Source organism: Medicago truncatula, chromosome 8, assembly GCF_003473485.1.
Source record: "Medicago truncatula cultivar Jemalong A17 chromosome 8, MtrunA17r5.0-ANR, whole genome shotgun sequence".
In the NCBI taxonomy this organism is placed as follows: Eukaryota; Viridiplantae; Streptophyta; class Magnoliopsida; order Fabales; family Fabaceae; genus Medicago; species Medicago truncatula.
The window spans coordinates 35,420,990-35,709,347 of NC_053049.1; the positions used below are offsets into that span (position 1 = coordinate 35,420,990).

General features: G+C 32.4%; 28 protein-coding genes, 3 long non-coding RNA genes, 2 other non-coding genes and 1 pseudogene across 44 annotated transcripts in view; 10 read left to right on the top strand and 24 right to left on the bottom strand.

Annotated features, from left to right (window-relative positions):
* LOC120577561 (replication protein A 70 kDa DNA-binding subunit C) overlaps positions 1–1,363 on the bottom strand; it is a 3,744-nt gene extending 2,381 nt beyond the window's left edge. The window contains exons 1-2 of the mRNA XM_039829154.1: positions 1,058–1,363; positions 710–977 (exon numbers count right to left, since the gene is read on the bottom strand). Coding sequence (XP_039685088.1) covers positions 710–977; positions 1,058–1,363 — 574 coding nt within the window. The remainder of the gene's footprint in view (positions 1–709; positions 978–1,057) is intronic.
* Positions 1,364–5,002: 3,639 nt separating this feature from the next.
* Positions 5,003–6,184, bottom strand: LOC11417944 (GATA transcription factor 18). The gene is made up of 2 exons (XM_003629392.4): positions 5,707–6,184; positions 5,003–5,452 (listed from the first exon to the last, which is right to left on the bottom strand). Exons 1-2 carry the CDS (start codon positions 6,142–6,144, stop codon positions 5,174–5,176), a joined length of 717 nt encoding a protein of 238 aa, XP_003629440.1. The 5' UTR covers positions 6,145–6,184; the 3' UTR covers positions 5,003–5,173.
* An 8,702-nt stretch (positions 6,185–14,886) lies between these two features.
* Positions 14,887–15,441, top strand: LOC11410304 (uncharacterized). Its single transcript, XR_003007779.2, has 2 exons — positions 14,887–15,034; positions 15,133–15,441. It is a non-coding gene; the product is annotated as an uncharacterized lncRNA (long non-coding RNA).
* Positions 15,442–18,292: 2,851 nt separating this feature from the next.
* On the top strand, positions 18,293–22,150 carry LOC112417247 (uncharacterized). The gene is made up of 5 exons (XM_024772573.2): positions 18,293–18,468; positions 18,800–20,372; positions 20,469–21,133; positions 21,228–21,519; positions 21,601–22,150. The coding sequence occupies exons 1-5, from the start codon at positions 18,293–18,295 to the stop codon at positions 22,018–22,020; spliced, it is 3,126 nt and encodes a 1,041-aa protein (XP_024628341.2). The 3' UTR covers positions 22,021–22,150.
* A 2,314-nt stretch (positions 22,151–24,464) lies between these two features.
* On the top strand, positions 24,465–31,555 carry LOC11415824 (ADP-ribosylation factor-like protein 2). Of its 4 annotated transcripts, none has more exons than XM_024773908.2 (7): positions 24,465–24,593; positions 24,733–24,749; positions 26,897–26,963; positions 27,039–27,149; positions 29,486–29,648; positions 30,156–30,236; positions 31,080–31,555. In XM_024773908.2, the coding sequence occupies exons 3-7, from the start codon at positions 26,899–26,901 to the stop codon at positions 31,215–31,217; spliced, it is 558 nt and encodes a 185-aa protein (XP_024629676.1). In that variant the 5' UTR covers positions 24,465–24,593; positions 24,733–24,749; positions 26,897–26,898; the 3' UTR covers positions 31,218–31,555. The 4 variants fall into 4 exon arrangements, with proteins under 4 accessions (XP_024629676.1, XP_024629674.1, XP_013446409.1 ...); XM_024773906.2 differs by having other exon boundaries at positions 24,466–24,593; positions 26,878–26,963; XM_013590955.3 differs by lacking the exon at positions 24,733–24,749 and having other exon boundaries at positions 24,467–24,593; positions 26,878–26,963.
* Positions 31,556–40,518: 8,963 nt separating this feature from the next.
* Positions 40,519–44,653, bottom strand: LOC11413766 (7-methyl-GTP pyrophosphatase). Of its 3 annotated transcripts, none has more exons than XR_003007945.2 (8): positions 44,458–44,652; positions 44,288–44,362; positions 43,040–43,123; positions 41,809–41,878; positions 41,630–41,721; positions 41,437–41,463; positions 41,170–41,308; positions 40,519–40,769 (listed from the first exon to the last, which is right to left on the bottom strand). XR_003007945.2 is itself a non-coding variant. In XM_003629398.4 (8 exons), the coding sequence occupies exons 1-8, from the start codon at positions 44,554–44,556 to the stop codon at positions 40,698–40,700; spliced, it is 615 nt and encodes a 204-aa protein (XP_003629446.1). In that variant the 5' UTR covers positions 44,557–44,651; the 3' UTR covers positions 40,519–40,697. The 3 variants fall into 3 exon arrangements, 2 of the variants coding, with proteins under 2 accessions (XP_003629446.1, XP_024628992.1); XM_003629398.4 differs by having other exon boundaries at positions 41,170–41,250; positions 41,422–41,463; positions 44,458–44,651; XM_024773224.2 differs by lacking the exon at positions 40,519–40,769 and having other exon boundaries at positions 41,170–41,250; positions 41,369–41,463; positions 44,458–44,653.
* Positions 44,654–44,802: 149 nt separating this feature from the next.
* Positions 44,803–52,118, top strand: LOC11409708 (pyridine nucleotide-disulfide oxidoreductase domain-containing protein 2). Its single transcript, XM_003629399.4, has 15 exons — positions 44,803–45,324; positions 46,158–46,337; positions 46,505–46,562; positions 47,283–47,333; positions 47,572–47,654; positions 48,766–48,853; positions 49,581–49,622; positions 49,709–49,783; positions 49,869–49,937; positions 50,408–50,523; positions 50,661–50,773; positions 51,033–51,112; positions 51,301–51,421; positions 51,521–51,587; positions 51,690–52,118. Exons 1-15 carry the CDS (start codon positions 44,903–44,905, stop codon positions 51,817–51,819), a joined length of 1,695 nt encoding a protein of 564 aa, XP_003629447.2. The 5' UTR covers positions 44,803–44,902; the 3' UTR covers positions 51,820–52,118.
* Positions 52,119–53,719: 1,601 nt separating this feature from the next.
* LOC11406105 (hydroquinone glucosyltransferase) lies at positions 53,720–55,781 on the bottom strand. Its single transcript, XM_003629400.4, has one exon. The coding sequence runs from the start codon at positions 55,590–55,592 to the stop codon at positions 54,177–54,179; it is 1,416 nt and encodes a 471-aa protein (XP_003629448.2). The 5' UTR covers positions 55,593–55,781; the 3' UTR covers positions 53,720–54,176.
* Positions 55,782–56,107: 326 nt separating this feature from the next.
* Positions 56,108–61,010, bottom strand: LOC11411334 (AP-3 complex subunit sigma). The gene is made up of 8 exons (XM_003629401.4): positions 60,853–61,010; positions 60,667–60,749; positions 60,530–60,572; positions 59,930–59,991; positions 59,372–59,468; positions 57,360–57,430; positions 56,871–56,962; positions 56,108–56,653 (listed from the first exon to the last, which is right to left on the bottom strand). Exons 2-8 carry the CDS (start codon positions 60,733–60,735, stop codon positions 56,587–56,589), a joined length of 501 nt encoding a protein of 166 aa, XP_003629449.2. The 5' UTR covers positions 60,736–60,749; positions 60,853–61,010; the 3' UTR covers positions 56,108–56,586.
* A 2,662-nt stretch (positions 61,011–63,672) lies between these two features.
* LOC11406106 (protein N-lysine methyltransferase METTL21A) lies at positions 63,673–64,549 on the top strand. Its single transcript, XM_003629402.4, has one exon. The coding sequence runs from the start codon at positions 63,766–63,768 to the stop codon at positions 64,501–64,503; it is 738 nt and encodes a 245-aa protein (XP_003629450.1). The 5' UTR covers positions 63,673–63,765; the 3' UTR covers positions 64,504–64,549.
* A 3,280-nt stretch (positions 64,550–67,829) lies between these two features.
* LOC11411335 (tubby-like F-box protein 2) lies at positions 67,830–69,576 on the bottom strand. The gene is made up of 4 exons (XM_003629403.1): positions 69,232–69,576; positions 69,053–69,140; positions 68,548–68,665; positions 67,830–68,445 (listed from the first exon to the last, which is right to left on the bottom strand). Exons 1-4 carry the CDS (start codon positions 69,574–69,576, stop codon positions 67,830–67,832), a joined length of 1,167 nt encoding a protein of 388 aa, XP_003629451.1.
* A 4,605-nt stretch (positions 69,577–74,181) lies between these two features.
* LOC11406729 (tubby-like F-box protein 2) lies at positions 74,182–75,616 on the bottom strand. Its single transcript, XM_024773087.1, has 4 exons — positions 75,278–75,616; positions 75,100–75,181; positions 74,715–74,835; positions 74,182–74,614 (listed from the first exon to the last, which is right to left on the bottom strand). The coding sequence occupies exons 1-4, from the start codon at positions 75,614–75,616 to the stop codon at positions 74,182–74,184; spliced, it is 975 nt and encodes a 324-aa protein (XP_024628855.1).
* A 2,693-nt stretch (positions 75,617–78,309) lies between these two features.
* Positions 78,310–79,987, bottom strand: LOC11408271 (tubby-like F-box protein 5; annotated as a pseudogene).
* An 8,756-nt stretch (positions 79,988–88,743) lies between these two features.
* Positions 88,744–90,712, bottom strand: LOC25501640 (tubby-like F-box protein 5). The gene is made up of 4 exons (XM_013590962.3): positions 90,365–90,712; positions 90,184–90,271; positions 89,781–89,901; positions 88,744–89,677 (listed from the first exon to the last, which is right to left on the bottom strand). Exons 1-4 carry the CDS (start codon positions 90,695–90,697, stop codon positions 89,017–89,019), a joined length of 1,203 nt encoding a protein of 400 aa, XP_013446416.3. The 5' UTR covers positions 90,698–90,712; the 3' UTR covers positions 88,744–89,016.
* Positions 90,713–91,586: 874 nt separating this feature from the next.
* On the bottom strand, positions 91,587–99,189 carry LOC11406730 (vacuolar sorting protein 39). The gene is made up of 12 exons (XM_039828698.1): positions 98,711–99,189; positions 97,500–97,711; positions 96,796–96,927; positions 96,538–96,681; positions 96,266–96,378; positions 94,955–95,384; positions 94,256–94,579; positions 93,486–93,707; positions 93,091–93,333; positions 92,504–92,947; positions 92,108–92,206; positions 91,587–91,881 (listed from the first exon to the last, which is right to left on the bottom strand). Exons 1-12 carry the CDS (start codon positions 99,120–99,122, stop codon positions 91,678–91,680), a joined length of 2,979 nt encoding a protein of 992 aa, XP_039684632.1. The 5' UTR covers positions 99,123–99,189; the 3' UTR covers positions 91,587–91,677.
* A 12,135-nt stretch (positions 99,190–111,324) lies between these two features.
* On the bottom strand, positions 111,325–111,398 carry TRNAI-UAU (transfer RNA isoleucine (anticodon UAU)). Its single transcript has one exon. It is a non-coding gene; the product is annotated as a tRNA-Ile (tRNA).
* Positions 111,399–112,585: 1,187 nt separating this feature from the next.
* Positions 112,586–116,542, bottom strand: LOC11406582 (phosphatidylinositol transfer protein 3). Of its 2 annotated transcripts, none has more exons than XM_039829269.1 (6): positions 116,478–116,542; positions 115,674–115,773; positions 114,848–115,024; positions 114,111–114,209; positions 113,760–114,005; positions 112,586–113,122 (listed from the first exon to the last, which is right to left on the bottom strand). In XM_039829269.1, exons 1-6 carry the CDS (start codon positions 116,534–116,536, stop codon positions 112,838–112,840), a joined length of 966 nt encoding a protein of 321 aa, XP_039685203.1. In that variant the 5' UTR covers positions 116,537–116,542; the 3' UTR covers positions 112,586–112,837. The 2 variants fall into 2 exon arrangements, with proteins under 2 accessions (XP_039685203.1, XP_003629456.1); XM_003629408.4 differs by lacking the exon at positions 116,478–116,542 and adding an exon at positions 116,255–116,471.
* A 16,386-nt stretch (positions 116,543–132,928) lies between these two features.
* On the top strand, positions 132,929–136,448 carry LOC112417510 (uncharacterized). The gene is made up of 3 exons (XM_024773557.2): positions 132,929–133,937; positions 134,025–134,063; positions 136,118–136,448. Exons 1-3 carry the CDS (start codon positions 133,029–133,031, stop codon positions 136,271–136,273), a joined length of 1,104 nt encoding a protein of 367 aa, XP_024629325.1. The 5' UTR covers positions 132,929–133,028; the 3' UTR covers positions 136,274–136,448.
* Positions 136,449–143,570: 7,122 nt separating this feature from the next.
* On the bottom strand, positions 143,571–145,178 carry LOC120577284 (uncharacterized). 2 transcript variants are annotated; one of them, XR_005643353.1, is made up of 2 exons: positions 143,981–145,178; positions 143,571–143,871 (listed from the first exon to the last, which is right to left on the bottom strand). It is a non-coding gene; the product is annotated as an uncharacterized lncRNA (long non-coding RNA). The 2 variants fall into 2 exon arrangements; XR_005643354.1 differs by having other exon boundaries at positions 143,571–143,891.
* Positions 145,179–150,565: 5,387 nt separating this feature from the next.
* Positions 150,566–157,674, bottom strand: LOC11405189 (cytochrome P450 90B1). The gene is made up of 8 exons (XM_024771739.2): positions 157,374–157,674; positions 156,763–157,087; positions 156,514–156,666; positions 156,013–156,264; positions 155,779–155,871; positions 155,588–155,666; positions 154,904–155,010; positions 150,566–151,052 (listed from the first exon to the last, which is right to left on the bottom strand). Exons 1-8 carry the CDS (start codon positions 157,574–157,576, stop codon positions 150,813–150,815), a joined length of 1,452 nt encoding a protein of 483 aa, XP_024627507.1. The 5' UTR covers positions 157,577–157,674; the 3' UTR covers positions 150,566–150,812.
* Positions 157,675–166,767: 9,093 nt separating this feature from the next.
* LOC112417088 (uncharacterized) lies at positions 166,768–171,215 on the bottom strand. The gene is made up of 2 exons (XM_024771944.2): positions 170,818–171,215; positions 166,768–167,428 (listed from the first exon to the last, which is right to left on the bottom strand). Exons 1-2 carry the CDS (start codon positions 170,925–170,927, stop codon positions 167,230–167,232), a joined length of 309 nt encoding a protein of 102 aa, XP_024627712.1. The 5' UTR covers positions 170,928–171,215; the 3' UTR covers positions 166,768–167,229.
* A 16-nt stretch (positions 171,216–171,231) lies between these two features.
* Positions 171,232–171,303, top strand: TRNAE-UUC (transfer RNA glutamic acid (anticodon UUC)). The gene has a single exon. It is a non-coding gene; the product is annotated as a tRNA-Glu (tRNA).
* Positions 171,304–172,480: 1,177 nt separating this feature from the next.
* Positions 172,481–176,733, bottom strand: LOC11407604 (sulfite exporter TauE/SafE family protein 3). Its single transcript, XM_003629420.4, has 12 exons — positions 176,305–176,733; positions 176,037–176,196; positions 175,545–175,745; positions 175,004–175,068; positions 174,863–174,914; positions 174,625–174,677; positions 174,465–174,551; positions 174,316–174,366; positions 173,459–173,677; positions 173,152–173,245; positions 172,928–173,068; positions 172,481–172,819 (listed from the first exon to the last, which is right to left on the bottom strand). Exons 1-12 carry the CDS (start codon positions 176,503–176,505, stop codon positions 172,722–172,724), a joined length of 1,422 nt encoding a protein of 473 aa, XP_003629468.2. The 5' UTR covers positions 176,506–176,733; the 3' UTR covers positions 172,481–172,721.
* A 2,924-nt stretch (positions 176,734–179,657) lies between these two features.
* LOC11405190 (U1 small nuclear ribonucleoprotein 70 kDa) lies at positions 179,658–185,337 on the bottom strand. 2 transcript variants are annotated; one of them, XM_024773751.2, is made up of 11 exons: positions 185,076–185,337; positions 184,785–184,899; positions 184,598–184,677; positions 183,859–183,934; positions 183,674–183,738; positions 183,530–183,592; positions 181,975–182,056; positions 181,721–181,883; positions 180,953–181,021; positions 180,116–180,850; positions 179,658–180,038 (listed from the first exon to the last, which is right to left on the bottom strand). In XM_024773751.2, exons 1-10 carry the CDS (start codon positions 185,163–185,165, stop codon positions 180,145–180,147), a joined length of 1,509 nt encoding a protein of 502 aa, XP_024629519.1. In that variant the 5' UTR covers positions 185,166–185,337; the 3' UTR covers positions 179,658–180,038; positions 180,116–180,144. The 2 variants fall into 2 exon arrangements, with proteins under 2 accessions (XP_024629519.1, XP_003629469.1); XM_003629421.4 differs by having other exon boundaries at positions 179,658–180,023; positions 185,076–185,336.
* A 10,161-nt stretch (positions 185,338–195,498) lies between these two features.
* On the bottom strand, positions 195,499–197,865 carry LOC11408273 (proline-rich receptor-like protein kinase PERK4). Of its 2 annotated transcripts, XM_039829462.1 has the most exons (8): positions 197,708–197,865; positions 197,021–197,569; positions 196,832–196,918; positions 196,662–196,732; positions 196,432–196,508; positions 196,174–196,318; positions 195,927–196,091; positions 195,499–195,834 (listed from the first exon to the last, which is right to left on the bottom strand). In XM_039829462.1, the coding sequence occupies exons 2-8, from the start codon at positions 197,490–197,492 to the stop codon at positions 195,655–195,657; spliced, it is 1,197 nt and encodes a 398-aa protein (XP_039685396.1). In that variant the 5' UTR covers positions 197,493–197,569; positions 197,708–197,865; the 3' UTR covers positions 195,499–195,654. The 2 variants fall into 2 exon arrangements, with proteins under 2 accessions (XP_039685396.1, XP_003629471.2); XM_003629423.2 differs by lacking the exon at positions 197,708–197,865 and having other exon boundaries at positions 197,021–197,610.
* A 700-nt stretch (positions 197,866–198,565) lies between these two features.
* LOC120577562 (putative proline-rich receptor-like protein kinase PERK6) lies at positions 198,566–199,522 on the bottom strand. Its single transcript, XM_039829155.1, has one exon. The coding sequence runs from the start codon at positions 199,520–199,522 to the stop codon at positions 198,761–198,763; it is 762 nt and encodes a 253-aa protein (XP_039685089.1). The 3' UTR covers positions 198,566–198,760.
* A 1,640-nt stretch (positions 199,523–201,162) lies between these two features.
* On the bottom strand, positions 201,163–205,369 carry LOC11406731 (acidic leucine-rich nuclear phosphoprotein 32-related protein). 2 transcript variants are annotated; one of them, XR_003007746.2, is made up of 3 exons: positions 203,921–205,369; positions 202,230–202,601; positions 201,163–202,030 (listed from the first exon to the last, which is right to left on the bottom strand). XR_003007746.2 is itself a non-coding variant. In XM_003629424.4 (2 exons), exons 1-2 carry the CDS (start codon positions 205,082–205,084, stop codon positions 202,326–202,328), a joined length of 1,440 nt encoding a protein of 479 aa, XP_003629472.2. In that variant the 5' UTR covers positions 205,085–205,369; the 3' UTR covers positions 202,045–202,325. The 2 variants fall into 2 exon arrangements, 1 of the variants encoding a protein (XP_003629472.2); XM_003629424.4 differs by lacking the exon at positions 201,163–202,030 and having other exon boundaries at positions 202,045–202,601.
* A 6,912-nt stretch (positions 205,370–212,281) lies between these two features.
* LOC11419003 (probable polyol transporter 6) lies at positions 212,282–215,461 on the bottom strand. Its single transcript, XM_003629426.3, has 2 exons — positions 214,992–215,461; positions 212,282–213,936 (listed from the first exon to the last, which is right to left on the bottom strand). The coding sequence occupies exons 1-2, from the start codon at positions 215,095–215,097 to the stop codon at positions 212,537–212,539; spliced, it is 1,506 nt and encodes a 501-aa protein (XP_003629474.1). The 5' UTR covers positions 215,098–215,461; the 3' UTR covers positions 212,282–212,536.
* A 21,946-nt stretch (positions 215,462–237,407) lies between these two features.
* LOC112417474 (zinc finger protein GAI-ASSOCIATED FACTOR 1) lies at positions 237,408–240,536 on the top strand. Its single transcript, XM_024773245.2, has 4 exons — positions 237,408–237,746; positions 237,830–238,226; positions 238,346–238,566; positions 239,117–240,536. Exons 1-4 carry the CDS (start codon positions 237,620–237,622, stop codon positions 239,929–239,931), a joined length of 1,560 nt encoding a protein of 519 aa, XP_024629013.1. The 5' UTR covers positions 237,408–237,619; the 3' UTR covers positions 239,932–240,536.
* Positions 240,537–254,172: 13,636 nt separating this feature from the next.
* LOC11410305 (scarecrow-like protein 15) lies at positions 254,173–256,388 on the top strand. Its single transcript, XM_003629431.4, has one exon. It carries the CDS (start codon positions 254,360–254,362, stop codon positions 255,986–255,988), a length of 1,629 nt encoding a protein of 542 aa, XP_003629479.1. The 5' UTR covers positions 254,173–254,359; the 3' UTR covers positions 255,989–256,388.
* Positions 256,389–257,490: 1,102 nt separating this feature from the next.
* LOC11419004 (G-box-binding factor 1) lies at positions 257,491–263,024 on the bottom strand. Of its 2 annotated transcripts, none has more exons than XM_039829449.1 (12): positions 262,664–263,024; positions 260,989–261,178; positions 260,845–260,901; positions 260,397–260,486; positions 260,226–260,309; positions 259,860–260,026; positions 259,718–259,769; positions 259,380–259,428; positions 259,094–259,299; positions 258,824–258,901; positions 258,136–258,261; positions 257,491–257,862 (listed from the first exon to the last, which is right to left on the bottom strand). In XM_039829449.1, the coding sequence occupies exons 2-12, from the start codon at positions 261,043–261,045 to the stop codon at positions 257,812–257,814; spliced, it is 1,017 nt and encodes a 338-aa protein (XP_039685383.1). In that variant the 5' UTR covers positions 261,046–261,178; positions 262,664–263,024; the 3' UTR covers positions 257,491–257,811. The 2 variants fall into 2 exon arrangements, with proteins under 2 accessions (XP_039685383.1, XP_003629480.1); XM_003629432.4 differs by having other exon boundaries at positions 257,576–257,862; positions 260,220–260,309; positions 262,664–263,021.
* Positions 263,025–264,241: 1,217 nt separating this feature from the next.
* LOC112417421 (uncharacterized) lies at positions 264,242–264,820 on the top strand. The gene has a single exon (XM_024773090.1). The coding sequence runs from the start codon at positions 264,242–264,244 to the stop codon at positions 264,818–264,820; it is 579 nt and encodes a 192-aa protein (XP_024628858.1).
* A 5,429-nt stretch (positions 264,821–270,249) lies between these two features.
* On the bottom strand, positions 270,250–271,467 carry LOC120577305 (uncharacterized). Its single transcript, XR_005643371.1, has 3 exons — positions 271,085–271,467; positions 270,553–270,643; positions 270,250–270,299 (listed from the first exon to the last, which is right to left on the bottom strand). It is a non-coding gene; the product is annotated as an uncharacterized lncRNA (long non-coding RNA).
* An 11,573-nt stretch (positions 271,468–283,040) lies between these two features.
* LOC120577635 (RNA polymerase I termination factor-like) lies at positions 283,041–285,753 on the bottom strand. The gene is given in 3 exon segments (XM_039829364.1): positions 283,041–284,018; positions 284,021–284,645; positions 284,647–285,753. Coding segments are annotated over 3 exon segments (2,169 nt in total). The 5' UTR covers positions 285,459–285,753; the 3' UTR covers positions 283,041–283,286.
* Positions 285,754–288,358: the final 2,605 nt, after the last annotated feature.

Genomic DNA, 288,358 nt, shown 5'->3' on the forward strand with positions numbered 1-288,358 from the left:
TCTACAGCTATTTCAATTCTCAACCACCCCAAAAATCGATTTCCCAAACCTCACATAATCTCTTGTTTGCAAAAACGTTTAGACTCCGACTTTTCAAGCTTAAATTCCAACTTCCATCAACCCAAACCCCAAAACTGATTGGGAACTTAGTCTGTGATCAATCTACAATCTAAACATCCTTTATCACCCTAATCCATTAGATTACCTACTTCTTCCAACGATTCAATTCTACATGCTAACCCTAATTCCCAAATTCATAAACAACTACATGTTAAATCAATTTCAGAATTTACATACACTATGATTATTGAGAGTTAGCCTCACCCTTACCTTAATTCTGACGAACGAAGCTCTACGATCTCTCCGGTTCTTCACTTGGCTCTTCTCTTGGTTTTTCTCCCAAAACTCTGTTGTACGTGAAAACTGCTTCTGACTTCTATTTTCTAATTTTCTCAATAAATATAACTTCCCAATATTTAATTAACTCCCACGTAATTCACTTAATTCTCATTTAACTCCAAAACTCCAATTAAATCCTAATTCTCACTTATTCTATTAAATAATAAAAATAGTCATTTAATAAAATACACCACACCACAAAATCAACATAAATAATTTAAAATCATATAAAAGACTAAAAATAATTAAATAACAATTAGGGCGTTACAAACTATAAGTAGAATACCATACATGTTTTCAATTTTCATACCTGTGAGCAAATCAGTACGGTACTTTCTAGCCAATATTTCACCGAAGTCTTTGAACCTCATAGGGAGTATAGGGATTTGAGGAAAATCAACTTCTTTGATAATGGTTGCACCGGTGACAGCAAGCCTGTATGGATGAGTGCATGCCTTCAAAACAATATCATTTTTAAGGACCTTAAAGTTCATCATCTCATAAGTCTTATTCTTCACCAACTTTCCTTTCCATTCATCAAGTTCATCAGTTGGAACTGTAATTTGAACACTGTCACTCTGCACATGAAATTATTACAATTCATTAACAATAAACTTAAAATAGATTATATATAAAAATAAGATGTTAAAAGAAGTACACTATTTGACAGTAGAATGATCTGCTTATCAACCACGACCATATCGAAATGCTCTTGTCTGGATTTACCCATAACAGACCAAGCATCTGCAATCCTAACAGCAAAAGTCCAAAGATCTTTGGATTCATTCACATCTTTGATGTTGTCATAGGGACGACAAACAACTTTCTTCTTATCCAAGTTCAAAGACGTTCCGACTTCAACACCTTTGTTCTTTTCCATGTTCAAAGTCGTTCCCACTTCAACAGCTTTCTTCTTGTCCTTGTTCAAACACGTACCCACTTCCACAAGTTTCTTGTTATCCATGTTCAAACTATGAGTGTATATGCACAATCTTACTTAGACAAAATATGAACAATGTGACAAAGATCCAAAATTTAAGTTCTTATCATTAAAGCTAAAACAACCAAGTTTATATAGTTTTTCCAAAAAACAATGGCATGAACACAGCCCCTGAACCATAAAACACAATTGAGTCCACCTTTTATAAAATTGTTGATTCCTATCCATGTTCAGACTCAGTGTATATGCACAAACTTAGCTAGACAAAATATGAACAATTAATGTGACAAAGATCCAAAAATTAAGTGTATATGGAAGCCTTTTCAAAATTGTTTCTTGTTATCCATGTTTAACTATAAGCAGAAAGTTTGTTACACATAATATTAACAATGTGAGAATGAGATTAAGCTTCAGTACCAATAAAAATTGGTAAAACTATACATTTTCAGTTCCTTTTGGGTGAAATTTTTTTAAGGTCTACAACATGTAAAATGAAGAACTTTTTAGGAAAATGATGAAAAAAACACATTATATATCTTCAAGGATGTAGAAAATGAATATGACATTGATTTAACAAACTCATGAAAAATGGCTTCTTTCAACACTAAAATATCGGGAAAACCTTTTCAAAATCAACACATCAAAGCATGAAATCAATGCTTTTGTTTGATAATCTTTATAATATGATGAATAAGTTAAAGATTGATGCCAAAATAACTAAAGAAAGTTGGTATTCAGTTCTGAAAACAACATTGGAATCTAAAATATATTGAAAACAAACAAAATGCAAGTAAGGATCAAACACATGAACCGATTAAACAACATGCAAGTGATAAGAGAAGAAAATCGAAAGGAATGGCTGATTGAGATTACCTGAAGCAGAGATTTTGTGATGGAGAGAAGGAACTCGGTGGGGAGAGAATGTGGAAAGGAGAGAATGTGGAAAGTTTAGAGAGAGTGAAATGAGAAATGAATTGAATAAGTTGGGATAGATATTATGAAATGATGGCAACAATGTATTTAGCTTCTCCATGAAGAAAAAGGTGGGTGTTAGGGAGTAGGCTGTGTTACCCTGTGGTTAATACAGTGTAACAACAGATATGAGGTAAAATTTAGATCTAACAGCAAAAATGTCTAATTTAACCTTTGTAGTAAAACTGTAAATTCAAATGGTGAAAAATTAGGGATGGGTAGTAAAGAAATTATGGTAGTACTTTGCTTTCATATATTGTTAGTGGATAGTTATTGGTGGGACTCATTTAGACATTTTGATAGAGGATCTCCATTGGAGTGGTTGGGTACCTATTAGGTACTATTATAAAAAAAATAATAAAAAAGTGATATGTTCTTGTGAGACTTGTTTAAGACCTCAAATATAAGGGTCTTCATTGTGTTGCTCTTAGAATGACATTGTTATAAAGAATGAAAAAGACTAATATACCTATTACTTCAATATTTATTGGAGGAAAAATCCTTTAGTTTGTTTACAGACTGCTTTGTAATGTCTGGTTCTGATTTATTTTATTTTTTTTGGTTGTACTTAGTCTTACTGTATTGTAACTAACATTTTTCAGTTCTCTTAGGCACGCCTTGTGCTTGAGAGACTGTTTGTTTCTTTAATATATTTCGATTAGTTTCTTAAAAAAAACTCCGAGGTTAAAAATGAAAAAGAAATGAGTTGGTCTAAATTAGTACATAGTAACTAAAAATTTGTAAATAAAATGAGTGTAACTTGTTAATTTACAGCTACTAATATTTTAGCAAGTGTAATCAGTAAAACCCACTTTAAAAATATAAGTTTTTTTTTGTTTGTTTTTCTAATAAATTAGCATGAATTTCTTAATAACACAAATTTTTAACTTCTTTCCTAATAAAAATTTGCAGCTTGATATAACCCTCATACTAATGATTGTTTGTATGACAATAAAAAAAGGGAAAATTATAGGTGGACCACTTCACATTATACACACTTTGTACACCTCCAATAAACATCCTCCATGTGGCATTTTTATTTAATTTTTTTTTTCTTCTGAATCATCCACTAATCATCTCTTTCCCCAAATCTCTCTGCAACTTTCTCAGACCTCTCTCAAGCTCTCATAACTAACCGCACTACATCCATCTCTGATACTGTTAATGAAATTATTTGAGGAAAGACCATTCCACACTACTTCCACCTCATGTGGGGTATTTTACATGAGAAACCCAGTTGTTGTTACGGTAGTGCAAACCTCAAATAATTCCTTTAATAGTTTGAATAATGCTAATGCTTTGGTAATGAAAAATCATATTGAAGGCATACCAACCCCTATTGACATCGTAAACTGATCTCCTCCACTAACAGGATGGTTTATATAGAGGATGGTGGGTGTTCCGGTGAGGGTGAAGGAAGAGAGAGATGAGATTGCGAGATAAGAGTTGAGAGCAATGGTGACGCGGTGGTGATGGGTTGACGGTGGCGGTGGTGTAAAGAACGAAGTATGGGAAAATCGCAGATCTGGGCGACGGCGGTTAAGACATATCTGAGCAGATCCGGTGATAGTAAAAATGGTGGTGGTGAGGAAGGGGATCGATAATGATGATGGTGGTGGTGGTGGGGGCGACGGCGGCGGTCCATCGGAGAAGAGAGGGATGAAGGAAAAGAGAAGAGAGAGACAGTTGGTGGATATGTGGAGCCCACGTTGCCACATGTTATTTTTTTAAGTGGAGGTCAAGAGGTGTTTGCCACATAAGGATGTATGCCAATCACTGCTCTAAAAAAAGAGGACTTATTTTGGTTCAATTCCCAGCAGCTGGCGTCACTGGACGGTTTGAACCGCACGGTGTCCGCATGAGAAAGAACAGTGATCCTACAACTTCACTCAGTTTCACAGTGACAGTGTCTATTTTCTGATAAAGAAATGATATTTGAACATCCATTTTGTGACAACTTTCTCTCTGATACTCACATCATATTCTCATTTTCTCTCTCTATTGCTTTGGTTTTTGTGTCAAGACTCACATTTCTTTCTATATTTTGGTTGTACTACAAGTTGTCCTATAAAATGGTTGTTCAAATAACACTCCTCTTTCTCATAATGTATTTTCCACTGTACTAGTATGAAGCTATATACTAGTATATGAAATTCGAGTCTCTTTTTTTATTGGTCTTGTAAGTTCATGAGTCTCTGTTGTTATGTGGATTTGGCATGTCATATTTGATTTAATTTAATTAATGCTTAGCATCAATAACCACTGTTCTAAGTTCTAACTATACTGATTTAAAATATATAGTAATCTTAAAAATATGGTTAAAACAACAAACCATCAAGGTACAAACTCGACTTTGGGTTCCCTTGCACCAAATCAAAAGTATCAAAGGGATATTTCACATATGGTCATAGCCAATCTAAAAGAGTACTATCAATAGAAAAAGTGAAGGAACAAAAAGGTTGAGTTGAAATTACCAAGTAACTGAAAAGAAAAAGTTGATTAAAGACAAAGAACAAACAAACAAAAAATATTACATAAATAAATAAATAAAATAAAATAAACAAAAAAGAAACTAATTGAAGTTAAGAACATATATAGAAATAGAATTATCCAATTCTCTTTCCATATTCTTAAGCAAGCAAGACAGAGAGAGAAAAGAAAAGAAGATGAAAAAGAAAAAGGTCAAAAAAGTAAAATAAACCGTTGACGAGACCATAACATAACCATCACAATCAAAAACATCTACATCGTAAAACATTGTCGTACACCTACATCTACATCATCATTTTTTGTCTTCTTTCTGTTCTATTAACGTAGGAATATTAAGCTTATGTCATCATCATAACTTCTAATTCCAATGCTTCATCTTGTGTAATCGTGAACAAGACTTGTGTTGAGTCTCCAAGAAAGGAAATTAGGAATGCCATTTTCTGATTCTGCATCTGAATCATCCATGAAACGTAGCTCATTGCCATACATTTGACTCTGTGGTTGTGAGTACCATGAATTGTTGTTGTTGTTGTTACTGTAGAAGTTTCCTGACTCCATTATGCCACCGTTAGTCGCAGCTGTCGTGGCAACCGCGGCGTTCGCTCTTCTCTCTTCCTTCTTGTATCTAATCCCACAAGCATTGCATAGTGACTGCAATTTCAATTCAACCATTATTACAAAACATTCTTAAAAGAAGATAAAAGGAACAGATAACATTAAGAAACAAAAAATTATTATTAATAGCATGACATTGTCTCCTATCTAACAAAGTCAAACTCTTACTCCTGAGCTCAGACCTAGTAAGTTATAAATGATTTTTGCCGAACATTTATAGTCTACTACGAGGTCTCGGCTCATATATTTTGAACATAGACACAAAGATGGTATTGGTAATGTATTTTTACCTTAGGGCCACGAGGACCATTCCTCCAAAGGGGTGTAGAAGTGGAGTCACAGCTAGCACAACGACGAGCAAGAAGAGAATCATTGTTAGAGTTACTACCAATATTGTTTGACTTGGATTGAGATTGAGAATTATGTTTAGTGTTTGAAGATTTGGTACAGAAAAAATTAGCAAGAGAAGAGCGACGGTTTCGTTTATCTTGGTCTTCAGATAAACGTGTGGAAGGGGTAGCAAGGGAGAGTGTGCAATCAACAGAAGAAGAAGAAGAAGAAGATGGAGTAGTGTATGAGTAAGGGTCAAAATCGCAATGATCATGTTGTTGGTAGTTAGAGTAAATCAAAGAGTAGTTAGAATTTGTTTGAGGATGAAACATACCACATGTGCATGTTCCTCCCATTATGTGACCTTGTTGAGAGCTACTACAACAATGATGCATCATTGGTGATGAATGATTGTGACAATATTAGTATGTTGCAATGTTGTATGAAATGGTTTGAATTTATAGGAGGAGAAGAAGAGTGAGAGAGAGTATAACATAGGAAAAGGAAGGAAGAGAGGATGATTGAGATTGATTGGGTAGTCAAAAGTGGGCACGTGACAGAGGGAACAGTCTTCCAGGATCTGCCTTCTTCGATCACGAGGCTTTTATTTAGCTTTACTAAATCCAATTCTATTCATAAACTCTGTATTCGTATCTCTCTGCCCCCAAAGAAAATGGAATACTACTACTTCCCTTTTCCTCTCTTCTTTCTTTTCTGCTTATTAATATTCTCATGCCTCAATTAACCTTGCTCTAATCCCAATATTAATGCTAAACATACACTTCTCTACCTGCATTCTCGGTAATCTAATGCCTTCATTAATTGCCAAAACTTTCATATTCCTAATCCATGCTAGAGACAATAAGAGATTGTTCGTCGCACACCACATCCTCAGTTTCCTTTTTAATGTTAAGTGTTAACGTAAATTTGTTGAATTTCGAATGGAAGTGGTTAAGTTTTTTTTTTTTTTTGAGGAAGTGGTTAAGTTTTATATCGTTTATTAATAGATAAAATATTAGATATACTATAAAAAAGTGATTGGTATATTTGATGTCTTAAAGTTTTGGATAGAGATAGACGTCTCCCTCTCTTATGGTCGTAGAGGATTGACCCATTGTTTCTTCCTCTTATACTCTCCAACAAGAATAGTATTAGAGCTTTATGCTCAGAGGTTTCAACATTGGCTTGCTGATTTTTCAAGTCAATGATGTGTTATACAAGCAAGATTAATTGAGTTAAAATCATCTCCATTTGCTAAAAATAAAAGGATAATATAATATCATTTAGTGAGAGATAGATACAAAAAAGTATGTAGTGGATCTTACCACTAAGTGAATCCCACTACTATTGATTATTCTCAAATTTCTTTGTGTGTTTATCTTTTCCAAATAAAAGAAATTGAGAGACTAATAAATGGAGAGGATCTTGACTCTAATTAATTACACAAGGTGTTCTTTCGTACACGAGCATTGATTAATAATGATGTGAAATGTGTTATGATATTATGTCGATGGTTGAAAGGGTCTCCTGCCAACATGAAAATTGCACCATAAATTTTCAACTTAATTTTCGACATATGAAAATTCTTATAGTGGTTTATCTTCAACTGACACACTCTTTATAGAGTATGATTGTTCTTCTGAACTCTAATTGCTGGTGTCGACAATGGAAGCAAATGTATCATTTGCAATTAAGGTGAAGACTGTTGGTATTGGATGAAAAAAAAAAACATGTTAAAATAATTTCACATTACTTAGAATCGTAAAGGTAAAGGGAGATAAAAGTTATATATATGGACACTCTAATTCTTCGTTACAATATGCACAAGTCGAAAACACTTTAAGCTTCTATACAACTTTTTCTTTTCTCTTATTCTATTGCCTTAGATTTTGTGAGATGTAGTCTGACATTTTTTTTGAAGGGTGGGGGTGTACTAGGATCGTCGGTGTTTGAAAGTAGTTTATATGTTAATATAAATTTGAATATAGTTTTATTATCTAGTTTTCATTAGACAACAATTGTGATTTATTCTCCGGTTTTGAGATTTTCACGTTACATTCTTATGTTTTTTTGTGTTCATTTATTTTCACTATGTTGGTTTTTCTCAAAAACTAGTATTAGGGCTTTGGTTCAGCTTGTTGGAGACGAGAGAGTGAGATGTTGATGTATGAATCAAGTATAGGAGATGGGAACTCACATCTGAAAGTTTAACGTAATTTCCCAATTCACCGTTGATCTAAACATGTACTGTCTAATTTCTCACACGTAAACCGTTTAGAGCTATACTATATGAGGTTCCTTGATGCCGTACCGAGGGAATCACGTGATTGTAAAACAAAGCCAAGTAATTCGTGAAATGTGATGATAGTATCCTCATGCTCCAAATCCAACCTGAATGCTTTTTAGGAGTAGTTTGATGACGAGGGCAACAGTATTAGCCGTATAACAAACAAGATGAATCCTGAAATTTGGATCACAATATTAAGAAGAAAAAGCTAAAGAGATAAAGGTATACCCTGCAATGATCAAAGCAACACTCTCTTGGTTTCTTACTTGGCTTGTTATGCGTCTAGTCCACTAGACAACAACACATTTCAATGGGTCAAAGATAGAAACTACACCAAAAAGAAAAAGGCTAACTCATCAAAATTTATAAAATCAAGTTCAAATACATTAAAGCCAAAAAATAATATTATAAAAATAGGGTTATGGGACCCTACATTCATGATAGCTAAGTCCAAACAATCTCTCCTATGGAATATTATCGACCAAAAGATTCAAAAAACATTCAGAGAGAGAATCAGATCGTCTAGAGATTGATGAACAACAGTTCGACAAACGGGAATTAGCACCACTTTCCAAAAGATGCTCCCTATATTCGCTTTGTGAGTGAACTGAACTACGATTTGCCCAAGAACCAAGCAAAGCAAATCAAAGCAAGCTAATATTACACACATTTTCTACATTCTCACGCAACCTCACCTAACATTTATGGATCATCTAATCTTATTCTTATGTTAAACTCAATTAAATTTCATATAAAAAAATAATCTTATTCTTATGTTAAACTCAATTAAATTTCATATAAAAAATTGAATAAAGATTGGTAGACACCTTTTATGTCTACACCACTTTGTACAATTATGGAAATTTTCGATTAACCAAATACATGATTTGTGTGATCACATTTTTTCAATTACGTGACCACCATTAAGAAGCTAAAAAATATGGTCACACAACTAAAATGTGTGTGACCACTATTTTTCCATTTAATTCTGAAAAATCAGTGGTCACGCAACTAAAAAGTTATGTTCACACAGACCATATATTTGATTAACTATGTATACATTAAAGATGACTATCTATTGTTGCTCAAAAAATTTCTTCAAAACGGATGTATGATTGCTGGTGGTTTAATTAAGAGAAATATTAACGAGTGTCCATGTGGCACTCTTTAAGCATCTTTAATAGTAAGTTTTTATGAAAATTTATGCAATTAGTAATCGAAATTTATACATTTGACTTTTTTAAAAAATATATTTTAAATTTGAGATCTTTAAAAAATGTCTCGCGAGCACTCGTTACAAGATCTTTTAATTAATGGTCACCGCCTCGGAACAAACGGTTCATGTTCTGCACAGTCTTATATGTAATGCTCTTGCTAATCATAATGTTACGTGGCTCGTTGGATTTTGTGGGACCCGTTTATCACAGTTTTTAAATTTCCCAATGTGAAGTGTAAAAAGAAAATAAAATACTAATAATTGCCCAAATCGTATCTATGTACTAAACCAAAATCAATTGTTAACGAAGTACAACGTCTAATGAATTGTTTATAGAACTAGATAACAAGTTGGTGATGGACAAATTTCAAATAAACTTAGATCACAAGTTAAAATTGGATGCTATTCTAATTGTTTGTAGAAATTCGATTTCTCTTTTTTAAATTTTAGGATAATTTTTTTATGACGACAAATCAACAATGTTGATCATTTTTCTTCACAAAAACAATGTTGATCATTTGTCAGTTAAAATGGTGTTGTTATGTTAGTCACGTCATTTTTAATTATATTTCATCTTGTATTATCACTACTTTGATGATAAAATGAGCTAATTTTGTTTTAGTAAGAGAAAAAGCGTGATGAGGAGTTTTTCGAAGTTGATCTAATTTGACTAAATTAAATCTCAAAATCAACCAATTGTTTTAGAGAAGAAGTTTTAGGAGGACACAAACATTTGGACATTTTATTTTATCACATACTCATATTTAGAAAAAGTAATCAATTAATATAAATTTTTTAAGTATTTAAATGATATATATTTTTATGCATGAGCGTCTAAATGGTAAAATTGACTGTGACCATTTAAATATTTTCTCTTGTTTAAGATTTGGGTTGAGCTCCTACTATGATAATCCGAAGAAGATCTTATCCTATAGTAATTGATTTTTTTTTTTGTTACAATCCTATGATTTACTACCACTATAATAATAAGTTTTAGTAAATTATATCGTCCACCGAGATGCCAGGTAGGTGGGTATCGTGAAGAAATTCACTTGCATGCATGCAAAGATGTTGAACAAATAAGCCAGTCATTATAACAACATATTGTACCAATTCTACCATATATAGTACATTATTCATTAAACAAATAAAGCAATAATTGTTATGATAAACTTCGGGAACACATAAAATTATATTCCTCAAAAGCAACAAGATACAACTGGAATGTCTGTCTTTATCTCACATTCTCACTTGGGGCTAGGGACATTTTTCTCTTTGTGGTTCAAAGATTCATTGAGACTAAAGAGAGAGCTTTATGGCTAGGTGGATTGGGATTGGTCTAGTGATTTTGTTGTTGACGAGGGTAGTGATCCATAAGGTTTCAAAGTATACCAACATTGAAGAAATGGAATAAGAATGCGACGAAGGAAATTAAAAGAAAGGGAAATAAAAATAAAGTATCAGAAGTATGGGTGGACCAACATAGCATCAGTAAAGCGAATTACATATTTGTATTATAGGATAAACCCTTAATTAGACGTATACGTCCAATCTTAAGAAAGTTAAGAATCAGCATTTATAAGGATCCAGCTCTCCTTGCAGTCCTCATTACGACATTCACATATTTAACAATCAAATTTAAAAAGTAAAATCTGCATTTTTTTTAATATTCTATTTTTATCAAACAACCAACAATGTGTGAATGCATGAATATGAAATCTTCATTACTATAAGGAAATCCAATTATTCCATTTATATAATACCATATCACACTACTAAAAAAACAAAAATTAGTGAGGGAAATTTAGTGAGGGAAAATGTAAAATTCCTCTCTAATTCCGTCACTAAACTTTGCGACCAAGAAATTTGTGAGGAATTTCATTTTTTCTGTCACTGATTTCCCTCGCTAATTTTGCTTTTTTTAGTAGTGTCAAACAACCAACGATGGTCGAATCTATTTTTTTTTGTACAAGTTCATTTTTTTTAGACTTCAGATATATAACATGATCAATTTGAACAATTAACCATTCTTTAAACTCTTGTAAAAAAAAAAAAAAACCATTCTTTAAACTAATGAAAGATATTTTTAAAATGGTCGATACAATTGAAACCCCAACAATATATCATTAACTTACTATTTTAGACTCTTAGGGTGCGTTTGATGGTCAGGATAGGGAGATATGATATGATACATTAATCATATCCTGCTTAAATCTCATGTTTGATGCACCAATGGGATAGAATAAAATAAACTATTTTCCTATCATATCCTGACTTTCCTTTGTAATTTCTATCCTGAGTACAAGCTGAGTTATAAATTATCCTGATGAGATTAGAAGATCATTCCTCATTTATAGAAATTACAATTATTAATAACATCATATGCTCACCGTATGTAATTAATAATTGTTTTCTCTATAAGGTTTACAACCTTTTGGTCAAAGATGTTCTTAAACTAATGTACATATTCTACGTAGCTTAGTACTTCTTTGGTGCTAATTATAAAATTATACAGAGATATTTATAATAACGACATGATTTGACCAAAAAAAAAAAAAGACATGATAAAGCACTGATAATAGCAATAGTAGAGGCCTTCAAAATATTTAGCATTAATCCATAAATAGTATGTTAGTTAGTTAAGCATGTTTTGTTTGACTGGCAAGTAATCTCTTAATATAATTAAATAAGTTGTAACTATTTTTCATTCATTGAGGAAATTAGTTTGACTAGCAAGTAATCTTAATATAAATAAGTTGTAACTATTTTTCATTCATTGATGAAATTAGTTTTACAACACATACATTCTCCTCTAAATTCCCATCATATTAATTCATCTTTATCACTCATAGTTAGACTACAAAACAAACAAGAAGTGGTATATGTTGTGCTAATAATTGGCATGAGAGCCTTGATTTAAAATTTTTGGGAAACACCGAAGATTTATGAAGGGATCAATCTATAGGAAACACGAGTGAAGTGTGAATGATCTCAAAAAGTTTCTTGCATAGTAATCGTGAATGTGAATGGTGGTTTTCCATCAAATCTTTTCATTCTTGATGGAAACAATTAAGAACGATGAAGCCTTTTTCTTAGTTGCGCCTTTGAGATTAAGCCTTCAAGCAAGAAGAAACCATGGGTCTAAAGATCCTATAGTTTGAAACCTCTAATTCAACACAAGCCAAACATCCAAAGCAAGGTGTACCAAATGTACAACACATGTTGTACCCTCCAATACATTTCATTTGATAACTACATCCTATAGTTGAAGAGTAATCAACATGATGAACATGTGGAATGTGAAACATATGAAGGAGACTTTGCATGATGATTATCTGATCATTGCATCTTGTTAAAGATAATTAACCACCAAGCTCATATCGTCTAATCTGATGGTCATAAAACCACATTCTCTAATAAAGTGCCTTTGGTGTTTAGTATCTGAAGGTTATCTGGTGACTCAACATTCTCTGTTGATTCAACTCCTTTAATACAAGCCTAAATGTCAATCTAAAATAATTATGAACGAGGCAAAATCGCTCTGTAATGGGAGGATTAGATGTAAGAACATGTTGTTGTAAACTAGTATAAAAATATATGTGCATTTTCTTCTTCTCCTTCTTCTCTTCATTTTGTTGATGTTCACTACAATTTAACTCCACCCATTGATAAAACTGTTTTAAATATGTGTTAAACGTTTTGGTATAGAACATTCTTTAAAGGATTAAATATTCAAATTGACCATGTAATATATAATTTTTTTTTTTGAAGCACATGTAATATATACATGAAAGCTAAAAAAATGACCATGTAAATAAAATACAGATTCTACTATTGTAATTGGAGATTCTTCCTATTTTTGATCTCATATTTTTCTCTGTAGGCGTGAAGTTTAGAAAAGTTACTTAGAAGTTGATTTTTTTCATATTTTTTTTGCAAGAATGTTTAGGACGCTAAAATATAAATTTTCACGTAAAATTATAATTTTCGAATAAAAGAAAATTTGATTATGAATTTTTAAAGCTTTAAAAGCGCTAACAACTAAAAAATAAATAAAACAACAAAAATCCCAACCACTAAACAGAATTTAGAGCTGATTATTTGCAGAGCTATAAAAAATACATAGAAATAATCCGTAAAATTTCATAGAATTTCGAAGATGCCACAATTTATTTTAATTTTTCAACCAAGACACGCAAAATTGCATTTTTGTTCAGAGTAAGCATTTAATCACGGGTCAAATTTCGTTCCCTAATTTTGTTAGCATGTTTATAACATCATAAGGACCTTCACCATTAAGTTTTAGAGTTTTTAAACGATAAGCAAATTAATTATGAATTTTCGTTTGCCATAATTATGAATTTTTTAAATAATTCATAATTAATTCGTTCCTCGTTTAAAAAACTCCTCAATTTTGTAGTGAAGGTTCTTATAATGTTCTAACCATACTTACAAAATTATTCGGGAATTACAATTTTGCACGTTGTAATTGAAAAATCAAAATAAATCGAAGCCTCTTTGCAATGCTCTGAAACTTTGCATATCCTTTCTATTTGTTTTTGTAGTTGTCTCTACAAACAACAACTCAAATTTTGAATTTTATATCAAGATTTCCGTTGTTTTATTTTTTTGACTTTTTGGTGCTTTAAAAAATTATAATGAATTTGTCCCTTTTTAATGTCTTAAACATGTATGTAAAAATTATGAAAAAAAAAAAATCAATTGTTAGGTCACTTTTCTGAAATTTATCTTTAAAGGAAAAATAGGAGGTCAAAAAATACGAAGAATCTCAAATTATATGATAGAATCTATGTTTTTTGTACCGGTTTATTTTTTAGACTTCACATATATAATATGATCCATTTGAACAATTAACCATTCTTTAAACTAATGAAAGATATTTTTAAAATGGTCGATATAATTGAAACCCCAAATTTCTTCATATGAGTTGTCTCCCACGAAGCATGTCTTTAACGTCATTGGCTTTACTCATCTACCACTCCAAAATAAACAAAGAACACATAATCCCTCTTCTTGTTCTTTAGATGAAATTGGTGAACAATGCTTATACATTATTTATAACTTTGTCAATCTCTTAGCCTTTTCTCTTCCTCGTTGCTATTTATTTTGGAGGCATGTTATTTCGTTGAGTAGTTCCTTGATGAACTTTTCATGCTCTCTTAAGAGTTATCAACAATGAACTTGAAATCTAGAATATACAATAGTTATAGCCTATGGCTCACATGAAACAATCATAACTAATGCACCATATGTGGAAGTTAATTTTGATCCAACAATACGCTCAATTAACGTATATATATGCTTTCACCTATTGGCGCATTATATAACAAATAATATTTCCGTTGTCCAACATTTTATTCCATACTTCAAAAAAAAAAACATTGTTATTCCTCTTTGGAGATTTTCCCATTCCTATTATCAAAAGTTATAAAATAATGGAAATTTAATTAAAAATATAATGAATTCTATAATTGATAGATTTTTTTATGTGACCTCCTTACTGAGTATACTAAAGGGACAAACATAATACCTTGATATACTTAAAGAGACATTTAATGATGATAACTATTTTAGAAAAGATTTTTAGAACTCCATAAGCTCTAAAAACTATTTAACTCATGTAAAGAGATTGTCATCTCTATAAATTACAAAGTGATAAAATCGTCAATTACATAAAAAGGGTGAAATATGGTTGAACTTGTCAAATTTGTTTATGTTATGATTACCCTTCTTTCCATAGTTGTTGTTGCAAAAAACTCTCAAGGTAAGTCATTTTTATCATTGCCAAATTTCCTCTTTTTTTGTACAATATTTTTTCCATTCTAGTTACATTCTTTTATTTTTATTTTTTAATTACAACAGGTAATAAAGAAAATATATGTTTTAAAGATGCTGATTGTCCACAAGATATATGCTCATATCCTTTTAAACCGAAGTGTAATATTTACGGCTATTGTTCATGTTAAACATATATATTTGCACTAGGTTATATGCTAAAAAGTTCCTATATTTAGTGATTGCCGGCAAAGGCTACGGTAGGCAATCTCATTAGGTCTCCTACCGTAGGAGACTTGACATTTTTTATTTTTTTTTTATTTGTAAAATGGATGTCAATCATCAGATATACTTGAAAACTTTTGAAGACCACAATGTTATTATATTTTCTCAACACTAGATTGTGCACTATGTTTCATCATCCTTCTCTCTCCCTCTCCATGTCTCTTCCCAACAACTTCTGGCTGCCTTCCTTGCCACCGCGGCACCATTCTTCAGACTGCTCCAATTGATCGATTTTCAACACGCGAGATAATCTCCTTGCTTCGTTTTTTGTAGAATTTGAATCTCTCTCTCTTTAGAGAAAGAGAGATAAATTTAGAATAATCTCTTGTTCTTGCTCCCACCTTCATAATTCTCCTGGACATCTAACATCTATGAAGTTGTTTAATCTAAATTGAAATTGTGTTAATGATTTTCACTCGTTCAAATCTACACTAGTTTGTTTCTAATTCAATGTGTTAGTTACAGATTTTTTGTCAGAATACAATAAATAAATAAATAATTGGGGGTGGAAGGTTGGGTGGTGCTTGAAGGGGGTTTGAACTTTGAAGATCCTTCTGTTTGGGTTACCAAACAATGGAGTCTTTTTCTTCATTTTTTCTCTCGAGTTTTTGCACATTCATATTATTTTGGATTTTTAATTTTCAATCATTGTTCCATTAATTTTTTGGAGGCACTAAAAAGCTTAAGGGTTAATTGTTCTCAATTAAAATACATTGAGCAGCACCACAGTTGCTACGATGTCGGCAGGAAAAGAGAGAAAGTCAGAGGAAGAGAGAAAGGATATGTTTAAGGTGTGGATGGATTATTATAAGATCAGTGTTCTTCATCATTTTAATGGTTACACATGTCATTTTTGTTGTACAAAAAATATTCAATCTTTTTTAATGTCTCATACCATAGGAGACCTATTTAAGTCTCCTACGAGAAACGGCGCCGTGATTGCCCCAAGACGGTACACAAACACACTACTAGATCATTTCATTTTTTTTAAAGGTACTAGATCATTTCATGAGTTGTCATTTAGTTATTGTTGGCATCCAATAGTCTTAATATGTTTTTTTTTTTATAGTCACGAACCTTCTAGTTATGACGCTGTACTCTAAGATGCATAACATTGAAATGAAATAATACAATAAATAATATTATTTAGATTATATTTTTCTCTCTCTTAATTATGAAGATATCTTTGTGGCCTTTCCACTCAAGCATATTACCTTTTCTTTCCAACCTTATTGCCTACCAAGATAATTCCTCCGTCCTAGATTAACCGAGCCAAAAGCTCATTTCACACGTATTAAGTAAAATGTATAAATGAAGAAGAGAGAAAAATAGTTTTAAGTGCACTTCTTAAGTATTGGTCCATTCTCCACTATCATAAATTTAAAGTGGAATATATTGAATTGAGAATGATGAAAGTAGTATTAATTAGAGTTATAAAGGAAAAAAAGTAACTAATACTGTATTGAAAAGTGAAATGACTAGGTTATTTTGAAACACTTTTTTTTTGCAAATGACTCAGTTATTATGGGACGGATGGAGTATCTTTAAGGGTCATGCTAGTTAAGAAAGTAAAAAAAAAAAAAAAAAAAACTTTTTGATTTTAACATTCAACTTTTCACTACATTTTAATGCAAAATTTCTATATTAGTTTTCTCAGCTAGTGTCCTGGAACACTGTTAGCATTTTCCTATCTTTTTAACAAATAAGTTGAAAAATAACTATTAGAGTCTTGGTAACAAATGTCATAAGGACATTGTTTAAGGAATTCATAAAGAGAAATTTTATCTTCAAAATACAAGTCAAACTCATGTAAAAATCATAACTATACAATTTTCATTGTAAAAGTTAATACTTCTACTTCTGAATGCTTAAACAATACCCTAAAAACATTTGTTAGCATTTTTCTAACTTTCATGTATTTGTAGACGTATAACTTATGTCAAAATATCGTTACACTTGTAATTTCCCTCACACTTTAATTTATATATCTCTTCCGTTTAAGTTTTTTTAACAGCCATGTAGGCTTTGTTCACTTTTAAAAGATGTGAAAAACTAACCCCCATGAGTTGACTTGTTGGTGAAGGCTTGGAACCTATAAGTGTCTTCATCTTTAGTTCTTAGATTCAAATCCACAAGTGCCAACAACTTCTATTCGAAGCAAGCGATCTTGTAAAAATGTCAATATAGTAAAATGTCAACAAGCTGACTTTTGGTGCCATATGCTTGAAAACTACATCGCCTTTTTCAACACTGTCAGACAAAAAGTGATGATGAATCTCTATAAACTTAGTCCTTGAATGTAACCTCTATAAACTTAGTCCTTGAATGTAACACTCGAGTTTTAGTCAAATCGATGGCACTAGTGTTGTCACACTTAATTAAAATATGTTGTAATTTGAAATCATAGTCCAAGAGTTATTGTTTCTACCAAAGTATTTGAGCTCAACAATTGTTTATTATTTTTTTTAATAAGCAAAAAGAGAATTTTATATCAATAAAAAAAATTAGGCTAAAGTGCACTTTTCCCCCCCTAACTTTCAAAACGTTGCGATTTTGGCCCCCCATGTATGAAAACCACAATTTTGGCCCTCTATGTTTTAGCCCCTTTGCATTTTCAGTCCTTTTGAGCAATTTTGACTTGGTCAATGGTGATATGTCATGCCATGTGTGTGTATACTGATTTTCTTTTATTTTAAATGCCACCATAATATTACATGAATTAAAAAAAAGGAAAACAGAAAATATAAAATATAAAAAGGACTGGCACGTGAGAGAGCTCTTTGTTGATTTATATTCTAGGGTTAACTTTGGGACTGCGATTTTGGTCCCCTAAAATCGATTTATCTTTCTCAATCATAATTTCCACCAAATCCAAATCCTAATCACAACTAAATCGTTACCAAATTTGATTGTTCTTACCAAAAACGAAATCCAGATTGTATGGTTTAAGTGTATTGTGAAAATGAAGTGGGTCGAAAATGGAAACTCGAAAGTGAGTATGTGTTCAGAGAAGACGAGTTCGACGAAGACAGCAGTAGCGACGAAGAAGAAGGGTACAGAGAAGACGAGTTCGACAACTGAAGGAAACGTGCTTTATCAACGAAACGTGCTAAATGGAGGTGACAATAATGTATCAAAGTAAGTGACCTTTTGTTTGTTTACGTCTGTTTTATACGGGAAAAGCACATGCTTGTTGTTTGTTTGTGAATAAAATAGGGTTGGTGGATGTATTAAAGACTGTGTTTATTTTGAAACATAAAACCTAAAATGGAAAATGCCAACTGTAGATTCCTTTGAATGTATGTGTATGCTTTAAGAATAGTCAGTATGTATATAGTATGTATATACGGTATGTATATTGTGTATATATATATATATACATTATGTATACAGTTGAATACAGTATAATGCATGAGTACAAATACACTTTGAATTAAATAATCATACAACATTTATTGATTCCTTTTAGGTCTTATGAGAACCACTATTTGAAGATAAGGTTTCACTACAAGGGTTACTTCATTTCTGACCCTATGATATCTTATAAGAAAGGTGAAATACATGAATATGGTGGTGAGTGGGACATTGATGAGGTGAACTTACAAGATCTGGACAATCTGATCAGAGAGATTGGGGTGTTAGGGGAGTACAAGTTGTGGTATATATGTCCAGGTTTTGACATAGTTGATGGCCTAAGGTTGCTAAATACTGATAGGGATGTGGTTAGGTTCATAAATGAGCATAGGAATGTATCAGTAGCTGAGTTTTATGTTGAATCAAAAGATGTTGAAGTTGAAGATTGCAGGTATGATAGTGAGGTTGAAGAGGTTGTTGTAGTTGACAAAGGCAAGCAACCAGCTGAGAGTGATGAAAGGGATGAGTCTGATCCTGATTACAATGGTGAAGAGGAAGGAGAGATTCCTGACTATGAAGTAGAAGATGAGGATGGAAGTGTTGGTGATGTGTCAGTTGATGATAGTGATTTTGATGAAGAGTGGGATTGGACTACTATTTTGCCTACACAAACTGTGAACCCCACCCTTGCTAGTCAAGCAGATAACCCTAATCAAGCTGTAGTTGGTGTTGAAGTGTCTAGGAACCCTCAAGTGACTGGTTTGGAAGACTTTGAAGATGAGAATGAAGACTCAGATTTCTTAGAGAGTCCTGATGCATCTGAGGAAGAAGAGGGATCAAGAAAGAGGAAACTGAATAGGTTTAAGTTAGGCACTAACAATGACCCTGTAGTATTTGAGGAGGGTCAGATCTTTGCAACTGGTCTTTTAATTAAAACTGCTGTGAAAGAGTATGGTTTGCAGAGCAAGACAAATGTGTACCTAGAGAAAAATGAGAAGAAACGAATTGTGGTGAAGTGTATGCCAGGCTGTCCATATCATATAAGATTTAGCAGGGTTCCTCCTCAAACTCATTATGTTCTCTCTAGTTTGAAGTCTGTGCACAATTGCTATCCAACTGGTAAAATTAGAGTGTTATCTGGACAATTGTTGGCAAAAAAACTGGTTCCACTACTTAAGCATACACCTACTATGACCCTTAAGGGTCTAAAAGATGAGTGTAAGAATAGGTGGAATGTGATGTTGAGCTCTTTCCAGATCTATATGGCAAAATTAAGTGCTTTAGAAATGATTCATGGTGCTAGTGATGAACAATATGCTCATCTAAGAAACTATGCTGAAGAGTTGCTTAGAAGCAATCCTGGGAGTAGTGTTAAGATTCAATGCAAACCTGGTGTTGGGGGGGTATTTTTTCAAAGAATGTATGTTTGTTTCAATGCTTGTAAGAGGGCCTTTGTGAGTAACTGTAGGCCATTGATAGGACTTGATGGATGTTTTCTGAAAGGTAGGTATGGTGGACATCTGTTATCAGCTGTTGGTAAAGATGGTAACAATCAAATGATACCCATAGCCTTTGTTGTTGTGGAAGCTGAAACAAAAGATTCATGGGATTGGTTTATGGATCTGCTTCTATCAGATTTGAATGGAGTAGAATTCAAAAGATGGTCTTTCATATCAGACCAACAAAAGGTAATATTTATTTCATTTATGAAGTTAATTTTAATTGTTTTAAATTTAGTTTTGATTTACATTGATAAATTGTTTTTTCAACTTTATTTTGTCAAGGGTTTGGTGAATACTATAGCTGCTATTGGTGAGCATATTGAGCATAGACTATGTGTCAGACATTTGTATGGAAACTGGAGGAAAAGGCATGCTGGAGAGAAATTGAAAGAAGCTTTATGGAAAGCAGCCAGGGCCTGCACAATGCCTGAGTTCAACAAAGCTATGGAGGATCTGAAAGGATTAAGTGTGCCAGCTTGGGAGGAAATGAGGCAGTATGCACCAGGTATGTGGTCTAGGGCAGGATATAGCACTCACACAAATTGTGACTTGCAAGTCAATAATATGTGCGAGGCATTTAACTCTGCAATCTTAGATTTAAGAGATTTACCAATTATATCACTTGTTGAGGGATTGAAGTTCTATATCACAAATAGGATAGTTAAGTTAAGGGATTACATGTTAAGGTATCAAGGAGAAATTTGTCCAATGATAAGAAAGATTGTGGAAAAGGCTAAGAAAGATACAATTGGTTGGACACCAATTTGGTGTGGTGATAGGGAGTCCTCTATGTTCTCTATGACTGATGGAACTAACACATATGTTGTCAATCTCAAAGACAAAACATGTGCATGCAGAAAATGGGATTTAAGTGGTATCCCTTGTCCTCATGCCATTGCTGAAATTTATTACAATCAAGCTAATGTTGATGATTATGTGGCACACTGGTACAAGTTAGTTTTTTTATAAGTTTTTATTGTTTTTTTAGTGTTATTCATTAGATTTTTCTGAATGTTTGATTTGTTTGTATAAAATTGGTAGGAAACAAAAGTTTCTGGATACTTATGATAATTTAATCCTTCCTTCAAATGGTCCAAAACTATGGCCAGAAGTTAACACACAACCAATACTCCCACTTGGTGCCAGAAGGGCACCTGGGAGGCCTAAGAAAGCAAGAAGGAAGGAGAATGATGAGCCCAAATCAGCAAACAAAAAGGGCAAGAGAAATCAGGAAACTGTGAGGTGCAGAAGTTGTAAAGAGCTTGGACATAATACCAGGACATGTGGTGGAAAAACAGGTGCTGACAGAAGGATTCCTCCTGGAGGGAACAAGGTAACTTTGTTATGTAATGTCCTTATATAAACTTTCATTTCTTTCATCAAATACTAATAACTATATATGTACAATTGATAGGATATTACTACACAATCTGCACAAACTGGTATTGATGCACAAGCTGCACAGCCTAACAACAATGCACCTGCACAAGCTGGCACATCTAATGTGCAATCAACTGTGACAAAAAGGCATGCTGCTGCAAAGGGAAAGAAACCACTGAAGAAAAAGTCAAAAACTGCTGCTGGTACACCTGCTGATGCTGCAAATGGTACAACTTCTGTTAACAACATTGCTACTGGTACACATGCTGGAACTGTAAATGGTACAACTGTTGCCCCTGCTGCAACCAACACATCTGGAACAATGAGAGGTGGCAACCATGTTGTTGGTGAGGTAGCTTTGTTTGTGCCTAGAAAGTCTAGAACAACAGGGGTTAAGAGGTCAATTAATGAGGTTGGAAATGTTGGTACTCAACAGTCTGTGAACAAGACATAAGCTAGAAGCTAGGAAGGAGAATGATGATACTGATATTTTGGTGATGAGACTTAATGTAATTCTGGTCATGTTATGTAATGTCAAGTACTCTTATTTTTATTTTGCTTATTTTAGTTTAATTACTCTAAAACAAAATGTACTATGAATTTAAGTACTCTAAAGAGTATCTTTTGGTTATGCACTCTGAATGTTAAGTGCTTTGATGCTATAGTAATGCACTTTTCTTATGTACTCTTAATTTACTTTGTCAATGACAAGTACTTTTATTAAGTTTATGAATGTTAAGCACTCTGAATGTTAAGTGCTTTGATGCTATAGTAATGCACTTTTGTTAAGTTCATGAATGTTAAGTACTCGTAATATGTTTCAATTGGTTATATCATTTCTTAATGCTTAAGTTTACATATGTTTACAACATACCAACAGTACATAAGTTTGTTTACATCATACCAACAATACATAAGTTTTCATTAAAACATCAAACTCAATACATTTCTTTTCTTTCATCATAACAACTAGATAAGTTTTCATTACATAACAACATAAGGTAACATCACTACATAACTTATCCAAACTTTATGAGAATTACCAACACACTTACAAACAACAACATTCCTAACAGAACAATAGTTAACACAAGCAATTTCAACTTATTCTTCAATGCATCATTCTTCTTTAACAGTCATCTAATTAGTTTAATCTGCCTATCAGGAACTTCTGGATCAAACCATCTGAAAAAACTGCATTTTCTTCTCTGCAAATACTTCCCACATCCATGGAATCTCCTTCCTGGATTTTCATCAGTCCAAGCTGTTACTAGAGGGGAGTCAACACCACAGTAACATACCAACTTCGTTTTGCCCAAGAATGATGACCCACTCACGGTTGAAGATGAAGATTGTCCAACCATTTTCTGTTTCCACAAATCGAACAGGATGAACACAAAATCGAAGGAGAATAAACGAAATTTATCAAAACAAGAAATGAATGATGGAGCAGGATGAATCGAGCAGGATGAATCGAAATAAATGAATGATGGAGCAGGTATGAATCGAAAGAAGAAGGAAGAAGAACAATGGAGATTGGGGTCAGATTTGGGGCTTTTTAATCCATAATTTATGACCGTTGTAAACTCTCTCACGTGCCAGTCCTTTTTTATTTTCTTTTTTCGTTTTTTTTTTAATTCATGTAATATTATGGTGGCATTTAAAATAAAATAAAAAAATCAGTATATACACACATGGCATGACATATCACCATTGACCAAGTCAAAATTGTCCAAAAGGACTGAAAATGCAAAGGGGCTAAAACATAGAGGGCCAAAATTGTGGTTTTCATACATGGGGGGCCAAAATCGCAACGTTTTGAAAGTTAGGGGGGAAAAAGTGCACTTTAGCCAAAAAATTAATTAAGTTTTTAGTCCCTATAAATATTTATAGTTTTGTTTTTAGTTCCTACAAAATAAAATCACACTTTTTAGTCCCTTTGACATTTTCCTTAAGCATTTTAGGGACCAAAACTATTGATTGAATTTTTTGACAACGACTAAAAGTGCTGATGAAAAAATTTATAGGGACTAAAAATGCTAAAGGAAAATTTTATAGGAACTAAAAAATATGATTTTATTTTGTAATGACTAAAAACAAATCTGTGAATATTTATAGAGACTAAAAACTTAATTAACCCATAAAAAAATACATCTAATTGAAATCATAGTCCAAGAGTTATTGTTTCTACCAAAGTATTTGAGCTCAACAATTGTTTATTATTTTTTTTAATAAGCAAAAAGAGAATTTTATATCAATAAAAAATACATCTAAAAGCACATGATTTTTTTCATACGCATAAGTTAAGAATTGGACCCATGACCACATGTTTAAAAGGCTTAAGTCCCTTACCACTTGGACCAATTCATTGTTGGTAAATAATACTAATTTTAACGAATTTTTTAATGACAAATATTTGTGTCATATATGATTTTTATAATAAATCATATTTAGTGTAATATAATATAATTGTCTTCATGAGCTCAGCTGAGTTAGTAGGGATAATATATAGGGTTCGAACTCTTGACAGCTCATTTATTCACAATTAAAATATGCAAGCTTCAACCACTAGACTACCTTGACAAAAAAATAATAGGGTTAATTAAGTTTTTAGTCCCTATAAATATTCACAATTTTGTTTTTAGTTCCTACAAAATAAAATCACATTTTTTAGTCCGTATAAAATTTTTCATCAGCATTTTTAGTCCCTATAAATTTTTCCATCAACACTTTTAGTCTCTGTTAAAAATTTCCATCAACAGTTTTGGTCCTAAAATATTTAAGAAAAATGTCGGAGGGACTAAAAATTAAAGAAAAACTTTAGAGGTAGTAAAACGAAAAATTTGCATATTTATAAAAATACATATACACTCGAATATCCCGTAAATAATTCAGGATCAATTTGGTTACGTCTTTACAAATTTAAAAAACAAAAAACTACACAGCCCCTCCCCAGCAAATCAAACAGTGCGCCCTCCCTCACTCAGTGCTCTCATCTGATCATCGCGTCCTCTCTGCTTCACTTTTGTAAGTCTCTCTGCTTCTTCTTCTTCATTTCCTCATTTCGTTTCATCTTTGCTCTTCATTTGTATTCATAAGAATTCGTAAGCCAATCTTCTTCTCGTTGGTATCTTCGGTATCGCTTTTCCTGTTCTCGTCTACAAAGGCATCGTCAAAGAATTCGTAAGCCACTTCCATTGATTGATTTATCCACAATTCTGAATTTCTCATTAGTTGAATTTAGGAATTTAAGGTTCTATGTGATTGTGAATGCTTTGCTTTGAATTGGACAAAGTTTCTTACTTTTTATGTGGGTAATTTTATTTTGAGTGAAGTTGGATTTTTTCCAGCTTTTGGGTATATGGGCCAGCTTGGAATGACTTAGTTGAGCTGTTGTGAGCTGGATTGGAAGAACATATGAAAAACAACTTATGACATTATTCATAAGCTGTTTTCAAATTATTTTTATAAGTTTCAGGACCGTTTGGATTTGTTTACTTTTGAGCTTATGCAAATAAATAAGCTTTTATATATTATTCATAAGCTTGTCAAGGTAGTTTATGAAAACACAACTTATGAAGATACAATTTTTGTTTGTGAGAACTTATGAATTAATATAAAAGCTTATTTATTTGCATAAGCTATTTTTCATAAGCTCAAAAACAAGACAATCTAAACGGGCCCTAAGATAGCTTATGAAACAGCTTATAGCTTATACAAACACAATCTAACTTTATTTGGGGTCTGTTTAGATAAACAAGTGATTTTCAGCTTAGAGCACAAGCAGTTATTATGATAAGTGCTTATATATAAGCTTGCATAAGCTATTTTTATAGCAAAAGATAAAATAACGTTTTTGTATATGCTATAAAATAATCACATGATTATTTCAATCTACCAGTGTTCGATTAATCAATAATTCAGAGTTTAGATATTTTATCAGGTTTGTGATGATTAGTTTTGAATTCTCAAATTTACACCTTCAATTTGTGCCATCACAACGTTGCATCATGAGAGTTGAGCTTCTTTGTAATGTACAAGCTGCTACATGTTGTTGAATGTGTGATTGAGTGTTTGTTATTGTGAATGCATTGACTTGGATAATTTGATTTTGATTAAGACCATGTTTGGATAAACACCTTAATATGCAGCTTATAGCATTAGAGTTTTTCATGTATACGCTATTTCTATAACAAAAGATAAAATAAAGTTAAATAGTTTTTTTTATAATCTATAAGCTGTTTTGGAGAGCTTATGAACATGTCATATGGTATTTTCATTAGTTCTCCCAAACAAGTGCTTATGTCAGTAGATAAGCTCAAATAAGGGAATCCAAACAGTCCTAAAGTTAGATTTTCCAACTTATGAAAATAGATTATGCCTTACTCTCAACATTGTATATCATTCAAACATGTTTAGTAGGATCGAATTTGAATATATGTCTTTACCGTGAATGTACTTTAACTGTTTGTTGAAATGTTTCTTCCAACTGTTTGTATAGGTTATAATACTCTGCTGTATTTTGTGGTAACTGCTGTATAGGTTCTTCCAACTGTAAATGAATGCACATGAATTCACTTTCTAAATGTATACAATGTTGAGAGTAATGTAGGAGTTCCAAAATAAAACTGGTCAATAATAGATTATAAACCCTTTAATGGTTTGAGGAGTAGGATTTTCCAACTATTGAAAATATCACACATAATCATAATAATTTGTTTTTAAGTTTTCATTGTCTTCGATGAATTCAGTTTTTTATTGTAAGACACAAAGAGAGCCAATGACATAAAAAACTTTGAGGTTATTGCCCTTAACATCTGAATTTACTAACTTTATCAAAATTAAAGGGAAAGATTCAAAAAGTAACTTCTTGGCTTTGGCAGGAACCCCAATTTCAGTTAATATAACTATGACAAGAAAAATACGGTAAGTACAATGGTTAAGGCCTAGAAATTACCCCTGCTCGAGGGAATGGGAGCATAGACAGAAATCCAAGTGCAGTCTTATTTGCCTATTTGCATATATCTCACAATAGAATGTTGATAATGGTGGAACTGTGTTATGGAAAATTGCTTATTGTTTATAATGTTCATTATTGCTTATTGTGTTATGTAGAATCGTGCACTGTGGTTCTTTGTACAATTGTGTTTGCAAAGTCACTATTCTTATTTTTAGTATAATTTGCATCATAATTTCTTTGAAATTTTAGCCACGTCATGGCCCAAAATTATGATGAAAAATACTACCACTGTTTTTTCCCCCCCTTTTCTTTTCTATATTGGTAATCTAAAAAAGCAAATTGATTTCTCAGGTTTTGGTCTTCTGTCTAGGAATGGGTCTTCTCAGCATCATTCGGAAAATCAAGAAGAAGGAGAAGGAAATGCGAATTCTTATGGTGTAAGATTCTCTCCCTGTTCTCTCCATCATTCTAGATTTTACTAGATTAATTAATTAGTTGCAATTGTTATGCAGTGGGTTGGACAATTCAGGGAAAACTACAATCGTTTTGAAGATTAACGGGGAGGACACTAGCGTCATCAGTCCTACCCTTGGATTCAACATCAAAACCCTCACCTACCAGAAGTAAAACTTCGCTTCATTTTTCACCTCACAAATCACTCTAATTTTATTTGTATATCTCTATACCGATGTCCATTTTTATGTTTCTCGTTTGCTAATTATGTTAAGTCATCATTTTTAGGAATTAGGAGATGTGAATAAGAACGTGCTTTTGGTCTTTATTTCAATTGAACATGATTTATGAATTTTGCTGTGACAATAGTAATATACTTTTGCTTTATGAGGATAAACATGTGATACTGCTTCTTAATTTGGTACGGTTGTGGCATATTCTAAATTTTTTATTTTCTTTAAATCCTAGGGATTGTATGTTAAGGTAGATATTTGGGGGTATGTTTTGGGTAGATATTAGCCGACCCAACTTAGTGGGATAAGGCTTGGTTGTTGTTGTTGTTGTTTTGGGGAGTTTCTGTTTTCGGATCCTTTTCTTTTGGTGCCATGCTGTTTTGGTGCTGGGTGGCTGCGGTCTTCCAGTTCGAGGCTGTGGCTTCTCGGCAGTGGGGTCTGTCTGCGGTGCTGTCTGTTCTCTGTTGATCAGTGCCTTGTGCATCTGTTTCAGCTTTTCTGATTTTTTTGGGCGGTTTGGCTTAGGTGTTGGCCTTGCCGTGCAGCCAGGGCCGTTCCCGACAATTTAGAGGCCCAATTGTAATCTTGACAATTTTCGTTAAAAAGAATTAAAAAAAAAAAAAATCTAACATTGGTTTAAACATGACTTTTACCTACAGACAAATAGACACTTACCTACAAAAAATGACATTTAGTGACAGATTTTGTCATAAGTAAAAGTGTTATTTTTTTTTTATCCTACACCCCAACAATTATACCCTCATATCCCTATGAATATTTGAGGCCCCCATAAATTGGAGGCCTAGCTCCATAGAGCTCCTTGCTCTTGCCCAGGGACGGGCTTGCGTACAGCATCGGCCTTTTCTCCTGTGTTGTTGTTTTTGTGCCCAGCGGCCCTTTCACTTCTTGTGAGGGGTTGGCTTTATAATAAAGTTTTGCGGTTTGAAAAAAAAATAAAACCCCGAGTTGAGTAAAATCCCTGCTAAATATGATGAAAATGTGAAATCAACGTGATATTGTGTGATTCCATACGATTCTAATGATCCTGGCTTTGAGTCGTTTATGTTTAAGCTTTGTGACTAGGCTGTTTTATGTTTAAAATACGAGACTTTGAGTCGCGTATGTTTATGATTTGAAACTTCGAGTCTTTTATGTTTAATTGGTTGTTTTATGTTTGTTTAAGATTTTAAACTTTGAGTAGTTTATGCACTATATTATATATATCTATATATATATATGAGTCAGGATCCGTTGACACCAAATCTTAACCGTCTATTTTATTTGATCAAAAGCTCAAAATAGTCTTCATATTAACCCACGTTAATATTTATGCACACTGATGCATCATAAGGCTCACCTAATTTGCAATCACTGGAATCTATACACTGTTGCAATTTGCATCGTGATACACTAATACTGCTTATTCTTCTACGAAAAATTTGTTATTCATTGTCCACATCTCTATTCTCTATTGTTAATTAATTCCTCCTATCAACATGTGCCATATCTTTGAAAAAGATCGTAATTGGAGAGGAAGACAATGAATTGGGGTATTCTGGATGGGTTTGTGTGAAAATGCTATTGTTTTAAATGATTTGGATGTATTAGTTTGTAAATCACTAAAAATAATTGCACATCTTTTTTTTCTTTTTGAAGGAGAAATAATTGCCCATCTGAATAGCTGCCAATTTTCAGTGTATCGGTAAATCAAGAGATGATGGGTATGAACGGTGGTATAATTGATTTGTAATTGAAATATGAAATTAGGTTAACAATATTTATATTTTAATTTTTGATTCAATTAATCTACACCATAATAGAATAGTGGGATTTTGATTTGCATAAGCAGCACATTAGATTGGTGAAATCTTTGAGAATGTGCAAGCACATGAAGAAGATGGAAAACCATAGAATAAAAGATCATGTAGGTGATGGTTCACATGCATTGTTAAGTGAATTAACAAGAGCCTTTGGATTAAATTAAATCAATGGATGTGATTTGGTGTTAACAAATTCGTTGACACCTGGTGTCAACGGATCCTGACTCTCTCTCTCTCTCTCTCTCTCTCTCTCTATATATATATATATATATATATATATATATATATATATTATTTTTGTTTTGGTATGATCCTTCAATCTGGGTTGCGATCTAATGTTTTACGATCTTGCTATCCCCATTCGATCTGATGCAAGATCTTGATTCTGACAACCTTGCATACGGTGGCTAGATTCTAGAATGTTGAGGCTTTTATCTAAATTGACAATGGCAGGTACACTCTAAATATATGGGATGTTGGAGGCCAAAAAACCATTCGATCTTACTGGAGAAACTACTTTGAGCAAACAGATGGTTTGGTTTGGGTAGTTGACAGTTCGGATCTGAGAAGATTGGATGATTGCAAAATGGAGCTAGATAACCTTCTAAAGGAAGAGGTTTGTTCAATAAAAATGGTTATTACTTGTCAACATAATAGATTGGTTACATCTAATACTTAACTGAGGATATTCAGTAATTTTCTTAAGGCATATAATTTCATATCCCTTTTATTTGATCCATTGATTAACAAAGACTTGTGTATCCTCTTTGCTAATGTATCCAAGCATAGTAGTTGCCTAAAATGAATGCTTTAGGAATATTTACCAATGCCTTCGGTGGATACAGCAAATCCTGTTTATTCCATTAGCAGCTACTTTCCTTTCCTTATGATAACTTGTGCATTTACCTTGTTGGGGAAATAGTTTTTAACGAGAGTACCAAAGCAATCTTAAGTTATGTTGATTCTTTAGCACTTGAAGAAAATGCTCGTTCACCAAAACCAGCTATAAAGACTTCTCATTGTTAATAATTTGGGATGCTCAAATGATTACTCTGTTCTTCTTTGGGTGCTTGTGAGCTAATAATATTTTGAAATGTTAGTTGTTTTATTTTTCATATGACAGAGACTATCTGGAGCATCCTTACTAATTCTAGCAAATAAACAAGATATTAAAGGCGCCCTTGCACCAGAAGAAATAGCTAAGGTAAGTTTAATGTTATCTGGGAACTTCTTCCCTGATCTTGGTAACTTTGCAGGAATTATGACTAAAAAAAACATAATATGCTGAGAATTGACCGTTAGATATTGTGAACCACTTGATGCTCTTTAACTAGACGGGCTTTTTTATATTAGTCCTCATAAGTCATAATTATCTTCCTGCAAGGCTGCACTTATCTTAGTAATTACTCGTCGGCCTATAGGAAATGTTGCTTTCTATTAAACAAACCTATTTGTGGCGGTAAACAATCATCAAGATACAGCTGTTTTTATTCTGATGCATATGCTTGTGAGTTTGGCTTTGCCCAGCTTAGGCAGCTAGTTGTTAACATCGTTCTTTGGGGTATGTATGACTACATATAAAATGATGCAGGTTAGGCTCCTTTAGATACGACTCTTTGTTATTTTATAACACTTCATCATGTACATAAAAAAATACGTAGGTGCTTACATAAAACTAAACTAAATAATCAATCCTTGCTAGATGAGATTGTCTACAAAGATCAAAATGATGTAATAACACATAGGTGATAACAGTTAACAAAATAAAGTCACATCAGTAAAATAGTTCAACAGAACTAAGTTGATTTCAGAAGTTCCAACTTTCATTTTATTTATTTGAAGTACTCAAACACTGCAAGTATTGCAAAAGTTGAATTTTAGCTGTTTTCGTGAAACAAGGGCTACTAAGCGTAAAAATTAACTAAGGTTCGATAATAAGAATTGTAAATTATACCTGAACCACAATGGGTCAAACTAGTTATCCCTTGGGCCTAGTTCAATATATATTTTCTTTAAGTTTATTTACTGATATGCTCTAACTGCGCAGGTGTTGAACTTGGAAGCGATGGATAAATCTCGACACTGGATGATAGTTGGCTGTAGTGCATACACTGGTGAGGGCTTGCTTGAGGGATTTGATTGGTTGGTCCAGGACATAGCCTCTAGAATCTACTTGCTTGACTAATTATTCTCATGCCGATATCCATGAAAGGGTTCAAAGCTCAAACTTAGAAGAGCATTCTTAATCCCAATATGCTATCATTGGATGGCATCATCCCTGCATCTCTTGAGATGTTCCGCATGGAACTTTTACCTCCTCTTTTCTAATCAATCATTTAATCTGGTCAGTGTACTAAGCTTATTTACTGTAAGGTTTTTATGTGAATATGAAGCTGGGAAGTAGAATACTCCCTTCCCTCAGTATCATATTATTAGTAAAAGAATAACGACCTATAATAAGCATCACTTTTATGTTTTCAATGTACTATTTAATATTTTATTTCAGTCCTACCTTAAAATTAATATCGTGTGGATTATTCTCAAGTTTATTTTACTATACTATGCGTTTAGGATGATTTATAGTTAACACTCAATACTGCTACCGGTGATTTTATCACTCTAGAAATTGCAATCAATTATCAGATGTTTTTGTTCTCTACCATGCTGCACCTCTTGGGAAGTCCACGATGACACTAAGAGGAAGTTTGTGAATTAGGGAGGTGAGGTTTGAATAGGTTCAACGAGCCTGAACAATATGACAATTTCTTCCATGCAAGTAGAAAACTGCAGTGTGGTGTTTGCGACTGGTAACGATGAAAATGAAGACTCGTAACAATGAGCTCTTTATGGCAACAAAAAAGACCAACAATCAATCAAACAAACAAGAACCTAATTTGGTACAGTTAAATGATTACATGCTTAAGAAACTTGCATTGCATAGAAGAAGTGACATACAGAGTCATATAAAAGCTAGCAATGCATTCTATCTAATAACGGTCGAAGGGTTGTTCATATATTTATATTTGGTTGTTGCATTTTATTAGTGAAAATTTGATTTCATGAACAACAAAGTACTAACTGATTAAATCAAATACAACAAATTCATACCTGTGATTAGGGTTGGGAATAGGTCAAGCCGGCCTACAGGGGCCTACGGCCTGGCCTGGCCTGGACTGTTTAGTAGATAGGCCTAGGTTTAGGCTTTTTGAAAAGCCTGTTTAGTTAAATAGGCCAAGCTTAGGCTTCAAAAAAAGACTGTTAAGCCTAATAGGCCGGCCTATTAATACTTATTTATTAAAAAATAATTTTTTTTATATTAAAAATATAAACATCTTTTTCTCTATCTATTAGTCCCTTAATAGGCTTTGTTGTTATAGGCTTTTATGTAGGCTTTAATCTAGTTGAAATTTACTTGTAGTGAAATAGGCTTTTAAGTAGGCTTTAAGACATGTTTAACCTATTTAGTAGGCCAAATGAACTATTTGATGGCCTTAATGTGAAGTAGGCCTGTAAGTAGGCTTTCAGGCCAGTCCAGACTTTTAAATAGGTCAGACCAGACCTAGAAAAACGGCCTATGATAGGCCATAGGTCAGGCTCAGGCTTGTGATTTATTTCGTAGGCCAGGCTCAGGCCTATCAAAGCCTAACCTGGCCTGGCCTATTCCCACCCCTACCTGTGATTAAGGATTGAATCCCAAAGAATAATTGACGGAAACCCTTTAAAGTACATCTAATACATCTTGAAAAGATACTCCTAGCTGATTTTGCAATCAAAATCTACTTCACACTAAGCAAGTAGCACAAGGATACAGTTCAACATGCGTTTCATTTTTTAGTTTTTGATTGGTCCTTCACTTTTCTTTCAGATCATAATGAATACAAAATTCATTGGTCAAGTCAAACAGTCTACAAGCATGTCATCAAATCTTGTTAAAAATTCATCATTTAAGGTGAATAATTAGGGTGTTCGAGATTCAGATATCAGCAATTGCATATATTATGCAATATCTCTGCTAATTAAGTTAAGCTCATGAGATTATATCTTAGAAAATTTGACTATATGTGAAATCAAATTTCACTTCTAATTTATAATAAAACATTTAAATATGCAAAACTTAATACAAACAAATGAATTTAAATTAATGATCTAATAAAAATTATATTTGTACAATTATTTTATGACAAATTTTAAAACAAACAATTATCATACCCTTATTATGGTCTTACTCTCTATTACATTGATTTTTGTATCAAAAAATGGTTGTTTAGGGCCTTTTTTATTATGTTTTTTAAACTTAATTAAATTAAGTTATTTGGTTGAGTGGACCCCATTAGCGCATACAAACAAGACAACCTCTCAACAACGTTATTTCCGCCTCTTCCTATTTCTTTTGTTCTCTCGACCAACCCACTCTTTGTTTCAAGGTGACAACTAGGGTACCCATGGAAGAATGGTGGGTAATTTACCCCAACCAATACACATTAGCCACATAAGCACATTTTTAAGTGGTATCCATGAACTATCTTGACCCCACCAACAAATTGCTCATTTTCATTGGTTGGTGGGTAAATTACCCACCATTCTTCAAAGGTAATCTAGAAAAAACCTTGTTTCAATCTTATTCTCACTTCACTCGATCGCTAGCTTCTACATGTAACTCTCTCTCTCTCTCAAATCGAACATGTCTTTTTCATACCATGTGAAAACGGCGAAAAAAAAAAGCTTGATGTATTAGCACTACTTGATATGATTGATCTAAATTATTCTAACTAGGTTCAGACTTTATGCATGATGCTATCTAGGTTTTCGTTTTTCACTTGCTTTCCGATTAATTCAAACTTGAAACCCTTTGTTTTATTTCTTGGTCTTCATGGTATATATTATATTACTACTTGATGATGATTGATCTATGATTTGAAGTGACTATGTGCTAATGTTTGCTATTTCGTAGTTTTATCTATGTAGTTCAATAATGGCTGCTGATAAAGCTTCGGATAATCAGTTAGGGTTTTGTGAAGACTCCAAAATGGATGATAATGTCCCTTTTAAGCAAGGTTATCATCTTCGAATGTGAATGTGATGAGAAAATGTAGCAGTAGCTTTGATGAGTCTGTTCAGAAGAGGGATACTACTACACTGTCAGTTAAGAGGGTTTTGTTTTTTTATAACAATAAGGAATTGCACATTTCGTTTAAGAAATCAAAGATGACTATAGAAGAAGACAAACAACGAAACATGCAATGAACGTTTCAAAGAAATCAAAGAACAGTGGAGATATATTCCTGACAATACCAAAACGAACGGTGGAGGAAAGCATAACCCATAAATAGGATAAATATAAGACAAATGTAATGATTTTGGTATGATGAAGCCAGAGTTGATTGTGCTCGTACTGATTTTTGCTGGCTAGCTGACAGATCTAGACAAAACAAATGAAGATTAAAAAGTTAAAAATAAGCCAACAAAAAATTGATACAATCAATTACAAGTAAAGATAAACAACATAGTTTGAGTAGAATCGAGTCACAAAATTGATGTACGTACCTCCTCCTTACACGACATCAGCGTCAATTTAATCATAGAAGTAGATATGTATTAACATATCTTATTTACGAGTTAGTGAGAGATAGATAAATAGCTAGATATATAGGAAAAGATCACGTATACAATGCAACCCCAAAATAATCAGGGAAACGAAGGGAAGAGAGGCAAATACATAGATCTACATTTTAGAATGCGGCGCTTCAACACACGATTATGAGGAATTTATAGAATGCAAAGTAGGGTTTAGATTAAAATTTTGTGTTATCTATTGGAAAACAAAAAATAAATATATATTTTTAATAAAAAAATGTCATAATAAATATATTTATTTGAATTATGGAAATTAAATTTTATGCCGATAAATAATGTTTTAAGCCCGTTTATTAAAGAATTTGCAACTTGGTTGGTGGAACAATAATATGCGGGGGGTCAGGGTTCTAACCAAAAACTTCCCACATTTTTCCACTTAGGATCAGTTTTATGCCTATGATAGGATATAAAGCAGGATAAAAATATGATATAGACATGATAAGAGTTATTCTATCTTTCCCTAAAAAAAAGGAGTTATTCTATCTTGTTTATTAGAAACATGGGTTAAATATGTTTTTGGTTCCTATAAAATTTTCAAATTTCAAGTTTTAGTCCCTATACAATTTTTCATCAATTTTTAGTCCCTTCAAAACTTTCCGTCACAATTTTTGGTCCTTGTATTTAAGTATAATCATGTGTATCCTTCGAAATTTTGCAGGATTTTTTTATTGTCGTATTTAGTAAGTTATAAACATCTCTCTTGTTTCGGTAAAAAAAAAAAAAAAAACTCTCTTGTAAAAGTTGATTTTTTTTTTTTTAACATATAGTGAATTAAATATGAATTTTTATGTTTTTAGCACTTAAAAATTCATATTTAATTCATATCTTGTTAAAAAATAAAAAAAAAATTGTAGAAGAGATTGTTATAAAATTATAAACATCTATATAAAAATTTATTAAAAAGTGTGAAGCATACACATGATTTGATTTAAAATCAGGGATTATGCAGGAAAATACATAGATCTACACTTTAGGATGCGGCCCTTCAACACACGATTATGAGGAATTTATAGAATGCAAAGTAGGGTTTAGGTTAAAATTTTGTGTTATCTATTGGAAAACAAAAAATAAATATATATTTTTAATAAAAAATGTCATAATAAATTTATTTATTTGAATTATGGAAATTAAATTTTATGCCGATAAAAAGTGTTTTAAGTCCGTTTATTAAAGAATTTGCAACTCGGTTGGTGGAACAATAACATGCGGGGGTCAGGGTTCGAACCAAAAATTTCCCACATTTTCCTACTTAGGATCAGTTTTTTGCGTATGATAGGATATAAAGTAGAATAAAGATATGATATAGACATGCTAAGAGTTATTCTATCTTGTGTTTATTAGAAATATGAGTTAAATATGTTTTTGGTCCCTATAAATTTTTTAAATTTCTAGTTTTAGTCCTTATACAATTTTTCATCAATTTTAAGTCCCTTCAAAACTTTCCGTCGCAATTTTTGGTCCCTTTATTTAAGTATAATCATGTGTATCCTTCAAAATTTTGCATAATTTTTTTTATGGTCGTATTTAGTAAGTTATAAAAATCTCTCTTGTAAAAGTTAATTTTTTTTAACATGTGATGAATTAAATATGAATTTTTATGTTTTTAACGCTTAAAAATTCATATTTATAGAATGCAAAGATTTCGAATCCAGTAACAACTTCAGATCTGAAACCGTGAACACAAACAGTGACGAAACAGTAACACTAGCAATCAACAAAGCACCACTGGATCGAAGAAGAAGAAAACGCGAGGGAAGAAGAGGAGCGAACCGGCTCAACAGCAAGTGAAGCAAAGAAAATTTCGTTTGTGTTTTAATCTTTAGATATACTCCTTCTCGTTGTGTTTTTGCGCGATCCTGTTCGGATTTGACTTTAAAACGAAAATGGATGTTGAAAAATGACTTTAATTTTTAAAAAGGGTGAGTTTGGTTCTCCGGCACGGCGTCCCCGTCTCTGGGCGGCGACCACTGCGCCGGAATCATCATGTGTGGCCGGAAAGATGAAGACTCATATGAGTTCTTCGTTTTCTTTTCCAGAATGTTGAAAATTGTAGAGAGAGGGAGAGCTTTATGTTTTAGTTAGAGAAATGTTTGAAGCAAATGAAGTTTGATTTGGTGTAGTTTGAGAAGCCTAGGATTATTACACGTGTACACTAGATCTGATGGTTGTGAAGTGTTTATGCACGGTGCATAAGGATTTCCTTATGCACCATAACTTTTGCCAAAATTTCACATTTTATAGAAACCAAAAACATATTTAACCCTAAAAACATGATATCAAATAAGATACCATTATTTTGTAAAATGTTCTAAAATTGAAAAATTGATAAAAAGAAGTTATATAATTTGGATAAAATTCATTGACACTAAAACAGAAATTCAATCTTTTCAAAAACAATTCACGAGTAACTAAATAATTCTATTATATATGTTAGCTAAGCTAAATAGAGTTATGATATATTACATGTAAATGACAAAATTACCTTGCAAAAATATTAATAATTTAATGCAAAATAAATTAATATTCATATTTTTTAAATATTAATAACTATGTTATTTTTTCTTTCAAAAAAATGATAATCATGTTATTTTTAAATGTTCCAATTTTTAAATTTACCCTTGTGACAAAATTGTACATATTTTTAAAAATTATTTAGTAATATTTTTATTTTTCATTTTAATACATTTTAGAATGTGGCGCTTCAACACACGATTATGAGGAATTTATAGAATGCAAAGTAGGGTTTAGATTAAAATTTTGTGTTATCTATTGGAAAACAAAAAATAAATATATATTTTTAATAAAAAATGTCATAATAAATATATTTTATTTGAATTATGGAAATTAAATTTTATACCGGTAAATAATGTTTTAAGACCGTTTATTAAAGAATTTGCAACTTGGTTGGTAGAACAATAATATGCGGGGTCAGGGTTGAACAAAAAATTCCCCATCTTTTCCCACTTAGGACCGTTTTATGTGTATGATAGGATATAAAGCGGGATAAAGATATGATGCAGACATTATAAGAGTTATTCTATCTTGTGTTTTTTTTTTTTGAAGAGATTAAAATGAATTATATTATCGCAACGAAGGTCTTCCTAGCACAAGGCATGCCAAGGAATAAAAACCTCAAAGTCAATACAAATTAAAAGATTACATACAAGGCTAAAGCCATCACCACAAAACAACCCGAAACAACACAGCAATTAGCCTATGCCTAGTAAAGTGAACGGACTAAGCCACTAGAAACATGGGTTAAATATGTTTTAATCCCTATATAATTTTTCATCAATTTTTAATCTCTTCAAAAAAAATTCGTCACAATTTTTGGTCCATGTATTTAAGTATAATCATGTGCATCCATCGAAATTTTGTATAATTTTTTTATAGTCGTATTTTGTAAGTTATAAAAATCTCTCTAGTAAAAGTTTAATTTTTTTAACCTATAATGAATTAAATATGAAATTTTAAGTTTTTAGCGCTTAAATATTCATATCTTGTTAAAAAGTTCAAATTTCTTTTGTAGATGAGATTGTTGTAAAATTATAAATATCGATATAAAAATTTATTCAAAAATGTGAAGTATACACATGATTTGATTTAAAAACAGGGACCATAAGTGGCGGTAGAAAATTTTTAAGAGATCAAAATTTCATTAGAATTTTATAGGGATCAAAAACATATTTAACCCTAGAAACATGATAACAAATATAATAACATATTTAACCCTAATTGCTCATATCCATGATAGGAATTTGAACAAGTGAGGTAGGATAAGATAAGTTCTAATACTAATCTTGATGTGTTATCAAACTCTAAATTGAGATAAGATATGATATAGGAGTAAATAGTCAATTTCCCCTCTGAAATTGTAAGTTTTATCAATTACCTCCCTGAAATTAACAAAACTTCAATTACCCCCCCTGAAATTTCAGAACGTTAGTCAATTTACCCCATCCGTCAAATTTTTCTGTTAGTGAACATGACGTTTTGTAAACACCCCCCTAAAGTTTTGCACTTATGTGCAAAATGCCCCCCAAACTTAAAAATTTATATTATTTTTTTCTTAAAAACAAAAAATTAATAGTTAAATATTAAAGCTAACTATTAATTTTGGAGTTTGGAAAAACTACATACATATATACATCAAAATAGGGAAAAATGTGTATTTTTAAAGTGACAATAATGATTATTTCTAATAGACAAATTATTATTTTTAGAGGTTTATAAACAAATTAATAATCAGATTTAAATTTATATTTTCTCCTTCACCATCTTAGTCTTTTAACTCCTCCAACTCCTTCAACAATTTGATCAAACCATTTAAACTACACAACCCCCAATATTAATCCACAAATCATCCCATTATTGTCACTTTAAAAATACATATTTTTCCCCATTTTGGAGCCTATTTTGATGTATATATGCATGTAGTTTTCCCAAATTCCAAAATTAATAGTTAGTTTTAATATTTAACTATTAATTGTTTGTTTTTAAGAAAAAAATAATATAAATTTTTAAGTTTGGGGGGCATTTTGCACATAAGTGCAAAACTTCAGGGGGGTATTTGCAAAACGTCATGTTCACTAACAGAAAAATTTGACGGAGGGGGTAAATTGACTAACGTTGTGAAATTTCAGGGGGGTAATTGAAGTTTTGTTAATTTCAGGGAAGTAATTGATGAAACTTACAATTTCAAGGGGGAAATTGAGTAAATTACTCTATGATATAGTTATCATATCCTATTTTTTATCCTGCGGACCAAACCGATCCTTAAAAATGTGAATCGAACTAAAAAAAATGGAGCTTTTCTGTAAATATTTCTAGCTATATGAACTACAACAACCTTATTATCTCTAGATTTTTCTTGTAATTAAATTATTTGCTTTAAATGCCTGTAGATGTTCCTATCCTGTAAACCCTGCATGCCTGTAGATTTTCCTATCTTGTAAACCCTGCATGAAGTATATATAGAGCTCATCCAATTTCGAAGGAAATCTACAACCATGAGTTTTAGGATTGCTTCATAGTATTGAATGTGTGTTTGATTATAAGGATATGTTTGTAGAGTAGAAAGTAAAGGTCATTGCAGTCAAGCAAATCAAGCACACTTCGATTTAATGGAAAAGTCTTAAAAGGAAACTTGTGCCGAGAACTTACTTGTAACAAAGTTACCTCCAAATTTGTCCAAATTAGGTTCTTCGTTTGGCTGGGTTGTTGGTGACTCCAATATACTGAGATTGAAGTTTAGATTCGAGCAATATTTGGTATCCTTGTCCTCCACAATTGTTCCTTAACAGATATACTGGTACTATCGACGAGCTTGAATTAAACAGAGTTTGGCCCTAGGCATTGGACCTATTGGTGGATTATCGAAGATTGTGTGTTTGACGGTGGCCTCACTAGCAAGCCAACAACAGAGCTTCATAGGTGGAGTTGCAGTTGGCAACAGAGGATAAAGAGCAAGGGCAGTGATTGCGAGGGTAAATGACAATTGAGAATTGGCATCATTGTTCTCTACGATGCTGCATCTCTTGGGAAGTCCACAATGATAGATTTAGTGGAAACTTGTGAATTGGGAAGTTGAGGTTTGAATAGATTCACCAACCTTGAATCAACAAGACTACTTCTTCTATTGTAAGCTGCGCTGTGGTGGTGTGGTTACAACTGGTAACCATGAAGATGAAGCTCTTCTCTGACATGTAATAGCAAGCTTGTTATGAATTAATTTCTTTCTCCACAGGTCGTTTTGAAATTTAGTTCATTTAGATTTCAATATTATTTTGAACGGTTGAATTATGGAATGGCATGGAGCCTCATGCTGAAACAATACCAGAAACAGAAGAGCATAAAGTACAAGCTTTTGTCGGCTCATGATAAAACAAAATTCAGCAAGGTATCAAGGATTCTTGTTTGTATTTTGTATTACAAAATCGGTGCAAATAAAAACATTTGAATATCATTGAGGTAATATCGCAGTCAGCCAGCACATGGTATCAATCAGAATATAGTTTTACAACTGCAGCAGCTATAGAGCTTCCATTATGAGTTTCTCTGTAAGAGCTTTGGAAAGTCCCATCACTGTATCAGCTGATCCAACCTACCACAAGGATCACACGGATCATTTGTTAAGAAAACAGAGTAAAAGGGATTAATCCACATTACATCACCCTGAAACAAACGTTTTCTAGAAAATTAACTCAATTGGCATAGATGTCTGGGAAATGAGTGAAGGCTAAAGCTACAAATATTTGCTTTTTGCAGTCATAAAAGAAAGCCCCCAAAAAAGGGGAAAAAGATATTGGAAAATGGAAAAATTGGAGCACAAGAAAAAAGGTATTAAAGTAATTCACAATATCATGAATCGTTTTGAACTTTGATGGCAACAAGGGTATGAGTCTCTAATTTGCAAAGAATGCATATTGCTAATGTGGTCTTGTTATTATGTGCATGCATATGCTTTTGAGAGTTAGTGTAATTGAGAAAGCAAGATGACTAACCACTGCATCCACAAAGGGTAACGTCAATGGATGTTCCAGCATCAAACCCCCAGCAACATTGAACGTAACCCCGTCATCAATCTGAGATTCTCCCATCAAATAAGAAAACTCATATAGTATTTGGTTTGACAAGAATTTCCTGAAAGAAAATTTCAAAAGATCAAATGTTTTGAGAAACCGGTTAAAGTACTCTTTTCACCTTCATACTTTGCTCAGTCCAAGGGTGAAAAGTGTACTTCTAAAAACATTTACCAGATTATCAATGACCTCGTCTGGTATTTCAAGGAAATAAACCTGTCATATAGGAACAATTTTACAAATGTCAGTCAAGTTATCTGCAAAGACTGAAGAGAAATAACGAGTTTCTGAAAAAGCATCTGCAGCATCTAATATACAAGATGCTTCCTAATATCTAGCAATCTAGATTATAAATGAGCTCTAGGTTAGCAGCAACTTGTACCTCTGCACCCTCCCATCCCCCATAACGTTTTCCGGTCACAAGGTTAGTCACCACAACAGATCCTACCACAGCTGCATGACTACCAGAATATCCTGCAAAATCACACAATTGTGAATGTGGCTGTTACATCTGCCTATAATCACCAACAACAAAAAATGGGGGCTAAAATTCATACAAACCTTTGACAAATTCCCGTGCTTCTTTCTCACTAGTTGGTTTTTCCCTGATTATTCCTCGATATACCACAACCTACAAAACATTTATTTGTAACAACATAATAAGTTTACAAAGGTTTAGACTTCAGCCAAAAGAAAATTAGGAAAAGGCCTTATAGGATTTAGATTGTAACTCAAAATCTCACCAAAAAAAAAAAAAAAAAGATTGTAACTCAACTTTTGAGCAGATGTATATAGAATGAGATGATGGGGAAATGAAGACATAGACTCAGAAAGTAAGAATAAACCGCAGTGTCTGAGCCAAATATTTGGCCCAGTTTACACCGTACGTAATGAAATATGTACAGAAGAACCCACTTGGGTTGGTCTGGTGATGTTGGCTTGTGGGACCTTGGAGTGTGCTCCTCCTCAAGGTCCCAGGTTTGACTCTCCCCGGTTCAATTTGAGTGGGCTAGTTTATGTACAGAAGAAGGCTTATATTAATACACTAGAAACACAACCAAGTTTTATTTATATATTATGTAGGTTCACCTGCTTTAGTTAATGTTCTCTTTCTCTGGATATGTATCTGTTCCATATAAGAGAGTGGAGAACCAAGCCCATGGCTAGGGAACATCTAGTAAACTTCTGCTTTGGCCATACTTTTTGTTCGAAATGTACATTCTCTCCACTTTTTTTTTAAATTTTTTTAATTTTTTTATGCTAACCTACTGTAATTAGAGACTTGACCTTAATAGGTACCCAGGTTATCCCCACAACTAGGCCCTGTGTGTCCACTATGAAATTAATCCCCAAGTCGGAAGCAGGATGTTCGACTTAATTCACACAGGATTGGACCCTCCCAACTGGGCGACTCTAGGTATGTAACTCAGGTTCTTTTCCGGGAGGAGAGTCATATCACAAACTTTCCCAACACCAAATTGGTCATTCTCTCCTTTATTTTGACCACGTATTCTTATTTTGACAAAGCTAAATTAATTTATACGATTGTAAATAGCATCAGAATGTGAGCTGGGGTGGACAACATTCTCAATGAGACTAAGTTGGCAGAACAGGAACAGAAATAGTCACAGATATTATCTGTAAAAAGGAAAACCGAAGTCACGCCTTTCTTCTTCTTCTTCTTCTTCTTCTTCATGTATACACAACTAAATTAGCTGTCATTTCTTATCAATGCTGCATAGTTGAAACTTGAAACAAACAAATAGTGAACGATGGAAAGAAGAATACATACAGTGTCTGCAGTGATTAACAATGTTGTAGAAGCATCTGCCTCCAATTGACCATCATTAAGGAGCCTTTGCACAATAGCATCAGCCTAAAGAAGTATATCATGGTTAGATCACTAAATTTAACTTCAAATTGACCACAACCTCTCTACCTTATGCTATATTTTTCTATCATTTAACTTATTTAGGTTCTTAGAGGAATTTTATGGTCTGGTGGGAACAACAAGCTGCGATTTTTTGTGTATTCAATCACAACAATCAGATGCAAAGACCTTAGATAGGTTCTTTCAAAATAAACATATTAGAAATCAAACAACAAATGTGAACTTATGTTTCCATTGTCTTTCTCGGCCTTTCAAGTTCAACAGTGAGCATATTTGAGAAGATTAAAAAAAGTTCAAAATGAATACTACTTCAAACTTGATATGGTAAAATTTTAGGATGATTCACCCCAAAAACTTCAATCGCTCAGTATGTTTGGTTCTGCAGTGATGACAATTGATTTTGAATGAACTGATTATGTAAAATTGATTCTGGCTGAAAGTGAGTTGAAGGTAAAATTTGATTTATGTTTGGACTCATTCATGTAAAAGTCATTTGCACTATAAATTTGTGTATAAAAATCAATTCTAGACTCAAAAGCTAGAAATCATAGCTTCAAGTAGAATCAATTCTACACGAAAGCAACCAAACATATCATAATCAATTCTACACATCCAGAATCAATTACAACCTCTCTAGAAGTGGAACCAAACATACAAATGAACTGGTAAAGATTTTTGATTATCTTACAACCAACAAGCAAAAACCAAAATCATTTCATCTCACTCCATTTTCCCTCCTCACATTGATTTTCATCTTCTTGTCTTATTTTCTCAAACAAACAAAAAAGTGTTGACAAGTAAGTAATCTATAATTCAATTATTCTTCAGTTTTTTAAGCATAAAGGAGACAATGCACATCGATTTACCAGTCATTGGATAGCTAATAATGGCTAAATTTACTACATATATACATAGAACTAAGAAGCACTGTCACATACACCAGAGAATAACACATCGTCATTGGTAATAATTTGAGAAAATTGACTAATTGAATAAAATCACATGTGTCGGTATCGTGTCAGTGTTAAGTGTTAACACGTGTTAGACACCCCTTGGATGAGAAGTGTCAATACTTCAAAATATAAGGGACAAAAAGGATTGAGAATTGACAAGTCCAATAATAGATGAAAAGAAAGAAAGCATATATACCTTAGCCTCAGCTAATGTTACAACCAAATCTTCAGGCTTTTCCCTCCTAATACTTTTCTCATCAATATCTGCAGTCTAATTATTACATCAACCAAACTAAACAATTTCAATTTCTTTAATCATACAAGTTAATTGGCGTAGTTTGACAAAATGCATAATAAATAACATACCATTATTGTGAATTCGTATCCCATTTCAGCAAGAATCTGTTTGCGAGCTTTTGAAGAAGAACCCAAAATTATCCTGTAAGAAGGATTTTTCGAAGCCATCTATGGTAGTCGGCGTGGTTTCTAAGCTCTTGCTTCTAGTTGTGTTCTGAGTTGCTTCCCGAATATCAGGAGCTGGAGGCTACAATAAATCCTCTCAAAAAGATAAATAAAATAATTGAAAATGTTATATTTATTCCTATTTTTAAAATAAATCTTTTTATACATATTAAAAAATGCAATTAAAATAAATATGTGTAAAATTAAAATACCACCGTTTAAAGGTGAGACAGTGATTAAACAGAAGTAATAAATAAACTCCAAAAACATAAACACACTTACCACTTATCAGTCAACACTCTCGAGAGTGAAACCAAAACCTTCTTCAATTCCATAAAAAACATACCAAATGTGGCGAAGGAAGTTCACCACCACCATCTCCGGCAGCGCCGCCGCATTGACTGACAAGAAATGGGACGCACTGATCATCGGCGGCGGCCACAACGGCCTAACAGCAGCAGCATATCTAGCACGTGGAGGTCTCTCAGTTGCCGTCCTCGAACGCCGCCACATAATCGGCGGAGCCGCCGTAACTGAGGAACTTATTCCAGGTTTCAAGTTTTCTCGCTGCAGTTACCTCCAAAGCCTTCTCCGGCCGGCAGTTATCAATGAACTGGAGTTGGCAAAGCATGGATTGAAGCTTCTGAAGAGAAATCCGTCGTCGTTTACGCCGTGTCTTGATGGAAGATATCTTCTCTTAGGACCTGATAAAGATCTTAATCACTCTCAGATTTCTAAATTCTCAAAAGCTGATGCAGATGCTTATCCCAAGTATTTTTATTTTTTTTTATCTATTTTTATCTCTTAATTTTGATGCTATTTTTGTGAATTTTAATTTTTATATTAAACTAAGATATTAGAGATTAATTTATAATTATATGCACCTAGAGTGTAAAACTTTTTTACACATGCATTCAATTAAAACATCACAGGAATGTATTTGCTGTGATACTTTAGGAACTAACATAAAAATGTAGCATCAAGTAAGTAATTTGATTGGAAGCATGTGTAAAAAAGTTTTGCACTGTCGGTGTATACAAATTAATGTTACTAGTTTGAATTAAATGATTAATGTGATTAGCCTTTGAAGGACTAAATAAAATTGAAGGTTTACTCAGACAATGCAATAGAATAGATTTAGATTATGATCTAATAGCTCCAATTAGATAATCATAAAATTGAAGTATTGTTTGTTTTGTCTTGTAAAAAATGTATGGATTTCATGTAATTTGCTTGGAAATATGTCGGTGTTATATCTTCAGTTAGTTTCTGGAGGTGCATTTACTTATGTGCTTTCTGTATGGTTTTTAACTTAAAAAAATACATTTTTGTGGTTATTACAATCCTTGAGAAAATTATAGATTTCAGGAAATCATGGGGGATTAAGTTAAGAAAATACGATTAAGCAAAGAAAAAGTTAAGAATGTACGAAAAGAACCTATATAATTGCACCTAAGTTTTCTCCTTAGTTTATTAGTCTTTTCGATGAATTCAGCTTGACGTACTTATCTTAAAGCATCATTGATTGAATGCCACGATTTGTCTGTGTTTTTCGCCCATGTGTTCCTCTCATTATTCTTAACTCTTTTGTTTTCATCATTCAGATATGAGAGTCAGCTTGAGACCTTCTGTAAATTCATGGATCTAGTGCTGGATTCATCTCCACCTGAATCTTTGCAACATAAGTCATCTCTTAATGAACAACTGAAGAATAAATTACAGAATTCAGTATTTTGGGCCAGTTGTTTGCGGCATGCAGCCTCCATGGGGCAAAAGGATATGGTGTAAGTGTTTGTTTCTATATAAGGATTATGAATTTCAAAATTTTTGTTTTTATAAGCTGTAAATTGGTATTGCTGTGAATACTTAACTGAAACAGTAACTAGTAATTTAAAATTATGAATTGTAGCAACAATCTACATGATATCTGTTTTTTTTTTTTATTTGGCAGGGACTTTATGGACCTTTTGTTGTCTCCAGCTTCGAAAGTATTGAATAACTGGTTTGAGGTAATCTTATGGTCTTTTAAACATTCTTATCTAAAATGAAAGGCTCGTTTTTGTAACCGGATAGATATAAAGACAAAAAAAAAAAAAAAACGACTCGTTTTCCTTTTCACTTTGCCCTTCATTTTGAAAACTCTGAATATGCTTTTTAAATAGTACATATGTCTTAATTCTCTTAGGTTTTAGACTGTGATCACATCTTGTGTCTCTGAAGTTTGTAGAACTTCCTTTTAATTTCCTAACTGACTAGTTCAACTCGACACCGGCTGCATTTTGGTTTAATGAATCAAAATTGCACATTATCTTGTTTCCATCCAAGTCATTACATTTTGTTAAGATCCCAGACTCAATATATGGTTAAAGTTGCCTATGTAATGACTTGGGAAATCCTGCACAATTAAGCTGATTTCTTAGGTTTAGTTAAGCCTAGTTCTAATGTTGAATTGAAGCCTATTGGAAACCTAATATTGGGCTACCCATAGATGTCTAGTCCTGCAAACTTCATACTCTAGATGTTCGTTCTTGTGTTCAAGAGGGCCTGTTGAGAGCCCTCATTGACTAGATATATGGGCAAAGTACCCCTTATAATGACTTTAAAGTTGAGGTAGACCATTTCGTTAAATACTCTTATACATCTTTTGATTATTGTTGTAAGTTTCTGTTACTATATTTACCTTCACTTAGTGGTGTAATGTCTAGTTTTGTTTGACATTATTTCTGCAGGCAGATGTTCTGAAGGCAACACTTGCAACAGATGCTGTGATAGGATCTACGGTAAGAGCTGTTATCTCTAGTGTAAAAATGCATCATATTGAAAAAACATTTTCAGGATATAATATGCATGAGTTTCTTCATCCTTCTTTGTGTGTTTGTGTGTGAGAGAGAGTGTGTGTGTGTGTGTTCGATATTTATAAATTGTAGTATAACCATCCTACTCGGTTTCTCCAATAAAAGATAATAGAAATGTTTCATCTTTCATGGTGAATATAATATTTCTAAATCTGTAATGCAGGCCAGTGTCCACACCCCAGGAAGTGGTTATGTTCTGCTACATCATGTAATGGGAGAATCTGATGGAGAACGTGGAATTTGGTCGTATGTATCTCTGCTGCTAGGTTGATATTTTATAATGAGCATAATGAGAATGGAATACTGTTATTTGCCAAAAATACGTTTCCTATGCTGGAATAATTTGAAATAAAATTTAGAAGTACTTTTTGGTGCATGTTACATAAAAATATTTTTCCTTTGCTAGAGTAATTTGAAATACACCCTCCGTTTCAAAATACATGTCCAATTTTTGCAATGTGCACTATTCACTTGACTTACTTTGACCATATTTTTTAACTAATGTATAAATACAAATATTAGCATGTAAGATGTTGTTTGATTTGTCTCGACAAATATTTTCAAAATATTAAATTTTATAATTTTTTACTTTGGATAATTAAAGATATTAACGGTCAAAATTGTGCATTGGCATATGTGAAGTGGACATGTATTTTGAAACGAAGGGAGTAATATTTTCCTAATTCTAAATTTATCAACAAACATGCTGCTACAGGGTCTAAAATAGTAAAATTTGATAATACCTGCCAATCCAACATGTAAGTATTATGCAGCTTGGGGTGGCACATAAAATTCTGTGTAAAAGTACCTTTGCCTTAAGCCCCAATTCTTTCAGGGCCAAAAGAAGACATCAATATCATTATTCCTTAGCATTTGTGAAACTAGAATTTACATTTCATGTTTGACCTTTATTCTGAACAGTAAATGCAGTAGTTTTATTAAGTATTGCAATATCCCTGGCATCACAAATTACTGGTGGTATGCTAAAACCTCCACACTACGCTATTACCCCAAGATGGAGTTTTCGCTTTTTTTTATCTTCTTCAATGTTGAATGGAATTTTCTTTCGTCTCCACTTCTGTCTTTCTTTTTTGTACAGAGAAAAACATGCATTTCATGCATATATATATATATATATATATATATATATATATATATATACGCAATTACATTCATACTTTTGAATAAATATCACTGGCATTTCTAGCTGAAGAAGATATTCTCAAATAACTTTTGACCAACAGTTACCTAATTTATAGTTTAGACATTTTTCAATTAATTAGCTATCCTTTGACTATAGCTTTATTTTATACTATTTATTCAAAGTGAGTGAATAACATGCCATTATTCAATGTAGATATGTTGAAGGTGGAATGGGCTCAATATCCAAGGCTATTGCTAGTGCTGCTGTGGCAGCTGGAGCACATGTTGCAACGAATGCTGAGGTTTGTCATCATTAAGAATCTCTATTAGCTTTCAAATTGACTTCTTCCTAGTCTCTCCATATTTGGCATCAACTGTCACATTCTGAGCAGACTCTGATATTTTAGTGGCTTGGATCTTAAACTCAACCAGAAAATAGAAAAAGATTTGTCAAGGGTAATCCAACTAAGAAACAGAATTTTACAGCAACATATTATGGTTATAGGCACCATGGATAGTTGTAGAAAATATTTCTGATATTATTTTAGTTGTAAATAGATTACAGACACTAATATGTTTATATAGATTACTCTACACACCTATTTGAGCCTGATTAATGGTTGGATGCACCTATTACAGACATAATTACAGTGTATACGTCTATTCACAACAATGGTTATCGTGAAACTTGGATATAAATGGTCTATTTTAGACATGATTCGTAACAGGATATGACATCATTTAATCCCTGCAGCAGTCCACCTACTGGCCAAAGGTTTTTGATTGCTGTTGCTATTGTATCTACTAGTTGATTGTTGAAAAGACTATTTCCTAATTAAATTTATTCCTAACCAAATAATAAAAACGACTTGAAATATCTTATAAATAGTAATAATTTTAGTTCATAAAAAACAAAAGACGGATAAGACAATAAGTGGTTCTTCTCTTTTCCGACTTCCCCTTCCCCGCCCTTTTCGTTATATTTTCTGCTGAGGTTCTAACCACCTGCGATATTCTGTATTCTTATAGGTCTCTCAGTTGTTGATCAAAAACTCTAGCACTGTCAGTGGGGTTAGTCTTGTCTGTTTTTACTCAATCAAGTGGGTTTTTTATGGTGAATCATAACAATAAATTTTGGAAACATGGCTTACATATAGGTGATTCTTGCTGATGGTACTGAAGTGCATGCTTCAGTTGTTCTGTCTAATGCAACACCTTATAAAACTTTCATGGTAAATTCTCAAACTAGCCGTAAATTCAAATTTCTCTGGCACCTGTATTTGGTTCTAATTTATAATATCTGCTATTATGTACCAGGACTTAGTGCCCAACAATGTTCTCCCTGATGATTTTTCTCGGGCAATTAAGCACTCTGACTACAGCTCTGTAAGTTAATTTACTAATTTTTTTCTTCTCAGTATGTTTCTTTTCTAATATCCTCAATTTCTACTTTGTGTCATTTCATTAAAAAAAATAGGTAAGATTGGAATATCTATACAGCATGCTTATATTTGATTGTTTGCTGATGAGAATGAATGTATGGAATTCATCCATGGGAAAAATACTCAAATAGCATCTCTTAAATTATCAAACAGATGACAAACCTGGGATAATGTTGTCAAAAACAAGAAGCCTGTGCTAGGATAGTTTTAATTTACAAACAATATGAACCTTTGAATATTTTTATCTTTTTTCTCATTACTTATTCATTAAATATGATTAAGTTTGATGCTTGCCATTGACATTTGTTTTCTCCCCGCAGTTTCACTAAATTTACGGAAATAAGGACACAATTTTGAGGAAATCATCACATAATTTTTTTTCCTTCCATTAATTGGTTAATATCTTCTAAACAGGCTACCACAAAAATAAATGTAGCGGTTGATAAGTTGCCCCAATTTCAGTGTTGCAAGTCAAATCATTCTCAAGCTGGCCCAGAGCATGTTGGCACTATTCATATAGGTTCAGAGAGGTATGCTCACCCACTATGGATTCATGCTGTGTAGTTTTCAGAACATTTGCCATTAGTAGTGTTCTATACGGGCAGTTGCAGCTTGTTTATTTTCAGAACATGTCAGTTTTTCTTTGCCTTTGACTATTTGTATTTAGCATGGAGGAGATTCATTCTGCATCTCAAGACTCGGTGAATGGAATACCATCAAGAAGACCGGTCATTGAGATGACAATTCCTTCCGTATTAGACAAAACTATATCTCCACCAGGTACTTGAAACTTCGCATATAAGAATGTTCTGATGCATTCTGTTTATAAGAGGGAATTTAGTTACTTTGCTTTCAACGCATTTGCAATATTTGTTCTGATTTATCTTATCACACTGTTGAAACATAACTTCCAAATTCCATTAACTAACAACATAACTTCCTTTTTATCACCCATCTCGTAATATATCTGTTAATGACCCTTCATAATCTTTGATACATGTTTATAACATCTAGTTAATGAAATCTATTTTCTTCATAGGTATGCATGTGATAAACCTGTTTGTGCAGTATACACCCTACAAACCATCGGATGGAGACTGGCAAGATCATGAGTACAGAGTAAGCTTGTTTTGGATGTACTAGTTGCATTACTTTTTTTATTTTGTTAGCGTTTCGGTGTCCAATTTTATCTTGTTATTCCTTGATCATGCACTCTGTTTGCACGTGGCTGCTTGATGCTAAAACTATTTGTTGAATGTTTTATATTAAAAGTTGCTTCATTGTATCTCATCTATCCTCCTCTTCAGGAATCATTTGCACAAAAATGCTTCACATTGATTGATGAATATGCACCTGGTTTCAGCACATCAGTCGTCGGTTATGACATGCTGACTCCACCAGACCTTGAAAGGGAAATCGGTTTGACAGGTAACAAAACCATTCTCTCAGTATGAGTTGATGTTCTACTAGAAAGCACTAGTACATTGTCAGTTTGTCACTACTAACATTTGACCGGTTTTTTGACAGGAGGGAATATATTCCACGGTGCTATGGGTTTGGATTCTCTTTTCCTCATGCGACCTGTAAAAGGATGGTAAAATAAATCAAGTGACTTGTGTTAGAAATTTAGAATCTGTTTCCATTTTTTGACATATAGCTGATAATTACTTGGTTGTTTTTGTTGATTTGGACTTAGGTCAAACTATAAGACTCCACTTAAAGGTTTATACTTATGCGGAAGTGGAGCACATCCTGGTGGTGGAGTTATGGGAGCACCTGGACGCAATGCTGCCCATCTAGTTCTTCAGGATATCAGAAAAACATGAGTGATGATAATTGCAGCTTAAGCCCAAGTTGTTGATGCCTGCAAATAGGGTTGGAAAGATATTTCTTTCAGTGGTACCAGCGGTATTTATATGCTCGAGCTTTTTATGTGATGTATTGGTTAGAAGGATCACAAAATTGATCTACCGAATTATATTAACAATTGCACAAGTTTGCAGATGTTGTAACATGTATTTTATTTTAGAGAACTTAAACCTGTAATCCTTCAAGACAAGCTGGCAATTTTGCTATGCATTGATTCATATAAATGTATTACAGGAAATCTAACATTCTTCATGAATTACATATGTAGGAACGTATTTATAGTGTCAACATTTCAAGACAAGGCAGCCAAAGAGATGATTAAAATTGGGATCTGTTGGGAGCATTGAGTGGCGAGTTGTTTTAAATAATTAGATTTAATTCAATATTATACTTTCAAAGTTAAAATGTTTAAAACTCATTCTTTCAAAAAAAAAATAAAGTTAAAATATTTAAAATTCATGTAATTGTTTAATATAACTCAGTAATGAATTTTAACCTATTCTAATTAAAAAAAAAAAAAAAAAAATCTCATGTGGCATGGCTCAAATTCCACTTAGAACGGTTGTAAAATGACCTTTTTTGTGTCGCCATTATTTACAAAGCCTTTAATGAATGCCATAAAGTTTAATTTGGAGGATGTTAGCTGAGCCGGATAAAACCGTAAAAACCAGAACACCATACACTGCAATGCTTCAGATGAGATGCAACTTTCGTCAACTTTAATGATAGTGTTGAAGAGATTTGAGGCGTCATATGTTTCAAGTTTTACTAAATTTCATTTTCTTTTTCGCAAGATTTAAAAAAATTCTTGACCAAAAAAAAAAATTCATTTTTTTTCATTGGAATTCAATATATGAATTTTATATTTTTTAAGTGAATCGTAAATACAAACTAATATCTCGAGTCGGATAAGACTACAATAAATGACAAACTTCTCCCTTAAAAGATTTAACATTGTTGCAATGTCGAAGTTGAGTTCAAATTCAAATCTCTAATTACGTTGAAAGATATCTCTTATCATTTTATCCAAATTGGTCATGGCTTTTAAAATTTTGATATTTAATTCAATATAATCTCATAGTTTGGTACTTTAGCATTTAAATTCAAAGTTTGGTACATGGCATTTTAAAATGTTGGGTTTCAAGGTAAGTTTCTTCAAAACACCAAGTGTGCCATAAATTAGTTTCAAATGTCAATATCATCAATTGAGTAAAAAATATTATGTTTTTTTAGACAAATAAAAGATAATATCCACCTGAAAACTCAAATTCACACACATTAATTTATATTTTTGACAGGGATTTGTAGACAAAAAATTAGTACAATATTAAAATCTTCTTGTCATACTTTGATGCCGACCTTGAGATTTGATCATTTTATTTTACTCTCCACATGCAAATCAATTAAGGTTTTTTTATCTATGGATAGCTCATACAATTTAATGTTTGATTGTCTCATCCATTGATTCCATTCCAAGCACCAGTCAAAAATAAAAAGGAAAGATTCCATTCCAAGCAATAATTTGATTTTGTTACATTTTATATGATACAATCGGTATCGACACATTTTATATTTTATCCTACATCCCCACAAAAAATATCTTAAGAGAGGCCAGCTGAATTCATTTTACATTTTATTTATGAAAAATGATAAGTGTTTTTAGAGTACATGTTAGTATACAAAATAGATAAAAAAAAAAAAAACTATATTTTACATTTGATAAGCAAGTCTGGGTCCACTGATAGGTAGGCAATGACTTGGTCTGTTTTTTTTTTTTTTTTTTTGTCAAATAGCAAGGGTTGTTAGACAAAAAGATAGATATACTAATTGTATTGAAATAATAAAAAATAAAAAAAATAAAATAAAAACTGTATTGACCATCTCATTATAAATGAAAATGCTATACATCTTTTAGTTAAAAACACAATATAACATAAGATTCCGATTCTTTATAGAGAACCAAGAAACATGGATTGTTTCTTCTAGTCACCTAAAATGAATTTTTCACTCTCGCACACATTCTATTATTCCACCAATACTTGATTAAAAATGTTTTTAACATCCAATTTTCCCTACATCTGTATAGTTTTGATCACATCCAAAATTGTGGTTAACTCAATTGACTATACAGTTAATTTAGATCACGTGCAAAATTATGAAATTGTGGTTAATTATGTCGTTGAATTAACCACAATTTTGACCGTGGTCTGAATTAACAATCTACTAAAATGATTTAACCATACTTTTGAACGTAATTAATATGTCGCAGATGTAGAAAAAATTAGTCTCTAAATAAAATTACCAATACTTGTTTTTACTTTGCATTGCTTTCCATTCGAATGGCAAGTTGAGAAAGTACCCTTGTGGAAGACCCATCTTCTGCTAATGCACAAGTAGAAGCATATTTAAGCTCTTCAATTCTTTGTTCAATTTCACTCCTTTCTTCACCAAGCATTAAATCTCTAATCACCTTAGCAATTTCCTCTCTTTCTGCAATGCCACTCTCATTAAATTTTACCTTCAAACCCACCTTGAGTCCCTCTATTAACAAAATAGCATTCAATCTTTGCTCGCCAAACAACGGCCAAGTTATCATTGGCACTCCCGACGCAATGCTCTCGAGTGTTGAATTCCAACCACAATGTGTTAAAAATCCACCAGTTGAAGTGTGGCTTAGGATTTGAGTCTGTGGTGCCCAAAAAGAAACTACTAATCCTTGTTCTTTGGTTCTCCCTAAGAACCCACTTGGTAAGTATTTTAAAGGGTCATTTTTAGCACTATGGTCACCTAGAATTTCAGAATTATTAGGTTCTCTCAAAACCCACAAGAATTTTTGACCACTCAGCTCTAACCCTAAAGCTAGTTCATTGATCTGCTCTTGAGATAAACTTCCTCTACTTCCAAAGGACACATACAAAACAGACTTTGGTCTTTGATTCTCCAACCACTTTACACACACCGATTTGTTTAACTCATTTGAACCGGTTTGTATGATCGGTCCAACGAGATAAACTAATTGTTTGTTGTTACTTTGCTCCTTTTCCATTAAGGCTCTCACTGTGCTTTCCTCCATTTCTGAGAAGCTATTAATCAATACACCATCAGCAAGAGAGAATCTCTTGGTTTGTCGAAGAATTGTCTCGTAAGCAATACTAGACCGATCTTCAAAAAAAGTACGAGGGAGATCTTGGCCGCGAATAGGTGTGCAACCCGGAATTTCAATAGGTTCAACGTGATCCATGTACTCACCCGAAACTTGTTCGTCAAGTATTGGCAAATGCAAGTGTAGTGAAGTTGTCATGGCAGAAACAGGGAAGTACATGAAAGATAAGATGTTGAACTCTTTCGCTATTTCTAATGCTTGGTTTGCAAAAGGATCAACAACTATTGCTACAACCGGTGTGGTTGAAGTTGAACAAAGCAAACTCAACGATTCGCGAAAAGATGGCATGGATTTAGTAACACCAAGTTCAAGTTGCATGGTAACTTCTTGTGGTAGGTCTTGTTTTTTTATTGGAGGGAGGAAAGTGCAGTGTATGGTTGAAGGAAGAGATTCAAGTAATTTGAGGGTGGCTGGGATAGGTGCATCAATGGTGGGGAAGATGCAAGTGATTTGGAAGTGGTTATGGACTTGAATGAGTCTCTTGCAGAACTCAATTACAGAAGATTCATGGCTAAACAGAGGGATTGATGTTACTACTATATGACTAGTTGGTTTTGTTTCGGCCATGGAATGGAATTGGAGAGAGAGTTGCTAACTATAGATCAGTGATTTGGTTTATGGTTTATGAAGTTGCTCATTTAAATTATATATATTGTTATAGATCTAAGACATTTTTTTAGAGTTTAATGCTAGACTGGCTCACACTAACTAACTCAAAGATAACATTGACTTGGTTTTAGTATTTAGGGGCTTGGTATTATGATATTGATAGAAGTATTCACAGTTGTTTAAGGGTGATTAATATATGTTGGAGGGGTCTAAATCTCTTGCCACATAGATCAATACATAGTTTTTTTCTTTGAGACAAGTAGACCAATTCATAGCTGGCAAAATTATTTCTTTTCGACAAATTTAACACATTATTTTATACATACTCGTTTGATGCAAGTTATATATTTTATCCTATGGACGGCCAACTATTTTATTGCATTTAAGTTTGGTAGCCTAAGAGAATGAATAAGCATTCTAGGCAAAAAAAATTATAATTGTGCCAATATCCTCAAAGATGTTTTTGCAATGTATTGGATAGAAGGATCATCAAATCGATCTACCAAATTATATTAACAATTGCACAAGTAGTTACTGTATGTTACAGGATATCCAATATTCTTTCCGAGAGTTGGATATCCAATATTCTTCATGAATTACAATATGTAGGAACATATTTATACAATCTCAACCATTTCAAGGCAATGCAACCAAATGGATAAACCAAAATTGGGATCTGTTGGGAACATTGAATGGCCAGTAAAGTTGTACACTGTTCCTTGGATCAATAAAAGGTAGGAAAATAAAATTTCACCAATTGCTTATCAAACTCATCAGTAGCAACCATGGTCAACTCAGCTGGTTAAGGGTGTCAGTTTTTGTTTCAGTTAGAAGAACAAAATCACATCCAACCCGACTTCCCTGAACAGAGATACTTTGTTTTCCAAACCATGCAGTTCCTTTCGTAAGCTTAAGTGGAATAGTTCCTTTCGTAAGCTTAAGTGGAATTTTACTACCGCGACCTCCAACTAGAAACGGATTTTGGAACAAGATTGATTGCACTGGATGCTGCTTCAAGCCTGCTTCACATATAATAATTAGTACATGTTTTCCACAAAATGTGAAATTAAAACAAAACAAATGTAAAATAATTTATTTCATTTTTCACATGATTCTATTACGGAAAAAACATTTAATAAACTATTATTATGCTGAAAGTGAAAGTTCTTTAGTTTCTAGTTAACTATAATGTGAAAAAGATTAGCCATGTTAAAAACCAGAGGAAAGAGAGAGCACTTTGTTATTTCTTCAACAGCCTTCAGAACCTCAGCTGAACTTGTCTCCAACACCTGGCCTCCGAAAATAATCTCATCTAATATAGTATGCATCTGCAGGCAAACTCAATTTTAAGGATCACAAAAATGGAAATTTAAGATGCAAATATTTTTGTATTGACACTATTGAGCTATTAAGCAAAAGAGTGGATTTATTTCCCAAAACAGAAGGATGCTTCCAAAACAACCCATATTTAGTGAAAAATAAAATATCACAAAAGTACTGTCAACTTCTTGACTGAGGGGCAGCTCGAAACAAAAATTTGTTTGAGAATTTAACAAATCAAACTCCAGAAAATCCATTAATATGCAGCAGAATATGTTACCCTAAATCATAATACAATTTCTAATTCATTGGTGCTATAAATTAGATTGCTATATCAAGTCAGTTTATGACGACTGATACGGAATATATGATTTATAGTCAAGAGCACAAAGCAAACAACCTTACCTTACTATAGTTGAACACTACGTCAAGCTCACAAACATTTCTGAAGCATTTGTCCAGTGTTTCAACAAAGACTGAAGGCAGAAAGGGGCAAGGTAAGCAAATCGCCACACTAAATTAACAATCATGTAAAATTGCAGTAGCAAAATATGACTGGTCTTGCATAATGCAAATAATTATTCGACTAGAATACTTCATAAAACATGCAATACAGTTGAAATGGTTAGATAAAATGACTGAATTAAGTTAAATAGATTACTAAAAACTGTTGACTTCCACAGCTCCAAAAGTAAAAATTGCAAAATCGCAAAAACATTTAGCTCAAATAATAATTCAAATCAAGTTTTTCAGAAAAAGGTGTGTTTTTGTGCTAATTTGGCATTAGAATCAACAACATTTTCCAAGCTTATCTATGAGAACTAATAACTTACCTACCCCAGAACTTTTTTCTCAATAAAAAAATCTAGAATATAAATCTGCTGCATATCATCAATTGATCTGTCAATTCTGTCTGCATGCTTATTGTGTACGAAAACAACTAAGTGACATCAAATGAAAATGATGTTTGGTCTACTACATATGTGGATTTCAGTCTACTAGAGATTGGAATGATCAATAATGGGAACCACCGTCAAAAGAATTATCTTTTAATCAAATTAATAGGTAAACCCAATCATATCTTTGCCATTTTGAACAATGCTAACATTGTCGGTTAATAACATTCACTCTTTTAAACAATGTTACGACACTTCTAAACCTCTCTAACTTACAGGTTATAGATGATATGCAGCAGATTTTCAAACTTTTGTACTTTTCCCAAGGTTTACGTCGCATTCGACATTGAATACCAATGGGTGTTTGATTCAAGATATGTAAAGTTAATCGTGAAAAGGGAAGCTTGATATTATAAATCTCCTACAAGTGTCATTGAAGGTAGACCATGGAGGAAAGCCAAAAATCTGCCATATAAAGCCGCCATAAAGCGGCACAGGCACCGCCGTCTTTCACAGATTGGCCATGGTGGTTGTCAAAAAATCTGCCACTACAATCTGCCACGGTGCCTCCATGGCCGATATTTGACAACACAAACTCCTACTATGTGCAGGTCTCATGGAAACAATCCCAACTGTTGTGCCAAGGTTCCCCTTTAGGGAGTGTGAATTATAATTATATAATTACTATTTTATGTAATATTTACAGGGAATAGCTTTCAAACTTTATTTAATTATTTCAGTTAGCTTTTGGATAGTACGGTATGTTTGAAGTACTAGAAAAGTTTCTCTCTTGTCAGCTAAGTTTTATTATGACACCTTCTATTAAGTTTCCAAGTGTTAAATAGATTATCAGTTCAGACCCACAAGGTTCCAAAAATTATAACCACAATTTTGTAGTTTAACTCTAATCACCCCGAGTCCTCAACCTATCACAGATATAAAGCAGCTTCTATTGCGGTCTTCCCCTGCATAAATAGCGAGGGGAGAGTGCTCCCTTGCGGTAACGTTGAGTGCAAGGTTATGATGTTCCTATTATTTCCATTCAGTGATGATACCAGAAAGTTATGAAAGGAATAATTCATTTGATCTGTCAATTCTGTCCAGTTTTGGGGAATTTGTTTGGAATCGAATTCTTGGGTTCCTGACAAATTATGTGTAAAACCAGTGTTGCACTTGCATCATTGCGCTACAATTATTTAATTTTAAAATTGAATGTTATTATAATAGATCATTAGCAGGCTTAACAGATTTCTATCCACAGTCAATTAAAAATCTATGGAGTTAAAATATCCCTACTCCCATATAATATTGTCGGATCATGTTGGCTTTCAGTTGTCAGTCAAATGTTTGTAATTTCTGTGAGAAATTTCTCAAGACAGAAACAGTCTGAAACCCAAGAACACCAAGGGATTGCAATTAACCCATTACTATGTAAAATTATTTAAATAAAAAAAGTCACCTTCGGATTTTGACCCCTAATACAATGCAAAAAAGAAAAACAAAAGTTGTCCAGGAATCTACCTTGTATCAAATCAAGCATAGCGAGCTCATTCTCAGACCCATCAAATATGAACACAAAGTATAGAGTTGCAAAGTGCTTGTAAACAAGGCGAGCATCCTGAAGTATAATAGTCAACCAAATTAATATTCTTGCTATGAAAAAGCATATGATTGTTAAAATAAATTAACAAAGTAACACCAACATTAATTGGCTATCCAAATAAGAAAACTACTATAATTGAGATATGAGATCAACAGTAGGTTTAAAAGCCTGTCACTAAATCTCAATAAAGCACACATCCCACATTGGTCCTTCTTCCAAAATCTAACTTAGTTTGAAAACAAGTTCCAAGTAACTTAGTTCTAGCTCTGCTCAACTGCCTCTTTCAACCACATGGCACAATAACATAAATCATTTTACACATTGTGCGATACAACATCAACAAACAAAGCCAAGAAAAGGCCCTAATCACAATTTTTTTTTTAATTTCAATGTCCCATTAATGTTAATTAGGATATAAAAATTATGAAGCTGAAAGAGTGAAACTACAGCAAGTATAAAATGAAAGAACAAATTACCGGGCCAAAGAAGGACTCAGCATCCACAAAATTGCTAACATGTTCAGGTCTACTGCATAAGACTGCAAAAGCAACAAAATTCACATAGGAAACCAAGTTCGAAAACAAAACAAACAAACAAACAAAAACAGTAGGAGCAAAATCACTAATCTAGCCCTTGACTTTGTAAGACGCTCTCAAATAGGTTCCAGAGATTATAAACATTTCAAAAAGACCCCTGACTCTATTAAACTATCAAGTCGGTCCAGATATTCTAACAACTTGCTATATATTTGGTCCTTATATTCAACCACTTGATATCAATTTAGTGATTGTTTGGATATGCGGAAAAAGCAGAATAACAAAGCTGCAAAATGTAGCTTCTGTGCAAACGGCTTTTATTTTTATTTTTTTTCACTTCCACAGCTACAACAAACACATCATTAGTCACCAATATACTCTCAGAATGACTAATGTAAGTAAAATTTGACAGCGTTCGTGTCAGTGACCTTTTTGAAATATTCAAATTTTAGGGACCTATTTGAGAGCAACCTTAAAAGTTTGGAACGAAATTGGTGGTTTACTGAAAAAAAACATAGTTCAAGGATGAAAGAGATAAACCTGCAAAGACATTTCGAATAATTTCCTGCTGCTTTTCCACAGGCTGATCAACCACAACACAAAAACAATGTTATAAAATTGCATTCACATATAAAAAAATTGAAATAAAATTGGCAAAGGCATTAAGAGAAATGGACCCGAAATTCGTAGAATTTAGCGAGACGAGGCTTCCCTTGTGTGTTCATCACAAGCACTGCGCTTATCATCTTGTTATTAACTTCTGCAAAAAATGAGAATTATGAAAATGAAGCGAATCGCGAGATGAATAGGATCAACTATACAAAGAACACTGTGTTCAGAAGGATTTAGGGATCTGGAAGTACCAGTTCAGTCGCCGGTAACGATGCCGGCGTGGAGTCTCTGATCGAACTAATCGCCGATAGTCTCAGTTTGAAGAAGGATTCGCCAAACTAATTTTATGAAACGCACCGTTTCAATAATTCACACTAGTTTTAGGCCCACTCCGGCTTTGCACGATATATTTTATTTTATTTTCTTTCGGAGAAATAAAATTTGTTAAATAATCCTCCTTAAAATAAATTCATAAATAATCCAACCACATTTTTCTTACAAAAGTTGAATTAGAATTTTGATCCTTATCTCTACGCCCTCATGGAGTTGAAGAAAAAAAAGTTATCCTTAGTGCAAGTGTTAAGGACAGTGACGGATCTTGAATAAATTTGTTGGGGGTATCAAACTTCTATGGAATATATATTAAACAGTTTTAAGAAATAACAACAAATAATAACTAGTCTAATGGCATAAATTCTTTGAAAGCCACAAGAGATTGTGGGTTCCAATTTTTTTTTTTTAATACAATTTGTAAAAGTAAAAGATAAAATATGTAAAAAAAACATTAGGTAGTGTTGAACCCGCAAATTGTTATTAATATAATACACCTAATATACTCCCTCCGTCCCAAATTGTATGTCGCTTTAGGAAAAAAATTTGGCCAAAATTATATGTCGCTTTACAATACCAATGAAATATTTATGTTACTTTTCCTATTATATCCTTAACTATTAATTACTCTCTCTTCTTTCAATTATTTCATTTATCTTTTCCATACCATTTATTAGGGATAATTTTGTAAAACAACTCATAATTTCTCTTCCCCACGCAATATTAATTACATTTCTTAATACGTGTGAAATGGCCAAAACGTCTTACAATTTAGGACGGAGGGAGTAGTATATAAGGGAAATCTGGGGGATGTCATGGCACCTGCCTGTCCCTTAGAAGATCCGTCATTGGTTAAGGATATCGAAAGTAGTATATATATTTTTTTTTGGTTGTATGAAATTCAATAATATTTTTATTTTAAAAAAATTAAATTTTTCTCTTTTTACCATTTTTTAATGTAATATTTCTATTTGCATCTTCTTAACCAATGTCTTAAGAGTATTTTTTAGCATTTCCTTTAAAAAAATATTTTGCTAACAAGTGTTCTAAAGACATTGTTTAAAGAATCTATAAAAAAAAAATCTTGAAAATACAAGTCAAACAATGTAAATGTCATACCTACACAACTCTCAATGTAAAAATTACTACATTTACATGTTTAAACAATGCCCTAATGACACTTGTTAGAAAATCTATAATTTTTTTTTTTTTTTTTTTTTTATGATAGAAAATTTAGTGAATCTTGTTTGTATTAAGGACCCTCAAAATCAAAGTATCTCTTAAAACTAAGATAACACTAACATACATTCTCTATGGTCTTTTTTTATAAGAGGTAAATTGGTCACCAAAAGTTAATATATTTGGTCTATGTTATGAATCAAATACATCAACTTTAGTTAATCCATTTGTCTCTTATAAAAAGGAATATAAGGAGCAGTTAGTTATATTTATATGGGTCTTGTTAACGAGTGTTTTCGAGGACTCTTTAAGCATACCAAATTTAACAATTATTCTTTTAAAAAGTCAACTATTACAATTTCCAATGTACTCAATACACAACTTTTCATAAAGAACTTACTAATTAAAGTGCTTAAAGAGTGCCCAGGAGCACTCGTTAACATTTCTCTATTTATATATTTTTTCACCCAAAAAGAGGTTATCGTGTTGACAACAACATTGTAAGTAAGAATCAACTGAGATAACTTTCACTGGTTATTAATGTGCTTTTTTAGGTTAACCTTCGATTTTTAGAGGAAAGAGGTCCTATTAATTTGGAGTTCCACAATGATAAACTTAATTAAAGATATCATTCGGAAGAACCCAAGTTTAATTTCCGGTAAACTCCGGAATGATTCATCATTAGTTAATGTGTGTTTTGTTTTCTTCCCAGCCTACAAATGGGTTTCCTAATATAAACAATTGTGCGATTAAAATTTGAGTTATTATTCATGGACACACTTTTCCCATACCACCCCATATACACCCTCCCTCGTGTCTTTAAATTATTATTTTTTTATTAAGCCATTAAATCATTCTCTCTCCACAAACCTCTCTTTCTTTCTCAGTAACAAAAAAAAAACCTCTCTTCCTCGCAAAGTTGTTTCTCTTCTCCGATCACCCTCCGCCTCTTCCGCGTCGTCGCCGCTGGAGTTCCCCTCTCTACCCTTTCTTCGCCGTCGGCGTCTCCCCCTCTCTACACTTTCTTCTTTGACGGGGATAATAATGATGGTTGTCGTGTTTTGGCGCCCGAGTTGGGAGTAGTGGTACAGATATGAGCGTTTTGATGTCGGAGTTGGGGTGGCGGCGTAGATTCGAGTGTTTGACGCAGGGAGGAAAACGTTGGGAGTTGAGAGTGGTTGTCGTTTTTCCTCGTCGTTTCTGTAATTTCAACGCCATCAGAACTCGTCGTCGCTGCCGGTGTGGTGGTCGGTGGCCGATGCCGATGACGGAGAGAGAAGTGTCTGAGACATAAGGGAGAAGACGAAGTGAAGAGGAGAGAAATGACTTGTCTGGGAATGTTACAGAATTGCCCCTTATTTTTTGTAGTTGGACAAAATTGCCCCTATATAACGAATAAAAAATACCATGTAAGAGGTGCACAAAAGTGGGTTACCACATGAGTGTGTTCACCTATCACCACTCTTAAAATTTAGAATTGGATCAGGGAACACCATACCTAGTGTCTTATTTACCATTCCATATTCAAAGAGAAGGGACAGAAAAGTAAAACCACTTTAGAAATATGAGTATAAAGTATAAAACCGGGATTCCCAACCTCAACCATCCTCGACGGCTGCTGCTATCACAACAACACAAAGTCAATACTCGTCAAAATGATGTCTGACTCCGACGAAGAAACAAACCCATTCCCCACCGTACAACCCAATCTACTACCTAACCAAGAACTACTTCAAACCCATTTCCTCCATTCGATCCAATCAACGGTCACCATTCGCTCACTCCCATCTCAAGGCCTCTCCTTCCAGCTCTGGCCCGCCGCCACCTCTCTCGTTACTCTCCTCGACAACCACCGCCTCAACCCCACCACCAGCCCTCTCTCCACCGTCCTCTCAACCCTCCACACCCCACCACGTATCCTCGAACTCGGCTCCGGCACCGGCATCGTCGGCATAGTCGCTGCCGCCACACTCGGAACAAACGTAACCCTAACCGACCTCCCTCACGTCGTTCCCAATCTCAAATTCAACGCGGAAGCTAATGCAGAAGCTGTGGGGTCCAACGGTGGGAGTGTTACGTTTGCATCCCTTAGGTGGGGTCATGCTGCTGACGTGGAAATGATTGGAGGAGAGTTTGATGTTGTGATAGCTTCAGATGTGGTGTATCATGATCATCTTTATGAACCGTTGATTGAAACGCTGAGGTTGATGTTGATTAAGAAGGAGATTGTGTTTGTGATGGCGCATATGAAGAGGTGGAAAAAGGAGAGTTTGTTTTTTAAGAAAGCTAGGAAGTATTTTTTTGTTGATGTTTTGCATGTTGATGCTCCTTGTAATGGTTCTAGAGTTGGTGTTATTGTTTATCGTTTTGTTGGGAAAAAACTTGTAGGTTGATGACTAATACAATTTCGTTTGGTTCATTGGTTGTTGTTCTTGACAATGATTTTGTTAATTTTCCAAATCAGGCATGTTCAAGTTTCATTGAATCTGGGTCTAAAGTGTGATAAAAATAACTATAAGTGGAAATGATTACTAATAAGAGACATAGAAGGGCCATTTGATTAAGATGTCGGATTTTATATGTCAAAGTCCCAAGATTCCATGTAGACATGCTTCACTATTGTATTGACTTTAATTTAATTGAAAAATAAATGATTAAAATAATTAATCTCTTGGATATTTATTTAATCAAATGTAATTATTAACTATAGTAACTTCGTAAACATTTTTACACATATTGAAAATTATGAAACATTAATTACACACTTATTTATTAATAGAACCAACAATATTTTTTTTAACATTTTCTTATAATAAAAAGAAGGAAAATGTTAACAAGTGCCTTAAGGGCATTGTTTAAGCATCTAAAAGTAGCAACTTTTGCATTGAAAGTTGTACGACATTGTTAGAGCTTTGCTCTGGAACTTGTAACTCTTTTCTTTATTCCATCTACTTAATAATATTCACCACTATTCTCTATTCTCTGGTTTATATTGATTTCTTCTTTGTTATTGGCTCTACTCTATCACTTTGATATTCCATTTTTAGTCCCCTTGAATTCTCCGACCATGCTTTTCAATGCCATGTTTCCAAACTCTGTCGCAACACAAAACTGCACCAATCCAAATGCACAAGTCTAAAATCTGATCATAATAAAAATACAAAGGAAAAGACTTTTGATAACCAAACAAATACAAATATTTATGTCCTCATAACAGATGTATTTTATGCAGAAATTGCTAAATGCATAGAAAATTATCTATCATCAAGCCAAACAAAATTGGATCTGAATCATCTAAAATGAGCAACTCATTTTAGAGGTTCGACTGTAAATTCTGTAATCAATGGTTAGTATGACATATACACATGCAGAGTGTCTTGCCATATCATTGATTTTGTTACTTAAGCCAAATCCCCCAAAATTTAACTACCATTTGGTCATATACTCATCTTTATAAAATAATAACTTATGAACTATGAAGCACTTACTTAGACACAGACACCAGAAACGTTGACACCGACAATAATTTAAGAAAATAACATAATTTTATCCGACACCGGGATATGGCTAACCGAAGGAGTATTTCTGTGCTTCATAGCATAAGAATATCAACAAGGTTTATTATTATGGTCACGGTAATACCTAAAAACTATTAAAACACTCCATGTTATTGGCATAGATATTACAAACAAAGAATGGCAGAAATATATGGAATAGAAAAACAGTGAGAAAGCAATTGCCCACCAAGATTTTTGAGAGCTTGATAATGATCTCTCCCAGATAACCACACTGATTATGAAATCACCAAATGAAATGACTGTGATTAATTAGAGGGATCACGGGTAAGAGTAGATTTTTTATTTATTTTTGCTGAAGTAATAACTATCATTCCACTTTCAGTGCCTCATAGTAAACCAATTCCTAACATTTAGTTCTAACTGAGACTCTTTCTGGTAACTTGTTTTTACTAAATGTGCGTGCAGTCTGCTTTGGGCTTATTTGCAGGGCCAGCCCAATTATGCTATTATGCGTCTCGTGGGTTGCTCAACCTCTGAAATTAATCTATAGTGATTTATACTCCGATGCAAGATAAGCTTATCGATCCAGTCTCCCGATAGGTTTTGTGCAATCAGAAATTACAATCTGATCAATTCTAGGGGCTTGTGAGTATTTGGCATTGCCTTAAGGATGCAAATCAAAAGGCGAAAATATGTTGAGGTTGTGAAGAAATAATGGTTTAGATGAGCACCTTGAATGATCTTACTTGTTGTGGTTTCAAAGTTTTACCAGAGGCTGCTTCTAGTTTATTCTTTTTTGGTCGAAATGCCTGAAGATTCTTTTTGTGTTTGTGCAAATTGTAGTGTTCTCAATGTAAACTTATAACAAGATAATATATTGTGAATTATAGCAAATTATATGTTATTGTGTTCATCAATCTAAACTTTAGATACAAGTACCATGGAACAAATATAAGTAACCCACTTGGGTTGGCCTTGTCATATTGGCTTGGAACCTGGAAGTGTGCTCCTCCTCAAGGTCTCAGGTTCGATTCTCTCTGGTGCCAATTTGAGGGGTTAGTTTAACTTCTTCAAAAAAAAAAAAAAACTTTGTGTTTCAAACAAACACAGTATTTCAAGATATTGATTCTTCTGTTTTGGGCAATTATTACAACAACAAAAAAACATTTGTAATGTACTGCTTGTGATTAACTGTAACAACATCTTCAAAGTGTTATCAAGTGGTTCCTATATTAAAAAAAAAAAAAACAAGAACAAATAAATATGTAATTTTTTTTTGACATACTATGATAAAAAGAAATAAAAAAAATAAACAAAGCTTACCGTTGATAGTCTAGGAAAACCATGAGTACTTGAAACAAAATGTTAAGAACTTGACACAGCACACATAAATGTATTGAATTATTATTGTCTATGTTTATAGAATTTGGAAGAACTCAATTGGTATCATTGATTTCATTTGTTCACATGAAACAGTCCAAAATAACTTCACATTTTCATTTAATTCTGATTCTACAACTTCAATTTTGTCATATAATATTAACATACAAGTTGATAAATTTGAATTTAAATATACACTTGAAAATCATGGTTAATTGTGTTTAGTGAAGGTTATTGAGCTATGAGACCTTGTTATATTCATTAATAATCAACGCGTTAACCACATATTTGAACTATGTTATTCATCTAATTTATTGTGGAATTGGATGTCAAAATATCATTTTGCATTTTATTAATAAGTTTATCCAAATATATCCATAGCTAGAGAGATGGACACAGAAATAAAAGTTAGATTTGGAAAAGTTTCACCTTGGGCAAGGGACTAGCTGGTTAAAGTGAAGGAGAGAAAAATATCCGCTCCATTTCAATCCTTAAATTTATCCAGAAAAACAAGCCAGTAGTTACATTAGTTAAAGAAAATGAAAGAGAAACATATCATGCCTTTCACAATGAGATATCATATCATGCATACAAACTAGTCCCTGTTTTCTTGGAAAGCAAATTGAGTTCATCTTTCACATGTGGAAAGAAAATTGAGAAGAAAGCAATTCACTTTGTTATAAAATATAAAACAATAGGATAAAACTAGTCCTACATGAAGTGTTGCTACACCCTTCAGTTTAAGCTTTGACACTAATAAATTGTAGTATTAGACGAGTCTCACATAAGAAGTTTGTCGTAAGTAGAAGTTTGAAGTGTTGCTACACTCTCATTTGCGTCAAGCAGATGGCGAAGGCTTGGAAGGCAGAGAGTGGGTAAGAGTAGTCCATGATGAATATGTCTTTTCCGATCTTTCCTAACTGCAAGACTACCCTTTCTCGCTCTACCGGAGAAGCATTATGGGATGGATCAACAACATCTTCTACAAGTTGAAAGTTCTTTGTAGAGAGCACTATTGCATTTTCTTTTGCACGACCCATGTAGTCTAAACACCAACACTTTCGCTGCTCATCCCTCATGTAATCCTTGCTTTTGAGCAACAAGGGTTGGATCGAGCCTTGGCTCAGTCCTAGTAGCTCTGGTGAAGGAGAAAAAGGTTCATCAAATATTTTAGGTAACAATGTTGGAGACGTGGTGTTTCCCCCTTCCTGAATAGTGGTAACGATGTTAGAGTTCATGATGCAGTACATTCTTCTTGGCGATTTCCAGAAAAACTTATAGGAAATGGTGCTAACAAGATGGCTACATGCTTGAACTCTTCTTGGTGACACTGGCTTAGAATTAAACATTCCACTTGGTCGACAATTTGGTTGAACTGCAGCATCATGTGGAGGTTGACTGTCATATATAGTGAAATCGATGCCCGCGAAATCAAACCTGCCATACATATAAAAATCAAGTTGTCAAGATTATAAAGGGATGGATGAAAAGCCAATAGAATAAAAGGGTAAATCAATGTTTCTATTGACTAAAACTTGCCTGACTTTACCAACATATTTGTTGCTGGCTTGACAAAAATCGTCTGTTGCCAAGGATATGACAAAGTCGGACCTTATCTTTTTGGCAGCTAATAACAACTTATTACTCTCATTCTTCGCTATACAATTACAACCAAACCAAAACAAGCTGCTTAAATACATAGATCATAAAATGAAGGAAAAAAAAAAAAGTAAACAAAATCTGTTGATGTCGACAATGAACCACAACCTAAACGAAAATAAATAAATAAAGAGAAGTGTTAAATATTACGAAGTTTGTCCTTAACGAATTGCAAGAATAACAAAATTTGTATTCCTTCTACTCATTAAGCAGACAGTTACACAAATCACATATATGAGCCAGAGCAAACGGTTACAAGCGGGTTTGATGAAAAACACATATTCCAACCACACTTTCTTGCTGCAAGGCTTCGTAACATTTATCATTATCCAAAAGTAAAACCCATAAATTTAGAGATGGAATGTTTCAGCAATGCAATACTTACATGGCTCCAAACCTAAGTACAACAGGAATGTAGACGTTCTTTTGTTCCTCCTAATAAAGCACTGTATCCGATAATCACTGGGACCGGGCTAGTCATACACATAAAGGAAAGAGAACATAAAAAACTGAGCAATACGAATAATTTGTATCAGACCAGAAAGTGGGAGAAGAATTCATTACCTGCTTCAATGAAATAGGAAATGTAAGCATTCCACATTGCTGAGGAGTCTTGACAATCTCTAACGTGATGGACCTCCACGATTTACATACCGAAGCACAACAGACAACAATGGCACGGGCAGGCCAAGATGTCGCACTCTCTTCAACCCTACGGATTATATCCAAAAGCAATTCAGGTGGTAGATATGCCCACTGTCCCTGTTGAACAGGTTCAATTGGAGTTACATCCAGTGCAACATGGGACTTTGTCCGACAGAGCCTATGCTTGGTCTCAACACTCTTTGATATGCTACCTAGTCGATTTTTCATGCCCTTGAGTTTGCAGACTATGATTTTCAATGACATGCTTCCACACTGCGTCGCAACACAAAACTGCTCCAATCTAAATGCACTCTTCTAAATTTCTGATCCTTATAGAATAGAAAAATTAACTTGTGATAATGAAAGTAACAAATGAAATGATTTGTGATTAATTAGCAGTTCTGATTATTTCCCAACTAGAATAAGGAGTCTCTGGAAAGAAGACAGTGTTTTATTGTTTTGCTGTATATTAGTAACTTGTTTTAACCATCTTTCCACGTTTTACTATAATTTCAACTGCTTCCGCCTAACATTTAGCATCTTTGACAGTTTTTTCCTAAAATTAGTTACTAACTAGATTTGAAGGCTGTTTCAAAAATCCAAAAATATAAAATAAAATTGAAGGCTGCTTTAGAAATCACATTTCACAGATCTGGTTGAAATGTGATTTCTGAGATTGTTTTATAAATAAAATACAAATTGAGGGAAGAAGGATGGTGTCGTGTTGTGAGAATAAATGATGTTGATATTTGACTCAAAATTGGTATTGAAGAATGAGTAATGTTTAATACATAATAATACATAAGAAAAACATTACTCATATGTTTCCATGTTTCTGTTGTGAATTCGTTAAAATTAATCACCTAATACAGGTGTGGAGCAAAATAATCAAGCAACTAAAACAACTTGGGGTGACAGTTATAAACACAAGGAAAATTAGAAAACAGCAAAAGAAAATTTGTTAATCCAATTCTGTCCAATACTGACCTACTCTGTGGGAGAGAGCAGCTTTTCGTTCACTTATAATGATGAGTAACTTTACAACAAAAAATATCAAAGGGTTACAAGAATCAGTCTTCAAACCTAATTCTACACAAAATCCCGAATCTATTTCCATGCCTAAAGAATCTATCCTAATTGTTCAAGGTGAATCAAAACAATCTCAATCCTAGTGTTGTTTGTTGCTAAGAGAAATCTATATAAACCTAGTTTGTTGTTTGTTTCTAAACAATGTTTTTCTACCCTCTCTTTTTCATCTTTTTGATCTATATTTTATAGAGAAATAAAACCCTTAAAATTTACAACAAATCTCACGCTGAGAAATACGTTTTATTTTCTCCTTCAGCGCAAAAATCGGGTGCCGATTTTATCACTTCGGGCGCCCAAACTGAGCCAAAACTCGGGCCTCGATTTTGCCAAATAGGCCGCTGATTTTGGCAAATAACATTAATTTTGAGTCAAAAACAACACTTTCAATGTGTTTTCTTATCACTTATCTATGATCTTTTGTCTTCCATCCACGTGCACTTCGACTTTCATGGCACATGTCACTTTCACGTTTATTCGCAATATCAATCAATAGTATATATATGAAGTACGGTTTTTTCATGCCACGTGTGACTTCCACGTTCATTCGCTATATTTTTTTTTATTATATTTCTATTTTTTAAAACCAATATTTAATTTGACATGAATATCTCAACAAACTTTTGATCTTATTTATTAAATATTTTACTTAACTTTTTTATTGGATTCCTAATATTTTATGTAACAGAAATATCTTAACAAATTAGATACGATACATCATCAATCAATCAATTGTATATATATAAAATAATGTTTTTTATGTCACGTGTCACTTTCATGTTTATTCACAATATTTTTAATATTTTCCTATTTTTTAAAACCAATATTTAATTTGGCTTAAATATCTCAACATACTTTTCTTACGTGTTTCAAATTAAAGTTTAATTTGTATATTAAAAATTGTTTGCATATGTTCATTTTATTTTTTATATTTTGGACTTTTAGAAAAAAATGGGACTATCAAACACACCCTATAATATTCAAAACTAATAATTAACGATGTTGTTCCTGAAGTTCAATAACTCCAAACCAGGTATTCACAAATTATTAATCGAACAAAAATCTTTAATTTGGAGATCCAATTATACATTATTTTATGTAACATAACAATTGTATAATTATATTAATTTAATAACGAATATGGATTTATCTGAGTCCGAAAACTTAAAAAAGTTAATTTTATTCTATATGTGTTAATATTTTTACTAAATTCCTTTAATTTTATCTCTATGTGCATCTATAAATTTACGAGTATTTATAATATGGTTTATTTTATTATATTTGTGTGTATTTATTAAGATATTCGTCACATGCCAATCTGTGATAAAATTTATTTGTGGATATCATACATAGAAATTTTTGATCTTCTTGAATATATCTAACCCGAACAACACCGGATAAATACTTAGTTTACTATTAAAACAAACATTTCAACAAGAATCATGAAATACGTGCACACATGAAATGAAAGTGGATAAAACCAAGAAGAGAATTTCATGATATATATCTTTACATACTTGAGCCTTAATAGTGGTTAGTTTACAAACTGGTTTTTCTTTTTTTACTCACAGATGCAAAATGATGGCGGTTCCATTTCTTTAATATTTTATTGGAAAGGAAAACTGCATTCGTGAAAAATTCGTGAGTGCTATATTCGTGATATATAGCACCGTTCTTGAAGAATATGTGAAATGTGGCACGTGGTTTGGGCATGGTGGCATAATTTCACGTTGACCATCTTGGGTGAGCCACTAGAAATATCGTGGCACATATGCATGAAATCTTGACGCGATTGTTGGACAATGGTCAGTTCATACTGCTCAAGAACTTGCAATCGTGGCACGATGGTTAGGAATTGTGGCACTATTCCTCGAGATCTGAGCTGTATGTAAAACTCTATTCTTCATTTTTTTAGTGAGTTTTATGAGAGAGAAACTTGGAAAATCAAACGAGGTAACTTTATGGTTGAGTATCTTAATTTGGTGAGAGGAGTTGAAGGACTTAGTAGGTGAACTTCCTTAAAGTTGAAGGAGTGATCACACACTTTTAAAATTTACAGCGTTGAAGTTGAATTCGCTCTAAAACACAAAAACGCTACACTATGATCAATATTATCTGGTCGCTTGGCCTAATTGTTTCCAATTACTTTGTATGTAAATGGAACATCGTAGTGCTAATTATATAGTTGAGTAGTAGTAGCAGCAACGATCAATTGTGATTTAGACATCTAATTAAGAACTGAATCTCTGGCCCATCAAATATGAAAGACCTGAAACATTTCGAGCAGATCAACAATAGTTTGAAGCAAGTGCGAAATCACATTTATGACCCCTTTAATTCGAAACCAAATTTACCATACGCCTTAGGCAACACCGATCAAAACACACACACACACCACACACAACGTGTACCAAACATGCCTTCCATTAGAAGTGTTGTACTACATATTGATACACCAATATTCAAATCAACCGCACATGAAATGTGTTTATTTGACTTGGTGTAGCATCTTTGCTTTGAAATAATTTGGTATAAATATGTGATAAGTTAGGAATCCCTACCAATGTTGAATTGTCCGGTCAAAATTCCATGTAATGTACAAGATGCAAAATATCCCTTTTAGGAGACAAAAAGAAGATTAAGTTGAAGCTCCTAACATAATGATGAAATCAGGAACAAAGAATCAACTCAAGAAAGTTTGGGAAGTTGGTAAACCTTGATAAATATTGATGTGATCGTTGTAGGAACAACAACAATGAGAAGTTATCATGTGCTAAATCCACTATATAAATTGCAACCAGAATTTCAGTTGCTACATATATATTATAATGCAAGAGGTATAATATATCAAAGTGCAAAATACTCAAACGATGAAGCTTACAAGAAGAAAATACATATATTTTCACTTGAATTCCTAAGTGTGAAAATAATTTTCTTGAAGATGATAGTTTTTATTACGTTAGAAAATGTGATATTCAATTCCCGAATATGTCCCTTTTAAATTAAAATGTATATGGTTTTGGCATTCCCTAATATTTATTTTACTTAATGGACCCTTAATTTTGTATTTTGGGGCTTAAATTTTAAACTTATTTTTTGGGACCTAGGGCGGTCGCCCTCCTCGCCCTGCCTCAGATACAACCCTACGATCATAATCTCCGTCCTGACAATTTCGGTATTTTTGTCAGTTGAGTTAGGACTTGTGGACTCCAATTATTAGTCTACTAACCTTATTTTATTTCTGAAGAACACCGGGTGAAAGGAGAGAAAAATATCTCCTCCCTTCACAATGATATCATGCCTACAAACTAGGACAAGCTGATTTCCTAACAATAGATTACAATTTACAGTGCCACTTTCACCACAAAACATTCAGTTGGTATCAGTTTTCAATAACCATAAAAAGAACTAGAAATATTAAAAGACAAAAAATAAGAGTCTGAATTTTTTATTTTTTATTTTATTTTTTTTATGTTAATATTGAAGCTACAACTTGTTTTTAAAGAAATTACTGATTTGATTAACAATTAAAAAAGGCTAATAGAATAAAACTACTCCCACGTTAAGTGTTGCTACACCCTTCAATTTAAACTTTCAAACTAATAAATTCTAGTATTAGATGAGTCTCACATAAGAAGTTTGTAACAAGTAGAAGGTGAATCTTTACACCTATGCTAACAATACATTTCCCTCCCAAAAAAGTGGAAATTGCATTTGGGCGAACTATGTTTTTACCGGCATGTCACAGTTCTTGGTGCTTGATAAACTGTGCGCGTTTTTAATTTATATGCAACAAATCAAGCAGATGGCAAAGGCTTGGAAGGCAGAGAATGGATAAGTGTAGTGCATGAAGAAGATATCTTTCCCATCCGCGCTTCCTAACTGCAAGATTGGCCATTTTCGCACTCCTGGAGAAACATTATGAGATCGATCAACAACAGCTACAAGGTCAAAGTTTTTCATAGATTCTACTTTAACACGGCCCATGAAGTCAGGGCACCAACCATTGTGCTTCTCATCCCATCTAAGAGCCTTGTTTTTTAGTATAAAGGTCTCGAATGAGCCTCGACTCAATTCTGGTAGCTTTGATAGGCTTGCAAAGTATGAATCTTTCGTTGGACGTTTTCCCTTCAGTGCTGGTGAAGAAGAAAGAGTTTCATCAAATAATGGAGATTGACTGTCGTATATAGTGAACTTGGTGCGCCAAAAATTTGACCTGCCATATGTATAAAAATCAAGTTGTAAGTGAAGACTATAAGGACCAGGATGAAATGCCGTTAGAAGGGTAAATCAATATTTTTATCGCCAAAACTTGCCTCAGTTTACCAACATATTTGTTGCTTGCTCGAGAAAAATCATCCGCAGCCAAGGATATGACGAAGTTGGACCTTCTTATCCTTTTGGCAGCTAATAACAACTTAGTACTCTTATTCTCCGCTATACAATTACAACCAAAACAAAACAAGTTGCTTAAATACGTACGTCATAAAACACATGTGAGAAAAACTGACAATGACAATAAACCACAATCGGAATGACAATAAATAAATAAAATCCATAAATCTAGAGCAAGTAAGTTGAAATTCGACATTCATAGTCATGAAGGCAAGGTTGAAGAGTAACTTAAAGATGAAAAATTTGAAAATTGATATTCACTGTCTTTGAAAAAGGTAAGGAATTTTTTTGCAATGAAACACTTACACTGCACCAGATACAACAGAAATGTAGAAGTTCTTCTGTTCCTCCTTATAAAGCAATGTATCGGATGATAACGAGGACCAGGCTAAGCATGCACATAAAGGAAAGAGAACATAAAAAACTCGAGGGATAAGAATCATTTGAATTAGACCAGAAAGTGGGTGAAGAATTAATGTATTGCCTGCATCAATGAAATAGGAAATGTGATCCTTCCACATTGCTGAAGAGTTTTGACGATCTCTTTTGTGACGGACCTCCATGATTTACATACTGAAGCACAGACGACAACAACAGCACGTGCAGGCCAAGATGTCTCACTTTCTTCAACCTTACGGATTATGTCCAAAAGCAATTCACGTGGTAGAGTTTCCCATTCTCCCTTTGGAAGAGGTTTAATTGGAAGTGAATCCATAGCAAGATGCGACACTATCCGATGGAGCAAATGCTCGCTCTCAGGACCCTGCTTTGATATTCCATTTTTAATTCCCTTGGGTTCTTGAACTATGCTTTTCAATGACATGTTTCGACACCTTACAAATTCCGTTGCAACACAAAACTGCACAATCCAATGCACACTTCTAAATTTCTTATCCTAACCAAAATACAAAGGCAAAGACTCGTGGTAACTGATAACTAAACAAATATAACCATTTAGATCCTCATAACAGATGCATTTCACACAGAAATTTGTCTAGACTGACATCATTGAAAACATCACCAACAAAATTATCCAGCGTCACTAGAACCAAAATTGGATCCGACTCCTCTAAAGTGAGCAACTCATTTTAATGTTTGGACCGTATAGCGAGTAATTTTTCATCAATGATTAGTATTACATATATACATGCATGGATTGTATTGCCAATGCCATATCAACCTTCCTTTGATTTTCTTAATTAAGCCGAATCCCCCAAAATTTAACAACCAACTGGTCATATACTCATCTTCATAATAATAACTCACAAATATTATCAAGGTAATTATAAAACAAAGAACACATTATCAAGGTTTATTATATATTGTCAATGTAATGCCTGAAAAATTAAAATGCTGCACTAAAAACACTCCATGTTGTGATTAACTTGACATCCTTAAGAAATAGTATCACATTTTGCAATCTAAGATTAATATTTCAAGCACAGACAATCTTGACAGAAATAGAATAGAAAAAAACTAACTTCTGACCTTGTTAATATCCCAACTAGAGTGAGGAAGGGATCTCAGGGAAGACTTGATTTGTTTTTGTGTTGCTGAACGAATAACTTGCTTTAACCATAATTCCATGTGAGTGGCACAAATACAAACATAATAATTTCAACCGCTTTCTCCTAACATTTAGCATCTCAGACCATTTCCCCCTCCCTAAAATTAGTAACTAAAAACTAATTTTATGAGTGTCAAGGCCTATAGGTCTATATATTTTAAACTAATTTTAAACTAATTTTAGAGTCATCTCTAACGGTTACTCTATTAAACTGTTAATTTGGTCGATATATTTTAAGCAGTTTTTATGTATGAAGTTCTTGTATTTTAACAACTCTATCAATTTAAATTCTATAGATAGGGTTGGCCCTTAGGGAGTGCAACAAGGCCTATAGGTCTCAAAATTTTGGGGTCCAATTTTTTAGAGAAACAAGAGTATTTACTTCTGATGACAGACAAAAACTGTCACTAAATTTCAATTGTCCGTAGGTAAAGGTTGCTTGATATTAACCTGTCTATTTAGTTTGAATATACTTAAATTTTGTATGTAAGTAAATAGAAAACAAAAAAAAAAGACGACTCAATTTTTTTTATTAGGGATTAATATTTAATAGTTGAGCAGGGTCTCCAATTTGATTAGGCCAGCCCTGCTTGTATTTAACCACTCATTATCAATTTAGTCCATACCTTATGTCAGAATGACTAATATGTGTAAACTTTGAAAGAGTTTAGAGTCATTTTGAAATATTCATAATGATCTATTGGAGAGCGTCTTTGTGGTTTTCTATTTATTTACTAATAATAGAAGTTTGTAAAAACTTGAAAATGAATAGAAGGGGCTGGTTAAACTGATCAAAGAAGGGTATGTGTTATGAAACATGGTATCCATAGATAAAGATGAGAGAAAGCTACAGAACTCTTGTATTGATGATAATGAGTAATTGTACAAATGAGGAAGTTAGTTACAATTTAACTACCTCAAGCCTATCTATAAGCACTAACTAGTAATAGTAAGACAACAAGGAAGAGAGGAATTCTCCATGGCTTGATGGCCTCATCTCACAGATATCGACAATGGATGGTGCTTGGTTCAAGCATATGATTTCTGAAATTGTCTTCTAAATATACAAAAATGAGGGAAGAAGGAATGTGTTGTGATAATAAACGAATAAGAGTTTGTTCTTTTGTCGCGGGTTTCACTCTAGATAATTACTATAACCCAATTAAATATATGTTTTTTCAATAATAAAATAAGTTTCGTTCAAATGTTGAAATAACGAGAGTATAAATAAATCAGCTATGTTAAATAAGTTGGCCAATTTCTCGTAGGTCATTTCGCTGCAGGATTTACTCTTGCACCTTGCAGTTCTCAGTTGGAGACTTGACATCTTCAAAAAAATACGAATAAATATAAAAGTATTTTATGATTTTGTTCAAAAATAAAATAAAATAAAAAATTGACTATGAATTGAGACATTATGCATCCACATTTGAAAGAACCTCTAATCCTTATCACTTAGCTTAAACCGGTTGAGCTGTCCGTGTTTGATTATTAATATACTATGATAATAATCAACTGTTGAATTAATGAAACTCATCGTATCCGGTTGAGCTGTTGTATATATACATGTATTGCACTCTTGTAACTCAATTCAATGTTAATTTACAATTCTTCAATATTGTTGAAGTTCTCTATAATATGCAGTTGAAAAGATATTCGATGAAAAACTCAAAATTATCAACTTGTGTGTTCATATTCTATGGCAAATTTGCAGTTGTAGAATCGGAATGAAAATGCAAAAAACACTATTCTATGAAAATGCATAAGACAGTATATCAAATTTGCTTTTAAAGAATTAATTTCCATACAATCAGTATAAATGGCCCCGTTAAATTTTCTATTTAATTTCTCTGCACCAAGTATTTTGTTCAACACCTCTTCAAATTAACCGGAAAGAAAATAATTCTCAGTTATTTCTTGACTCCAATTTCCTATAACACTTTCGGGCATAAGTAAAGGAAATAAATTTTGAAAGAGTTTTGAATTTCTTGATCCAACACCACTAAGATACAGAAGAGATTTAGCAGATGAAAAGATATGCTGATATAAGTTTAGGGCGCGGAAAAGGCAGAAGCCAAGCAGATGGCAAAGGCTTGGAAGGCGGAGAGTGGATAAGAGTAGTCCATGGTGAATATATCCGTTCCAATCTTTCCAAACTGTAAGATTACCCTTTCTTGCTCCTCAGGAGAGACATTATGAGATGGATCAACAGCAGCTACAAATTGAAAGTTTTTCACAGATGCCACTGTAACACGTCCCTTGAAGTCTAGGTGCCAACCCTTGCATTGCTCATCCCATCTAGGAGCCTTGCTTGAGTGTCAAGTGCTCACTCAGTCCTGGTAGCTCTGATTGGCTTGCAGAGGATGAATCTCTCATTTGAGTTTTCCCCTTCAGTGTTGGTGAAGGAGAAAATGTTTCATCAGATACTAGAGGTAACGATGTTAATGTCGGGGCACTTCCCCCTTTATGAATAGCTGAGACAGGTATAGAATTCATGATGCAATGTATTCTTCTTGGCGAGTAGTCTTTGGAAATGGTGCTAACAAGACGGCTACATGTTGGAGCAATTCTTCCGTATGTTGATCGACAATTCTTTGGAGACGGTGATACCTTATTATTAAATATCCCGCTTGATCGACAATTTGGTTGAACTGCAGCATCATCTGGAGGTTGATTGTCGTATACAAAGAACTTGTTGACCCAAAAATTGGACCTGTATAAAAATCAAGTTGTGAAGATTATAAGGGGATGGATGAAAAATCGATAGAATAGAAGGGTAAATAAATGTTTCTATCCACCAAAACTTGCCTCACTCTACCAGCACATTTGCTGGCTTGAGAGAAATTGTCTGCAGCCAAGAATATGACAAAGTTCAACCCTGCTGTCCTTTTGGCGGTTAATAACAACTTATCAGGTTCATTCGCCGCTATACAATTACAAGAAAACCAAAAAAGAGATGCTTAAACACTTAGCTCATGAGATGCAAAAAAATAAAGAGAGAGAAAAATTGTCGATGAATGAAAGCTTGAAGAGTAACTTAAAAATCACAATCTGAATGACAATAAATAAATAATAAAACTCATAACTTTAGAGCAAGTTTGTTGAAATTCAACATTCACTGTCATGGATGCAAGCTTGAAGAGTAACTCAAAGATGAGAAATTTGAAAATTGATGTTCATTGTCTTAGAAAAAGAGATGGAATGTTGGAGCAACCGAATACTTACATGGCCCCAAACCTAAGTACAACTGAAATGTTTGAAGTGATGATTCTCTCATTTTGTTCCTCCGAATAAAGCACTGCATCGGATGATCACGGGGACCGGGCTATGCATACACATGAAGGAAATAGAACATAAAAAATATGAGGGAAAATGATAAATTGGATTAGACCAGAAAGTGGGTGAATAATTTATTACCTGCTTCACTGAAATAGGAAATGTGATCCTTTCACATTGCTGAGGTTCAACAGCACGTGCAGGCCGAGGTGTCTCGATCTCTTCAACTCTACGGATTAAGTCCAAAAGCAGACTTTCCCATTGTCCCTGTTGAATAGGTTCAACTGGAGTTACATCGGGAGCAACATTTTCCATGTTTTTAAATGACTTGTTTCCAAACTCCGTAGCAACACAAAACTGCACCAATCCAAACGTACAATTCTAAATTTCTGATTGTAACTAAAATACATAGAAAAAGACTTTTGATAACTAAACAAATATAAACATTTAGTTCCTCATAACAGATGCATTTCACACAGAAATTTGTCTAGACTGACAGCATTGAAAACATCACCAACAAAATTATCTAGTGTCGTTTCACCTATTAGAACCAAAATTGGATCTGACTCCTCTAAAGTAAGCAACTCATTTTAATGTTTGGACCGTAAAGTGAGTAATTATTCATCAATGATTAATATTACATATATACATGCATGGATTGTATTGCCAATGCCATATCAACCTTTCTATGATTTTCTTAATTAAGCCGAATCCCCCAAAATTTAACAACCAACTGGTCATATACTCACGAATATTATCACGGTGATTATAAAATAAAGGACATTATCAAGGTTTATTATATATTGTCAATGTAATACCTGCCAAATTAAAATGCTTCCCTAAACACACTTCATGTTGTGATTAACTTGACATCCTTAAAAAACAGTATCACATTTTGCAATCTAAGATTAATATTTCAAGCACACACAATCTTGACAGAAATAGAATAGAAAAAACTAACTTGTGACAATGAAAGCACCAAACGAATAACTTGTTTATTTCCCAACTAGAGTGAGGAAGGGATCTCAAGGAAGACTAGATTTGTTTTTATGATTCTGAATGAATAACTTGCTTTAACCATAATTCCATGTGAGTGGCACAAATACAAACATAATAATTTCAACTGCTTTCTCCTAACATTTAGCATCTCAGACCATTCCCCCCTCCCTAAAATTAGTAACTAAACACTAAATGTGCAGGTAGCTTTGGAACACGCCTGGACCGGCCCAATTATGAATATTTCAAAATCATCTCTAACGGTGACTCTATTAAACTGCTAAATTGGTCGATCATTTTAAGCAGTTTTTATGTGTGAAGTTCTTGTATTTTAACAACTCTATCGATTTAACTTCTATATTTAGGATCTGCCCTTAGGGAGTGCAACAAGGCCAATGGGTCTCAAAATTTTGGGGCCCAATTTTTTGAGAGAAACAAGAAAATTGACTTCTAACGACGGACAAAAACTGTCACTAAATTTCAATTGTCCGTAGGTAAAGGTTCCTTGATATTAACCTGTATATTTAGTTTAAATCTAACTACATTTTTTGTATGTAAGTAAAGGGAAAACAAGAAAAAGATGACTCAATTTTTTTTATTAGGGATTAATATTTAATAGTCAGAATGACTAATATGTGTAAACTTTGAAAGAGTTGAGAGTCATTTTGAAATATTCATAATGATCTATTGGAGAGCGTCTTTGTGGTTTTCTATTTATTTGCCAATAATAGAAGTTTGTAAAAACTTGAAAATGGATAGAAGGGGCTGGTTAAACTGATCAAAGAAAGAAGAGATCAATAGAAACAACAAAAGAGTATGTATCTAAAGTCGGAGAAACAATGGTATGTGTTATGAAACATGGTATCCACAGATAAAGATGACAGAAAGCTATGAAACTCTTGTATTAATGATAACGAGTAATAGTATTAATGAGGTAGTTAGTTACAATTTGACTACCTCCTCAAGCCTATTTATAAGCACTAACTAGTAAACAACAAGGAAGAGAGGAATAAGGAATGTGTTGTGATAATAAACATGTTGAAAGTGACTCAAAATTGAAGGTTGGGAAGCTATCAAATTGGAGCATAATTTTTGGGATCAGAACTGAAACTTTTCTCTCGTAAAAAATCGGAGCCCGATCTGGAAAAATCGGAGCACGATTTTGCGCTGATGCAGAAAAAACAGATCGTATTTTTGGGTCTGATTTTGTTCCTTTTTATGAGGGATGCTTTCCACTATAAATATAAACCTTGTATTAGATGATTACGTGTGTAGAAACAAAACATTGTGTAGAAAACATGGTTTAGAAGCCAACATACAAACTAGGGTTTATAGAGAATTTCTCTTGGCAACAACACTAGGGTTGAGATTGTTTTGATTCACCTTGAACAAAGCACTATTAGGATTGAGTCTCTTGGTCACGGGAAGAGGCTGGGACTTGGGTAGAATTAGGTTTGAAGACTGATTCTTGTAACTCAATATCTCTTTGTAAAGAAACTCATATCATTATAGTGGAATGGAGAGCTGCTCTCTCTCCTAGACTAGGTCATCATTAAACCGAACTGGGTAAAAAAAATTTTGTGTTCTCCTTCTTCCTTTTATCTCTTGCCGTTTACTTTTGTTTTAATTATTTGCTACTCGCTTGATTTGATTACTTGATATTAATTTGCTCTATGCATCAAGTTTTTTATTGGTGTCGTTTTCACAACAATTGGCGCCCACCGTGGGGCAAAGGTCAAATCAATAACCAGGTATCATGGGTTCGAAGTGGGATATTGAAAAGTTTACCGTTAGTAACAACTTCGGGTTGCAGAAGGTAAAGATGAGGGAAATTCTAATTCAACAAAAGTGTGTTGAAGCATTGAAGGGAGAAGCACAGATGCATGCGCATCTGACACCTGTTGAGAAGACGGAGATGAATGATAAAGCGGTCAGTGCTATCATTCTGTGTCTTGGGGATAAGGTGTTGAGAGAGGTAGCAAGGGAGACTACTACTGTGTCTATGTGGAATAAACTTGATTCATTGTACATGACCAAGTCCTTGGCACATAGACAATGTCTGAAGCAACAACTTACTTTTACCGAATGGTGGAGTCGAAACTTATAATGGAGCAACTGACGGAGTTCAATAAGATTATTGATGATTTGGCGAACATAGATGTAAATCTGGAAGATGAGGATAAAGCCTTACACCTACTGTGTGCTTTACCTAGGTTATTTGAGAATTTCAAGGATACAATGCTTTATGGCAAAGAAGGCACTATCACTTTGGAGGAAGTTCAAGCAGTTTTGAGAACCAAAGAGTTAACCAAGATCAAAGAGTTGAAGGTTAATGATAGTGGAGAAGGCTTGAATGTCTCAAGGGGGAGAAGTCAAAAGAAAGGAAATGGGAAAGGCAAGAATTTTAGGTCAAAGTCTAGGTCCAAGGGTGGTGGCAATAAAACACAATACAAATGTTTTATTTGTCGCAATCCAAGTCACTTCAAGAAGGATTGTCCGGAGAGAAAGGGCAATGGAAGTGGTAATCCATCCGTTCAGATTGCAAGTGAAGAGGAATGTTATGAGAGTGCTGGAGCACTAACTGTGACAAGTTGGGGAACCTGAAAAGGGCTGGGTCTTGGACTCTGGGTGCTCTTATCACATATGTTCGAGAAAGGAGTACTTTGAAACTTTAGAGCTGAAAGAAGGTTGAGTTGTTCGCCTTGGTAATAATAAGGCTTGCAAAATTCAAGGTATGGGTATTATCCGTCTCAAAATGTTTAATGACCGTGATTTCCTTTTGAAGGGTGTGAGGTATATTCCTGAACTTAAGAGAAATTTAATATCTATAAGCATGTTTGATGGTCTAGGATTTTGCACTAGAATTGAACGTGGTATGATGAGAATTTTTCATGGTGCATTAGTTATAGCTAAAGGGTCTAAAATACATGGTTTATATATTTTAGAAGGTTCCACTGTAATAGCTCATGCATCGGTTGCTAGTGTAGACACTTTGGACATAACTAAACTTTGGCATTTGAGGTTAGGTCATGTCAGTGAGAGGGGTTTGGTTGAGCTAGCTAAACAAGGTTTGTTAGGGAATGAAAAATTGAACAAACTAGATTTCTGTGATAATTGCACATTAGGCAAACAACACAAGGTGAAGTTTGGGGTGTGTGTGCATAAATCTAGTAGGCCTTTTGAGTTTGTTCATTCGGATCTTTGGGGTCCAACATCAGTTAAAACTCATGGGGGAGGTTCTAATTTCATGTCTATTATTGATGATTATTCTAAAATGGTATGAGTTTACATTCTAAAGAATAAAAGTGACGCTTTTGAAAAATTTAAAGAATGGCATACACTTGTAGAAAATCAGATTGGAACTAAACTGAAAGTGTTGAGAACTGACAATGGCCTGAAGTTCGTTTCAGAGCAGTTTAATGAGTTTTGCAGGAAAAGAGGTATAAAGAGGCATAGAACCGTGGCATACACACCTCAACAAAATGGTCTTGCTGAAAGAATGAACATGACCTTGTTGGAGCGTGTGAGGTGTATGTTGTTGGGAGCTAGATTGTCCAAGAGTTTCTGGGGAGAAGCTGTTAGTACTGCAACATATTTGATTAACAGATGTCCATCAACAGGGATAGATCTGAAGACACCTATGAAGGTTTGGAGTGGGAGACCGGCAGACTACTCTAACTTAAAAGTTTTTAGAGCTTTAGCATTTTCTCATGTCAGACAGGACAAACTTGATGCTAGAGTTGTGAAGTGTATTTTCATGGGTTATCCTGAAGGTGTGAAAGGTTACAGACTGTGGAAGATCGAACTTGGAGGATCAAAATTTATTATAAGCAGGGATGTACTTTTGATGAGACCCGCAAGGGGATGAAGTGGAAAGACCTGGGAACAAGCTCAGAAATGGGGGTAGAGAAAATTCAGTTTGAGGTGGAGCCTACCGCTGATGATGAAAGGGAAGGGGAGGATCAGACTTCAGTACCCGATGAGAGTGAAGGCCAAGAAATAAATAGTCCTGACTATCAGCTAGCAAGAGATAGGACAAGGAGACAAATTAATCCACCTGAAAGATACGGTTATGCTGACCTTATTTGTTATGTTTTGAATGCAGCTGAAGAATTGCAAGACTCGGAACCAAAGAACTTCAGGGAAGCATTAGAAAGCAATGAAAACAAGGACTGGATGAAGGCAATGAATGAGGAAATACTTTCGTTGGAAAAGAACCAGACGTGGAAACTTGTTTCATTACTTAAGAATCAAAGGGTAGTGGGAAGCAAGTGGATGTTTAAAAGGAAATAAGGTATACTAGGGGTCGAAGCACCAAGGTATGGTTATGCGGACTTGGTGTGTTTTGCTCTAAATGTGGCTGAAGATGTGCAAGACTCGGAGCCTAGAAACTTCAAGGAGGCATTTGAGAGCAAAGAGAGCAAGTATTGATTGAAGGCGGTGAATGAAGAGATGGATTCATTGGAAAGGAACCAAACTTGGAAACTTGTGAAGTTACCTAAACACCAAAGGGTAGTTGGATGCAAGTGGATCTTCAAGAAAAAGGAAGGTATTCCGGGTGTTGAAGGTCCAAGGTACAAAGCAAGACTTGTGGCTAAGGGTTTCACTCAAGTGGAGGGGATCGACTACAACGAGATCTTTTCACCGGTGGTGAAACATTGTTCCATAAGGATACTTATGGCTATCGTGAATCAATTCAATCTTGAGTTGGAACAAATGGATGTGAAGACCGCTTTCTTACATGGTGACCTTGAAGAGACAATCTACATGGAGCAACCGGAAGGTTTTGTGGAGGACAAGTCCAAGGTGTGTCTTTTGAAGAAATCTTTGTATGGGTTGAAGCAAAGCCCTAGGCAATGGTATCGTCGGTTTGATGAATTTCTTTTGAAGACCGGTTTTGTGAGAAGCGGATATGATTCTTGTGTGTACATGTTGAAGAAGAGTGAGAAAGTCATTCTCTACCTTCTTTTATATGTGGATGATATCTTGATGGCGAGCTCTAGCAAGGATGAGATTTTGAAGCTCAAAGAAAGGTTAAATGGTGAATTTGAGATGAAAGATCTTGGTCCGGCGAAGAGAGTTCTTGGGATTGATATCGTGAGGAATCGTGACAAATGCGAACTTTTCTTATCTCAACTTGGTTATTTGAAGAAGGTGGTGGAGCGTTTTAGAATGTCAAACTCTAAAACCGTGAGCACTCCCTTGGGGCACCACACAAAGTTGTCCATACAACAATGTCCTCAATCCGAGGATGAGAAGCAATTGATGGAAGGTACTCCCTATGCAAGTGGGGTTGGAAGCATCATGTATGGAATGGTTTGTAGTAGACCGGACTTAGCATATGCGGTTAGCATTGTGAGTCGGTTTATGGCAAATCCGGGTATTGTGCATTGGCAAGCTTTGAAGTGGGTATTGAGGTATTTGAATGGGTCTTTGAAGGGCGGTTTGAAGTACACAAGAGCAGCTCAAGATGAAGACGCTTTGGAGGGGTATGTTGATGCGGACTATGCGGGAAATGTGGACACTAGAAAATCCTTATTGGGATTTGTGTTTACTCTTTATGGCACGGCTATTAGTTGGAAGGCAAATCAACAATCCGTGGTGGCATTATCTACAACTCAAGTGGAGTACATCGCACTTGTTGAAGGTGTGAAGGAGGCCATATGGTTGAAAGGGATGATTGGTGAGTTAGGAATTACTCAAGAATGTGTGAAGATACATTGTGATAGTCAAAGTGCCATTCACTTGGCAAATCATCAAGTGTATCATGAGAGGACAAAGCACATTGACATTCGCTTGCACTTTGTTAGAGACATGATTGAATCAAAAGAGATTGTGGTTGAAAAAGTGGCATCGGAAGAGAATCCGGCGGATGTGTTCACCAAGTCATTACCTAGATCAAGATTCAAGCATTGCTTGGACTTGATCAAATTTGTCGAAGAGTAATTCCCTTTTGGAGAGAGCAGCATGGTGGTTGATGGTTAAACTGACATCACCACCAAATTAGAAGTCAAGGTGGAGAAATGTTGATATTGGCTTCAAATTTGTGGTCTGGAAGAACAGAGAAATCGTGACACGATTTTGGCATCGTGACACGATTTCGAGGTGCCGTGAGCTAGTTTGCAGGACGCCAAATCGTGACACGATCTTGGGAAATCGTGACACGATTCAGAAACTTGCTCATTAAGTATCACTGATAAGGACTGGTCATGCCTTGGAACGGACGCAAATCGTGACACGATTGCTTCAGAAGGAGACTAGTATATATTGTGTTCTTGTGCTTTTTTGAAGGAGAGCTTGGAAGAGCTTAGAGAGAGAAACTTGGATTACAAAGGAGGGAACCAAAGGGTTGAGTGTCTTCGTAGAGAGTGTCTCTTGGGTTGGGAAAAACATTGTAATCACCTTGGGTAGTGAGGAGTTCATTAGTTGGAAGGATCTAAAGCTTCCTCTAGTGTCTTCTCTTTAGGGTTCATATTGTGAGAGTGGGGAAACACATATGGGTAGAATCTAGGGTTTGTTCTTGTGTAAGCTTGAAGGCTATTGTTTCTTGTAACCCTTTGTAACACTTTCTCATATTGGATTGGAGAGCTGCTCTCTCCCCCAGATTAGGCCATATTGGCTGAACTGGGTCAACAATCTTCTTGGTGTTTTGTTCTTCTTTTCTTGCTTATCTTGTTTTGCTTTGGTATCTCTTTGTGTGGTTTTGCTCTACACTAGTCTAGGGCTGTTTATTGTTGTTGTTGCTTGGAAACCATTTTGTTCATTGATTACCACTATCTCTTGCTCCACACATCTTTGTTTTCATTGGTGTTAGATTTAACCGCATCCACAACAAGGTACATATCATGTCTACTAACTAGTACGAGCTGATCTCCTAAGACTTCCCAGATTGCATTACCTTAGTATGTGTAGAAGAAAGAATTAAAGGATAGTGATCAATAAATCTAGAGTTAAAAATGTTTTTAGTCCCTACAAAAACATCAACTTTTAAGTTTAGTTCCTATTAAATTTTAATGAAAATTTTAATCCTCCATAATATTGCAGTTTGTAAGAATAGTTCCTATTTTAAAAACTTTTTACAGAAAATGGATACTTTTAGTTCTCAAGATAGTCCCTATAAAATTCAAATAGGGACTAAAAGCGAATTAACCTTTTTGAGAGACTAAATTTAAATAGAACATGATTTTATAAGGATTAAAAACATATTTAACTTGAGTAGCAAGAAATTAACTAATGCATGCTTACCCTTAAGGTTCTCACTGGCTCAAGGTCACAATAACTGACAAATTACATACATGTCTTTAGATTTTCTCACAAGGATTCCAAGAAATAGAAGCAAGTTCTGCTGATAACGCTCAATTTTTTACTAAATCAAAGAAATAAAGAAACAAATAATGTGTAATAAAATATTTATAAAAAAAAAAAAAAAAAAAAACTTCAGTTAACAGAACAAACTCCACCATGAGCACAAGTTGAGCCCATAAAAACAAGTGTTGCTTGTGTAAAGAATGTAGTATAGGAGTTATCTCCTGCTCTTTCTAAAAGAATTGTATATAGTTAACATTCATACGCATGAACATTAATAACTTACAATTCCAGTATTTAAGCTGATCAAAAGCTTCATCAGCAAGGAACATTAGTAAATATGTACTATATATTATATCATTCACTAAACATGGTTTTAATTTTAGTTGTATGCCTATGAAACAGCATACAAATGAATTCTAGAATCAAAACAACTCGTGCAAGGGGAGGAAAGAATACTACTAATGATCGCATAGTCGAGATTTTCACTCATAGTAACTAGTTTGCAATTCGCTTTGGTACGTCATGCAAGTTCGAGAACGCAACATGCAACTCTTGAAATATCAGATACATGGAGGTATACTCGGTACATTATTTGAATTAATGGTACATTCTAATATTTTAATTGGTATGCTATCAATACTATTTTATCAAGTCTAGTTAAAATACAAAATAAAACACCATTAACAAATGACAAATGCCTTGAAATATTAATAGACAAAAATAAGAGTCTTGAAATATATTATGCCAATATTTATTATGCATGACGTTTTTAAAGAAAATACTAATTTGATTAAAATATACAAGGTGACGCTTTGCACATATGCAGGACGGAACATTCCCCTCTCGAAAAAGCGGAAATTGCATGTCCCTTTTCTAACATTTCATTGCTTTTTCTTTGTACATTTTAAGCGAACTTCTTCTCATTCAAATCGCATTGATTCTCTGGTTTGTGGTGTTTTGGGAGTTAAATGTGCAGAGAATTCTGTGACTAAGTTTTTACCAGCATGGTACAGTTCTTGGTGCTTGATTAACTGTGCACATTTTTATATGCAAAAAATCAGCAGACGAGACGATGATCATAAATGCATGGCTCTCATTGACGTCAAGCAAATGGCAAAGGCTTGGAAGGCAGAGAGTGGATAAGAGTAGTCCATGATGAATAGATCTTTTTCAATCTTTGCAAACTGTAAGATTACCCTCTTTAGCTCCGCCCGTGAAACATTATGAGGCAGATGAACAGAGGCTCCAAGTTGAAAGTTCTTTATAGATATCACGCGCGCGGAGCATCGTCCTCGACACTGGATCAATTGATCAAAATATGAGCGAGAGATGTTTATGAGTGTCAAGGGCTCGATAGAGCTTTGACTCAGTTCTGGTAGCTCCGATAGGCTTCCATGGTATGAACCTTTCATTGGACTTTTTTCTTTAAGTGCTGGTGAACAAGAAAAAGGTATATCAAATATTGGAGGTAACGATGTTGGAGTCGGAGTGTTTCCCCCTTCATAAAGAGCTGACGTCGGTATCGAGTTCATGATGCAGTTGATCTTTCGTGGTGTATCAGTAGTGATCACCACCTCATAGGAAACGGTGCCAACAAGATGGCTACATGCTGGAGCTCTTCTAGGTGACACTTGCTTAGAATTCAATATCCCGCTTGGTCGACAATTTGATTGAACTGCAGCATTATCTGGTGGTTGACTGTCGTATATAGAGAACTTGGTGCACCAAAAATTGGACCTGACATATGTATAAAAATCGAAGTTGTGAAGACTATAAGGGATAGGATGAAAAGCCAATAGAATAAAAGGGTAAATAAATGTTTCTATTGACTAAAACTTGCCTTACTTTACCAACAAATTTGTTGCTGGCTTGAGAAAAATCGTCTGCTGCTAAGGATACGACAAATTCGGACCTTCTTATCTTTTTGGCAGCTAATAACAACTTATTACCCTCATTATTCGCTATACAATTACAACCAAAACAAAAACAATCTGGCTTAAATACATACATCATAAAATGCAAAAAAAAAAATTAACGATGCTGACAATGAACCACAATCATAATGACAATGAAGGAATAAATAATTAAATAAAAGGAACCCATAAATTTAGAGCAAGTAAGTTGAAATTCAACATTAGTAGTCATGAATGCAAGCTTGAAGAGTAACTAAAATGAAAAATTTGAAAATTGATATTCATTGTCTTAGAAAAAGAGATGGAATGTTTCAGCAATGAAATACTTACATGGCTCCAAGCCTAAGTACAACAGGAATGTAGACGTTCTTTTGTTCCTCCTAATAAAGCACTGGATCGGATAATCACAGGGACCGGGCTATCCATACACATAAAGGAAAGAGAACATAAAAAACATGACAGAAAAGAATAATTCGGATTAGACCAGAAAGTGGGTGAAATAATTGATTACCTGCTTCACTGAAATAGGAAATGTGATCCTTCCACATTGTTGAGGAGTCTTGACGATCTCTAATGTGGCGGACCTCCATGATTTACATACTGAAGCACAAAAGATAACAACAGCACGTGCAGGCCAAAATGTCTCACTCTTTTCAACCCTTCGGATTATGTCCAAAAGCAATTCAGGTGGTAGACTTGCCCATTGTCCCTGTTGAATAGGTTCAATTGGAGTTACATCCAGAGCAACGTGGGAATTTGACCGACAGAACATATGCTTGCTCCATATGCTACCTATTCCATTTTTTATCCCCTTGAGTTTGCGGCCTAAGCTTTTCGATGACATGTTTCCACACTCTGTTGCAACATAAAACTGCACCAATCCAGATGCAAGCTTCTAAATTTCTGACATTAACAAAAATACAAAGGCAAAGACTCGTGATAACCAGACAAATATAACCATTTAGTTACTCATAACATTCTAGACTGAAGGCAATAGAAAACATCGCAAACAAAAAAATTATCTAGCGTCAAGTCAACAATTGGAAACAAAATTGGATTGATTCCTCTAAGTGTGAGCAACGCATTATAGATTTTGTACTGTAAAGTGAGTAATTAATTGATTAAATTATTCAGCAATGGTTACTATTACATATGTATGTATAACTAACCATGAGTGTATTGCTATATCAACCTTTCTTTGATTTTCTTACTTAAGCCAAATGCCCTAAAATTTAACTACCATTTGGTCATATACTCATCTTCATAATAATAATACCTTCAAAAACAAATCTTCATAATAATAATAATAACTTCACCTGCTTCCTAACATTTAGCATCGAATATTTCTTCCTTAATATAGTTCTGATTATTTCCCAACTATAGTAAGGAAGGGATCTCGGGGAAGACTAGTTTTCTTTTTGGTGATCGAGTAAACGTGTTTCTGTTCAATACCACAAATAGGAACAGAATTTCACTTGCTTCCTAACATTTAGCATCAGAATATTTCTTCCTTAATATTAGTAACTAACTGGAACAGTCCTGGACCTATTTGCAGGGCCCATTTGTATCAACGATCCACACACATTAAATTGATTTTAATTGTTAAAATAATTATTCTTTCAAAAAAAAAATAATGTTAATAAAATACTTATTTTATTTTTGAAGAACACTGGGTGAAAGGAGAGATAAATACATGCTCCCTTTCAATGAAAGAGAAACATATCATTCCTTTCAGAATGATATCATGCCTACGAACTAGTACAATCTGATCTTCTAAGATTAGATTACAGTTCCAATTTCACCAAAAAAATTTGATACCCATTTTCAAAATGCCTTTTTCAGTGGAGACACTTTGGCCACAGCTTTCATACTTTGAGAATCTCTGAAGCACACAAAATGCACTAGAGTTTTCCCATTCGGATAAACTGCAAAAACACTAGTCCCTATTTTCTTATGGCACAAGGAACACATGTTATCATCGCTAATCTTTATAACTGCTTTCCTCTTATTGTATAGTTCGTCTTTCACCTGTGAAAAGAAAATTGAGTTGTTATAGATATGTACCCACATTGTAACAAAACAGAAGCATTTGTATGTGCAAAATTAGACGAGAATTCGGATCTTCACGATGATTTCGATAAAACCCAACTGAGAAGTTGCCGGTTAAGATATTTCATTATAGCCCTAAAGGTCAAACCTACCATTTTCTTCTAACAATGATAAATGAAAATCTTGATTGCTGATGTATGTTTACCTGAAGGTTCTCGCTCTGTCTCAAGCTTCTGACAACTGAACAATTACGATACATTTCACTAGATTTTCTCACAAGGGGCCCAAGAATTGGAAGCAAGTTCTGCAAATAACATACAATTGTTTACTAAATCAAAGAAATTAAACAAATAATGTCTAATAAAATATATTAAAAAAATTCAGCTAACAGCACAAACTTCACCAGAAGCATAAGTTGGACCAATAAAAAAAGTGTTGCTTGTTATATAGCTATGGCCCAACATCAAAATTGAAAAAATTACCATGAAATCATAAACCATGTTCTCTTCAATAAGCCAAATCTAATATATTTATGCATTGAATTGAAGTTGTATTTGATGAAATAAAAGAGAATTCCATCACCTCATTTCCTCAATTATACCTGTAGTTTGGTCTCTTTTGGTAGGAGTTTAAGGGCCTGGGCTCCATTGATTCTATCCCACCTGCGGCTTAACAAATCGAGGGCTTCATCAAGCATGATAGAAGTACATTCTTCCTCAGTAAATTCTTCTGTGTCAGCATCACTCCTACCACTGTCGCTACTCTGACTAGCTTTTGCATCCTCTGCAATCTCTATTGCAGCAATTTTCTTTGATCCTCGGCTCATAGTTCTTGATAATGATTTTGAAGTTACTTTTCGAATGGATTTATTCCGAGGAGATAATAGATTTGAAATTTTCTTTTCGTAGTTCTTGGTCGTCCTCCGTGGATTCAGATAGATTTGCAGAAGCATTAGGTATATATTGCTGAGAGATTTTACAGAAGACTTATGGGCAGATTCATACACATGATCACAATAAGACAATGCCAGTTCTGGAACATGAAGCTACAAATGAAAAGGGAGTTCACTTATTCTGATTATACTCACAACAAAACTAATATTTATGTAAAATACATGTTGATGAAGCAATTAAACCATTACAATTGTTGTTTATACAGTAAAGACGAGATGGTATTTAATTGATATACCTTATGAACATACAAAGATAATGCTAGTTCATGTTGGTTCATTTTTCCCAACAATATGGCCCGCTCTTCGTATAAAGCATCTGATGGAAGAAGTTTCAAAAGAGCTTCTGGATTATATCCTGATATACTCTCTAAGGCAGACAGTAATTTTTTCCTTTTAGGGGAGTAAACTTTCTCGTCCCATTTCTGTTCAGAACTTAAATCAGCGTGCCAATCAAGTACTTCAGAAAGATAGAGATGTACCTACATTCCAGAGTGCAGCAAGTAAATAGAGATGTTTCTCCTATTATTAATCAAATCAACCATGAAAATACCAGAGCTAAATGCTTTTGAAAAAGAAAAATAGAACTGTGTTGGTCCTTAGAGTCATTGAATCAGATGCTAAAGGACCTCACCATTTCATTTTGCAAAGTTCCAGATACGGCACCCTCATTCATTGAAAGCACGAGCTCCAAGTATGTGGCTTGCAAATTTGGAGCATGTTGCTTCAAATATAAGTTCACCATATCTGCTGGAATATTTCCAGACAAAAAGAGCTCAATAGTTTGGGTTGGGCAGCTTTCAAGAACAAGCATGGAGTACTCTAGAACAAGTGTTGTGTCTAGTTCGCAAAGTGGCTGCATCAGAAACCCACCAAATCAGGAAAAATAGCATCAATTAACAATAAGCAATGCATAATGGAAATAATAACACCTTTAAAGAGGTTGGAGTCTTGCGAGAACTTCAATTCATGCATAACAGAAATTGAATACATATTTTTAACTAATCTCCTAAGTGAGTGCAAATATATTCCCATCCAACTATATGGCAGAAGAAAAAATGACTAAATTATCTAATAAACTTAAAACATCTCACTTTTGTCCATTGTCCCCACATTACAGCTAAAGAAAAAATGATGTTTGATAGCGAAATCCATCTGATGAACACTACTAAATAAAATTAAAAATCATTCCTTCGTTTAAGGCGTAATAATTACACCAAAAGTAACAGTGCACTTATTATCTGATCACAGATTATATAATGTCATATATCCAGACTCTGTTGCTTCCTCGCACTATGTTAAATCAATCATTTTATTGAGGAAGAAAACATATAGGCATGACAGCTAGCTGTTTAAAAACATAGAAGCAAAATGTTTACCAGCAAAACTATTGACCAAATTCACCTTGAGGTACTCGATGATGGCCTCTGGCTTGAATCTATGAGCAATCTTGGACTGGCTAGACTCTGACTCTTTCACCGATTTATTAATAATTTCAAGGGCTTCACGGTGCATGGAGTTGCACTTGTAAAGTTCTACTAAAGAAACATGATAACTTCCTTCTTGAAGTATCTCTTCACATATTTTCAGATCACAGTAGTTAAGAACTCTCAATAAATTTTCAGCCATAGAAGGTTGTCCAGTTAGAAGCATTGCTTGGAGTAGAGCAGTATCCAATATTGAAGCCATCTCCCGAGCTTCTGAGCTAACAGGTATACTCCCATGCCTCTGACACCAATAATTTTCCGAGTAGTAACTTCAATAACAATTGTGATCAAAACAAATACTAGTATTGCATAGCTTTAACGTTACAAAAAGGATCAAGGACATCTAATGTCCCATAGCTTCAGCATTAATCTTGCATACATTGTTTAAAGAAATTTACACTACTTCAATATGTATATTACTTTTTGTCAACAAAGTATTATACAAGTACGATACTTCCCTTTTTGACCTCCAAATATATGCACGAGTTGTAAATTCTAGCAAGTCTACCCCAAAAGCATTTGTCGTTGAGCATATTGAAGATAAATAAAAACATTAATTGTACAAGCACCACACTTGATACATGAAAAAGGAACAAAAAAAAAACTCAGTATTTACCTTGTTTATTTTCTTAAACCTATTACTGTTATAGGATTCAAAGTTATTACCAACTGCATCAAAAACTACTTCCTCGGTTCCTTCTGCAGTGGCCTTCTCAATAATACTATGTCTCTTCTTGTGCAAAAATTTGATGAGAGCCATTAGCATATTATGGCTCATTTTTTTCGATTCAAGTTCTGCATTGTCATCCAATTCTGACATATTAGATGCTGAAGAGGGCTCCATATCATCAGACATAGACGAACCTCTGGAAAGATGCAAAGGATCCCCAAAAATGTCCAACTTGTCTGAATCATGAACAATAGTTGTCTTTGGAAGGATAATGGATGTATACAGAGAAAGAACATAGGTTATATCTACTTGAGATGCTAGGAAATGTTCCATTGACTCCTCATAGCTTCCATTGTCAAAAAGATAGTGGGCATACCTATAATGTAACAAAACAACATTTAACAACTTAGTGAGAAAATTGAAAAATGAGCAATGAGAAGCATGTCAAGATTTTAGTACTTTAGAATTTCACAAGAATGAATGAAATGCAAAAGATTCCACAAAATATATTTCACCTATTATTATTGAAGGCATCATTATGCAACCCATGTCAATAGCCCAATAATCATATGCATACTGGTATTTTGGGGCTAGCATACATAATTGAAAACACCTTACATAAAATCTCATATTTCAGTATCTTATTTATACTCTCAAATTTATAGAGCTGAAACATGGGCTCTTAACTTGTTGATACATGGCAGGACAATATTACAACACTATACCTTAACTAAAGCTATATAGGTTTGCTTAAAGAGTTTCATTTATTTTAGTTATTAAATTATTACCACTAATTTTAAAATTATTTTATAGTGTAGTTACTAATATTTATAATTTAACTATGTAACGAGCGATGGAATAATACTTGTGACATTATTTATCTAATTAAATTAATTTTATAATTTATATGAAACTAGATAATAATGAACAGAATATGGAAAGATATCAAACTCTCTTATATCAATACAATTCTTTCCTTTTGTTTCTATAAATTACAGTGGTCAAAATTATTTAGATGAGCAGTATGAATTTTTTATGCATTGCATAACCACACGTCCACACCCTAGTTATATGATAATTAAACCATCAATTTGTTATCATTTTAAGCTTTTTGTCAACAAATAAAAATAAGTGTTAAATTTGGACTGCCAGCTAACTGGTTCAGAGAGATGTGATGAATTAAAACAAAATAAAGAAGGAAAACTGTCTTGTTTGTTTCAGTTTCTTTAACAAGACTAATCTAATATAGCTATGAACCTTATATGAATTGAATCCTCCTTTGCAGCACGAAGATTTGAATCTTCAGGTGGAAGGAGCTTGCACAATGACAAAGCTTCTTCGAAGTTACCAGCAGCTGTTAATTGGACAATCTGCAATGAAATAGTACAATCCTTAACTTGTGATATAATAAAAGTATAATATGTAACCAAGAATTGCAAAAGGAAGTGAAGTATTTTTGTTGTTTTCTCATTTGCACTAGAACCCAATGACAGGTATGACATTATGAAAATTTATCACATTGCAAATACCTGGGCTCCAAGAGGAACAGGAAAGAGGCAGTGAATAGAATTTTCTAAGGCAATAATCACTGAATTATTGCTCTGGCGAAGATGACGTACATTTCGAAAAACAATTGTTTGTATCAATGGATATGGGCCTCGAAGAGATCGAATCTGCAAAATGCAAGCAACGCAAAGTGTAAAGATGCACAACCTCTTCCACGCAAAAAATTTAAATCCGAAACTTATTCTTAATAACCAGAAGTTTGACACCAAATACTTAGTTACCTCCACAAATCTTGGCAGAAGGGCTAAAGCATATGGATTCTGAATTACAACTTCTGTTGGGGCCTCTGACCAACAAATCCTACCTTCTGGACGAAGTTTTCCGTTTTGATCCACAATGACGCCAATGTTGTCCTAAAAATGCACCAGAAGAACATCGTGACTCAAGAAAATGCAACAGCGTGAAATAGGAGGTTTTGAAAAGAACATTGGTGAATATTTTGATTACTCTCCCCTGCTCTAATAGTAGCTAGATTTTGAGTTCCCACATCAATATTTCTAACATTTGTTATTTATATCCAATTGAACATTCTTGGGGCAATCAATATTGGGAGTAATGAATTTATACAAGTATATGAACAATATTCAACTGTTTGATTTATGTGATACTGCCCCAGTGGCAGAAAACATTTTGTCTCATAGTTGTATGTATAACTGATAACTCCCTGCCTTACCTAAGTCCGAGCAGTTTACACTCAAATCCCCAGCCTTTAGGTCCGTTTGAACACGGTCAATATATCTATCCAACATAATTCCATTGGCTCATTGCCAACATTTCATGGAAAAGTAGAACGTGCATTTATCACATAAACTATATTCTAACTTCTACGCACTTTATGCCACTAGGAAACGAATGTACATGTGATATATGAAACAATTACCACTGGCATATATATCATTCAAGAGTCAAACAATGAAGTGAATACCTTGCCCAAAAGGAGCTCTCCGGAAGGAAGAGATACCACCAAAGGTGGTGCTAGCCTCCCAGAAGTAAAAACTTCAGATATTGAACCACTCGTAGCATTCAGAATCACGTACGCTTTTCTAATCCCCAAACATATATTCTCACCACACCAACTCATTGACTTCACCACATCAAGAACACCAAAGTCTTTCACCTCAACAAATCCTCTACCACCTAGCAAAAACACCAGCAACAGGTCATCATAATTAAGGAAACACAATCACATCAAAACAGTAATTTTGTTTTGCTCATCTGTCCGACATGTATTTACATTAGACACTTCCAACTATATTTATGTTCTTTTCCTTGTCCTGTTTTCTAAGCTTCTATACCAATCAAGTTGAAAATTAGCACCGTCGGTAAATAAATAACATCACTTTACTACATTTACAAATTTAATGATCAAGGATTAAGGGAATGAATTCTTATCTTCTCCAAAGAAGTGGGTTTTTATTCCCATCAAAGCAACTAAACTGAAAATCATGCTTGGTGAACAAACCTCTCTCCAGGAGATCTTCTTACGCTGAGACTGCTCAGACTAGTACTTAGGGCTCGTGGTTTAGTTGATTATTTTTGTTTGGTTAAAATTGATTGGCATTTAGACCTATGCAGTAATCCTCTAGGTTGGCCTACGCTGGCATCCCCATGCCATTGGCGCCATCACAATCAGTAATGATGATGATGATCTTGCACAATTGGTATAAACTAGTTTTACACTTATGTCCAACAAGAATTCAATATTTTGCAGTTATTTTAAATATAAACACAGTTACAAAGCGGTCATGTTGCTATATGATGAGTGAATCTTCATTAAACTTTTCAAGTTTTTATATAATATTAATACTACCATCTTTATCTATCAAAACATACTTAGCACTGACACTTCTAATTCTAAGTTCTAATAGAACTCGTGTTCAGTGTCCAACACATGTGACATCAACATATGTATTATGTAATTACATTCAATTATGTCATTTTTTCAAGTTATCATTAGTGTCAGTGTCGTATTTGGTGTCCGCGTCAGTGTTGGTGCTTCATATAACAAAACACATCAACTACAATTACTACATAATGCATAGATATAAATGAATTGAAATCATATTAACTTCAAAAACTAATACTAATCAAATTAGACTAAAAGAATGAAAATAGCATTGAATGAGATGAAATTACCGTCGCGTCTGAAGATACAAACACGCTTCTGCCTCGCAAAACACAAGAAGCCTCTATGTTCATCCCAACAAAAAGCATTTGCACCTTTCGCTTTAGTAATAACCGCAATAGTTTCGAAGGTAGGAAGTTTATGAAACGCGATGGATTCCGATAACGAAAGAAGAAACTCTCTCGATTCCACCACCTGCAATGACACCACAGCCTTCTTTGCGAATCCATTTACGTTTCTCTCTAACACATACGCTTCCTTCCGCATTTCCTCCGGAGCCGGTACTGAATGCTCTGGCGCATAAACGAGGAGAGATCCGTTGGAGCATCCTAAGAGGAGTTTGGAACCGTAGGATTCGATGGATTCGATTTTGGAGGTTGAGTTTGTGAGAAGCTCGAAGGAATCATAAGCAGTGTGCACCATTGTTGAGAAATTGCATTGACGAGTGAAAATGGAAATTTCAGGAAACGATGTCGTTTGGTGGAATGGTTCTTTGTGTCACTGATGGCGGGGAATGCTTCTGGTGCGAACGTTTGTAGTTCATTGTGTTAACCGAACAAACTGTCATCAGGAATTTCTGTTTATTTAAAAAAGCTTGTAATTTTATTTTTTAGAGGTAAAAAACTTATAATTTTATTTTTTAGAGGAATACAACTTATAATTTTATTGTGCAAAGCTCAATTTAACCCCCTTCAAATTTTTTATAAGATAAAATTTAAGTTGAACGGATGGTGCTTTAGTAAAAGACAAGAAAGATCTTAGGGATCGTAGATCAAATACTTTATTCATTCAAAACTTCATATAAAGGCATTAGGATACTCTAATTCAGGACTTTTCCGATTTAAAACTTATCTTATTAATGTAAATACAAAACTTTTGGCGTTGATCCCTTAAATATTATTCTTTGTATATAGTTAAGTATCTTTTTGTTTTCATATAAAGGTATTAAGAGACTCGAATTTTACACATGCATCCAATCAAATCATGTCACATAAAGAAAATTGAACAAAATGCACCATAGTGTAAAATAATTTTACATTGACATCCAATAAAAAAATATTGTATTGTATTGCATCATCAAATTACATACTTTAAAATTAGTTGTGCGACATGTCTTGATGTTTGTATTAGATGACGATGTAAAAATTTTACTGCATATCCATGCAAAGATATAAAAAAGAGGTTATATTAATTAATATTTAAGTATTTCATAAATTCTTGTAAAAAAAAAAGTAATTCATATATTTTGTCACATATTTTACGTTATCATTTAAATATATTTTTCTAATGATTATTTTGAACTAAATTGTGTTTAGACTTAAGTTTTTACATGTGGATTTTTTATCATATCAATATCAATGTTCTCTAATATTGATAGTTGAATCAATTGAAAATATTATTAATTTTCATGGCTACAATTGTCAATTTAAAGGATCATAAAAATTTGAGTCTCTCAGTCCACATGTTAAGGGGCTAAAATACTTCAAGGATAATAAATCCCCTTTCATATAAGCCCTCGAGTTGGAAGTCCCATAAATTTAAAATTGTCTCCTGGTCACCCAGTTTGGCACTTAAATTGACTCTAAGGATATGTCAAATTTTGATTTATTAATTTGTAACCGTTGTAGGATTCTGAATGTCTTTAAACTTTTGATTTATTAAAGTTACATCTAAATATGATATATTTGAAAATTTTCTCAAATCAATCATGACAAATCGAATATACAATTCATATATTTCACATACGATGTATACTTTTATCATGTAATTAATATATAGGATGTTTAAACCCTCAAGATCTTTTTATGTAGAATTTACATAATATACTTATAATAGTTTATGTACAATTGAACCTATAATAGTTTATGTACAATTGAACCTATTTTATTTTCTTTTAACAGCCAATTTTTTATTAATTATCAAATTTATGCACAAGATAAACAGAAACCGACAATAAACAAAGACCGACAAGACAGAAACTACGTAACAAAAAGCGTCGTATATAAGCAGATCACTCAAAATAAAATTCAAATACCAATACCAATACCATTAAAGAAACACACCTCTTCCCTAAAAAAAAACACATATAAACCCAAAGTCAACACCAAAACATTTTAACATTAATATTGATGGCTCGTTTGTTCCTTCTAATGGCAGCACTTCCATTGGAGGTATGATCAGAGATGAATTTGGAAAAAAGATTCAATATTTTCATTCTAAAATTAATTCCAGCGGCAACACATTAACAACTTAAATGACAGCTTTGAACTATGGAATCAGTCTTGCCCACAATCTTTGTCTCAAACATGTTATCTTTGAGGTTGATTCTTCGACGGTGCATACTTTTGTTCATACTTCATACATGCTGGTTTTACTGCTTCTTTAGGCCATAGAGCTTCGTATACTTTATGTATTTTAGAGAATTCTAGTCCTTTGCTAGACTCGTTCATTTTTGCTGATTGCAAGACTTCTTTCTTGTAATCTTCTTGCTTATCGGTATTTAATTCCATTTATACCAATAAAAATAAAAAAATGTAATTGAAATATTATGTGATCATCAATGACGTTATTCTTTCCGTTCTTTAATTTTATAAACTTTGTGGTCTATGTATATGAGGGAGCGAGGGAGGATGTGAGAGATAGGCTTACTCATTTTCAGACATACTCTTATATATAAGAACATGGATATGTTGTAATTGGTGAAAATCATGCATGTACCATTCGATCAAGATCGGATGGTACAGATTTAAATGATTTATTTATTTTTTAAATTAAAATTTCAAACTTGAAATATAATTTATCCTGTCATATTTAGAAGAAATTTTTTGCTTTTTCAGATTCATTAAATAATTGATGTTGAAAGTGAGAAAAACACAGGAAAGGGGTTGAATTGTGTTAGCTTTTTCTTCTTTTTAAACTAAGTCCAAAGTCTAATGCAACGGATAAAGTAAAGATAGATATAGAGATATAGAGGGAAGTAGTCCAATCTCCCTTGCACTTTCAAGAAGATTTCACTACAATCCAATCTGATTACAAATGTCTAGGCACACAAGCAAGAGACTTCAAATACTCAAGCACACAAGCAAGAGATTTCATATGCTCAAGCAAAAATGCAAGAGACTTCTAAACAAACAAATTATACAGAAATCAGTTTGGATTGAACATTTGATGTACAATCAGTGGTGTTCACAATACAAAACAAATCAGACTCTTAAGACTCTAGAATTTCTAAGATATGAAAGTTATTAAGAAAATTTAAGTGTTTGATGCACAACAATTTCAATAAAGTTTTGGCACAGTTTAAGTGTTTTAGAGTCTCTGTAAAACTTCAAATCTCCATTCTTTTATAAACTTTGTAGTCTGTGTATATGAGTGTGTCTATGACAGAGGGAGGGAGGGAAAGAGAGTTAGTCCTACTCATTTCTAGACATACTCTCATACATTTATACGGTCACATTTAAAAAAAAAAAATTGCTTTTTCAGAATTATTAAATAATTGATCTATTTGGACTATATTATAATTCAAATGCATCAATTATTTAATAAATCTAAAAAACAAAAATTGTTTATAAATGTGATTGAAGAGATTACACGATCACCAATTACAATAAATGCGACTCTATAGATTCTTGTCACGTTTTATGATTTGTCAATATCTTTTGAAACAATATAGGGCCTAGCAAGGATAAGATTAATCGAAATTATTCATCATATCTAATGTACTATGATTATACTCCTTATATCATAATGATTGCCGATTGAATATGCAATACCTTAAGTCACCACAGTTTAAAAAATATCATCATCTTAAATAGAAAAAAATTTCTTCCTATTTTGATATGTTTTTAAAGTGTGGTTGTAAGTAAAAAATGTTGTAGTGGAATTCATAGATAACTTTTATCATGTTGCTAACTAGAGGAAGCTCATTTAATTGTTTTCAGAATGATTCATCTTCAGGTTATACAACTATATCCAAAACCATTGACACAACTACCTCAAAGAGGTCTTCATTAATTATGAGATACCAAGTGGACAATTGGACTAGGACTAAACTTGACGCTCTGGGATCGTTGTTCAGCAACATGGTAAAGGAAATTGGGAAGCAATAATAACATATCCATTTATGCTAGTTTCAATGAATAAAACAACAAAAGAACTAGACACAAGAGACATTGCATATCCTTCAAATAGAACTAGCATTATCAATTAGCACCATGCTTTCTAATGGTACAAAGAGACATTCTAATTCTTCAGCAAACAATGAGGTAGAAGTTAGGCATCGACTCCTAATATTTCGATTTGAACTATTGTTTACCGGTGTTTTTGGTAAACAATAAGACTAGTTTTAAATTGTTACTTGCAGGATCAAACTAGAAATCCTAGGGCATGTTTTGCAATGATTTTCTAGAAAATATATGAATGTTCATGGATTTTCTTACGAACAAGATGAAGAAAATTGTTTTATGATGAATATAATTATCTTTTGACAGAAATCAATAATATGTTCGAAGATTACAAGACTAAAAGAGTTAGAATTTTAAAAGGCAAAGAAACTTAAAGAAAGATAAATTACATTGCATTAAGTAAAGATGGTTCAACAAATCATTGTTACATACATTCTTCATTTGTTTTTCTAAACGCTGGTACTTTTAGTTTATAGAACTTTTGTTAATGATTTGTGACCCATTTTTTCTATGAAAAACTATTGTATATACATAATAACTAACAAACTAACAACTATAAACTAAATCTTTTCGACAACTTTAGCTTGTTTTCCACTTGTCTGGACCTTTGATCTTGCCTCTTCAGCGAGAATTTGAAATTCTTAAAGTCGAAATCCAAACATCTGTCAAATTCATTAGTTGTCGAAACCATGCTTCCTCCTTGGACTTAAATTGTTTTGTAGTCATCACTTTTCTCTTTTAAAGATATGATCCAAAAGCTTGTTGATATACTAGACGAAATAGATGACGTTGAATGGAAGGATGAGGTCTATGACGAGATCTGACAAATATATGACGCGACTAACCACTCTGATCCTAAGGAAGTGAAAACTTCATATACAAAGGTCAAGGCTATGGTGTAGCCGTGTCTTCGTGATTTCAATATATGATGCTACTTACACATCATTTTTACTGTCGAAATGAACACATGAAAATTCATGTTAATAACTAACACCACCATTGTTAATAACAATACGAGTTTGAATGGACAAAAATTGTAATGGTTAGTAGAAATACAAATAATAACATAAACGTTCAACCTAAAACAACAATTCTCATGAATGAGTTTGACAAAATGACAACTCTTATTGTAACTTTGCATATTTTGAAATGATTATTTTAGCGGCACAACTTGTTGTTTGCTTGCCTTATATTCATATGTAATTTATCCTTAATATATATTACAATAGTATGATGTTATAAAAAAAAAATACAGAACATTGTACTTAAAAATTCGGTGAATAATAAATGCTTAAAAATTGATTCCTTGTGGTAGGAGAATTTATGAAATACATAATAAAAAATTTATATAACGAGTGGAGAAAATATATAAAACATTATAAACCAATCACTAAATCATACCACCAAGATAAAACCTACAAATTAAAATAAATAAAATAAATTGAAATCAATCATAGTAAAATCAACTAATTAAAAATAGTAAACTTGAAGGAATTATAAGTGTATCATCTTACTGACATTTAATCAAAGAAATCACACTCGTATGATGTTTACTTAGTTTCCTTTTGACCTGATCTGAAGTGAAAATCCATGAATTGAGTTTTGTTGCTTCACTTGTGGATCTGGTGGACACAAAACAAAATAAGATTAAATAGGCAAAAGGAATAGTACAAATAGACCTAATAAATTACAAAACAATGTGAACAACCTAAATTCTTCTTGTAAATAATAATAACAAATTTTCCCCTCTCGAACATAACATGCTCAATTCAATCATAAAAGTCAACAAATACATACATAATTTATATATAGTGAAAGATAGATAGATAATGAAAGATTCAATTTACCGATCTATTCAAATTCAGAAAAACAATTGAAGAGAAAGAGGGAATAAAGATTGCAGTTTTTGAGAAGCGTTATTTTTGGGTGAGCAATAGAGAGGGCGATGCGCTTATAAAGAGTGAAAGGTGGAGGCTAGGGTTTTGTAGCGAGAATCAAGGATGTTGGGCTATTCGGGTATCGAGACCCGAACTCATTTCTATTTTTCCTCCTTTTTTATTAACTCATAGGCCCAATGTTCTACTTCAATTATATTATCTAAATTTTTTGATAATATCCAACCATTCTTCAATTATGTATAAATAACAAGTTTGCAATTTTAATTTCAATAATTTTGATTTGTTGGTCTGACCAGTGACTCGTAGTTCAACAGAAGATCCTGAAAAAATGACATAAAGGAGTAAGATTTGCATTTTAGAGAAAAGGGAGGTTGGGGGATATTTCACCACATAATTTTTTAAGGTGAGACCTAAAGCAAGAGCTTAAGGAATCTCACAATTGGGTTGGGTTTGTGCACGGACTATGGCCATGCTTCCTCTAACAAATTTCTATCTATAGATAGATACTAATGTGATTTTAAATTAAACTTCATCTAATTTTTCTACGGAGATAATCTTTATAATAGGGGTGTTAACGGGGTTGTGCCCGTGCCAAAGCCACAAAAAGTTGACTGGTTAACAAATTAACTTCCCAAAAACCGGCCCAAAATTTAAAATACAATTTTTTACTTAATTAAAATACAATTATTAAACAAAAAAATGGTTGGATTGGATGATTAGTTTTCTCGCATTCAACTTAATAGATTAGCAAGTCGGTCTAGTCGATCAATGTCACCTAACTCACCCTACCATTTTTGGTGGATTACACCAGCTGAATCAACGTATCTAACTCGATTTTCCATCCCTACATAATTGTATCCAATTGACATTTTATTTATTATTACCAAAAGAAATTAAAAAGAAGAAAACTAGTCCTACAAGGCTATACGTAATAATGTGTCATTTTTATTTTGTCAGGTAATAATGTGTCATTTTACCCCAGAAGAAATTAACTGAAGGAATAAAAAAGTTTTTCACGTTCACATAAGCAACAAAAATTAGTGTAAAAGTCCTGTTTTTAAACATAGAGTAGCAATCATCAAATTTCATACTCGTCATTTTTAATGGTCTAGATCATGCACCAAGACATCTAGACCATTAAGAGTCACGAACATGAAATTTGGTAACTGCACCAAGAAATTTGGATGATGTGTGCATCTACTTCTTTGTGGTAAAGTACAATATTTGTTCCTCTGATGAGCACGAAGTAATTTTGTTTGTTAGTTTGGTTGCGCGGTGTGCTTCTCACATTTAACCAAAATTCGCGGCGGCAAACTGTCCGCATCGAAGTTTGGTTTTATAGCTTTTGTGAAATCGTGATGGAAGCAAGCTTGTATGATCATCATTATCTATAGGGTTTTTTTTGTTTTCGTACAAGCTACAGGGAAAATTTTATTTGGAAGATTTTGTGAAGTAATAGTTTTACCCAAATAAAAAACTATGTAGTTTACAGCTACACTTGAAATGATTCCTTAGACTTAATTATTTTCACCACAACGACGGAAAAAAAGATGAAAAAAAGAACTAATTAGTATGTGGTACCAAAATTCAACATACTTCGATGGGGACGAATCTGGCTTTTGATTTGTCCTATTTTCCAAATTTATTTTGTTCAATGAATGGTTATGTCAAGGGTTAAAACCAATGAGCCATAATCCAGTTTCAACTTTCATGTTTGGGTCACGTTACTTATAGTGGCTTGCTTGTGATTAAACAATATGCTCTGAAAAATCACAAACTGTTGAAGGGAAATGAAATTCTTGTGAAACAAGATATCACATGCACCAAAAGCCCTGTCTCCCTTTTTATATTCCTATTTCAGATTTTATTTTTTTACTACTTACAACTCTCTTTCAATTCAAATATAAACAAAATGATTAGTCATTTTTTCGTATTAGATGGGATAAAATCTAGAAATGTGCTTATAAATTGTAGACTTAAATGTATTTTTACCTCCCCTATTTTGGCTTAATTTGAATTTTAACCCTTATTTTAAAATTCGAAATTTTACGCCATATTTTATATTTTTCAAGATTTTTGCCCACTCAATCACATTTGAGTTCATTTTCGCTGATGCGGTAGTGCAGAGTAACATATATTATATTATTTTATTATGCAGAAAATGAGTGAAATCAGAAAATAATACTCCCTCCGGTCCTATTTATAAGACAAAGTTGGATCAACAAAAATTGTTGTATCCGGAGTGAAATTTTAACCAGATACATCAATTTTTGTTGACCAAACTTTCTCTTATAAATAAGACCGGATGGAGTATAATATATTCCACATCAGCACTGTCACATCAATTATAATAATTGATGTATTAAATTTTTGCTTTTTCATAATTAGAAGAAAATTTCTGGATTATATTATAATTCAGATGCATCAATTATTTAATAAATCTAAAAAACAAAAGTTGTTTATAAATATGATCGAAGAAATTTTTTGTTTGTTTAGATTCATTAAATAATTGATGTATTTGGACTATATTATAATTCAGATACATCAATTATTTAATAAATCTACAAAACAATGGTTGTTTATAAATGTGATCGAAGAAATTTTTTACTTTTTCATATTCATTAAATAATTGATGTATCTGGACTATATTATAATACGAATGTATCAATTATTTAATAAATCTAAGTTGTTTATAAATGTGATCGAAGAGATTACACGATCACCAACTACCAAAAATGCGACTCAATATGAATTCTTGTCACATTTTATGATTTGCCAATATCTTTTGAAACAATATAGGGCCTATATCTTGTTTGCACCTACTACTATCGTAAATTTTTTGTTACTTACTTTGATGTGATTAAAGTTTTTATGTTTGACTGAATAATATGATTAAAGTGTTTTTTCGTTTACATGAATGTGATTAAATTTTATTAAAATACATTTGTTGTGATACAATTTTTTGTTTTTTTTTTGCTCTGTGTATATGAGGGAGGCCGAGAGAGTTAGTCTTACTCATTTTCAGACATACTTTTATATATAAGAACACGGATGTGTTGTAATTAGTGAAAATTATGCATGCATAAAAGACCTTTGAATCAAGATCAGAAGATACAGATTTAACTAATTCATTTTTTAATAATTAAAATTTCAAGCTTGAAATATAATTTATCGGGTCACGTTTAGACGAAATTTTTTGTTTTTTCAGATTCATTAAATAATTGATGTATCTGAACTATATTATAATTCAGATGCATCAATTATTTAATAAATCTAAAAAAACAAAAGTTGTTTATAAATCTGACCGAAGAGAATACACATTCACCAACTATCATATATGAATGCAACTTTATATGGATTCTTGTCATGTTTTATGATTTAGCAATATCTTTTTGAAACATTATAGGGCCTATATATTGTTTACACCTACTATCATAAATTGTTTGCTATTTAATTTGATGTGATTAATTTTTTTTTTATTTTACGGAATAATTGATTAAAAAAAATTCCGTTTACCTGAATGTGATTAAATTTTATTAAAATACGTTTGTTTAAATTTTATTAAAATACATTTGTTGTGATACAACCATTTTTTTTTTTGTCTGTGTATCAGAGGGAGGGAGGGTGAGTGAGTTAGTCCTGCTTATTTTAAGCTATACTCTTATATATAAGAACACAAATATTTTGTAATTTATGAAAAATCTGCATGCATCGAAAACCGTTGGATCAAGATCAGATAGTACAGTTTTAAATGATTTATTTTTAAATAATTAAAATTTCAAGCTTAAAAATAATTTATCCGGTCACATTTAAAAGAAATTTTTTGCCTTTTCAGATTCATTAAATAATTGATGTATTTGGACTATTTCATAATTCATATGCATCAATTATTTAATAAATCTAAAAAACAAAAATTATTTATAAATGTGATCGAAGAGATTATACGATCACCAACTACCATAAATGCGACTCAATATTGATTCTTGTCACATTTTATGATTTGCCAATATCTTTTGAAACAATATAGGGCCAATATCTTGTTTGCACCTACTATCATAATTTTTTTGTTATTTACTTTGATGTGATTAAAGTTTTTATGTTTGATTGAATAATATGAATAAAGTTTTTTTTTTTTTTTCATTTGCATGAATGTGATTAAATTTTTAAAATACACTTGTTGTGATGCATTTTTTTTTTTTTTTTGGTCTGTGTATATGAGGGAGGGCGAGAGAGTTAGTCTTACTCGTTTTTAGACATACCCTTATATATAAGAGCATAAATATGTTGTAATTAGTGAAAATCCTGCATGCATCGAAGACCGTTGGATCAAGATCGGATAGTACAGATTTAAATGATTTATTTTTTAATAATTAAAATGTCAAGCTTGAAGTATAATTTATCCGGTCAAATTTAGACGAAAATTTTTGCTTTTTCAGATTCATTAAATAATTGATGTATCTGGACTATATTATAATTCAGATGCATCAATTATTTAATAAATCTAAAAAAAACAAAAGTTGTTTATAAATCTTACTGAATAGAATACACGATCACCAACTATCATAAATACGACTCTACGGATTCTTGTCTTATTTTATGATTTGCCAATATCATTTGAAACAATATAGGGCCTATATCTTGTTTGCACCTACTATCATCAATTGTTTGTTATTTGCTTTGATGTGATTAAAGTTTTTTTGTTTAACAAAATAATTGATTAAAGTTTTTTTCATTTACCTGAATGTGATTAAATTTTATTAAAATACGTTTGTTGTGATACAACCATATTTTATTTTTTTTGTCTGTGTATATGAGGGAGGGTGAGAGAGTTAGTCCTACTCATTTTCAGCTATACTCTTATATATAAGAACACAAATATGTTGTAATTTGTGAAAATCCTGCATGCATCAAAGACCGTTTGATCAAGATTGGATAGTACATATTTAAATGATTTTTTTTCAATAATTAAAATTTCAAGCTTGAAATATAATTTATCCTGTAATATTTAGGAGAAATTTTTTGCTTTTTCAAATTCGTTAAATAATTTATGTATCTGAACTATATTATAATTCGGATTCATCAATTATTTAATAAATTTTAAAAAAAAAACAATTTTTTTTTTATAAATATGACCGAAGAAATTGCACGATCACGAACTATCATAAATGTGACTTTATATGAATTCTTGTCACGTTTTATTATTTGTCAATATCTTTTGAAACAATATAGGGCCTATATCTTGTTTGCACCTACTATTATAAATTATTTGTTATTTACTTTTATGTGATTAAAGTGTTTTTGTATGACTGAATAATGTGATTAAAATTTTTTCTCGTTTATTTGAATGTGATTAAATTTTATGAAAATACGTTTGTTGTGATACAACCATTAATTTTTTTTAGTAAAAATGCTACTCCTATGATACAATCATTAACTCTTTTATGTGAAACGGTTTGTGATCCTTCTTCTTTAGTTGAACTCTTTTATGTGGCTGAAATCATCGCAGACATCTTTTATTTATTCTTATTATGACTGGTGGAAACACCTAATCCCTTGTATGAGTGTTATTGTGTAGTTTTCTGTAATTTTTTGGTGCTATTCTAAAATAGCACCCTACAGTTGTATCTTGGTTGGTCGGTTTACCTTTTGCATGTCTTGTGCACGGTAAATCGTCATTGTTCATAATATATATCTCATTTTAGTTTGTTCAAAAAAAAAAAATCATTAACTGTGATTGACCAAGAAAAAAGATATTATCTGTGAATTGTGATGGTTGTGTAAATATATTTTTTTTTGTCAAGTAGCTTTAATGACTAGAGAAATTCACTTTATAAATGAATAAGTAAGATGTCTGAAATTCGAACATCGATTTTTACATATATGAGACATTATCTCTGACCAAATGAGTTAATTTCACATAGCCTGCTCCTGTAAATACTTTATCTTACATACATTTTATCCAGCCCATGGAAGCTTATTTTATTTTTTTGTAAGCTACAAGTTTGTGGGGAAATGTAATAGTAATAAAGTGGGGTATGTATGTGTGTGTCTATATATATTTAAATGCTTTTTGTATTTAACCCACAATGCATGCTCGAAGACTTAAGAAAAAGTATTGTTCAATAATTTTCGTATGATAAGCAAGGAAGTTAAACAAAGATTATTGAGTTGACTACAATGCTCTATGATCTCTTTAAACAAATCTAGAAGTAGAAATGAGAGATCGTGTAGAATGCTCTATTATTGGAGCAAAAATACAAAGCAGCGTGGGATACGTATACACACATGACGCATGTATAATTTAAATTGTTTTGTATACTTTCTATTGTTTGTTACACATATAAAGTAGTTGGGTTGGCTAATCATAAAATGATAATTTAAATTGACAAAAGAAGGGAAAAGACAATTAATGCAAAACAAGTCATGTAGTGTATGATTGGAGCAAAATAAGGCAGAGTAGGAAATGCATCCAAATCACATGCATAAAGGTAGGGTATACGCTTGGTCATAATAATGAAAGGAAGAAAAAACAAATACCAAAACTGGTCCCGGCGGGGCTCGAACCCGCGACCTTCGGCTCATAAGACCAACGCTCTAACCAACTGAGCTACGGGACCTGTTTGTTAGATTGGTGAACTAATTATTATGTAAGTACACTTATAGAGAACTAAATAAATAAGTCCATCTTAACCCACTTTAATTAAGAGATGTTTTTAACTGCGGTGACTCAATTTTGAATTCTTTCACACATTTATTTATGAAGTTTGTTAGTCTCTGACACTAGACTCATTTTATTTTTTCTCTATATTGATATGATTATTTACCCTTAGATATTTTTATTAGTCGCTTGAAAAAGCTTGAAAGAATTCTTTCATGTCTTTAGGAAGTCCATAATAGTTTATTAGTCACTTGACACTAACAATTTTCTCTTGCCTTGCCTCTATGAGTATTGTAGATCATTGAATCATTTGTCTTTAATCATAGAATCTTTAGTCACTTGAAAACTCACTTAGGAACAATAAAACAATTATATCAATGGCTTAGTAATGTGCTTTGTTACCCATGAGTATCAATTTCCTTCCAAAGGATGTTGAACACGCCAAAATTTTGGGCTGAAAACTCAACGAATTTCATACTAGTATTTAATTTTGGTTAATTTTATGTTGCATAAGTGAGATAAATTTTACATTACATCATATATAAGTTGGTTTTCACTATTGAATAAAAAAAAAGTCTCAAAATTAGATCAATTAACACATGATGAAATTTACTGATCTTAATAATATGGGTCTAGCTTATATTGATACATTTCAAAAAACACCACACAAATTACATCTATTTTTCCTAGCAAAAACTCGTGCTCAAAATAAAAATATTATTTTTCATTTTATTTTGAGCACAGATTTTTTTGGCCCAAGTGTTTTTATTTTTATTATGAATTATTTTTCTTAGTTAACAATAACTGTAGTTTTTCTGATAGTTGCGGGTCTGCATTAGGCAAATCCATATAGTGTTTATACTTAGCGACAAAAATTCTTAATTTTACTGGTTCTAATTTATTTAAAGTTCAATAATTTAATACAAGACAAAACTTCAAGTCCACAAGAAATTTCTTTGCCGAAATCTAGAAGAACTCTTTGGAATTTCACATAAGTGTCGTGGAAGTAAATGCTTGCCGGCAATAACAAGGCATGAAAAGCGTGACAATAATGTGCATTTTGTCTTCTAGTCAAAACAAGCCATTGATGTATAAATGTGTCCAATTTCCTTTAAAAAAAAAAAATCTATAATGTGTCCATGAGGCAAGGTGGAATTCGAGCCACTAGAACTTCATTTTGCACGATCTACGTAGTTGGAATATCAAATCATAGGAGCCACACCCTTAATACTCTTTATTGGGGTGTAGGAATATCAATGAAAATATGAGGATTACAGTAACTAGCCATTATGAATAAAACTATATAGCACTGTTTATTCACCTCCTTAATAACTAGCCACAAAATACAGTTTGGGTGTAATAACAGCTGTCATATGAAAACTTGATCAACTAACTATACTAGGCCACTGGTTCTGGTGCTACCTCTGCTCCAGAATGGCCATTCTTAGTGGTGAAGGGCTTCTCATCATCAATTCCCCAGAACTTCGCAGTTTTCGCATCTTCTTCGGTCATCAACCGTGAGAACTCTTCATGGTCATACTTTAAAGTAGTTTTTCCACCAAATTCACTAGGAAGGTTATCCATGTCGAAGAGTGATTTCATCAGCTCCACACTGTCCTTACTGTTGGGATAAACAAACTTTACCTTCTGAGCTGTCTTGGGATCCAGGAAGAACTTTATAGCCTATCAAAATGAAAATAACTTCAAATTTGTTAAATGGAAGAGGTCGCTGTTAAAAACCCATGATTCAACCTCAAATCATATGCACAAGAAGTTGACCAAAATCCATAAAGAACGGAAATGGATTCTCTCCATTGAAACGAGAAAAGAGTGAGAGATAAACCTTTGCATAGAAAAAAGGTAAGACTTATAAGGAGAGGTTTTTAATATGAAAAATCGGAGATGAAAGTTTAAGGGTGAGATTAAAAACACATGAAAGAACACAGGGAAAAAAACAAATGGATAAGAACGGGACATAAATCGGGGACGGTGGGAGGGGGCCCATGGGAAATCATGTCAGGACTTGCTTTCAGAAATAATACTAATGTATAAATTTGAAAGTCCCAATCGAGTTTTATGCGCAGAAATTGAAACAATATGATTTGCATAATCAATATCAATGTTCTATAATTGGCGAGACAAATAAAAATACACTAATACAATGATAGCCAAGTATTGTTTGATCTTTAAAATAAAATATAAATGAGACAAACCACCACCATGCAATGTGACCTACCACCTAAAGATTAGAAAAACAAACTACACAATGGCATGCAGCAATGAAGCAGAACAAATATACTTGCAGGGAAGGAGTACAAACCTTATAGAAAGCCTGAAATATTCTTGGTGGGTTGTGCAGAATAGCTATACCAAGCCTTTCCGGATAGTGGCCCTGTAAAATGTGAATAATCTCACGAGCAGTTTTAGTAGAAATCTTTGTGCTAAATGAAAATCCTGTGAAGTCTATCAACCATGACATTTGTTCTTGACCATCGGAAAGATTAAGTACAGCATTTTCCAGCAGATAGACTAAATGCTTGATATTATTTTCTTCTGATACTGTGTTCTGACAGAAGGAAACAGATTAAACAGAGTTAGCTGACCAGTTATGTACAAGAATCCTTGTTAACTACATATAGCTTTAATAATGAAAGTACATCTTAGTTCAAACCTGCATCCCTGGTCTCATTATAAGCACTGCCCTCCCATGTATATCATGAAAGTTAGCTATGGAGACTTTTCCTGTCTCGCCCTCATGTGCTACTTCAGCCTGAATTTACCAACCATTGAACTGTAAATATAAGTTTATGATGCATGAAAGAGAAATATGCATAAATAGCCTATCATTTAATGATAACTTCATTTAGTCCTAACAGGCTATGCATATTTTAAACTCATGCGGTAGGTAACACATCATTCTTGGAACTAAATGTCTTCTGAAGCTAATGTATGATCTTAATCAATTTTAGAACTACAGCTCAACAATGATAGCAACTTAACTTTTACAATTTGAAACTTAGATGCATGTTGTTGTTGACTTTACATTTGAGTAATCTGGACAGTGGATACTTAAATATTGATTTAAAATCCAAGAATAATGTTTCTCCAAGAAAAAAACTAGAAATAGTATAGAATAGAGAGAAATATCTGGCAGCAGACTAAAAATTAAAGAAAAAATATAGAAGAATCATACAAAGAAATTAATTGTGTTTGCTAAGAGAAGGGGTAAAATAACACATCGTGCATTAAGTAAGGTCAACACAAGTTAGACACTAGAAGAAAAATAGCAGAACTCAAGAAAACTTTGTGTGTCATGAATTTGTCAAGTTCTTTATCGCATGGATAAACATTACAATTATAATCATCAATTAAGCATGTGAAGGACAAAGCCAGAATAATCAAACTAACCCAACGGATTTCCTCAGGCTTATAAGAAGACCTCCACTTGAGTGATTCCTCCAACATTTTCTTGGCTTTATCAACATTCCAGTTTCGTGCTTCCAAATATCTCCTTAAACATGCATCTGTGCAATACTTCAACCGACGCCCAGATAAGGGCCCAATAGCAGCTCTTAATTCAGCCACCTGTTGACAGATCCAGGTACAATCAAAATCATCAGCTACTTTCACATAGACAAAGCATAAAAACTTCCCTATTATCGTTACATGATACCATGAAGAGAAGATCTAATGCAATCAAAATCAACAGCTACTTTTATTTAGAACTTTTTTCAATAATTATACATAAAAATTCTGAAATTTTTCAGTGAACCCGAGTATCGCCTACCTGAAAGTCGGGTATTAATCCCCCGAGATACTCAGATCTATTTGTTTTTGGATAAGCAAACAGCCAAACATTAGTGATTAATTTGTTTAGTGAGACAAATATCAATAGCATGGATCGAATCCAGACCCTCTTACACAGAACTCATTATGTTCTATACACGGAATCTAAGATCAAACTCTTGACCACATACTCCCTTTGTAAGAAAATATAAGCAAAAATGAGTCAAAGAAAGTTGATGTATCGGGACCAAATATTGGATCAGATACATCGATTTCCAATTTTTTTTTGACTCATTTTTGCTTATATTTTGGTATGATTCAAGACCCCGGGTCATCTAACAACCCCATCACGCCATTTTGGTAATTACATAGCCACAAACTTAACGCATGTTTGGATCAACAACGAGTTTAGTGAAATCATCACGGTCGCAAAATAAACTTAATTTACCTTAGCTTCCTGAGTTAAGGAAGCATTCTCCGGCTGATTCTGGGTTTGCCTTCTAAGAAGGAACATGTTGCCTCCAAAAAAAATGTACTTCCCAACCAACCTGTGCAGCAAAAAATTTCAAACAAGATTAATTTTCTTCATTGATTTCATTCCAAACAAAATTAATTAATGAATCCACCTACACTGTACTACTAATCACGTGTATAGCTATAACCTATAGCATCCGATTCAGAATTTAACCAAAAACAACCAAAAAATTAGGTGAACTTTTCCAGCAGTCAACATTTTCAACCTGAATTATTGTTCTCTTCTGAAATCGATTTATTATTTCGTCTTTTTCTACTTTTGAACTCAAATCAGAAACAGGTAAAGGAATTTTATTCAAACACAGTAGCGTTGACTTCAAGCTAAAAAACAACAATCATAATCTAAAAATGAAAATACTAAAACATTTTGTCTTGATTAATACAGTAATAATAATCGGTGAAAATTCATAAACAGAGAATTGAAACGCACGTGAAGATTATAAATCTGAGAAGTAAAAAATTGTATAATTCAAGAATCGATAATAGGTAACAAACCTGGAGAAAATGAAAATGAAAATGAGAGGGTACGGTATAGTGTTAGTGTTATGGTGTAATGTTATGGTTAATTTGATTAAGTTGGTAAATGAAAGAAAGAATGTAGTTTAGTTAGTAGACTAATGAAATGAAGAAGGTGAAGGACACGCGAATTGTTTGTGACTTGTGAACGAAACGGTCACCGTTTGTATATAGGGACTGACAAAGAGAGAGAATAAGATACCATAGCGGCTGAGATGGGGGGTTGTAGTAGTAGTAGGTAGGTAGCCTCATCTTTCCCATTCACTTCATTAATTAATTAATCACAACTTTTTTGACCAATAATTAAATGGACCCTCCTTTCAAACAAAAATAAATAGATCTAATAAATAATACTGCACGAAAACGCCATTAACTAGGAAATATAAATAAATAAATAACCCTTAAATCCTTCACAAAAATAAACCCTTAAAAAATTAAATTAAATTAAACCCATGACACTCTTTTTTTTTTTTTTTTTTTTGGTAGATAGACGAAATGGCAAAGTCATTATAAACTCACACACAAGTGGAGGTACCGGAGTTCGAACCCCGATCATGGCATCCGGCCTAACAATTTCGGCATTTTGCCAGTTGAGCTAGGACTTCCGGATAACACACTCTTTTTTTTAAAAAGTCAATTATTACAATGTCTAATGCATTCAATACAAAACTTTTCATTTAAAACTTACTATTTAAACTCTTAATAAATACTCAGGGCACTTGTTAACATTTTTCATAAATAAATAGCCTCATTTTTAGGCAATCTCTATGATTTTGTGTAAGTCTAACAAAACAAATGTTTTATGTCCATCAAGAAAGTTCACACGATCTCTTTTTTAGTTAAAGTATCTTATTTTTTATTTTTTGAATAAGTTAAAATCAGATATATTACGATAAAGGAAAAAGGTTATTCCCTAGCATAAGGTGTGCAAAGGAGAGCAAATCAAGGTTGCAATAGTATTCTGAGAAAACAAAAAAAAAACGACAGTAAACCTATACCCAAACAAATAAGGGGTTGTTGCGAACGCATATGATAACCAAAACGAAAACATACACCGTTAGCTTTCAGCCAACCTAAGGAACAAAGTTTAACTTTTTCCACTGGTTGTATAATCGATATAGCTTTATTAGAGAAGAGCATCTGGTTACTTTCATTCCAAACCACCCAAACAGTGCAAAGTCAGAAAAAGTTACAAAAAAGAACGTCACGGTTTAAAACCACCTGAAGAATAAGCAAATTGTGTAAAATGATCCAAAATGTGTTGGGGATCCACAAAGTACACATCAATCAAGGTCTTTACTAGGGGTGTTCGTGGTGCGGTTTGGTTCGGTTTTGAGCATAAAAGTCATCCAAACCGCAAGATAAAAAAGCATGCGGTTTGGTTTGGTTCAGTTGATTTTTAAAAAGTCATCCAAACCAAATCAAACCAATGCAGGTTGGATTTGTGCGGTTAATTGCGAGATAAAAAAAATATTACATTAACTCTAATATTGCCAACTTATTACAAGATAAAAATATGACATTTTATTTTGCTGTTAACATGATAAAATATGATTATACATGAATTGCATAGATCCTAAATTTTTATTTTCAATACCAACAATATATTGTTATGCCTTAATATAGTTATAAACTGGAACATACCACCATAGTTATATGGCTGATCAAAATAGGTAAAATTATAACAAACAGATTAAAATCAAACACAACTTATGTCAAAAATCAAATATGATTGATCGAAGCACAATTAAACAAAAATATCATGGAATCATTGTCACTCATTACTCATAAGAGGAAACAAAACAAATGTAAAAAGTTACATGCAAATTATAAAGTCACTAATCACATCTTATATAGACGATACATAATGTTACATACAAATTATAACTAACCAAACAAAACTTAAATCAAAATATTTAAAATTAAGAAGAAAAATTGAAACAAATTATTGGGAAGAAAAGGAAATAAATTCATCACTGAAAATGAATTGAAGGAAATGAAAAGGAATTAGAATCGAATTTGATGGTGCAACAATGGAAAAATCAAATCAAAAGAGATTATTCTTGAGTTATGTAATTGGGCTGGTACAAATTTAAGTAATATTGATTATTTTTGTGGTTTGGTTTCGTTTGGTTCGGTTGCTAAGATGCAAACCGCAAATCAAACCGCGTGGTTCAGTGCAAAAGTCATCCGAAATCATCCAAACCAAGTGCGGTTTCGGTTTAGCCTGGTTTGGTTTGCGGTTTTTCTATTGGGTTGGTTCGGTTTTGAACACCCCTAGTCTTTACATGTTGCCAAAGAGAACCAAAGGTATGACAATGAATTAAAAGATGATCTGCCGATTCATTATCACCACATCCTGACACACATAATTGAGAATCAATTGAAATAATGTCACGGCGCATCAGGTTGTCCTTTGTAGGCCACCGGTTGCGGAGAAGGCGCCACGCGCAAATTGAGACCTTCAGATGAACATGTTTATGCCAAACAACATCTGAAACAACGTCGTAGATATGCATCTCCTACCTCATGAGAATTTGATACACACCACGTACAGTTTAACCATCACCAACATTAGGGTGCCACTGCCAAGCATCTGTAACAAAATCCTGCAAGGTAACATTAGAATGCATAGACCTACACTCCCTCACTAGATCCTCCTCCCAAGCTAACAAACACCGCCTCCAGCCCCAAGCATCACATCCTTCACTCCAACCTAAGGAGTACATTTTTGCCACCATCAGATCCTTAAAAACAGATAAATCAAATAGCCTCACAAACCTCTCCCTAAGAGGAACCGACCCCATCCAACAATCTGACCTAAAAAAGGTTTTAACCCCGATTCCAATCTTCATATGAATGTTCTCATCAAACCAACTCCCTCCCTCGGTACCCACCCCCTCACAAATTTTCACAACCTCCATCCACCAAGCCGACCCATCCCTCTCCCCTTCTTGCACTCGCCCCCTCACCTCACCATAATGAGAAACCAACACCTTAAACCACAGGCCCTCCCTATCCATCAGACACCTCCAACACCCAAAAGAGCAAGATTGAATTCCTTCAACCGCCTCATCCCCAAACCTCCAAACTCATTACCATTACAAATAGAATTCCAGTCAACCCATGCAATTTTCCTATGGTCCTCACTCCCGCCCCAAAAATAAAACTATTTAAAATAGACTCAAGAGAGGAGATTATACCTGAGGGAGCTTTGAAGAAAGAAATAGCGTAGACAGGAAGAGAAGACAGTACACCCTCCGGTCACTGTTATAAGCAAAACTTTGTATTTTAGATTCATTCATTAAATGATGTATGTAGTCTATAATAAAGACCATATACACCATTAAATGAATGAATCTAAAATGCAAAATTTTGCTTATAATAGTGACCGGAGGGTGTACAAATTTAAGGAGAATCAATCGGCTACCAAACTAGTCAAGTAGTTTATTGATTAGAAATTCACCTTTAAAGTGAATATAAGTGAAGTGTTTGGGGTTCAAACATCGTCCTTACATATATTGTGCAATTTCCTTACTAAGTTAAGTTCACGGACAGTTACACGATCTCTAATAGTTTACTCCTATAAGTTCATTTAATTAAAAAAAAATGTTTGGTAGCTGTCATTTCTCACGAGTTCAAGTTTTATTTGTAATTACAACGTTTTTTTTTTATAATTTTATTTAAGTAGTTTATAGCTTAAAACTTATAGTTTATATTTATCTCAATTTTATCCATGTAATATTGATTGAAAATTTTAATTATTAATTAAATTTTTCTTTTATATCATTTCATATTATCTGTTAATTTTACTAAACATTATAAATTTAATTAGGTTGTTTATCCGCTATCAAGTATGCGTTAACTTATCAATTATCTGTGATAAACTCATCTGATATAAGATAGTTTATCAGTTATTCACTACTTGTTATCAAACTTAGTCTATATCACTTTTTTGGAAAATTATCTGTATCCGCCCTTTCAGCTGAAGTGTCTCGCTAGAGAGTGTCCTTGCATTTGTTAAGATACTAAAAAATAGAAAATTTTATATTGAAAATATCACTTTTTCACTTTTAAAAATTGACTAGGTAACTTTCAATATAATACAATTGTATTTGACTTCTTAACATTCTTTGTAGAGCAACTCCAATGTAGGTTGCTTAATACCTATCTGGAGATAGACTATTTTCCTTAACTTATGGAGTGTTGGAGGAGATATAGGTGGCGTTCTCATTGCTTAAACTTTTGTCTCAGTTTATTACTTTTGTGTTATGATAAAGTCGGTTCTACAATATATTCCTTCTTATATCATGTGTGTTTTCCTTATCACGAATACGATTATTAATGATATAGAGAGAGGTTTATCAATGCCTTTTGGTGTGGAGAAGGACCCTAGAACAAAGGTATTTGATGGATGACATAGGAGAGACTTGCTTGCTTTAAAATGAAATGAGGGATGAGTTTTTGAGATTTGAAAATGTTTAATCAAGTCATGTTAGCAAAGAAATGATGGAATATCATAATGAAACCGGAGTGGTTGGTACTAATGTCATCAGTGGCGGATCTTGAAAAAAATTCTTGGGGGTACCAAAATTGTATGTAATATAACTTAAATAGTTTCATAAAACATCAATGAGTAATCAACATTGTAGTGGTTGGTCGCTCTTTGATTTTAGTATGTGGGAGCTGGTTCGATTCCCCACAGGAACGTTTTTTTGAATAAATATAAAAATTAAAACTAGATGGAGGCAGGACTTGAACCTGCACAATTTCAGTGAAAGTTCGGCACCCCTACCAGTGCAACCAAGGGAAATTTGTGATACAATTATGCCTAATATCATATATATAACAATATTGGGGGATGCCATGGCACCTGGGGGTCTCAACAGAGATCCGCCCCTGAATGTCATCCAAACAGTAATGTTTATACCTTTATTTAGAGATAACAAACGTGATGCATTAATTTGGAATGACGAAAATAATGACATGTATATTGTAAGATCTAGTTACTGTTAGTTTGTTTTAATTCAAGTTTAGTTTAGTGATAATCACAATCAGTGATTAATCACACTTTCTTTTAGTTTGTTATGAAGTTTGTTACAAGTTTGTTGGAGGTTAGCAAATAAGATCTAGAGTTTGTTACATTGCTTGTGCTTCAAGCAACTTAGCTAGACATTGTATATAAGCTACCTCCTTTGTATATTTTCATTAGCATCAATAACAATTTCATCATAACTTCTCTCTTCTCTCAATTCTCTCCATAATTCACAAATTCATAAATCTGCAAAACCCTAGAAACTACAAATTTGCTTCTGAGTTCATTGCTTGTTGAACAAGCTTTGTTGTACTGCGCTAACAGTTACAACCTTCCTATGAGGATGTTATTGCAGGAAGACATGTGTTGTATGCCAATGAAGGAAGAGAGGTGTCATGTGTCAGAAAATTGTGATAGTGTGTGGGAAGAACTCAAGTTCCTCCTAATGTGCAAAACTTAATTTGGATAATTTGCAGACGATGTTTACCAGCTTAGGATAAATTACAATAACAACATTTACCTTGTTCGACAAAATGTGAGATGTGTGATTTTTCTTTTGAATTTAAGTGGCATATTTTGCTTAAATGGAAAATCAGTGTCAATTGTGAATGTCTCGCTTTCAAACTGTGGGAGCAGTTCTCTTCGATATTCGGGCGTGTGAATCAGAAATAATCCCTCTAGTCACATTTACAAGCAAAAAATAACTTTTTAGGTTCATTGAATAACTAATGTGATTGGTCTATAAATGTCACTAGATGCATTAATTATTCAATGAACTCAAAAGTTACATTTTCCTTATAAATGTGACATGGGGAAGTAATTGTTAGTAGGATGTTAGACTCTGATACGCGGAAATTGGAAAAAGGGAAATGAATGGATTTGGACCCATAAAAAATCAATGCAATTTAGATTTTGAGTTCTATGTTTTTGTTGCAAGTTGAATGGTATGAAATCCGAATTTGGTTCGAAGTGATATAGTTAGAAGAAATATAAGTATCAGTGGATAGATTGCTCGAAATCGATAGGTTCAATGGAGCGTTAATGTCAAGTTTTTTTTTTGCGGCCATGAACAAATAGGTTTTTGTTGTTGCACTCAGGAATGGTTTCGGAAAGGTTACACAAATTGGTTGACAAAATAATGAATCTCGCAATGTCTTTTGGAAGGGTTTTAACAAAATTCAAATAATAAGAACAAAGTTGAGTTTATGTATTCAAGTTTCATTGTTCTTGTTTGTGCAAAAAAGTTTCATTGTTCTTGTCTTCAACTCTTGTTGTTCAGGACTAAGTTCGTATGTACTAGATGGGAAATTTCCTTTTATTCAAACATATATATTTTTTATAAGTACTGATGTCTGAGTTTGCGTTTTTGATCAAATGTTCTTCTTCTTCATAGTTTGTTTCTTTTTGACAGATACTTGATATGGTTTATTTAGTGTCGTGTTCTTGATGGAAGAAATATCTCTTGAAAAAAATGGGGAAAAATATAAATTCTAGCTATATTTTTCAAATATCAATGATCGCCTCGCACACCTTCTCGCATCTTAGGCAAACAATCAAACATCTCAAGAAAACAATAGAACAATGTCAACCCCTGTAGCCAACAAATCCTTGCACTTGGAAGTCGAGCATTGTCGTCTTCATAAAGGTGTTGGATACAACATTCTAGTCACCAGAGACATATGTGTATGGGCCTTGGGTGTGTCCTTGATACCGTTGTTACCTTCAATTCTATTAGAAATTTGCTTTTCTGACATAGGAAACTTCACAATAACACAAGTAAAATACTTAAATGCCTCCAGCGGTTGTTAACAACCGTTGGGCCAAGCGGCGGCTGTTAACAACCGTTGGCTCCAGCAGCTGTTAACTGCCGTTGTATTCGTAATATATTAAAAAAACTGACTTTTCTTTAATGCACATTTTTTATTTGAATTTTTGTATTTCATATAAATAAATAAATGCAAATAAAAACTAAAATAAAGAAACACAAGTAATAGATATAAAATCACATTTTATTAATATAATAATACATTTACGATGGGGTAAAACTAAATCTGCTTCGTCGTACTAATAACATTAAAAATAACATCTTCGTCGTACATTTATTCCTTAATAGGTGGAGTCATCTTTGTCATACCAATAACATTAAAAATAACATCTTCGTCGTACATTTATTCATTAATAGGTAGACTCATCTTTATTCCTAGAACTTCTGGATACTCTTCTCCAACATACTCATACAGAACAACACCAAGATGACCCAAAATTGTTCCTCTCGTCGTACATTTATTCCTTAATAGGTGGAGTCATCTTTATTCCTAGAATTTTTGAATACTCGTCTCCAAGATACTCATACAAGACAACACCAAGATGACCCAAAAAAATATTGTTCCTCGCCTTTGCACTCTTGTTGTTTAATAATACATTTAACTACCGCTTGGGTTAAAACAAAGAAAAAAAAAACACAAACCATAAACCCTAAACCATAAATCTTGGGGTAAAACCAATTCAAAGAAACCTCTTGAAATTTTCAAATTTTCAAAGAGGCTTATTTCAATGAAAGGCGAATGATGACAACCAAACATTTTGTAGAAGAAAGAGGATGAATGAGAGTAAGGAGGAGAGAATGTGAGGAAATGAGAGTAAGGAGGAGAGAATGTGAGTAAATGTGAGAATGTGAGGATTTTTATAGGGAAAATGTAGGAAAAAATAGGTTGAATGTTGAAAAAAGAGGTTAAATGAATGATGGAAAAAGAGGTTGAATGGTGAAAAAATAGTTTGAATGTTGAAAAAATAGGTTGAATGAATGATGAAAAAGAGATTGAATGATGAAAAAGACGGTGCATCCCAGAACGCACATAGCGGCAGTTAACTGCCGCTGGAGCCAACGGTGGTTAAGTACCGTTGGGGGTAAAAGCGTCATTTACTTGTGTCAATATGAAATATTCATTGTCAAAAAAGCAATTTTCATTATATTAAGAACGAATTTGAACGAAACAATAACATATAGAATATAAGAGAGGGAGGGAGAAGGAGAGGAGGAGAGAGAGGGAGAGGGAGAGGGGAAGAGAGAGAGAGATATTTGGGGTAGCACATATTAAATATTGTGAAACACATGCTTAGATGATATTGGAATGTGGAGAAAATACATGTAGATTCTGTAGTACCAAGATTATATCAAGTGGATGATAGTTAGATCACTAGAGGCAGATGAAGACGACTTCATGTATACTCCATTTAGTCCATTTAGGGTACGGATGTACGACATGTGGCAAAAAAACATCTAACAGTTCAGATTTAAACAATCCAGCATGGTCTTATAGCTAAGGGTAGGAACAAGCCAGGCTGACCGACAGGGGCCTATGACTTAGCCTACTTAAAGTCTAGCTCGGTCCAGCTCATTTAATAAAAAGGTCAGGCTCAAGCTTTTTACAGGGCCTATTTCTTAAATAGGCTTTGCCAAGGCTTACGAAAAAAGCCTATTAAGCCCGTCAGGCCAACCTATTAAGCTTTTTATATATAATATACCTTCTGTTATTGATAATGTTGATGTTTCCTTTGATAAACTCAAGTCTTCATATGATTTGGTTATTTAGTAGCAGGTATATTAGTGTGATTAAATCTTCATAAGTATTTTTTATTTAGTAGAAGTCCTATTTGTATGCTTTAGGCCTTCATGAGTTTTGACCTTTTTAGTAGTAGGCTTATAGGTGTTGCTAGACCTTAGTGTAAAATAGTCTTTTAAATAGGCTTTCAGGCTTCATCAGACCTTTAAAAAGGCCAGACCATGCCTTGAAAATAAGCCTATGAAGGATAATAGACCATGCTCAGGCCTATAATTTTTCAAGTAGGTCAAACTTAGGCCTTACAAAAGCCAATCTGGCCTAGCCCATTTCCAACCCTACTTGCAGCCGTCAAAAATCAATTTTTATCTTCAATTCACCACCCATTATTATTCCTGTTCCAATTATCCCTTTCCATCTCAATTTGTTCAAACTCAAGGGAAAAACCCATTTGAATGTGTTTCGTTCTAATTTTGACGGGTGTGGAAGATGAGAAGATCAACGTTGGATTAGTTTGTATTGGCGCCGACGAGAAGAGGTTTGAACGATAGGGGTGACACTGTAAGCGGAAGGTGGAGGTTGACGACAACAGACTCAGAAGCGAGGAAAAGGATTCTAATTTATTACTATTATTATTTTATTAAAGAAATAATTGTTTTTTAAGTTTAAATCTCAGCCCTTAAATATTATTTTGCCGCATGTCGTGCATTCATCACCTAAATGAACTAAATGAAGCATTGCCTAAATGGAGCATACCTGAACTTGATGAAGACCTAGAAAAACTATTAAAAAGATTTAGAGATTAATGAGTTGTACCAAAATATGGTTTATAATAGAATATTATGATGTAATTTGATCCATGTAGTTATCCCCACTTAGTGGGATAAGATTTGATTGTTGTTGTTGTTGTTGTTCTAGTAGAGTATATATTATAACAACATACTAAATTTGAATAATTTATCTAAACCCTCCAAAATATTCTCCAATACAACTTTTGAGTTCACCCATTTTAAAGAATCTTATGTTATGAAGAAAAATATTCTCCCTAAAATTTTTTCTTTCCAATTTACCCATTCATTTAATCTACTTTATCATTTTTTAAATATTATTCAAATTATAAATAAAAAAATTAGTTAAATCTTATTAATATAAGATCAATCAACGACACTTCGAGAAACAATTCATGAAAATTGAAACAATATCGGACACTATAAAAAATCTTATTTTGATCTTATAAAAAAAGAATTGTTTTGTTGTGACATTTTTTTTTTAATTTTACCCTTCACTTAATTACCTTTTACCATTTTATTATTCATTGTCAATAAAAAGCGACAGGACAAATATGTTGATGTTGTCTTTATGCTAATAATATTTTAATATTATGGCGTGTTCCACTTTAATTAATAAGATAAATGTTCCATGTGATGAGATGGGATGCCATGTGATGCTTTAACAAGAAAATATCCAAATATAAAAACAAAAAACATGTATGCATTATTGAGGTCATTTTATGTTGCACAAGAAAAACATGCATTCATTTTTATTATTAGATTAATAAATTTTCTTATTAAATTAAAATGAAATATGAAGAGATTTTTGGAAAATAAACTTATGTGATTAAACAATCATTTAACCATTAATCTCTGATGTGATTTTTCATCCAATTCTTGATAATATTCATGACCGATCAACCAACATATTTATAATGCTATTCAACAAAATTGAAAACAATATTTACAAACTTTCTATGTTTATATATTGTATCGGAGAAAGAAAATTGACATATTGAGTTGGCTTCTTGAAGGTTGGACATGCAAAAAGAATTGCTTTTGTTGAAGTGTCGACCTTTGAGTTCATTCCAATGAATTGTAGCAATGTCAATATACATAAATATTAGTACAACTAGAGCATATGGATTATGATATATCCTGGATTCATCCAACATAATGAAGAAATGATTGGATGCAAATGCTAAGATCTTGAAGATTAGAAGATTGAATTAGAATATATGATTTACAATATATATATATATAATCAATTTAAATTATTTTATATAAACGGCAAAACAAACTGCTTTTGTAATAATAATAACAGGATGAGTCAAGATTTTGAACAACAATGACACATTCAAATGCAAAAAAAAAAAAAAAAAAAAAAACTACATCCAACAAAGATATTATAAATATTTTGATGATAATTTACCTCTATTTAGGTGAATGATACCACCTAATTAATAGATTGATTCGCTACATCCTAAAAAGGTATTCCAAATGATCCATTTAGTGTCAAACTATAATCTCAAATAATTGATAGATTTGAGATTTTGCAACATTAACCTATAAATATCAAAACAAATTTTATATCATTGCACTAACGATGTAGGTATCACTTATTTGGTTGTACATGTTCTGAACTTGGTATCACTCTTTCACCTATTTAAGCATATAATTATAAGTTTTTAACTCGAAGTTTTACCTTCCTTTACATACAATGCATTAATCTTTTCAATATTTTTATGACTTGCCATAAATGAATTATCCTTGCATTAATTTATTTCTTCTTACCATCAACCATGACTTTGAATAGTGTTTCATGTTAACTGAACACTCTTCACTTAGCATGAAATAATGACGACAAAGTCTTCTTCGTTTTTTTTTTTTTTGAAGTGAGTGATAACAATATCCTGGTTGATAGTAAGATAAAATATAAAAAGAAAAAAAAATATTATCCATAGTAATTAGGAAAAATATTTGAAGTGATGAATGAGGTTCATATATATGTGAAGAAAAAAAAAGTGTAATGATATGGCAAGTTTCTAACGTAAACAAACTAATGAGTGAATGATATCCCGCACAAAGTATAACACTAGAATTAGTTTACAATTTATATCTTGCAAAGAAATGAAACTAGTGTTGATATTATTACCACTTACAATCACACTTATTCATTACATACACAAAAAATGATTACGTCACATTTCACTCAACTACTTACTTTTTGATGTTATAAACTTATAATTTATTAATTGATAACTAGATATATATTCAAAACCTAATATCAATCGCAACAATCACATGCACCCACACTTCATAATTTTCATTATATTGAATTGATGTCTTGATCTGTGTGTACCTATATTAGAAGTCAAATATAAAGTAATAAATGGTACCTTATTCTGTCAGCGAAGGAGAAAATCCAGTCTGGTGATAAATCCTTTGTAATCAGTGTTGTAATTTGTGGCAGAGGAATATACAAAAAATGAAAGCATAACGAGAGAAGATCACACACACACACACACCATACTAGAGAGATCTAGGGAAACTCCAGTGCGATCTCCCTCAAAAGCAACAATATATTCTATTTATTTTTTGACCTTCCATGCAAGCGCACCTATCATGACAAATGTCAGGTTCACAGAGATATTATTCAGATCCACTTCATCCTCAAACCACAATCACAAAAGTTTCATCCTCATGTAGCTAAATTCACAACACAAATCGAGATTTAATATTTTAACGATGCAACAACACTTATCTTACAATAATCTTCCATTCAATACATAATGTTGAAGGAAGCAGCAACAATATAAAACTCGCGATCATAGCAACGATTTAATTGTACCTGCAAAGAGGATACCTCAATGAACACGAAGATAATCCAAAAGCAAGACAAATACGGAGATCATGCTATCAATTTTTGATTGTACAATAATTGATAGATTCCTACTTTGCATCCATTAGTTATGACAAAAGGATAATACCATCAACAAAACAAATTCATATACTATAGAGACTGCCGTTTCAATTACCACAAATTAGGACTCTTCTATTTATGAGGACGCTTTAGAAATAATAAAGATTGACATTAATGATACCAAGTGAAAACTAACTGGGAGGAGACTCTCAAGTTATGGGATGATGAAAGTCATGAGAAAAATGATGAAGGGATTTTACGTTGAGTTGGGCTAGAGTTTTCAAAAATGACTATAACCTTATTAATCCACACAAAAATAATATTATTAAATCCTATTGTTTGTGAATTTGAACTTAAACCATATACCAATAAAGTTAAATGTGTCAACCAATAACTATCCTCAAGCAACAACAACAAATAACATGTAAGTGTAAAATAAATATACAAACATAGTCAAAGAGAAAAAAAAAGCGACAACACATCAATGCTTGTTAACCCAGTTCGACCCAATATGACCTACATCTGGGGGAGAGATCAGCTCTCCAATCCACTATGAAATTAGTGATACAAGGAGGTTACAAGAAATTAGATCCAAGAGCTTTCGAAAAACTATCCCTAATTTCTACCCATATATCAAGTCACTCAGCCCACAATGAAATCTCAAGAGAAAATAAGAGAGAAAATTTTCATCTTTTCTCTAAAGAGAGATCTCACTACCCAAAGTATACAAAATATTCAAAATATAAAAATATCATCTGCATGTCCACCCTTATCTAAACTCAGTTTTGTCATCCACCCTTCATAAACAAATTCCATGTACCCATCAATATTCTCTAAGCTCACCACAAATAATTTTCTTCTGACATGTTTCTCCTGTTCGATACATCATGTATCAACCATATTGGCTTTTATGTGAGTATATGTATCATGCATGTTAAGCAATAATATCCTTAGCAAATATAAAATTAAAGTAGATGTAGTTCATGTGAACATAGTACTCTTACATCAAATAATACAAATTGTATAGGAAATCATAAAGACATAACAATAAGAAGTAAATGAAAGTAAAATTTGGAAGAAAAAAAAATGCATGACAAAGCCTTCAGTTTATATCTCTTTGTATAGAACTAGTTTGCCAATTATTCATAAATAATCGTGTCAAAGGCATTAAAGAAACAATATACTATAACTGCAATTGAAGTTTTAATTAAACACTAAACCGTAAACCCTAATCATGTGGGAGACGTTAAAAAATAGCTGGTTAAATTTCCATGTAATAAAGAATGAAGTAACATAGCTGCAATTGAAAGAATATATAACTGCAATTGAAGTGATAATTATGTATGAGACATTAAAGAAAGAATATATAACGCTAATTGAAGTGTTAATTTGTGGCAATCATGCCTGAGACATTAAAGAAATATATTTGTGAAATTTTCTTATGATAATGAACTGAGTAATAATACAACTGCAATTGAAGTGTTAATTTGTTGTAATCATGTTGGAGACATTAAAGAAAGAATATATAAATGCAAATGAGGTGTTAATTTATTGGCTCATAGCTGAATTTAATTTAAGATCCAATCTCCTCCACAATCTTATTTAAGAGAATCAAATTTTAGCGTAAATATCAAAACACCAATTACCTTAACTGATAACATAATTATCGAAGAACTCCATTAAGCACTCTCTGCCAATAAAGAATATCGTAAAAAATTGCAATCAGAACTTAATTTAACTGAGTAAATCTAAATCACATAAATCGTATCTAGAACCTGGTTTTACATGAGCACAAAATTAATTAACTGAAACAATCATAGTTTCTCAAATTCCGCATATAACTTGTTTTAATTAAACTTTGAATGTATAAACTAAGAAATGATAGTACCTTATTCAAGCAATGGAGAAAATCCTGTGATAGTAATAAATCCTTTACGATCAGTGTTATGATTTGTTTCTTTGTGATGCGTGGTATGTCAATAAAGATAAAAGAAAGCATAACGAGAAGAAGAAGATCACACACACACCACCACACCTGAGGAAGATCCCGGGCAATTCCCGTGCGATCTTCCTCAGAAACAACAAAATATTTTTTTATTCATTTTTTTTTACCTGCCATGCAAGCGCACCTGTCATGGCAAAGGTCGGTTCACAATAACATAATTTTCATCATGTCACTAAATTCATAACAACGCTTTTGTTACAATAATCTTCTCTTCAATTTCAATCCATGCGAAACTCGCGATCATCACAATGATCCAATTGTACCTGCAACGAGAACATGTGAACTAGGTGGATGAGCATTAAGAAAATCGTGCCTCCTCGCAATGATAGATCTGGCAAATCGAACTTCAGACCTAGAAAAAATGATGCAAATGAAAATGAAATTAGAACAATCACAAAGGTGATTAAAGAAAAATAATCAACAAAGTTAAGATTAATCATACCATGGAAAATTTAACCATCGATGTGTAGATCTTGAACTGATTCATGTGGAAGAATTTGCAGCACGCTACAACAAGATTGATGAAGAAGTAGATATTGGTAAGAATAAAAGAAATGAAGTTGTTGTGAAAATTTAGCTTTTATTTTACGCTATATATAGAGGTTGTTACATTGAGTTTGGATCCTTCTATGGGCGCGTTGATGATGAGGCAGTGGTGGTTCTTATCCTTTTTTTAGACAAAATAGGAAGGAAAAATAAAATAAAAATTGTGGCTGTATTTGCTCTTAGTTATGGGTAAGTACAGATTGTTACATTTTTGTTTTACTATATGTATGTAGGTGGGAATGGAATAAATGTTCTTTGAAAACTATCCACTAAAATGAGTAAATATAAAATAAGAAAATCAAAAGTTGATATTATAACAAATTTATTGTTTTTTTTAACAGATTCAACGTTTGTTATGATGTACATAAAAAAGTTACAATATCAATATTTTACTTTTAGTCAAAAAACAAATCAATATTTTACTTAGTCAAAAGTTGATATTATTTTTTTACAAAAATATTAATTTAAATATTAAAATTTGCTGCGATTCAATTCACTTTAGAGGAATTCAATTCACTTCAGATATAAACTTTATTTAAATTTGCTACAATTGAATACGATAAAAATTTCAATAAAAGACTAAAAATATTAATTTTATAAGGATTGGAATTATATTTAAGTTTTTAACAAAAAATAATTTTTTTTATGAATCAAAGGAGCAAAGAAGACATAAAGGAGAAACTAGATATCTTAACTATGTTGGCCACCTATTCTGAATTTTTTCAAAAATAAAAATAAAAATTATATAAGAAGGAGACTATGCCAAAACCCTAAAAAAAATAACAACCAAAGTGATAGAACAATTTTCAATTGGACACTAAGTATAATAACAACCAAAGTGATAGAACACTTTTCAGCAGAGTTTTGGCGCTTGTAAATTGTTGTTGAGTCTTGCCATTCTCTAAGTCTTCACTCCTTTATATAGAGGTGTGAAAGAGACGTTGTGAAATTGCCAGCACATCAAAACAGAGTCGTTTTGAAGCTTTGATCAATCACCAATGATCCTTTGCCTGATTTGGTTATTGTCCTATGAAGGATCAATTTCAAATGCATTCCAAGTCTGAGGGAACACCGTTGCAGGCAGAGATGTTATCCTTGTCTTGTAGCAGAGACAAGAGCAGAGTAGTGGTTGTACACTTCGTACAATTGTACTTTGTCAACGCTCTTCAAAGAACAAGCATCCAATGCCTTCAAATCCTTTCAAAATAGTCGTTGCTTCACTCTTCTGATCTTCTGCAATGCTTAGACGAGATTAAATCCATTGAACAACCTTTGAAGCTTTAAGTCTTGCATCTCCTGATGAACTTCAGCTTCTGGTGATCTTGCTTCTGATGAGTTGCTTCAGATGAACTTGTTTCTAATGACGTCATCACTTCAAGAGCACTTTTGACTTCAAGAGCACTTCTCTTCAGACGCTTTAAGCTTCTTTTTTGTTGATTCCATAGCTCTCAATTCGTTCTTCCAAAACCTATACTTTAAGTAGACACTAAATTTTTTGTCCATGGTCCTGCACACTTGAACAAATATTAACATATCCAATTGACAATTTTTAATATCTTGTTATCATCAAAACTCTTAAAGAGCAGTGTTAAACACATTTTCTTCCAACATGATCATGCTATGATTAATGTGGGTTAATTTTTATCATATGTCTTTTATTGGATTTTTGTTGTTGTTATGTTTATATTATTATTACATTCAAAATGACCCGTGCGACAGCACGAGTCGGCGATCTAGTGTAAAGTGGAGAACACAAATATTGTTGGCAGCTTTGGACCCCACCAAGAACATAAATACTCTTAAGGGTAATTTTGGAATAAAAAGTATGCTACACCAAACCAAAAGTAACCACACAACACGCAAAACCTAACAAACCCTCCTCCACCGCCGGCCGCCGCTAATTCCAGTTTGACAATGGTTGATTCGGCAAATCGCGACGCCATACTCCAAATCGAAAGTCGTATCGATAAATTAATGGAAGATCCAACCAACAATGAACAAGTTATTTGTGAGTTGAAGAGTCTTCGTGAAATTCTTCTTAATCCTAACAAAGAAGATGTCGACATGGACCACGAAAAAAAATCCACGCAAAACCTTACAAACCCTCCTCCACCGCCGGCCGCCGCTAATTCCAGTTCGACAATGGTTGATTTTTCAAAGAGCGAGGTCATAGACATAATCGAAAGACGTATCGATGATGGTAAACTACAGGAAAATCCAACCTTCTGGGAACCCGTTATTCGTGAGTTGGAGAAACTTAGGGATATTCTTACAAACCCTCATCCACCACTACCGGTCGCCGCTAATTCCATTTTGACAATGGTTGATTCGGCAAATCGCGACGCCATACTCCAAATCGATAGTCGTATCGTTGAACTAAAGGAGGATCCAACCACCAACAAAGAAGTTATTCGTCAGTTGAACAGGCTTCGTGAAACTGTTTTTCGTTTTTACAAAGAAGAAGTCTTCGAAGAAAAAAGCAAAACGAAATTCGACGATGATGACTTTGAAGAGATGATGGAGAAAACTCGTCTCGTTAGTGCTATTGTCGACTTGCTTTCCTTTCCTTCACCGGAACATAGTTTGTTTAATCCAGATATGCTTGTTATCCTTCCTGATGGTGATCCGATGCTTCTTCTTACTAAAAATGATTTGGCCTCTATCCATCAATTTGTTTCGAAACCTGTTGATTACAGTGAGCAGCATATTATGCACGCTATTTCGTCATTCTGTATCAAAGCTAAGTGGTGGCTTGCACGCAATCCTGGTGTTAATGATCTGAGTGTCAGCTTGAATAAGATCATTTCTGTAATCGACAATCCGGTATAATATAATGCCTTTTTGTTTGCCTTTGCTGGATTGGATATACTATTTTCAATGAGTTTAATATTAATTTGCATGTTTTTTCAGGAAGATAAACTCAAGAAAGATGCCGCCACCAACTTTGAAGTAAGTCCTCAATTAGTTTGGTTTTTAAGAATTTTAAATTTGGTTAAAATTAGTTATATTACCTTGGTTATTGTGTGTGTTAGGAACAGGGAAAAAATAGATCGACAATGGAAAACAATAGTATGTTATTTATGAAATTAAAAGATAAATGCAAACAGATGAATATCACAGAGCAAAGCTCCTACAGTGGCAAGACAGCCTCCCACTCTTTCCTCACATCCCTATATAACAAAACACATCACTCAATCCATATGCTCCCTCACTCCCTGCCACATAATGGGTTTGGACAGAAGATTTGCCCTGCTAATTTACTATTTGGGCCCAGATTCTCCTTTATGGCCCTATTTTGACCAATGATTCTATTTCCTGACTGGATATCGTCTCCGTAGAAAACCTCTTTGAGGACGTACCTTCCACAACAATTGTCTCTATATCCACATAAGTCCTATTGTAAGCATAGCCAGTGTTATTATCAAGGAAAGGCACACAAACTTATTTGATCCATCAATTAGACTTTTAACGCATGGTATAGCCCTACTCCTCTCTATATGCCGTAACCCAATGCTTGAGAAGAATTACTCACTGTTAAAATTAAGAATCTTTAGATTTTCCTTTAATTGTACTACTTCCTAGATTGATTGCTATTACTCCTAGGGTATACAACTTCTTAGGACAGTGCATACTCATAAATACTATGTGTGTGATCTCATTATACATACATGGAGTTTTACATATTTTTACACTCGCATTAGCCAAAACAAAAATTGAGAAGCTAGTACCATCTACTTGACTCATGGATTGAATCTCATAGTCTTTGTTTAAGAAACCTTTCTGCTTGTGGACAACATGGTCTAGAGTTCCAAGAGTCAACATTATCACTATAGCTGTACCATAGTGTATCCAAGGGAGTTGATACATGTCATTACCTGTGTAGGTGGCATTAGTCTTCGTACTCCAGGTTTGAGAAACAGACACATTAGAGCTAATGGGCCCAGACACATTAACGTGCAAATTTCCAAATTTGCCCCCTGCCCTCCTTTTCTCACGAAAGTCAAATCTGTAGTTGAGTAAGGTGCTGGACCCACCCACCGTGCCAAATACCCATGCCCCACTCCCCTCTTTCTCCAACAAGGGAAATGTTTCGACGTTCTCGCGGCAAGATTAATCAATACAATCCATACAATAAATTTGAATATCTCAACATATAAGTTTAGTTGCTTATTGCTATTGTTGATTTGGATTCTCTTTATTAATGTGGGTTTTGTATCTTGTGAGTTTAGTTAGGACTTCAAAACAACAGGGAATAAGAATTGTAAGTATGTAAATTGTCAACTAGAGTTGTTAGGTGCTTTGTCTTGCTTCACCTTGTATTTCTGTTTTCCATGTTGAAGAGGGGATTGCAGCTCTTTCATTATATCCTGAGCTGTTATTTTGTCTATGTTTGCTCACTACACCTTGTTCTCTTTATTTGTGTTGGTTGATATATGACATGAGGGATGGGTACTAGAATTAATAGACCTCCATGAATCAAAATCGTCCCCAGACATGTTTTTGATTGATACTTGGACTAAATTTTGAGGGAGAAAATGGTCCTTTAATTGCATTCTGTTATGTTTATTGAGGCGTAAAGTGGTTGGATAGCTGGATAAAAGAGGGTTGGCTTAATTCGAACATGTTTTATTACTTGGCACGAGAGCAGAAGTTAACAATTATATCTAAGTCATTTACATTGTTGTGGGCTACATATGAAATGACACAATATTATATAGTTTAGAATATGCACTGTCTGGTTTCATGTAAATGCACTAATGTGTTGGTAGGTGTCATTAAACATGCTAGCAGGTTCATGTTCTAGCATTTGGAATGTTGTCTCGTTGTATTGGAAGACATCTTGTGTCTGTGGCTAGGACACTTTTGTACTCATGCTATAGTTTAGATTGTTTTCTAGTTTGTCTTCGTGCTTAGTGTAACATCTATTGTAATACTCTATCTATACAATGTGTACTATTATGTAGATTATTTTGAATGAGTTTAATATTTGTATGTTTTTTCAGACACCGGAAATGGAAAAACTCTCTGCCGACAATGGCCAGCAATCTAATAGCCAAGACAGAAAACGATTGAAAAAGTCTGATGAACAAGAAAAGAACTCTGTAAAAGTCCTTTTCTCTCGAAGAGAAGAACAACTACGTCAAGAGAGCCCCTCGTGAGAGGCTTAAGACCAACTTGAACACTACCGATGTGTACATAATTGTATTTTTTTGTTTATATGTTCATTAATACTTTTTTTGTGAGAAAAGATGAATTTCTTCATCGTCACATTTTAGTTTAAATTTTTGTTCCACGGTTCTAATAACATAGTCAGATTTGTGGAAGAAAGATCTACTTGTTTTGTACAAATCTTTTAGGGGTATCTTAGGTATCTCCACTTTTAAAAGACTTGAAAAAAAACTACAATTAAACTTGTAATTAACTATCCAAGATCTCCAACATGAGATTAACAACCTAAAAATTGAAATAAAAGACTTAAGAGAAACTCAAAACAATCATGAGTTCATCTTAGGACAACTACAAAGCTATGAGAGTTATAAAGATAACACAACAAATGTTAATCTTCCTGTCCAAAGTTCAAACTTTCAAGATAAACAAGAAGATGAAGACTTTTTGGGTTTAATAAATCAATTAAAAATCCAAAAATTTTATATAAATATTAGGATTGTTATTAAAGAATTTATTCATGAAACTACAGCCCTTTTTGACACTAGAGCTGATTCAAATTGTATTTTAGAAGGAGACTTTGTAACACCTCGTTAACCCAACAATATAAATATAATAATAAATCAGAGTTTATCACCAAACGGGAATGTCATACTACTTTTCAAAATTTCTTAAATAGAATAAAATACTATTTAATAAACACCAACTTTAATAGTTTCACCAAAACTTTGCAGTGGAATATTTTTCAATAATAAATAACATCGACATCCAACAATTAATTCTCCAATGATAAATTCTGGCACAAAGGCCTTAACATAATTATTCTTCAACATATGTTTCAAACAACCATAAAGAGGCTCCACAATCATGTTCCAAAATTGATACATAAGAAATGAAAATTAAACAACTATTTCCCATCCCGTTACGTATCAGAGCCCTAGACACTTGAGCCACCATCTACTACTCAGGATCACCTGCAAGTTACCTATAAGAATGACAATATTTCCAAACAGAAGGGGTGAGATTCACAAACAATAATAATAGATATATAATTCATCAATTGAATCCAACACCCTAAATATCATCAATACATCATTATATATATATATATATATATATATATATATGGTGTATCATATGAGAGGAGTGTTATAATGAGAGAATGAGAGGAGTTATTTGTGTCCATTGGATCCAATTTAAGGATTGAGATTAAAAGATCCCTTTTAGTGGAACACATGACTTCTTTTTCCAATAAAACATACCCTCACGCGCTTCCAACTTTTGTTGTTTTCAATAACGTCTTCCTCTTCCTTTTGTTGTCTTCTCTTAATTTCCCTTCCTCTCTTCTTTAATCAAGATGCCGAGTTTCTTTTCTGAAGAACCCAGATAGACAACAACAATCATCTACCCTATAAAGACACAACCTTCAATTAAAATTTAATAAATCTTAAATCATTTTTAGAATTCAATAAAAAAAGATATAGAAAATCATATTGAAGAAAACCGTAAAAATCAGCACTTATTTAAAACAAACAAAAATCTCCCAAATATTTATTTATTAATGAAGAATTCAATAAAAAAAAGATATAGAAAATCATATTGAAGAAAACCGTAAAAATCAGCACTTATTTAAAACAAACAAAAATCTCCCAAATATTTATTTATTAATGAAGAAATCAGTAAGGGAAATTGAAAATAATATATATTAGAGAGAGAGAGAGAGAGATGATGTAGAGAAAATGATTGCTGCAATTTTCAATTAGGAATTTAATAGTTGACACAAGTTCTGAATTTTACATTTGCTGCAACCGACACGAGTTCTACTAGCAGTTTGGGAAAATATGGGATTTAGGTATACAAATACAAATAATATTTAAGTCAGCCATTTCCAATAGATCATTTCCCTATCGCCCCTTGAAAGAAATCAAATATTGTGATTACACCTGTGTTAAAGCATTCACAGGGCATAAGCCCTCACCAATTTGAACAACAAGGTGTTCCAGGGCATAAGCCCTCCCGCTTTGAACGATAAGGCGTTCCAGGGCATGAGCCCTCCCACTTTATATGATTATGCAATGACTCCACCTGTGTATATCTACATACAACTCGACAATGCATACAACGACAACCACTACTCGTCAATGCATATATGTAAATATGACTTCACCTCGACAATTCAATTAATAATACTTCAACCTTTGAAAAGAATTCAACAACATGTATAATTTATTTAAATATAAATATACATCACAGCCATCAATAATCCATCATAATTAATCCAACATTTCCAGAAAAATACACAATTAATCATAATCATGCTCCTACATCTAATTCATTCAACATTATTCAATTACGTAGCAAACAGCTTCAAATATTGGGCAACTCATCTCGCGAGTGCATCTGCTCACTATGGCAAACTCAGGAAATGGGTTACTCGCCGTGGCGAGTACGAGGCGAACGAGAAAAAGGTGCTCTCGGAAGTTTTGACATTTTTCTCACTAAAACTTCATTTTTAAGCTCCCTATTCATCTTTTTAATCTAAAAATTGTCCCAGTCCTCTCTAAAAACATCCAGGCACTTAAAGCTAACCAAATTACACCTTATAACAACAATTTAAAAATCAAGGTTTTCACTCACTAACTCGCCATGGCGAGTGGTTCTGTTCGCGAGGCAAGCCATGAAGATTGCTCACTCGCAAGGCGAGACAGGCTACTCGCCGGGGCAAGCGATGAATGTCTGTACGGGCAGAATGCAGGTTTTTCTCCAAAAATCCCAATTTTCTCAATTCACTCCCCAAAACAGTTTACAGAAGTGTAATAAGATGCTGTCTACAACCTGAACACATTTCTAACACTAAAACAATGATTTCTACACTCTTTCCATCCAACATCAAAGAATCAAATCTAGACCCAAATTCCCAATTTTCTACCAGAAACATGTTAAATCCAAAATCAGAATTATAATCTACATATTGAAAGTAAACCTCACCCTTACCTTAAATCAGATGAACAATCTCTACAAATTCTGGTTCTCTTGGCTCTTCTCCCTTGTTCTTGGTTTTTCTCCCAAAACTTTGTTGTACGTAAAACAGTTTCTGACTTTCTCTTTTCCTAACTCCCAACACTTAACTCCCCCTTTATTTCACTTAACTCCCTCTTAATTCTATTAATTCTAATTAAATCCCCAAACTCCAAATAATAATAATTCTTACTTATTCTAATTAATATCAAAATAAATCATATAATAAAATATAATACACCACATAATCAACAATAATTATTTAAACTCATATAAAAGACTCTTAAATAAATCATATAATAAATAAATAACGACTAGGGCGTTAAAGGCTTAGCCTTCCATAAAAACAAGTATTAGTAAATTAAAACATAAATAAATCAAAGCATAAATAAAGAAAAAGAAGAAGAACAGAACGCAGCAGAACAGAACTGAACTGCTCAAAGAAAGATTGTATTTGATTGATGAAAGATTGAAGAAAGCTTAGAAAGGAGAAATCAGAAGCTCAGATTATCTCTCTAAAACTCTCTAAGTGAAAACAAAGGGTGCCTTCTAACAAGGAATGACAAATAAAAGGTACTGTTTCTACAGTTCAGGTATCAAACCGAAACTATTTCAACAGTGAACGGTTTACCGTTTTTTGCAAAAAAATAAAAAAAAAATACAAATATTGCTACGGTAAAAAGTGATAAATTATTGATTTTTGTAATGATGATTTGTGCAGAGTCGTCTGCTAAATTGATTGTCGAGTATATTCCGTATCAGTCATCTTCATTTGAACATAAATTTACTGTAGATGATGAGGAGGAAGGTAGAGCTTGCTTATTCTTTCCCTTTTTGTTTTCTTTGTCTTGTTTTAAAAGATTAACAAAGTAGAGTTGATGATAACTTATATTCACATTATCGTTTATAGATTGTATTTTTTTTAAATGTTTCTCCATTTGTCTTCATTTAAAACTTTTTCAGATGTTAGTCCTTTCGTCTTTATCTTGAATTAGTTCATAATTTTTTTTTCTTTTTTAACTTAATAAATTTATAAAGTTGAAGTCATAATAGTTGTGCCGATAAACTTGCTAATTTAGGACTATCTATCTCCTCAATAGTTTGGTTTGATGATTTTCATAATAAGTTTAAAGATGATTTTGCTCAAAACAAATGTTTAAAGATGATTACATAAAAAATATGTTAGATCTTCCTAGCTATAGGTTTGTAAATATTTTCCTTCAAAAAAAATAAAAGGTTTGTAAATATTTGAAAGGTTTTGGCCTAATCCCCTTTCTTTTGTTTGCTTTCTTCTTTTATATCTATCTAAGTGATGCACTTTGCATCATCATCTATTAAAAATAAGAGTGATTAGGATTTTTTTTTTCTTCATTTGTTTAAAAAAAAAGCTTGTAAAGTTAAAGCAGATTGGTTTTATTCAACCAAAAAAAAAAAGCGAATTGGTTTTTTATATATAAAAAAGTAGCGTAAAATGGTCAGTAAACGTAATTCACACATATTAGTTTATAGATTATATTTTATTTTATGTCAAGTTTATAGATATTGAGACATTATAGATTCTTTTTTCGGTGAAGTTCATAAAAAAAAATAGTTTATAATTTTTTTAGATGTTTCTCCCTTCATCTTTATTTATAAGATTTTTTTTTGTAAAAAAAAATCTGTTGTTCCTTAATATCAGACTACTTGGAAAATTTCACATGAACTAATGATATTTTTATGAAATACTAACCAGAAATTTCAAAGTTTTAACTCAAACTTTCACATGTATTAAATTTTAATTTTAGTAGGGACTTGTATTAATCATATTTCAAAGTTTTAACTTAATAATATACTGAAGATGGGGTTGAACTTGGTACGTACCTTTGAACGTGATTTTAATAAGTAGATGCAATTTAATAACTCAATAAAATTATTAAATGATCACTGCTAAGAACTCTCAATTTTCCTGCGGATTTACCTGCGGTTTTAGGTAAAAATTCCTCAGGAAACTTGTTTCTTGTTTCCTGCAGATTTTGTCAAGGATTTAGGTTTCAGGTAATACCTTCGTGGGTAATTGTTTCCTTAGGATTTTAGATCCGCAGGAAAGTATATCCGTAGAAAATGTACAAATATCTCAGGAAACATTCGGTCAGTGTTAGAGGAGTTTTCTCCTGCCTGCACTTTGCTGCAAACAAATCGCAGGAAATGGATTTATTTTTTTAAAAAAATAATGAATTCCAATGCATTCCAAAACGATTAAAATTAAAATTATAACAAATTTCTATCCATTTCAGCAATTACAAAAAATTCGAACATCAAAATAAAATTAAAAGAAACACACATCTCTTTATAATAATTCATAAAAGACAATAATATAATTCCTATTTCTAAACATCTTTCTATGATAGATTTGCAGAGTCCTATTTATTGGGTCATTAGTGTCTTGCCTAACGCTAGACACCAGCTGAAGGAGGATCATACTAAAGATTTTTTCGCCCTAACTGCACAGTTAACTAATCAGCAGCAGCCATAGCACGAGATGTTGGACCAATGGAACTTTCATACCTGTGAAATTAAAGATAAGTATACAGTGAAAAGTGAGAGGAAACTAGAGAGTGAAAGTGCATTTGCAGTTCATGATAAACATGCTGAATTAGAATTATATAAGTAATGTGTTCTTCTTCAAAAAAATAAATATAAGTAATGTGTTTATGCACCTTGCACTAAACCAGTTCTCATGAATTGTTGTGACCAAGTCTGCCATCCAAATTTTCATCAGTAATGTAAGAGAAGAGAAGTACGATGCACCACAGCAGAGAAAGTAATTGTTACCTGCGGATGTTCCTACGATAATAGGATCTGCAGGGAATTTCGACTGGCTAATAATTACCGCAGCAAAATCCTCAGGAATTACTGCGGATTTTCCTACACCAGTTTTCCGCAGGAAATATCGACTGGCAAATATTATCGGTAGCAAAATCCTCAGGAATACCTGCGAGTATATTTCGGCAGGAAAATCCGTTGGAAAATTGAGAGATTCTAGTAGTGGATACATTTCAAGATTCTAACTCAATTACTAGGATGCAATTTTAATTATTTTGGCTCGTATAATCTGGTCATGATTACCACTTAATTGTTCTTATTGTGGCGATCTGTTAACTGTTTTGTTGTGTGTCACTGTTAAAGTTTTTCAAACTAACTTAGTATGCTCAATTTCCCACTCTCTATTCTTGTCCCATCTTTTTACACTTTGCCAGATGTTGTTTGTAAGGGATTATATCCCTATCATCCAATACATGTAAGATCATACCATATGTTTGTTTAAAATATTATGTTATAATTTTTACAATACTCCTAAATTATTTCTATGTTGTACTTTGCTTAATTTAAAACTAAGGTTGTTAGATTATGTCTTGGCTCACCTCTTACTTAATTTCACATTCAAATATCAGGTTGAGATTTGAAAAATATTGTGACCTCTATTAGTTTTTGTTTTATGTTTTCATTTATTAAAAATATGAAATTATTAGAAATTTGATTCATGGCTTTTATATTGTCGCTACAAATCCAATTTTAAGGGAAGGAGCTGGCTATTCCTGGTAATCATAAGGTATCACCATAAGTTCAATATATTTTATGCTTGCTAATGTTGGCTAAAGGTACATACATGTACTAAAAATTTGATTGCATTATTCTTAAAATGTGAATCCTTAATTAGGGGTTTAACAAGTGTGATGGGGTTTTGTTATGCATGAGTTCTAAACTTTGTTGTATAATTCCTTAATCCTCAAGGAGGTCAATGGATAAGGATGTGTCATTGTAATAAGAAGTGGTCACTAGGAATATTAGTCTTACCCTATGTTTAGATTTAGTTGTGTTCATTCCATTGAGATTTTGATCTAATTGGTGAGTTTTTTATTGTCACTTTCACTTTCACTTTTTTTTTTCATTTTATGTTTCATTCTTTTTATGTTTACCTCTCTGGTTATTCTCGACATGTTATGGGGGTCTTGAAATGAAGACAATTTTTTTTTTTACTTCTTTGGTTGTTACATGGCGAAAAGAAAATAGAATTTGGAACTGGAGCGGCAGTGAAGATAATTTTTTTTTTTTTTTTTTTTTGTTTCAATTGCTATACAGTATCTCTGAATAAGGATAAAGTTTCTACACACATATAACATTCCATGTTTGAAAGTATAAATTAAAATCATAGCTATTCTACGTGATTTTTTATATTTTGAAAACATTAATAATTTTCTTTTCCTTTTTTTTCTTCCAAAGTCAATAAAGACATTTTTACTTTGAATTGCTAAAAATTTATCCATTCTCTTCCTCTTCTTTGAGGCAGACCTCTCAAGTTGTCTTGAACCAAATTCAAACTTTTACTTCTATCATGATGAAGCCTCTTGCTCCATGTTCTTCTGATTTGGACATTTATATTTCTCATTTTTATCATGAAGTTAAAGTTTGTGATTCCTTACTAAGATGGGGCATCAAGGCTCCTTGAGTTGGATGGTCTTGGACACTTCACCTACTCCAAATGTCCTTGGAAGTCTCACTTTGGCATGGATTAAGTCTTGATAACATGCAAACTCTACAATTTTTGTCAGACATCTAGACGGAATGAATGAACTCGTTCTAAATGTCATGAAGATGGTGATAAAATGGTAATAGTAATAAGAAATAATACCAACAGTAAGTACCTGATAGCATCTAGGAACGTCAGGCAGCATGTAGGAACCGTGTGTCATGGCTTCTACTAACAGAGAACGGTCCCTAAACGAGTACTTCAAAAGGGATTCTTGATAGCTGACATTAACTAGATTATCTCGACAAAGCATTGAATTGCATCTCATATGTAATATTAATATTCACTTTGATACCAACTCAATCCAGAAACAACAATGCAGCCATCTCACCACCAATCAGTGCTTCAACAACATCAGCAACAACTTACCGTTTCAATTTTCTATTTCCGCGACTAAATATTTTTTCCGCGGAAATAGAAAATTGAAACGGAAAGTTGCTGCTGATGTTGTTTGAAGCACTGATTGGTGCATTCCTTAGCGCAGGTGGTGAGATGGCTGCATTGTTGTATATGGATTGGATTGGTATCAAAGTTAATATTAATATTACACCCTATGAGAGGCAATTCAATGCTTGTCCAGACAATCTAATTATTGTCAGCTATCTAGAATCCCTCTTGAATTACTCGTTTAGGGACCGTTCTCTATAGGAGACATTAAAGAAATAGATTTGCTAAATTTGCTTATGATCAGGAATTGAGTAGTAATATAGCTGCAATTGAAAGAATATATAACTGCAATTGAAGTGTTTATGTGTTGTAATCATGTCAGAGACATTAAAGAAAGAATATATAAATGCAAATGAAGGGTTATTTTATTGGCTCATAGCTGAATTTAATCGAAGATCCAATCTCCTCAACAATCTTATTCAAGATAATCGAATTTTAGAGTAAATAGCAAAACACCAATTACCTTAAATTATCGAAGAACTCCATTAAGCACTCTCTGCCAATAAAGAATATCATCAAAATAAAATCTTAATTTAATTGAGTAAATCTAAATCACATAAATTGAATCTAGAGCCTGATTTTACATGAGCATGAAATTAATTAACCGAAACATTCATAGTTCCTCATTTCCGCATAACTTGTCTTAATTAAACTTCAAATCTAAAGTAATAAATGATACCTTATTCAGTCAACAACGTAGAAAATCCAGTGATAGTGATAAATCCTTTGTGGCAAGTGTTATAATTTGTTTCTTTGTGAATTGTGATGCGTGGTATATCAATAAAGATAAACGAAAGCATAACCAGAAGAAGAAGATCACACACACACACCACCACAGCAGGGGAAGATCCCGGGAAATTCCCATGCGATCTTCCTCAAAAAAAAAAAAAAAAAATTTACCTGCCATGCAAGCGCGCCTATCATGGCAAAGGTCGGTTTCCAATCGCAAAATGTTCATCATCATGTAACTAAATTCATAACAATGCTTCTGTTACAATAATCTTCTCTTCAATTTCAATCCATGACGAAACTCATGATCATCGCAACGATCCAATTGTACCTGCAACGAGAACACTTCAACTAGATTGATGAACATGAAGAAACTCCAAAAGCAATATAAATAAGAAGATCACGCCTCCTTGAAATGATAGATCTGGGAAATTGAATTTCAGACCTACAAAAAAGGATGCATATGAAAATGAAATTAGAACAATCACGAAGGTGATTAAAGAAAAATAATCAACAAAGTAAGATTAATCATACCATGGAAAATTAACCATTGTTGTGTTTATCATGAACTGATCCATCTGGAAGAGTTTGTAGAAGGCTACAACAAGATTGATGAAGAAGTAGATATTGGTAAGAATAAAAGAAATGACGTTGTTGTGAAAATTCAGCATTTGTTTCACGCTATATATTGAGTTTAGATCCTTCTATGGGCACGTTGATGATGTGGCGGTGGTACTTATCTTTTTTTAGGCAAAAAAGGGAAGAAAAAATAAAATAAAATTGTGGTTGTATTTGCTCTTAGTTATGGGTAAGTACATATTGTTACCTGTTGGCTTTTACCATATGTATGTGGGAATGGAATAAATGTTCTTAGGAAACTTTTGACTAAAATGAGTAGAATATAAAATAAGAAAATTAAAAGTTGATATTATAACAAATTCATTGTTTTTCATTTTGAACAAATTCAATGTTTGTTATGATGTACATTGAAAGTTACAATATCAATATTTTACTTGGTCAAAAGTTGAGAAGTTTATAGCATGGTCCTTAATTTTAAAACACTACTAGAAAAATTGAAAATAGTGACGGGTAAAATCCGTCTCTAAAATAAGAAATTTCCATCACCAAATAATCTAGAGACGGAATTAAAGACGGATCTATGTCTGTCTTTGATTTCTCGGTCTCTAAACAATTTAGAGACGGATTTTATATTCTGTCTCTGAGGGAGACAGAACATTTCCGTCACTAACCACCAATATCCGTCTCAAAGATATAATAAAAGAAGAAATTAAATCCGTCTCAAACACATATAATTCCGTCTCTGTGTAGAGACAGACTCCAAATTCCGTCTCTAATAATAATATATTTTTTTTAAAAAAATATTCAGCATAAAAATAATTTTTATGTTGGTAATTTGGTAACTCTATAATATATAGGTGTAAGCCTGCATACAAAATTTATTTGCTTAAGTCTAGATATATAATAATCTAATAGACCATAAGTTGTTTATTTACATCAACTTAATTAAGCTACACAATTCACATTCTAAGTAATGTATAGACCATAGTAGTTGTACAAACAATATTTCCAGCAAAGTTGTTAAAATAATTTCGGTGAGTCAAGAACTCTGCAATCTCAGCAATAGTTTCAACAACACCAAAAGGAATGCCATTTTCAATACCCTGCCAAAAGCAAAATCAAGAAAACAATGAACATAATTGTCTACAGAAATTCTTTGGCATATACAGTAGGACTGATCTACAACACATGCACGAGCTACATGTCTAGAGATATACACTAGCAAGTAACAAACTACTTGGCAACTATAAAAGTCAAAGTTGTAGAATCAAAATGTTACAAAATAGGATGCTTTATAGGATATCCTAGTCATCTTATATTCTTAAGCTCAACTAAATTTATTCAAACAAGGTTTCTACTCCTGAACCATTAAGTCATACCATAACAATTGATGAAACTAATGAGTAGCTAATGTTAAAGTTGACCTAAAACAAAATAGTTTTAACATGCTTACCTTATCAACCATAGACTTGGTCTTCTCAATTGTATTATCACTCCAACCTACATTGAATCAAATTTCCCATGTAAAAAATCAGCCACAATGATGAGAGAAGAGGGTTTGTGTAATTTAATAATAACCAATGACCTTAGACACAAGTCCTACAATAATAAGCACAGTGAGCCGAAAGCCACAAAAACTGCCCTCTCCGAATGATACACCAGAAAAACAAACAGAGCTCTGCCAGGCACCAGAACATAATCGCCCCACTAGAAAAGGAAAAAAGATACAACAACATACCTAATATGCAGCCAAACAGACAGGCGACACACACACACACACTGCTGCTGAAACCTGCCACCAAACAGCAGATGCAGAACAACAACAAGAGAAAACATCCACCCACCAAAAAGTAGAAAAAAGAAGCATAAAAGAAATAGGAATGTGGCAAGAATGACTTTTGATCAGAATGACTTTGTGAAATGTGAATCGATGGGGGGAGTTTTGGGGTCAATTGAGTTTTGGAGCCAACGTAGAGGTAAAAAGGGTTAGATTTTGTTTTTAAAAAATATATATATAATTACTTAGAGACGGATTTTGACACCGAAAACATTTGTCACGGAAAATTTTGTCTCAAATATCAGTCTCTAACCTTAGAATTTCAAATCCGTCTCAAACTATAAAATTTTGTCTCTAATTCCGTGTCAGTTAGTGACAAATCAAATTCCATCTCTAAACTCCGTCGTTATTTAGAACTTTTCTAGTAGTGAAAGTCCACCCATGGTCCCTCCAAAATGAACTTCAATAACAAGTTTTATAAAAAAATAATTGTTCAATGGTCCCACACATCAAAAAAAAAAAATTAAGTGTAACAATGGCTATTACTTTTGTGGGCTTAAATGCTCTTTCGGTCCCTTAACTATTTAATTGGTATCGCTTTGGTCCTTTAACTAAAAAAAAGATTGTTTGAGGATTTTAAGTTTTTTTTTAGTCTCGTTTTGGTCCCATCTGTTAGGTTTCCGTTAGGGTTTTAAAAAAAAGTTAACTCCTGAACATGTGTCACCTTGTCATTGGCTCTGAGTTTTTTTTTTTACAAATTTTTTTTTTTTTTTAAAATATATTTTTTTTTTGTAAAAAAAAAAATCTCAAAGCCAATGACAAGATGACACGTGTCCACACTTAACGTTTTTTATTAAAACTAACGGAAACCTAACAGAAGGGACCAAAACGAGACTAAAAAAAAAATTAAAATCCTCAAACAATTTTTTTTTTAGTTAAGGGACCAAATCGATACCAATTAAATAGTTAAGGGACCAAAAGAGCATTTAAGCCTACTTTTGTGCCTCCCATATAACACCAAAATCTCTTACACTCTGTTTGGTTGAAGAGAAATAGGGAAGAGAGAAAGAGATAAGAGAGAAAGAGGGAAGAGATGGTACTTTTCTCTTGTTTGGAATGCAGAGAAATAGGGAAGAGAGATTTAAAAACTATAGGGCCCACCACTTTTTATCTTCTCTCCAAAGTAGGGAAGAAAGGGGAGAGAAAAGTTTATAGTCTTTGTTATTCCTACTTTGCCCTTACCTTCAAATGTTACAACGTTCTCATGGCATTCAACACCTATCCAATGGTACAACTACTGGAGGCTGCAGGCATGCACCGTAGTGGAGCAACGTTGAAGCAACAAAAGAGAAAAGTAGTAGTAAAAACAATTTGTAGTAAAAATACAAGTAAATATAATATTTATTTTTGTTTAAAAAAATTATTTTAATTTCTTAATTAAGTTAAATTAAAATAAACTACATTAACTTCATTACAAAATTAAATTGAAATATGATAAAATTATCAAAAAAACTTTCTCAGTATAAGGATATTTTGGTCCTTTTAAAAATTAAACACACTTCTTTCTTCTATATTTCTTTTCTTTCTCTCTTGTACCAAACAACCCATCAAATCTACTCTATTTCTCATCTCTTTCTCTATTCCCATACTCTCTCTCACTTATTTCTCTCTTCACAACTTCTCTTCTAAACCAAACACACCCTTAGTCCAAAATCATTTTCATCCTCTCTTTCTCTCTCTTCATCGCTTGATTCTTCATCTTCTATCTCTTCTTCACCTTCATTAATTAATCACATGCTTATCTGTTTGTTACATAGTTTGTTACATTTTTTAAATGATAAAGGAAAAAATTTGACATTTTTTTTTAGAGAAGGAAAAAATCAGACATATATATATTTATATCGTGTTTGTTACATTTTTTTTAATATTTAAATTTATACTTATCTATTTGTTACATGTGTTATTTGTATTCAAAATTGAGGGTATTTTTAAAAATAAAAAGTCAACCCAAAAGAGTTGAAAGGGGTGTTTTCTTTATATATAGTATAGATAAAGATTTTGTAATTGGTTTAGCTAAAATTGCGACAACAATTACTCTAATGGATAAGATCAAACAGGAAATTTAACCACTAATCAATTCAACAAAATTTGTGGACAAAATAAAAAAGAAACAAAACCACAAAAATGGAGAAAACAAACTCATTGGTTATGAATGAAGAAAAGATAGGAAACTAGTTGAATTCTTATTCTTATCACAATCAAATGTAAGGTAAATTTATGGAAAATGATATCCATGAATAAAAAAAATAATTACTATTATTGTTAGAGTAGTATTTGAACATCCATTTGTTTGACAACCAAATAGACAACCTTATTTTTACAAAGAAAAGTATGTATTGACACAAAAATCAAAGTAATAGAGAGAAAATAAAAATGTAATGTGAGTATGAGAGAGAAAGTTGTCACAAAAGTTGTTATAAAATGGTTGTTCAAATATCATTTCTCTTATTGTTATCATTATCAAGTATTTAAAAATTAAATACTGCAATTTAAAGATTATTAATGTGTATTCTATTTTATGTGGGACCTTCGCTCTCTATTTTTTCAATGGAGAAAACTTAGGTACAATTTCTTAGGTGCTTTTCGTATGGTTCTTAACTAAAAATACCGTTATTTCCTCAAATCCATAATTTTCTCAAAGTTTGTTATATCAAAAAAATATGTTTTTTTAGTTAAGAACCGTACGAAAAGCACATAAGAAATTGTACCTAAGTTTTCTCTTTTTCAATTCACTTCACACTGGTTCAAAATCTTATTATAATTGGTGTGTAATCTTCCAATTTCCTTCCGACTTCACACTGTTCCAACAACAACTATTAAGAAAAGAAATGACGACAAAGGATTCCCTTATCTTAAACCATGACCCATCCCAAATTCTTTTATCGGACTGCCATTTACCAATACTTGAATTGTAAATAATCAACTCACTTCGAAAAAGTATTATATGATTTTCTTTCAAGGTAGTTTCGGTTTAGTTTAAAACCACCATAACTGACGCCCTGAACCTTCATACCAACTAGGTTCGGTTATGTTTTCCTCCTAAACTGAACCATTGCGCTGGTGTAAAAAACAATCCAAAATCACGATGCTTGAAAATTATGAAGGATATAAAATTTAATAGATAATGCACTAAAGATTATTAGAATATTTACAAAAGGTAAATTGCAGCGACCGTTGAAAAGTACATGTTATGCTGCCATAAAACTAAAGGATGGCTTAGGAAGATAAAATCAAAGCAGCATGGAATTGTTCACATTAAATAAATCTACTTCGATATGTAAATTGAAAAAACTACTACTATAAGGACTCTTATTATTTATGGTACCAAGAGGGGTTCAGATGGATTTTGTTGATATTAAAGAGTGGCTTGGCTTTGGACTCTAATTGGCAAACCTTTGGGAAAATCAACAAAAGGGTATACAATAGGTTGATCAACATCGACCATGTCCCAGTTGTATTTGAGGATGATATGGTGAATGAAAACAGCCATTTCAAGTTTGGCTAATTCTAATCCTGCACATAGCCTTGGTCCTCCTCCAAATGGCATGAAGTTGTTATTGCTCATGCTTGCACAATTTCCACTTTTACTACTAACCTACAATTACAACATCAATATCAATCCAAATATCAAAAGGAAATAGAAAGAGTGTTGATAGCATTATTAAAAAAAAAAAAAAGGTCATTACGTTTCTTACTTTATGAATTTATCGCGCGTCCTATTTAAATTCTAAATTCAAATTATTTTAACATGTTTTGAAAGTTTTTATGGAATATTTATGTCGTTTGAATTATATAATTATGACAAAATAGGGTGTGTGAGAAATCAATAGGGTGGAAAAATAATTTCAAAAAATAATTTCGTGTTGATAGCATTATATATTGGATAGCAATAATGGGCTCAAGGAGCAATAGTATATTTTGGGCCATAAAGAAGTCAAAATAGCTGAACGTAAGTTAACTCACGCTGAAAAATACAATTATGTGAGTATATTAAGTTGAAAATACATTTGCGTGAGTTAACTCACGCTCGGCTATTTTGACGGGAATGAGCAAAAACAGATAAGAGAAGAGCAATTAGCATAGTATGGGTTGCAACTCTTCTCCACTTTGATACTTGAAAATTGTTGTTTCTACTACAAATTTTGTTTGAAAACACATAAAAATTACACATTTAACTTCAACGGTAGCTGATACTGTTTGACTTCCTTCATTTTCTTTTTCCATAAATGATAGTTAACTGTCGTTGGGATTAAATATGTAATCTTGATGTGTTTTCAAGCAAAATCTGAAGTGGAAACAACAAGATTCTTGATATTTTTTTTAGATAATTACTTTCGAATTATAGTGTGTCTAGGAAAAACAATTCCTTAGTATGGGACGACCTTGAATTACAAGAAATTCTCTTGCTCTGAAGAGGCTGGAGTCAATATTAAACTCATGTAAACTAAACTAAACTAAAATCTTTTGTTTTAATTGGTTAGGTTGATAATTTCTGTAAAACAAATCGAATTGAAAAAGTTTATATTCGATAAATTGAACAGTAAATAATAATATTCTTTTAAGGAAATAAATAATAATATTTGAATAAACTTGTCAAAAAAATTTATATTTGAATAATATATAAAATAGTAAGAAAATATTTATTTATTTATACAAATTATAATTTATTTCACTGTCTTAAATGAAGTCACTAAGTAAAATCCTTAGATTTTTCTCTAAAATAAAAAAAGTAAAATCCTTAGATTTAACTCTTTCATTTTTTTTGGTACAAGATTCAACTTTTTAATATTTATCCACCAAGATAATTTTTTAACTAAGAATCTATCTACACTAACAACCTCTTTTAATAATTAACTCTTGAATAGAGAATTATAATCGAATAAAGTACATCCTAAAATATAGTATATGATCCATAAAAAGTACATCCTATATAATGTATATGATACCAAAAAAAAAGTATACCCTATAATATTAATTTCAAGATCCTGATTTAGAATATTTATCTATTAATAATTTTTGCTTACTATTTACGTTCACTTTTTCATATGTGTATTTTATAATATTTTCTTTTCGGTTACGTATTTTATAATATAATTCCAAAAGCTTTTCATATTTCTTTTGATAAAATTATTAACTAAATAAACCTGAGAAAAGGAAAAGGACAAGCACAAATGCACGTGCAAGTAGGAGACCCACATTTAGACAGACATTTATTTGTACTGGAATCACAGGGGGCCTGCCCACACGTGCACAAAAATGGGTCATTTGCATCATCATCGCTAAGCTTTTCAATATCCCTCTAGGTTTTTGATTAGGACACTTCACTTCACCCCTAAGCTTTTCTATATATTTTTTCTCAATAATATATGTAGGTTTTTTTTTTTTTTTTTTTTGAGGAATATATGTGTAGGCTTTATAAATAGATATATATAAGTTCTTTTAAAAAAAATAGATATATAAGTTTTATATAATATGCACAATAAAATTACTCCTTGTACCATACCATACATATATAAAAATTTTGACCTTTGTTTTTTAACAGCAAATCAATTTTCTATCTTAGGATTAATAAATTTTATCAGATTTTATTTAATTGAAATGTAGAATTTATTGATCAAATGTGAAATAACCTTGTGCATGGTGAAATATTTATCTTGCATCGTAGATTTAACTTATAAAGTTATAATCACCAACAATAAATTGATCCAAGTGATAAGAGATTTAAGCTTCTTAAGCATGTGATCGGGAGTTTAATTTCTTACTTATGTGTATGGAATAAAACTGGTTGGGAGGTGAGAATCCACCTTATGTATTCACAAATTCTCTGAAATAGATTAGTTACTTATAAAATTTGATTTATAATCTATAATATAATTCGATCTAGCGTACTAGGGATGTTTTCTAAACAAATACTTCTTCAGTCTCGAGTCTCAAATATACTATAAGTATCAACTGATAAAAAGATGATGTATTTAATCTAAACTTTATGCTAAAATAATATTTTGATTGACTAGAGGCAAAACTTGAGAAAAGAAATATCCAAATTGGTCATTCATGTCAACAAAATAAAATCTTCAAGTTTGTCATAATGAGATTTTGGATATATGATTGCATATAAGAAATTGTTTCAGTAAAATTGCACTCGTGAATGGCTTTACTACCAATCCAATCAGGCAGGGATCTTTGATGAAGATAATATTTGATGAATAAAAAAAACAAACATATAATTCAGTGATTAATTTGCACCTCTGAATTGTCTATATTTACGCAAGCATGTCAACAAATATAAACAATACTATCACTAATAAGTCCACGAAAATATGTAACACATTTCCATTCTCAAGAGTTATAAAGAATAGATTCAATATACAGTCACTCTTTATGAAGAGCATTTCAATTAATAAATTATTTTCGTACTTGGAAAGTGGAAAGTATATGAGTATGTATATAATGCAATGCATGTTCATTATTGTAACAAAAATATGCATGTATATTGTACTATACTTTATGAAATCTGACTAAGTCAAGAAAATAATGATGGAGAAGATCAAGCATTTCTTTTCAGCTTTGTCAAAGCAGTACGGCGTGTCTACCTCAGGTAGGGGTCTAATTCTTAAGCACCCAACTTACCAAGACCCACAGGTTTGTTTATAAACAAGGGACTCATCTACTATATTACTAATACTATGACAATGAATAAATGATAACATGACATTTTTTAAAATGAAATCATAATGAATATTCTACTAGAGATATGAATATTGATATTGGACATCATTTTTTTTTTTTCGCGAGTGTTGAGATTAATATCTTAAGTGAGAGGTAAAATCTTTTTAAGAGTTTTAATGCTACTGTAAGGCTGGATTCAAACCTAATACATTAGAAAAACTCGCACCATCTCATTCGGATGTTCTTGAATGACAACGTATTTCTATGCGATCGAGATATGTTTTGTGTTGTTTAATATTTTTTAGCTCAATCTTGTTTTTTGTGTACACAATTTGATAATCTAAGAAACAAATGTTATTAGGTATTCATATAATTTGTATTTGTGTTCCAATATCATTTCTCTTCTAGTTAATAGGTATTATACACCTTCTTTATTTGTTCTAACCTACAAGTATAAGCAAATAGTAATACCCTTGGGAACTTTTGGCAAAAAATTCAACCCCTCAACTCAACTAATTTTTGTTTACAAAACAGGCTACACCTACTCAAACACCAATTCAATTCTTTAATTAGTTAGTGCTAATTAATATTTTTCCTTTTTATCTAGAACAAATTATTTAGTCCTCGTGAGCTTAGCTCAGCTGGTTTGAACAATGCATAATATATGCAAGGTCCGGGGTTCAAACCCCAGCCTCCACCAAAAAAAGAACAAATTCTTTAAACATTGGCTTTAATTAGAAAAAGAAAAGTGCAAGAATGGTTATAAGTAGAAATGACCTGCCATCTCCAAGGATTGAAGTGTTGAGGTTGGTCAAAATTTGAAGGATCCAAATGTACCGCTGAAATCACCGGAAGGACTTTCCATCCACATGGAATGTCATAACCTTTCAAACACAAACATACATTTTTAATACTCAAAAATACCTTCGAATTTCCCTTTTACTATAACACCTAAACCAACCTTTACTCTTTCTTTTTCCTCTTTCCATTATAGAATAATTTATAAACACCTTCTAACCAAAAATATCATATAACTATAAATAGGAAAGTTCTATATGGCGGTCCACTGTGATAGATGGTCTATCGTAGATTAATAATTGAAAATCTAAATACAAATGACGTCGGTTTTTGGAAATAGAAGTTCACGATCTCTTTATCGTAAGGTATTAGAAAGTGATATGATCCGTGTTAATTTGAAAATAGAAGTTCATAATTCTTGTAACTGTTTTCCTTTATTTTGTAAAATCAACATTGATTAGGTCACCTTTCATTTATGTTGAGTTGAGGAAAACGACACCTGAGTTTTTACATCTGCATATGGTCGTTGTTGTTTTGAGCAATTTTTAAGTACCGTCTAAGGTGAACCACATATCAAGGTGTTCCACGAAAAAAAAACTTGTCATGTAAACAAATAGTAATATTCTTTTTAAAAAAATAGTAATATTGTCCTCAAATACTTACCTTTGTAATGAACATCTTTGATAGCCTTCCTGTGAAGGAATCTCACAACATTACCCAACCTTAGTGTTTCATTCACAACCTTTTTCAAATAAAAGACAAAATAAATTTCTTATTAGTATAGTAGTACTAGTATTTTTCAATTTTTTCAATACTAGTATTTAAAATATAAAACAATAATTATTGTGACTTACACAATGAGTAAATTCCATTCTTTTATAATCATCCCAAGTTAATTCAACCTCCCCTGCTTTCTTCTTGGATCTAGCTATTTCTCTATGCTCTTCCTATTATTTTCCAAAAAATAAAAAATAAGAATTAGTATAGTACTCCACGTAGTTTTTATACATGTGTTTGAAGTTGAACAGTAAAATATTAAGACATGTTACTTAGAAAATATTGCACGTATCATTGTGTCACTAGCTTACCCTTAATTGTTGTATAGCTTGAGGACAACTAGGCAAAAAGTAAATAGCTAGAGCTATAGCCACAGATGAAGTTTCATGGCCAGCAAAAAGTAAACTTAGAATCAAGTCAAGAATTTGCTCAGTGGAAAGATTTGAATGCTTTAAAACCCAATTTAGAAGATCATTTTCCTCCATCCCTTTTTTTCCTTCTTGGTTTCTCTTCACCCTTTCTTCCATTTTCCCCTCTATGAACTTCAATATATTGTTCCTAGACTGTAAAATAATATATTGAAGAAAAAAAATATTATAGTAAAAATTATAGATAAAAGGAAATAATATGAACTTTGAGTGTTGACTTGACAGTGTGTTTTATTGACAGTAAGTTTGACAGAATTACGAAAATCAGTGTTCATAGTTAAAACTACACTGATCGAACAAAATTACGTGCGGCTGTAATTATGTCAAATTTACCGTCAATTCAAACAAATATTTAATGTTATCTATTTTTTTTTTTATTATTACCTTTAATGCTTTTCTGTATGCAGTTCCTGGCAAATTCAAAGGAGCAGAAACAACACCTTTCATGAAACAGACATACTCTTTTTTCAACTGTTCTGTCTCAAGATTCCCTGGATCCAAACTCATGATTTGTTTGGCCATCAAATTGAAGGTGAACTTCATGCATTTAAAAGAGAATAAAAAAATAGTTGGTTACTATTTTGTACTAGAAAAAATAAATATAAAAATTGACAAGAAATTGAAAAAACTTACCTTTTTTGCTTCATCTTGAGCTGAAAATGTACAATTTTCTTTCCAAGAGCTTAGAACAAAAAGGGTATGCTTCTCCATATCTTTCAAAAAATGTGTTTTAAGCCTAGCATAGCTCATAAAGTTTAGTGATATATTCCTCATTTCCCTATGCATGTCACCTACTAAAACCAACATTGACCATTTTCCAAGTATTCCACCAATGCTTTTTGGATAGCTACACTCAAACAATTTTCCATCATTTTGTAATATGAACCTATTCAATTCTGCATCTGCTGATACAATAGCTGGCCCTCCAAACAAATTTGACTTGTAAATTGTCCCATACCTGCACATATAGGACAGGTTTTAATTAAGAGCAATGTTATTTGAACAACCTTTTTATGTGACAATTTGTTGGACAACCACATTATACAAAGAAATTTAGGTAGTTGCACAAATATCAAAGCAACAGAGAGAGAAAGTAGAAGAACAATGTGTGTATGAGGGAGAAAGTTGTCATAAAAGTTGTCAAAAAGTGGTTGTTCAAATATCATTTCTCTTTAATTAAAGTTTAATCCTTTTCTTTTGTTTTTCATGAAACAGAAAATGGGGGTGTGGACAGTAATAATTACCTTGCTATGTGATTTTCCATAAATTCTCCCATTGTGGTGGCAGTGTAAGGCTTCAAATAACCAATGGTTTCTCCTATAAAGGGCCATCCCATTTTTCCAGGTGGAAGATTATACCTTGTTTTCTTTCTTTTGATGAAAATGAAAATCAAAGAAAGAACAAAGATGGAAGAAAGAAAACTGCAAGTTAAGTATGAGTTAGACATGTTGAGCTAGCTAGCTAATAAATTTTTGCTAAAAGATGAGAAAAAGTTTTGCAAGTTTTTGAATGGAGGAAGAGCTAGCTAATGAAAGTGTGAAGGAAATAGGGTGCTTTTATAAGCTTCCCTTCTGTCATTAAGTAGAAAAGAAACAGCGCAAAGTAGCAAAGAATTTGGCTTTACACTTTGGAAAAACATGCTCTACTTACGATAAATGTTTAATTGTGATTTTGATTCTCCTATTTTAATCATTTTATTTTTCTATTTTAAAATTTGATAGATCCGTCAATCATATTTTTTTTTTTTAACAAGAGTTATATTTTTAAATAAAAAAATTGGTGATGTAGTAACCGTCCAATTTGAATTATTGTTATTGTCTCTCGAATTTTCAAATCCAAATACTATCGCGTAACAATTTGTTGGCGTCATCTCTTGGGCATAATCCAAGTTATGGGTGGTGAAGTATTTTCAACGCAATATTCATTGTTCATGTAGGATCCATTATGGACTTTTTTGTATTATTACCCTTTCCGAACACCCATTCATTGTTCATGTGGGATCTATTATGGACATTTTTGTATTATTACCCTTTCCGGACACACATGTAGTTTTATGGAAGCAATCAAGATTATTGAGAAAAAACTGAAATCCTCTCAAAATCGTTGGGCAAGCATATCTTTCGCCAGACGATTCTCTGTTGATGATGAAAGACATTTAATTGAAATGACTGGGCAATCAGGTTTTTCGTTGGGAAAAGTTATGACAAAACTCTATGAAGAGATATCAAAATTACATATATTTTTTTAGTATCTTTTGCGTTTTCTAAGTTATAAAACAAGAGATAGAAGGAGAGAGTGTTCTACAAGGACAAAGTTGATGTTGGAAAAGATCAAGGCATCATCTTTAACGTCAAATATCTTTTCTTCTCGTTATGTCTTGTAAGGTTATATATAAATAATTATTTCTATTGTTGGGATTAAGTATAGTTTGCTATGACTCTATACTTGATCTTAGCTGGTGGTATTTAAATCATATTTTGTTATATTGATTTCTCTATTTCTTCACTTAATGATTTTTCGATGTGCACAATTTGAAATTGACTTTTTGACTTAGAAAGTGATAGACATAGACTTCCTTTGTAAGGTACATGGGTAAAGGCATTTGTGGATTCTAGTTGCAAAACATCGGGCTAGGTTTGCAATCACACACACAATCGTACGCGTGATGTAATTCCATTTATTAGATAATTGAGTGAGACATTAAAGATTATAGAATAGAATGGATCTCCCGATGTATAGAGAGCGATAAGTGAATGTAAAATTGAAATATGAGGAGTATATAATTAATCAAGGAAGGACTTTAGATGAAAATTTGTAATCCCAACAATATTACCTATATATTCTTGTATCCCATTTTAAGTGCATACATAATTTAATCAACCTACCTTATCTTACCTTAATAGTTCTACAAACAGGAAATTATAGTTGTTTACCTTACCAAAGAGAAATGATAAAGTTACCATGCAACGTTTGTAATAGGATTTCGGTCTATTTTTAAGTTCAAACACCTTCTTAGGTATGTCACCTCCCTAGGTCTGGTAAAAGCATTAAGACCTTTGTATAATAAAATTAATCATGACACACATAAAATAATAGAATACAAGACTTAATTAAAATTAATCCAGCAAAATAAAATAGAGGTTCGTCTTAGAACCCTGCTTAATTACAGTTTAGCTACTCATGACAACTAAAGACCAATTACAAAAGAAATAAAACATGCCCTAAAGAGTAAGGAGAGAGACTCCTAGCTTCTAAGATTTGCCTTCCTCTTGAACCACTTCGCTCTAAATAGGAATTTGTCAATGAAAAAAGTTGTATTTATGGGCTTATTTCTAAGTGGATTTGGGCTGAAAAACTGAGCTTTTTCACCAAATCTGCAACCAAAAAACAACAAAAAGTTGTTAGCTTTCTTGGAGAATGGCCAAAACCCATAAATGTGCATTTTAATTTTGGAGGTGAAGGGCAACATGTATCTATGGGCGGTCCTATTTCACCTGGTTGTGCACATAAAATGGAAAATTCAAGGCACTAACAACAAAAGCTTTCCGTTAATAGAGTTTTCAATTCTTACGCCCTTACCTCTTAACATTTTGAATTTGTTTATGAAACATGTCTTCAAAAGAATTTGCATGATTAGAAACAAAAAAAAAAGAATTTAGTTAGAATCAATAAGGAATACCTTAAATGTCAATATGAATTTGAATTTTATGTTTTACTAAAGTTTGATCTCACTTGTTCATTAGAGAAAATTAATTGATTTTTGGAATCACTTTAGGTGTAGCATGTGAGTTGCGCGCAACCTCACATGTACTAAGAACGAGTGATAAGCAATATCGAATTTTTTTTCCGATCCTATATACCAAAAAAAATTCAAATCTAACCCCCTATCAGATTTATTTCGCAAAATGACCCACTTTCTATTTTTGTTGTTTTTTTTTTTTTTTGTCATTTTCCTCATTCCCGCCATTTGAAACGGCGGGAATGAGCCCCCTTTACCTGACACATGTCTGCACGTGACAGGTTTGACTTTTTTTTTAATATTTTTTTTCCATTATCACCATTTGAAATGGCGGGATTGAATTATTATTATTTATTTTTTCGTTTTTTGTGTTTTTGGGCAACATATGTACATTAAAAACACAAATAATAATAAATAAAAACATATTAATGATAATGATGATAAATATTATTTAAACACATAATACATAACGTTATTAACTACCGATTATTTATACTCGGACAATTTCTCCTAATGAAATTTTGCTTAATGTGTCGAATGCAGTACACATGAGCTGAACCAGTTTCTTACCAACCATTCATTGGGTCATTGAATGCGCTTTTAATTGATTCATGTATGTTGAAGACCATGTAGACGAATATTCCTTGTGTGACGTGCCTTCTTAGATTTTTTTTTTTTTAAAAACTCCATCCCTCCTTTGTCTCGCCTTCGACAAGCGCAAAGGTGATTGAAATCGTTTTGTTGTTTCCATCTTGCGCTACCGCAAGCAACAATGTCCATCTGTACTTGCCATACAACCACGTCCCCCGTCGTTGGTCTTGCAAACCATGGGTGTGGTATTTACGACCAACGACCCATACGAAATAAAAAAGATAAATTATGTGTTACGGGAGGTCATAGATTACATTGGCGTAAATGGATGCCACAGAGAAAGTAGTTTTTGTTTTTATTTCTTATGAATAAAATAATTAGTGTTTTTAAATTAATATTTATCATAATTCCCGTTTCAAATAGCGGGAATGATGAAAACGACAAAAAAAACCAACAAAAATAGAAAGTGGGTCATTTTAAAAAATAAATCTAATAGGAAATCAGATTTAAAAAATTTTTGGCATACAGGGTCGGAATTTTTTTTTCCAATTATACACCGTTTATTATGTATTAATCTTACGCTATTCAAATCTCTACAGAGTCATGTAAGTTATCTAAGCCATTTTTCTCAATTGAGTGGTGACCTACATAGCCAAATGAAGCCAAACTTCTGAGATAGTGATCAATTGCTAACTCTTTTGAGCCAAAAAAACTAAATATTTCATTTCTTTAAATGTTTAACCCTGACCAACGAAAAAATTGCCATGAATTCAAATTGGGAATTATGGTAGTGCTTTTGGATAGGGTGAAGAGAGAAGTTTGAGTGATATGTGATGTTCAAAACTTGATATCATGCTTTATAGTGTTAGTGTAGATACAATTTTGATTAGTTGTTATATCAGGCTTCTAGTCTCTTTCTTGATAATGTTTGGCACAAAATTATAAGATACCAGAGTTGGCGTAAAAAAAAGTCAAGAACAAATTAAACTTTGCACATATGAAAGCCCTAAAGAAGTTTCAGTTCGGGCTGTTAGTGAATGTTTGTAGACGTAGAAAACAAAGAGAATTTGATGGTTTTAACACTTTTGTATGAAGATGTACGCAAAAGACAATAAATATATAACGGTTAAACACATTTTTTTAGTTTTAAGCATTTATTTGAGGAAAAATGCTATTTGTCCCGATAGGCAATGTTTAGCATGGGGAAATTGGCATATTTTCCTATCTTAGGTCAATTTAATAAGAATCATTGATTTAATATTAGTAAATGTCAATGGATAGGATTACTCTCAAATGGATAGGAACTTGGATGAGATTTTAATATTAAAAAGTTGATGGACTATTTTTTTAAATTGTAAATCACTTAATTTTTATAGATTTCGAACATGTAGAAAATAGTGTTTTATTTTCTTATACCAAATTTTTATTTTTATTTTATCAAAATAAATATTTAATTTTTTTTATTATTTAGAAATACTTGATAAAAAAATTAAGGTAAAAAATCTTTTTATGAACTAAGTGACTTTCATGTAAACGAAATAACCAAGTGATATTATTTATTTTCAAAAGAACATGTTTTCAATTAAGTTAGAAAATAAATCTCAAGAATAATTAGTTGAAATCTGAGAGTGAAACATGAAAATGTTAGCTCATGGTATTTGGGTCTATATTTTTATATCAAACAGGTTATTGAGGATGAGGCTGGGGATTGCAGATTTTCTCCTTTAGAAAAAATATTATTTGTTTAAACGGAAGTGAAAAAAAAAATAGGGTTTAAATGATATGATTTTAAAATGAGGGGTATATATTAGAATATAAATAAACAGGGATACAAGTGACAACAAGTAAAATAAAATTGATCTAATATGGAAATATTTGTCAATTTACCCATGCTAAAATTCGCCGTCCCGATAAACTAGTTCACGACCATACCACGACTAATGTTAGCATCAATCTACTTTTATTCCATCCACTCCTGAATTGTAGCAATTGTTAATCCAACGGTTATAAACTATTCGGGATAAATTATGGACAAAATTCTTCGCTTGAAATAGCACAACTGTTATTTGAGGAATCAGGTTGATAGTTAAGACATAATTCAGGGACTGCTTGATTTTTTTAATAAATTAAATAACTCAAGGATTGATTTCACAATGTGTAAATTTGTAATGACTTTCATATAAAAAAGACAAAAAAAAAAATTAAAATTTTGGATCAATTTCGTCTTTAAATACGTGGCATGTGAGTCTTTAATTGAAGAGGAGCCAGAGGGACCGTCCGCATTGAGCCTAGAACAACCACACTAGCAAGAGAGACACCACACTCTTACCCAAAATCTTAAGGCAATGAGTTTATGGGTCCTCTTACTTATAAGACGTTCAACCTTTACTATTTTATCCGATGTAGGACATATAACTCAAACTTGTACACAACAACATAAATAAACCCGTACAAACAAATTGAAGGACGGAAAATATAGGTGTGAACACATGGGAAAGATTAATCATTTCCCACCATGGGAAAGTTGGATTCAATGATTAGATTAAGTGAAGAATATATTCTTAACATGTTCTCTTAACACTAGATTTTTCTTCACACTATCTTCCAACAATTTAAAAATTCCTGAAAATTAATTTTCAGAAATTAAAAAAAATCGAAAAAATATAAAAAAAATTCAGATATTTTTTTTAAAATTCTGTAATTCATTTATTGAATGTTAGAATTTTTTTTTGAAAAAATAAAATTATTTCAATAAAAATAAAATTTTGGAAACTAAGATAAGTTTTTATTTTTCTAAAAAGAATATATTTTTTAATTTCATAATAAAATAAGATATTCTGAAAAATAAAATAAAAATCCTAAAAAAATATTTTGAAATTGAAGTTTTTTATTTTTCTAAGAAAATAAAATTCTGGAAAAAAAATTTTCAAAAAAAAAAATTCTAACATTCAATAAATGAATTACAGAATTTTTAAAAACAATTATCTGAATTTTTTACGATTTTTTTAATTTCTGAAAATTAAATTTCAGAATTTTTAAATTATTGGAAGATAGTGTGAAGAAAAATCTAGTGTTGAGAGAGCATGTTAAGAATATGTTCTTCACTTAATCTAATCATTGAATCCAACTTTCCCATGGTGGGAAAGGATTAACCTTTCCCATGTGAAATGCCACCGAAAATATATCCACTCAAAGAATAGGTTACAAACTTAAATAAATGGATAAAGATTCTCTGCACTTTTCATTTAAACTGCTGGGATTTTAGGGGATATGTCCAGTGTATCGTATGTTCAATAATAAATATGTTCTGGTCCACACTACACAACGTAACGTAAGTACACTCACAGCAGCTATGTAGTCCGGACCAACTACCGGTCTTTTATTTCTTTGACATGAACGAGGTGGTGTTTTGTACTGACACATGAAAGGACTGAGTTATATATAATTCCAGAAGACCAGTATTTTTTTTCAATTGAAACTTCAAAGTTCAAACAAATTAAGCTTCAAGGTTCAAACTTCCAAGAACGGCAGATGGGTGAAGTTTCTGTGTGTATATTTTGGTTTCTCCGATTATGATCAATTGATTTTATAGGTGTAAAATTGATTCTGACGTGTTTGATTCTTTGAGTGAAACTAATTTTACTTTCATAATTGATATTACTTGAAATTAAAATTTACTATAATGTTTTATTTTAGAATTGATTCGTACACACAAATTTATAGTTCAACTTATATTTATGTCAATGTATCTAAACATAAATCGTTTTACCTACAATTCATATTTAATCAGAATCAATTCACCGAAAATCATTTTTTTTATCATAGAATCAAGCGTACACTTAGTAGAATATTTTGAAAAGCACAAGAAAAATTGGGTATAATGAGTTTTTTTTTTTTTTTTTTTATCTTTAAAAGGTGTTAGATATTGCCACTATATATTTTCTTAAATGTTTAATGAACAACCACTTTTTCTTACACTACAATATATGATTAAAATACAAGCAAAATTATAGTTAATTTAGTTGATGTTTTTTTAACATAGATTTTAACCTTGGATGCCATATTTTATACAGTGAATCCACTTTTTTCTTTGTTTACTAACATTTTTCTCATTCAATATTTTTTTTTTAAAAGTTGTTTGATAAAGGCAAAATCCCTTAGAAACAAATATTTATCAGGGGTTTTGTGAGGAGCACAATGTCTCGTAGAGAAAGTCATCACAAATGTTTTGTGAGGGGTTATACTATTGTAAATTTGTGAAGGGCTCACCCTATCAAAAGCCATGTCAATTTGCGAGGGTTGCTCTTGTCAAACTATTGTAGCTGACTGACAAACTTTTTGTTGGTCTGACATGACGATATTTTGACTTTAGAGTTCTGCGAAAGGGTTGCCTCTGGCAAACGTAGATTAATATTTTATTCAAAAAAATATATTTATTTAAAGATTTGAATCAAATTTTTAAGTTATTTAAATATCAACACGTATTATGTGAGTTATAAGGATTGCACCGAGAACTCTTCTAGTTGATATATATATAGTTTTGACCTCCTCTCATTTACCATATTGGGTGTGTGAGACTTGTTCTCTCATGTTTAATTTCAATCAACTTCAACAAAAGTGATTGTATTGTGTGTGACTGAACTTGGAACAACCATTACATTGTGATTTACTCTCTTGGATCTAAAGTATAAGCAATACTCCTTTAAATTATACTGCAATACTAAATATGGACTAAATTAATACTTCTGATTTATCATAGTTTTCTGTGATTATATGGGTGTTTGATCTCATACACAATTAATCGAGAGAAATGATATTTGTATAATTATTTTGTGATAATTTTTGTAACGATTTTTTCTCTGATATTTATGTTATGTTTTTACTTTCTCTCCATTGTTTTGATTTTCTTATTAATATTTATTCCAAAAGTTATCACAAGTTGTTCAAATAACACATATCATTAATCAATTAATCAAAGAGAGGTAAGGACCCGGAGGGACTGTCCGCTACAAATCATATTGACTTGACTTTATCCCATGGCACTTCTTTCTAAGTTGCAACCAACAATCTTTGACATTCACCACTTCCACTCATTACATACGTGCAAGTGTGCAATGTGTGAGTCTAAATATCTAGGGCAGCCCTATTTTTTAGAGGATGCTTGTGAAAATAAATTTGATTCTATCATCCTCCTTATCTTATTCATTTAGCATGCATGGTTCTCTGTTCCGGTTCAGACAAGAGGGAAACACTGTATTAATAAGTGTCTCGCTAGGGTACCACGAAAATTAATGGCCTCATAGGAGTATTACACATGTTGCCTAGCCTCATTAAATTGTCAAAGCATAATTACAAACTCTTAATTCGTTCTAAATAAATTTCGTTGAATAAAAAACTTAAGAAAAGTTAAATTAATAGTGGTATTAAATTTGATTCAAGCAAAGACTAAGCTCAATCAACTCCAACACATTTTTTGCAAGTATTTGGTGGTCATGGCGCAACCGTAACTCTTATTGCTTCTCCAACGTAGCTATCCCTTGTTATTGCAATATAAAAATAAATCCAAAATAGCATCATTCTCAATGTTGATGCTAGCTACCTTGGCGACCCCATCAGAGTTGGTTTTGGTTTGCTTCGTCGCCTTTCCGGGACTTGGATCCCAGGCTTCTCACAGGATTCTTTGGTTTCATGTAACAATATTAGCATTTTCCAACATTTCAGCATGTTTGTTTTATGTAACGAGTCAAAGAGTTGAAAAGGACAATATAGGAAATATGAATGTGAACTCTTATAAACAAGATAAGGTCAAAGAAATAAGACATGAAATATGTACGATGTAACTGCTCTTTCTCTCTCCCTCTGATTCGCTAGTCCCTCTGTTCTATTCTTCTTCTTATTGTTACTCCATTTTCTTATTTACATACCTTGTCCTATCAACAAAGATTGTAATTACCAAGTTGTAATGCTTATTTGAGTGAATGAATGAAATCTCATTTACATTTCCATTCCAATTGAGTAGAACCAGTACATTTTATAAACCTATTTTAGAAAACTGTTTTCAAGAATAGAATAGAAAAAAAATCAGTATGGGACTAAATATATTTTGCTGATATGAAAACTAATTTTTTCCTCATGTTTCTTCAGCGGAGAAATACACAGTTAAACCAATTTTTCCATTGTTTTCCCTCTCTTCTTCTGCCAAATGAAGAGCTGACAATTGAGTGGACTCTCATGTAGAGAATTATTTACCAACAAGGATACATTTGCTTTGTTTTCATGTTTGTTCCTAAGTACCCGTATGTGAATTATACCTAATTTTCTTGATCAATTGGATACTTATAAGTAAATTTATAAATGTTTACAAAATATTTGCTCCTCAAGTGCAAATATCTACATTTGTAAATCACATCTCTATACTACTTTGGCTGAAGAGCCTATGCTAGAAATGTCACAGCAGAAGATCCTGGGAAAATGGAAATTCCTCATTGTAAAAATCTACAACAGAAAAACAGAAATTTCATGCTTCTCTGTAGGACCAATTTTACGAGTGTTACAAGTAAAATAAGGGTATGACAAATTCACTTAGCTTGTGCATATGGGTTGCAAAGATGAATACCATCAACACTCAAAAACGTAGGAAAAAGTTTTTTTTGTCCTACACTAGTAATGACAGCACTCAAATATTCATGAAAGACCAAATTAATTATGTAAGATATATCTATCCTTTGTCTGCCAGTGTACATCCTGTGAGATATCACCACAAAGAATGCTCATATGGACAATGGCAATCTTCTTTCCCTCTTCCTTGCCAAGGTTTGCCTAGAAGCTCTTAGGCGTATGAGAAGAATTATACTGAAGCTTACAACAACAAGAAAAATCCAAAAACGCCTAAAATAGAGGGTTGTGAAGGATATGACGACAAGCATGCAGAACACTAGAGCAAAAGCAATTGCCACAGCAACATCAACCCTGCAAGAAATTAAGGAAATTGTCAAGCATGATGACATCATGTCATGTCCTAACCATCCTCAATGTATTTGATATATTAATCTGATAAAATCATCCCACAACAACAACAGAACCCATGTCTTATTCCACTAGGTGGTGTTGGCTACATGGATCAAACGACACCATAGTATTTGATCAAAAATCATATCTCTAGTTAAATTCTTTACTTCTTTCTTAAAAGTTTCTTCTATAATTTATTTGGCTTCTTGTGCCTCTAGCAATAAAGCCATCCTTCATCTGATCTTCTTTCCTTACTATAGAATCTATAGGTCACCTCCAAATACGCACAAACCATCTAAGTCGAGATTTAACCTTCATTTCTACAATAGGTGCCACCCTAATTCTCCCTCTACTGCAATCGTACATAATTTAATCCCGTCAAGTATTTCTACACATTCAGTGCAACATTCTCATCTTTACTACACTAGTTTTATTCATGTGTTGGTTTTTACCAACCAACAATCCGTCCTATAAAATAACATCGGCTTTAGAGTTGTAAGGTAAAAAATTTCCTTTAGTTTGCGAGCGCCTTTTTATCATATCAAAATACACCCAAGACCCTCCTCCATTTCAACCACCCCGCCTGAATATGATGGTTTACATCCTCCCTCATTCTACCATCATTTCGTACAATGGACCTAAGAAATTTAAACCATGTGACTCGTGATATGACATGGTCTCCAACATCCATCTCTAAGCTATCGGAGCTTTGCCACATGACCTACATAAATCCTACCTGGAATCAGAAATCTAGTTTTGCATTTTAACAGCAAATCTAATTATATCAGTGTTGATATTCCTTTTATATATTTGTATGAATTCATTGGTAAGTGAAATAAGATCTTGCACAATGGAGCCAGGGTTATGAACCTTGGTCAACTAACGTGGAATGGAACATCTTTCTCAAGTGAGAAACATCATAATATGGATTATATACAGAGCAATAATATCATCACCAAATCAAATCAAATAAAAATGATAGCAGAAAGCATGGTATAGTATGCCCGAGTCATAAATTTTTACAGCCCAATAGAACACAGAACAGCCTACCTGATTGCATATCATCTTTACAAACTAGCATGAATGCAAAAGATATCTATAGGTTGCATTTCTAAATTCTACAAATCTAGCGGTCCCTTGGCCAATTTAGCTTCAGTACTGCCAGGCTCTTAAGTAGTGGTCCGATTAATGGTTTATACTTTAAATATGCTTCACAAGATATAGTGATAGAATCAGCGGAAGAAAATGTTCAGTTTACATGAACAGGTTCACGGTATTCTTTTTAAAATCACTATAATTTAGCATATTTGAGGAGACAGTGTCATTGTATTTAATGAACAGGGAAGAAGGGAGAAAAATTAAGAATTGAGTTCCCCGGGGTTGATTCTTCAAGAAAAATGGAGATCCGTGATCCCAATAAAGGCAAAGTGCATTGATCAAGAATAGCAAAATGCAACAATGATAAGTGTTAGAGTAAGTTGTTCACTTCCCAAATTATTTTTAAAAAAAAAATGGCATAAACCTTTTCATTCCAAAGACAAACCATTTTCCTTAGCTTTTGGGGGTTTATATTTATAGTATCGAAAATTTGAAAGCAATGTAAAAGATTTTCCAGTAGCCAAACCTTTGGGCTAATATTTCATTTTCTTTTTTTCTTTCATTTTGCCTTAAAATTTCATATGGTTAAACTGCAAAGGCTTAAATCAAAAGGGTAACAGGGAAAGTCTAGAACTACGGCGACAATTTGAATTCCATATATTTAGGATTTCGGGCATTATGTGCCTTTCTATAACCTATAAATGCAGTTGTCACTCCAGCCACATTTATTACCTATTAGGTAACGAATACCTATAAAGCTCACAACAGATGTATTTTTTTTTTCTTCATTTACTTATTATTTTCCTGACATTTAACAGCATGTGTCCATATTTATATGCACCCTAAATAACTCCATAACCTTAAAGCACAAGAGGCCTAAAAAATTTATACAATATGTCAAAAATGGGGATATGAATTGCAATTTCCAGCATAATTTCAACTACATCCTTGAAATAGTGTAGGTAGGTGTTGTGCTTATGGCCTATTCATTTGCCAGCAGAAAACTCAACATAGTATGCATTCAGATGCCCGGGTTTGAAAGTGAATAAATACACACAATTCCTCGTTTTATCTCAATGCTATGTCCCTCAATGTCAAGAATTTACAATGACAAGGGAGGAGTCCACAATCAAATTCTGAGGGGTATTGAAAACTAGCTGGGAAATTGAATTATCATACAATAGCTATATTGCATGATCCCATAACCTAATCAAAAAACTATCAATCTTTTCTACACACACACACACACTGAAGATGAGAACTACAACAAGCGCCATGCTGCTGGTCGCAGATCGCAAAAAATAGCAGTCTTTTAAGTTCGGCTACACAGCAGTGCTATGGCACCACTGAAGCCGCTATTTGACAACATTTTGTACTAAATAGCATATTGCAGAACAACAACGATTTGTTCAGATTCCGCTACAATATAGTGCTACATCGCTGCTGTTGTCGCTATTTAACAACACTGCAAAAAGCACTTAATACCTTCAAAATAACCCAACACTAGTTAATTGCAGTGGAAGTAGATTGTGATCCGAGGAGAACTTTAACCTGAATATGAAGAGTTGAATCAAATCCTAGAGTAACAATAGCTTTATCTGACCACTACCTTGTCTCATGGTTAGTCTTACATAGTCACAAATTATGCCTATGGGGATACCCTTTTATACAAACAACAACAAACAAAACTTTTCCCACTAGGTGAAACACTTTAAGACATCTCTCATTCTTTCACCTGGTAGGATTCATCCTTAGCAGGTGGCATTTCATTAGCAATTCTTCTAAAAAGAAAAGCAAACCAATCTCTTTTTATACGAAGTAGTCCCAATTCCCAAACAAGGTCTTAGGTTCAATTCCTCCGGTGCCAATTTCAGTAGGCTAGTCTATACAAAGCTTTGCTCTCTAGATTTAAATGGGCCCCTTAGATTAGTCGATCATTGGACCAGCAGATACCAAGATTTAAAAAAAATATATATGTGAAGTGCCTGTCAAACTATTTGTATCCAACACCCTCACACATGTGACTACATTCAATTACTTCTATTATCTAAAATAACTACTTGTGTCGGTGTCGGTGTCCGTGTCTGTGTGTCAGTGCTTTCAATAAAATTTTGCAAAAAACGGCCTATTCAAATAGTAGTCACAACTCACAACACAATGCTATTCATAATTCACAGTCATGATAAACACCAAACACAAGAAACAGTAAAAATGGTATAAAAAAAAATAAAATTAAGAGGTTATGAAATTACCAAGTAATGATATGAGGTTTGGGAGAGAAGAAAGTGAGAGGAGAATATTTATGCTGAGATCGGATCTGGTAATCTCTGAGCTGTTCAACAAGTTTAGAACGGGTTATCATCTCAAATCAATAACCCTTTTTAACTAACTAACAACTTCTTCACTCGTTAACCCAATTAAACGGTGTTTGTCTCAGATCATGTAGATGCTATGTTACTGTTAACCGTTAACAAGCATTTCACGGTTCCTGCAAATCTGAGACAGTGTCTTTGCGTCTTAACGGATTAACGAATCAACAAGAGTAAAGAAACCCCTAAAAATCAAAACCCAGGTTTTTTTTTAATCTGAAATTTATGGTTTTTCAAAAAAATAATAATCTAAAGTTTAATGTTTAGTTTTCGTTCGTTTGAAAAGATTAAGCATCTTCCATTGTCGTCCAGCGGTTAGGATATCTGGCTTTCACCCAGGAGACCCGGGTTCGATTCCCGGCAATGGAATCTTTTTTTTTTTCTTTTTTCTTTATATGATGTTTTTAGGGACCGATTTTGAATAATCTTAAGAAAAAAACAAAAATTAACTTCGTTTTTTATTCAAATTTAACATTCTAAATTCTGTTAAAACATAAATTTTTTTATAATTTTGAATTTTTTTAAAATTTAATATTGCAGTTTTTTTCAAATTAAACTTTAGGAAATTTAGCCGCTGAACAAAAAATCATATCATTTTAAAATTTATTATTACAGTTTTTTTAACTAAACTTTGGGAAATTTAGCCTCGGAACGAAAAATCATATCATTAATGAAAGGTTTAATACGATTTTAGTACATATAATTATACAACTTTTTTTTTTGTTTGGATAAAGTCCTTGCGAATTTAAAAATTATTGTTTTTAGTTTTGTCATCATATGTGATCCAATAAGTTAAAATCATGGACTAAATGCAACAATTTTTAAATTTGTCTAAACTTAATCCAAACAAAAAAGAAAGACTTACATAAACTAACAACAATTTTTAAATTTGAGGCTTAATCCAAACAAAAAAAATCTTAAAGAGACTAAAACCAAAATATGATATAATTGCAATTCCATCATTGATGGAGGTAATCCAAAGCTCGATAAACAGTGGAGCAAGCCTCAACTGGTTTCATTTCCACATTGAATCGTTTATCCCTTTCCATGGAGATTTTGATTAGGTACAAATTCCTTTACACATAATTTATATACAGTCTCGACAGAATGAATATAATCCATTAGCTTGGTAACTCCAAACACGCTTGTCTTGTTGCGAATTAGAGAGACTAGGAATATTAAGAATTGCAGCTACGTTAAAAATAGACAGAACTAACTCAATATTCCAAGAGTTGTTGAAATGAATAATAATAATAATAATGTGACTTGCTAGAAGCTCATACAAATGTGATTTCATAGCTTACTTATTGATTTTAATGTATTTGAAATACTGGTGTATAAGATCATAAGTATAATTTGTGACTAGCTTTGAGTTATGCAAGTATATCTAAATTAATAAAATGGTAATTAGATTGAGTAGATCAATTAAGAGTAAAATGTTTTAATTCCATGTCAATGTTAAATCTTACCCGTTAAAACATCATTTTCATTGTACATGAGAATGAAAAGTCCTGGGACTAGGAATGTCATATATTGCACTTCAAAGTTCAAACTATGGTCATCAACGGTATACTTCATAAATATTTGTTGACTTCTGATAAAGTGAAAATTCTTTACAAACCAAACAAAAACCATAATAACAATTTTAAGATGGCAAAGAATATAATCCAGTCATTGTTACACAATCCGCAACGAATACAACAATATGTAGAAAATTTAGAAAGGAAAAAAATAACAAAAGATATTTTCTTTACTTAAATGAAAATGACAAATAGGTGACCATTTTGTCAAACCCCATATTTTTTTCCATGGTGGCAGAGATTGTCAAACCCCATATATTCTTCATTTTCCATCTTCTCAACCATATTCCCTATTCCCACCCCACCTGTGATGCCCAAAAATGAGACATTGTTAGTAAGAATAATATTCCAAAATAAATTTTATCCTTACTTTATGGTTAAAATTTGGAGAAATTTTTAAAATAATAGAGTACCTAAACTGATTGCGCTCACAAAAATGGTGAAAGCTAATATGAAGACGATGATAGATGCTCTACCAAAGATAGCAATTATCTTTCTCACCACATGTTGGCCGGTTAATGCAGCTATGGTTGCAACCAATACTAAGTATGAAGCTGCATCATAACATAAATCACTTCACTTCAAACAAAATTAATTTTACAAAATCATCATGTTTGTCTAATATATTGCTTCTTACCATAGGGTATTGGGAAGCGATCTAGATGATAATATTGTACCACTGACATGGAGGAAGAGAAAACCATAGCAAAAGTTGATGTAGCACTAGCTACCTGCCACATTGAAAAATATTCATCAAAGTTATATAAAGTGTGACACTGATAATTATTTTACAACTGTTCCGAGGAAATTTAAAATATGTCTCTTGAGATTACAAAGTCAGACTCTTACCACTAAACCGACATCTTATTGACATATTCGATTGAGTTATATATTCATGTATAAACTAAAGATTAGTAAATGAGAAAGAATGAATGAGTTTGTACCTGAGGAGGAATTCCCAATTCCAAAAACAATGGTCCCAAAATGAAGCCACCACCTAGACCAAGCAAACCACTAACCATACCAGCTATTATTCCACAGAAGCAGTAAAGACAGATCTTATGAAACTTCCAAGTGATTTCCTTTCCCCTTGATGCAATTACTCTAGTTCCTTTGCATAAGCATATGGCTTCAAAAAGTGTAACAGAAATTGCAATAGGCACCTTAAATTGATAAATAGCACACCAAATTTCAGTTAGACCTTGCAGAGAAATAGTATTATGTCAGCTCCAATCAAGATATGTATTTTAGTTCAAAAACCATTGATTTTTTTTAAGGATTTAATTCATATACTTTTTACATTTACATTGTCAATCAATCATAATTATCATATTATTAAAAGGGTAATGCTAACCGGTGTCCCGGGGTACTGTTAAGGATACTAAAAAAGAAAGTTATAAAATAAAAATGACACTTTTTTGACTTTTTATAAATTGATTACACAATTTTCAATGCAATAACTACTATATAACTTCCTTTTTAAGTATCCTTAACCACGGCCTTGGGGCACCATTTAGAATTTTCCTTATTAAAATTAACTTTAATCATAACTACTTCTAAGTGACAATTTATTGATGGTGTAAAGTTTTTACATCAGGTGTATCAAAATTAAACATTTTTTTAATACAAATGTTCCTATGTAGGATAAACCTTTATGTATACTACTATATCACAATATTTGGTCTTTTAATAGGTTTGTTAACTTTACCAATCTATGAAGTCATACAACTAGATTTCAAAGTTAAATACATATCATGTGTATTAGTAACCAAGATTCCAAATATATATATAGAATATTTACCTGCAAGGAATTAAGAAGCCAATACTCTATGGAACAAGTTTTGCTGTATGTCTGCATTGAAATAAATAGAAAGTGCATATTTAGTTAAAACACACACAAGATGATTGTTTATAACTAACGAATCAGAGAAAAAACCAAATATTAACTACCTTAAGAATTTGAACAATGAGAAAAGCCACCCAAACATACATAAGAACTGATAACTCCTTCCAGTGAATGTTGTCTAGTAAAGGGACCTGAACACAAGAATTTAACATATTGTATAAATCTAAGTAAAACCTCAATGATATGGAAAACCCTTGGAATTACCTCTTCATCTTGTAGATCAGCTGGCAGTGACTTGTAATCTTCTTCAGAAGCATCTAAAATAAGGGGAAACAGCATTAGTATTTCAACAATTATATTGACGATTTTTTACTACATCTTCCAAATGTTAATTAAGAACTAAGCCTCTCTTATTTGTGCTAATTAATATCAAATTTTGAGAAGCATATGCAATGTCAAATAGTCATCTACATATAATAACTGAAAGTTTGTAGGCACTTACAATCAGGAGTAGAACCTGATTCCAACATTTGGGCTGCTTCCTCAAAGGCTTCCTGAAAGTTCAGTAGCATAGTACTCTTACTATAAAGTAGAAGGAAATAGAGACTCAACTCAAAAAAATAGTAAATAATATAAAGCTTACCTTTTTCATAATTGTTTCCTTTTTCCATGTATCTATGCCTTTGACTAAAGCTTTAGTGGATGTACCTATCACCATGTGTTGCATCAACTGGATATTAGTTCTTGAAAAAATTGAATTTGGATTACATGCGGTTAGCAATCTCATGCATTCACGCAATCAGCGTATAGGTGGCCGTTGGACCGACATCAAACTGTTGTCTAGATTTTAATGTATATTTTGATGTTTTTCTAATATCTAAAGTACTGAACTTGGAATCTAGACTGTCCGATCTAAATTCATCGCTCACTGATGTGCTGACTGTGTGAATGCGTTGTATTGCTCAGGCGATCCGAATTCAACAAAATACAATAACTATATAATGCAATATGTTTGCTGCAAAGAAGAAAGTTTACTTTTCAAGAAATTTCTTTCAAGATAAAGGAAAACATCATGCCAAAATATATATGAATCTATTTGAAAACTATGTGTTTTCTTCCCAAAAAACACAAACACAAAAGCACTTTCCCAAGAACAGTTATGCTAAACAGATAATGATTATTACCAATGAATAGAATGATAAGCAAAATGGTAACCATCCAATCAGCAAACATGACATTAAATGCAACACCAATGCTAATTCCGAGCATTAGCATAGGCTGGAAGAGCAAAGCAAGATCATAATCTATAAGTGGCATGTCTAGTGTTGGGTGTCTAAGCCTCAGATTGTAATACACAGTTGACCCAGCTGCTCCTGTAATCATACCTGCAATAACAAAGATAGCAGCCAGAGCATTTGAAAGTGCTTTCGAAAATGAATTGGGACACATCGATAAAAATTTAGAAAGAATGCATGTATTGTGTGTTTGGAACCGCATTCAGAAGCTAGTTCATATAGCTTCTGAATCGCAGCCAACCACATGCTACTATTTGTAGCTGCACCAATTTCAGGTCCAAAACTGTATTTGAGACGTGAGAAAGATAATTGAAACGTAAATCCAAACATCGACTATACATCTAACAAGAATGAATAAACATAAGATAGAAATATACTAACACTTAGAGAGGGCTGTAGAAGACTTTGGATCAAAACCAATGATCAAAGTGAGCATAGGGATAAAAATTCCTCCACCTCCTACCCCTCCTACACTTCCCAATGCTGCTCCAAAAAATCCGACAATAGACCCTACGACAATTCTCCAACCAAACTTCATTTCCTGCTCAACAAAACGATTACCATGCATCATCACCAATTTCATAACATCATGTCAATATTATAAATGACGTAATAAACAACAAAAAACATAAGTGTTTGATAAACTCACAGGCCAAACACGTTCATAGGACGACTCTCCACTATACCAGAAGAAACTTGTTTTTTTCATGACAACAATTTCTGGTTTTTCGTCTTCCAAAACTCTTTCGGCTAAACTAACGTGATAGATCATAATAAGACTCCACGAGACTAGCCATATAATTGTTGATAATTCTCTTGATATTGCCATCTTTTTAACTTCTAAAGCCATGTATGAACGGTTTGAAGCAAATATTTAGTTAGGACTCTAGTATGTTTTGTATATTTTTTTCGAACTCAAATTTTTCAAAATGCTGGTTATTAATTCTAGGAATATATTTGAGGGAGGAAAGACACATTTTATATATTTATATAGTGAAGACACATTTTCTCTATTTTTCATTCCTGTTTCTAAACCCGAGTTTCATTATAACATCGATTTTCAAAAGATTCTTTTCGAGGTATTTACTGGTAGTATTATTGCATATGTACTAAACCATTAGTAACATTTGGTTTGACATTTTGCAAATCAAGATGTTTCCTTTTGCTAATGGATAAAGTGCTACAAGTAAGTATTCTTCGTACATGTTAATATGGTTTTGTTTTGATTCAATTGAAGGCTCCAGAACTTTGACTCTGGACTGTAGTGTCCAGTTGCTTTAAGATAAGTAATAGGCAAGATTACGTTTGTGATCATTTTGGATTGGTTCTTTAATTTATTTTTATTTTCTCGAATCATTCTTTTATATTTCAATATGTTTGCGTTGTTAACATTTTTAACAAGTTGTTAAAAAAACATATGTGACATCTTAATATTGAATAAATTAACATACTGTAAGATTTTTCCATTTCTTTCTCCTCTCTCTTCTTCTTTAAATGTAACATTTTAAATTTAAAATCATTAAAACTATAGTACTTAATTTTCGCAGGAGTGAGTAGTGACTTCATTCAGGAGGAGCAATGATTCGAATTTACGAATAATGAGTAATTCATCTATAGCGTGAGGTGTGATCAATGAACATCGAATGTTGTTCATCTCTATTTGTAGAACAAAAGTTTTAGTTCCCTCTCAATCACAAAAAGTGTAAAGGATGACAATGCAATATAAGACTAACTTAAAGACCATTAGTGCAAACGAAATATAACATAAATGATCAATTTAAAAGGAAAAAAAAAAAACTTGAAGGACGACCTGAATTGCAATGAACATGAATTCTGCAACTTCGGCTATCAAGGAACTTTTTTTTTTTTTAGATAGATGAGATGACAAATGCATAATAAACTCACATACACAAAGTGGAGGTACCGGGGTTCGAACCCCGATCATGACGTTCGGCCTAACAATTTCAGCATTTTTGCTAGTTGAGCTATGACTTATGGGACGCTATGAAGCAACTTTATTATTTTTGTTCCTTTTTTTTTACGCAATATTATGTTTGTTCTTAAGATATAAACTAAATTGATTTTTTTTTTACATTCATTAATTAGTTCATAGTATATCTTGACAAATACTTTTAAATTTACGGTACATAACAATTAAACTATTTTTATTTCCTTTTTTTTTATGAAATAACTATTTTCATTTTGTTTATCACTGCTATGTTTACTCATATAAAGTGCATGTTTTCTCTTAATTACATAAAAAGATATATTAATTGCATGTTTGATTTTACGATAAATTTGATGACACTTCAAAGTGTAGTTTTTACAATGTAACCAAAAAAAAAAAAGTGTAGTTTTTACAAAATCAGAATAGTTTTACCATAATTTTGTCAAACTCACCTCAAACCCAAACATTCATTAAATTACTTTGTTCACAATATGAAAGAGAGTATAGAATGTTAACATAATGAGAAAATGGCAAACAGGACAACACTTAGCAATTAATTATCGGGTTAAATATGTTTTTGGTCCCTATAAATATACAAACTTTTCGTTTTAGTCCCTCTAAAATATTCCTTCAACTTTTAATCCCTTAAAAATTTTCCATCTTCACTTTTGGTCCCTCTTTTAAAGTAAACTCATATGTAGAATTCATATTTTTGAATCAAATTTTCCAGAAAAATTCATAATATTATAAGAATCTCTCCCAAAAAAAATTATAATTTTTCAACAAAACATGAATTTAATATGAATTTTTATATTTTCTATGGTTAAAAATTCATATTTAATTTATGTTTACTTAAAAAATTCTAAATTTTTTTGGGAAATATTTTTACAGTATTCTACACATTTCTATAAAATTTCATTAGAAAATATTAAAATTTACTTTAGAATAGGGACCAAAAATAGCGATTCAAAATTTTATAGGGACTAAAAGTTGAAGGAAAATTTTAAAGGGACTAAAACAAAAAGTTGGTATATTTATAGGGACAAAAACATATTTAACCCTTAATTATCCATATGAGATAAACCACCATACAAAAAGGACAAACTATAACAGCCTATTGCATCTAGCGCGAGAAACAAGCCTATGAGTTCTTTCTAGGAAGCTTCATTGAAGAAACATTTGGAAGCACTTAAACACCAAGCTTCATGTTCTTTCGAAGAGATATAACCGTACATACGCACGTCCTTGCTAATCCAATACCACATCGAAACTTCACGGTAATTTCATTTGTTTGCATTTTCTTATGCCATATAAAATCACTCACTCGCATTAACACTATCAAAAAGATAGTAGTACCACATCACCACTCCTCTCTATGTCGCTCAGTGCAAGTTGCAATGTAAGAGAACGTGGGTCTAGTTAATGTATTTGGTTCCATAATTAATGTAACTAGAGTCAATATAAGCATTGAAACTCTAAAAACATTGACTTTTGCTTTGGGTTACCACGTTACTTGCAAGCAAACCTGTCCGTACACAACCGGAAATTGGCTTGCGATTCCTCCATCAAATAATAGTAGAATTATTCTACCAACAATATACTCCTCTCAACACCTTCTTTTTGTTGAAAATTCCACTAAAGTTACATTTGAGTTTCAACCTGAAAAATGTGCTGTTAACACTTCTCCATAATATACAGCACGAACGAAATGGTGCTACATAATGAAGTCGTGTTTTCTTTTTTAGAAATAAAAGTCATGGAAAAACCATCATTCCATAATTAAACTAAACTTTCCGCTTATTTTGGTGGATAATAGTTTTAAAAGCCAAGTGGTTTTTGCAAGCTTTTAAGCTTTAACATACAGCACAATGGCACCTGTGATACTTTCAGGAAAGCATATATTCATTTTTTTTTAAGCAAGAACAACACTACTACCTAACTCGGAACAAATGTAAATAGAAATGGAAAGGCAAAAATTGGCACTCGCTAGAATGAATGACCATTGCCAAAAAAATCTTGAAAACTTAAAACTTTTTCTGTCAATCACTTTCCAGTTTAAGAAGAAAAATTATGACGACATACCATTACTCAACATCTAATAAAGGGTCTAGTAATCTGACTTTTTAATAATAACACTTAACAAACTCATGTAGTTCCAAGCACATCAATAGAGCAAAGATAAAGTAAAATCCAGACAATAATTCCCACAAAATCTGAAGAAAAAAATTGTTTCTTAAAATGTCTTCAAGAAAAACAAAAACATTAGCAGTCCACGACCATACTGAGAAACTGAGATCACCAAAGCTGCAGTAGTAAACTTTCAACATCAAACATGAAAAACCGCAAGTGCATATGGATAGCTGAAGCAATAAGTTCTTTTGGTGTGCTTTTGATCGCTCCATGCCTGAATCCATAAATAGCTACCAAGAACCAATCTAAATAATATAAGCCAGAATGACAGATAATTAAGAATAAGCAAATAGAGTACAAAAATGCACACCATGAATCTTACCAGAGAAATTAAGTATTGTGCTCAAGTTCCTAGTAATCATATTCTCGAGAATGAGACCTCTCTGAGCGATGATAATCATGGTCCTTATCACGGTTTCTGTCCCTATCACGCGATTTAGATTTTGCTCGTTCAGTGTGATGGTCATCTTCCATCTTAGCATGATCAGGATATTGATTGTAATCCCCACGGTCATCTCCTTCATCATACTGCCCCCGTCCTCTCTGATGCTCATAATGGTTATAGTGATCAGGATCATGTTCAGGATCTGCATGCCTATGTCCATGCCCAGGTTCTTTGTACCGCCCATGGTGATCATCAGGTTCATAGTCCCGCTCTATTTCACCATGAGGTTCCTTCTCATGTTTAGATTCAACATGATCGTAATCAGCACCCCTATCATGAGATCTTCCCCGATCAGTTTCCCCAACTTCATAATCCTTATCCTTTTCGCGATAACGATCATGTTCTACATCCCGTTCATGATCCCTTTCTCTGTCACGATCACGTTCCCGACCACGATCGCGATCACGTCCTCTCTCTCGATCACGTCCGCGATCTCTTTCTCTGTCTCTTTCCTTACCTCGGTCCCTGTCCCTATTCCTATCCCGGTCTCTGTGGTGCCTATCCTCTCTATGATCACGATCACGATCCCTAGCCTTATCGCTAGATCGTTCACGTGATCGCTCTCGTTCTCTATCTCTGTCCTTACCTCTTTCACGTGACTTCTCTCTGTCCCTACAATGATTTTAGCCAGCAGCAGTCAAAATTTGTTTCAAAATCCACTATTGTCAAGAAACCAATTAGCTAGTTAAATTGAAGCAGAAACCAAATTATTACCGATCAGCATGTCGCTCCTCCCGTACTCTGGGTTCTTCGGAACGAGAAGGTCCTGATTGCTGTTGCTCCCTGAATAAATCAAGACATATCAGAATTTCCCCTCGATGTTACAGAGTAAGCATCCAACAAATTAATTACACACAACATTCGATAAGACATATTCAGAATATGAAAATTTGAATTTAGGGTGCTGCTCATGAGTTGAGCAAACCAATGCCATCATGAACCAAAAATGTTAATGCAAACAATTCTTGATGCAAAAAGTTTCAAATTCAATGTGAATTTACTGCTTCAGAATTTGGAGTAGGATGGTTGGGTTTGGAGAAGATAGACGGGTATGAGCCAGATATTTCCAACAGATGAACATAATATTGACAAATTTACATGTACAGCGAACTTGATAAATGTTAACTAAATTCCAAACACCAGAACCATACAATTGTCAGGTCCACCCAGGTGAGGAAATAATTGTTGCAAACATCTCAAATTCGCAGTCAATTACAACACAAATATGCATATCATAGAACAAGGTCATTTAAAAATGTTTTCGGTTTTCAAATTTAGTTGTAATAATTCCTCGGGTTTAAAATAAGTAATAAAAGAAATTTATGAAGCAGCGACACAAACACATCAACGCCGGTAAAAATTTGAGAAAAATGATTTAATTTAATGTAAACAGTGTAGGTGTCGAACAACAAACTCGCCTTCAATTTGAAGTGTCAATACAACTGAGAATAAAATCCTATTAAAAAAAATAATAATAATTACCTTCCTGAATGTCGCTGATTAACTTCATCGCCCCCCACTCTAGTAGTACCAAGCCCACCACCTAGACGGCGGGGTCGCCAATTTGGAACAGTTCTCCCACGTTCAACATCCACAAGCACCCTCCTACCCTCAATTTTCCTACCATCAGCTTGTTTATAAGCAGCTGCATAATTAACGATAAATATGACTTCAGCAAAATGTTATATAAGTATATATAGTAATAATCAGACATATGTTAATAAATCACTATCAACCTTTCATGTCTCTTGTGTGCAGGTATTCAATGAATGCATAACCCCTGGGCTTATTTGACTCAGCATCAGTAACCAGCCGAACCTAAATCATAAGAAAATGGAAGGGAAAAAAAAAAAAGCATAGTCAGAAGAGAACATTCTGGTAATCAGCTCAAAAGAAAATAACACAAGATGATCTCTCATATTCTCACTTCAGAACCAATAAAATACCAACACTAATATCCTAAATGGCACGGCAGACAGGCTCTATGCCTAATTAGCCGTGCTCACCTTTAAATCATACAGCTCCCATCGTGAGATGCATCACCACCGGCAATAGTTGCAGAAAAACTGATGTATTTGGCCCAATTAACCAGGTGTTGACTAGTGTCCCCTTACCAGGGATATTAATTTTTAAAATTGATAAAATGGAAACAACTCTGGGTAATATAGAAAATACCATAACATCTTCTCAACAGCTGATTTTGTTTTGATAGCCTTTAAAGCCAAAAATAAAGTTATAGCAACATCAAATGTAGGCTAACTAAGAATTTAATAAAAAAGGGAAGAGATTGAAATACACCCAACATATTTTACCCAGTGCAGGAAAAGAACAGAAGTTGTCAGTCTCCTTTACTTGATCGAAAACAAGGCCAAAGGCACAATTTTGCATATTGTTCTTACCAACTAAAATACCATGCAGGAGGAAGCACTTGAATGGAATTTGGGTTTTATTGTTATAGAATCAACCATTACCAGGGATGTGGATCGAGATAATCAACCATTACCAGGGACGTATATTAAGATGATAAACCATTACCAGGTGTTTGTGTCAAGGGGGGAGCTACAAACACTCTTTCTAACACTCTTTAATACCCACTCTCTTATTGGATGAAATTCATGTAAGTACCACACTTTGGAAATGGGTCCGACATAAAGTGGTGAGGCCCACATGAGTTTCACGCAATAGGAGACTCTGATCGAGAGTGTGTTAGAAAGAGTGTTTCTAGCATTTCTCGTGTCAAGATGTTAAATTTGCAGTTAAAAATTTCTAGAGACCCAAAGCCCCAAGATATCCCATCCATATTATATTAACAATTGGAATGGAGCAAAGTGGAAAATGACAAAAGAAAATAAATAAAAAGCAATCAACAACAAATTGGTGGAGCAACCAAAAGCATTGATTATTACCATTTCAAAACCACTAAAATTGACAAATTAAATCAGGAACGTTCGTATTCTATACCCTTGAAACTTCGGATAGGATGAGATAGATATTACACATAGCAGACTGATTTCCTGATAAGCTATTTAGTCATGAAAACCTCTCAAGTCACAAAAAACATTTTCTTCAGTGGCAAAAGGAAAGGTATAAAGATTGTATTATGCTCAAATAGCTAGTATTTTGTTTTCTGCGATACATCACTGTATATGGAAATTGTTGAATTTGAAAATAATACAGTTTGAAGGCTCAAAAGTTGTAAAGATGTCAAAAAGAAGTAAAATAGAGTAAGTTTTGAACCACACATAGATGATAAGCTTACCGAACCCTTTTGAACATATTCAAAATACCTACCCGTTTGATTGCACCATATGACTCAAACTCCCTTTTGATTCTGCTCTCAGTAGTCTCATAACTCTGTTGGAAGATGGAATCAATAAGATATGACAAGCAATATGAAAAAGCACAGTAGTTACTCTATTGGAAAATATAACTTACAAGTCTGGCCACGAATAAAGTCTTGTATGGATCTCCTGATATATTTGGATCGTTGTGTGGATCATCTACATTGAAACATATAGAAAAATATTCAGATAACATAATCCACAAAAATCAACAAATATTCAGATAACATAATCCACAAAAATCAACAAATTTAAAACAGTATATATAAGAGTCATCACATTTCTCAAGCTCCTCAGCAGCTTTTGCAGCTCCCTTCTCCAGTCTTAACTTGTGCACTCTTGCCCTTCTTTCTGCCTGAGTATACCAAAATGGATCAGCGATTATGCCTTTATTATACTCTTCACTATTGAAACAAGGGCTTTGGCATTTAAACTACTTTACTGCTTTTATATGCCAATTGCTACATTAACTATACATTATAATAACCACTTGTTTAAGTAAATTGAAGAAAAACTGGAACCTGGTAAAGACTGAATATGCAATAGTAATTGTATTTTTCAACTAATATGTTGAGTACCCAAACTATCTATTTGTTATTCATGACCACAACATTGATTCGGATATTTTCTTAGAACGAATTAGTACCGTAGAAAAAAGCAGGCGCAATGAGTCAAATTTAGCCAGTTAAACATTGTGCTTGCACAATATTACACAGTAAAACTTAACTACAGAATATAGCAGCAACAAAACACTTCTGAGGACAAATATTTTTTTGCAAACTAATAATTAGTTAACTTAACTGTTTTCTTAAGGACATCTTCTAAAAAGCATAATAAACTTTAAAAGATATATGAAAAAATAAATATACTAAAAAAAATATAAACTCATTGCATCAAATCAACCCACCAAAGACATGCCCGACAAAAAAAAAAAAAAACACTCAGTTACGAAACTATGCTTAACACAATTAAAACTAATAATTCCAGCATGATTAGTATCAAAAGAACAGAACATTACAGGAGTTTCAACTACTGGCACAGGCGGAGAATATTCCGGTTCACCAGGTTCAGCAAATTTGCTCACAAATTGCGCCATCCCTAAACAAAAAAACATAAAACGAAGGATTAATTGCATAATTAACTATAATTAACATCAATTCACAACAAATGATCATGTAGACCTAACAAAAACAATAATCAAACACCTGTTAACGGAGGACATTTTCGTTTCTCCGGTGGAGGTTTATACTCCAACGGCGGCCTAGGTTCAAATAGCTTCAACAAATTCGCAGTCAATCCAGTTGGATGACTCTGTCCAATCTGCATCAAATCAATTACAATCAAATCAAATTAATCAACAAAAATTAACTAATCTAATATCTAGGGTTACGAACAATAAACCCTAACTATTGAAAATCAACAACAACTTCGTTAATTATGAAGAAACTTAGGTCAAATTAACAACGAAAAGTGAGGGAAAGAGTATGAATCTATACCAGTTTGAGTTGAAGGACGTTGGCGCGGTTCTGAGCTTTGGTACGAGCTTGAACGGCGGCGTTTTGGTTGCGCAGAAGAGGATCTTCCATGGTGAAGATTCGATGAAATCACGAGAGAATTGAATTGATGAGATCGTTAGATCCGGTTTGCGTCTCGGCTATGAGCGAGCGCTAGCTGAATCTCGAACCTGACTGCTACTGAGAAGTATTTATAGTGAGGGGAGGAAAAGTACGCTTTTTAAGCATAACATAAGTCTGTTTTGGAGGTGTTTGAAGAGTCACAAAGGGCTAATAAAGATTTAGGCTTAAATATTTTTTGGTCCTTTATTTTGAAGTTTATATTGGTCTCTTATTAAAAAAAAAATATAGAAAGATCTTTTAATTTGTTTAATTGGGTATCGTGTTAGTCTTTTTCATGCGAATTCATGGTTTTGAAGTATGAGATTTATGTGAATTTGTGTTGGATCTATTCTCTATATCATTGTTCAACAATTTCAAAAAGGAATAATGATGATAAATCTCGTGATTTTGACATTTTTGCTCATACAGAAAGAATATTGACGTCAATCTCTAATTTGGAGTGAAGAATAGGGGGATATATCATATATGGGTTCCAATGAACCTTAATTTTGATTTATAGGAGAATTGATAAAGTAGGAAGAATGAGATGTTAACTTACATGGTCATGTACACTGCAATTAACGTTGTTGGCCTTTGATGGATGAAAAGGACCTATTTGCGCATTTTTTAAATAAGGGACCAATATGAATGTCAAAATAAAGATAAAGGATCAAAAGGGTGTTTAAGCCTAAGCTTTACTATAAGTGAATAGGTATTTTCATCCTTGAATTTGCACACATCGTTCAATTTCGTCTTCAAATTATTTGAAATAACGAAAATTTTCCTAAATTTTGCGAACGTCATGCCTCCGTCAAATCTCACCGTTAACAGTGATGACATATAACGTTAAGCACTAACGTGAATTGCAAACTCAAATGTCATGTATTCGATGAGGAAATTGATTGAAATTGTGAATTCCTTTTTTTTTTCCTTATTGAAATAAAAGTCATTACAAATTGTTGCAATGTCAAATCGATCCCTAAATTATTCATTGAAAATCAAGATCGTCCTTGAATTATGTCACTCGCTATCAAATTGACTTCTAAAGTATTCATGTTAACTATCAAACTGATCTCTGATACTCGCAAATAAATGCTAAAAATTAAAATAATATGTTTAACGGTTATTTATTACCTTTTGCATATTTGAAATGAAGTTTCATCCATGTTGAACGTAGCATCAAAGGTCGTCAGGCAACAGTGTTGAAAACCAATTCAAATTATTTGTTTTCGCTAGTTTACCATAAAAAAAATAGACAATTTAAATTTACCATAAAGAAAATAGACAATGAAGTAGAAACTAGGACCTTTTTAAATTTGCATACACATTGCACGTAAAGTATCCATTGATTATCTAATACAATTTTATGTTTTGTTTGTATTTACTTCCATGGGTAACACATTATTGCATGCCCTATCGCAAACGGTCAACGTGTCTTCTTCTCTTGCTGTTAGCCACAATTTCAAATGAAGAGTTCTTTCATCTCATTATTGTGCCACCAAATCCCTAACTGCCACTCAACCACCAGGACTGGAACTTCTTTAAGGCTTTCGTATGCAAATTTACATTTATAATAGCATATATTTGTGGATATAGAAAACAAAGAGAATTTGAAGTGGTTTTCCACACTTTTGCATGAATAAATTGGAGGTTACGCTGAACATGAATGAAACTTCATGTCAAACATTCAAAAGGTAATAAATAACAATTAAACACGTTTTTTTAGTTTTTAGTATTTATTCGTTGACAATATTTGGAATCAATTTGATAGTTAAGATAAATAATTTAATGGTAAACTGAAAGCTTATGGTAACAATACAACAGACAATGAGTCTCACAAGAAATCAAACGACGAGACAACAAAAGAAGTGTTTGTCATTGAAGATGCAAATGTTGAGGAATATCACAAAAATCCTTATGAGTTAATGTTTTAATGATAACAAACTTAATTAAACATAAGATCAAAGATGGTTCTTATATGTTTTGGTTTCTTACAAGTTTCTTTGAGTGTTCTTTATAACATAACTGGAGAGTTTTGCATCTCTATATTAAAATTCATTTATAGTAAACATATTTTGTTTTGCATTGGTGCTTATATATAGAACAATTATGGTGGGATACGAAAAACTTCAATCTCATGTTTAGATACTTGTGTTGGGATTTCTTTAAAGTACAAAATATTTTTTTTAAGAACTAAGGTGCTCCAACTATTCATACACCTTAACAAATAATGTTAAGTATACTATAACAAAAGAAATGTTGCAATCTAAGCATTTATATACTAGAACATACGAGAAATAAAAAATACTAAACAATAATGACCGGTTGCAAATGAGGTGAATTAGGTATAAAGGAAATTTTACTCTTAACATATTATTTACCATTATAAGCAACATAACTATTTTTTTAAGAAGTGTACATAACTCAAACGAGACGGATGTAGGAGATCAAAATCTTGATCTATAGTTGTTCATAAAACATAAATGTGAAACAATCACAACATTTGTAATACAATCTACATGTAACATTAATGAGTAATGAACTATTTTTATAATTTTTTTTTATCTCTAATTCAAAAAATAAACAAACTTGTGTAATGCTAAAGTACATACTACATACAAAAATATTAAATAATTAATGAATAAAATTAGTTTGTATTAAGTTGCACTGTGTAAATGTGAATCTCAAACACTCAAAAGTCCCCAACAGTGCTCCAAAACTAGCACGTTCATTCTCGTTTGTCAATAACAACACACTACACTTCTTATCAAGAATTGTTAATATTATTCTCTTTGATTTGATTTGATTCAGCTATATATGTATAAGAAGTGTTGCTTCATGTTTCTAGTGCTCACGGCTATCAAATTATTGACTTGACATTATTTGTTTTCTGAACTTTGTCATATCTGTATTGTAATAAGGCGTTGTCAATTTTTTTCACTATCAATTACTTGATCTCTCTCACAGGAAAATGCACAAGCTCAAAAATACCAAAACTAGTAAACTGATAGAGAAACATGGAAACCTCACAATTTGTGCAGTTCTAACTTCTAACTTATTAGCTTAATGGGATAAAGCAATATACACATGTCTATTCAAAAGCTAACATTTGCAGCTTTGAAAAAATCATGTTGAAATCACATATCAAAACGCAAGAGAAATAAAAATGGGCATGTAACTAAAAATATAAAACTAAAGATTTAACACTTTATCATCCTAAATTTACCTAGGAGAGTTAACTATGTTTTCAAACCCAATGGTGATTCATTCTGCAATAAGCATCAGTAATACAAGTAATATAAATAATGACAACTAAATCATTTTTGTCTACTTAGTAAAATAATCATTTACATAATGGTAAAACATTTTCTTTTATGGTTTTCTTTATGTTCAAAAAAATAAAGTTCCGATCATGTTTCTGTGAGCACACAATATAATTTTCATTTTTAAAAAATTCAACCTCAAGTTATAGATGGTCAACTACAAAACCATCGATGCTCATGAGAAAATTGTTGGAACTGAATCTCTTCAACAATTGCCTCAATCTCAACTGCAAATGTCAATATATCTTCATGAAATTCTCTCGCAAAATGTATTGAGATGGTTTGACTAGTTGGGGATATCATCTTATCCTCTAACAAACGGAGCACTTTCAACAAACAAATTATCTCAACAATCGACCTATCAGGTATTTCTATAGGTATACCTTGTTAATAATAATTATAAACAAAAAAGTAACAAATCAATAAATTTCTTAACTCAACTCGAGTTACAGTACATTTCACAAATTACAAAACTTGTTACATTTCCATAGAAAGTGGGAGATCGTGAATGCAATAGAAAAAGGACAAGAAAACATCGGCAACAACAGCTAGCACTAGTTCAATAATCTTCAGATCAGTCATCAGAAAAATCTTATGACTACTATTCTTAAGATCAGTCATCACTTTCAAATAAAAACCATTATTCGTAATGCTTTCAAATAAAAACTATTCTTCGTAATGAAGATTTAGTTTTCATGAGTTCGGTTGTCAATCAAAAATTAATCATAATTCACCGGTATTTTAGTGTTGTGTTCATTTATAGTAAACATATTTTGTTTTGCATTGGTGCTTATATATAGAACAATTATGGTGGGATACGAAAAACTTTAATCTCATGTTTAGATACTTGTGTTGGGATTTCTTTAAAGTACAAAATATTTTTTTTAAGAACTAAGGTGCTCCAACTATTCATACACCTTAACAAATAATGTTAAGTATACTATAACAAAACAAATGTTGCAATCTAAGCATTTATATACTACAACATACGAGAAATAAAAAATACTAAACAATAATGACCGGTTGCAAATGAGGAGAATTAGGTATAAAGGAAATTTTACTCTTAACATATTATTTACCATTATAAGCAACATAACTATTTTTTTAAGAAGTGTACATAACTCAAACGAGACGGATGTAGGAGATCAAAATCTTGATCTATAGTTGTTCATAAAACATAAATGTGAAACAATCACAACATTTGTAATACAATCTACATGTAACATTAATGAGTAATGAACTATTTTTATAATTTTTTTTATCTCTAATTCAAAAAATAAACTTGTGTAATGCTAAAGTACATACTACATACAAAAATATTAAATAATTAATGAATAAAATTAGTTTGTATTAAGTTGCACTGTGTAAATGTGAATCTCAAACACTCAAAAGTCCCCAACAGTGCTCCAAAACTAGGACGTTCATTCTCGTTTGTCAATAACAACACACCACACTTCTTATCAAGAATTGTCAATATTATTCTCTTTGATTTGATTTGATTCAGCTATATATGTATAAGAAGTGTTGCTTGATGTTTCTAGTGCTCACGGCTATCAAATTATTGACTTAACATTATTTGTTTTCTGAACTTTGTCATATCTGCATTGTAATAAGGCGTTGTCGGTTTTTTTCACTATCAATTACTTGATCCTTCTCACAGGAAAATGCAGAAGCTCAAAAATACCAAAACTAGTAAACTGATAGAGAAACATGGAAACCTCACAATTTGTGCAGTTCTAACTTCTAACTTATTAGCTTAATGGGACAAAGCAATATACACATGTCTATTCAAAAGCTAACATTTGCAGCTTTGAAAAAATCATGTTGAAATCACATATCAAAACGCAAGAGAAATAAAAATGGGCATGTAACCAAAAACATAAAACTAAAGATTTAACACTTTATCATCCTAAATTTACCTATGAGAGTTAACTATGTTTTCAAACCCAATGGTGATTCCTTCTGCAATAAGCATCAGTAATACAAAATAATGACAACTAAATCATTTTTGTCTACTTGAAAATTATACAATGGAACTCAGAAAATGCAATAAGCATCAGTAAAATAATCATTTACATAATGGTAAAACATTTTCTTTTATGGTTTTTTTATGTTCAAAACAATAAAGTTCCGATCATGTTTCCGTGACCACACAGTATAATTTTCATTTTTTAAAAATTCAACCTCAAGTTATAGATGGTCAACTACAAAACCATCGATGCTCATGAGAAAATTGTTGGAACTGAATCTCTTCAACAATTGCCCCAATCTCAACTGCAGATGTCAGTATATCTTCATGAAATTCTCTCCCAAAATGTATTGAGATAGTTTGACTAGTTGGGGATATCATCTTATCCTCTAACAAACGGTGCACTTTCAACAAACGAATTATCTCAACAATCGACCTATCAGGTATTTCTATAGGTATACCTTGTTAATAATTATAAACAAAAAAGTAATAAATCAATAAATTTCTTAACTCAACTTGAGTTACAGTACATTTCACAAATTACAAAACTTGTTACATTTTCATAGAAAGTTGGAGATCGTGAATGCAATAGGAAAAGGGCCAGAAAACATCGGCAACAACAGCTAGCACTAGTTCAATAATCTTCAGATCAGTCATCAGAAAAATCTTATGACTACAATTCTTAAGATCAATCATCACTTTCAAATAAAAACCATTCTTCGTAATGCTTTCAAATAAAAACTATTCTTCGTAATGAAGATTTAGTTTTCATGAGGTCGGTTGTCAATTAAAAATTAATCAGAATTCACCGGTATTTTAGTGTTGTGTGCATTTTTATGTCCTAAGAAACAAACATGGGAAAAAATAGTTTTTTAAAAATGATTTTTATTTTAAAATGATTTCAAAATAAGTAAATAAATAAATAAATAACATCAGTATAACTTGTTTGCCCTTAATTTTTGTAACTGCAATAAATAAATCACCTTATTATATCTTGTTTTCTTTACCAATAGAATTTCAAAGCTATTGTACATAGTTTAATTTTTAATCGTTCTAATTATATAATAGAATGGAAGGCGTACAAATTTGATCTTCATAGTCTTCTTCTAAGGGCACAAAAAATGTACAAGCTACTTTTAGCCCCAATTTGTCGTATGAGTGTTGTACAGATAATGTGAAAAACTTGAGGTAGTAGATGTGAATCAGATAATGTGGACACTACCTATTTACGAGAAAAGAAAAGAAAATAGGGAATCAGCTGCCCAATCATTTTTATCCGGTTCTGAGCTTCAACAGTAGAATAAAGGGATGCTGGTAATCAACTGTTTGTAGAGGCATAAAAACGATGGTATGATTGATTAATCCGAGAGGCAAGTAGACTCCTTAGTACATGCATGTTGGATGATCAACCCAACATGCATGATGCATGGTATGTTTCTAACTTTGCAAACAAGCTCATTTTTTTTAGAAAAATATAAAATTCTATTTTATTACAGACTACTTAGCTTATGTTGTCAAAATTTTGGTATGTGTTAAAGAGAGTTTCGGCTAGAGGGATAGTATGAATTAAACTTGAATTTTACATTGTAACTATTTCACATGTGCTAATAGATATTATAAAAGAAAATTAAATGGTAAGTCTAAATACAATATAATGACAAGAGTTGTAATATATTACATAAAATCGAATTTTATTTCTAACTAATTATAATATATGTGTTGAGATTGGTGTGATTTGTTTCAAGTCACAAAGGTTTGCGATCAAAACAAACCAGTTAAGCTGATTGTTAAGAGTCGAACAAAACAATTTTTGAAAGACTGTTCAATCGAAAGTTTACCAAGAAGATATTGTATTAGATAATTTTATTAGGGTATGTATAATCTTACATCTTAAAAAGTTTAAAGAAATTATAGACTATTTAACTCATGATGTTGAAATTTTAATTTTATTGTGATTTTCCACTTTATCCATTGTTCAGAAGGACATAAAAGTTTAATTAACTTAAAATGAATGTTTTTGTCAAACTTATAAATTTGTTATTTAATTTAATAACTATCTTAAAAAGTTTAAAGAAATTATCGACTATTTAACTTATGTTGTTGTAATTTTAATGTAATTTTCCTCTTTATCTATTGTTCAGACGCACATAAAAGATTAATTAACTTAGAATGAATGTTTTTGTCAAACTTATAAATTTGTTATTTAATTTAATAACTATTTCGCATATGCGATTGGATATTACCAAACAAAATCAAAATGTAAGTCTAAATGCAACGTAATGACAAGAGTTGTAATATATATTACGTGAAATTGAATCTTATTGCAAACTAATTACAATATATGTGTTGGGTTTGTTCTGATTTGTTTCTAGATATAAAAGTTTACAATCATCACAAACCAATTAAGTCGATTGTCGAGGGTTGCACAAAATACTTTTCTTAAAAATTGTTCAATCTAAAGTTTGTGAAATATTGTAATGGAGAATTTCATTAGGCTATACATAGTTTTACATCTTAACAAGTTTAAAGAAATTATAAACTATTTCGTCTATGTTGTTGAAATTTTGGTATGTGTTTAGAGAATTACATTAGCATTTTATATTAAACATATACAACTTCTGTATGTTGATTGATTTCAACTTCTTTTTCTTGATTGATATTGTATTTATGTTATTTTTGGCAGTATTCAAAGATGAAACAACATGTTTATAAAGAGGTCAAGTCCATCAAAGAAATATGCGGAAGCCTAGATTACATCGGCACTGCCAGACAATATTCCCTTCTTAATCGCCGGCACTGACAGCACAACAATGACATTGTATTGTCTTCTTTTATACTCAGCTATAAGTGGTGCAAAGTCAGAATCTCCCGTGATAAAAAAGCACATTAAGAGGTTTTGAGGGGGAGGACCGGAGTATTGAAACCGCAAAATTGAGCAAATCTACATCTGCTACTTATTTTAAACTCACCTATTCTGTACATAAATAAGAAAAATGTCTCTTTAAAATGTGTACAAAACATAGGTTCAAAGAAATATTGGATATTACCAAACGAAATCAAAAGGTAAGTCTAAATGCAACGTAATAACAAGAGTTGTAATATATACTACGTGAAATTGAATCTTATTACAAACTAATTACAATATATGTGTTGTGTTTGTTCCGATTTGTTTCTAGATATAAATGTTTACAATCACCACAAACCAATTAAGTCGATTGTCGAGGGTTGCACAAAATACTTTTCTTAAAAATTGTTCAATCTAAAGTTTGTGAAATATTGTAATGGAGAATTTCATTAGGCTATACATAGTTTTACATCTTAAAAAGTTTAAAGAAATTATAAACTATTTCGCCTATGTTGTTGAAATTTTGGTATGTGTTTAGAGAATTTCATTAGCATTTTATATTAAACATATACAACTTATGTATGTTGATTGATTTCAACTTCTTTTTCTTGATTGATATTGTATTCATGTTATTCTTGGCGGTATTCAAAGATGAAACACCATGTTTATGAATAGGATCAAGTCCATCCAAGAAATATGCGGAAGCCTAGATTACATCAGCACTGGAAGACGATATTCCCCTCTTAATTGCTGGCACTGACAAAAAAAAAAAAAATCTAACAACTTGGCTACTTGACAAAAAAATATATTTAAAAATAATCAATGAATTAGATTTTTTTTTAATAGTACTTGATTACACGTTACTTCATCTTTGGTCAGAAAACATTGGAATCACAACCGATTATTGAAGCTGTATTTATATATCTCTGATGATAGGATGATATCAACTTATATACCCGTAGAGGTATATAATATACCCGCTGGGGTATATAAGTTTGTTAAAAGTTTGACAGAAAAGTTAGGTTAGTTTGTTACTAGTTTTGTTGGTGGTGGGCGGGGTTCGAATCCGGACCTTGCATGATTGTCCATGCCAACTGAGCTATGCTCACGTAGATAATTTATTACTAGTTTGTTAACACTGATTAGTTATTTAACAAAGCGAATAGTTGGTTTCTCTTCCTCTTATATTTTTCCAATTCATACTCATTTTGTCATGCATTGTTTTTGTTGGAATGTATTTTTACAAGAATTTTGCGCTTCTTTATTTTTCGAAGTGGGAGGGATATACGTGAACTGAATTTGCCTACATGTATATATGCATTGACGTACATCACCTAGTAACATATATGAATTTAGGTTGAATGTGTAAATTCATAATGATTGTGAGAACCTATCTATCTATTTATAAAAAGAAAATGCCAAAAAAACAAAGAGGAATGGAATAAGCAAAAGCAAACTTTACAAAGAGATGAGAATTTAATTTTTGTTTCTTTGAGTTGTTCATTTTTATCACCATTGCTAGAGGGTTTTGCATCTCTATATTAAAATTTATTTATAGTAAATATATTTTGTCTCGCATTGATACTTATATATAGAAAAATTATGATGTAATAAGAAAAACTTCAATCTCATATTTAGATATTTGTGGTGGAATTTCCTTAAAGTACAAAATATTTTTTTAAGCATTAAGGTGTTCCAACTATTCATACACCTTAACCAATAATGTTTAAGTATACTATAACAAAAGAAATGCTGCAATCGAAACATTTATATACAACAACATACAAGAAATAAAAAATACTAAATAATAATGAGAGTGGTTGTAAATATGGTGAATTGGGTATAAATGAAATTTTACTCTTAACATATTATTTACCATTATAAGCAACATAACTATTTCTTTTTTAAGAAGTGTACATATCTCAAACGAGACGGATGTAGGAGATCAAAATTTTGATCTATAGTTGTTCATAAAACAAAAATGTGAAACAATCACAACATTTGTAATACAATCTATACATGTAACATTAATGAGTAATGAACTATTTTTATAATTTTTTCCGATATTTAATTCAAAAAAGAAGCTTGTGTAATGTCAAAGTACATACTATATACAAAAATATTAAATAATTAATGAATAAAATTAATTTGTATTAAGTTGCATTGTGTAAATGTGAATCTCAAACACTCTAAATTCCCCAATAGTGCTCCAAAACTAGCATATTCATTCTCGATTTTCTATAACAAAACACCACACTTCATATCAAGAATTGTTAATATTTGATTCAGCTATATATGTCTAAGAAGTGTTGCTTCATGTTTCTAATCAAATTCTTGACTTGACATTATTTGTTTTCTGAACTTTGCCATATCTGCATTGTATTGCATTGTATCATATTCCGATCCTGTAGTGGTATAAACACCGGTCTGCGGCGCTGGAGATTTTATCATGCTTTCCTTCAAGTCTTCTAGTGATACATCTCCTTCTAATGCTCTTACTATCTGCACATAATTGAGTTATACCAAAAAAAAATATGACATCAATTAACTTGATCTTTATAAATTGTTAATGATTAAGCATCATGTTATTTTACCTGGCTCATTTTTGAACGCTTTTTAGCAGAATGACGAATGCTACTAGCAGCACAAGCTGCCAATCTTATCATTTCTTGATGATCGTAATTTCCTTCCAAAAATGGATCCACCAATTCTGCAAAGTTTCCATCCTCCTCCAATGCACGACTCAAAAGTGGTCGAGCCTGTCCAGTACACAAACTTCATATTAATTTTTATACTAATTTTTTTATCGATCGATGAAAGATAGAATAGTATAGTACTAACCCAATCAACTAAGCTTTCGTCCATGGCATTGGTTAAATCCAAAGGTCTTTTTCCAGTTAAGAGTTCTAATAGCATAACCCCAAATGAAAAAACATCAGATTTCTCTGTCAATTTTCCACTTGATGCATATTCTGGGGCCATATACCTATGTCAGCATGAAAATTTAGGATGTCAATTTTATCTTCGTAACTTATGTTCTTAGGTTACAAGTTAGCACGACTCTTTCGCAAGTATTTAGATCGTAGAATGAAAAATTACCCGAATGTTCCCATGACACGAGTTGAGACATGTGTATTAGTATCGGTAGTCAACTTAGCCAATCCAAAATCAGCCACCTATTTAAGATGAATAATTGGTATAATCAATCTTCGACAAGAAAATATATTGATAATATATGTGATAGCAACATAGTAACAAGAGTGAGTAAATATTGAAGTATAATATATAGATAATAAACTCAACGAATATCAAATGTAAATATGAGAAACCTTAGCTTCGAAGCTATCATCAATTAGAACATTAGCAGCCTTAATATCACGGTGGATAATGCGAGGACTACCTGCATAACACAAAATAAAGCAAATATGAGAAAAATAGTGGCAGAAAACAATTAAAAAAAAAAATGGTTTTTATGTGAAATAATGTATCTTAATCTTACAATCTTCATGAAGGTAAGCAAGTCCTCTAGCAGATCCTAATGCAATTCTCATTCTAGTAGGCCAATCCATGGTAGGCACACCCTTTCCTGTAATCAAACACATTAGATATTGGCATCATTATTTGTTTCATAAGTGTCCATATATATATTAAATCGAAAGCAAAATCATATATACCACAATACACATACCATGAAGGTGATATTCCAAAGTTTTATTTGGAACAAATTCATAAACCAACATTCTCTGTCCACCAGAAACACAATATCCAACAAGCGACACAAGATGACGATGATGAACACGACTAATGATATCAATCTCAGCTTGAAACTCACGTTCGCCTTGTCCACTACCCGCTTTTAAACTTTTAACAGCAATTTCCTTTCCAGTAGGCAAAATTCCCTTATGAACATAACCAAAACCACCTTGTCCTATAATATTCTCATTAGCAAAACCTTTAGTAGCAGATGCCAATTCTTCATAAGTAAAGGTACCACCCTTAAGAGTAAGAGATAGTCCTGGAGAAGATTGCATAGAACCTGGTGGTCCCATTCCATAGGAGTAATTAGAACTCATTTCACCACTATTCATTAGAGGGTGTGGTGCACCCCAAACACCACTTGCTCCATTAGGGTTTTGTTGAACCCTAACAACATGGTCCATTCCATGTGGGCCTGATGGAGGTCCTTGCCAATTTTGATGAGGAGGAGGATGTTGTCCACTGTTGTAATAATTGTTCCCTGTGCAAGTTATTTTAGAGAACCATAATAACTATATATCAATCAATCAATTATTTAATTTGCTTATTTAAGTTTTTTGTGTCAAACACAATTTGAAAATACAACCCAAAATCATTTTAACAGGCAAAACATACTCACATTGTGATGAATGACCTTCCTCGGAAGTATGAAATAAGTAGTCTAAGAATCAAGAATCAGTCTTCATTATTCTTCCAATTGTTCTTCAAATAAATTATTCTAAGCATGATATAAATATGCATGATGCCAAGTATGATGATCATAATATTTTCTCTCTCTCTCTCTCTTGGGATGCATAAATTAACCTAAATTAAGTAATGACTAACATGGTGTGGTAAAAGTCGTAGATGTTCGAATACCTAAACTATTTGGTCAAGGGTTCGATCCCTCACCGTCATTGGTATGTAAAAAAATGTTAGAAGTGGTCAACTTCTTAAATGAACGTCAAGTATTTTGAAGGATTAATTTTTACAATTTGCACGCGAGGATACCTTAATTGATTTACTAAAAAAATGTTTTTACTTTCAATTATGAAACCAACAAAATATTTTCAATGTGTTTTTTTTTTTTCCAACTATTTGTACAAGATACTCACTCTCAAAGAAAGTGTTGTTCACTTTGTCATTTTCGTATGAAATGAAAACAAAATATTTTCTAAATCAAATAGACTATAGTCTAATTCAGTATGATGTGGTAATTAAGTTGTCTTGATTTTATAATTATACTGTCAAATTATTTACTGATATAATATAACTTGCCTAATTATCGGTTACTTAAATTCACTCGGTTGAAAAAACGTCTTCAACTTTTATGGTCTAGGTTCGATACTCTAAGACACCAAGCTAGCCTAATATTTTTTGGTGGAAACTTGGCATTTTTGCATGCAACAATAGTGATTAATCCTTCTAATTACATGTAACTACAATGAACAACAAAGTTTTTTCTCAAAAGTTTTTAATGCCCATGCATTTACGTAATTATATTAGAACCCAAAATATTTAGTTAATTAAGCTGAAAAAGTCTGAAGTTATCTCTTTCGAAACACTCTTGGGTATAAGTAGCCTCATTAATTAGTATATAAGCAACTTGTTTCATTCACATGCTATTAAGTTTATAATTGTTCGTCCCAATTAACCAATGATATGATTGATACAAAACTAACTATGAAAGTACTCAAACTAAAACAATTAATAGATGAAGGGATATATAATCACCTTTTGCAAGTGAAGGATCTGGAGGACCATAATAATAAGGCTGCTTTCTCTTCTTTCTCCTCGAACAAATGAGACAAACACCAACGACTAAAAGAAGGACGGTTGCTCCAACAATAACTCCAACTAGTACATTACTATTACCCTCCGTATTTGTACTATGTGATTCAGAAGAATTGTTCTCTCCTACAGAAGGTGAATTGTTCCCTCCTCCTGAACCTGGTTTTTGTGATGAAGGAGAATCGTTCCCTCCTCTAGATGGTGAATTGTTCCCTCCTCCTGAAGGAGCTGGATTGTTTCCTCCTCCTGATGGTGAATTGTTCCCTCCTCCTGAAGGGGTTGGATTGTTTCCTCCTCCAGAAGGAGGCGAAACGTTCCCTCCTCCAGAAGGAGATGGATTGTTCCCTCCTCCAGAAGGAGATGGATTGTTTCCTCCTTCTGTAGGAGATGGATTGTTCCCTCCTCCAGAAGGAGGTGGATTGTTTCCTCCTCCAGAAGGAGGTGAACTGTTTCCTCCTTCTGTAGGAGATGGATTGTTCCCTCCATCAGAAGGAGGTGGGTTGTTCCCTCCATCAGAAGGAGATGGATTGTTCCCTCCATCAGAAGAAGGTGGATTGTTCCCTCCTCCAGAAGGAGATGAATTTTTAGAATCTGATCCATCAGCGTCATCAGGTGTAGCGTTATCAGGCGAGGAATTATCTGGACGATCGTTGTGTGGGGCCATTGTAATTTCCTTTTGTGTCTTGTGTTTTGTTGTGTTCCGGCTAAGAGGTTATTAATTTCTGCGTTGAAAATCACCACGATGCCGGAAACACAACGTTAATTTCCTCTATATTGTACTTCTCTTCTCACAATGGCTGAGAACCCTAACATCAAAATTATAATCATGACTTTTTAAATTAAGTTAATAATCAAGATCAAGCTAATTTGCTAGAGACAGGACAAAACCTACATGTATAAGTGCATGCATGTTTATTTTGGTGGTGAATTTATCATGTTACCGTGGTTTTGATAAAACTAAATTTTCTTTCCTTCGAATTAGTCAATCCTTCAACTGCATACCATACCGAGTTTCCAAAGAAAAAAATTTATATTTTCATTGACTGTTAATTTCACCAAATCATAATAACATTATAATTTTTGAACGGTGGTTCATTGGAATTCAAACAATACTATCGTCGTCGATACAACATGCACTTAGACAAAATCACGGTGACATCATGATTTCGGCGAACTCACCGTGATTTCAAATATATAGCATGGTGTACTTTTTGAATGTTTTAATGAAAATGTGTAAAGGAATTGTGAAGAAAAGTTAATTACGTACCTGGAGGTCTAGAAGGGTTCTCGCAAGAAAGAAAGGGAAGAGAAGATTTGATACATGACAATAAACCCAAAGAAAAGGAAATGTTTATTTGTCTTTCCTCAATGGTCTCCTACAAAGGAGGACCTGTGTCTCTGCCACCTCTTGCTTTATTTGACTCAATTATAGGTTTTTACCATTTTCTGGTTGGTGTTTAATTCATCATCAAAATCCTACAGTCATAATTTTCTTTTAGGGTCGATGGATCTATCCAACACATAACAAATATTAACCTGAAATAGCTTACAAACACCCCCTCCCCAAATAAAATACAGCACACATTTAGCGAAAACAATACAAAGTTGTTAACTTTAAATCGCTTTCCCCTGAAAAACATAAGCTTTAAAACGCTTGATAGTATTATCTTTTTTCATTTTTCATCATTTTTCATCAAACTTTATATTTTCCATCGCATTCGCGCCATACACTCTAAATAATCACCATACAAAGTTACTTTTAATCACGGTTTATTGTACGACTCAAATGGTAGATGCTTGAATCTCTTAATTACGGGAAGTTCAACCTCTAACATATACATATTGAAAAACATGCGTTAAGTCCTTATAAGCATAGTTCAGTTGATACGGACAATGCATTACTCATAAAACATATGTTTAATTCTTCATAGTTGCATAGAAAAACAGACGTTGAATTTTGTTTATCTGTCGTTGTTATCGTTGTTAAAATAGAGTTTGACTTCCCTCTAGATTTTGTAATTTTACAATAGGCTTAAAAAAAATAAGGAAAAAAAAGTTAGTTCTAGCTTTGAATTATAGTGATTACAATTTTACGTTGTAGCAATTTATTTTGAGCTGAACCCTTGGTTCAGTTAAAGTAATAAAAAAATCGAATCAACACAACGTTAATGTTGTAAAAAAAACAAAAACGTTAATATTTAATTTATTTAAACACTTCTCTATTAAATTCCCTGTTCTCTATTCATTTTTTTGGGTCGCAACCATAAACTAGTACAAAACAGAGAAAATAAAGACTTTCATCAATAATAATTAACCATTTTTTGATCGAATTTGTAATTGATAAGTTAAATGTATACAAAAATTTGTGTTCCACAATATAGGCATATTATGGTAATGTGTCACCCTGAAGGAGTGCTTATGAACAAAGAGCTCCCACTAAATCAAAGAAATCCACACCTCAAGCTAGCTTGTGATGTTAATGCTTCGCACAAAAACCTGCGTGTGCGTCACGCAAACTTTCACGATTGCTCCTAATAACATCAAAAGAGCAAAGTTAATTCCCATCTCTGATTGGCTTAGCTCCAAAGCGTGACAAAAACAAACAACAAAGTGATAAAAAATAAATGTTAATCTAACCGTCCAAATGAAGATCAAAAAAACCAAACTAACCCACGTGGATAGATGAAAATTTAAGACATGCACGATTGATGGAAAATGCTGTGTTGGATGCTTGTTGAGAACATAAATAAACAATCAAATTCCATCCATTTTTTGTTAGACATTAGTAAAACAATTGCATACACAATTAGAGGGGCCCCATTGGTACATTACCTGGCATTTTGACTATTAAGACGGGACCAATATTTTCCCCTTATATTGTCATCAAGCTCAATAAATTTAAGATAGAAACTGGGATAAATCCACGTAACAATTTGGCAATAATTTATGAACTGGCCACGTCAATATAATGGCACACCCAACTTGCTTCATAGGAATCATTTTCATAAGAACTATATCTACATGTGTTTTACAAGCTTTTTTTCTTCCTTTTTCTGCCGCCAAAAAGTGCTCTCATTAAACTAGAGTTTGAGGAAATTTTTTAAAAGGTTCGCACCCTTTGCTTCCCTCCAAGAATCACCAACCAAGCTCCTTTTTACAAGCAAACATAGTCCTGCATTGAGCACATGAGCGGTAAAACTATTTGTGTAACTACCATTTGAAAATTTAATTAATTCAGCAACGGCTATGTGTATGTAAGGCAGAGGGAAAACAACACTAACAACTTTTTGAACTAAACATATTTCCACCCAACACACAATTTTGTTTCCTAATATGTCCTCTGTTCAACAGCTAAATTCCTACATACTAACCATTGTTCTATCTAAAACTCTTGAGGATTTCTCTGCTTCCAATACTTGGAAGCCATCACAGAACTTGAACATGACATAATTTATAATGGTGTGTGGTCAATGGTGCTTCTTCGATGGCTTTGTGAATGCTGCTTCATCTTCATCGTCCTCATCAGCTTCATCATCATTGTCCCTCTTCCTCTTGGGATGTGAAGAGGCGGGAGGCAACACCTCTTGAGCATCATCGTCATCAACATCTTCATCATCAACTTCCTCTTCTTCTTCTTCACCATCTTCGTTTTCTTCTCCATCATCGATGTCAGCAGCTCCATCATTAAGAGGATCATCCTGTCCAACTGGCTGAACCAGATACCCAGCACCAAAGTCTTCCTCCTGTAGATACAGCAAAATTCAAATGAATGATTAATAAGCTGAGATGAAAAACTAAATCAAGAATAAGCAAAAAAATACAGACAATTAAACATAAGTGAAAAATAATATTCTTTATATAAATATGCTAAATCCATATGATAGAAGTATTCCTACATATTCACCAGCCAAACAAATGGTGATTGCTTAAATTCAAGTAAAAACCAGTTCAAAGTCACACGGCACAAGAACACAAAATTTAAAATCTTTCACCATATCAGTATACTTTAGCTAACAAATCAACGTGCAAGTCAGAACAGAACAGAACCAGTTCATGAAAACAACAGATACTCAGGATAGACAATACAAAAGTTCCAACCTTGCAAATCACAAACCCAGCCGTAGAAACATCATAATTTTCCAATATACAATTCAAGGAAAAGCTAAAAACTAAAACCAAGTAATCTGGAACATAAAATGAAAAATAAACATAAGAATCCTCCAGTACCAAAAATTGAACAAATCACTAATCCCGTGTACATGACCAAGGAACATATCACATCAACTAAAGAAGCATAACAATGGATTTTCTAAATTAAATTAAAATATATAGTTACACAACTCAAATGCCAAAAATGTTAAAAATGATAACTAAAAAGTTTTCTACCAGCCAAAATACTAATATTCAATTTATTTTTGTTATAATTATAGTATTTCAACAATACTTAAATACAATGCAATATAGCAAGGGGACTAGAGAGGTCCAAGCCTCAGTTGTACAAGCTCCACAACACCAACAATTAATACAAAAAAGGGTCAAAAGAAACAACTGGGCTACACTTAAAATTTTAAGGTTGTATGAGGCAAAGGAAATTTGCTAAATCTCGATATGCAAAAAGTTGATTCACACATAAATGATAGAATAATATCATATATCAACAGCATACAAAAAAAACAATATACTTTGTTCATAACCTTAAAAAAATAAAATTGTTCATAAGTTAAGGCAGTGACACATTTTAAAAAAACCGATATAAAATCACAACAACGCCGTGCATGGGTGGGTGGAAGTAAGTTACTTTTTAAAGTGAAAACAGGCAAATAAAAATAATTGGTTAGACCACACAAAAAATGGAAAACATAACACAACACAAACAAAAGTTCTAATCAAGTTAGCAAACATCAGCATATCAAGAGAACCAAAAACCATCACCTTCTCTTCAGCAATCTGACAACATCAAGACAAAATACCAAACATAAACAATTAGCAAACAAACCATTAAACAAACATAACACAACATGCAAAGAACAAAAACAAGAGTTTCTGAGAAGGAATATCTCACTTCATCATCATCTTCAAACTCTCCATCGTCATCATCTCCATCATCATCGTCATCTTCTTCTTCAACCGCCATCTCCTCTTCACCGGTCTCTCCATTGTCATCTTCATCTCCATCTTCCTCCCCTTGCTCATGCCCATCGATCTCACCTTCAGTACTCACCAACCGCCCAGAAGTACTCTCAGGCTCAGCAAAATCCCCTTCATCATTATCCACCTCATCATCGTCCTCGTCATCATCATCCTCATCAAACTCAACCCCATCTTCATCATCATCACTATCATCAATCTCATTCACCTCAACAACATCCTCATCATCCCCCTCTTCCTCATCAATCTCCTCTCCAGAATCCTCGTCATCATCGTCCTCCTCAACATCAACCGGCTCGACATGAAACCCATTCTCCTGATGACTCACCCCATTAACCCTCCCCCTCGAACTCTCCGTAACCTCCTCATCAGCATCACTCTCCTCATCCTCATCAGCATCAACAACACCATCAACACCTTCACTATGGCCATTCTCCACCCCAAAAACTCGATCTTCCTCGCCACCATCAATCTCACCACTCCCCGGATCCTCCTCATCTTCCTCCTCATCATTATCATCATCCTCCTCGTTATCCTCATTATCATCCTCTTCCTCATCATCACTCTCCGGCCTTTCATTCTCCTCAGCATCCATCTTATCCAAATACTTCAACGACTTAATCAAACCAAAAACCCTAGATCGATAATCCTTAACCCTAGTAACAGGACACTCATACAGATCCAACGAAACTAGCTTCACCTGCGCCAAAGGCGCAAGATCTTCAAAATTCTGAATCCTATTATTCGATAAATCAAGATCTCGAAGCGATTCGAGACCAGCTTCGACTAAATACTCTAACCCTCCAGCGATCCGGTTATCAGACAAATTCAACTTCTGCAAACTCCGAAGCCTCGGGAACTGCTCCAACGATGAAACACCAACGTTTGCAATCGAAAGATGCTGAAGATTCTGGAACCTTTCTAGAAGGCTCGGTGGTGGTAAACGTCCTTGTACACACTTAACGGCGCCGTCAAGTGTTAACGTTCGTGCTGAAACATGATCTTTCTCTCCTTCTAACGCCGTTTCCACAGCTTTCTCCCAGATCTCATCCATTAAATACCAAATCGTATATCTCATACACGAAACCAAAACACTACGAATTTGAACGAAACTAAAAATTCGTGTCAGAAATTTCTGCTATCATGAACGAATTCAACAAACCCTAACGTATTTTCGTTATGATAAACGAAAATTGAAGATTCAAGGTTGAAAATTGAAAATTGAAATCAACGGTTGTAAAAAAGAGAATGAAGGGATTTAAAATTGTAGTGTGAAATTTTGATGAGAGTGTTTTTGATTTTGCAGATTTTTGGTTTTGTTTCTCTCTCTAAGTTTTGTATTGTAATTTTCTCTCTCTATCGTTTACTGGTTAGGGTAGGGAAATAAGAGGATAAACCTCTCTATGAGTTGAACCGGTTCAGTGCTAGGGTTCAAGTGGGTTCAGCGAATGTGGTTTGAGCCGTTTTTGTCGTTTTGTGATGAGTACCGTTGGATTGATAAGGACGAGGATCGATGACGTGGAGGAGTGTTGGATGGTTCAGATTGTAGGTTTGTGTGTTTGTTTTCCAGAAGGTTGTAAAGAGAGAGAGAGGAGCGCGTCGGAAGAAGTTTTTGGAATAAAACAAATAATAAATTCTCTGCTTTTTTTTTTTTTTTACGGAAAAAAAACGTTAATAAAAAAATTTATCTACAATTTTTTTTTATCAACGTAATGGACATTCTCTACTTAACAATGTCTCTTATGAAATGAAATTTGTGCAAGTATCATACATTGAAAATAGATCAAACATAAAATAGTGAGACATACATGAGTTTTATCCTTCTAAAGATAATCTTATGCGGCAGAATATTATTAATGTAAATGACTTGGCTTGTGTTAACGGGTGTGGAGCGGTCGAATCAGCTACTCATCTTTTTCTTGGTTGTGAGTTGTCATCTTCCTTCGGGCTTCTTGTCTGAAATTGGATTGAGATCACAGTGGTTGCCCCTTGCTAGATTCAGGATCATTGCATTCATGTCTCTTTCATGGCAAGGATGTCGCGAGGTACTCACTCGTTCTTTAAGGTTATTTGGTTTGTTTGTGTCTGGGTAATTTGGAAGGAACGTAATAATCACATTTTCAAAAATATGGTGTCTACCCCTTTGGGCCTTCTTGAAAAAGTTAAGTTACTCTCTTTTTTGTGGTTGAAAGCTAAACAGACATCCTTTTGTTATTGTTATCATGATTGGTGGAGACATCCACTTTCTTGTATGGGTGTCCACTGATTTTTGTCTGTTTTGCTGATGCTTTTGTTGGCTCTTTGTGTCTGCAAACTTTGATCGGTGGGGTTCTTTGCACTCTGTGTTCATGGAGCTTCCTTGTTGTTGATTTGTGAAGAAAAAAAAACTAAAATAAATTATATTAATTGAACCTCTCATAGCTACCTAACACAATGAGTGCTTGGGAGGCTAGGGAAAAATCAAAACAATTACATCAAATCACAAAATAAAAACCAAATTAAAAAGAGGAAAAACACCCTAAATGGTTGCACCTAACAATAAAAGAGGGTTAAACTATCTCGTATGATAATTAAAAGCGAGAGTAACATTGTGCTCTGCTGAGATTAAATAATAATAAACATTATTAACATTGAATTTTTGTGGTTTCCATAAGCATAACTCAGTTGGTAGGAATAATGCATTATAATATGCAGATGTTGGAGTTCGAATCCCAGACACGACACTTATTCACCTTAAAGGTGAATTTTAACCACTAGATTACTTAAAAAAAAACATTATATTTTTGCGATGCATGCAATTGGCATAACCATGTATCATTTATATCATTATGCAAAACAAAATATTATAATCATTATTAAAATAAAATTAACAATGAAATGTTTTTTTAAGAAGCTAGGAAAAACATATATTAAAAAACCAACGTAAACCCCTCTAGCACAAGATGTGGCAGAGGAAACATTTTTTTAAAGAGCCTAAGAAAAATATATATTCAAAAAACCAACAAAAGCCCCTCTAGCACAAGATGTACAAGAGGAAACTTAAATTTCAGAGTTACACGACAACAGTCCAAGCTACATCAAGTAGTCGTAAAATGAAAAACAACCAAAACAACAAAAATTACAAAATAGCATGTAAGCACATTAACAGATTTAACATCCAAGTAGGATAATCAAAATCAGATAAGATGTAGTACGATTTTAACCACCAGAAAATTTGGAGTTTAACTGTTTTAGATAAAGAAGAAATTTGTTCCATCTGGTTATGAAAAATCCTCCTGTTACGATCCTTCCAAATAATAAAACAGCAAAAAGGTCTAAGTGATGTTATAAACTAGATGAGAGTTCTTGGAGAAACCATCAACATCCCCCCCCCCCCCCCCCCCCCCCCGAATAGAATGATCTAAAGGATTCCCATGAAAAGTTGTAGAGATCCCCTAACCATCCAGAAAATCAAAAGCCAAAGGTTGACCATAAAAATCATAAGCGGAGAATAAATGGCCATTGTCCTCCACCACTCCACATGCCAACAAACAAAAAGAGTGGCCATACTGCAAACTATGTCGCCTGCACAAATTATCATTTGTCGATATTCTATTTACAAACAAGCGACAAACGAAGATATTATCCTTTAGCAAAATCACCTTGAGCCATAACACATGATTGCACCCTTCATCGTGAACAATTTCAGCATCAGTTAAATTCTTATGGTCACTTTTGATTGTTTACCGTTGTGAAGAATGAAGCTTCCAAACCCACTAGCCTGACACTCCAACCTGCAAAACAACTTAAGACAATCGACCCACATATTCCCTCACCAAACTTTCCTCCCAGACGAACATCCTCCTCTGCCATGTCCACGCCTCACCATTAACCTCCCATCATCAAGAATGCATCTCTGCAATAGTGCCTAATTTATTCTCCGCTAACACAAAAAGCCTACTAAAGCAAGTGTCTAAAGGGGGTCCATCAACCCAAGGTCATTCCAAAATAAAGTGGACATCCCATCCCCAACCTTCCTAGTTATATTATCCACCAACCACCTTTCATATAAAAAATCGTCCCCCCGATCAAATTTTGCCACCAAATCGAGCTTCCCCCCGTGCCAAAACATAACCTACCCCCTCATCTTCATACCTTACACATAGCACTTTATACCAAAGACTCTCCCTTTCCTCCAACACCCTACAAACATATTAAACTACTTCAACCTCCTCACCCCAAGCTTAACTTCTCCCTTCGTAAACATATAACATCCCATTTAATCCAAGACAATTTCCTAAAAATTCTCACATTCCCCCCAACTTTTTTTTATTGAAAATTAAAAATAGAATCAAGGAAAAAAATGATACATGAGGGAGCTTTGAAGAAGGAAAGAAAATTAATCGAAATAGAGAACGATACAGACTTGAGAAGAATCAGCTGACCTTCCAAAGATAAATTTTTACTCTTCCAGTCTGATAATCTATTACAAATTCGCTCAATTAACGGGTATCAAAACAACAACTTTCGAGGATCCCCACCAATAGGCAACTCCAAATGCAAAAAAAGAGACACGACAATCCTTACAATTCACAACAACAGTCGCCTAATGTGACCATGATTCATTCACATTAACCCCAAACAACATACTTTTATGAAAATTAACTTTTAATCCCGATATATCTTCAAGTAAAAGTAAAACATCCTTCAAAGGTCTAACATTTGCCCAATTTTTTACACCAACTAGCAAAGTGTCGTCAGCTAACTGTAAATGAGATACAAACACTGGAATCTGTGGCCCTATACCATATCCAGTAAAACTGTTTTCCACTATAACATTCATCATAACATTTAACCCTTCAACAGCTAAAAGAAACAGAAAGGAAAGAAAGAGAATCATATTATTGAACTCAAACTTAAACTCATCCGTTAGACTCTCATTCACATCACTGACACCGTTGTAGTTGTAACCATGAAATGTTAATTCCTGAAATTATCTTTTAAACCATGAACAAAAACATTTTTTTTAACTAACACTATTAATGTCACAAAATAACTTAATTGTGCACATCATCGTTAAGTTCAATTCATATTTTTCATCTACTTTTACGGTTCCAACAAATTATCCTTCAATCTTGGTAGATTGAGCTTGCATCTCTTTTTCTGGAGACTTTTAGTTTGTGCGAAAAGGCTTGATATTTGCTTCTCTACCTTCGTTGAATCTACAAAAGTATCACACACGTGAAATAAATTGCTGTAAACAATATCCAGTGTGAAAGAGATTGTTGACCAAGCAAATCATGATCTATGTACCGTATATTCTTCTATACACATTTTAAATTCAATCTCCAAAATTTGTTGCTATGTTCTTTTGACTGGCCAAATTTTGTTGCTATTGTTGATTGATGCTTCCGCACTACAAAATACAAATACAAAAAGACTAAGATTTTTTTTTAAGGAAAAGACTAAGAATTTTTTTTTAATACAAATATAATTATTTTATTTAATATCATATATTAATGGAATTAATAAAAATAAAAAATTGTATAATTGCTATTTCTTTTTTCAAAAATAGTCCTTATTCCTTTTGACGAGTTGCTTTTGGAAGATTTTTTTTCTTCATATTTACTTGTCATTTTCAAATTTCAATGGAGTATGACTAGTATGATTTTGTAAATATGTAGAATTGCATAGAGATAAATATATAGAATTGAATAATATTTGGCTTGTTCAAAAAAAAGAATTGAATAATATTTAGTTTTTTTAGAGGATCGAATAATAAATAATTAGTTAAAGGCGTTATATATGAAAAGAAATAATTTTATAAAACTAATAAAAAATTATTAGTTTTCTTTTACGTGTAAATGAAATAAGATAACTAAAAAGGATTATAGAGTAGTAGATAAGCTTAGAATTGAAAGTGTTTAATTCTTTATTTTACGTAGAGTTATATAACTTATAATATCAGACAGCATAAAATCTAGGAAATATAAGTGCTTATCATTCAACTAATTGATCGTAACATTCCTCCTCTTGTTCCCTTTACTGAATGAATCATCAACTTCGTCCTTGAATTTTTATAGGTGGCTCAAATTCATTATTCAATTATGCGAAATATCAATTTAATCCTTGAATTTGTTAAATGTCAATTAAGTTAGTCCTTCTGTTCAAAGGAAGCGTTAACGGGGCTGACGTGGCCGTTAACCTCTCACATGTCAGACACCACGTAGGCAGAGACTAATTTGGCCGATAAGAACAAACATTTCAAAGGACTAAAGTGATTGATTTGCAGAAAATGTTTTGGCTTTCTTCCCAAATGGCTCTTTTCTTCTCCAACGGCTATTTCTTCCCCAATTGTATAAAATTGTAACCCTAATTACACAATCTGCAATCTACACTCCAAAATCACCAAAATTTCCTCCAGTAATAAGTGGTTCGGTTCTTCCCCAATTCAAAAATCTTCAAACCCTAACTTTTTCGCATTGAATCTGAAAGTCAAAATCCTCAAATTTTTTTGAAGCAAAACTATTGAAATTGAATCTGAAATGATAGGGGGTGGGAATATGGAAAAAGCAGTTATGAAAGTCGAGCTTCATCTTCAAACTCCAAGTTTAATGGTGATGTGAGAAAAGAGGTTGAAGATGATTGAGGAATGTAACCTTTTTGTAATAATATTTCCATCAAATTAGTCCCTGAATTATTGCTCCATCAATCAAATAGATCCATATGTTATATTAAAAACCATCAAATAAGTCCATGAATTGTTTAATCATATATCAAATTGATCCTTGAAGGATATATGTACAAAATAAACTAAAAAAGCCAGAACACAAAAATTGAAATTGAAATATTACATAGGCAAAAGCCACATGTCGTAAGTCATAAGTCTGAGAAATTACATAGGCGAAAACAACCCAACTATGGGGCATTACCAAGTCATAAGTCTTAAATAAAGATAAGCAAAAAGAAACCCAACTATGGGCATAATTCATATTGTCATCCAATATCACCTTATAATCAGTCTTGAACAATTCATGTATCTGTCCATGCTTAATTTCATGATTAAACCTTAACACTTTCTCAAGCATCTTAACCACCCATTTCTTATTAGCTTGTTTATTCTTGAAATCTGTAGGTCAGTCATGTTTACTTACAAAAGTTTTTATCTGAAAACATTTCCCCTTTTTCATCCCTCCCACATAATATTAACCAGTTGCATGTTTCATGCTTACAAATTGCCCTTGTCCTATCCTTATCATTCTTCAACCACTTAATATCCTTCCCCTTGTGAATGGTGTAATACTTAACAACATTCTTAAATTTTTGAAGAGTAGTAAACTCCATTCTGAGTGAAATGTGAAGAAGGAGGTATGGGTGATGCAGGGGCAAAATAGGAAAAGCAGAAAAAAAAACTGAAAAGTGAAAACTTGAATTTTTCCAATTCAATCAAATTAGTCCTTGAACACGTGAGCTTCTTCTTGCCACGTGTATAAGACAACACAACATGCAGGGCGACAGATCAGCATGGCTAACAGAGCACTTAGGTGGAGGGACCTTTTTGATGGGCGTCTGACAAATTCAGAGACTAAGTTGATATTTCACATAATTGAGGGATGAATTTGGCCGACCTGTGAAAATTCAAGGACGAATTTGATGGTTTACTCTCCCTTTACTTTTTGCCTTCACTGAGTACTTGTTCGGATTTCTCAAGCTCAGTGTAAATTTGTGCTAAACAACACAAGCATATTGCACGACCAGATCTCATATAAGATCACATTGGATGAGAGAGAATATCAATGAATGATTATAAATGAAAGTTGTGTTAGACTCAACCACAAATATTTAAGATGGTATTACAATTTTTGGTTCAAGATCCGATACCTTTTATCATGTTTCCGCTATCAAACCACTATCATTTATATCTATCCGTCAAGTCTAATAGTGTTGAGCACGAGTGATGTGTTAAAGAGTCTCATATTGAATAAGAGATGACATAAACAAATGTAGTCATCACCTCACAAGCTGATTGTCTCTACTTAATAGATACCTGATTATTTTTTTAAAGGAAAAGCTAAACATGAATATCTATTGACATATGTCATGATTAAATAATAGATAATTTATAAAAACAATAAATTAGTCCAAATAGTAAGAACTCAAATTTTTTAAGCAAGTTAGATTGGCAACTCTTACGTACAAAGAAAATTCAATTGGAAGGAGGATTCCCCTTTATGTGTCCAATGAATTTTTCAAAAGTGATTACTTATGGTTAAACAATTGTGAAAACTTAATAACATATATTGAAAAACAATTGTGAAAACTTAATGATAACATGGTAAAAAAACAGGATTTGCATTGAAGTGTGTATATCATGCCACACAAAACAATTGCATCATGAACCATATTAGAGATACACTAGATTCAAAAAAAGAAATACACAATTCAACATTTTCTAACGTGGAACACATTACTAACAAAACACAAAAACTACTATTTGAATTTAATTCCAAGGTCTATAGAACCATGATTTGCTTCATAGAAGTAGAACATACTAGACCTTCTGTATTGGATCCATTTCTATTGCCACATTTTTACCACTTGATTTTTTGGTAAAAACCATCTCCATTTCCTCTAAAGCTTTTCCTTTAGTTTCAGGAAGGAAAAAGTAGAAAAACAACCAAGCTAAAACAGATATACCAGCAAACATGAAAAAACTTCCACCTATTGTGATAGCTTTATAGATTGAAATAAAAGTCATAGAAACAACAGCATTCATGGTTCTATTCACAGCAACTCCAATACTTGCTCCTTGTGCCCTCAACTTCAAAGGAAATATCTCTGAACTATAAACCCAAGTAATAGGCCCAAGCCCAATATTAAAGAAAGCAACATAGGCATAAGTTGCGACGATGCTAAGGATCAAGGCCCATAAAACGTTTCCGTTGGATTTATCCACCACGGTCAAGCTAAGGCCCAATAGCGTAAGTCCAATAATCATTCCTCCGGTGCTAATTTGCAAAAGTCGTCTTCTACCAAGTTTGTCAAGTAAAAACAAAGCAATTACAAGGAAAACAATTTTTGTTAAACCTACTCCAATAGTTGCAAGTAAAAGCTTTTCTTTACTTGTAATACCAGCTTTTCTGAAAATTCTCGGACTATATAACATAACAGCTTCAATACCAGTTGCATGTTCGAAAAAATGAATCCCAACTGCAGCAATTAACATCCAACGTACAGAAGGCGTTGGTCTTAAAATCAACTCTTTCCAAACCCCTTCACCTTGATGAGACTTTTGAGGTAACTTCACAGTTTCGTCATTGCAATTTTCGTCTAAACCAGCAGCGATTTTTATATCCTTGAGACGAAGTTCTGCTTCTTGAGTTGTGTTTGAAACTTGCATTAGAACTTTTTTCGCTTTTCCTAATTGACCTTGCATAACCAGCCACCTTGGTGACTCAGGCATTGTTAAAATACAAAAAGCTACTACAAATGAAGGCAAAGCTGCAATACCAAGCATTAATCTCCAACCAAGTTTCAAACTCAAATATTTTCCCAAAACATAGTTTGATATATAACCTAACAAGATTCCAATACCAATACAAAGTTCAGGTAAAGAGGTTAAGAATCCTCTTGATGAAGCAGAAGAAATTTCAGCTGAATAAACTGGTGCTATCATAAGAGCAAAACCAACACCTACACCGCAAACACATCTTCCAACCATTAAAATTGCGTAGTTTGGACCATACCCCATTAGACCTGCACCAAGGATGAACAATATTGAAGCTAAGAAGATTGTGTAGCGACGTCCAATGTAATCGGAGGTTCTTCCAGCCGTTAATGATCCTACTAATGCGCATAGGTTTAAGATTCCTGCTAGAACCTCTTGTTGTGTGTCACTGATTCCCAAGTCTTCCTTTATGAACAACATTGCTCCACTCATAACACCAGTATCTGAAATTAATAATCATGTATGTGAAATAGTTAGAGTCAAATATGTTTACTATGTCTAGTATTCTATTTATAATAGTATCTCCGCCTTAAAACAAGTGTGGTATTTGATTATTTCACATATATATTAAGAAAAAAAGATACACGAAAGAGTGAAATAATAATTTTACCAAATTATCTTTATAAATTGTTGACGAATTCTAATTCTAACTATCATGAATTCAAAGTAATTAAAAAAAATAAATTAAGACTGATATACATAATATTAATTTGAGAGTACAGTTAAAAAAAAAATTAAAATTGCATTGAAAACTAAATGCGAAAATTATTTTTGAAACAAATTATTTTTTCAAAGGTGAAACTTGTTTTGGGAAGGAGGAAGTATGTTACTAGGTTCCACTTAGGGAAAACCGAAAACAAAAAATCATGTTCATTAAACAACAAAAAAACATTGATTTTTTTTGAAAGAAACAAAAAAAACATTGATGTTAACTAGAAAAGTTGCATAAAAGATTTCTTTCAAGATGCACTTAAACATGAATCCCTCAAAATAGAAACTTAAATTAACTTTCAAGTGTGTGTGTCATTCCTTCTTCTTTTATTATGAATGAAATATCATAAGTTTGTTTGTGTAAATAAAAAAAATCAAATCCCTCAAAATAAATCAACTTCAAGAAAAGGTTTTGATACGAAACACAACCTCTATTCAATTTTTTTCTTTTTAATTTACCAGATGAAGTTGAATTAACCACGTAAAAATAATACCTAGTTACATTCATGTTTTTGTTTCTGATTTTGTGTGGTTTGAGTATATTTTTTTGGCTAATTGAACTTTTTTTCTTGAGTATTTCATCCGATCACCAATATAAGAAAAAACTATTTTTTAGGTTCATACAACACTTATTCAATAAACTTAAAATAATTTTTCGTTTATAAAAGTGATCGTAAGAGTATATATTTTGACATGTAGAGATAACAAATTAGTGAAAACTAGAAGAGAAAAAAAACATTGGAGCAACGCATAGTGGAAGAGATTAGAGAATGCGATAATTACGTACCATAACCAGAAACGATGGACACCATTGAAGCAACTATGGCACAAGCAAAAGCATATTTGTTGAACGTGTTCGTTTGATCTTCTTTGTCACCTTGATTTATTATCATGATGATGATGATGATGGTTAAAGGCTTTCTTTTCTCTTTCTCTCTTGCTAGAAATTTCAAACCCCTCAACGTGTTTATATAAGAGTATATGTTGAGGTCTAATTGGGTGAATATATAGGTAAAGATACTTTGTTGGGTAGGTTGATAGTACTATACCGAAAATTAAAAGAGACACATAAATGACGGGAGTAATTAAAAGAGAATGATAAAATATCTCAAGAGTGAAATTTATTAGGCTTAAATTTGGTAGGTTAAAGAATCAAAAACCAATTAGGAGTGTTGAGGGTATTTGTTCAAGATTTATATAGATTGTCGATCTTTTTTGATTATGATCATTATCTTTTTTTTTTTACCAGGTTCTTCTTATGATTATCCTAATCTTTATAGGAACGAATTAGTTTGTAATGTTATGAGAAATCGTTTAAGATAATTATCATATTAATATTTGGATATCCCTAATTTTTTTTTTGGATGACAAGGAGGCACGTAACTTTACTTATCTGAAAATGTAACTATAAGAATTTAAAATTAAAAATTAATTATTATCACATTGAAACTTAAAAGGAAACTAATTATTGTACAAAAATTAAAAGGAACTGATTAATTAAGTTTAAAAAAAAATTATGTTTCACCCCTCTCCGGGATGTTTATCTGGTAGATGTTCGGTTTGATTGTAAGGTTGTTGTTTAGTGGCATTTGATCCTCATCTCGTCCATAAATAAGGAACTAAGTTGGACTGAAAAATTAAAACTAGGTTGACATGAAACATTGACGTAGTATTCTTTCAAAATTAGGTAAATGTAGACAAAAATTGAAATAAAATTTTAACCACTGTAAAATATTCCTATGATAATATTCTGTAAAAAAATAATGATAAATTAACACTTTTTTTAAAGAATTAAGTCACGCATTTCTTTGCAGGTTTTATTAGGTTCTCATTTTTTTGTTTTTTCACCTGTTTTTCTTGGTTCATGGATCCTATCAAGAAGATGATAAGGGCTCCTCGGATCTCCCAAGAATCACATACCAGTGATTCAAAACAAACTGAATAAATATATGCCTAGCATTTGTATTTGAGAACTTTAAGATTCAGGCCTATAGTTCAAGCATGCAAAGTAGGGAGGAACCCTTTGCAGGGGGCTTTAGCCATTTCTTTGGCTCTTCATGTGGAGACTATAAAGAGGATTTTTAGACATTTTGTAAGGGAGTTAATATATGTTGTTTTGAATCTAATTTGTGTGAAAGAATTTTTGCTAAAAAAATGACTCACTTTTATGTGGATGTTGAGTATGAGAAACGTCTTCTTTTATACTACTCATGTCAGATAATTGAATATTCCTTTAAGAATTACAAGTATCAAACTCGAAGAACTCCTACAAGTTTAGTAATTGTGCACATATAGGTTGTTGCTAAGCCTTCTGCATCAAATGTTGAAGTCGAGAAGGCTGTTAACGCCACACCTAGACCCTACTAATCGTGGAGGTCAGCAAAGCCTAAACAATAATTGTTTCACCTAAAAATTGAATTCATCTTCTCCTAAAAAATTGATCATGTGAAAAACTCATTAATCACATGAGCTCAATTACTTAGTTAGATTGAATTTCTTTTGTAACATATCTCACATTTAGCAACCCACTCAAGCTAATGATGTTAACTTAAGACATTGAAGTGTGTTTCTTAAAAAGCAATCACCTTGTAATAAACTCGCCCATGAGAAGATAAGCTAACAAACTAAAATTAAATTATTAAATAACATTAATGGTTATTTTTTTACAGAAAATTAACGGTTAATTTTGAAAAAAAATATTAATGGTTTTGAAAGGAAGGAAATTAATAGATTTTAGAAAAATAAATTAATAGTTAAATTAGATAATTAATGTAAATGAAATTAAAAATAATAACTTGTCTCCTAAAAAAACTAATTTATTTACTTAAGACACTAACTTGTCATGTTAGACTCAATCACAAATTTCAAGATGGTATGAGTCTTAGGGCCTGTTTGTTTGACTTTTCACCATCAAGAATCACTTCTACAAACCTCAAAAGTGAAAAATTGAGTTTTTAACAGTGTTTGGTTTGGCTTTTAAGAATTGTTTCTATCCTCTAAAAGTAATTCTCCTTAAAGCTATAATTCCTAATTTTTGGTTTTTCTAGAATCAATTCTCCATTAAATTTTATATTTTTGATTATTACAACCCATTATTTTCCTTTATTGTCCTTTATCAATTCTCCTTTTTTATGGTTTGTATTTAATTTGAGGAAACAAATTTAATCAAAAAATTTAACGAACCAAATTAGCCCCATAAAATTTTGGATTTTTCATTACGGTTTTTCCGTTCAGATTTGCTGTATTTTCTTTTCTTTTACGCTACATTTTATCATTTTAGACAACCATCTCTATCATTATTTTCTTTAAAAAAAAAATCTCTATTATTATTTAACTTAAATATATTTTATCAAAAAATATAAAATACATAGAACAAATATTTTGTCAAAAAATTTGGTTTAATGATCGTATTTATTATTTTTTAAATTAATATATAGAAAAATTATTTATTTACGTTAAATAATATATCTACGTTAAATAATTTTTTCCCTCTAAGTCGGTCCTGATTTTCTCCCTCTATGTTCTCTCTTCCATTTTTTTTTATTGAGAGGTGGTTTTGGGGCAACTTTGACCTGAAACCACCAATCTTCATTCTTTTCTCTCTATTAAAATCTAAATAATTGACTTTTATATAAATCTAGTTTTTTGTTCTTCGTGATTTCGTCCCGGAGGCATGTGTATTTCGAACAATTTAATTTTGTCATATTATTTATATGTATTTTATCGTTGTGTATTATTAACTTGAATGTAATGTGTTTGTTCCCAGATGTATTATTAACTTGAATGTTATGTGTTTGTTCCCAGATTTATCTTTTATGCTTCTGACATATTGAATGATATATTCTTCATCAATTTGAATAAATGAATATCGTTTTATTTTTTATAAAAAATAATATTATTTAAATTAAAAAAATAAGTTTGAGGTTTAATTAAAAGAATGTGAAGCTTAAATCGACTGTTATAATTGCAGCATCCGGGTGGGGTGGGGCATGTTAGAAGCCAAATACATACAAATTTTGGATTGCTACTTATCTCTCTTATCATGATCACCAAAGAGACTTTAGTATCTAAAACAAAACTCAAAATATTTACACCTTCCATTTCAAGGTGTGAATGCTAATGGAGTATTTATAACATTGTTTCGATTTTAGTCAAAAAATACATATGATTTATTTGGAACCACATTTAGTGGCTATAATGCCAACACTTTATTGCTTCAGCATGAGTCATCACTATCAACTCTCCACCCATTTGCTTAGTCATGAACTTCAGCTAGTATGCATATTCTTCTCAAACACATTTGGTGACAACGATGGTTACGTACATTGTGAAATATGAGATTTATTTATATTACAAAGTCATTGTTTGAATAACTCCACAAACGTACATTGTGAAATATGAGTTTTTTTTTTTTTTTACTTAAATGGTGAAATATGATCGAGTAGTTGTGTAAAGTCTCTTACATTTTATCAATCAATCGTGTAAATATTATACCACTATCACAATAACTTATATTCACTTGTTGAGGTTGAAAGCTAATGAATTTGGTGTCCAGATTGAGGTTCAAAGCTAATGGATTGATGTTCGGTATTCTGAAATATCTACCTTGAAACACAAAGTAGGATAATTACCTTATAGAGCAATGCTAGTAACACTTTTTTAAAATACTCACTATCTATCTTATTGAATGAAGCTCATGTCAGTTTCATAATTTTATGTGGGATCCATTTCTAAAGTGTGGTAACCATAAGGATTTTATCGAACAAGTGAGTGTTAAAGAGAATGTTAGAAGGAGAGTGTTCATAACACTCCTCTATCTTCTAATATCAAACTTTTAAAATTTAAAGTGAATTCATGGTTTATCAAAATTCTAGATGAAATTTAAATTTGAATTAAACTTTCAAATATCATATTGATAGGTTACCGCAAGTGCAAGATTCTATCGAGTAGAAAAATATCGATCCACAGGGAGTTAAAGTAATTACCAATCTAATTTTTAGTTTTGATTAGCTGAAAAATTATAATTTGATTAAAAGTAATGATTGTTTTTTTATTATTAAAATTCAGATATTAAAAAGCGTCATGGGATCGAGGTTTTTATCGTAATGTCAAATCCTAGACATTTCATATCTATTTCTATATTCTATAATGAATTCATTTCAAAGGATAAGTGTTCTTTGGTATTTCATGTTTCATCTCGGAATACGTGAATGTATATCAACAATAATCAAGCTTATTTTCATGGTCGATTATCATTGAGAGCCTATGAGTGCAATCTTATTGTTTCAAGACTCACAAAAATATTTTCATGTTTTGTTTATCTTGTCTAATCTCATTTGATTCAATATTAAATTTCCCATCTCGGTTCTTCATTTGCTATTTGAGATATGATTAAATAACAATATCTAACTTCACTTCTCGGTTCTTCGTTTGATATTTGTTATAAAATTTAACAACAATGAGATTAGATTAGGAAATGGATTCTTATAAAATAGATTTTAGACTTAGGTTGATTATGATTCAATCATTAGATTATTCCAACAATCACGAGACTAGAAAAGTTTACTCACTAATGATCATAGTAGACAAGAGATTAAAATATAAAGACTTGAAAGTAAAAGACATAAAAATAGATGATTTAAAAGGTGAAGAACATAAAAGTAAAGAACAATGTAAAAAACTAAAAGTAAAGAACAAAAACTTAATCAAAATGTAAGAACTTTGATTTCCACTTTATACCAAGATTACTAGTTTCTAAGATGCCCTTTTGGCTGGGATGTGAGACATATTTATAGTCTAAAACCTAAGAGAATACATTAAAAATGAGTTACTAGTCAATAATTAAAGAATTCTATGAGTTTGTAACAACTATTTCTAACTGCATAGGACACATGATTGTGTTTGCCTTGAAAAACTGTTGAAATTATGCTGGCTGGAAGGGCGCACGAGCGTGCTTGTGAGGCACACAGTCGTGCGTGTTGGCACGGTTCTCCTACGCACGATCTAAAGAAAGGGGTGCACGACCGTGCTGTTGCTTTATGGCTTTTTCGTTGATTTTTTTCGCTCATTCTTGGCTCTTTATCCTTGCTCTTTATCCATGTACATTGCTCTTCATATTTTTTATTTTGAAAACAAAAACTAATGCTTTGTAGTAAAATAAAACTAATTTTTTTTAGGTGCATTTCTAGTTAACTTAGGTATCTCTACCGCCCTTGTTTTCGAGTTAATTGGGGCAATGCTCGCAATTAAAATTGCTAATAAAAAAAGTTGGAGCTATTTTTGGCAAAAAAATGATTCTATGCTAATTTTTTTGGCCTTCAAATCTTCTGAAATTGTTCCTTGGCATCTGAGTAATAGGAAGGATAATTGCATTCAATTGTTGAGCTCTATGTCCTTTATGGTTATTACTCACGTCTACAGGGAAGAAAATCACTCTCCAGAAAGCTTGCCAATCTTGGTTTATCATTAATCTCTTATGGTTAGTGGAATCATTTACCATCTCAAATTAGGGTAACCTTTGCTAGAAATAGACTTAGTTTACCTAATTTTAGTTTTGGTTTTTGTCACCCCTCTTTATCTTGAATATTTTCCCATTTTATAATATATTTTAGAGATTGTAGCTTCTGCTACAATCATCCTATTATTTTTTTTAAAAATTAATTAAAAATTTTTAAAAAAAAAAAAAATCTATTGAAAATAAATTAAGATTAAAAAAAAAAATTAATCAAATAATTTTCTTAGCATTAATTTTGGTGTTTTTTTTTTTCACACTATATGTTGTAGTTACTCTTTTCTCTCTATCACTCCTTGTGTTGTGAAAGCAAAGTTGTTTGGCTATAAAATTTCATTTTTAGCTTATTCAAACAAAAAAAATTGCCGTAGTAGTAATTAAATCATCACTTATTTCATCAATTTTTTTTTAACAATTTACCTAGTATTTATTATCAAATATTATATGCTATCTAATATTTTACATGTACACATCAAATACATGATAAAACACGACATTATTATGCTTGTATCCTTTCATAATCTGTTCCAACTCTCTTATCAGTCTCTTTTTTTTATCATAACCATCAAAAGAGCCATTATCTCATATGATAAATGATGATTATGCTAAAAGATATTAATTGGACTAAATTAAATATTTAGTCCCTTAATTTATTTATGATTTCCATTTTGACTCATAATTAACTATTTTGACATTTAAGTCCCTTAACTCTACACCTATTTTGTTAGCCAAATTCATCCTTTTTATTAGTTTAGGTAAAAAAAGAAGAAGCAATGATTGACTTGTGACTTGCCAAAACTGTAACGCCCTATTTTTATTAAAGCGATAAAACACGCGAATAATATAAATATTCAAGAAATAGACGCCACGTCATCAACAATAACGAAATCATCAGGCATATATAAAAAATCTCAATAGTTGCAGCAGATATAAATCATACACCTCAAAAGTATACATGTCATGAGATCAAAATACATCATCATAAAATTCTCCAAATCCCGACAAATGGACAAATCTCCACAACATAAATAAATCCAGAATAAACAATCTAGAATAATCATAAAACAAACATCCTAGATCAGAGTCTACCCTAAGACTCTAAGGAAACAATAATGGAGATAGCTCCCGATATCCAAGCAATCACCAAGCAACTCACCAAAAGCAATTAATCCTGCACTTCGTCTACCCATCCATACAGACAAGTAGGCGGTCAAAACCACTTGGCGTAAGCTTTACATCAATCATAATCCACATAAACAGTTCGACATAAATGAATCAAATCAAGTATCAATTAATTAATCATGAACAATTAATTTCCATATACACATTCATGCAACAATTCCAAATATCACATGTATGAATTCATCAAACACACTTATCTTCAACAGTCATCATTCACATGCAACACATAAGACTCATGCCAATATGATATGCGCCTAATCCCGACACATATATGCATGTGGTACCAAATCACCTCAAGGTCGTCACCCATGATGCAACAAAAACATCATATGTAAGATTTCACACCCGTCTTACATTATCACCGAAGCAGAGTAACCCTCCTTTACAACATCAAGACTCAACATGAGTATGATGCATGGACATAAAAGCAAAGACTCGACAATGCAAAATCACCTCATAAATATTCAACAACAATATAAAGGATAGCCTCCAATTATATTGATCACCTCAACAACAATTGCATTATCAAGTATTTACGTCCACACAACAATCAGGTCATAATTCAATTAAGAGTCATCATTACATTGTCATCATAATTATCAATAATCATCAACATCAATTAATATATAAACATTAATCAACATCAACCATATAATATAGTTCCACTACTCCAAATACTTCTCATATTCCAAGTAAAGAGAAAATGCAACACCTTATGATAAATATCATATTCAACACCTAACAATTCATTCACATATCTTCATTTAGTCATGCAAGGCTAGTCACGAAAGATTTATAACGTAATTGACTTTAAAGAATCGTTTTTCGACAAAATCCGTATCAAGTGGCAAAACGGCCAACATTGATAATTCTCAACACAAGGTAACTTATTCAAGTTTGAAAAACTCACAAATCAATCTTAATCAATCATGTAGTCATGAGCTTAAGCTACTTACGAACTATTAAACTTTAGTTCAAAGATTAGCCTAAGTTCGTATGAGAAAATCTCAAGTTCACATATTCCACATTCCCACCCGAAAATCAAGTTTGACATGATTAAGACATTAAACCAACTTTACAAGCCTTGCCTAAGTCCACATGAACTTTAGACCAAACTTGTAATCCCTTTTAGTTCACAAAAGTTCATTTTCGACAAAATCCAAAATTATCAGAAGTTCAAGTTTCAACCAAAATAGAAAATCCCAAGTTTGAAAGAGTAAATCATGTTCCAATAGATTTAGGAGTATAAATAGCGATTAAACAAGTTGAAAGAAGTGTTTTACAAAGCTCGGATTGGCCCCCTAAAGCCCGGAATGAAAATCAAAAGTTGCTAAAACTGGCTAGTTCGCTTAAGCGTCTATTCCGTTCGCTTAAGCGACCAAGCTCCAGAAGCTTACAGTAGTTGTTCGCTTACCGTTCGCTTAAGCGACCAAGTTTCAGAACTTACTGTGATTGTTTGCTTACCGTTCGCTTAAGCGAACAGTCATCAGTTCTGCAGAAAAACTCTCGGGTTTCAAACCTTTTTCACCAAAATTCTCAATTTTGATCTCCCAACGCTCGAATATGTTTCCAAAGTTTGTTTACAGGTCCTAGTACTTAAAAGGGCTCTCAAGAACACATCAAACATGAAAACAAATATCATTTAAACATAATTCACCAAATCAACCCATTTTCACAAAACCAACAACAACAACTTATTTCACATCACAAACTCATGATTTATGAACACGCAAGCTATGAATCATCAACAACCATATCTCTTTATAACAACAACATCAATTAAACATGATTCTCATCACAATTCAACAACAACATAGCACAATTCAACAATTAGAGCACAATTCACAATATATCATTTTCACATACTATGAACATGCAATTTCACCAACAACAATTCAATTATCACCAATTTCATGTATTCAAACATATCATCATAACAAGAGTACAAATTTCAACAACTAGAGCAAAATAATCACTTATTCAATTAAGCACTTAAGCATACAATTAGGGAAAATTACAACTAATTGATTATGATTGAAATCTAACCCCCTTACCTCAATTAGCAATAATCCTAGCAAAAGCTTCAATTTAGCTTTTAGAATCTCTATCACCTCTTGGGTCTTCAAGCTTTTCTCCCTTCTAACCCTTTTCTCTTCTCTTGAACTTTCTCTCGCTATCTCTCTCAAAATTCTTATGAAATGAAATGAAAACCTATTTTCTCTAAAGACAAAAGTTTATATAGGCTTCTCTCAAATGGGCTTAACCTTAATGCCTTAGTGGACTTAACTCACTCATTCACTAATTCTAAAATGTTTCTACTCACTAACGGTAAAATAATAACAACGATCACTTACCGGCTCACAACTAACTACCACACTAGTAACTTAGTAAAATAATGGTTCTCACTTGAAACACTACAAAATAATCCTCACCATGAATTTACTAAATTACCCTTCCAACGTGAAAACCCATAAAATGCACCCAATGATATATAATCACAACAAGCACATATAAACACATATTAAAACAATTAAAAATAATTCTAACGAAAATCGGTTGTTACAAAAACCATCTCCTTCATCTTCTTCAATTTATTTTCTTTCCATCTTCTTATTGTCTTGCGTCTATCACTAATTTTTGAAGAAACCTTATCTTTTACCTATTCTTCTTCATCTCTCTCCTCTTCACATGCATGCAGTGCTCTTCAAGTTGAGTTAGACGAAACAACAATGTTGTGAGGTGATGAATTTTGTCTACAAAGTTCATCACCATAAGCTTTGAGAGCTTGTTTTTAATGTGTAAAGTCATAAGGATTCATGGGGTGGTACTTAAAGACAATGGCGGATCTACTTGGGAACCCATGGGAGTCATGGTACCCCCCAAGTTTCCTTTATATATAGTATTATGCATATCAAATTATAAAATTTCCAGTTATTGCAGTGGTTAGGGGGTGCTTTTACAATCCAAAGGTTGTGTGTTCGATCCATCGTTAGTGTTTTTTTATATATTTCTTTTATATTTTATAATTTTTATCAAAAAAAACATTCCTAATGGGACTTGAATCCGCAACATCCACACCCATTTAAAGCAATTCAAACCACCAGAACCCTTAACATTCTTTGCTAATACTTGAATTATTTTAGTATATATTCCATAATAGTTCGGCACCTCCAAGAAAATAAGTCAAGATCCGTCCCTGCTTAAAGATAAGCCTAGAACAAGGATATTAATGCAACAACAATTAATTATGGAACTAAAATAAAAATTATAAATAAGTTAAGAGACTAAATATCCAATTTAACCTATTAATATGAAATGAAATGTTTATTCAAACAAAGTTTTTAAAGTATCCAAACAAGGTCTAAATAGAGGTAAATTCACCAAATAAAGAAGACAATATATGTCTATAAATTCTAGTTCAATTGGCAAAAAATATCGAAATTTTTAAGTCGGACGCCATTACCAGAGTTTGATCATCGGCACCTTCCCTGCGTATGTATATTTACAACGAATCTCGTCTATCCAAAAAAAGACAATATATACAGATTTATATAAAGGAATACCAAGTTTTGTTATTAAATTTTTTATTCTAATTTTACGCTTCATTTCAACTACTATTTTATCTAAAACTTTATACTTTTTAACCTAATAAAATAAACAAATTTAATCTTATTTCAAATTTATATCAAATAATTGAAAATATGACATATATTGATTAATTTTTTTTTATCTATTTTTTGACTAAGATTAAATATTGATCTTGAGGTGTATTCTGGCATGTGATTGTGAGAGAATGCAAAAGAACCTGTCTTAGATGAAGCGTTCAACCATATTCAATTATGAGGTCACAGCATCACAATTCACAAGCTGCAGATGCAATTATATTTGTGGGCTACTTAGCACTGTATCAAGGCTCATTGAAAGAGACCTTATCTGTTTGTAGAGCCATTAATAATGGTCCTTTGAACTATATTGCAAGAAAATTGTTTTTTGACATTGAGAACTTCACAATGACATAAATAATTTATTAAAGAGCCTCCGGCGGTAGTTAACTACCGCTGGGCTAAGTGGAGGTTGTTATCAGCCGTTGGCTTCAGCGGTAGTTAACTACCGCTCATATTGATGAGAGAGAAAAGTATATGCAGTGCAATTCACTTTCTTCATTCTTGTGGGTTTGATTCTTCACACTTGCTGTTGTTGTTGCTCTTTTTTAGGAACAAGAATGAGTTTCAATCACATAAAACAAATACAAATAAATTGAATTAATGTCAACAAAACCTGAACCCATTTTTTTTCTTTCTGTTTTTCTTCCACCGACATTTTACAACCAAAAATGGTGAATTGGTTTTTTTGTGTCTTATGCTTTTCTATTCAAAATTAATAATTTAAGAACATAAATCAATCCTAATAAAATCCAATTGTTAATTCTTCCATGGCAGATTGTGATTGTGCTCTTCAACAAATGTTCCTCTTTTGATGGCTTTCAAACAAAAGTTGAGATTATGTTTTTTAACAATAAAATAAAAAAAAAAATAATGATTCCAATTTCTAATAGAGTGAGAAATGATAAGATGAAGAAATCATCCCACAACAACAACAACACGAGGAAGAAGAAAGTTGTTAAAAGAAATTTGATTCACCCATGTGTTTCTCTTTTCTACAATGTCACAGTTTTCTTTTAAGTTGTATCTTATGAACCGTAGTTAACTAGCGCTAGAGGCTATTTAATAAATTACTTGTGTCATTGTGAAGTTCTCAATGTCAGAAAAGCAATTTTCTATTGCATATAGTATATTTTTTTAAGGGGAAACTATTGCGTATATATGGCCACCATATATTATCTCACCATATTTTCTGTAACAAGCTACTCTCAAATAGCAGTCCACACTCTTGAGTTGTGAAAAAGTGAATTTATCTTACTATATTCCACAATCAACAGAATCAAATTAGATTTTGTTTTAAATTTTAGTTGTGAAAAAAAATGAATTAGTTTAAATGTTAGCAAGGGTTGACTTAACTAGTTAACCTTTTTGTTCATGGCACTTGGGTTTTAATTTAAGAATCATGTGTTGATATGTTGATAGCAACTTTACATGCCGACCATATAGTTTATTAACCATTGACATTTATTTTGAATTTATAATCGAGAGAATATTTCTTGACTCTAGACTTTCTTAATCACCATAATACAGCAAAAATAAATGAATTTGAGGTTATCCAAAAATATTCTCAAACACAACTAGTGTGAGACTATATTGCGCACTTATCTACCAATATTATCTATACGAGAAAGGTTATAAACACTCTCTTTTGAACCATGTTTCTAATATTCAATCTCTTATTTGTGTGCAATTCATGTCTGTCACATATTTTGAAAAAATGGATCGCATATAAATCGGTGAGATTCACAATTTTCAATCAATAAAAAAAAAAGTTATAAAGAGTGTTAGAAAGAGAGCGTTCAGAGTGTTTATCCCGTCTCTATTCATCACATGTTGTTTTTCATCACATGTTTTTTGCTAGTGATATTTCATATATGTTGTCAATTTGGTTAACGATTCTATGTTCGTGGTCAATAGTACATGACATTATTTAGAATTTGCTTTCTTACTTTGTGCTCTATGCCTTGTCAATCCCCAATTTTTCATGAACAATCAAAATTTGAATTTGAGATGTGAGTATTTTTTTTATGAAGATTTTTTGAAGATATGTCATATGACTTTAAGAAGCCGAAGAAATTTGGGTAAGTTTCTTTGCATTAATTGCTTGTGAAAATTACAGCTTAACACGATGACGGCAGGTCAAGGAGATGCTTAGCACCTAAAGGCTGATAACAAACAAAATAATGGTATCATATTTGAAATTGACTTCTTTCGATAAGTTATTATTTTTAAAAACTATAAAATATTTCTGTAAACAACAACTGTTAGAACTTTTTTTTTTTAAGGAAAAAACTGTTAGAACTTACGTTGGGATGTTTCAAAATTTAAACAAAGTAGATGATGATGAAAATAATTCGAATTTCATGAAGAGATCTCAATAAAATTTAACTCCCAGACATGTTGGATACATGTTGATACCAACAAATTCTCTCTACAATATTTTAGAAGTGAACTGCACGTACCACTGCAAGTCTATAACAATTTAAGCTACATGCGATTAGATGCGACTAGGGTGGCGATTACAATCATTAATCCCATATTTATCTAATTCTTTCACTCTGCGACTCATCTAATCCATCCACTAGATACAAAATTAACCTGTGTATTAGATGACTATTCTATAGTATGGATGAATCACAATCTATCCATTTATTTATTTTTAATCCAATGGTCGACCTCCATTATTCTCCACAAGTTTCTTATGTTATTTCTTTTTTTTAGAATTTTAAAAATAAATTAGCAAAATTAAAATAAATAGTGAATATGGGCTTAACCTCAAGGCCCATCTTGCTGAAAAGGAGAAAAATTATGGGCCTATCTTTTTTTTCTCTTCTCTCTTTCATTTTTATTCATTTCCACCCCCAAAATTCTCTAATTAACCCCAACGTAAGTTAACCACCGTTCAGTACCAATGTCAGTTAACTCACGCTGGCTACCAACGGCAGTTAACTTGCATTGGTTACAGGTCTACTATCAGAACAAGGATTCTTGACAGAATTGTTGTTATGTTCTTTTTAAGCATTTCATCCAAGGTTTTACAACTCGAGAGTTTACCGTAACTTGTTTTACCTATGTAAACTCGTACCAGTTTACCTAAAATTAAAATTATATAAAATTTATTATATACATGACATATGTAAACTAATATAAAATTGCAAATAGGTCAATGATACAAAATAAGACTTAATTATAAAGACAAAATATACATAACTACCATAAAGAGTTATGTTCAACTTAGCATCAAAATACAAAATTAACTTGCAAAATCATAAGTTTCATAAGACTCTAAACCATAAAAAAAAAAAAAGTTTCACAAGTTTTTAAAGTTGTTAATAAACCTATCCAAAAAATAAACTAGTTAATTTTTTCAAAAGTTCAATCCTTCTAAAGTTTCATAACATCATTATCATTGGTGTCTTCATCTCCAACTTCATCAAATTCTTCTCAAGATGATAAAGGGTTTTCAATATTAAAACCAAATACATCGTTTGAACTCACTTCAACATTAATTTCAGTACCTTGGGCTTGAAAAAAGAATTGGGTTTTGAAAGAGTATGGACAAAAAAAGCCCCAAAATTAAAAAAATAGAAGTGTTTTTTTAAACGTAAACTCGTAAACTTGGTCGAGTTTACCCGAGTTTACATGAGTTTACCGAGTTTAACACGTGTTAACTCAGTCAAACTCGTCAAACATTTCAATTTCACCAAAAATCGAGTTTACCTTCAAATTAACACATTTTTGGTACCTAAAAACATAAAATCGTGCGAGTTTACGAGTTAACACTCAATTTGTGGAACACTGATTGTAAGCACTACTAACAGAATAACAATGAGATGAATGCAAATGCCAAATCCATCGATCACCTGATCCAACCTGTAAAACAACTGGAGTTAGACGCCCTACACACTCCCTCACCAACTCTTCCTCCCAAGCGAACAACCTCTGACGCCACTTCCACGCCTCTCCATTCAGCCCCCACCCCATAGAAAACATATCCACCACAGTTGTCAACTTATTGCAGTTAACTCGTAAAATCTTTGAAAACAATCCTTCAGAGGCATACCATCCAACCACGGATCTACCCAAAACAGAGTAGAGTTTCCATCCCCCACCTTCCGGCTAATATTATCCCTTAACCACCCTCCATCCACTTGTCCCACCTCCTCTCTAATATTTCTTATACTCTGCCACCACATTGATCCATCACCCTTCTCCACACGCAATCTCCCCCCTTCCTGTCCATAACTTGCACATAACATCCTATACCATAAACTATCTATATACATCAACATCCTCCAACACCATTTACCAAGCAAAGCTAAGTTAAACTCCTTTAACCTCCTTACCCCCATGATCTTTATTCATGCACAAAGTATCCCATTAATCCAAGTTATTTTTCTAAAATCCTCACCACCCCCAAAAAAAATGCATTAAAGATAGATTCAAGGGAAGAAATGATACATGAGGAGGGCCTTGAAGAAAGAAAGAAAGTAGATCGGAATGGAGGACAACACGTATTTAAGGAGAATTAAACGACCTCCCATAGAAAAGTTTCTACTTTTCCAACCTGACAACCGGTTTTTGATCCGGTCAAGCAGAGGATACCAAAATCTCAGTTTTGTAGGATCTCCATCAATAGACAACCCCAGTTCAACTTTATAAATTTATAATTGGAATTATAAAAAAACAGAAAATAATAAAATATTATTAAGTTCAAGTCACATTTTTTTTTTTTTAAAAAAAAAAAAAAAAAGGTGTGAGTGGTTAGTCACGTATCGACTATAAATGAACAAATTGCTTAATGAAATTGTAACACGTCATAGAAAATGATTCAATTTCTATATATTTTAAATTGATAGATGTATGTTATATTATAGTTATTGTAGTTATGTTACTCCTCCATCAAAATAATAAATATTGAAATAAGATAATCAGAACACAAAATAAAAATAATGTTGTCTGATTGTTCCTAGTCGTATAAGAGTTTGTGAGCGTTCTCATTGGTTTCGTTCTTCAGCTAGCACTATAGAAGGTAGTCGCTCTCATGCAAGATTTGTTCATATAGTCATTTTTGTTCGATTGATGCACAACAAACTCCCCATCGATGAAAATTTGTTTTTACAGGTGCTGCAATTTAGTCTCTTTGTGTACTATTTTTATGGAAACCACAAATCATCTTCCTCGTCTTCCATGAACCCTAAAGCTTTCAAATTCCAGGTTCATCTCCCTAAAGCCCTAGCCATTAAGGAAATAATTTAACGTCCTCCTATCTTGCCTTCGATCAAGTATAATATATATGACGTCGAGTCCAAATGATTGTGGTGGGATTTTTAGAAACAACAATGTTGAATTTTTAGGTTGTTTTGGTGTTAATATTTGGCATTCCTTTTGTTCTTTATTCTAAAATTATAGGAGCAATGAATGCAATTGAAACAACTTCTGAAAAAGGTAGGAATCATTTTTTGTTAGAATCAAACCCTAAGCTGGTTAACTTTTCAAGTCTCCACACATTGTACCTTGACAATTAAAGAACACATGGCTCAATTAATTGTATGAATTTTGTGTACATAATGTCTTTCATGGTCTCCCACATTTACAAAGAAGACAGTCACCGTGTTGATAAAATTACTATGCCTGGTCTTTCCATCCATAGTGAATTTTGGTGGGACAACACTCCTTCTGTGATAGGGTAAGACTTCCATATTTTCACCTTTTCTAATCCTTGAGGGTTTAAATTTTTGGTCTCCCTCTTTGTTTTACCTTTTCTCCATCTATTTACGTATGGTGGACTTGCAGACAACATATGCATTTTCCTCCTTTGAGTAGTTCATTTTTTATTATATATATGATTTAGTAATACGTACCAATTCTAAATTTGCCATATTTTTTTGCTATATATTTTTGTAGGGCATTCATTTCCACCCATAGACGAATCTAGAAAAGGAAGCTTGCATGAGCCACTAAAATAAACTATAATATATAAACACAAAATTAAAGTTGTAATAAGCATCAAGCACGAAGTTGAAGTGACAGAGTTTGACGAAAAAGTTTGGGTGGGTACTTGAAAAAAATGAATTACATATTTTACCACTGTTATAAATTATGAAACTATTTTTGTATAGTACACAATTAATTGAAGGAATTTTCAGTTGACATGATAATATAAAGGAGGTTTAAAACCCCCACAAATAGAAGAAGGTTTGTAAACCTCCGCTAATCACAACCTAATATAAGCATGACAAAAATCATGCATGTCCTTTTTTTTTTTTTTATTTTTTTTATTTTTTTTTATGCATGTCCTTTTTAGAACCGCCGAAAACTAAAATTGTTGAAAAATTGATTAAAATCTCACAAAATGGACCTTTGATCTTTAGTTTTTGATTTTTTCATATGAACCACTACTTCACTTTACGGAAATTTAGATCTGCTGAAAACTAAAACTTTCACAAAGTTGTTTAAAATCTCACAAAATGAACCTATATTGTTAATTTTTTAATTTTTCCGAGTGGGGTGTGGCCGGCCCACCCCAACCTATGAAAGGCTCTGCCACTATTTCGACACATTATTTTAATATACTTTTTTTTAGACATTTAATGTATTATTTGAACATTAGAATTTAGATATCATATGTGGTATCATATATATTATCTTACTTGTACACTTTATGCAAGATTATATATGTTTTTTTTTTTTAAGCCAAAATGGAATATATGACATATATAGTGATAATGACTTTCTTATGTGAGAATGTGAGAATATATTATCAGCTTTTTAGATTAAAATGAAGGGTCTAAATTTAATGTACCATAAAAACATCACATGTACCAATTCCTTCTTCTTTTTCTCAATCGTAGAGATGAAAAGAAGAAGGTGATGGTGCACGTGATGTTTTTATTGGTACAGTAAATCTAAGCCCTTCATTTTAATTTAAAAGGCTGATAATATATTCTCACATTCTCAAATAAGAAAGTCATTCTCACTATAAATAAGATTTGCATGATGCCCTCTCTGTGCTAATAAATTCGCTTGTTTCTTTCTTTTCAAATAATCCAGCCTAGTACTTTTAAAAAAAAATTGCAGTCCCAAATTGTCTGCTTAACCTTCTCTAACGAAAAAGATTTTACCAACTCGCCACTATTTGTTCCATCCAATGACTTAAAATTTAAAATATCCACCTTAAGTCGATCGATATTTCCAAACTTAAAATGAGCCTCAAAGTGACACTATACATTATTTCTTTTATTGTCTTCCCCTTCCACTTAATTTTCCATTCACACTAATTGTAATGATAACATTTGATGGACGTCTAGAAGACATATTTTCATGGAAAAAATTTAAAATTAGCATTACCTTCCTTATATATGTTATTTGCACGTCAATATAGATATCAAATACGATTACTTCTACGTTCTACTATAAAAAATATATGATTGTTTATCAAAATAAAAAAAAAGTGATATCAAATGTATTATAATTGTCAAGGCTTTTCCAAATTCACATAAAAATTAAATGACATTGTGGTTGACATATTTTTTAACCTAAACATTGCATTTGCCATTAAAATATATTTCTTAGACCTTTTCTAAAAAAGTATTTCTTTTTAAAGTATTAGTATATTTACTATATAGCACATAATAAAAAGTGAAAATAGACAAGGAGGATCGTGGTTCCTCGAAGTTTCCTCACCTCCTCATCACATACAGATGTGAAAACAAATAAAAATTAAACTATTTGTAGTGTCAAAATGCTTCTATTATTAATTGTTATTTTGAGTATCGACGAAAAAAAAAAGCTGCTTCGAAGCACATGAAGGCTGAAGCCAAAAGTAAAGGAAAGAAATACATTTTATTAAAAAATTATCGTAATAATAGTAAGCTCTACCAAATAATAAGCAAAAACCAAAAAAAAAAAATGGTAAGCTCTACCAAATAACGAGGCAGATCCATAATGGTGCAAAAATACTGAAAAAGCTTTTCCATTTAATAGATTAAAGCTCCTTGACTTTGTACACTTTGGAATTTGTTTTCATATAAAAGGATTTCCGTAACCAGTATTCAAAAATCCGAAGGTACTACCTCTAAAAAAAAAAATCATAAGGTACTAGTAGTCCTTACTTATCACATATACATAAATTATTTATTAAATGACGTACGATATTTAAAATAAAACTAATTTAAAAATCAATTTTCTGCAGACAGAAAGTTTATGTCATAAATATTAAATATCTTAATCAGTGGAGTTGTCGGAAGCATTTGGCCTGTCCAAAATAGTATTCAACTTTGCGTGAAATACATCTGGTTCACTACTCATTGACAGAAGCATCCGGTAACACATTGTAAATAATCACTTGTATATTTTATTTTTGAAGTAAATATAAATATACAATTTAAATCTTACAAGCTCGTCCCATGAGTTTAACTCAGTTGGCAGAGACATTTCTTAATTTATGCAGGATCAGAGGTTCGAACCCTAACATCCCACTTCTCCACAATTAAAATGTATGAGCTCTAATCACTAGACTATTTGACAAAAGAAAAATCTTACAAATGCAAATTAATTCTTAAGATTATTAAATCAGATATACAGTTGATAAAAAAATGAGATTTGATTGGTCTCATTGAGTAAATAGTTGGAGGTTGATTCCTAATTTTTACATGGAGAAAAAATTTAGTTGAAAGAGTGATTCATTTTTTATATTTTGTAAATTTAGTTGAAGATAATTTGGTTTGCTTGTGTGTGGGTAATTTGGAAAGAAATGGACAATTGTGTCTTTAAAAAAGTAGCATCTGATCCTTATGCCTTCCTTGATAAAGTCAAGCTAGATTGATTTCTTTGGTTGAAATCAAATATTGTTTCGTTCCTTTATAGCTACCATGAATGGTGGCGTAAACCTCTTCTATGTATGGATATTTCCATATAATTTCTTCATTTTTTGTTTTACTGGTGTTAATGTCTTTAACATCTAAACTGGTGTAATTATTTTGGTGATTCACTTTCAGCACGTCTTGTATGGGGTGAATTACTTGTGGTTCTATAATATATCTCATTTTACCTTATTAAAAAAAAATCATCTAGATCTTTTGACGTAATTAATCAATGTCAAATGACTGTTAAAAAGAAAAATCAAATGTGTTATGAAAACAAGTAGCTATTTGAGTATGTCTCTTATTGAGTACTTGGTCAATTTATATAGGACCCTCAAAACTTGACCCAATCCACATCGACATACTTAAGAAGCCAAAATATTCTTAAAAACCTGATTTAAGTAAACTTTCAAAACTAAAGCTGGCCAATAGGCCCCAAATTTTTCATCGATTTTTTAATGCTATTAACTTATTTTAGAATGAAGAGTATATCTATAATTAGTTCTAACATTCATATAATTAATTATACATAAAATTTATACAATATTGCACTATTATCTTGTTTTGATATAAAAGTGAGAGACCATCCTATAAATGCGGTTGGACAGATTAAAAAAGGCTAAAATTGACTCTAAGCTATAAAATCAATTATTATTATTATTATTGTTATTATTCTAAGGTATAAAGTCAATTCTTATTCTTTTTTTAGAAAATATCTAATTCTGACGTGTTTATATGCTTTCGAGTAAAATTAATGTTGTTTTAAGTATTAATTCTACTTGAAACTTAAATATAAACTTTTTATTTTAGAATTGATTTTAACATTCAAATTTATCTTTAAACACTTAAACTCACTTTTACATAAATATATTGGACATAAATTACATTACCTTCAATTCAAACTTAATCGTAATCAATTCACTTAAAATTAGTGGTTGTAAAACACAAAACCCAACATATGTTTTTTTTTTTGAAGAAAACATATGTTTTATTTCTACAAAGGTCATAATTGATTATGGAGGTCTATAATTAATTCTTACATATTTGGCTGTTTTCGAGTAGAATTGATTTCTCTCTCGTAATTTATTATACTTAAGTAAATATTTGTAATTTTTTTATCTATAATTTATTTTTACAGACAAACTTATAATTCAACTCACTTTTTTCATAAATGTATCTAAACACAAATCATTTTATCTTCAACTTATTTTTAATCAAAATCAAGGCTAAATTACATTAGAGTCCTTTAAGTTTAACATTTGTAATATATTAGTTCTTTAAGTTATTTTTGTCCCACATCAATCCTTTAAATTTACAAATGTGTTCAAAGTTGTCCATAAAGAACGTTGCAAAAATGATGAGATGAATGTTAAATGTGTGACATGGCATGCAACACACCATTTGATGTCGTTTTGATAGTCCTAGGTGTTAGGAATTTCACAGGTCAGAATCAAACAAACAAAATCAGGGTTCCTAAAAAAATAGAAAATGAAAAAAATAAAAAGGGGTTTATTTACGAACAATCAAATATGTTTTTCTCGAATAAGATAAAATTTACTCTCGTAATCAATTTGAAGGGCAACTTCAGTTGTTCTTCTTTGAACAGTTAATATAATTAGCTCGATTTGAAGGACAAATATGCTTTGATTATTATTACTCAAATTTATTATTTGAGAAGTGTTAAAAACATACTCTTTTCGTATAAGTCTTATATTTTGCAAATGGATTTCATACAAAATGGGAAAATCCACGTGAATTTTATTTAATAAAAATATAAATATTAGAGTGAATGATCATAATATTTCTTGTATTAACAAATTTATACAAATCTTCTAAAAACAAATTTTTACAATAGTATTTTTTTGGAAGAAAGTGAAAATGGACGAAAGGAGTACACAAAATCCAACACCGTGTATAATGGTGGTGTGTGTCTGTCTGTCTTTGTCGGTTTCTCAGAATACGGATTCAAACCAATACAAAGACTCACCGCGCTAAACGACAAAATTGTGATTATTAAATCACTCGTCCTTCACTTCACTGTGCCATTTGCCTCCACAGACAAGTGGAAGATACAAACTTGGACACGAAACGAAACACCCTTCTATTCTATTTTCACTAGACCCAGTCTACAACACAACATAAATTAATATACCCTAAAATAACCTTAGTTAATTAACCTCACTTAACTATTTCATTAAGATTACTGCCAATAAAGATTGACTGCAAGATTATGGAGTCACTACAAGATTATGAATTTAACTTCTGCTGTCAACGTGATCGATTGATGATCAATAAATATCTTTTAACGAATGATATATAAATATCTTTGTAAATATTATCTGAGTATTAAAATTTGTCTGACTCTAGTAAGTTTTAAAAATCCAATTCATGTACACATTTGTCTATTTTATTAATCAACTTCACCTCCTCAATCTTACTCCCCCTTAACTACCTAATTAGTCGATATTTATTTAATATCCAAAAAAAGATATAAAATAATGGTATTCAATCTTATAATTGATTAATCTATTTAGGACCATTTTAATGATCATTTGTAGAATCTATTTAAAGACGGAATAATTTGTATGAATTAACTCACATAAATTGACATATGACAATTTTATTTATTTATAAGTAACATTATAAAAATTTGATTCTAAAATCAAGAGAAAAACACACTCAAAAGTTTAAAATTCATACTACCATACAAAAGTTACTTACCTGTTACGGTTAATTTAAAGAATGTGAAGTGTGTGTATGAACTCTAAAGAGAGTTATGTGTATAAAGGTATTATTTGTCAACGGGTTTTTGGATTCCAAAGATTAGAGTTTCTTTTAGTTAAAGAGAGAGAGAGAAGCATTATTGGACTTGTGGTAGTTGGTGTGGGTAAATGAGCAAACCAAAGTAACATAAAAAAATAAAATAAAAAATAAAAACAAAAAATAAATGAAAAAGAATAAAACCTTAGCAGGTTGACCGGTGGATATAGATAAAGATAAAGAGAAAAACAAAACAAGAAAGAGCTAAGAAGCCAAAAAAATACACAAACCCTAGCAAACAAAAAAAAAACAAAAATACCAAAAAAGTTTTGAATGCATCTTAGATTTTTCCTTGTTTGTACAAAGATTATTATTCAAGTTTTATAGCTATAGTTTATAGCTTAGGTTAGTTCAATATTCATATCAATATTTCCCAATGGTTGATTTAGACAATGTTTCCACAGCTTCAGGTGAAGCTAGCATCTCTTCCTCTGGTAATAACAATATTCAATCACCAATTCCAAAACCCACCAAGAAAAAGAGAAATCTCCCAGGAATGCCAGGTACAAATTAATATGTTCATTTTTTTTTCTTGATTAATTAATATTAATAATTTTTTAATTTTTTTTTTGTTGATTTTTTGAAGATCCAGAAGCAGAGGTGATTGCTCTGTCACCAACAACGTTGTTAGCTACAAACAGATTTGTGTGTGAAATATGTAACAAAGGGTTTCAAAGAGATCAGAATCTTCAACTACATAGAAGAGGACATAATCTACCATGGAAACTGAGACAAAGATCAAGTAAAGAAATTAGGAAAAGGGTTTATGTTTGTCCTGAACCTACTTGTGTTCATCATGATCCTTCTAGAGCTTTAGGTGATTTAACTGGGATAAAAAAGCACTTTTGTAGAAAACATGGTGAGAAAAAGTGGAAATGTGAGAAATGTTCTAAGAAATATGCTGTTCAATCTGATTGGAAAGCTCACTCTAAAGTTTGTGGTTCTAGAGAGTATAAATGTGATTGTGGAACCGTTTTTTCCAGGTTCTTTTTTATTAAATTTTGATTTTTGGAATCTGTTTATTGATTTTTATATGCTTCTGAAAAATGGGTTTTGTTTTGTTTCTGAAAAAAATTGTTTTTTTATGTGTTTGATTTTGAAGGAGGGATAGTTTTATCACACATAGAGCTTTTTGTGATGCGTTGGCAGAGGAGAATGCAAAATCTCAGAATCAAGCTGTTGGGAAAGCTAATTCAGAATCTGATTCAAAGGTTTTGACCGGTGATTCGTTGCCGGCGGTGATTACTACTACTGCTGCTGCTGCTGCTACTACTCCTCAATCAAATAGTGGTGTGTCCTCTGCTTTGGAGACTCAGAAGCTAGGTAGATATTTATTTATTTATTTATTTGTGAAAACATGAAAAAAAGTGCAATTTTTGTTTTCGGGGTTGTTTTTTTGTTTTGTTTTTTTGTCATGTTTGATGTGGTTAAAATTTGATACTAACAAATTCAAAATTTTGTTTTTGGTGTTATTGTTTGTTTATGTGGTCTTTGGTGTTTAGTATTTTTTGTCTGGTAATGTATTTTGTTGTGACTTGTTTTTGTGAGAAACAGGATCAAGTGATCTGAGATTTGGGGCATGCTAATTAAGTAATGAAAATAAATCACTTAAAAAGGTGTTTTTTGTAATTGTTTGATCTAAATTATGCATTGGTTGTCAAGGATCTCAAAAGCTAAAAAAGAGAAGATTTGTTTTTAAGAGTGGAAAAACTATTGTTTTCTTCATTACTTTACTTCTGAACTTTAATGTAACATAAAAGAAAGGAACCAACTTTACTTGTCTATGTGTTATGAGTGGTTGCTTTTGTTTAAAATAATGATGTTGTTCTGTTCCTGCTTTGCTTTTCCTTATTCTATGTTTTGATTTTTGCAGATTTGCCAGAAAATCCACCACAAATCATAGAGGAACCGCAAGTTGTTGTTACTACTACTGCTAGTGCTTTAAATGCGAGTTGTAGCAGCAGTACTAGCTCAAAAAGCAACGGCTGTGCCGCTACCAGCACTGGCGTGTTTGCGAGCTTGTTTGCTTCATCAACAGCTTCAGCTTCTGCGAGTCTCCAACCTCAGGCACCGGCGTTCAGTGACCTAATTAGGTCCATGGGATGTACAGATCCTCGTCCTACAGATTTCTCAGCACCTCCATCGTCCGAGGCGATTTCTCTTTGCCTTTCGACTAGTCATGGATCATCAATTTTCGGAACAGGAGGGCAGGAGTGTCGCCAATACGTGCCAACACATCAGCCGCCCGCGATGTCTGCCACTGCATTACTTCAAAAAGCAGCTCAAATGGGCGCTGCTGCAACAAACGCCTCTCTGCTTCGTGGGCTTGGAATTGTGTCGTCTTCTGCTTCTACTTCATCTGGTCAACAAGATAGCCTGCATTGGGGTCTCGGACCAATGGAACCAGAGGGTTCTAGTTTAGTTTCAGCAGGACTTGGACTAGGTCTTCCTTGTGACGCAGATTCTGGACTAAAGGAATTGATGTTGGGGACTCCGTCAATGTTTGGTCCTAAGCAGACAACTCTTGATTTTCTAGGATTGGGGATGGCTGCTGGTGGCAGTGCCGGTGGAGGTTTGTCTGCACTTATCACATCAATTGGCGGAGGCAGTGGTTTGGATGTTACCGCAGCAGCCGCATCCTTTGGTAATGGAGAGTTCTCTGGCAAAGATATCGGAAGGAGTTCGTGATATTTTGGCCGCAATTACAACTGCTAGTGTTATTATCAAGGCAAATTTTTTGGTTGGAAAGTAAAAACATTTGCTGTCTTATGAATATTTTGAAGTTGCTATGCAATATGCAATTTTGGATCAATGAAACAGGTAATGTGCAAATGGGGTCTTGTTGATTTGTCTTGCACTATAGTGCCAGAAGAAAGACTATATATTAAAGGAAAAGAAAATGTGACCTTAACAAGGTACAATGTGCTTGTTTTGGACAACACAGGCTGTGAGAAATTAAGGGTATGTGCATATGGTTGTCTTAAGTTTAAGGGACAGTGGAGCATTTGAAGATCATGGTCTTGTTTTTGGTTTATTGGACAGTTTTGATCAAATCATGTATTCCTCCGTTGGATGATTTGGTCCGTAGCTGTAGGTATAAATTAGGATGCTAGTAGTAGTAGTTTTATTTGGTTGTTGGAATTATTGTCACATTTGTGGATTTCCACGTTTGTCCATTGTTTGGCACTTAATGCGTGATTGAATTTTAGTAAGTAATTAATGTTCTTAGTAAATGTCATAAATTGTAATTATTCTATATTCTTTCAAGTTAGAAAATTCCCAACCTATTCCCACTTTAGGTAGCTTTATTTAGTAGCCAAGTTGCATTAGCAACCCAACCCATTTTTTTGATAAGAAGTAGTAAACTTTTGAACCACTGAATAATTGTTATTTAAAGGACATTTGAGCTGATTTGTTTTTTTTTTTTTTTTTGCTTTTGGTTTTAGACATTTATTTGGGCTTCTTTTATGCACAAGTATTTGCATTTATTTTGGCTGGTAAAAAAGGATTTACATGAGTCTTTTTGGGTACAAGCATTAGTGCTTTTATTTTGTATATAAATGACAATGTAGTGTAAAAGCATCCTTATTTTATTTTATTTATTAAAATGGCACTTTAATATTTTAGTAAATGATTTAGAAATCTGAGTGATGTGCAAGAACAATACTAATGGGATACACATACATATTTTGCTTTATGTGGCTACATTAGGTTAATTAATGTTGCTATTTGAAAAATTATAATTACTTGCTAGCATTAAAATAAATAAAAAATACTTGCTAGCATAATTTACCGAATTTACTATTGGCTACATTTTTCCCACAAGAAGTAATCTTGTACGAGACATGTCAGATAGGACAAAATATGGATATCTCAGTCGGAATTTGAACTTCAATTTGCTACGTCGTGGAAGTCTGACCTCTCCGCTAGACTCAACTTTTGCATGTTACTATTATTTACGTCTCTATTAAGATTACATCTATTCTGTATACAAGTAGTTTCATTTGGTAAATATATCGATGATAATTTAACTAGTGCTGGTTAGAAAAATGCTAAAATGCACGATCCGTTTGCATGGACGAATGCACTATAAGGCATGGTGTGGTTATAGCCACACCAATTTTATTTTATTTTTTTAAATTTGTTTTACATATGAAGAATGTCTATTAGAACGGTCGAAGAATGAGCAATTTTCATAGCAATAGAAATAATAAAATGTTAGAGGAGGTTGATGGTTCATTTTGTTCAAATTAACAATTGTTAAGGTAACAAATGACACGAGCTAATTAAACTACTAAAGCTGTTATTTTAGATGAATATGACATACTCTCTTCGCTCACTATTATAAATTATATTTTAGCTCGTATTTGGTCTATAATATATGACAATCTAGTCTATAATATAGACCAAATACAAAAGACTTTTTTTTGTTTGATAACAAAAATATAAGATAAGAGAATCGTGCTCAATTCAATGAATTGAGTAACATCTATTTTGTTTAGATACACTATTGATACAATCTTTTAGATATGTTATGGATCTCTTACAGCATTGCTAAGTCTTATGGATATTTTTTAAATTTCTAATGTTGATGTTAATATCATGGATTTTTTAAAACATTGATATTTTGTAATTGTTGAACTTTTTAAATTTCTTTGGATATGTTGATGATCTTTTTAGAATTGCCAAATATTGTTAATATATAATTTATTAGTCATTGCTATTGAATCATTTGTTTGAATGTTAAAGAAGAAACATAATAATACGAGACAATTTATTGGGACCAAATTGTTTCTTTAAATTATTGTTAGGGATTTAGTCGTTCAAGTTTTATTTTTTCAATGTTATTTTTTTTAAGAGGTTAAAACAAAATATATTACCACGTCAAAAGGCCCTTCTGGCACAAGATGTGTTTAAGACGAATCATTAAAGTTAAAGTCTTGTAATACATACTTCCTCCGTCCCAAATTAGCTGAGCCATTTTTTCTTTTCACACATATTAAGACAAATGTATAAATGAAGAAGAGAGAAAAATGATTTTAAGTGTTCTTGTTAAGTATTAATGCATTCTCCACTATCATAAATGCATAGTGGAATATATTGAATTGGAAGTTGTGAAAGTAGTACTAATTAGAGTTATAAAGGGAAAAAAGTAATTAATATTGTATTGAAAAGTGAAATGACTCAGTTATTTTGGGACTTTTTTTTTTTTTTTGTGCAAATGACTCAGTTATTGTGGGACAGAGGGAGTAATAATTACAAGGCGATTCCCTCAAACAAGAGAAAAAAACTAGAAAGCAACAAAAATTAGCCTATGTCTAGTTAAGTGAACGGACTAAGCCACCAACCATGATAATTGAAGGGAAGAGTATCAAATTTCAACTTCAACCACGTGTATGTTAACAACTTAATCTGTCCACCACGTGCATAATAGAGCAATCTTTTGCATTGAAAAATTTGTCGTTTCTTTCCTTCCATATTTCCCAAATTGTTGCAAACCAAATAACCTGAGATAACGAACGCCTTGACTTAGCATCACCACCAAGAAAACTGAATTGGTTAAAATGATATATCAAAAGGCAAAACCGCACGAACTCCAAACCACCGCAAAATATGAGACCAAACAGAACCAAAAAAAGTACAATGTAAATGTTAATTTTTATTTTATTTTTCTCAATGACCAAATTGAATCTCATAGTTTTTCTTACAAATGGGCCATCGCTCTATATTTTGAAATTAAATGTTAACATCTTTTGAGTTATGTATTCGAAGTGGTAAGCACCACTTATAATTCATATAACCAGGTCTTAGGTATGAATAGAGCGAAGGTGTTCTTCCTAGTAATATCATCATTTATCAGTCGAGTTAAGTCTTTTTGACTTTTGTGTCAATGCTTAAATTCTTTGACAACATCAAATCCTATTCTCATTTTTGTCTGTATCTTTGATTGTCTCATAAGATGTCCAAACAATTGTTATTCAAATAATATACATCTTTGTGTTATAGGGTTAATGTTATCATTATTTGACAATACTCGAGAACTTAGTTCGGATAAAAATTCACTACTTCGAAGAAGAATTTGAACCTGAAAGTATACTTCCAAAGTGATCATGTAGCCAGGGGAGAATGTAGCTTGGTCGCTCCAGGGATTCATAAACAAATTTCTTATTGATGTGAGATGATATTTCCACTGCCTTTTCCAATATATCAAACAATACCGTTGAATATTTACATAACACATATTACTATTATAAATTTAGTTTCAATCACTATTTTGTATTTCTTCAAATTTCACTCTTCTTATAATAAAACTAATATTAATTAAAATGACTCTCGTTCATAGGATGAGATTTAAAACTATCATTTTGACCATGAGAAATTATATAATTGAATGCACGAAGAATAATTAAAATTATTATTTTTCTTTGCTTCTCTTGTGCTTTACTTTATATGTACTAGCGAAAAGATGAGCACTCACGTGTCTGTCTTTCCATTCTTTTTATTGCGCTAACGTTTAAAAATTATTAATAGTGTTTTTTGCATGACATTCAAAACTAAAAATTTAAATGTTTGTTGCTTTCAAGTTATAACAAACCAAACTAATCATGATTATTTATTTAAATGACACCAAAAACATAACAAAAAAAATATAATCTAATTAATTTTTTAATGAAACCGACAACCATCTTTATTATAGAAAAAATTATTTAAGAGTATAATTGGGATAATGAAAAAGTAAGTATAAATATACTCATCTAGTTTGTTACACTTTTTAAATAATAAAGGAAAATATATATATATATATCGAGTTATTTGTATTCAAAATTGAGGGCATTTTTGGAAAGGAAAAGTCAGCCCAAAAGAGTTGAAAGAAGTTGTTTTCTTTATATATAATATAGAATATAGTATAGGTATATAAATTAACGATATTTCATCACTTTAAATTGGTGGATTACATTAGATACAAACGCAAATTCAACCTCATTAAAAAAAAAAAAAATTGCGAACAAATCACAACTTCTAAGTCTAAATTGCCTATAAATACCATGATAACATTAAAGTGACTATAGTACAATGATCTTCAGATATGCAAAATATACGACCTAATCATTGGTTGAATTAGTTATTTATTAAAGTTGATCTATCAATCTGAATTACACGATCATCACAACAAGGTGAAAACTCAAATCAACATCAAATAAATACCAAAAATCAAACAATGCCACACTCAAGTAACAAAATTAAAAATAATTAAAAAAAAAAGTAACAAAATTAAGAAAGAAAACTCAATCTACTTGAAAATCGCTTATTTACGGTAAAAGAGAAAGGAAAAAAAATGCACAACAATGAATCTTATTTAAAACTTGCAATGAGTCGTGACTTTATAAAGTCTTTCTTGTAATAACCTTGGAAGCCCTTCCAACACTTTGTCCCTGTGATCTCCCCCCCTACATGTAGCTCCCATGTCTAAGTATCCAATTTATATGATATTGTTAGTTTCATTTGGAATATTCCTTTTTTTTTTTTTTTTTAGTCATACTGTGGTGTAATTAGCAAAATGTGGGGATATGGATAGTAAAACCTCATTCTTTTTAGTATCTTATCGTTCGGTTTAGGGCTTGAGCCATTTTTATTTATTTTTCAAACATAACCATCCATTAGTAAAAATAAATTAAAACAATTACTTTTTCCACCCTATACTCTTTTTGTGCACTCTATTCTTTTTTCTAAAATATCCTTTACTCGGATTATTTAATATGAATTCCTAAATAAGGATTTTGAACTATGCAAACTGAAAACTACTTAAACCCAAAAATGATGTTGTAAATTGATACGATCATCTATGTTGACCACCTTATTGTCCCCATATAAAATGCAAAACAATTTAGATAATATGAATCATCAACAAAGACCATGGTATCATAACCCACACCCAAAACTAAATTTAAGATTTTTTTTTAGAAGTATTGAAAAATGAAGAATGAATGAAAATATTGAAGGATGCAAGGCGTAAGACATCCTAGACTGTAACCACAGTCAAAGGAAACATGTTTAACCTTTAAAATTCAATAAACAAACCTCAAATCTTCCAAAAATTGGATGTAACGTAACAATCCACAGTTTGAGATGGTTCAAATTAAATAGTCCAAATACATTTCTAAAATATTTCAAATTATATAACAATCCCAAACTGTGTTGGGTTTGGCAAGGCTAAGAACACATGAAATTTAATTCCCGCTACATACATTAAAAATAACAATTTAAGAACATAACAAATTCAACAACGTAATACAAGAGTGTAAAACAACATAGTAATACAAACACAAAAGATCACAAATCGGCCAATCTTAAATCTTCTTTTGGTCTATCCATGAGAGCTCTAAAAAAAATTCTCATTTCATCTCACACTCTATCATTCTCTTTTATATTTTTCTTCAACAATGTTTCTTGTTGGCCTTTCATACAAAAAGCCCTCTCATCTTGTAGGAATAGTATGAATGCATGGTTAAAGGGAAATGTTCCACTATAAAAACGGACACACTCTACTTGGATGTAAGGTTGCTCCTCAGAATCTCTTTCATCGAACAAATTTAGTTTCATTTATCCCTCATCTTCTTATACTTTTTCTCTAAAAAAAAAAAAAACTTTGTATAATTTTTTTTTAAGGAACCAACTTCGTATACAAGTATACTTCTCATAGGTTTGGTCCGTTTAGATCTTTTTCTACAATGATTCGAGCCAAGCAAGCATACTAAGTTTATTTTTTTGAAAGTTAAATTTATTAAAAATGATCAATACACGCACAAGGTGTGCATGTAAAGATGCCAAAACAGCAAACTTTGCTGCAAGCACCGGTACAAGCCTCTATAATATGACATACCACAACTAATACATATAGTGATATAGGTAACAAAATATCAGAAGAGCGATGCTATAAAAAAGCCTGACACCACCTAATATTGTTAAAGATACAAAAACTCCAATGTTTACATTCACAAGTTGATCCAGAAAAGCCACCACTCCTAGTTGAAATAAACCAGAATTTCCAAAACACAAAAACAGAAACTTTTAAAGTTAAAAGTAATTTAATGAAACAGTATCCATGTGTGCAATAATTTCAAGTCGTTGACAATAAAGATTGAGCATATACCCTAAACATGTTAGATTTGTTCATAAGCAAATGATAGAGGATATACTGAAATGGGATTTTGAAAGGGGAGTAGATTGTCTCAAGTGACGGAAGAATGCAGTGGAATCGCACTCACACATTTTCATCCACTTGAATTGGTCAAAATCATTAAATAGTTATATTGTAAGGTAAAGATTTACACCGGTAAAGTTTACATCCTCACCATTGAGTGGTGACAATGGTCTTCGCAGCAGCCTATCATTGTCACCACTCACCACACCACATCCCTAGTAATAGGAAGAACTTTCAATAAAATTCGGTTTTTATTTTATATTTTTAGTAGGAAATCAAATTCAAATTTTAATATATCAACAATGATATTTGGACATATCATATTTTCAAACACTTATTTAACACACAATTTTCTCTCTTTTCATCGCATCACCGATTATCATATCTACCACGTTACTCTTTTTTTATCTTTCTCTCGCAAAGATGTATAGACTTATTATACGGTGTCTACAACATATTTTCCCTTACATATTTGGGATTGCAAGGCTTAATTTTTGGAGGGTTCGAGTGGTCGAACAAATGCTCCTGTTGTCATTACCTGGGCTGTCTTGTCTCTGATCAAATCCATCTAGTTATGTGATTTGGACGACAAAAATTCGTTTTAGAAGTGAACCATTTGAGTTGATAACGTCATTCATAGAAATGGTAGAAAATAGTATCAATACCACAAATCTTTCTGACTTTTTCCTTACACCACAAAGCTAGTGTCATAACAACTCACGTCAACTAGTTTCAAATTACCGCAATTCCGCAAAAGAAGATTACGTTTATGAAATTGTGAAGGAATCACATGCAGAAAATAAATAGATATGCTCAGTTTTCAATTTCTTTTCCCTAAAAAAAATTGAAAGTAGAGCTAATTATTTAGTAACAATTTTCTTTCATAAGTTTATAATATTATTTTATGAGGTTATAGTGATGTTTTAGATGTTACTTCTACGTTTTTGATAACATTTGAGCTTATAGTCTTAAGTATATCATATTTTATCTCATTTTTATCATTACTAATAAGAAAAAATTACTATAAAATTATTAAACAATTTTGCTTATTTATAATAATCTAAAGTAACACTTAATATAGAAAGACATAGTATGTTTTTTTTGTTGGAAACCGGGTATCTCCCTCCACGCACGCAACTGCAGAGACTAATGCATGCTTAAGGTTGGATTCAAACTCAGGACATTGATTAAGTTAGAAGAAACCTGTGCAATTTCATTTAAACGCTCTTAGGTAATTAAGAGGGAGTCTGTTTGTTACAACTTTTACGTGAAAAATATAATTTTTTAACAAAATAATCAATTTTAGATGTTTTTATCTATTTGCTATAAGTTTTTAAAAATATATTAATTTGAAGAAAAAAGAAATCTATTTCTCAAAAAAAAAAAAAAAACTAAAAATTATTCCCAATGAGAGTATGTTTTCAACAACTTCTCAATAATTTTTTTTGTTCATAATTGATTTAAAAAAAGGTTTTGATTATGGTAAACACACACAAGAACAACTTCTATTTTTCTTTTAATTATCTAAAAATCAATCTCTAAATTATTAGATATCAAAATTAATTTTTATTTATAATTTGTAACAAATTAAATAGGCTAATCAATATTCAAAACAACTTTTGCATCCACCCCAAATGGTAGAGCTTTGGATTTATATGTGCCACTATACCATAGAGAAGATAGAAGATCCTCCACTAATATTCCCACAAATGAAAAATCACATCCTTCAATTCCTAGACACACTTTTTCTTTTTCTTTAGGAGTGGGGTGAATGGAGACCTCTTTATCTGAGCCATGATAGAAACCGGAATCTCTCTTATTACATACACTCCCAATATCTCTCTTCTTTTGTATTCTTCAAGCTTCCCTTCCCTATGGTTTTCTCTAACACGTCATTTTCAGTCCTTCCATGGATCCTTAATGGTTAAGTATATTGATTTATTTTGTCAAATAATATATATTGATTTATGTGATGTATATATGATACTTTTTATTCATTCAATTCGTGCATGCATCTGTGTTTTTACAACTCATTTAATTAACAAAACTATAATATAAATAAATCTTTTTTTTTTTAATTTGAGGCAAAATATAACATAAATCTTGATATTTAATTTTACACTTTTAAGTAATTAAGTCCCTTTTTACATTTTCTTTTTCATCTTTCCAATTCATTTTTCATCATTATATACCGTAAAAAAACCACTTTTTCATCTATTTTCTCTCTTTTCTTTATCGCCTATCTCTTTCTTTTCACTCGTCTGCCAACTCTTTATTTATATAAAAATTTCATCACCTTTACAATACCTTTAAAAATTCGCAATTCCATTAATGATTAGCTTCGATTCTAGAATCGTAAAGGAAACTATATAGACGAGATATATTTAATTTATTATGACATGAGTGGATTGAAATAACCTATTTTTTCCTTGCCTTGCATACTCTCCAAATTTAAAACTAATAATTTGAACTAAAACACAACAACAACTGAGAGAGATAAATATTCTTAATTTTATTTAAAAAAAAAAGAGAAAAATCATAAGAAAAAGAACAAACATCAAAACCAGTAAAGGTATTTATTTTTTTGTTGTAACTTTTTGAATGTTTTTTCAAATATAATCTTATGAAAATTTTTGAGACACTAAAAGTACTTATTAATATTAACAAGACAAACATTTTAAATAAGTATAGTAAAATAAATTATTTACGTAGTAAACACATTTAAAAAGTCGTAACTTTTATTTTTATAAACAACTTCGAAAAATTAAAATTTGTTTTTTCTATAATTAAGACGAGTGGTAATATATGTTGGAAAATTCTATGGTGAAGTCATGAGAATAATTTTTCTGATTAAGTTAATACTATAGCATCAAAAGTTCAGTCTCCATAATATCATCAATTCATCAGATTAACAAGAATACACATTTTATCCTACCTTGTTTTAAGTGTTAAGTGTAACACTTAAAACTATCACATGATGCCAACGATAAAATAGTACATGTAAGTCTAAAATGTTGCAAGCATCACTAGATGAATTACTATTGATCATTAATCAATAATCAACAATTTAAAAATGAATCAATCATTAAGATTAAGATTAACTTTTTCAAAAAAGTCAATTTCATGATTGCACCGTAGAAGCTCCCTAATATGTTTATAGAAGTGTCGTTGTTTTAATACGGGAAGAATATGTAAAAGATAGATTTCAGTCCCACAACACACATATGTGTGATTTTTGAGGTTCAAACAAACAAGAATCGGACCATGGAATAATCGATCGATCGATCATAGCAACAAGTGTGCTTTTGACCAGCCTTTCAATTAACTGATCTTGCAAGAATCATGAATGAGGTGATGCCAAATGGTAGTAAAGGAGTGTAGGAGACATTTATGGCCAACATTTTCCTAAATTGGGTTAACGATTTTAAATTGAGATTGAAAGTCGCTGTTAATCTCAAAATCTTTTATATCATGTCGGAAATATAAAACAAAATGATAGATAAATGACATTATAGCTAATCCTTATTTATTAATTTTGTTAGGTCAGCAGTAATTTAACCTAATTTTTTTACTCATTTGCTGTATTAGGTTAGCACTAATTTAACCTAACAAATTTCATCTAAAACAATGCATCGCGCAAATTTCATTCTCATCCTCTTGCCTTTTGTTTTTTGCTATCCTCTTGCCTTTTTTTTTTACAATATTTTGTACATACTTATTTATTAATTTTGTTAGGTTGCAACAATTTATCATTATTTATTAATTTTGTTAGGTCTGCAGCAATTTAACCTAATATTTTTCCGCTCATTTGCTGTATTAGGTTAACAGTGATTTAACCTAACAAATTCCATCTAAAAAATGCATCGCACCAATTTCATTCCTATCCTCTTGCCTTCACTTACTAGAAAAATCCATCGCACCAATTTCATGCCTTTTTTTGACAATATTTTGTAGACTTTTTTTTTTCTTCGATGTAATGGATCTTATTGCAATATATTATCTTCTCCATTGTTTATGACCCGGGTGATAGCACGGGTAAAAGTTCCAGTGAGGTTTAATCTTTCTTTCTTTCTTTCAAAAAAAGCTAATGAGGTTTAAGAAGAAAGATCGTTATTTTACCAAAAGATTCTTATTAAAAATTTCAAAATACAAAACTTAAAATCATCCCAAGAGAGCCTTGGGTCGTGATATCTTTTGATTTTTTTAATCCTCTGGTTTTCAAGAGAACGACCCTTGATAATTTGAAATTCGGCCACAAAGTTCTAACAAAGAATTGTTTAATACAGAAATCAACTGATCCAGCAATGAAAAAAGTTGTTATTCTTTTTGGTAGATAATAAAGTATTGATCTTAAGTTATTGAGCTTTTATATTAGTAAGTCAGAGTATAATTAGGTTTTATTATATATTTCCTTATAATCTTTTGTAATGTTAAGTTGTTGATGTTCTATGAAACTCTAGCCTCCGTTGTTCTCATTCTCTCTTTCTTTATTTTGTATTTGTATTATTAACATAGTATCAGAGTCGTCTAATGATTGCAATATGGAAATTGGAAACAGACTCACACTAGACATGAGAGTGAGTATTGAAGTTGGTTTTGAAGTTGTCTGTATTTTGTTATTTGTCTTACACTGCTCAGGTTCTCGGATAGCATATCAGATAATGGATATAGCAATAGTGGCATCTCTTATAAGTTATAACCGTATTTATAGGATATATATGCTAACTAGCTATTTTTTTGAGGGATATACTAACTATCTATTGTTAGTTTACACCGCCAGTGCTTTAGTTAACGCTTGAATTGTTTTATTTAGCTGTTGAAGAATATATACAAGAACAAGAGAGGAAAACTAATAATAGAAAACAAAAATCTTACACATATACGAGAGCTAGCATTGGATCCTTTACTAGAGTGTATACGAGGATTCGAGATAGAGTAATTGTATACGCCATACGTCTTTTTCCTTAACGTTATACTATATGATTACAATCCAAAAAAAACTGCATAAACAAATTAAGATGATTCTGTAAAGTTGATTATCAAACGCATTATAATTAAGTAATGATGACAAGTGTGATCCATATGCTACATGCATAAAAAAGTATATACACATCGTGTTACGTTTCGAATAGCAAATTGGCATAAAGATACTTTATTTTTTAGGTGGCCAGCCAAACTTTCTGTTAAAGTTGCCATTCCATTAGTAATCTTAGCCGAAAGAAAGAAGGAAAAAAAAAAGTTCAACATTATTAACAATAATGGAGGTGCTGTAGATATAAAGATACGTGTAGTGTCTTTGTGAGTATGTAAATGAATTAAAAATATTAATGCACTCGAACATATTCTTTCTACATTTATAGAAAATTAGATATTTAAACTACGCGTGGGCCCACTTACTTATTAATTTAACGATAAAAATAACTCATGCAAATATACCGTCTAATATAAGGTCAACGTAAGAAATCGTCTCGTGTTACAAATCATTCCACGTCATTTCTAGGACTTGCCAAGGAGCTTTTATGGTCCACAAAACCACTTGAAATTTTTTAGGGTTTTAAAAGTGATTTCGAGAACTACAAAATAGATAGTTAGTGTTATTTTAGTCGATCATTTGTTTTTCTTCAAATTCTTGTTAATAAAAAATACAATCTTTCATGGTTTTTATTGGAGTATTGGTTGGTCGAAAGTGTTATATGCAGAGATTCAAACTCTCTTAATTGACATTAAATTGTATTGGCAAATTATTTTTTTAAAAAAAATTTGTTCTCTGATTTTTTTTCAAGTGGTCAAGTTGGTGACTATGAGAACACATCGATATCACAATTATGCTAATATGATGGAGATTATCAAAGATTACATGAAGAAGGATTGAAATTTTGTTTTGAAACATGCTCTTCGTGAAGGAAATGCTTATGTGAATATCCTTGCAAAGATGAGAACTAACTGTGTAGTCCCTTTGATCATGCTTAATGAATTTTTTCCTGATCTATCTTTAGCGCTTCTAACGGACGCCCAAGAAATGTTTAGGAAAGTTTACAAAAGTTGATCAAAACCTCTCGCTCTCTTCAATATTAGCAGTATGCCTAAAAAATCAAATTACCAAAAGATGGTAAAAGTCATATTGAAAAATTGTTTAGTGTTACAAGAAGGGGACTATTTTGGTTGTTTAATTTCTTGTGAAACCAGACTATATGTTTTAATTAAAAAGTGTAAAAGTTAAATGATTGTTTTAAAAGTGTGTGTGTCATAATGTCATGTATACATGGTTAAACATGTCTTCTCCTTTCTTCACTCAGGAAAAAAAAAGACACGACAAAAGTGGCTTCACGTTGAAGTTGAACACGACAACATTGATCATAAAATTATTAATGATCATTTTTCTCACATATATAATTAGTTTCTTTTCAAATATTTTTAGCTCAAAATAAGTTACCAAATTCCTAACCAAAAATTTTAAAAATAACACAACCAATTTTTTTTTTTTCAGGGAGCACAACCAAATTTTATTGGATGTTATTTTCTTTTATTTGGTTAGTAATTAGTTAATTTCTTTACTATTTTCATGTCTGATTTTTACGTTACTATTAATTTTTAGTATACTATTAATATAAGGGTGCCGCTAACCGGTGCCCCCGGAGCACTGGTTAAGAAGTAATAAATGAATATATTACATTTATTTTACCTTAATTAAAGTGACAAATAAGTCAATTAATTAAAATAAAAGAGAATTGTATTTAATACTATATCAAATTTCCTTTCCTTTATTTTTCTTGTGATCTTAGTTTTGGTAATTTTTTTCACGTGGATTTTACTTCCTTATCCTATTAAAAATATGATTTCCTTTCCTTTAAATAAGTCAACTAATTAAAATAAAAGAGAGTTGTATTATTTTCATTTCTTAACAATTATTTTTGTTTTCACATGGATTTTACTCAAATGAATTTTCTTTATTCCGTAAATTTTATATGAATCATTTTTTTCTTTCGAACCTCCGTGAATTTTTTATGAGTCGTTTAAAAAAAAAAGGATTCAATGCTTGTATCACAAAATAGGAAATTTGACAACATATTGAATGCACATTTTCCTTATTTTAATTAGTTGATTTATTTCTCACTTTAATAGAGGTAAAACAAGTGGGATTAATTCATTGATTGCATGTTTATTTTTTTCTCCTTAACTAGTGCCCCGGGGGCACGGAATAACATTGCCCTTAATATAAATATGTTATTAGACATTAGAAAAAACTAATTGCAACCGATAAAACCAAATCACATTATTTGGAAGAAATTGTCAAAACTAATTAGATTGCATTTTATTTTAATATATGGAGCAAATAATTCTTTTACTTGAAAACCAATAGAAACATATTTCAGTCTAGTGGGTTAGAGTAGACTTTTCTAATATGGGAACAAAGTTTAAATTCAGAGTCAAAAGTTTAATTTAGTTAGCAGAGATAATATATAATATATGTAAAGTTTGAGGTTTCAACCGCATACACCACCAAAAAAAAAAGTTAGAATTGAGGGATTGAAAGAGGTAGTTACAACTCACATGTAGTATATGTCAATGGTTCGAATAAAATTGCCTCCATTAGAAAGAAAAACACTTTGGTGACTAATGTGCAAAATAGTGATAGAATAGAACATGCATGGCACCCACCATTCACATGTTTTATCCCTACACATACATGGCATGGCATGGCAATAGAGATATTAAAAGCGACCCACAAGACAGCCTTTACATGCACACACGCAAAGATAAAAAGGCAACGATCATGGCAATCAAAAAGCCCCTCTCACTCTCTTCACTTTCACAAACTAAAGCAACGAACGAGAGCAATTCTCATCACAGCAAAGGCATTATCATAACAATAACATCTTTTCTCATTTTCTTACCTTTCTCCTATAGCCAGCAATGAGAGTTCCTCCTCCTGCAGTTTCCTCCTCGTCGTCGTCACCACAACCAAAACTCACCACCACTCAAAACATCGTCGTTAACGTCCCAACTCCCAACCCAACACCAACACCGACAACCACCACGTTGTGCTACGAACCGAGGTCCGTTCTCGAGCTTTGTCGTAGCCCTAGCCCAGAAAAGAAACCATCTCAACAAGAACAAGAACATAATCCAGAAGTGGAACAAGAGGATCATGCTTCCTTGCCAAATTTGGATTGGTGGGATTCCATCATGAAAGATTTAGGTTTACAAGACGACTCTTCAACTCCCATAATACCCCTCTTGAAAAACACCAATAATACCTCAGAAATTTACCCTAACCCTTCTCAAGATCAATTTGATCAAACTCAAGACTTCACTTCTCTGTCAGATATTTACTCTAATAACCAAAACCTGGCTTATAATTACCCTAACACAAACACTAATCTGGATCATTTAGTTAATGATTTCAATAATAACCAACCAAACAACAACACCAATAGCAACTGGGATTTCATTGAAGAGCTTATTCGTGCCGCTGATTGTTTCGATAACAATCATCTTCAACTAGCTCAAGCAATATTAGAGCGGCTGAATCAACGGCTACGATCTCCAACCGGTAAACCATTACACCGTGCCGCGTTTCATTTCAAAGACGCACTTCAATCTCTTCTCTCCGGTTCAAACCGGACTAATCCACCGAGACTTTCATCCATGGTGGAGATTGTTCAAACCATAAGAACCTTCAAGGCCTTTTCTGGAATTTCACCTATTCCAATGTTTTCTATTTTCACAACGAACCAAGCGTTACTCGAAGCGTTGCATGGATCGTTATACATGCACGTTGTTGATTTTGAAATTGGTCTTGGAATTCAATACGCTTCTCTTATGAAAGAGATTGCTGAAAAAGCTGTTAACGGTTCGCCGTTGCTTCGTATCACCGCCGTCGTGCCGGAGGAGTATGCCGTTGAAAGCAGGTTGATTCGTGAGAATCTGAATCAGTTCGCGCATGACCTTGGAATTCGTGTTCAGGTTGATTTTGTGCCGTTGAGGACTTTTGAAACGGTGTCGTTTAAGGCGGTTAGATTCGTCGACGGTGAGAAAACTGCGATTCTGTTAACGCCGGCGATATTCTGTCGACTTGGTTCCGAAGGTACGGCGGCGTTTCTTTCGGATGTGAGGAGGATAACTCCTGGTGTGGTGGTTTTCGTTGACGGTGAAGGATGGACGGAGGCTGCAGCAGCGGCGTCTTTTCGTCGTGGTGTTGTGAATAGTTTGGAGTTTTACTCGATGATGCTGGAGTCATTGGATGCGTCGGTGGCGGCGGGAGGAGGGGGAGAGTGGGCAAGGAGGATCGAGATGCTTTTGCTCCGGCCGAAGATAATAGCGGCGGTGGAAGCTGCCGGAAGAAGAACGACGCCGTGGAGAGAGGCGTTTTACGGCGCCGGAATGAGGCCGGTGCAGTTGAGTCAGTTTGCGGATTTTCAAGCGGAGTGTTTGCTTGCGAAGGTACAAATCAGAGGCTTCCACGTGGCGAAACGACAAGCTGAGTTGGTGCTTTTCTGGCATGAGAGGGCCATGGTTGCCACGTCAGCTTGGCGGTGTTAGAAGAAGAAGAAAGAAGCATGTAGAAAATCGAAAAACAAAGAAATTTATAAGATGTGAAGCTCACATTAGCAAGAATGTAATTTTAATTTAACTTTAATTTAGTTTTTTTTTTTTTAATTATGTTAAACTAAAGATACTAAAAGGAAAAAAAAAAAGCTGGGAAATGAGAAATACAAAGGCTTGTATTTTTTCCAGATCATTTTGTTTTTGTGTAATATAGGTGATAAATTAGGGGGAGGGTGTGTCTATCTAATTTATTAGAGAAGAAAAAGGAGCTATGTAAGGTGTATTTTGCTGTAAAAGTGAGAGATTAAATAGCTCAATATCTGTAATCTAATTGACCCCGTTGGTATTTTGATGTTTAATTGTTTGGGAAAATAAATGGTTCTATAACTTTGTCTGTGTGGTGTTTCTTTATGTAAAAGTGAGAGCTTACAATTTAAAATCATATGTTGTTTGGCTTTGAGGATATTTTATGTGAAATTCTAAATTTAAATCCGAGTCATCGTATTTTTCCTTTTCGTACATGTTTATTCGAGTATGTGTTTGCAATTAGGCCGTTAACAAAATAAATTAAAAAATTAAAACCTTAGTTATATATTAATTTTATTCCAAAAGAAACATATGTTATGTAGACATATTCAGAATGGAATATCAGTTTATTCAGTTCTTAGTCCATTTGGCTAATCATGTTTTCTCCTAATCCAAAAGGTTTCTCAATTTTGATACTTGTATGCAATATGCTCTCAAATCCAACTGCCAGGGTAGTTAGTTATACGTGACATGATCAAATGAAGATCTATATATTTCATATTTCTAAAGAACATTCCTTGCCCTATCATGTGTGTACTCAGGCATCTGCAAAATTGAAAGAAAAAGAAACAGCACCAACAATTTGTCTTAGTAGCTTGATAGTTCTATGTTTTCTAATTATGTAAGCAGCATCAGTTTCAGAATTATTACCACCATAGTGCAACACAAGTGAAAAATATTTGGATCACTTCATTATTTGGTCAATCTTTAACCGATGTGTATGTATGCATAAGCATATATTAAAACATCAAGCTTTTAAATGGATCTCAATTACAAATGGTGTAAATTTTTGTTATTTGAACGAATGAAATATTTTATCTTTGAAAAAATATAATATCCAGACATGTAAAAGGATGCAAAAAGAAGAAGAAGAAAAAAAGATGCTTTAGATTAATTTGAAAAGCTGTATCATCGCCACTTCTCAACTATCCATGAACAAATGTGAAATTTAAAAACTGACTTCATAAAAACTCAGTGAGATCTACCCTACTTGATCAACAAATAGAATGAAAAAATGATTCCAAAATCTACACAGAATATGTTTGAATTGGTAACATATGATAGAATGAAATGGAATGAAATAATATAGTTAGTTTAAAAAAACAAAACAAAAGATGTTATCCTATTTTATTCCATTCCACACTATACAGTCAATCCAAACATGCCCTGCCGTAGTGAAAATCGAAAAATTGGAAAGTTGAAGCTAGATTCTCAACATCATTTGCAAAACTAAATAGAAGTGCTTCAGTGGCCTACATATTCTATTCTCCAGCATAGGTACAAATTATAACAAATTTAAGTGTAAAACTGTAAATTATAAGGGCAATTACAGTTGAAGATTAATGGTATAAAATTAGTAAAACAATGGAAAAAAAAACATTATATCCTATTCTCAATTAAGAGACCAGTCCACTGATTTGAAAAGTCCAGCCGCAGAACTGTCTTAATCAAAGAGTCAATCAATTTTTGCTATTGCCGCCATAGCCGACACTGAGGAACTGTTGTTTGTTTCATTCAAGGTTAGCAACTACTTCAGGCCCACACAACCGTTCCAAGTCTTCCTGTTTACAACAATTTTTTTCAGATAATTCAATTTTAGGTTGTGAGTTGTAATATATATGACAAGGCAACCAACTATATAGCACCGAGCCACAGACACTTCAGATTGAATGTGTGTCCAATGTGTGACACACACCGGCACATGTGGTGAGTGGTTATGTTCAATTATTTCATTGTATCAAATTATTACCAATGTCAATGTGTGAGTGTCATGTCCGTGTCGGGGCTTTGTAGACAACCAGTAAATTTAAGGCAAAATGGTAAGAGAAACCTACCTTAATAGAATCGTTTTCAGATGTAAGCTTCTCACACTCTTCAGAAAGTTTCTGAAGCTCTTCTCTGAGAGTTCGATTCTCACCTCCCAGCGCCTCCACCCTCTTTTGTAGTTCTTCACACTCGGCCTAGTTGGTACAAGAAAAGCAAAACACATTATTTTTTACTGAAATAAAATGGTAGTATGAATGGTAGAATGGAGAAAACACAACCTTTTTTAACTAAGTCATGTTGGCTACATAGTTTAGGTATCAAATAACCTCAGGATTATAAACTTTTTCTAATCACAAACCATTTAAATCTAAAGCCTTATTTAAAAGTTTGACCTAGTTTCCTCTTGGACAGCTACAGGGGAACTGGTTGCGATTTGATCAACCCAGATCCTATATAGGTTATTGACATCTAACTAGTCCAACCAAACCTCAGTTGTTGGATCAATGTTGCAGTTCAATACAGCAACTGGGATTTTCCTGGTCTAGTTGGACGGCTATAAAGGATCTGGGTTAATATCTGACCTACTGTCCTTATTAGGTCTTTTATATATCTTTTTTACACATTCCTAAACAAAATATAAAAATATATCTGAATTTAATAATAGCTCATACTTGGCGAAAATTTAAATAGTTAATGGACCACTAAAAGGCTCGGTGTCCTGTTCAAGGGAGCACCAAGTATGAATCCGAAACTTACCTGCTTGCGTAGTCTTGACCTCCTGGCTGACTCTCGATTAGACTGTTTTCTCTTCTGTCTTTTCAACTCACGATCATCCTATCAAGATCAGACACATTAGGAGATTGAAGGGAGTAATACAAAGGTAATGAAAAGCAAATGATATCAACAAAAAAAATTATTTTTTCAGATTAATTGCCATATAAGCACAAAGATGGAAAATGTTGACCGCCAAAAGCAATACGAGAACAAAATATTTTTTACAAAAACAACTATGTGACCCATACATACTTGTTGCATCCACTGTTCACCAAGTGCACCAGCTCCAGGAGCACCAGGTTGATTGTGTCTCATTTTGGCGGCTTCAGCACCAGCAGAAGATGCATTCCATAAGTCCATTCCAATATTAAGATTAGTTGCAGGTATCGAGACAACAGGATTTCCAGGAACAGATGATTGAGAAATGGGTCCAGTAGTATTGTTCTGCGCGTTGGCTCCTGAATTTCATGGAAACACTAACCTGTTTCAGCCACAGCGAAAAAAAAGATACTTACGGTTGCAGGTAGGTGATACATACCATCAACAAGCATGAGGTCAAAGCTTCCCTTCTTGTTTCTAGCTGATTCCTACCAAGATAGAAGTCATTAGACCAAAAATTCATACAGAAAACTGGTCATTATGTTTGTAATTTGATCAATTCAATTTAGACTTTTGTTGTGAAAAAAAGACACAGACTCATATTGAAGGTGTGTCCAGTGTATCACAAGTGTCGCCGACACGACACTGATAAATGCATTTACATTCAATTACACAATTTTTTTCTCAAATTATTACCGGTGTGGATGTGTGTGTTTCAGGTTGTTATTTACTAAAAGCAAATAAGAGCACATGTAACGATGGTAATCTGTCATATACCTGTTGGTTTTCATCGCTAGCATTAGATGAACCCTCTGAACCACTGTCACCACTGTTTAACGATATAAAATTCATATTAAGAATAAATATTGAAGAGGAAAAATCTCAAAACGATCTCAAATAAACAAGAGGTTTGCCAAACCTATGTGAAAAGCCATCATTGCCTGAACCTGATCCTGCCTTTCCACCCTCTCCTGCTTTGGCGCTTGTATTTGCAGAAGTGCCCTTCGGTTTTTTAGATGAATCCTTATCCTTTCCATCAGGTCCCTTCCCTTCAAACTCTGTAGTTTGGTGCATAGCACTTGGAGTCTAGCAAAATGATAAAAATAAGGAAACTAAACGAACAAAAGAAAACAAGTACTACGAATTATATGCCAAATTTTGATAAATGTGGCAAAAAAGTTGCCTGGAAAAATGTTAATACATCATGTATAAGCAGATGGAAAAATCACATTTTTCTGCCGAGGCGGTGAACATATTAGAGAATGACAAAGTAACTAACCACTACCATGCTAGGATGAGCATAGATATTCCCAGGAGGGAACATTGCAGGATACGGAACTGGAGTCCCGTATGGTGCCATCATAGGATGCTGAAGAAATCAACAAAATTGTGCATGAGAAGATTATCAGACAGAGTATAATAATTGCATACATCTCAAATGATGGACACCATTTACCTGGCCTCCCCACATATAAGGATGCGGGGTTGGTGAAGCCACAGTTGAGGCATAATAGGGAGGCGGAGCGGCTCCAGGATTATAGTAGGCCTAAATAAGAAGCTAATCATCAGTTACATAATAGGGACTGTTTGAATTGACTTATTTGAGCTTGACTAAAGCACTTGTGTGACTGTTTGGGAGAGGTTATAGAATCAGCAAGCCATGTTCAGCTTATTTTTATAAGCTCTCCGGAATAGCTTATAAAAATAGCTTATAGTTTATATGAAAACAGTTCGACTTTATTTTATCTTTCATTATAGAAATAGCTTATTTATAGACACTTGTATGATAAATGCTTATGCTAGAAACACTAATTATGCTGTTTATCCAAACAGGATTTAATTTGTCTGCAGAAGTGCTTAGAAGTAAAAGTGTGATGAAAAAAATCTATCATATGTTCCATTACCTGCATGGAGGTTGACCAATCTGGATATGATGGTTGTACTGTTGGTGTTGGTACTTCCTGTTAGTGCAAACCGAAATGATAAGGAAACATATATGAGGGAGAACAAGCAGAAGAAAATCGTATACGAAGATATTAGGTAAGAACCTGAGTTGATGAAGATGTTTTAGAAGGTTTAGTTGTGCTATCCTCCTTAGTCCCCATAAAAATCAGCTCAGAAACACTGCCCTTTCGGTGCACCAAACAAAAAGACCAATGATCAAGTATTGATATCTATGGAGGTCGTCTTAAGATCAACTTGAACAGCTACTCGGTGTAAGAAATCACATACGGAATACTGAAATGCAAATCACATGTCATTATAAACACTCAAATCAAATAGTAGCACCTATCAAATCTAATGCAAAATTATAAACTAAATGGTTCTTAGATACATAATCTTTTAACTACAAACTTTGTAGAGGAAGCACAATTTCGCAATTCAAGAAACAAATCTTACTAATTTTGATTATAGTCCAAAAACGACTTCAAATACCGAGTCGTTAACGTATAAATGTTGTGCTCAACCATAAGATATATCCTCGTATACAATACAGAGGATGATTTCCATTCATCTCCCACTAAAGGAAGACAAATAACAATATTCAAATTTTTGTCAGAGTTACAAATGTCAATAAGTATTTTTCTGTTATGCATTGCATGCAACAATGGTTGTTTATATTATCATAAACTCAAACATGCAATTTCAGTGATGAGAATCTAGAGTTTTAATATACCATTTCTTTTTTTTTTATGAGTTTAGTATACCATTATTAATTGTTTATCAAAAGACAGTTGTGTTTTAAGGTCAACGGGAGGTTGACCTTGTATTATAGCACCACGAGTATTTGGGACCTCAAAGTGTGCTCCTCTCTAGGTCTCAAGTTCAAATATTCTTGTGCTAACAATTTCTGTGTTGGGCCAGTCCACACATGGACTTGCTCTAGCTTCAATTGGGCCCGCCGCTAGTGGACGATGAGACTGGTCCCCAAATTAGTTGGTACTCGTGCCGGATACCAAGTTTCCAAAAGAAAAATAATTGTTTCGGGTCAATTTAAATATAACCTATACAATTAGAATTCTTTTCTTTGGTATTCTATACCATGCCATCAACTACTAATCTTGTCATTATCTAGATAGCATGACTCTTTGAAAGTACAAATAGAAAACATAGGAAGATTTTCTTCTCACCAATATAATTAAATTGTATCAATCCCCTTATTTTTATCTTCTACACACCTAAAAAATCAAAGCAAAATTTTTTCCTTTGCGTGTAAGTTATTATATTATCCACAGAAGATGCTAACTTTCTATTGTTCTATTTGTTATGTTCTTTCCTCTTTTAGATCAGTGAACCAAACCAACCCAAAATCTACTTCAACCAAATCTTGGTAAAATAGAACCTAAGCAAGTATAATTAAGCACAAGTAATTCCTCCTCCAATTAATTTTCTTTTTTGATTAAGAGAATGCCACAACAACACACCCAAAAGCCAAAAATAAAAAATTACTTTACTCCAAAGCAATAATCACAAACTTAAATAAACTCAAAATTCTCATTTAACTATTATTTTTCCTTTTCTAGCAAACAAATAAAGAAAATTGACTAAGTGACCCAAATAAACCAATATATAAAAAGAAAAGAAAAAAAGAGCATTGGTGTATGTATACTAAAAAGGTATATGTAAAAAGAGAAATACTAATACTAATTAAGCATATGATAAGGTCCAAAAATGGATCTTGCAGAAATTGGTATTAAGAGAAGAGAGAAAATAGGGACTGACCTGTTTTCATGGCGTTAAGAAAAAAGGATGAGGTGGAAGTCCAAGTGGGATGAGACAAACAAAGTCTAAAACACAACACTCTTTCTTAGCTTTGGTTTTGGTTTGTTGTACTTATATTGTGTTGTTTTCTAGTGTTATAGTAGCTACCTAAATTCAAACCAAACACTTCTTGTTTTTGTGTTTAAGGTAAAAATACAATAAATAGTAAATGTTTGTTGTTATTTTTCTACAACCCTTGTGGATTTTGTGTTGTGTTGAGTAGTTATTTATGTGGTTGAAAATTTGAGACTTGAGTTTTGAAAGCAAATATAGGAATAGGAGTGAGAGTGAAGGAAAGAAAAAGTGGGAGGGTAGAGAGAGAGAAGATGAGTTGGATTGGGTTTAGGGATTGTGGGATGACACGTGCGAAGAAGAGGGTTACAGCTGTGGGCTGTCCATGTCTCACTGGATTAGGTTTGGGACAATTTATGTTATAAGATGACTCATCTGACAACTATGTGCATTTCTGGATAACCTTTTTTAATATATTTTTTTTATAACTCATTTGGGTTCATCTGTTGATATTGGTTTGAGATCTGAGAGTATGCTCCTACTCGAGGTTTCAATGTCAATTTGAATAAACTAATTTAATTTGACGCATTACAAACATCGATCACGACATCAAACCTTACAATTCCATTATTCTTATTAATTGAGTTATGACATGTAGAATGAAGGATTGATAAAGTTAACTATTATGTGGTACTCTTTTGGACTTGCATATACATATTTTTGTCTCAAAAATAAGTTATTTCAGCCTTAAAAATTACTAATTCTGGTTTTAGTTATGAAAATCAAAATCATAAATAAAATAAAAATGACTAAAAGTGTCTGTAAAGATAAGAAATGACAATGGATATTCTATGACTAGGGTGCTATAATGCTTATCCCTATTATGCGTTTTTAAAAAATGTTCATATTAAGTTCGTATTTTTGTGGGTATCAACTTTAATAACTATACTCGTATTTATTATCCTCACTTTAACTATGAAAAAACAGTAAAAAAAACATCACAATTGAAATAAAACCATGATCTAATTTTTTTCATATCAACATATAAAATAATACGAATGTAGTAGTATTTAGCCAAATAAAAAACATCCAAAATGTCTCTAAAAAATTGTGCACATGAGGGAGCAGTTACTCTATTAAGCAATTTTAGGTTTAGGTTCCTGCTAAAATAGCTAAATAAATTGATTAATAGTACACAAAAATAAATAAATTATTTATCATATTATATAAATATGTATATACAGGTTACGGGGCTGAACAATATAGTGTCTGATCTGGAAAGCTGAAAGAAACGGAAAATATTCAGTGAAGAGTGCTTACCGCTTGTGTGTCGAGGAACTCATTGATGCTTCTCATCTTCGTCGTCCCGGTAATTGGTCAAGCATTTGGAAACTTAAAGTACCTCCTAAGGTTCGGAATTTGATTTGGAGAATTTGTAGACTGTGTTTATCTACGCGAATTCGACTCCATGATAAAGGAGTACAGTGTCCTACGCAATGTGTGAGTTGTGAATCCAGTCATGAGGATATGGCACACTTATTCTTTGCGTGTTCGTTTGCTATACAAGTATGGCGTTTGTCGGGGCTGTGGTCTGATGTTAGTGCTGCAAATTCGAATGATGATTCCAATATAGGGACTGTTTTTGCACTACTTGATATGCTTACTACAAAACAGAGAGTGGTATTTGCTGCTACGGTGTGGAGCCTTTGGAAACACCGGAACTTAAAGGTTTGGGAGGATGTAACGGAAGTTGCTGCAGTTGTTGTTGACCGTGCGCGTGTGATGATTACTGAGTGGCAGATTGCAAACACCAAAACACCAGCTGAGAGCCGAGCGGCTACAACAGCACCTCCAACGCAGCTGCTCTCAAATTCTGCAGAGGTAAATTCCTCAGATGATGGTTTGGTATTGTGGCAGAAACCGACATCCGGGCGGTACAAGTGTAATGTTGATGCCGTTTTTTCTTCAAATTTCAACCGTACGGGCATTGGTATATGCATTCATGATGAGGAAGGTGCTTTCGTCTTGGCAAAAATGACGAGTTTTCCTTGTTTACATCAGGTTACGGTTGGTGAAGCCATGGGCTTATTTGAAGCTTTCCAATAGCTTAGTGACATGTCGTTAGATAATATCGACTTCGAGCTTGATTCTAAAATTACTTGTGATGCATTCCGCTCCAGTAAAGACGATGTCTCTGAGTTTGGACATGTCATTGCATCTTGTAAAGCTCTCTTTTCCGCCTTCTTCATCAACTCCATGGTAGAGTTCACTAGGCGACAAGCAAATGCAGCAGCTCATTTGCTTGCAAGAGAGACTACATTTCTAGCTAGTCCCGTCATTTATTATCATATCCCTTCTTGTATTGAAACAATTATTATAAATGAAATGCAATGAGTTTTGTTCCCTTAAAAAAAAGTATAGTGTCTTTACCCATGCCCATATCCATTTAAATTTGCAAGTAATTACCTAGATCCAAACTCGAACTCATAAAAATGGTTTTACCTTACCCATTGAGAGTATTTTTCGCATATACTTTTTTTAAAGAAAAATAATTTGAGGGGTTAAAAAAAGTTGCACATACTTATCGAGTCTATGTCTGATTGTCATCTACTCCCTTGGGTCATACTCCCTCTAATCTTATCTATAAAAAAAAGTTGACTTATTAGATTCATTGTGTAATTAATGACTAAAGTTGTACATTAAGAGACTAAAATTGTAAATTAAGATAAAATAGAAGATTAAAGATTGTATGAAAATCAACGGTTTAATGTTATCTTTTTGTGTGTTTTGTTTCGTAACAAAGAAAGTCAAAAAGGTTTTAAAAAAAGAAGTCAAAAAGTGATATCATGTATATGAAATTAATTTTGTCCTATCTAAACTATATATAAAGAAAATAGACTTAAAATACATCAATTTGAGCTGACTTTTTCAATACATATTTTACCTTACATTTAAATTATTTCTTATTTTATTTTAATTAAAAAATTAAATCTCATTAAAATAAGAAATATTTGACTATAATAAGATACATACCTTTCCAATATTTTTATGTTCAATTCTGAATAGCGAATTCGCTTTGCGTTGAAGTTTTTCTTTCCATTTTTATTTTAGAAAAACAAAACGATATTCATTCATTCAAATCGATAGAGTACATTAGATATAAACGTCGCTAAAAACGTAAAGGGTGAATCTACGAACAAACTAACAGCACCAAAGTTAATAGCATAAAACGGCAAAATGTCTAAAAATAATATGATAAAACATAAGTCATCGAAATTCACATGCTTCCGGATCTGCAACGTTGAAGCCCAAATCATTGGTTGAATTTGTAATTGACTGACGCCGATCTTTCAATAGGAACTAAAAGAACACCACGACAAGACGCGAAATCAAACGCTACACAAAAAAAAAAAAAACAAAAAAAAAACTTAATATATGCGAAAATCACTTATTTAAATTGAAAGAAAAGGGAAAAAGATGTAGATGAATGATTCTAAGTCAAAAAAAAGACCTAAAACCACCCATCCTCGATGAACGAAGGAGAAAGAAAGTTTAGAGAGAAATTGAAGTTTGTCTCACAATAAAAAACTAAGGTCGGCTATAAGTTTTTCTTTCCATTTAGAAGTAGCTTTTGATGGATTTTTATACTTAAACCACCGGTAAATATATATATATATATATATATATATATATATATATATATATATATATATATATATATATATATATAAAATTGATGCTAGAGAAAACACATATTTTATTGTTGAACTCATAGCTAATTTCTTACTAAAAGAACATTTCAATTTTTTTGGCACAATTTAGGATCCGTTTACTTTGTAAATATTTTCTACTTTATTTTCAAAAATTTGTATTAATTTTCCTTGTCAACAAGTAGAGTAAGTGACTTTCGACGCGAATGATGTGTTCTTGCGAACAATGAAAATTTCAAAAATTATTTCAAATACTTTAAAAAAAAATGGATCATTTTGAACTAACAGTTTATCTCTTCTACAAAAGTGTCTCATCAAATGAATACATATTTTAGAAAATGAAAACACAATATAAACAAAGCCCCATTTTATTCTTTCAAAAAAAAAAAAAGAGCCCCATTTTGTTGTTTATCAAGAATTACTAATTTTGACTTATCATTCTTCAAGAGTTCTTCCTTCCTTGGAATTAAGTATATAATTCATATCATCAACGTACGAAAATATCCAAAATGCATTTTCCAATAAAGAATTGTTTGTGGAATTATTTCCCTAAAAAAAAATAAAAATTGTTTGTGGAATTATTATAAGTTTGACTAAAGTATAAAAATCAGAAAATAATCCTTCGAGATAATACCGCGTGCACGCGAAAAAATAATAGCATACCATGTACCTAGGAGATTCGTTTAGCTTTTAACTCAATCACACCGTATTGGTAATTGATAGTGGAATTATATATTAACACTAAGAATGCATGACTAAACATTAAATTAATCAATGAAATCAAACCAAAAGGAAAAAAAAAAAAAAACAAACTAATTATAATACCAACAATTCTTTATAGATGATGGATTGAGGCCATATTTTTCCAATTAATTTGTCAATGATTAGCATTCATATATGATATGCTCGGACTTGAAATCTATGGTTTGTGGAGGGTGGTGAGGACTTTGAGTTGACGATCTTTGATCAACATATGCATTATTCTTCGAAGAAGGGATAATGTACTTGCAAACACTCTAACGATCAAGTCAGAATGTGACATATATGCGAGGTATTTATGGTATACAATTATGTACTTGGGAAAAAGCTATGAGTTAACCTTTATAGTGAGGAACTAGGGTTTCTATCCCTTGAAGTCTTACCTAAAGCGTTGTCCTTAGTGGACACATGTGAGCAGATTATGACAAGCTAACCTAGGATATGGATCAAAAGGTCCATATTAGCTTACGTGACCCTAATTCAATGGATTTAGGGTACGTCTATAGCATGGCTCGTCTGTGCATTATGCGAGGATGGACGACTTAGTCTACGAGGAAAGGCCTTGTCCAAGTCCAAAACAAAATCTTGTCTCTTCTTGTGTTTATCTAAAATAAATACATCTCCCTATTAATATGATTCTTTTCACATCTTTTATACTCATTTCAAAATGGCTAACAATGGTGTTTATGGCCCTCTTGTATGCCCGTATTGTTGTAACCAGTTTAGCTCTAAAAAAGAGTTTGACCATCATCATTGTAAGGCACTAAATTACATATTACAAATGGAATCAATAAGAAAAAAGTTGTTGAATTAATGCAACTAACATATGAATTTCAATTTTCACCAAACTTTGAGGGGATGGTGATGGGGTTAGCCCCATCACCCCCATATGCCCATCAACTTAACTCGTTCTCACCGTAAATTTCCCCTAGTTAATAACTTTCAACATATGTTGTTACATTTAGTCCCACCACCACCATCAACTTCTGAGGTTAAATTTTATGAGACCGCGAAATTTGTATCCTCAATGGATATACCTATTGGATCCATCACAACTTATAAAGCAAATGTGGATGCAGGACACAAACCACTATGGCCACAAGCACATATAACACGAACATCTGGGACAAAATAAACAACTTTGTCACTTGAGATAATTTCAGATATCGAGGATCCAACAAAGTTGAACCTAGAGAGTTAAATCTCTAAGGTGTTTTAATAATAGGGCTTCCGGTTGAAAGTGTATTTTGGACATACCTATTAATGTGGGTATTTTATGGGGAATCATTAATTTATGTTTATGTTCTTGTTTTACTTTCGTTAGAGCAAGCTAGCAAAATTGGTCTAATGTCATGGTTGATTTTGTTAAGTACGATATAGCATATGTAATTATATTGTTTGATTTCATATTTTCATTTAATCTTGTTATAGTTTGTTTAGTTACTCAATCTTCAATTTTTGTGTTGTATTTCACAATTGTGAGATACAACATAAAAATTGAAGATTGAGTTATTAAACTAAATACAACAAGAAGAAAATGAGAATATGAAATGAAACACCAAAAATACATAAACTAGATTAGACTTTACACGGTAAACCACGACATTAGATCAAATATTCTAGTTTCCTCTAATAAAAGTAAAAAACAATATAAACATAAATTAAACATGCCCATGAAATATCCAAATTAATAGGTAAATCCAAAATACAATTTCAACTATAAAACCTATTTGTTAAAATACCTTAGAGATTTAACTCTAGGTTCGACTCCATCAGATCCTCAATATCAAAATTTATGTTGGGGAAGAAGCGGATGCTGCAAATGACAAGTTGTTGATATTGTCCCATATGTCAATGTTGGTGTTATATGTACTTGTGGCAAAGGTGGTTCATGTCGTGTGCCTACATTTTCTTTAGAAGTTGGGATGGGTCTGATAGGTATATCTATGGAGAATATAAAGTCCATGGTCTCGTGAAATTTAACCTCGGAAGGTGATAGTGGCGGTGGCGGTGGGACTAACCCCAACAACATCTATTGAAAAGTATTTGGTAGGGGGAATTATGGTGGTGATAATGAGTTAAGTTTATGGATATATGTTGGTGAAAAGAGCAGCTCATATCTTAGTTGAATCATTTCGATCAACGTTTTTCTTACTGATTCCATTTGTAACCTATAATTAAATACCTCATAATGATTGATGGTCAAGCTCTTGTTTAGAGGTAAATTGGTTATAACAATGGAGGAATATGAGAGGGCCATAAGCACCATTGTTGCCCATTTTGAGAATGGATGTATAAGACGTGGAAAAAGAATGAACTTGATAGAGAGAGATATTAATTTTTAGATAAACACAAGAAGAGATAAGATATGAATCGGAAAAATGGTTTGGATTCATATTGATGACAAACTTTCCGTCTTTAACACTGTTATCATTGTAACTAGCCATACTTATGATGTCATCAAAGGCATGATTAGCTAGACAGACCTGCAAAATGAGGTTAGAGTTTGAGAGTGACATTTAGGTAACATATTTGTGGCACTAATAGCTAGCTGTAAGTGCAATTGATGTTGTATTGTTATTACAAAATAGAGAAAAATCTATTTGAGAGATTAACCAATAACTAACATGTGGATAAAAAAATAATGAACCAGAAAGCAAAGCAAGTATATGAGAATAGAATAGGTAAAACATGGGACTCTTTGGGAACATTGTAGGTCAAAACATGCAATTTTAACATTTTGAAAATATTTCATTGAATTATTTTCATAAATAAGTTTGTAGCCATATTGATGCATAATACACAATATTATTTTATACAAATAACAAAAAAAAATACAAAAGGTAAATATTATTTACACATATACATCCTATGAGATAGGAAGAAAAGAAATGGAGTGTAATATATGTAATGCTTGGATTACAACTTTAAGCTCTAGTTCAATAATTTAAAAAATCCAAAAACATATGTATTAGTTTATACTAATAGGGAGATCAATATAATTATGGAATACATCTAAACTTTGGATGACAAATAAATGATAAAAATGAAGTCAATGAAAGTGTGAACCTTATTTGCAGTAGATCGACATCGATTATGAGAAACACAAAATGGAACTGAAACAAAAATCAAAAATATAGATTTACGATATGAATATGAAAAACATATAACATTATTTAAGAAGAAAAAATAAAAAATGAAATTATCATGTTCATCTCAGCAATAAAAAAAATTCCAGTCACAATTAAGATTAGACGTGCTATGATACCAATTGATAGAATTTGTAAAATTAATAGATAAAATTTATTATCCTAGGTTGAAACATAAACAAATCAATAATTTTGATCATAGATAGAGTTTTTGGATTACCTAAATATGCATATGGCAATGATGCAATGACAATTTCCCCTTTTGATATTCTTCAATGTTTTTTTTTTCAATGCTCTTCAATGGTGTAGATCTTGTCGTGTTGGATATAACAAAATAGAGCAAAATCAATGAGAGATTAATCAATATCAATATGGAAGAAATATGAATTTTGGGTGAGGAATGAATGATAATAGTAAAACCAATCAAAGTGTGAAACTTATTTGCAGTACATTAGTATCGATAACGTGAAAAGCAAAATTTTACAAAATCAAAAGGCGAAAAATATAGAACGACGATCTGAATAAGAAAAACAAATAACACGATCAAAGAAGAAAAAATCGAAAACTAAACACCATGAACATCGTGGCCGTAAAAATCATCACAGACATGCTCTACTACCAATCAATTGAATTTATAAACTCAATAGATACAATTTTTTATCCTAATTTGAAACATGATACAATTTTTATCCTAAAATGAAATACGAACAAATCATTAGATAAGATCATATAGATTAGAGGTTTTCGATTACCTGAATATGCATATGACAATGATTTAATGACAATCTCCCCTCTTGATATTATTATGTAATCTTTTCTTCAATGGTCTTCAATGGAAGGGAATGAGATGGACGATGAGTATGTGAAGGAACGTGAGCGGCTAGGGTTCTCAAAACTAGTGTAAAATGTAGCGAATTGTCTTCTTAGTGATAATGTTGCTCTTTTATAGGACAACTTTTGGGCTTTTCTCTTTCCTTTCTTTTTGGGCCACCTTTATCCTTTTGTCATGCAACAATTTAGGCCCAATTTTCACCAATACTGATAGATGAAATATGAATTCTGCTCATTATCCAAATGGTTCCGCTCATTCCAAAGTAAATGTTCAAAATACCGTTAGGTGAGTTAACTCACGCTACCTGAGTTAACTCACACAAAAGAAATAGACTAACGTGACTTAAGTCACGCTCAACACAACAGCCAATTTTTTTTTAACAAGAACACACCAACGATTGAATTGAATGAATTGGAAATAAAGGTTTCTAGAGCATGGAAGAAAGAAACACCGTTGCTGTAGAATTGAATAGCATAACTTTCAATTGTAAACCTTGTTCAATTGAAAGAATCAGAGTTTCTAGCATTAACCTGGTTTCTCTTCTCACTTCCTTGCTGTATAATTGAATAGCATACCCTTCCAATTGAAAGTGAGAAAGAAGCCTTTTGAATTGAAATCTGAATTGGAATTCAAAGGTTTCTTATGAATTGAAATTGGAATTCAAAGGTTTATGTTTAATTGGAATTGGAATTAGAACCTTTAGAATGACGGTTGCTTTTGAATTGAAATTAATTGAATCAAAGGCAAAGGTTTCTGATGAATTGGAATTCAATAGCATGTGAGAAACAAGAGCAGGGTGATTAGATTATCAAAAGCATACAACCGATTCAATAGCATGTGAGGAAGGAAGAAAGGCAGAAAGAAACTGGGTTTGAAGGAGAAATGTTTTTTCTTCCCGGCGTGAGTTAACTCACGCTGCGTGACTTAAGTCACGCTCAAAATACACTAGCGCGCGTGACTTAACACAAGTAGAGATTACAACTAACGCATGTTAACATGCGTAGGGGCATTTTGAACTTTTACTTTGGGAATGAGTGAAACCATTTGGGTAATGAGCAGAATTCATGAAATATTTCCTTTTTAATACTCTACAAGTATGAGGCGTCCCTTCACCAGTTTGTGAGAGCAATTCCTGTAAAAACTTTTCTAGATTTAATATTTTGGTTCAATGCATCCACACATTCAACAAAACCTATATAAGTCCTTCTAAAAACACAAAAGCATCGACTCTATTCTAAAAATGTAAAATATCCTATTTTACCAAAATATCTCTAAAATTAAAAGAATTTCAAACTTAAAGATGCTTTAATCCAAGCTTAGGTTTGCTTAACAATAAACCTTTTGGAGAGTTACCAACATTAAAGGAATAGATCCATCTAGAAGATAAAGCAAACTCGACAACTAAACGTTAGAGTCCAATCTCAAGGAGATAAGGAGATATCAAGTCTATTTAAAAAAAATTAAGTGCCAATGTTGTTGTGTCCATGTTACTATCTATCTGAATCTTTATTATCACTTAACAATTCTTGCTTAATAAAAAAAATTAGTTTAGAAACACTCATGCTTGAATGATACGAATATTGAAGCCTCAAGTGCTTTATTATGTACAAATTTAGATGCATTGAAATTGAGCTCAACTGACAAAATACCGAAACTAATAACATTGTTAGGCCGGATGAAATTGAGCATATCACAAATCTTGATAACATTCGCAAATCTCAGGGAACTCATAGAGCTCCTGGCTATCTTCAAGATTTCCATTGCACCATTGGCAAATCCATGCCTAAATCAAAATCTTAAACACGTACTTCCAATCCTTATTTTTTGTATTATATCATGTCTTATCACTCTATGTTTCCCAATCACAAATTTTTTGTCTTACATATTTCTCATTTATCTGAACCCACTTCATATATACAAGTTGCTAAATTGAAAGATTGGAATATCTACTATGAATACTGAATTGAAGGCACTTACTGACAATGAAACTTGGATTTTGAATGATGTGCCTGATGGTAAAGTACCTATTGGTTGAAGATGGGTTTACAAAATCAAATACCATGCTAATGGCTCCATAGAACAATACAAGGCTTGTTTGGTGTCAAAGGGCTACACTCTGCAAGAATGAGTGAACTATTTTGACACTTTTAGTCATGTAGCAAAACTTACTATTGTGTGTTTGTTGCTTGCATTAGATGCTACACATAATTGGCATCTCCAACAATTGAATGTCAAAAATGCATTTATTCATGGAGACCTTGATAAGGATGTAAGCATGAAGCTTCCTCCTAGTGTTTCATCTTTCAAACCTAATCAAGTTTCTAAATTGCTCAAATCTCTTTAGGGTTTGAAGTAAGCCAACCACCAATGGTTTTCCAAATTATCACTGTTTCTCACCTCAATCAGACCATTCTTTGTTTACTAACAAAATTGTTGATGTGGTTACTGCTTTACCGGTTTATGTTGATGATTTTATTCTCACCGGCACTTTCATCTTAGACATTCAATCCATTAAAGTTCTTCTTGATGACAAATTCAAAATCAAGGATTTAGGAAATTTGAAGTACATTATTGGCTTAGAGGTTTCCAGATCACACAAAGGTATCTTGCTTACTTAAGGGAAATACTTTCATGACATATCAGCTAACATTGGTCTCCTTACTGTCAAGCCTTGCTCCACTCCTTTGCCAAATATTATCATAAACTTGATTCTAATGTTGAGTCTTAAAATGATTCTTCAGCTTATAGAAGACTTGTGGGAAGGCTTCTATATCTTACTACAACCAGACAATATATATGTTTTTTTGTGCAATTCTTAAGAAGCAGACTATTGTCTCTAGGTCTTCCCTAGACACACAGTTTACTTGACATACAAGTCATCATTGATTATACCTTAGCTTAGTCCTAATTAGTATTTGACTCTTAACTACAATTAGTTAAAACTAACTAAGGTTGTTACTGACGGATAGAGTTAGTCAAGGAGTTCTCTCTTACTTTATTTCCATAACTTGTGTGTGTGTACACACACATGTATTTGTACTCTTGTAACTCAATTTACTTCAATATTAATTAACATTTCTTCAATGTTGTTGAAGTTCTCTATAATATATAAGAATGGAATCAACAACAGAGTTAACAAACCATTACATATAGGTGTTGGCCAAACTCGTTGCATTACCTATCAAAATTAGTTTGGGTTGGATAAATATTTTTTTTCCAATTTTTGGAGCATAATTGAGTTGATAGGGACCAGGCATTGAAATATGCATAGAACATATTCGAACCCGTATTTTAATTCCCTGTTTATTCATTTTAAACGGTAAAATTCTAATAATTAGGCTACTAGAGAAAAAATATCTTGTTAAATCAAAACACGAAACCATAGTGTTTTCTAGATTGAAATAGAGAAAATCAAGTGAGCAAAAGTGAGTGAACCTTTGAGCTAAAAATTTCTTGTATCTCTGATTCTTTACCAGAGAAATAGAAAGCTACATCAGTGAGAAAAAAGTAAGAGGTGTTTCTCTGAACCTCGATAAATTTAGTGTTCTTCCTCTTTTCCATTCTTTCGATTCCATTTACTGCTATTGAATGTTGCAGCAACCTGTCACAAGAACTGGTTCAAACTTTAAGAGTAAAGTGTTCTACTTCATTCTTCTATTATCTTATATATACGATCAATCATACAGAAATCTCTATATGATAACCATTCAATTCTTAAAAGTAAAGTTGTTTGGATTCTTTTCTATTGGAAATAAATTTCTTTATCTGCATGTGATATCCATTGAATTCTTTCATCTTATGGAATTCATAATAGACGATCTTTATACTTATTCTTTCTGCACACTCAAATAAACATGGGTTAACATTTAAAGATAAATTGTTTTGTCACAAGTGATTTGCTATCATCAATATTTACTAGTGTTAATCGTTTAGTTGCAACACAAAACAGTTGAATGTGAGTGATTTCTAGAATAATGGATTATACAAGACTCATTGGAAGACTCAAGATCAATTATATGATGCACAAATGCATATAAGAGAGAAAAGTACAGCGTTAGGCGATTAAAAATGATGCTAGGAATTGTGACTCTGTATGTTCTAGTGCTAGGAGCAACACCGTGGGCGCTTAGTGTTCTGGCGCTTGACTAGGCACTAGGTTCCCTGTCTTCGAGCAGTTCAAAACGTTCGGTGCCTATACGGGCATTATGTACGTTTTGGGCGGTCTGAAATTGTGATTTGTGCGATTTTCTCATGTTTTTGTGTTGCAATAGCAGTATTCCCTTCATAGATTTGATTATGATGTTTTGTTTCATTGTTATTACTTAACTCAAAGTGAACCAACACATCTCTTAATTAAAAATCCTTATTTCATATGATTGTAACTCTTGGTGAAAGGTTACTTTTCATGTGTGAAGTGTTGTATCAAAGAAGACAAATTTGCCCATTGTTCTCAGCAAATTCTCTATCATTTTCAATCTCTAAATCATTATCCTTATTTTCTATAATGCATGAGTGAAGTATAGGAAACATTTTTTTGTAAACTAATACCGAAAGATACCCTTAGTGTGCTTGTGCAAACAAAATTAAGGTTTCAAAAGTATTTTGAAGAGGATTCGCTAGTATACTCTCTAGCATCCAATGCGTGTAGATTGGCGGGGGCTAATCAAACTTACATGTTGGTGTGAAAACACACTTTAGAGTTCTAAGTGCAGTGTTCATTTATTTATTTTTTGAAAACTCGGCCGGCCACGTGCAAGGCCCTATTTAAAGTCTAAGAAAAACCCTGTATATACTTGTCCATCAAAATTGACACAAGAGATAATTGAACTTTTGACCTTGAGAAGAAGTACACTTCGAGGTCTCAAACCAACAACTATGCCAATTCAAATTAGTTAATCATTGATTTCTTAATTGTTTAAGTGTTGCAACAATTTTCCCCATAATAACAGTTTTCTAACATTGAATCCATAACCTAGGCTATGAGACAGTTCATCCGTGTTGCAATCATTGGTGTCTCGAGACTGAACTTCACGTGCCATGGCATCTTTATGTAGAAGCTTTGCAAGATTTTGAGTGATTTAAAGTGAATTCTGGTCTAAGCTTGGGATCTTCTTCCCAACAGGACTGCAACAAGGGAAGTAGATCTTTTGGAAAATCATCCACACTTGGTCTTATGTTCTGCAACCATTAGTGAAATTCATCAATATATATTATATAGCACAACAATAATGCTTGTGGTCACAATCACAAATTTAAATCATTTAGACCCATAGAGGCAAAAGTAGATATAGTTTATTTATTTCAATATTAATAAAAAATCATTATTTTTAAACTTTTTTTTGTTTGTGTTAAATCTAAATTATTTGTGGTTGTGACCAAACAATTATTTCTCCTATGAAAATGTGTTTGTATTTGAATGATATATTCAAAATTTATTAATATCGTATGTTAACATAACGAAGGAATAAGATTCTTTACATTCAAATTTCCTATGGTCCTCTGCATCTGCACTATCATTCAAGGTGTTTTTGGTTTTTCTTTATCACCTAAAATATCTTTCTGTTTTCTCTCATATTCAAATTTTCAACTACATTACTTTTTTAAGAAGGCATACTAACCAACTGAAATTGATATCGGAGGAAATGATATCTGAGACTTTGAGAGAAACACACTCCAAAATCCTAAACCAACACCACCTAACTAACCTAAATGGGTTAACTTATGACATATTAAAAATTCTTTTTGGCTTATTTCTATATTAACCTCTCTAAGATAACTTATTAAAACAGCCTATATTATATGAAAATAATTTACTTTTTTAATATTTTGTTATCTAACAGCATTTAAGCATATTTATGAGGAACTTGGCTAGTTAAAAAGTATCGGATTGATTCATAAAAATATCATATTTATTATATCTAATGACGTGAAATAATTAGAATAAAAAATTATGTCAATTAATATACTAGAATCAGCTCTATTTTACAAAATATTATCACTAAAGAAAATATAATTTTTTTTTTAAGAGTGGTGATACGTAGTAAAATTGAATATATAGCAAATTATACTAAAATGGAAAGAACAAGTTTGAAAACAACATCCATATGCTGCACTGAATCCATCCCTTTCTTTAAATGGAATTTGATTTTTTGTCAACCCCCACAAAAGAATGATGCAAAATGAAGTACTTATGTTAAGCTCATTTTGCAGTTTATTGGAGCATCTGTGAAACCATCAATGTTGATAATCACGGAACTTTTGGAAGCTAGTTCACTTTAGAAACACTTAGAGAGTATTTATCTAAGTTTTACTTTTGATATTTCTTAAGCAATGGAATATTTACATGCAAATGACATAATTCACCGTGATCTAAAGCCATGCAATGAATTTTTTATTCGTATATTGTTTAGTTTTAATGTTTCCCATTCATGCATATTTTTTTTATTTGATTTTTTGTCTACTAGGAGATAAAATGTTCATTTTGTTAAAAATAGGGGCGTTCTCAATTCAGTCAAGTTTTTAAGGGTATATATAGCTCAAATATTTTCTTACTTGGTAATTTAAAATCTGCACCTATAGAAATCTGCTTTGTGATCATAGTATTTCTTTTCTCCCTTTGAAAGTAGCTCCTTGCTAAATAACAGGTGCAATATGCTACATACACACAAATTTAAATAAACAAATATGTATAAAGAAGAATTATTTAATTTACATACAATGTCGGTGTAAAGATGTTTGACTTCCCTCCATCCCTAATTATAAAACTATTTTCCAACTATAATTAGGGACGGTAGGAAGTAAAAAATCTTTACACCGACAATGTATATAAATTAAATCATTTTTCTTTATACATATTTATCTATTTAAATGTATGTGTAGCATATGCTTGCACCTATTAATCATACTGCCAAAAGTTTCCACAAAAAAATGTGATATATGAATGTTTAATGCTTCTTTTATATTTGTTCCACTAGTTATTTAGCAAGGAACCACCTTCAAAGGGAAAAAAGATATACTATGATCATAAGGCAGATCTGTATAGTTTTGCATTAGTTTTGTGCTTTTGTACGTGAAAGAGGTGATGTAACTCTGATTAAATTAATTAGGGTGATTCTCAAAATTACTGAGTAGAAAATATTTGAGCTATATAAACTTTTAAAAACTTGACTAAATTGGGAACCGTCCGTATTTTTAACAAAATGAACATTTTATCTCCTAGTAGACAAAAAGTCAAATAAAATAAAAATGCATGAATGATAAACATCAAAACGAAACAATATACTAATAAAAAACAATTATTACCTGGATTTAGATCACGATGAATGATGTCATTTGCATGTAAATATTCCATTGCTTAAGAAATATCAAAAGTAAAACTTATAGATTGTTTCAATTCTAGAGTTCATGGTTTGAGAGTGACAAGAGTGGACGTCTTTGTGACATTGCTAGCTAGCTGCAGGTGCAGATCCTGTTGTGTTGGATATAACAAAATAGAGAAACATCAATTTGAGAGATTAACCAATATCTAACATGTGTATAAGAAAATAATGGATATGGACTCCAAGCTTGATTTTTTGTGAAATTCAATTGGACATCAATCATATTAATCGCAGTCAATAATTCTTGAGTCGTTCATACCAAAAAAAAAGAGATTGAATAAACCCATCTAAGTATGTACTAGTTGTATACTAATAATAGGAGGATGAATCTCAATATGGAACAAACTTGAATTTTGGGTGAGGAATAAATGATAATAAAAAACCAATCAAAGTGTGAAACTTATTTGCAGTACATTAGTATCGATTATATGAAACGTAAAATTGAACAAAATCAAAAGGCGGAAAATATAGAGTGACGATCTGAATATGAAAAACAAATAACACGATTGAAGAAGAAAAAAATTGAAAGCTAATACACCATGATCATTGTGACCGTAAAAAATAATCGTAGACAAGCTCTACTACAAATCAATAGAATTTATAAATTCAATAGATCAATTTTTTTATCCTAATTTGAAACATGATACAATTTTTATCCTAAAATGAAAATAGATTAGAGGTTTTCGATTACCTGAATATGCATATGGCAATCTCCCCTTTTGATATTATGTAATCTTTTCTTCAATGGTCTTCAATGGAAGGGAATGAGATGGACGAAATGATGAGTATGTGAAGGAACGTGAGCGGCTAGGGTTCTCAAAACTAGGGTAAAATGTAGCGAAGTGTCTTTTGCCTTAGTGATAATGTTGCCCTTTTATAGGACAACTTTTGGGCTTTTCTCTTTCCTTGCTTTTTGGGCCACCATTATCCTTTTGTCATGTAACAATTTAGGATCAATTTTCACCAATACTGATAGATTATGTAGGAATTCTGCTCTTTATCCAAATGGATTCAATCATTCCCAAAGTAAATATCCGAATTACTTTTCCGTAAGTTAACATGCGTTACGTGAGTTAAGTCACGCTGCGTGAGTTAACTCACGTTGGATACTATTTTCGTTCAAAACCCAGCAGGCAACCACAAAGCTCCATTTTTTCTTTTCCTCCACCTCCAAAAACCCAAAAAGTGCGAATTAAAGTGTTGCAAAAAGATTACATGTTTCGCGTGATGGTTGAAAATAACATTTTACATCTTTACGTCCGATCTGTTGAAGTCTAATATTTATTAACATTTAATATCGTAATTTTCTCGAATTTGTGTCTGTATTATTGAATTTTAATGAATTTGTGTTTATGTAATTTAACGATGAATTTGGGTAATTTGAACCGTTTATGTGAGATTATGTAATTTTAGAAATTTATGGACAAATTTGTGTAATTTGGATCGTTTACATGTCATTAAGTGATTATGGGTGATTACCGGCGAATTTGTGTAATTTGGACCGTTTTGATCGTTTATTGGTGATTACGTGGTTGTGCGAAAAACTATGTTTGTGTAATTTGGATCGATAATGTCGTATTATCTGATAATGTTGTTAAACTGGTGTAATTCGGTTAAGTTATGAATGCGGCGTGACTACGGGTCATTCTAGACTTTTAGAGTTTTCAAAAGTCTGTTCTGTTACTGCACTTTTACACTAGCGTGAGTTAACATGTGTAGGGGTATATCCGTCATTTACTTTGGAAATGAGCAAATCCATTTGAGTAAAGAGCATAATTAGGAATATTTTCTTTTTAATACTCTACGAGGCGTCCCTTCCTTACCAAAAAAAAAAGTATGAGACGTCCCTTGGCATTTTTAAGGTTGATTTCTATGTCCCACTTTAAGCCTGATTTTCACCGATTTGTGAGAGCAATTCTTGCAAAATCTTTTATAAATGCTTTAATTCAAGCTTAGGTGTGCTTAATAATAACCATTTTGGAGAGTTACCAACATCAATGAAATAAACCCTTCTAGGAGATAAAAGCAAACTCGACAACTAATCGTTAGAGTCCAATCCCGAGGAGATAAGGAGATATTAAGTCCATTTAAATTTTTTTAAGTGTCGATCCCGAAAGAGTCATTTACGGGTCGAATTCCCTCTATGTGGGAGCGTGTTGATTCTCAATTTCCCGATAGTCAATCATTACAAATTAAGACATCATTTCCAAAGAGGAAAAGTGCATATGTTGGCAATTCATCGTGCTCACAAACTTCAACTCCTATTATACAACCATTTTCAAATTTACCATACATATTTTCTACTTGGTCTCTATCTTTGTAAGTCGCTCTCAAATTAGTCCCCAACCCTATTAATATTTCAAACTAGTCTTTGTCAAAAGTTTCTCAATTAGGTCCCTCGTCATGTGACAAAAACATAAAGACAGGGATCTAATTGAGAAACTTTTGACAAACAGAGAGACTAATTTAAAATATTAATAAAGTCGAGAATAGTTTACAAAAATAGAACCAATTTGATGGTTTACTATAAAATTTATCAATTATTTCTAATTTTGAATCTTTAACAAGTGTCATATTTTTTATAATTAGAAATAGTAAGAGGGTGGGTTTCAATTTTAAATTCTTAACAAATTCTCTATTTGTTAGCATAACCCTTTATTCAGAAACATTGAAGAAAAACACAGTTGTTACAATCATACATAACATGGTGGGTTCCATATTTTGTTATAATTAGACATGTGATATATTTGAAGAGGCTAAATGGCTCCACAAATTATTCGCACAAATTTGACGAACCCATAAAACCAAAGGAATATAGATTTTTCAACCACTTGTAATTATTGTTCTTCAAATGTCAGAAAAGCAAATAAAACCACCACTTGTGAATTTCTATTTTGACATAATTAATTATTACAAAGACTCTTCATGGTTGCTTTTGAGAGAATATGAACTGCCTATATTGGTTGAAGCAAAATAGAGAAACCAAGCAAAAATCTTGTAGTGATGTGATAGAGAGGTTGGTGAACACCGTCATGAAAGCCACTAGAGTGATAACAATAAAATTGTTTTTGGGTGAAATTGAAATTAAAAGGATAAAAAATAAACCATTCGTGAGATTTGCACGATTATTTTTCCGTGAACATTAGCATTTCTCATATTTGAAACATCTTTGGTTTAGGTCAGGTAAAATTTTCAATCAAAACGGTCAATCACCCAAGACAAACCACTTATTTAAAGAACTTTACATATCGCTATTAATTAATTATTTGCATATTCAATTTATTTTTTCACAATCTCAGATTTCAGAAGCTTACATTCAGCTCTGATTTTATACCTGAAACATCTAACTTTTTCTTAAGAAAAGAAAAAAGAATGAGGGGAAAATAAAAGAATAGGTTATATACTGACACAAGACCATCTTCCCTTCAGCACTAGACTAATTTCAGATTTAAGCTGTAAATCACAACCAGAAAGGTGACACACAAGAAACTTCAAGTTACCCTTATCTTCCTTCTCAAGCATAGGATTAGCAAGAGACCAATAGAAATTAAAAATGAAGAACAAGTAAAAACAATGAAACTTTTATTCAACATTGTTTATCCAAAGTCTCATCCTGATTATAGAAGAAGCATTAATGTATTGATTTCACCTCCAGCTTTATCAAATTTTTCAAATTCACTGAGGCTTTGTTTGGGAGTTTGGAGGGGAAGGGAGGAGAGGGCTTTGGGGAGTTGGAAATATATAAAAAAAATGGATAAAAAATTCACATTTTTTGAAAGAACAGTTTTTTAGAGAATGATAAACTAATACTTATGATTAATATACTTTTAATTTTAAGAATATTATAACAACATAGATTGAATTTAAAAACCCTCCTCCAATACAATTTTTAAGTTTCCCAAATAAGGAAGATTTTTTATTTAGGCTAATTACACACACCTCCTCTAAGGTCTATTAAAATGACACTAGCATCCCCTCTAATTTTAAAACATGCATAAACCTCCCTTTAGTTTTCATCATATAGACTAAAACCTCCCTTATGTATTAACATTGTTAATCTTCCGTTAGCAATTTTTTTTCACTGTTAGTTTTGTGGACCCATGTCAACCAAGGATAATTTGGAGAAAGTTTGTGTGCACTGTGCAGTTTTAAGGATTGTGCAGTTCTAAAATTATTGTCTTTTTGCTCTAATTCATGACTCTCGTAGTTCTTCTGAATTCATATCTTCGTACAAGTAATGAAATATACACGGTAAAAATATTTATAATCATGCCATAAGAAATTGAATTGAAATTAACAAAGAAAGTTTCAATTTGGGGGAGTAAATAATAAGGAGATAAATAAAATGGGAAGGGTAGTCGTAAATGGAATTGAAGTTAACGAAGAAAATACTGCAATTTAAGAGAACAATTTGATGATAATATAGGGATAAAACATAGAAAACTTAATGATGGTGATTACAATTATTGACCAGCTACTGATCGTTTTTTGAGCCAATAAATAAGCATAAAAGAGATTACATTTCTCACCAAATGAAGTTCACGATAAAATTAAAAGGTCTAACAGGCCATAAACAAAACCAGCCTTTAATCAAAACAAACACTTTCAAATAAAGTTCAGCTTATTAAATAGGAATAAAAGAACAATGTTACTTAACATCTCATTACAAAAAAAAACACGATTCTCATCATAGCATAATACATTCTGGTTCAGCAAAATCATTTCATCTTATGGAAATAAACCTCAACAAATTACAGGTTTGTTGTCAAAGGCTTCTCTATCTTCCAACAAGTTAGGGCAGAATCTCTTTGCAAGAACTTCAACCTGTTCAATGAATGACTTGGCGGCATGCTCCCCAATATGGTGGATCATTTGTTCCCATCGTTTCCTGCACACATCACCAGACCTATGCTCAACTAGATTGTCCCAGTCTACTTCCTCCATGCAGCAAGCATCCAAAGCATATAAAGCGTTTATCAAGCGGAAGTCATCAGTATCACACCAATCACCACTAGCAACCATTGTTGATGTTAATTGCTCATACCACTTCTTGCAGCAAAATGCACTGTTTCGAGTCTCCAATTTGTGACCAATTGCCTCCCAACAAATATTATCTCGCAGCATACCAGGTTGTGATTTTTTATAAGGCTCTTTAGCCCTCTCGAGCAGATCTAGGTTTACTAAGTTAAATAACTTTTGATACTCCTCTTGGGACCAATGTCCTTTTTTTGCTTTGGTATATTTTAATCTGCGCCACGCATCTTTTACCTGAGCTCGACTTTTACCCAAAGCGTCAGCTACTGCTCTCAAACTAGCTCCATGTTGCTCATAGGTCTTTTCAATAAATTCAAGCTCTTCAGGTGTCCACTTACACCTTCCCTCCTTTTCTAACAAAGTATGAGCACGTCGATACACACTCTCATAAGGCCTCTCAGGTACGCCTTTTGCAATTTCTTTCCAACAGCCGCTAACCTCTCAGGGTGTAATTTGACATTTAGAACCATATCAAGACCTTCGTCTCCCAAACCATGAGAATCTATATAGTCAAAAACAGCTGCTTTGATCTTCTCATCTTCTTCGGGTGTATACCTTTTCCCACGCAATAAGCCGTCACAACATAACTTCTCCTCCACTTCATCAGCCCAAGTTACTTGTTTGCGTTTAGATGTTCCATTATGTGCAGAGTTAGGAGACTCGCTTGTAACTGTCTTTGCTTTCTTTTTTTTCTTCATCTTTTTGCCTTGATCATTAACATCAGTGACAGAGAAACAAGCATCAGCATCACCTTTATTGCTAGGAGTTTCATTATGTGCACAGTTAGGAGACTCGCTTGTAACTGTCTTTGCTTTCTTTTTTTTCTTCATCTTTTTGCCTTGATCATTAACTTCAGTGACAGCATCACCTTCTTTGCTATTAAAATCATTGTTCTCCTTATTTTTCTTTTTCTGACTCGGTTTATTCTTCTTCGTCTTGCCTTGGTCAGGATTCCCACCTTCATTGCTTATATTGCTTATAATGTCACTATACTCCTTAACTTTGGCTTCCTCAATTAGTTTCTTCTTCATTTTCTTTCCTTGGCCATCATCATCTTCACATTCATTGGGTTAATTCAAACTTGCTATACTCCTTACGTTTACTTTCTTCACTTAGTTTCTTCTTCTTTTTCTTCATCTTCTTGTCTTGCTCACCCTCTTCACCTCCATTGCTTCTAAAGTCATTACACTCAGTAAGTGTGCTTCCTTCAATTAGTTTGTGCTTCTTTTTCGTCTTTTTTCCTTGGTCATCTTCACATTCATTGCTTTTGAACTCACTATACTCCTTATGTGTGCTTTCTTCACTTGGTTTCTTCTTCTTTTTCTTCATCTTTTTCTCTCGCTCACCATCTTCATCATCATTGCTTCTAAAGTCATTACATTCCATCAGTGTGTTTCCTTCAATTAGCTTCTTTTTCATCTTCTTTCCTTGGTCATCAGCTTCACATTCATTACTTTTGAACTCGTTATACTCCTTATGTTTGCTTTCGTCATTCAATTTCTTCTTTTTCTTTTTCTTCTTTCCCTGCTCGCCATTATCACCTTCATTGCTTCTAAAGCCGTTACCTTCCTCAAGTGCGTTTCCTTCAATTAGCTTCCGCTTCTTTTTCATCTTCTTTCCTTGGTCATCATCTTCACATTCATTGCTATTGAACTCATTATACTTCTTATGATTGCTTTCTTCACTCAGTTTCTTCTTTTTCTTTTTCTTTTTGCCTTGCTCGCCATCTTCACTTTTATTGCTTTTGATCAAATGTTGATCATCATTCCTTTTGATCAAAGGCAGATCAGTTACATTGCTTTCGGATATATTTGGATCGCCTCCATTGGTTTCACCCTCTTCGTCTTCAGTTCTTTTGTTTTTCTTGCTCGGAGTCTTCATCTTCGTTTTGTGCCCCTCTTCAATGACTGCAAAATAAACCCGTTCATTATAGGACACGACATGTTTATATTACATTTCTTTAAAATTAACAGAATAATATCAAAACATAAAACAAGAGAAAATAAATATTTCAAAATTAACTTGAGTTATTATAGATGTCATAAAATGGTATTATTTATTTAATCATTGTGGCATTCCCATCTATTAATCGGTATAAAGTTATTAAAAAAAAAACAATATGTTAGTGTATGTGAAGTGTCCAAGAAAATTGTGTGTCCAGCAAAGCTACTATGTTTTTTTTTTTTTTTTTTTGAAGGAAGCTACATTGTTAAAATCTCCACAAATCATATACTTAAAGTTAAAATAATTATATACAGGCTGCAACAAAAAAATAATAAAACATAGTAGTGAAAAGGATCTCAACAAAATGTACGAACAAGTAAACCACTAAACCAAGAGCACTTTCAATTACTACTTCAAGAGAAATATGCATTGTTTCCAATCTTACCGAATCATATCAAATACTCCTCGGTACTAACAAACATGTATCAAATAAAAGTGAAAAGGATCTCAACAAAATGTACGAACAAGTAAACCACTAAACCAAGAGCACTTTCAATTACTACTTCAAGAGAAATATGCATTGTTTCCAATCTTACCGAATCATATCAAATACTCCTCGGTACTAACAAACATGTATCAAATAAAAGTGAAAAGGATCTCAACAAAATGTACGAACAAGTAAACCACTAAACCAAGAGCACTTTCAATTACTACTTCAAGAGAAATATGCATTGTTTCCAATCTTACCGAATCATATCAAATACTCCTCGGTACTAACAAACATGTATCAAATAAAAGTGAAAAGGATCTCAACAAAATGTACGAACAAGTAAACCACTAAACCAAGAACACCAAGTTGTGATTTCAAATGAATACCGAAAGAGGTCCATTCAGGATAAAATATAATTTAAAAAAAGGTATCTTATCTTATTCAGAACATTAGCACAAACAGATCATTAAGTATCAAAAAAATTACACAGTAGTTTGAAACTCTAATAATAAAAAAGATAGTTAGCTTCAAACAAAGAAAAATGAAAAAATCAGAATGATATTGTCCGATTGTTACTATACCACACTACCCCCAACCCCAACCATATCAAATGCCACCGGGCTAAACATCATGCATATCAAAAAGAAAAAATAATAATCATAAAGAATTTAAAAACCAGGGCAGCCAGAGGAGTCTACGAAGAGGACTAAAACGGAACTAATTGAACGGTCAAGTGAATATTGTAATAAACTAACTGAACCAAAAGGAAGAGAAAGTGAAATCTTCCAACAACACCAAACATATGTAACATCCTATAGAGCAGGAGCGGAGCCAGACATAATATTTTGGCGTGGCTAAATTATGATAGAAACTATGAACTAAATTACATTAAAAACAATAAATAACGTTTTTTATGCAATACATTTACAATGAAAATCATCTATCATCCATTTGTTGAAAATGAGCTAAAATAACACCATTGCTAATTGGTTCAAAAACATCTCTTTCTATAAAAGTTACACGACGTTCATTTAATCACTGATTGATGGTTATGTGACTTCTTATATTGCCATATTGAACCAAGCGTTTGAATTAAGATTACTGTTAACAAATGTACTTAATAAACTTTCTATGATAAATACAACATAGATCAGATCATTGGAATAACTCCAAGCAACAGGTATAAATCATCTTACAGTACACATTACTTCTGTGCATTTTAGGAAAACAAGGAGCAAAGAAAGCTAAGGTAACCCAAAAAAAATAAAATTATAAAACTCACTAAGACTCGAGATTGACAGTTTGAAGCAGCTACAAAATGAGAATATTTTCACACCTTAGCATCCCTGCAACCCACGGTCAATTTTTTATATTTGATGATCAGTTTCTACTTTCTATAAAATTAAGTAATTAAGAGAATAAATTAATGTTACTAAGCATATAAACATGATGAGGCAAGTCAATTCTTGAAGATGTAAAGCTCATAAAGGTTTCAGGTTTAAACCAATCATGATGGGGCAAGTCAATTCTTGAAGATGTAAAACTTTAGAAAGGTTACAAGTTTAAACCACATAACAACTTAAATCACAGAGATTATTTACTCAACTGAGGCATCAAAAAGATTAAATAGAAAACATGAGCTTGGTTATGTTATGTTGATTAACTAAGAGTCTGAGAAGGATCAGGATCCTAAAGCAAGCTTTGAAGGATGCTGCTAAAACTAGAAAAGAGTGTGAATGGTTATATCTCTAATCAGATTGCTAGTCAATCAAAACTATTTGTAAAAATAAAATTCTAATCTTATAGATCTATAACCCAAATTAATATCACCCAGATGAAATTTCACCACTTAACAACACATTTAAGTTCTAACGAACACAAAGCCAATCATCAAAAAATTAAAGTACATGACTTATAAATACTGAAAGTAATATTTTATGTGTTCCGAGTGTTTTGAAATCATCAATAATAGACTCGGAACTAATACATACACTAATTTCCCTTTCAAAGAAACAAACCAATCAAAATGATATATAACTCATAAATCAGAAGAAAAAAATCACAATGCTTCTAACGTACTACATAAATACATAAAACATATATTTGGTATTTGGATCTACAAATTTAATCTTGTACATTGCCTATGTGATCTTTGTTTTTCTAGCTATATCTGGGAAGGCCAGAAATGTTTCTACCATAAGTCAGTGCTTCTCTTTGTACTTCCAGAGATGCACAAACGCCTGATTGAAATTAAGATTATTTGTTGTCATCTCCTTTAAATTGTTCCAGCAAAAATAAGATTATTCTTCATTCCTTTAAACACATTAATACATTATAAGCCTCCTCC

What these genes read in the sequence shown, in the direction of transcription:
- LOC112417247 (XM_024772573.2), top strand. Translation starts at nt 18,293, where the DNA reads ATGAAGTGGGTCGAAAATGGAAACTCGAAAGTGAGTATGTGTTCAGAG. An exon ending in GGTGACAATAATGTATCAAA is followed by an intron (nt 18,469 to 18,799) that starts GTAAGTGACCTT and finishes GATTCCTTTTAG; the next exon opens with GTCTTATGAGAACCACTATT. An exon ending in GATGATTATGTGGCACACTG is followed by an intron (nt 21,134 to 21,227) that starts GTACAAGTTAGT and finishes TAAAATTGGTAG; the next exon opens with GAAACAAAAGTTTCTGGATA.
- LOC112417421 (XM_024773090.1), top strand. Translation starts at nt 264,242, where the DNA reads ATGGCACACTTATTCTTTGCGTGTTCGTTTGCTATACAAGTATGGCGT.
- LOC25501640 (XM_013590962.3), bottom strand. Translation starts at nt 90,697, where the DNA reads ATGTCATCGAAAAGCTTAGGCCGCAAACTCAAGGGGATAAAAAATGGA. An exon ending in TTCCTATTTCAGTGAAGCAG is followed by an intron (nt 90,272 to 90,364) that starts GTAATCAATTAT and finishes GTGTATGGATAG; the next exon opens with CCCGGTCCCTGTGATTATCC. An exon ending in GTACTTAGGCTTGGAGCCAT is followed by an intron (nt 89,902 to 90,183) that starts GTAAGTATTTCA and finishes GTAATTGTATAG; the next exon opens with CGAATAATGAGGGTAATAAG.
- LOC11411335 (XM_003629403.1), bottom strand. Translation starts at nt 69,576, where the DNA reads ATGTCATTGAAAATCATAGTCTGCAAACTCAAGGGCATGAAAAATCGA. An exon ending in TTCCTATTTCATTGAAGCAG is followed by an intron (nt 69,141 to 69,231) that starts GTAATGAATTCT and finishes GTGTATGACTAG; the next exon opens with CCCGGTCCCAGTGATTATCG. An exon ending in AAATATGTTGGTAAAGTCAG is followed by an intron (nt 68,446 to 68,547) that starts GCAAGTTTTAGT and finishes TATGTATGGCAG; the next exon opens with GTTTGATTTCGCGGGCATCG.
- LOC11415824 (XM_024773908.2), top strand. Translation starts at nt 26,899, where the DNA reads ATGGGTCTTCTCAGCATCATTCGGAAAATCAAGAAGAAGGAGAAGGAA. An exon ending in GAAATGCGAATTCTTATGGT is followed by an intron (nt 26,964 to 27,038) that starts GTAAGATTCTCT and finishes ATTGTTATGCAG; the next exon opens with TGGGTTGGACAATTCAGGGA. An exon ending in CACCAGAAGAAATAGCTAAG is followed by an intron (nt 30,237 to 31,079) that starts GTAAGTTTAATG and finishes CTAACTGCGCAG; the next exon opens with GTGTTGAACTTGGAAGCGAT.
- LOC11411334 (XM_003629401.4), bottom strand. Translation starts at nt 60,735, where the DNA reads ATGATAAGCGCAGTGCTTGTGATGAACACACAAGGGAAGCCTCGTCTC. An exon ending in CTGAGTCCTTCTTTGGCCCG is followed by an intron (nt 59,469 to 59,929) that starts GTAATTTGTTCT and finishes ATTATACTTCAG; the next exon opens with GATGCTCGCCTTGTTTACAA. An exon ending in GCTGTTGAAGAAATAACAAA is followed by an intron (nt 56,654 to 56,870) that starts GTGCTCTCTCTT and finishes TATGTGAAGCAG; the next exon opens with GCTTGAAGCAGCATCCAGTG.
- LOC112417474 (XM_024773245.2), top strand. Translation starts at nt 237,620, where the DNA reads ATGGTTGATTTAGACAATGTTTCCACAGCTTCAGGTGAAGCTAGCATC. An exon ending in AAATCTCCCAGGAATGCCAG is followed by an intron (nt 237,747 to 237,829) that starts GTACAAATTAAT and finishes GATTTTTTGAAG; the next exon opens with ATCCAGAAGCAGAGGTGATT. An exon ending in TGTGGAACCGTTTTTTCCAG is followed by an intron (nt 238,227 to 238,345) that starts GTTCTTTTTTAT and finishes TTGATTTTGAAG; the next exon opens with GAGGGATAGTTTTATCACAC.
- LOC11406730 (XM_039828698.1), bottom strand. Translation starts at nt 99,122, where the DNA reads ATGGTGCACACTGCTTATGATTCCTTCGAGCTTCTCACAAACTCAACC. An exon ending in TTGTATCTTCAGACGCGACG is followed by an intron (nt 97,712 to 98,710) that starts GTAATTTCATCT and finishes TGTTTTTGCTAG; the next exon opens with GTGGTAGAGGATTTGTTGAG. An exon ending in GAGGATTCAATTCATATAAG is followed by an intron (nt 95,385 to 96,265) that starts GTTCATAGCTAT and finishes GTTACATTATAG; the next exon opens with GTATGCCCACTATCTTTTTG.
- LOC112417510 (XM_024773557.2), top strand. Translation starts at nt 133,029, where the DNA reads ATGGTTGATTCGGCAAATCGCGACGCCATACTCCAAATCGAAAGTCGT. An exon ending in TTTCTGTAATCGACAATCCG is followed by an intron (nt 133,938 to 134,024) that starts GTATAATATAAT and finishes ATGTTTTTTCAG; the next exon opens with GAAGATAAACTCAAGAAAGA. An exon ending in ATGCCGCCACCAACTTTGAA is followed by an intron (nt 134,064 to 136,117) that starts GTAAGTCCTCAA and finishes ATGTTTTTTCAG; the next exon opens with ACACCGGAAATGGAAAAACT.
- LOC11419003 (XM_003629426.3), bottom strand. Translation starts at nt 215,097, where the DNA reads ATGATAATAAATCAAGGTGACAAAGAAGATCAAACGAACACGTTCAAC. An exon ending in GTCCATCGTTTCTGGTTATG is followed by an intron (nt 213,937 to 214,991) that starts GTACGTAATTAT and finishes TATTAATTTCAG; the next exon opens with ATACTGGTGTTATGAGTGGA.
- LOC11413766 (XM_003629398.4), bottom strand. Translation starts at nt 44,556, where the DNA reads ATGGCTTCGAAAAATCCTTCTTACAGGATAATTTTGGGTTCTTCTTCA. An exon ending in GATACGAATTCACAATAATG is followed by an intron (nt 44,363 to 44,457) that starts GTATGTTATTTA and finishes TGTAATAATTAG; the next exon opens with ACTGCAGATATTGATGAGAA. An exon ending in TGTTAATCACTGCAGACACT is followed by an intron (nt 41,879 to 43,039) that starts GTATGTATTCTT and finishes AATGTTTTGTAG; the next exon opens with GTTGTGGTATATCGAGGAAT.
- LOC11405190 (XM_024773751.2), bottom strand. Translation starts at nt 185,165, where the DNA reads ATGGAAGATCCTCTTCTGCGCAACCAAAACGCCGCCGTTCAAGCTCGT. An exon ending in AAAATGTCCTCCGTTAACAG is followed by an intron (nt 184,678 to 184,784) that starts GTGTTTGATTAT and finishes TTTTTTGTTTAG; the next exon opens with GGATGGCGCAATTTGTGAGC. An exon ending in GCACACAAGAGACATGAAAG is followed by an intron (nt 181,884 to 181,974) that starts GTTGATAGTGAT and finishes TTAATTATGCAG; the next exon opens with CTGCTTATAAACAAGCTGAT.
- LOC11406729 (XM_024773087.1), bottom strand. Translation starts at nt 75,616, where the DNA reads ATGTCATTGAAAAGCATAGTTCAAGAACCCAAGGGAATTAAAAATGGA. An exon ending in TCTGTTGTATCTGGTGCAGT is followed by an intron (nt 74,836 to 75,099) that starts GTAAGTGTTTCA and finishes GTAATTGTATAG; the next exon opens with CGGAGAATAAGAGTACTAAG. An exon ending in AAATATGTTGGTAAACTGAG is followed by an intron (nt 74,615 to 74,714) that starts GCAAGTTTTGGC and finishes TACATATGGCAG; the next exon opens with GTCAAATTTTTGGCGCACCA.
- LOC11419004 (XM_003629432.4), bottom strand. Translation starts at nt 261,045, where the DNA reads ATGGGGACTAAGGAGGATAGCACAACTAAACCTTCTAAAACATCTTCA. An exon ending in ATTGGTCAACCTCCATGCAG is followed by an intron (nt 260,487 to 260,844) that starts GTAATGGAACAT and finishes CTTCTTATTTAG; the next exon opens with GCCTACTATAATCCTGGAGC. An exon ending in AATGATGGCTTTTCACATAG is followed by an intron (nt 259,770 to 259,859) that starts GTTTGGCAAACC and finishes ATCGTTAAACAG; the next exon opens with TGGTGACAGTGGTTCAGAGG.
- LOC11407604 (XM_003629420.4), bottom strand. Translation starts at nt 176,505, where the DNA reads ATGGCTTTAGAAGTTAAAAAGATGGCAATATCAAGAGAATTATCAACA. An exon ending in AGGAAACAATTATGAAAAAG is followed by an intron (nt 174,915 to 175,003) that starts GTAAGCTTTATA and finishes CTGAACTTTCAG; the next exon opens with GAAGCCTTTGAGGAAGCAGC. An exon ending in GGCTTCTTAATTCCTTGCAG is followed by an intron (nt 173,678 to 174,315) that starts GTAAATATTCTA and finishes TATCAATTTAAG; the next exon opens with GTGCCTATTGCAATTTCTGT.
- LOC11405189 (XM_024771739.2), bottom strand. Translation starts at nt 157,576, where the DNA reads ATGTCTAACTCATACTTAACTTGCAGTTTTCTTTCTTCCATCTTTGTT. An exon ending in CTCAAGATGAAGCAAAAAAG is followed by an intron (nt 156,667 to 156,762) that starts GTAAGTTTTTTC and finishes AAATGCATGAAG; the next exon opens with TTCACCTTCAATTTGATGGC. An exon ending in CAAAGATGTTCATTACAAAG is followed by an intron (nt 155,011 to 155,587) that starts GTAAGTATTTGA and finishes TGTGTTTGAAAG; the next exon opens with GTTATGACATTCCATGTGGA.
- LOC11406731 (XM_003629424.4), bottom strand. Translation starts at nt 205,084, where the DNA reads ATGAGATATACGATTTGGTATTTAATGGATGAGATCTGGGAGAAAGCT. An exon ending in AGTTTGAAGATGATGATGAA is followed by an intron (nt 202,602 to 203,920) that starts GTGAGATATTCC and finishes CTGTATCTACAG; the next exon opens with GAGGAAGACTTTGGTGCTGG.
- LOC11406582 (XM_039829269.1), bottom strand. Translation starts at nt 116,536, where the DNA reads ATGGGAAAGATGAGGCTACCTACCTACTACTACTACAACCCCCCATCT. An exon ending in CCCCCATCTCAGCCGCTATG is followed by an intron (nt 115,774 to 116,477) that starts GTATCTTATTCT and finishes TTTGCTGCACAG; the next exon opens with GTTGGTTGGGAAGTACATTT. An exon ending in AGCCTGAGGAAATCCGTTGG is followed by an intron (nt 114,210 to 114,847) that starts GTTAGTTTGATT and finishes TGGTAAATTCAG; the next exon opens with GCTGAAGTAGCACATGAGGG.
- LOC11406105 (XM_003629400.4), bottom strand. Translation starts at nt 55,592, where the DNA reads ATGGCCGAAACAAAACCAACTAGTCATATAGTAGTAACATCAATCCCT.
- LOC11406106 (XM_003629402.4), top strand. Translation starts at nt 63,766, where the DNA reads ATGATGTCTGACTCCGACGAAGAAACAAACCCATTCCCCACCGTACAA.
- LOC11408273 (XM_039829462.1), bottom strand. Translation starts at nt 197,492, where the DNA reads ATGGACCATGTTGTTAGGGTTCAACAAAACCCTAATGGAGCAAGTGGT. An exon ending in TTTGGAATATCACCTTCATG is followed by an intron (nt 196,919 to 197,020) that starts GTATGTGTATTG and finishes GTTTGATTACAG; the next exon opens with GAAAGGGTGTGCCTACCATG. An exon ending in ACGAAAGCTTAGTTGATTGG is followed by an intron (nt 196,092 to 196,173) that starts GTTAGTACTATA and finishes TGTACTGGACAG; the next exon opens with GCTCGACCACTTTTGAGTCG.
- LOC120577562 (XM_039829155.1), bottom strand. Translation starts at nt 199,522, where the DNA reads ATGGCCCCACACAACGATCGTCCAGATAATTCCTCGCCTGATAACGCT.
- LOC11417944 (XM_003629392.4), bottom strand. Translation starts at nt 6,144, where the DNA reads ATGATGCATCATTGTTGTAGTAGCTCTCAACAAGGTCACATAATGGGA. An exon ending in ATGGTCCTCGTGGCCCTAAG is followed by an intron (nt 5,453 to 5,706) that starts GTAAAAATACAT and finishes TTGAAATTGCAG; the next exon opens with TCACTATGCAATGCTTGTGG.
- LOC11409708 (XM_003629399.4), top strand. Translation starts at nt 44,903, where the DNA reads ATGTGGCGAAGGAAGTTCACCACCACCATCTCCGGCAGCGCCGCCGCA. An exon ending in ATGTTGCAACGAATGCTGAG is followed by an intron (nt 48,854 to 49,580) that starts GTTTGTCATCAT and finishes GTATTCTTATAG; the next exon opens with GTCTCTCAGTTGTTGATCAA. An exon ending in GGCAAGATCATGAGTACAGA is followed by an intron (nt 51,113 to 51,300) that starts GTAAGCTTGTTT and finishes CCTCCTCTTCAG; the next exon opens with GAATCATTTGCACAAAAATG.
- LOC112417088 (XM_024771944.2), bottom strand. Translation starts at nt 170,927, where the DNA reads ATGATAACCCGTTCTAAACTTGTTGAACAGCTCAGAGATTACCAGATC. An exon ending in AAACCTCATATCATTACTTG is followed by an intron (nt 167,429 to 170,817) that starts GTAATTTCATAA and finishes AATTTCTTGCAG; the next exon opens with GGTTGATGTTGCTGTGGCAA.
- LOC11410305 (XM_003629431.4), top strand. Translation starts at nt 254,360, where the DNA reads ATGAGAGTTCCTCCTCCTGCAGTTTCCTCCTCGTCGTCGTCACCACAA.